The following is a 228,865-nucleotide window of genomic DNA, read 5'->3' as shown; positions in this document are numbered from 1 at the left end:
ACTATAATAGATGCTGCTTGTGTAAACTTCTGTAATAATGAGCAGATCTGTCATTCCGTCGGTGGCAGGCATCAGGAAGTGAAGCTTGGAGATTCAGGATGGCGAGGATAGTGGGAACTGAGGAAACCAGAAGTTGCTGGCCCAGAGCATCTCTTGATCATCCCTCTGCCAGCCACAATGGATGCAAAAGTTAACTCATGAGAAGCTAGGAAGTTGGAGGCAGCACAGAAAATGACCCCGTCTGCTGCAAAACAAATGGGGATTAACAATATCACAGATGTATCAGAGCTCGTATACTGTAGTATTTTGAATGTCTGCCTAGGACAGCCTTTTTCAGCCTTTTGACCACAGCGGAGCCCTTGAAATATTTTTCAGGCTTCAAGGAGCCCTGGAACTGCTCTGGAAATGTGGCTGAGTCCATTACAGGGGAAAGGCCAAGGAGCCCCAGGACTCTAGAGAGTCCTGGTTGAGAATCCCTGGACTATGCTCTAAGAGGCCCAGATTTGAATCCCATCTCTCACAGAAAGTTGCAGTGTGATCTTGGGCCAGTCATACATTGTCATTGTAACATATCTCACGGGGTTGCTATGCAGATGGAATGTGGACCCTGTATAGCCTCATGGAAATTCCATAACAATAAAGGTAAAGGTATCCCCTGTGCAAGCACTGGGTCATGCCTGACCCTTGGGGTGACGCCCTCTAGCGTTTTCATGGCAGACTCAATACGGGGTGGTTTGCCAGTGCCTTCCCCAGTCATTACCGTTTTACCCCCCAGCAAGCTGGGTACTCATTTTACTGACCTCGAAAGGATGGAAGACTGAGTCGACCTTGAGCCAGCTGCTGGGATTGAACTCCCAGCCTCATGGGCAGAGCTTTCAGATTGCATGTCTGCTGCCTTACCACTCTGCGCCACAAGAGGCTCTTAGACTTTACTAAATTAGACTGTGTTTAATCTAGTGACCCAAGGTCTCCATGTTGAATCACCCCGTGCAGAAATGCTGAGCAAATATGCAGAGTTGGCAAACAGCATGGATGCCATGATTACTACAGCCATACCTGTGGAGCTCTGGGAGGGTCTGTTGTTCTGGCTTCCTGGGGGAGTGGCTCCAGTTACCAGGGGATTCCCCTCAGATGCATGTAGTACTCATCCAAATAACAGGGATCTCAAAAGGAAGTTCTTCGCACTGTAGCTACTCCATCTGGTGATGTTGTATAGGGTTACAATCTGCCAAGGGAATGGGTTCCATGGTTGAGACCACTATCAAGTACCTTCAGTTCATTGTTGTGCCCTGTTCCCCGCCTGGAAAGTGGGATGTCCTAGAAAGGGACTGTGCTTACAGTCTTTCCACATCATAGACAAGTATCCTCGGTATAGTCTCTTGGGAGTATGTCCCATTACATTGCATACAACATACTGCAGGGGGGGGGGCTTGGCTTGAGTCACCCCCATGCAAACATACCTTGAACCCTATATGTGGGAGCCAGCATTGTCAAGGTAGCACCCAGGCTCATATGAAGGATAGGCTGGTGCAGTCTGCTGGCCCATGGTAGCTGAAGACCCAACCCTATTCACCTGTTGGTGCATAGTCATCCCTTTTATTTGTGTCCTCAAAGATGGGATGCTTGTAAGTGACCTGGGGGAAAAACATATTAGCCAAATATCATGGACTAAGCTATCCCCCTTGGCTGACAGTGCTAACTGCTTCCTTATTACCACTAAGGGAGGTAGTGCCCTCTCTTTGTCTTTATCAGAGACCTCTGAGACAGAGCCCAGTATTGTGTACCCTACCTACTGAACTATGGTGCATCCTGAATGGAATTTATGTAATGTTGGAGGGAGGCTTGAGTGTAGGAGAGGTGAACTGGCCACCTGCAGTGAGATTGGTGATTGGCTTTACTCTTCCTGTAATTAGCTAGGGATAGGCACAAACCTGAAAATTGCAGTTTGGTTCAGGGTTCAAGGTGTTCCTGAACCAGATCCCCAAACCAACCTGAACCAAACCAAAAGCCCCAAAAATGAACCCACTAGTTTGGGTTTCTCTGTTTAGCTGCTCCCCACTTATAAGTGAAATGGACTGCTGAAATGGCATGCAGCTATTTCAGCCTAAAAGTGTCTTGGTGCACCTGTCCCACTGTTAGGCTGAAATGGCTGCATGCTATTTCAGCTGTTTTTAACTTTCCCACACTTGGAAGCTGGAGGATGTGAAATAGATTGCTTAAATGGCTGCCAACCATTTAAATCTGTTTTGCATCCCCTTGCATGGAAGGGTGGACACATACATCAAGCAGGTAGCCATTTCAGTGGTACATTTTGAGGTGGGGAAGCAAAATTGAGTGTTTAAATGGCTAGCAGCCATTTAAGTGATCTATTTCACTCCCTCCAGCTTCGAAGTATGTGCCTCATTGTTAGGCTGAAAAAGCGGGGGAAGGGGGAGTGAAACAGATGGTTTAAATGGCTCACAGCAGATGTTCCATACTGCTCATCTGCTAGGTTTAAATGGCCTAAACCCCACACCGACAAAAGGTCCAGGAAATATTTGAATGAGGTGTCTCACTTAAACCAGTCAAACTTGTGACAAATTTAGGGTTGTGAGCCAGTTTGAGCCCATCTTTAGTTGACATCCTGTGTTGCAGTGGTGCTTCTGGGTAGAGACTTGCCTGTGGGGGTTGCATTTTGCCTTTTCCACTGAATGAGTGCCTATGGGCTACAGTGTAGTTTTTACTGGCATAAGTTTCTCTTGATTCTTGGGGGCATTCCATGACTGGGCTGGCTTAGGGAGATGTTTAGTTCCTGCCATGTTGGTATAGCAGCTTGTGCTAATGTATGCTTTTGCTTCCCCCTCCCTTGTTGGCTTGTGTTGTTAAAATATGTTGTTTAATTACACACATTAGTATGCAGCAAATATTTACCAATGTAAACATGTGAAATTTAGACTAATGATCCTGCAGTATTTTAGCTGTACAGAAATATCCCCCAAGGGAAAAACTGAATAATGCATTTAAATTTCATGTCATTTATATCACATAATGATAAGGTGGAACCATTTGTGCAATTGCTATTACAAAAGTAGAACTTTTAAGAGTTCTGTAATTAGTTCTGTTGTGCTTCTGAATTAATTTCATCTGAGAGATGGAAATCAGATTTTCCATGAAAGAACATGGCTAGGGAAGGCATCTAATTAGCTTGTTTTTATTTACTTGGTTTCTGCATATAGTAGAAGTTGATTGTATTCCATATAGATTGCCAACCTAAATAAGTTGGATTACATCCATTCATAAACAATGGACCAGCAATGCAAAGATGGAAGCAGGCCATGGAAACTGAATAATATTCTTCTACGTTTGTTGAAGTCAGTGGCCTTTTAGGCGTATAACTGTTTAGGATTGCACTGTAAATTCCATTGTACCTGGTAATTTGTGTAGTGTAGTCTAAGGGGGGGGGGACATGGATAATGCAGTAACTAGCAGAAGTACAGAATAATAATTTTGCTGTCCTTTGATATCAGGGATTTCATTGGTTTAACACCTTCAATATAACACACAGTGTAGAATTAATAGTAGAAAACAGGAAATAATTTGTAACACTAATATATATTACCAAACAGCTGAATATGTGTGTGTGTGTTCTAACTTAACAGTGACTAAGAATTAATAGAACAAAATTTGAGTCCAGTAGCACCTTTAAGATCAATAAAGTTTTTTTTAATACCCAGAATTAAACTTAAAGGTGCCTTTGGACTCAAACTTTTTCCATTGCTTCCAACCAACATGGCTCCCTATCTGAACCTATGATTTAATTACCACCCAAACATCCTGTTGTTAAAATATCCTATTGATACTTGCCTAGGCAGTTTCTGCCACTGTTTTTATTTTTTTGTTTCTACTGTTGGGATTTTTAAATTGGGGTTTAAATTGGGGTTTTACTCCTTTAAAGTATTGTATTTTCTCTATCTCAGAGGTAGTCAAACTGCGGCAAACTACAATTCCCAGAAGCCCCTGCCAGCGAACGCTGGCAGGGGCTTCTGGGAATTGTAGTCCATGGACATCTGGAGAGCCGCAGTTTGACTACCCCTGCTCTATCTTATTGTAAGCCACCATGAGCCAGCCTGGCTGAGAGCAGCGGCTAACAAGTTGCAAATTAAATAAAATTAATTAATTAATTAACAGTCTTACTCAGTTCTTGCCAGATATCCTTGATTGAGTCAATCTACCTTATCTTTATTTGTTGTTAATTTTAAGGATTGGGGTTTTTATGTTTTACTGTGGGGATTTTTATTGTAACCCATAATGAGCCAGCTAGTCTGATAGAGGGAGGTTATAAATCAAATAATAAATAAAATAAATATATACTTAAGAATCTTTTCTGATATATTATTAAGCTAGAACAACAGGGTTCAAAAGACCTCTGCTTGGAGAGTGACTGACTGTGAAAAGTAAGCAATGGTTAGCTGGACCAATGCTCTGAGTAGGTATAAGGCAGGTTCATATACTAATATGCTGAGCACAAATATGTAGAAAGCCTACAGATGTTTTCTGCTCTTCTGGAGATACTCTGTCTTTTTAGTTGCAGAGTAGGTGTCAAGTGAATTCCGTCAAATAGAAGATGACAAATTCTTCAAGAAGACAGCCTAGATGCACTGTGCTATTTATTACCAGCTCCACTGAAGAACAGCTTCACTGGATGATCCATGTCAATCAGCAGGTTTCCATGTTAGCCAAGGGTATTCTACTCATTCCACCCACGTTTTTTCCATAAACCAATGGGCCAGAGTTTTTGCTGCATACTTGGAAAATTCATATAAAAACTGGCAACATGACTCAACCTTAGCGAATAGTTTAAAAAACTATTTTTGACTAGCTGTTGCTTGAAAGAGGGTGCTGTACAACACGGAACAAGCTAACCTGTATTTTACTTAGTAGCATTTACAATAGTAGTTTGAAGTAAATATATGATGAATCACCAAGTGACTGTCACTACAATACACCTCATTAATATCATTGTCTTTGATAGAGCATAACATAGCTTTGCGGAATTATAGAAGCATAGAGCTGGAAGGGTCCATACAGGCCATCTAGTCCATTTCTTTACATAGCGTGCTGCTGAGAGTATGCAATATTCATGCTCCAGTTTGGGCACTCCCTTTTGCTTTTAGGCAAAAATTCATGCCATTGGTTTATAGTTTTAACATGACGAACTCAACATAATTAAGGGAATTCCTCTGCCCATCTCTAATGAGCTCTAAGATCAAAGATAGAGATCCTTTTGAGTGTACTGTTTGCCAAGTTGCAAATACTGCAAAGATATGGGACAAAACATTCTCAAGGGCAAATCCCTGATTGTTAAACTCTTCTGCACTGGAGATTTGCCAGAGCCCGAGTCTGATTTTATGACCTTTTTATTTGCACAGTTTTTGATAGTAGCCTGTGTGCAACTAGCAGTGATAATGGGGAAGATTAGCATTCATTATGTTTTAGCTATAATTCCTTTTTATTGCATAGTGAATATGCTGTGGACTGCTATCTTATGCCCTTATTTGTAGGTAAGAGGCATTTCCCATAAATTAAACACATTGAGTCAACCCATTGTTCTTGCAAGGTCAATATAATTTACTATAACTCTCTGAGCTTAGGTTGGAGTTATTTCAGATCACTTACTGCCTGATCCTTTCTCATTGGAGATGTGGGCGACTGGGATCTCTTGCATACAAAACAAGTGCTCTACACATTTTCAAGTGCATGTAGGGCTGCATATTGTTACCAATTCTGGCTTTTAGAAAAACAAAACGTATAACAGAACAAAGTTTAAATCCAGTGGCACCTTTAAATCCAACAAAGTTTTATTCAAGGCATAAGCTTCTGTGTGTGTGCATGCAGGCACCTTGAATAAAACTTTGATAGCCTTAAAGGTGCCAGTGGACTTAAAACTTTGTTCTGCTGCTTCAGATCAACATGGCTACACACCTAATGCTTGCACAACCTTTCCAGTACTTGACGAAACTGACAAGAAGTCAGGATAAAAGCCATGTGAAGACAAACGTGAACCACACAACATTCAGCACCATGGAGAGTGGCAAATGTCTTAGAGTAAAATTTGCCAAAGGTGAATGATGTAATTCTTCGTTCTTCTTTTTATCCTTTAGCTGGCGATTGGTGGAGCAGGTTGTCCTCTCAGCTAATACGTTGTTGTAGGTGCTGCTGGACTTTTTTGCCTTTATAATATATTTCCATTCTTGGCTATTGGTGGCAGTAGTTGGGGGCATATGGATAGTCAATCGCTGGTTTCTAAGGTCTTCCTTGATCTGTTTACCCCATGTTTTCTTTGGCACCAGACATTGGATCTTCCATTCAATTGGTCGTTCTCACCAGAGGAGTTTATGAGGCAGTCTTCTGGTGTTCATTCTGCAGACATGGCCAAACCACTGCAGTCCACGCTTTTGGATTTGTTCTTTAATTTGCGACTGGTTGTCACATTTAGTCCAAATTGTCTCATTTTGATTATGACCACATAGAGAGACATCCAGAATCTCCCACAGAGACTCCCACATTTGGAAAGTCTTGAATGTATGTCAGGGTTTAGTAAATTCCCTGTTTCTGATCCATATAGGATTAGCAGGTTTAGTGTCTGGAAGAGACAAACTTTGGTATTGAAAGAGATGTTCATCTTCCAGAGGCACCATTTGAGTGTGGCAAATGCTGGTGTTGCTTGGCCGATCCTATTGTGGGCTTCACTGGTAGATTACACTTTCTTTTCTTGCACCAATGGTTTCATTAGGCTTGCAGCAAATGACAGATCAGGGAGAGCACGGCTGAATTTATGCTTCTATATATCGGGCTTTGCAAAATACCTTCCGGGGAGGGTTGTGATTCTGACCTGAAAACGGGTGTAGTCATTTGCTTTGTAAAATCATCGGGGTTTTTTTTTTTACTAGTTCAACTGGAGAGCTCTGATGGAGAGACAGAGAAATATCCCTGCGCTTGCACTTGAACATGGTTTTGAGGTAAAGCAGGAAGACCTGGCCAACTCCCACCCGGCGATATCGTTCTTCTGGCGTTGAATTCCAATACAAAACAGATGAACTGCTCTCGGAAACGGGTGAGAGAAGTCAAGCGGGAAAGCTCGCTATCCTTGCGGCCTTGCCTTGTACTTTCCGACTTCTTTTGGCGTCCTTCGCAGCAAAGCGCGTTGACTCTCCGGCACCCACGCGCCCACTCCCACCCTTCGCGCCCTTTTCCCTGAGGGCAAGACAGCCGTGTTCCTCCCTCACCCTCCCTTCGCGCCCTTTTCCTCCAGGGCAGGATAGCCCTTCCACCTCACCCCACTCCAGGGCTGGGAGAGGGGGGGGGAGTGCACTGAAAGGAAGGCGGCATCGCACAGACGCCTTTCGCCGGTCGGAAAGGCGCCTCGGGGAGAGCCGGGCGAGGAGGCGAGCGAGACTGCGCAGCCGCAGAGGGCCGAGGGCAGAGCAGGGCGAGAGGAGGGGGGCGGCTGTGACGTCGCGGGCCGGAGCCGAGCGCGGCAGGAGCGAGTGGAAGCGCGGCGGCGGCGGCAGTGGGGCAGGGGCAGGGATTTCGCTCCGCTCCGAGCGGTGGCCGCCGGGTGGATGCTGGCGGGCGAGGAGCCGGCGCCGTGTCGCCGCGCAGCCATGTCTAGCAGCGGCGCAGCGAGGAAGAGGCGAGCCCAGCGCGGTCCGCGACGCCCTCTGTGAGGAGGACCGACTGGCGGCGGCGGGCGGAGAGAGCTCCATGTCGGCGGCCAGCAGGGATTAAGCGCGGCGGCGGCGGCGGCGGGAGACACCAATCCCGGCGGGACTGGGGTGGGACCGGGGCGCGCGACCGACGCCTCCCTCCCCCCCTCCCCTCCCTCCCTGTGGCGCTCCGGCGGGGGGGCCCCGAAGCGGCGCGGCGGGCGATGGCTGACCGGAGCCCCCCGCACTGCCACCTGAGGCTGGAGTGGGTCTACGGCTACCGGGGCCACCAGTGCCGCAACAACCTCTACTACACGGCGGCCAAGGAGATCGTGTATTTCGTGGCGGGCGTCGGGGTGGTCTACAGCCCCCGCGAGCACCGGCAGAAATTCTACCTGGGACACCAGGACGACATCATCAGGTAGGCACGCAGCACCCCCCCCCCCTGCCTAGGCTCGCCGCCGCCGGGCGCCTCGCTGCAGGAATCCTCGTCACAGGACAGCGCCCCCGATCGCCTCCGACAGCCGCGTCCTGCCTTTGGCTCCCCTCGGCCGCGATCAGCAGGCAGGCGCCCTCCTTCGGGCGTCGCGTCCTCGCCTGGTCTCAGCCTCCCAGCTGCACTGGGGGAGCTCTTCGGGATTCTGCCGTGGAATATCCCCCCCCCCCCCCAACACACACATACACAGGCGGTCTCTTGCAGCGTCCAGGCACCTCTTTCCCCGTCGCTGCTGGTCTCTCTCCTCTTGACCCGGAGAAGAAGCTGGAAATGATCTTGACTCCAGTGTCAAGGGCACTGCCAGTAACCAGCGGTATATTTCCTTCTGCTGGGGCTTCGGGGTGGGGGAGAAAGGAAAGTTTGGGTCCACGTGCATTTGCCTAGTGTATGTGTGTGTTTAAAAACCCAAGTTCGGAATCCGTTTTTTATTATATAAATGCCTTTTTGCTTTCAACCACTGGGTTTCATAACCCACCTCTACTTCTTTTTCTTTGTCTATGTCGAGTGCACACACATCTGTTATCAGTGATCCGTAATGTTGCAGTGGGTGAGATCAACTGAGGACAGCCTCTTAGTTTCATCCTCATGTCAGGTTCAGGCATCAGAGGCGTAGAGCCTTCTTAGGTTCCTGCCTCCCTATGCCAATTAAATTATTTCCCCTTGAAAATTTGCTGAAGCTCAAGCTTGACTGTATTTCTGAAATATCTATTGTGAGCTCTCTCTCTCCAGTGTCATCCTGTACTGGTCTACTCAGAATCCTACTTGTCTAGTCAGTGGGGTTTCCTCCAGTCTTGGGTTTGCACAGTTTACATTTCTGGAGGCGTTGAAAGAGGTTGTGGTAATGCTAACCCTCTCCCTAAAATTTGGATCCGAGTCTGTGTGATTCTTTTAATTCAGTTCCTTAAGCACACTATGATAATCTGGATCATAAGTGCCCAGTTTGTCCCGTCCCCCCCATCCCAACCTGCAACAAAAATCTGACCTATGCTAGCACTGCAGCATAATATTCTTCCTGTCTTTGCTTCAGGTCTTGAATTTTCCTGAATCTTTCTGGTTTGTTCAAGTCATGAAACTAAGAAAATAAATACAAATTCTTGCATGTTATATAATTGTGACCCAATTCTGCAGCATTAAATATTGTCTTTATTAGTGTCAATATGGTTGTAGTATATGTGAGTATGTAATCACAGCTGTTTAGTATTGGGTTTCAATACTAAGGCAGAATTGCCAAATGATATTAGAAAGAGATATAAAACTATGAAAGTGCCACTAATTATATCTAATATATTTATAGTGATTTAATATACAGTAATAACTGAAGAAGCTGAATCTTGAATATTTGAAGCAGTTTTGCTTTGTTTTCTATATCAACTGTTTTACAGATAATGACAATGGAACATCTTAGTTTTTGGATCTTTGATAGTTCATGTTTGTGTGTATTTTACATAACACAAAATTTAGCAGTTGTGGATCCCTAGCAAGAAATAGGGTATTGCTTCTCGTTGAATCCTAAACTTTAATTGATCTCTCATTTTTTCTAATCAGTGATGGTTTGAGAAGTTTTAGTTAAATATCAGTTACCTGAACCCTCGATTTGAAAAAAAAAAAACTAAACTGGTTTCTGAATAATATTATTTCTCATTAATGCAGTTTTCTCCGTAATAGATGTGTTGTATTTGGTTACTTGTATTCCTGATAGTGAGCAACTGAATCAACTCCCAGATGTTCATCAAGAGGACAACAGAATATATTTGAATATGCCCTTTAAAATACCACTGGACAGTTAGATGGCACTTGCTGGTCTAATTTCTTGGTTCATTTTCCTTGAACTTCGTTTTCCTTTTGTATGATTTTCGTGCATTCAATAAATGATGAGCTGTCTGAATACTGTGAGTCTACACTGAAAAGTGCCAGCATCCATAGAAAGTAAAATTTTATTTAAAAATTTATCCCATATGGCTGCAGAATGTGTGGGTTGTCGTTGTTGTTAGGTACAAAGCTGTTTCTGACCTATCACAACCCCATGGACAATGATCCTCCAGGCCTTCCTGTCCTCTACCATTCCCTGGAGTCCATTTAAGTTTGTACCGACTGCTTCAGTGACACCATCCAGCCACCTCATTCTATGTCATCCCCTTCTTCTTTTGCTCTCAATCGCTCCCAGCATTAGGGTCTTCTCTAGGGAGTCCTTCCTTCTCATGAGATGGCCAAAGTATTTGAGTTTCATCTTCAGGATCTGGCCTTCTAAGGAGCAGTCAGGCCTGATCTCCTCTAGGACTGACCGGTTTGTTCGCCTTGCAGTCCAAGGGACTCGCAAGAGTCTTCTCCAGCACCAGAGTTCAAAAGCTTCAATTCTTTGACGCTCGGCCTTCCTTATGGTCCAACTCTCGCAGCCATACATTGCAACTGGGAAGACCATAGCCTTGACTAAACGCACTTTTGTTGGCAGGGTGATGTCTCTGCTTTTTAGGATGCTCTCGCAGCCATACATTGCAACTGGGAATACCATAGCCTTGACTAGACACACTTTTGTTGTTAGCTTCTGATAAAATATTGGATTTGTGGGTAGCTTCTGATAAAATATTGGATGCTAAGAAATGTTTCCACTGGCCAGAAGTTGGTTTTTGAGTGATATGCATATTTCTTTGACACTTTTGAGCAGAAGCAGTACAAAACAAGAGCAAAAAGGCAGTATAGATCCTGTAAATAATAAAAATAATGAAGTTATCAGATTCAAGTTTGCAGAAGTAGCAGCAAATTGTGTGGGCTTGATTTGGAATAGAACAGTTGTTCACTGCCATGTCAGTCCACTGGTAAAAGCCAAGGACACAATAATATACAATGGATTGTGTACTTGAGTCCAAAACTAGCAGTGGAGCTTTCCACTGGGAATCCTAAGAGCGGGTTGGATTTCAGTTAACTGTGGAGCTGTCCAGCCAGGTAGTTAGTTCTAAATTGACCTTGACAGAGTGGTGGTGTTCATGAGGTTGCAACAGATTTCTGGAATATGGCAGGTTCATCAATAGAGCAGTGGATATCCCAGAACTTCCCCCTGGTCTAGTTAGCTTCTCTTGTTTTAATTAGAAAACATGGCTACTCTACTGTGGCTGGTGTTGTGCAGCTCTTAACCAGATGCCAGAGTTCTGCTGACACCCCTCCCCTCAAGGATGTTCCACCAGATTCAGACTACTGTGATTGGTTGATGATGACAAAATTATATCCAAAATTCCTTGATCTGCATAATTTATGCAATTTCTGAAGCTTTCTTTTTTTGTGAGAACCAAAAAGGTTAGGTATAAAATCAATTTTAGAAAAGTATATAATTTACTACAAAAGCTCAAATGTTTAAAAACCACAAAAGAATATCTATTTGGCACACCTATAAAACATATAAATGCGTGCATCAATAATGCCAAAAAGTTTAGACCTTGACCTAACGCATTTCAATCTAACAGAACTTCATCAGAGCTCAATTGTACATATGCACACAGATATAAATAACAAGGTTTTTTTTTTTTACAATTTTCAAGGGGTATGCGGGGGGGGAAAACTTATTTGGTCTATTCTTGCTGGTTCTGGTCCTGCAAGCTGTTCAGATTAGCAGAATACTCAGCTAGCAAATAATTCTTATTCCTCCCCTGGGTATTGTTGGAGAATCCTACTGTGTGGTTCTAAGACATTCATTTGAGCTCTTATAATAAACTGTTTATATTTTTCTAAAAATGATTTTATCCTTAAACGTTTTGGTTCTTGCCTGTACTTCAGATTGGGTTTTGTTTCCATTTATGTTATTTATGTTATGTTGCTTTCTTTTCTTATGTCAGAATATTTATTATTAATGCTTGACTATTTTGGCATAAGCCACATTGTAACTTTTGTATTTGTAAAGGAACATAGAAAAGGCAAAGTATTAGAGAGTAAGTTTCTATTTTGTGAGAAAATAAAAAAATTCTTATCCAGTATTTCAGTGTTTTAAAGCAATTACTCAAAACCAGAAAGCATCAGGTTTATTTATGATATTTCTATGCCACTTCTTCAAAGTCTTACTTGAGGCAGTTTACAAGTAAAACACTATAAATAAGCCACATTAAAAAAACATATTAGATTAGACAAACAGTATAAAAATTTTCCGTAAAACTGAAGCAAATTATTAAACAGCTAATTAAGAGTTTGGGTAAAAAGATGTGTTCTGGCTTCATGCCTGAAAGAAAGTAAAGTAGGCACTCGGTGAATCTTAGTGTATAGTACTCTATACTATTTGGCATAGTGGAGGGAAGGGTTAAGTGAAAATGCCATGAGATTGGGCCTAGATTTTCTGATGCTGTAATGCATTGTTTATTTGTGATGTAAACAAAACCTTATTTGTATTTGGGTAGGGGAACTAGGAATAAACTAAGGATCTGATGGTATCATGTTCTTGAATTTTTAACTGTCTGGATTTTTTATTTGCTAAGAAATTAATTTTTATTTAAAACACAGATTGTTTGCATAACTTGCTGAAAAATATTGACATATCTATACAACAGTCATGGAAGATCTGAATTTTTCTTACATTTGAAAAATATTTTCCTTACTTGGAATGCAGATGTTATGATGGATTCTGAGGACAACACAGACTCATTTACCAGTTGAACTTGCCATGAACTTCCATGAATTAAGTCCCTTTGCCAGATTGTGTTTCTGTTCAAAGTTTGACTCCAGTGTTATGCTGAACAGTTTTGTGACTGCACAGTGGCCACTTATTCTACTAGGACATGAACAGATTGTGCCTTGGTAGATAAATTAGATTTGTAGCATACATATTGCAAATTGTGGCTGCTTTTGCACCTGTGCCACTGCTATATTGATTACAGGTTCTCCTCAGAAAATAACTACAGTTTTCATAAGGCAGTACAGGAGTGTGCATGCATGAATTGCTCTATAGCTGGACAACTTGGTTATTGGACACTGACTAATGCTAACACACATCCACTCTTATTAAGTATATATAAGATATATTAATCATTCAACTTCTTGGCAATCAGAACGGGCTGCCAGGTACATTTCTCCTATTTTCTGATTCTTCCTCAGTGATTGCCACTCCAAAATCTGTATTCCATTTAATAAGTTATCAGTCAAATAAGGCGTATCTCTTGGCTATAAGCTCTGTTGTCTTGAGGAAGTCAATCATTGAGTGGCAATCATTGAGGAAGAATCAGAAAATGGGAGATATGTACCTGGGAGCCCATTTTGATTGCCAAGAAGTTGCATGATTTATTTTGGCCTTTTGATTTTGTTTCTGGCTAATGCTAGCACACAGCAATACCTAAGAGATGGAGGCAACTGTGGTAGAGCAGTTTGTAGTTGCTCATGTGCAGTCCTTATATGCTCAAGTGGTTCAAACACAGATGTCAAGCATTTTAAATGCTTAGCTCTGATTATCATTACATGTGAGCAGGTTGTGAGTCAACTGGTAAGTGATCAAGTGTCCCTGATTATCACTTTAGAAAGAGCCTGTGTTTTAAATAAGAGAGCTTCTTTCTTGAGAAAGAGCCAGCTTGGTGTAGTGGTTAGGAGTGCAGACTTTTAATCTGGCGAGCTGGGTTTGATTCCACGCTCTCCCACATGCAACCAGCTGGGTGACCTTGGGCTTACCACAGTACTGATAAGCTGTTCTGACTGAGCAGTAATATCTGGGTTCTCTCAGCCTCACCTACCTCACAGGATGTTTGTTGGGGAGAGAGGGAAGGGAAGGCAAATGTAAGCCTCTTTGAGACTCCTTCAGGTAGAGAAGTGGCATATAAGAACCAACTCTTCTTCTTTTGTTTCAGTATATATTGAATTTACTCAAAAAAAAGACAACCACTTAAAATAATACACACACACACAATTGACATAATTGTAACTTGTACGCAAATACACAATGGCCCCCTCTTTTTTGATGTGAAAAAGTTAGTTTTGTGTTTGAATAAACACAGTATGAAAAATGAGATGTTTAACAAACCTGGCTGGGATGCAACCTAACATTGTGCCCCTTGCCAGAAATTTGGGGGTGATTCTTGACGCCTCCCTTTCTAGGGAGGCACTGGTCATGAGCATAGCTCACCAGGCTTTTTACCAGCTACGCTAGGTGAGGCTACTAGTGCCCTACCTGTCCCCAGAGCACCTGGCCATGGTGATCCATGCGACTGTCACCTCCAGAATTTATTTCTGTAGCTCGCTTTACGCTGACCTACTCTTGTCCCTGACCCGGAAATTGCAGCTGTTAATGCAGCTGCTAGAGTCCTCACAGGAACAGCTTGGAGGGCTCATATCCAGCCAGTCTGAGGCAGCTGCACTGGTTGCCAGTTGTGGCCCAGATCAGTTTCATGGTTTTGGTTTTGACCATTAAGACCTTATGCAGTCTGGGACCCACATATTCAATGGACTGCCTGGTGCCTTATGCCCCCCTGCGAGTACTAATTTGCTGGTTCTGGTCCCTGGGAGGTTCCCCTGGCCTCAACCAGGCCAAGGCTTTCTCTGTCTTGGCCCCAGCGTAGTAGAATGAGCGCCCGGAAGAGGCCTGAAAGGTGGAGCTCTTCCACCAGGCCTTTGGTTGAGGCCAGGACATGGGAGATCCGTTGGGCCCCTCTAGAATAGATCACCTGCAGTGGAGTTGGCATCTATAAGTTGAGGTTAGTCCTAGAAAATATCCAGGAGATATACAGTATCTCAAATGAAACTTTTGTGTTTAAGTATATCAGCTACCAATTTTCCATGTCTCATACTTCACTCTTGCTGCATATAAGACAAGGAGAAAAAATTGTTTTTGACTCATCAGTGAGATGATTAAGGGTCTCAGGAATTAAAGTACCCAAGAGTTTGTTTTATATATTCTATAAGTAGAACACTGAATTATGTCCATGAAGCCAGTGTTCTTGGTGCTCTATCTGTGTCAAAAAGCAGGTTGTATATTCTTCATTACTCCAAACAATACTAAAAGCAGGCTTATGCCAAGCACATTGCATTTGTTATGTGTCTTTGGGTTATGAACACATAGAACATTGGTAAATGCCACTAATGCCACCTAAAATTCTAAGAAAAATAAAACTAGTGGGCATTAGGTATCCAACACCCATTAATCAAATGATTAATTAGATGTCCCCACCACTTCAGATCATACAGTCTGTTCACTTTAGTTACATGTCCACATCAATCATTTGTCATGGCTGAATCCAAGGTGCTGGACCAAGGTCACATGTGATAAAGGAGGAGAAAGAAGAAATCAGTTAATGTACTGTAATTTATTTGAAACCAAATGGCCCCATACTTTGATACATCTGACCTAACCACCTGGATCCATTCCACAGTAAATTCAAGACTAGACTGCTATAATGTACTGTAATGTACCAAGAGCCAACTTAATGTAGTGGTTAGGAGTGCTGACTTCTAATCTGCCAAGCAAGGTTTGATTCTGGTGGATGACATCCGGGCCAGGTGAATCATGGCAGGTCAGCACTGCTCACATTGCTTGACCTTCTGACAGCATTTGACAATCATGAACTTTTAGCTCGTCCCTCATCGACAGTGGAATATTGGGGACAGCCTTCCTATGGCTGGTCTCCTTTCTCCGGGGTCACAGACAGAGGGCAGCTATTGGATAGAGACAATTGCACCATTGCAAAATCCCATGTGGAGTACCATGTGGTGGTCCTCTTTCCAATGTTATTCAACACCTTCATGCCAGCTGGTCTGGAGGTTCAGGCTCTGGAGTCATCAATATGCAGATGACACCCAGCTCTTCCTCCTGAGGGATGGCTACCTGGACTTCCCCCTCAATTCCTTTGCCAGATGTCTGGAAGCAGTGATGGGATGACTCAAGCAGAGTCATCTGAAACTCATCCCTTCAAAGACAGAGGTCCTGTGGTGGGTAGGAAGGTTCCAAGCAAGGAAGTGCAATTGCCATACCTGGATGTAATACAGCTGTCTGTTGCACAATCTCCCAGGAATCTAGACACGATCCTTGATGCCTTTCTTGGGATGTGCAAATCACAAGAGTAGTACAGTTGGTGTTCTTCCATCTTCACCAAGCTAGGCTACTAGCACCATGCTTGGCCCTGGAGCACCTAGCCATTGTGATCCACTTGACAGTCACCTCTAGACTGAATTTCTGTAATGCACTCTATGCAGGCCTAACCTTATCCCTGATCCAAAAACTACAACTGGTCCAGAATACAGCAGCCTGGATCGTCATGTGAATACCTTGGTGGGACCATATCTGGCCTGTGCTCTAGCAGCTGCGCTGGCTCCCAGCTGAATTCCAGATCTGGTTTAAGGTTCTGTTAATCACCTTTAAGGCCATACACGGTCTGGGCCCGGCATACCTGAGGGACCACCTTACTGCCTATGCCTCCTGAAGAGCATTGTTGTTATTGTTGTTATGTGCGAAGTCGTGTCCGACCCATCGCGACCCCATGGACAATGATCCTCCAGGCCTTCCTGTCCTCCACCATTCCCCGGAGTCCATTTAAGTTTGCACCTACTGCTTCAGTGACTCCATCCAGCCACCTCATTCTCTGTCGTCCCCTTCTTCTTTTGCCCTCGATCGCTCCCAGCATTAGGCTCTTCTCCAGGGAGTCCTTCCTTCTCATGAGATGGCCAAAGTATTTGAGTTTCATCTTCAGGATCTGGCCTTCTAAAGAGCAGTCAGGGTTGATCTCCTCTAGGACTGACCGGTTTGTTCGCCTTGCAGTCCAAGGGACTCGCAAGAGTCTTCTCCAGCACCAGAGTTCAAAAGCCTCAATTCTTTGACGCTCGGCCTTCCTTATGGTCCAACTCTCGCAGCCATACATTGCAACTGGGAAGACCATAGCCTTGACTAAACGCACTTTTGTTGGCAGGGTGATGTCTCTGCTTTTTAGGATGCTGTCTAGATTTGCCATAGCTTTCCTCCCCAGGAGCAAGCGTCTTTTAATTTCTTTGCTGCAGTCCCCATCTGCAGTGATCTTGGAGCCCAGGAAAATAAAATCTGTCACTATCTCCATTTCTTCCCCATCTATTTGCCAGGAATTGAGAGGGCCGGATGCCATGATCTTTGTTTTCTTGATGTTGAGTTTCAAGCCAACTTTTGCACTCTCCTCCTTCACCCGCATCAACAGGCTCTTTAGTTCCTCTTCACTTTCTGCCATTTCTGCCACTTTCTTCTGCCATGAAGAGCATTATGCTTAGCCAATTCCAACTGGCTAGTGATCCCTGGCCGTAAGGAAGTATGCCTGGCCTCAGTTTGGTGTAGTGGTTAGCATTTCTGTAGGGCCTGTAAAACAGCTCTTCCATCAAGCTTTTGGTTGGGGCTTGTGATCTGATAATGTCTGTTTGGGTGTCCAGAACCCCATCAGAAATGTCCAATGGGAACATCTGGAATGAGCACTGTTAAGGACCAGACAACTGTTAATTACGGTTTAAGCATTTTAATTATTAGGATAATGTTGACATTTTAATGTGATTAATTTTGAGTAAAAATTATATATTTGTATTGACTATTTAATCATGATGTACACAGCCCCTAGCTGTATGGGAGGGTGATATATAAATTTAATAAATAATAATAATTAATTATATAATTTAAAACAACTTAAAAATACCCAATCTTAATCCCAATGATTTTCCATTTCGGTCTGGTGATAACTTACAGCTAAGGACATGGTATAGGTGGGAGAGGAGGAAGGGGAGGGAGGCTCAGTGACAAATGTCAGTGTGAATTGTTTTGTGTATGGTCTGTTGAGGCTGTAATGTTGGATGAGAACATTTTAAGTGTTATGTTTTATGCAACTATATGACTTTTTGTTGACTGTGGAAAGAATTAGTGTCTTAGTTCTTATCAGCTGTTTCCTCCTTGCAGTGATATGGTGATCTGTGAAGAATAAAGGCTGTGATTAACGGCTATGTTTGCTTGCTATCTATTTTGAGACACAACAGAGGAAGACATTAATTGTCACAGATTTCTCTTCCGATGTTCATTTGTCCTTCTTCTGGCCCTTTACTTGCCACGTGTGTTAAATATCACTCAAAAGTTCTGCTTCTTTCAGAACTGTACTGCAAGCAGCTGTTGTTGCCCTATGGGGAAAAATTCTGGCCTCTGATAAGGCATACAAGACAAGAAGCTGTTTTTTTATGATGTTCTGGTTTATATTTGCTCTGAGACTGAAATTTTAGCACAGTTTTTGCTATGCATGAGAGATCGTGTCACCGTGTTCTTTTAGTTACCTGTCAAAGGTCACTTGTAGAACCCTGTACTATTCAGTTGTAGACTGGGGTTGTAGATAAACTTGAGGTAAACAATCTCCTTTTGGTCAGATACTTGGCCAACTGTTATGTTATTCTTGATAGGAACAAGACTAGTACATGTATAACGTAACCGCTACAACTAGAAAATCTTTTACAGTTTCCCAGGCAGGCAGATCAGAGGAAATCATAATTATGGATTCATAGCACTAGACCACAGCACCCTGAGAGAAAATCGTTTTGTCTGGCAGAACTTGATTCTTCTGAGTTTGTACTTCAGAAAAGCAGGAAGCAAGAGTAGAAGGATATTTGGAAAACTGAAGAGTTCTTAAAATGATGCCTACTTCCTCAGCATTAAAAAATAAGACATGATATGGGATATGTCTTGTATTAATGTTTCTGTAAATCTTGGTAGATAAAGGAAGGGGCTCACCTAACACGCAACTATATGTTGAACTTCCCTGAAAAACCCTTATCACATTTTAAAAATAATTTTCCTATTCCTATTGGGAAGGGAATATTTACTGACGGCACTTGCACCAGACTCTTGAAAACCAAAGTGAATATAGTTACTGTGTGTCTTATAAAAATATAAATGAGGAAAATGCCCCCCCACAAAAAAGAGAGAAACTGTTCTAATTAACTTAACTAGATTTGTTCCAAATGCTACAAGCCAGAGTTAGATGAGAGTGGAAATAGGTGTCACATTAGTTATGAAGCTGCTGGTGGTGCTGTAGTTACTACATGCATCTTTCTCTCCTTTTTCATTGCAATGTTTATCATAATGTGAAGTTGACTTGTTCCTGCTGCCAACAGTCGGTGTTGTGAACATGGTTGGCTAGTGCCCAGGATAATTTCTGTTATATTAACTCTGATGTTGCAAAGAAAAGAGAGGCAGAAAAATGGAACTTCTGGCAACTTTATGTATGTCATACCATCTAGTTCTGTCTTGAGTTATTACATATCTCCAGTGGTCCATAATCTGCCTCTCCATAGAGAATGTTAATTTGTAATGGCCGGCTTTGCACTGTGATGATAGGGAATCAAGAATCAAAATATTTTTTTCCTGATTCCTATGACAGTTTTTTTCCTTCCCATTCTGGCTTACTTATTACTCTTGCAGGGTAGTCCTAAGCAAAGCTACTGTCTTCTGAGGCCAATATGTGTGCATGTGTCCAAGTGAGAGTGTGATGATCTTCCTCGTTTTGCATATCAAGAAAGTTAACCAGCAATACGATAGTCAGGCAGGAATAAGATTCAAGTAAATGAATCTAAATGAGTCCGAAAGTACCTCTTACATGAGGGTATACCTAATGAAATGGCAAATGTGTGCCACTCCTATTCCTTCTATCCAGTTCTTCACTCAGTCTTCTTGTTTACTATCTTCCCTTGCCTGTCTAATAATATTAAAGTTCCACTTGCTAAGTAGGTATGGAAGTTACAGTGAACAAGAAAAGCAGAAGAAGAAATATTGGGAAATATGATATACATCTCACCAATCAACCTTAAAGGCTAGATATGATTGTTCAGGTTGTGATCTTGCAAATGTCTCTGTTTCAGCAGTAAACTGGTCTATATTTCCAGATTAAGATAGTGTAGCTCCTGTTTCTTGACACGGTCCTTAGACTCAGGAGTCTAGGTGTGATCCTGAATATCTCCCTATCTGTGGAGGCTCAGGCCATGAATGTCACTTGCGTGGCATTTTATCACTTTCCCAGAAACAATAGCTTGCACCTTACTTTTCCATGCTCAACCTAGCCACTGTTATCTATGCAGTGGTCACCTCCAGACTAGATTTCTATAATACGCTTTATTCAGGGCTGCCCTTGAAGCTGGTCTGAAAACTCCAACTGGTCCAGAATGGAGCAGCTTGGGTTCTTTGGGTAAGGGGTGTATTTTAGCCCATTTGCGGAGACTTATGGATCCGACTGGATTCCAGAATGCTTTGCAGGATCTGATGCCTCCTGGTGACTCGTTGATGGTACTGGTAGAAGATTGGCAGTCCCACCTGTCGGCAAACATAGACAAGATCACCCCTAGACATCCTCGCCTCAAACAGGCTCCTTGGTATACAAGGGAGTTTCTGGATAAGCCACAGTTTTCCCTTAATATGTCTTTGAGGAAGTGGACAATTGAACTTTATGAGATAATTCATTCCCATACCCCTGTCTCTTAACCCAGGAATTCCCAACCAGGGGTCCGTGATAGCTCTGAATTGGCATAGTATGAGGGGATCTAGGCTGTATTCTCAGCTTCTATTCTTCTTGCTGCCCTAAGACCCATTATGCACGGGGGTTTTAGCGCACATTCGGGGTGGAATGGCGGCGACTAAAATCACGGATAACGCACGGAGCCGGCTGCAACCGGCTGCAGCTTCGGTGCATGCCGCCGAAAAAGCCGCGTCAGTGAAACGCGGAAGAAAGCGCAGCTTCCGGGTGAGTGGGGCGCAACCAGAAGCGGCGCCCGGATCGGCGCGTGCATAGCGGTTACTCTGGGTTTTGCCGCCGTCGCGCCCCGCCCCGTGTATAACCGGTATGCGTCGCGTCTTCCCCCTCCGCGTTTTCCATGTGGCCCGAAATCGCCGTTTCGGCGGCCGTGCATAATGGGCCTATGTGAAGCAGAGACGCCATAGTAGTAGTAAGGTGGGGGGAGGGAGTAAAAGGAGGGCTAAGGGTGGGAGTAGTGATGTCACTTCTGGAGGCATGGCAGCAGGTGTGGCCAGTTGATATCACTTACAGGGTTCCTTGAAGTCTTAAAAATTATTTCAGGTTTTTCAAAAGGTTGAAAAGGCTGTCTTAACCTATTGCAATTTTTTTTTGTTCAGTGGTGCCTTTTAGACCAACAAAGTTTTATTCAAGGTATGAAATTTTCTGTGCAGCCACACTTCTTCAGATACTATAAAATAAAATATGAATACTATGTCTGAAGACATGTGCTAGCATACAACAGCTTATATCTTGAATAAAACTTTGTTGATCTTAAAGGTGACATGGACTCAAACTTTGTTCTAGTGCTTGAGATCAACTTGGCTACCCACTGAACCTATTGCATTATGTAATTTAAATGTAGTAAAATGTGATGTGTATTACATATTGCCCTAACTTATGGGAAAGTGGATTTTTTGTGATTATACAGCCACTTGGAAATGTCATAGTAATGTGAATTCCTTTGCCATCACCCTTTGAATCACCCTTGTCCTGAGTAGCATGTGCAGTTCTTTCCCAATAGTGATTCTTTCCCAATGGGCCTAAACAGGCCATCTAACTAACCTTTTGGAACTAAGTCATATTTGCTGGTTATACTCTAATTAGAGAGCCTTTTGTGGTGCAGAGTGGTAAGGCAGCAGACTAAAAGCTCTGTCCATGAGGCTGGGAGTTCAATCCCAGCAGCCAGCTCATGGTTGACTCAGCCTTCCATGGTCGGTAAAATGAGTACCCAGCTTTCTGGGGGGTAAACGGTAATGACTGGGGAAGGCACTGGCAAACCACCCCGTATTGAATCTGCCATTGAGTCTGCCAGTATTGAGTCTGAAAACGCTAGAGGGCGTCACCCCAAGGGTCGGACATGACCCAGTGCTTGTATAGGGGATACCTTTACCTTTACCCTAATTAGAGAAGTTAATTTGTTTCTCTTGGTCTTTTTCACTATCTTGTTTGCTTGATCTAAGGCCTGTTTTTCGCCTAAGTTGAGGTTTTAACTGCTAACAAAATCTGTCTCATTAGTCAGTCATCTTAGCCAGTTCTCCATTCTATATTTAGATTGCTACTGGCACTCCAGGCAGGGAAAGAAAGAGAAACTTAAAAATAAATTTATCAGAGCTCCAATGACCTGGTTCAATCTCCTTTCACTGTTCAAAGCAGCCTCTTGTTTGTTCTTCTTTTTTGTACAGGAATAACCTGCATGGGTATTGAGGCAGACAGATTTATTTAACTCGAGTAGGCTTATTCCTGTCAGTTTAAATCCAGTGACAAATCATGGCTCTTAAAATATTTGATGATACTGGAAAGTTTGTTTGTTTGCTAGCGAAACGAAATTTGAGTTCTGAACAAGCAAAGTAATAATTTTAACATATATGGAAAAAATCTGTAATAACTGGAATCCAGAGCAATTGTTACAAGTTTTAATGTTATTTTTCCCTCTGTTTCTCCCCCCTCCCCGAAGTCTTGCTTTGCATCCTGAAAGAGTATTGGTGGCAACAGGTCAAGTTGGGAAAGAGCCATATATCTGCGTCTGGGACTCGTACACTGTGCAGACTATATCAGTAATGAAAGATGTTCACACACACGGTATAGCTTGTTTGGCATTTGACTTAGACGGTCAGGTATGTGTATGTGTTCTATATTCTACTTTCAAAATTCTACAATGTATATGTGTGTGTATATATATATAAATATATATATCTTCTGGAAATTGAATTGATTAGATGTTTAATTTGCATATATGTACATTTTACAAGGTTAGCAAGAAAACTGCAAGCACATTCACTTAGCTAAAACAGGGTTGGAGAATAAAGTTAGAGCATACAATTGTAGCATGGTTTAGGATGTGTCTGCACCTGTTATTTCTGTTGCTGTCCTATGGCAGAGATTGGGAGGAGGAGCCACTGAGTACCTCATAAGCAGGCCACTAAGGTTGCTATCAGTTTAAAAAATCATTATAGAAACCTCTCATAAAAACAATTAGCACCAAAACTAGATACATATTAAAAGCATATAAAACATTAATTAAAATAAAGGGCAGGAAGGATGCATCAGTGAGGGAACACCAGATAAAAATTTTTAAAAGTCTTCTTCTGCTGGCAAAAGGCAGTGGCAGAAGGGGATAGACAGATAAATTTCAGGAGAGAGTTCTATAGTTTAAGTGCCACAATCTAGAAGGCCTTCTCTTGTATTGCTAGCTCACCTAATTTCAGAAGGTGGGGGCACCCAAATCATAAGAAAAACTGTTTTATACCCCACTTTTCACTTCCTGAACGAGTCCCAAAGTGGCTTACAAACACCTTTCCCTTCCTTTCCTCTGTGAGCTAGGTGGGGCTGAGAGAGCTATAAGAGACCTTAGGGGTAGGTTTGTATGGTACTAGGTGCCACCTGCTTATTGAGCAAATAGACCTTGGTCAAGGAGAACCACCAAACTACGATCCTGTTCCTTCAAGATGAGTTCAGCTATATCTATAACTAGGGACACCTTCTGTCATGAGTTATACCTTCTACTCACAAATAATACTTCCGCCTTGTCAGGAATAAGCCTCAGTTATTTATTTATTCCTTTCTTTCAGATTAGGGTCCCCCAAGCTGTGAACAAAAAACTTCAAACATTCAAGCAATTAAAAACATTTTAAATAATAAAACAATTCAATAAAAACACACAAATATGAATGAATGAATGAATGAATGAATGAATGAATGAATGAATGAATGAATGAATAAATAAATAAATAAATAAATAAGCCAGCTCTAGAATCAGGAAGGTGGATTAATAACTTATTGGGAGTATACCAAATGACAAAAAAGTTTTCACCTGCTAATAGAGGACATTGGTAGCCCAAATCTAACACAAAACTGCCTCCAGGCATTTGGTTAGGGTTTCCACACATCCCTGGGATCTGCCAGAAGCATGAGATACAGATGTGTCATTTGTACAGTGATGACAGCTATCCCAAATCTTTGGATGGTCTCACAGAGCAGTTTCATGTAGATTGGTGGTTCTCAACCTGGGGGTCAGGACCCCTTTGGGGGTTGAAAGACCCTTTCACAGGGGTCACGGCAGGGCGAGCAGCTTGGCCAGTGGGGGGTGTCACCATTGTTGCCACTCCTCCTAAAGGCCCCTGTGCTCAGCCACCAGCCGCTCCATCAGCACCCCCAGGAAAAAAACAATTTATATACAATCATGAATAATGGATCTTCATGCCATTGGTCAGTTTCAGTTTAATTTCTGTGAAAGAATGCTTGCATAATTTTATGGTTGGGGTCACCACAACATGAAGAACTGTATTAAAGGGTTGTGGCATTAGGAAGGTTGAGAACCACTGATGTAGATGGTGAATTGCATGGGGGACAAGGGGGATCCCAGCGTTACTCCAGAAGCCAAGGGGATGGGCAGGAAACCTTCAGCACCATCTTCTGAAACCTTCCGAGGACTGAAACCATCAAAAGGGATACTGTATTACTATATTGAAGCTCAGCTTGATTGACCTTTCCTACCTTGTCATTGAACTAAATTAGAATAATTCTTTTATAACTTTTAGTTTGCAAGGACTTGGGATATAGATTTTCAAAAACTAATCTTACTGTTAAGTACCTAACTTTAATTGAACATCAGTGAAGGGTAGATACTTGTGCATCATTATCTGAGATCCTCTATGCCAGTCCAGATATTTGGAATGAGATTACCTTAACAGCAGAATGGGCAGTACAAGATGTTTTAAGTGATGCATGATGTCATTTACTGTACATGAAGGGCTTGCTTGCACAGTAAGCTCAGTTGCCGCTATCTGTAAAAGATTGAAATAAAATGAAAGTGTAGTGCCTAGAAAGTATAGGAAGCAAAATTGAAGTGGTACAAAGAATTATTGCCAAGACTGTAATAATTCACATCACTGTTGCCAATTTGCATGATGGGCACTTGGCATTCCTTCATGCATTCCTCAAGTACTGCAGAGTGAACGCAGGGTTTTGATGGAATTCGTAAAAAACACACTGTAGAGCAGTGGTCCCCAACCCCTGGTTCGGGGACCGGTCCGTGGATCAGTCAGTACCGGGCCACGGCTCCTCCTCGTCCTCCTCCCTGGCTGCTGCCTTGGGGGCTGTCCTGCCACTCTGCCACCGGCTCACCTTTGGTGCTCTCCAGCAGCCGCCATGGCTGGGGCTCCCCTTCGGCGTGGCACTGTGCAACTGCTGCTGGCAGCGCCTCCCAGCAGGCGGCAAGAAGTCACGGGCGCTGGTGGGAAAGTAAGTGGAGCAGGGGCTCAGGTGGCGGCGACATCCCTCGGCAAAAGACTATCCCCCCCGGGCCTCAGTAAAATTGTCAAGCATTGACCAGTCCCCAGTGACGAAAAGGTTGGGGACCACTGCTGTAGAGTACTGAAATTAACTAATCCACCTTTAATGATATGAACTACTGCGTTGGAAGGTTGCTGGTTTCTGGACTGGCCTAGAGGATCAATAAGGAAATGGGAATTTTCACCCTCTTGTTTCTTTGAGATTCTCTATGCCAGCCTTTATTCAAACTAGTATTAGTTTATTGTTTATGTTTTAACTTTAAATACATTACATTTAAAAGAAATATAGAAACTTTAACAATGAGATGAAATATTTCTCAAGGAAATGTGGGCTGTCTGGGAGCTGACAGAATTGGCAAGCCCTTTGTATACAGGGAATGACATTACCAAAAGGATTTGTGTACTGTTTCATCTGCTTGGCAGGGAGGATCTATATCCAAACATTTGGACTGGCACAGATGCTCATGAAGAAAGGAAATTCTGAGGTAAGAAAATATTTCCACATTTTGACAATGTATGTTTTGTTCAGCTAACTACCATAGGAAATATTGTGTTAAAACCTGCAAAATTTAGATGAAAGCTAGTACAGTTGAAATACTAAAAAGCAAGTGAATGCAAAACTAAATTCCTTCTCCCAGATGCCAGCACAGTGTCATATAATTCTGCATACATAGTAGAAGTTGTTGAATTTCTGAATCTATGTATTTTCTGCCATTTAATTTGGTTTATTGAAATATCGTGTTAGTAGCCTAAGTATATATATATAATGAAATATTTCTAGGTGGTACTGCAACTAAACAAGAAATATTCCACAGTTTAATATGCCAGCGGCGGTTGCGCTGGTATGCCACCAATTCCTAGTGGTGGAACAGCATGCCCCACCACTCCACGTGTATGTATGGGGCATGAAATACCCTGGTGCACACAGTCTGCCCCAGTGTGCATGTGCATGCACAACTCTGGGGTGGGAAGGGTCCACAGTGTCTCACAGCGGCAGTGGCAGCAGGGGTGGTGGGGGCATCGTGGTCCCCCCGAATGATGGTGGAATGGCAGCATGCTGCTATCCCACCATCGTGGGGGCTGTACATACACCCTGTTTGGCTTCATGGCACCGCAAAGCCAAATGGGGTGTTTTATGTCCCTCCAGGGGCACAGGCCTGTCCCAGCTGGGCCTCTGATAGCCACCACAGCAAGACAGGGAATGTGGAAGAATCCACGTTCCTTGCTGTGGGCCATCTGAGGCCCTAATGTGGGCCAGGAGGTGGCCTGGATGGTATTGTCGTCATACATAAAACAGGGATTATCATGCTGGCATGCTGGCACGGGCCCGCCTTTCTCAGCCCATGCATAATCAGCCCGAGAGACAATTCTTTCTCTGTTGTCCATCTTGCTTGATGTCCCACCTATAATTAACTGGACCAGTCACGCATTCTCAGCCTAACCTACCACATATTGATACAATTAATCTCTCCCTTTGAGAGATTAAAATATTTATTATAAACAGGTGGTGACTTACATGGATACTCATGGGACTATTTCACTTGTTGTTTGTAGTATTTCCATCACTGAAATGAGTTTGCTCTTCTGTAGATTATTAGTGGTAAAACGTTTAGATTAAATTTGAAATATCTGATAATTAAGAATAGGTTACTGCAATTTAATTTTTCCTGTGCGTGGGAAGTTACTTATTTATTTTGAGACAAATTCCTTTGGGACCAGTTATTTTATCTTATCTGCAGAACACTAATTGGCTTAACCCTTTGATACTTTACTTCAGAACTGTTGTTGATCCATCCAATAGCCAGAAAAAAATAAACATGTTTTCACAAGTGTTAATTTTTGATAGCTTTGGATTTGTACTCACTATAAACAGTTCATGAATTTTGAATTCAGACATTTTCAGTGGTATTTTAGAAACTTGCTACCAGAAATCACTAGAAATATGTGTTTCAGAAAAGCATCTGTATGTAAATAGCAAGGTCATGTCACCCATACAAAAAAATCAGAGGTCACAGTGTAATAGAAGGATGTCTGAGGCTGCTATTAATATAGTTTGGCATTATGCATAGTTCTTCTTCACGTATGATTCAGCCACTATCTAAATTCCTAAATATTCAAATGTATCCGTATACCTACTGAAAAATATAGTTTATTTGCAGAAGTGGGGAAAGGGAAGATTGAAAAGAGAGCAGTGAGAGGCATTTGATTTTTATGAAAAGCAGGTTTCATAAAAACAACCAGTGAAGCATGTTGTTGAGTAGCTTGTAACAATTTGTACAAGATATTCAGGCATTTAAAAAAATGCTTTATAGGACGTTTTTCTCTCGCTCTTAGGTAGTGCAATCCTGAGTGGCCCAATTGCCACTGCAAACTGGTGCTACTAGCCCACTCCCTATGAACATTCTCAATGAGGAAAGACACATTCCCCTCTACAAGGCCCTGACAGCATAGCAAGCATGCCAGAGTCCAAAGCAACCTTGGTAGTATCCATCAATCAGACACTGGCAGCTGACTATGCCCCTATAAGTGAGACACACAGGCACAGCCAATGACTAGCCACCGATCCTGATACTGCTGGTCAGTGTCACTTCCCCCACAGAAAGGTTGCATGCAAAGAGGGGGGGCATCATATGGGCATGGATTTGGGGTCACTGTGAGTGGCCAGGTAATTGTGAGTCTCCTGCATTGTGCAAGAGGTTGGACTAGATGACCCTAGATGTATCTTCTAACCCTGTGATTGGAACAACAACATAATCCCCATAGTGGTGCATAACCCAAATCCATCTATCCCCCCCTCCCAGCCCATGCAGAAGGGCACCTGAGTTGCAAATAGGACATCTCCCTCTTTTCTGGCAAGAGTCTTACTGGCAGCAACAGTGTTGCCCACATGCAGTCATTCCTGATCTATGCCACATACCCCCTTACTTTGCGAGTGTAAAAATGGAAAAATAAGAAAAGACAGAGACTGGGCATGAGCCCACAAGGCCCCCTGCACCTACACCTATGTCCCTCAAAGAGCTTTAGATTTCTCCAACACCAACGAACTGGTGACCCTTGGCTTCAGGTAACTCATCTGTTAACGACTAGAGACAGGGCTTTCTCAGTATTGGCCCTCGCCTGGGGGAACAAGCTCCCAGAGGACATCAGGGCCCTGCCAGAGCTAAAACAAGCCCACAAGGCCTACAAAAAGGAGTTCTTCCACCAGGCATCCAGTCAAGACAAGTGAACAAGCCACTAATCACCAACCAGAAGCCCCATAATCTGCACTAACAGAAAACCAGACCACAGTGCAGACAGACCAAATTGTTGTTTGTTATTGAATACTGCTATATCACACTGTTTGTTGTTGTTATGTATTGTAGTTATATTACACTGTTTGGTACAAGTTCACTGTTAAATAAGTTTTATAAGTTTGAATGTTTATATTGAATGTTCTGCATATGAGAGTTCATTATAATATTAACCGTCCTGAGTTGAAAGAGAGGGTGGTATATAAATATAATAATAAATTAAAAATGAATAAATAAGAAGCATGGCTTTTCAGATGCCACCCCCACCCCACGCTAAAACAGTTATAAACTCCCTTGGACCACCTACCTTCCTGATCCTCATCCAGGCTGCTCACAACAGCCACCATAGTGTGGAAATGGAGTGGGGGCCAACTATAAAGGTGCTAATGGGCTTCTGCTGTGTTTTTCAGCTGAACAAAAAAAGTTAATCCATAAAGTTCAAGAACAGTGATCTCAACACGGGTATCCTTGAGTCAGAGCTTACTCGGTGAAAGAGCAGCCCTAAGGAGAAGACACAGAAGATGAGGAATAGAAGGGAGAGGCATGGACTTAATTTCATCACAGACAGGGACAGAATTATGAAGAGGCCCAGTGACTTGGGTTAACAGTTTAGATAGGTTTCTAAAATAAGATACATGACATGGACTTTACCCTCATTCTTGATTGTTCATGCTAAATGCTCCCTTATTGGTGCTAAGTGTCCTGTTTACTACTGAATTGCAATGCTGTGCATTTTTTGTGTGCATGACAAAACCTCTGAGAGAGTCCTGTGCCATGCCTACTGAATGATGGGGCATCTTGATTAGATTTATGTAGCCCTGGGGGGTGGGGATTGATTACACACTGGAAGTTTCATGCCAGGCTGTAGGCTGGAGTTTTAGTCGTGGCAGGTTGCCCCACCTCTTCTTGAACCCACACGGGGGAGCATTTGGCCTGGTGCACGTCATCCACCCCTGATTTGTGCTCCTGCACAGGAGCTGGGGCAGTGAAGTTCCCAGTGCGTAAACGGGCCTAGAGAGTGCCATGATTATTTGCAGCTAGCTCAGGCTAGCCTGATCTTGTTAGATCTCTGAAGCTAAGCAGGTCAGCCCTGGCTAGTATCTGGATGTGTGGAAGATGCTTTCAGGAGTGGGCGGAAGTTTTGTTACACAAACACAATCTCTCCACGTAGTCCTTTGGAAACAGGCCTGTACTTCAGAATGATGGTAGTATATGGCTGACTGTTTAAAATGCCCTGTAATTGAAGAGTTGTCTATTTTGTTTTCCATTTTGAATGCCAATAACTTTTATTCTCTTTAATATATATATATATTTTGGATATTTTCAGCGTTTGGTTTCAGTAGGTTTGGATTCAAAAAATACAATCTGTGTGTGGGACTGGAGAAAAGGAAAGATGTTATCTATGGCTCCTGGTCACACAGACAGGGTAGGTATAATTTTTTTTAAATAGTAGCAGAGTTGGAGATTTTACTAGTTAAAAATTGTTTGTGTATTTTATTGACATTGTTTTTACGGTATTTCTTAATATTTTAGAGATACATTTTGTCAACTACTTTAAATGCTGTCCATCCTGACCAGTTCTGAAACTTTTCCTGGAATCTTCTGCGATGGGGAAAGCCTTGGGGGGGGGGGGGGGGGGGGGCTAGCAGCTGGGAGGCATGCATGGTTCATCACTGTTGATGGGAGGGGGGAGGCTTTGCAGGTCTGGCATCTGGGAGCTATTCAGGATGAGATTGGGGTGGGGGAGAGAAGACTCAGTGGGCCTGGAGTCTGGGAGCTTTGCAGGGCTTTCTGCTGCTGCTGTCATCACTGATGGTAGAGGTGAGAGAGTAACCTTGATAGGCCTATAGGCGATGGGGGGAAAGAGGGTGATGCAGGAAGAAGCCTTGACAGGCCAAAGGCATTGCTGATGGGGGTGAGAGCCTCAAGGATAACAGCGGTGATGGGGAGTAATTAAGACAGGGAGAAGGATTACTGCCCCACAAGTATCACAGGTCCCCAGTTGCTCCGTGTGCAGAGGTTCCATTTAATTGTCATGGGTAATATATTATTTTTCAAATTGTTTTTGAAAGCTATCAATATCTGAATGTAAAATAAATGTTAAAAACAAATGCTAGGAGAATAGATCAATTGGTTTTAGTGGCCAATGCAGGTAAGATTGAGCTGTGACATCATTAAATTCCACTCAATTCTCATTTGATGATATCTATTTGTGAATTTTAGACAGTTGTACTTATTTGGGGGTGTCAGGAAATTTGTTTTTATTGGTTTCATCTTAACTATGACAGTAGAAGTAGGGCAACAAAGGGCAACAAACTTTTAAGACAAAGATTTATTCAAGGTGTGAGCTTTTGAGTGCATGCCCTCTTCCTAAGACTAAATGAACAACCATCATAACTACGGAGATATAAGGCAAAAGCAAATTGTGGCAAATTAGTAAATTGTGTCATAATATCCAAATTAAGCCATATGATGCTACATGATAATTCTTTGCTAAAACAGCTAATCTGTCCTTTTGAGTTCAGTTTACATAATATTCACCCTTTCATGGCAGTCTCTGCCCCCCCCCCCCACCTTTTTCTATTCTCTCCCCTTCAACTTCTCCCTTCCCCCTGTTTGGCTCCATCTCTCTCCAGTTTTACTTTCCCCTTCCTGAAATCTCCATGGTATTTTGTTTCTTCTATGATGACTTTGCTTCTATGGTGCTATGTTTTTGCAACCAGCCAGTGCAGCTTTTACCTATATTTTCATATTTTTCTGCCAACCAGTTTTTTTTTAACAATACTACTTGTCTGTGTCTTGCCCCATAGTGTTATTTATTTCCTCTACACTCTGAGGCTGTAGCTAAGAATTAGATAACATAATAACTATGATTTGTGCTGCTACAGCTATAGCAGACTTCTATACCTAGCAATCAGAGGTCAGCCACTGGGCTGATCCAGAATAACCCTTCCAGCAAGGGTAAGTTCCACTCCACAGTTATTACATTACTGAGCTCACGTGGGGCTGTAAACAAGCCATTACTGGCATCAGACTCTACATCTTATTTCTGTAATCTGTGGGGCTCTAATTCTGTGATCCTATGTACACATGTGTGAAAATAACTTTAAGTGACTGGAACAATTTCTGTATGAATATATTTAGAACAGTGGTTCTCAAACTTTTTGAAGTGGGATCTACTTGTAAACTTAAGCCACCTTTCATTATCTACTCTCAAAAATATTCTCCACTACGACCCCACCCCTAGACATATATAAAATACAAGATGTTCACAACAGTTACATTGGGCTGGATCCAACTTGATTTTTTTATCAGCAGACTGGAATTTTTCTGCCTCCCTCCTCCTGCTACAGTCCACTGAGTACCATACAAGTGATGATCCTGGAGAACAGGGGACCCTAAGGAATATGTGCATGTGCAGGGGGGGGTCTGGAACTGGAAAGGGGAATTGGAAATATCCAGTTTAATCTCAATCCAACCTATTATGGAAAAGCAACCTTGAAGTTGCCATTGAGTCTCTCAGTGGCCGCTCTCCCATTTTTCCTGGCTCTGCCTCTTCATTCTTAGCTTCACAACCTACTTTCAAAATACTTGATTCATCTTAGGGCTCACACTTTAGGAAGCGCTTTAGTGACACATGTCAGTGTTGTGTTTTTCCGTAAGAATAAATTAATATGTTAGGTATTTTGGATCTTGAAGTAATACAGTGTGTCATAGGAAGCAAGAAAACTATCAGGTGTCATGAGACATAGGTGGGGCCTGTGATCTATCTGTGGAAGGCGCTGATAGTTGTTAGTCTTCCTATCTCTTCCATCTCCAGCAGCATTCTGCAGTCTTGGGAAAGTTTAAACCCCAGGCTACAAATCCCTTTTAGAGAAATGTGTAGCTGAGGAGACTCCAGGGGAAAGGGAGAAATTGCTGTTTCCTGCCATTTGAATGAGAAGCTTTGCTGGTGGGAAGGGTGGAGATTTCTCTCCCTCTTACTGTGGCTGCTGGACCCATGTGGCTATTACTCCATATGGGTCCTGTAGTCTCAGGAATATACTTTCCCCAAGTTGGAGACTGCTGTTTGGGGAAGGGAGAACTGAAAATATTAGGATTCTGACATGGATTTCACATGGTTCTCGCACTGGATCCAAGTCAGTTTTTTAACCAGTCAAATTGATATACTTACCCTGGAAGTTCACAAGTTTCTGAAATCTTAATACTTATGGTGAAGTTAGAACAGGGAATCTGTCATAATGTTATCTGAATTAAAATCAGCAATGCCAAATGTTATAAAATACATGGACTATAGTATTGTGAGTAGATATACGCAATGGATTATGTGAATATTCCTAATGTTTATAGAATCACTGTAGAAGCACAATAATATAATAAAACATTTACAGGATAGCTTTAGATTTCCTTTTGACATCATCATGTATACTTTTTACCTTTCTCAATTTATGGATTGTTTTGTTTAATAGAATAGCCATTTTTAGAACCAACCTTGATTTTTTTCCCCCATTTCACTTCCCCTCCCCAGATATTTGATATTTCTTGGGACTTGTACCAGCCAAACAAACTTGTCAGCTGTGGTGTAAAACACATTAAGGTAAGAATTATTTGGTATTTTTGTCTTCTTTCAAAACATTTGGACAAACATATGTTGAATTTTCAGCCCATAATTCCATCGTATATTAATTTAGGAGTGATTCTTGATTCCTCTGTAGAAATACATAACAATGTAGAGCTATATCCAGAGATTTCCAGAGAGAAACTATCTTTGGTTTTGCAACTACTATAAAAAGATAATAATTAAAAGTATCAGAAAACTGACGCGTAGGGGCGAAATGGTGAAAGTTGTTAATCATTTCACCTACATTTCAGATACTGGAGTCTACCTTGAAGCACTAAGAAGGCTACATCTGGCAACTCCAATGGAGTTAGGAAGAAAAATGTGGCATTTATACAAAAAGTGTATCAGTTTCAGAACTGTTCCCTGGTAGTTTCAGATTTATTAAAATATGGCTTATTAGTTAAGCAAGATAGCAAGAAACTGGATGCATGTGTGCCACTAGAAACAACAATTGGAGATAACATATCTCTGGCCTAGAGATAACTTTCTTGAAAATTGAGCACTAAACACTGTAATTGAGGTCAGGAAGGATCACTGACCAACTCTGGAATGTAGTCAGCAACAAATGCATCCCCACTTAGCCTAGTTACATCTGATCATTGACTCTCCTGTGGCTCTTCTTAATGGTGGCTGTCAAGATACAAAGTGGTAATGAATGGTTAATGCCTAGGCTTAATACAGGTGCTTTCCTGTCAAATTCTTGTCTAGTCCATCTTATAACAAAGGAAGGCATTGGTCACAAATGCCCTGGCAAATATCATCTATTCCTCCCCCCCACACACAAACACATTGAAATAGCCCCACTGGCTGCAGATGCTGCAGCATTTTTCATCAAAAAATTATATAAAACTCAGGATTCTGTCAAAATGTATCAATTACAAAATAGCTTTTAGCATCACTCTAAAACCCATAACATTACGGAGTGCCCTGTCACACTAAAGCAATAAATGCTAAAATTAAATAATGTTTCAAAAGCTATACCCTTGGTCCAAGCATAAGAATCTAATTGTGATTATGTAAACAGCAGTTCATCCTCTTGGGTATATAATATCCAATTCCATTCTCCCTCACTGCCCCAACCACAATCCCTTGCACTGCTCTGAAAACCTGCTGGAGCTTAATGCAATACAACGCAGATAGCTGAAGTGGCAAGGGAGGCCGGCCACTGATTTTTCTCCCCTGTAATGTGCTTCCACTCACATAAATGGATTTTAGGATCTCTGAACCAATGTATTTGTCTCCTTATAAGGCTATCTGATGCAGCTTGCTCCAACACGGCTTACTGGAATACTTTTGTATTATTATGCAGAGCATGATGCTTAACAATAATACATATTAAATTGATTTTATCCAGTTAGTTATTAATGGTAGACTTATGGAAAAATTTACCTACTAAGAATACTATTGGAGTTTGATGAGTGTCAAAATTTCAATGGTTTTTCTTATGTTCTTATACAGAAATATTAATTTCACGTCTGATCATTGTAGTTTCCTCTATTTCACCTCATTCCATTACCATTTCAATATTTTTGCAGGCTTCAAGGTAACCCTGAAGTGATGTCGGCTGGTTATGCTATACCCCCAGAAATGAAATCACCCAGACATTCCCACTGGATGTGACCAGGTCCCTCCCACTGCCACATATTGTCAGCTCCCCTCCCTCCCACCCATCTAGAGTAAAAGAATAAGAAGAGTTGGATATTATATGCTGCTTTTCTCTACTTGAAGGAGTCTCAAAGCGGCTTACAATTGCCTTCCCTTTCCTCTCCCCACAGCAGACACCCTGTGAGGTGGGTGAGGCTGAGAGAGCCCTGATATTACTGCTCAGCCATAACAGCTTTATCAGTGCTGTGGCCAGCCCAAGGTCACCCAGCTGGCTGCATGTGGGGGAGTGCAGAATCAAACCCGGCATGCCATATTAGAAGTCCACACACCTAACCACTCCTAACCTAAAACAACTCCCCACCCAACCATCCCCAAGAAGACTCACCTGGCTCTGATGTGGCTGGCTCTGATGGCCGCCAGGACCAAAATGTCTACATCTGGTTTCATCCTGAAACATTTCCCATGAAGTCTGTCAAGAAAATTACTTTGTTTTGCAGTTCTGGAGTTTATGTGGTAATTCATTAACACCAAAACGTGGTGTTTTTGGCAAGACTGGTGATCTACAAACTATATTGTGCCTCGCCTGTGCAAGAGATGAAGTAACATATTCTGGTGCACTTAATGGAGATATATATGTATGGAAAGGAATCAACCTCGTACGAACCGTACAAGGAGCACATGCTGTAAGTAGTCTTTCATTTCTATGGTTTAACGCAATTTTAAAAGAATGTATGACTTTGTGAGATATGTACATATTTTAAACTGAATGCATTCCAGTAACCCTATTACAGGAAAGTTTTCCTTGTAGTTTGAGCCAAAAGATGCAATTTTACACGGTAGAGCATTTCACAAATCCATGCTAAGCATGACAGGAACTAGTGAAATGACAACAGTTTGTACTGCAGTTCAGTCCTTCACATTGATTCTGAAACTATTTTCTCAACTGGCTAAAAGCTCTGTGCATTGGTGGTCGTAGAAGAAACTTCCACTGTGCTGGTATCCCACATTTATGGCTCCAGCACATGTTTTGGATGAAGGTCAGGATGTGTGAAGAGAAGTTGGGAAGAACTCAAGTAGATGCCATCGTTTCTGCTTTTAACTTCTCAGCCCTCAGACAAAACACAGATTTCTCTTGATTTGTTCCATGGGGTCTTCAATAAAAGATCTGTGTGTAGGACCCACATGGTGCCATTTTATGTATTATGTTTATATCTGGTTTTCCTTCTGGGATCTTCTACCTGGTCTTCCAAGTGGGAGTGGGGCTGTGACTCAATGGTAGAACATCTGTTCTGCATTACGAAGATACCAGGTTCAAGCCCCACTGTTCCTAGTTAAACGATCTGATAGTAGATGAAGTAAGAGACCCCATGCCTGAGATCATGAAAAGTCACCATCACTCAGAGCAGATAATACTAATCTTGGTAGACCAACGGTTAAATTCAGTTAAATTAATTTATTTGGATATTTATACCCTAATTCTTCCCAATAGGGACCCAAAATGGCTTACAGCATTGTAATCCTTCTTCAACTTTATCTTCACAACAACTCTGCGGATTAGGCTAGGCTGAGTGATAGTGATTGGCCCAGGGTTGTCCCAGCAATCTTCCATGCCGCAGCAGGGATGTGAATCTGAGTCTTCCGAATGCTAGTACAATACTGTCATGTAGTGCAGTTTTCTTGTTTGATTCCTCCCAAGGATTTCACTTCTCCTGTCAATAACCAGCAGCTGATCTTACTAGTCACTATTCCATTTTTATGCATCTTGAAGCATTAGTGGCCAGCCTGGAAGCCGAAGGGGGGCTGGGAATCCATCAGTTGAACCTTCATTTAGTTTCAGTGGTGAAGGCTGTAAATCTAAAAAAAAAAAAACACATATGATTTTGGGCCAACATACTGGGCTGCTGTGATAAAAGACCTGAAATGTTATCATGTATGCATATAATGACAGTTGTTAGATAGTAAAGGTCAATTAATGGAAGCAGACAGTCTACTGGCTGAGCTGTTTAGGGCTTTCTACAGGGTTTCTCATCCTGAGTTGAACCCCTGGTGTTTCGTGACAGCCCCACAGGGGTTTCATAAGATTGGGAGGAAAAAAATTATTTAGAATATATTTTTAATTTTTTTTTTAAAGTACGGGTGAGATGACCATATATGGTCATGCTAACCCACCCTCCCTCCCCAAATGGCCAAAGATTGGCCTGGAGAGGGTGGAAAGAGGTGGGACCTTGACTGTAATCTTTGCTGGCCAAGGCTTGTTGCAAGTGAAGCAACTGGAGGCAAGGTTTTTAAAAACTTACTCTTAATGGGGTGGGGGCAGTCCAGAGGGATGATGGGGGGGGATCAGGACTTCGCTGCTATAGCAGCAGGCCTGTGAGGCTTCCCAGTGGGGTGACAGGCTTGTGAGGCTTTTTTGGGGGGGAGCAAAGGGCAGGAATCAGGCTTTGGTGGCTTTTGGGGCATTTGCTGCTTTGGCAGTAGGCCTGTGAGATGGGGGGGGGGATCGCTTATTTTGCTGCCCAGGAACGTGCAGATCCTTTGTGTGTTGAGGTACAAGAGTACAAGAGAATATGTGTGTGTGGGAGTGTGGAGGAAAGGGTTGCCATATTCAGGTTGAGAAACTCCTGGAAATTTGATGGCTCTTGGGGAATATAATGCCTTAAGGGGTTTAATGCTAGGATGTCTACCCACCAAAGCAATCTTTTTCTCCAGGAAACTGATCTCTGTAGTCTAGAGATGAGCTATAGTTCCAGGGGATCCCCGGGTCCCACTTGGAGGCTGGCATCCCTATCTGAGAGCTACTACACCTGGACTGTGCACAGCCTTTACAAGGTTTTATTTCTTCCCTGATTTCCCCTAGCCCTGGCAGCCAATTCTGACCCTGAGAAAATATATTCTCAGGTCTTGCTAGGATTGCCAACTTCATGGTGGTGCTTGGAAATCTCCAAATTACACAGATAATTTTCCCTGCTTTGCATGGTGGGCTGAGATGAATGCTTCCTTGTTTTGTTGAGGCAAGCTTTGCTGTTCAGCATACTGCACACACAAAAATGAAAGTAACTTTTTATTTCACAAACGTTTTATTTTATTAGCGATGCCATGCACAATTGTACACATGTGTCTTCTAGTGGTGTGGCAGGGAAGCAGGGCCTGATGACCTCATATCTGTGTTTTCTCGAAGGCTGAAGAATATTTTAGGGGTTTTTCAGCAGTAAAAAAGTTTGAGAACCCCTGGCTTTCTAGGTAAATTTGGAAATGCTAAGGAAATTTTATGTAGATCTTGAACCACTGTTCTGAACCATTATTACTCTGTTCTGTTCTTCACAAGAACCCTAGACTAGCGGTCCCCAACCTTTCTCAGGTCAGGGATCGCCTCCGGAGTGAGGGAAGAGCCGACGGCCCGGGTGCTGCGAAATCGCCCACGCGCAGTTGCCGCGCATGCGTGGTTTCGCCACCAGGTGGCGCTAATGCGCATGCGAGACAACTGTGCGCGCATTTTCGCCACTAGGGGCGCTAACACGCATGCACGGCAACAGCGGGCATGCGCGTTTGCGTCACTGCCATGCTGTGTCTGCCTCTTCCCTTCCTTCTTGCTGCCGGCGGGGGGAGGCAGGCATGGCTGCCGGTGGCCCGGTACCGTGGCCTTTGCGGCCCGCCACCGGGCCGAGGACCGGGGGTTGATGACCCCTGCCCTAGACAACCTTCAAAAGCAATCCCATTTAGACTACGTTTTGGTTACTTAATCTTGCATGTATACATGTGCATGAATTGTCCACTGGTAATTGTCCAAGTTATAGATTAGTAGACAGCAGTCTTTTATCTTTCTATATCTGGAAGCCACTGAAGTGGAAACACACTCCTGGGAATCATATGACATCAGTCAAGTGACAAGAAGAGGGAAAGACAGAGTTAGGAACTCACTGATATCAAGACGAGAATCCTGGGTAGCAGACCAAAAGAAACGGGGACAAAAAATCCAAACCAAGGAAGCAACAAGTCAGGAATCAGAGGAAGTTTCACTACTACTGCATGACTTTGCCTCACTGTCCTGCTGCTGCTCTCAGCATGTATGCACTCTATGTATGGCTTATCCCTTCCAAATGACAGCAAAAAAAAGATAGAAAAAGGAAAGGAGAAAACAAGCAGCTCAGGAGGGTTTTCATGACCCACCTAAAAGTGCCAAACTATAGGTTGAAGACTACGGTTAATGTTGCGCTGTAATTTACAGATTCTTCAGCACTTGAAAAATTGACATTTCAGGAACAGCATGCATTCTAACATACATTTAAAACAATTAAGGATGTGTTGTTGCACTGGTAGGACTTTACATGGGAAACGTATATAATACACCTTCTTAGTGGCTGAATAATTTATTTCAGTATTCTTTAACCAAGGTGAATTCTTAAGTTGTGTGGATTGAAGCCAAAGCTGAGGTCAGATAACAAGCACCCTGTATAAAACATCACCCTACCATGTTGCTTCGCCAACTTTTAATTAAATATAAGTGGAAACAATATAGCAAACTTAAACAAGTGTTTTAACCCAGTTGTGAGCCAACATGCAGCACCCATTGGTTTCCTCTGTCTTACAAGTGCCAACCAGGATTATTTAAATTAAATTTAAAGGGACGGACCAGACCCAATGGGATGAAATTAATTCAAAAGAAATTCCGTCTAAACATCTGGAAGAAGTTCCTGACAGAGCTGTTTCTCAGTGGAACAGTCTTCCTCGGGAGGTGGTGGGTTCTCCATCTTTGGAAATTTTTTAACAGAGGCTAGATAGCCATCTGACGGAGAGGCTGATTTTGTGAAAGCTTAAGAGGGTGGCAGGTTACAGTGGATGAGCGGTAGGGTTGTGAGTGTCCTGCATAGTGCAGGGGGGCTGGACTAGATGACCCAGGAGGTCCCTTCGAACTCTATGATTTTAAATTATTATTCACTTTATTCGTGTCTCTGTGTATGTGTTCACAACATGTATAGAGCTGGATGAATATCTCAGAATATAATGGGAAATGTAAGCTGGAACAGATGGAAGTAAGAGAAAACAGAATAATAACATAAATTGTGAATGCTCAGAGCATAGTCTTTTTTTAGCTTTCACAAAAGAAAATGTTGGGGGATGTGATAGCACTATGTAGCTGTATAAGGGCAGGCAACACAATAGACTGCTTTAGTTTAAGGCTCCATTTATCAACTTTTTTACTGTTGACAACCTCCTGACACATTCTTCAGCCTTCAAGAAACCCCAGAAGTGGCACGATCGTGCAGAATATGGTTGGGAAATGTAACTGTGTACATGCTCACCCAAGGACCTTCCCCTTCCCACCCCCTCCAGGCCCATCACTGGCTATGCTGGGAGGGGTGGGTGGGATGATATGACCAGATGTGGTCATAGATGATGATATGTGGTCATATCATACCACATAGATGATATGTGGTCGTATCACCTGATAAATGTTTAACAACTTTAAAAAATATATTAAAATTAATTAACTCTCATCCATTCGGGAAACCCTTTCAGGTCCATCAAGAACCCTCAGATTTTCATGAAACCGTGGTCGAGAAAGCTTGGTCTAAAAACTTTGAGTACAAGAATAAATGCCAACTAATTTGACAGTAACTCTCTAGTAAACAAGAAAAAAACATTTTACCTAATAGAAGTGAAAACTGGAATCCTATCCCCTGCTTTTCTCTATTTCCACACGGGGGATTCATAGGCTGTCACAGTTAAAGACGTGGTGCTGGCTTTCAGGGGAATGAAGCCAATCTAATTTTCTTGTGGCTGGTTTTGAGGACAGCCTAATGCTTGGGATCAGACTGATCAGAGTTTAGGACTGACCTGGCCTTACGGTGCCCCCCCCCCCATTCCATATGGTCTTGTTTCAATCCTTCTGCCATCTTGAGCAATTTACTTTGTAAACACTTTTCTGTGGTATACAATGTCTGCCTTGTCACCCACTGAGGACTCAGTTGCATAAGCTGATCAGTGGAGGGGGGAAGGGGGATTATTGACATTGCTTTGCGGCATAAAGCTTGAACAGGCTTGTATGGGTTGCTGGCAGAGTTGAAAAAAATCCACTCCACGGTTTGGAGTTTGCTTTCAGTGACTTGTACAGCAGCAGGATTTTGCAAAATGACAATAACTGACCTCCGGCCACTAATACAACAGAGAAAGGCCTTCTGAGTACATGTGCTAACATACACTCACACAACAGCAGAGAAAGAAATAACAAAAGGCAGGCTAAACAGCAAGAGAAAACATTGGCTATACCCTGAACATTAGGTAATACACCACAGCTCCCCCTAGAATACAAGTGCCCTAAACTATTTAAGCATTATTTGCATTATAAGGAGACTTTTAGCAGGCTGTCACTTCTTCCACTGTGTTTGTATGTAACACCCTCATGGAGTTTGTGTTAGTGGATTTGTGATTAACCTGTTTATCCAGTGATTACACAGCGTGAAAATGGTTTAAGTTCACTAACCCTAAATTAAGCTAATTAAATGAAGAAAATATTTTAAATCATCCAGGTCACATGCTACAATGTCTGAACAGTTTGAGACCAGCATAGAAAGGACTTGGAGAACATTTGTTCCCATTTAATGGTTCAACTGTGTAATTGCAATGATCAGCTGGAGCTGATTGAAGTTTGGGGCATGGGGAAATTCCCTGGCAGCTTTTCCTAGAAAACTTGCATGAAGTTGATTTTTTTTTTAATGTTAGATTTGCTATTTGTATAAACACACAGTGCTTTTTCCTTTGATAGATACATTTTGTGACTCTTGAACAATTGTTTGCATAATCATATTTGCATATAATTAAATATATTCTCCTTTCCCCTCCAGGCAGGAATTTTCAGCATGAATGCATGTGAAGAAGGCTTTGCCACAGGTGGCAGGGATGGCTGTGTTCGCCTCTGGGATTTAACTTTTAAACCAATTACTGTGATTGATCTCAGGGAAACAGACCAAGGATATAAAGGTAATAATAAAAGTACCTTGTTATTTTATTGACTTTATTTATTCACAAAATGTATTTGCCCTCTTTTCCAGAAACCTGCTTTAAACAGCTTACAACTTAAACAATAAAATAAAACGCGGGTCGTCAACCTCCGGTCCGTGCCCGGTAATGGGCTGCGAAGGCCACGGTACCGGGCCGCCAGCAGCCGCGCCTGCCTCCCCCCCCCCACAGCAAGAAGCTCGCCAGGCCGCGAGTGGATCGGCCGCGAGCGAAGCTGCTGCTTCGCTCATGGCCAGGCTAGCTTCTTGCTGTGAGAGGGAGGGGAAGAGGCAGGCATGGCCGCCGGCATGCCAGCGACACAAACGCGCATGTGCGGAGCTGCTGCGCATGCGCATTTGCGTCGCCTACTGGTGAAAACGTGAATGTGCGGCAACTCTGCACATGCACATTTGTGCCCACTGCTGGCAAAAATGTGCATGTACGGCAACTGCGCATGCGCATTTGCGCGCAGCTGCCGCGCGAGCTTGGCACCTGGGCCGTCGGCTCTCCCCCACCCCCGGAGGTGGTCCCCGACCACAGAAAGATTGGGGACCGCTGAAATAAAACATCAGTAAACCATTAAAACAGTCCAATGAATAATTGTTTTAAAGTAAGAAAATGGACATAGTCAAGATATAGTCCTGTCCTATGTGTGCAGAGAGCAGGATACAGTGTTCTAAGGGGAAATATCCTATTTTTTTCCCTGGGGGCTATAGGAAAATGTACATAGTCTTGGTGGGGATGGCATAGGGGTCTTCCAGTGCCTTCTTCAGCCAGGCCAGTTTGGTTACAGGGGATGCAGAGAGACTGTACTCATATGACTACATTAATTTGAAATCCACAGAACAGTATTTGTAGAATGTATTCTTTGTGTACTTTATATGCTATGTGACATGTGAACAGGAGCATGTGGCAGTGGATGCCTAGATGTGGATTTGACAGTCGTGCCATTCTCTGAGGTAGACATGAACCTGTTATAACTTTGGCAGTTTGTGGTGAAGCTTGATAGATATGATGTTCCTAGAGGCTGGATTTGGGCCAATATGTTTGGCTGTTGTGCCTAATAATATTATGTGATCTTTTGTAACGATCATACACCTGATAAATGAAATATTAACTGTTACTGCAGTACTGCTTCAATATTGAGATGGTAATTGTACTTTGTAGAGGGAATACTATGAGGTAGATTTACAAAATCTTTGGTGGAATCTGGCTAATACTGCAGGGAAAACTCTTACAGTCACTCTCAGCAATCATATGGTCTTTATAAAATCAGCTTTCTGGCATCAGCTTCTGACAAGCACGATTGCATACAACTTTAGAACTGTTGGATTTCATTAAAATATTGTGAGATTGCTTGGCGTTATATGTATAGCTGATAAAAAGCAGTATTTTAGTCTTCTGTAAACTGAAAATAATATATAATCCAGCAAGCAAAAAATACGCTGTTAGATTCACCCACTGTAGCTCAAACAACATGTTTAATATCCCAAAATGGATGCCAGCCTTTAAGATATGCCAGTTCCCCGGTGGGACCTGAGAACACATCATACATATACCAGTCCACTTTATGATTTAGGCTTAGGCTCAAGGATAAAATGGAGGAAAGGAGAACAATGTAAGCCACTTGGGGTCCCCACTGGGGAGAAAGATGAGATATTCATGAAATAGAGAAAGAAGAAATATCACCTGTCAGACTTTTCATTTTATATAAATTATATATATGCTGTAGCTTCACAAAAACTCAGTGGAGAGAGATAGAAACAGTTTGTAAATTCTACCCCTTCCCCCAAAAAATCTTCCCTTCTGAGATTCTGTAACTTCTCAAACTCTGAAGCAAGCTAATTCTCTCCTTTCTGTTTTATCTTAAGTTATCAGGTGCTCCTAACATTCTGTGCTCCAAACAACGATCTGTGCTCAGTTATCAAACTCTTTTGGTGGTGTTTTCCTCTTTTGGTTAATTTATAAAGTCTGTGAAGTCCCCTGATTATATATAGATCCCTACTTATCTGGTTCGAGCCTCTTGTGGCGCAGAGTGGTAAGGCAGCAGACATGCAGTCTGAAAGCTCTGCCCATGAGGCTGGGAGTTCGATCAACGTTGACTCAGACTTCCATCCTTCTGAGGTCGGTAAAATGAGTACCCAGGTTGCTGGGGGGTAAACGGTAATGACTGGGGAAGACACTGGCAAACCAACCCATATTGAGTCTGCCATGAAAACGCTAGAGAGCGTCACCCCAAAGGGTCAGACATGACTCTTTGCTTGCACAGGGGATACCTTTACCTTTACCTTACTTATCTGGTTGGCATGGGAGTAAAACCATTTCTTCAGCTAGTAGGTATCATTCATGCTTCCATCACATTTTGCTTTATCCTGCTTTGATGGGAAAAGAAGACTTTATTTTAGTCGCTGTTGAATTTAATTCAATTTATTTAAATGTATTTGTAAACCTAGCTTTTCCTTACTAAAATCTGTGGGTTCAGAGACCAGGACACTGAATGTTAATTTCAGTTTTTGAATCTAGAACAGTGGTCCCCAGCCCCTGGTCCAGGGACTGGGACTGGTCCGTGGATCAGTCGGTACTGGGCCGCAGCTCCTCCTCGTCCTCCTCCCTGGCTGCTGCCTTGGGGGCTGTCCTGCCACTCTGCCGCCGGCTTGCCTTTGGTGCTCTCCAGTGGCCGCCATAGATGGGGCTCCCCTCGGTGTGGCACTGCGCAGATGCTGCTGGCAGCGCCGGCCAGCGGACGGCGGGAAGTCGGGGGTGCCGGCGGGAAAGCAAATGGAGCAGGGGCTCAGGCGGTGGTGGTGTTGCTCGGCAAAAGACTACTCCCTCGGGCCTCAGTAAAATTGTCAAGCGTTGACCAGTCCCCGGTGATAAAAAGGTTGGGGACCACTGCTCTAGAATACAGAAAACCAAAACTAAACTGAGGAAACCCCCTGAAAGCACCACCATATTGGTCAAGTTCAGTTCTAATTGAATCTAGCAGTCGGGCTAATTGCATTGGCCATTCATGATAGCAGAATTGCAATCCTGCTTTGTAAAATTCAGAAACAAATTCACCAAGCCATTTTGTTAACTAAAAATTATATTTAACTGCTATCTGAAAATAGCATGTGCTGTCTCTGATCTATGAGCCTCTTGTGGCGCAGAGTGGTAAAGCAGCAGACATGCTGTTTGAAGCTCTGGCCATGAGGCTGGGAGTTCAATATCAGCAGCCGGCTCAAGGTTGACTCAGAATTCCGTCATTCCGAGGTTCGTAAAATGAGTACCCATCTTGCTGGGGGGTAAAATGGTAATGACTGGGGAAGGCACTGGCAAACCACCCTGTATTGAGTGCCATGAAAACGCTAGAGGGCGTCACCCCAAGTGTCAGACATGACTCAGTGCTTGCACAGGGGATACCTTCACCTTTATCTCTGATCTATCTCACATTCTTCTGCCAGGGATGCTCTTATAATCTCCCAGTCTTTCATTTCCCCTAGCTCACTAGTAAACCACAGAGCCTGGTTCTGTGGGAGAGGATGTCTGTTTATGGCCCCAAACTAAACACCATCCCATGCAGCAACAAGGGTTCTAATTGGGGCTTACTCCCAAATGTTCATGAGATTGTAGCTTTCTTTCAAAGTCAGTTCTCAAACTGGTCTGCAGCCTAAAAACAATACAAATGATAAAACAAGCAATAAAATCAAACAAAACAAACAATAAAATAAGCAAACCAAACATTTGTAACCTCAAAATCAGTACTACAAGCTCAGTAGAATATTGTTCTAAATGCCTAGTAGAATATTTTTGTCAAATTCCACAAAAGTCAACTGATAAGACGGAATGCATTTCCTTAGGAAAGGATGCCACAGCCGTAGACCTTCATTCTACAGCAAAGACATTCATTCCACTGAAAATACCATAGCTCTAGTGCAGCGGTTCTCCACCTTCTTACTGGCGCACAAAAATCAAGATGGCATGGAGGTGGCCAGTGCCATGGCTCCGCCACCTCTGCTGCCGCCTCCGCCCGCTGCCGCCTCCTACCGCTGCAGGCTGACACCGCCACCACGTGGCAGCCAACCTGGCGACCCCGCGAAGGGGCCAAGCCGACCCTAAGGTTGAGAGCCACTGCTCTAGTGGATACCAGTCTTGCAAAAGGTTGTCCCCAAAGCAGGGCATCAGCAGACACTTAAAATACTCAGCAAGAGAGAGGATATCACGCAGGGGAAAGTGTATGAATGCCTCTGTGCTTTTTATCTTGTGCATTAAAAATAGCAGTATATTTACTTGTTGCAGGCCTGTCTGTGAGAAGTGTTTGCTGGCGAGGAGATCACATTCTAGTCGGAACACAAGACAGTGAAATTTTCGAAATTGTGGTGCATGAACGCAATAAGCCTTTTCTGATCATGCAAGGGCATTGTGAAGGAGAGCTGTGGGCCCTGGCAGTTCATCCTACAAAACCATTGGCCATGACTGGAAGTGATGATCGATCAGTCAGGTTAGCTCATTTGAAACCTCAAAAGAGATATATAACCATGTGTTGAGTTCACATATACAAATTGATTGGTGACGTTTATGTGAGTTTTTTTTTGCTTTCTTATATGTGCAAGTTTTGATATAATTTTATTTATTTATTTTAAGTATTCTACCTTTCCCCTGAAGAACTCAAGGCAGCTCACAAAATTTGTCAACAGCATCACAAATTACACTGAACTGGAATAAGTCAAGGGATTTGGATGGGGTAGGGAGGGTGGCTATGGAATTTTGTATTATGCCTTCAATAAAATAGAGAAAAGGAGAACAGTCCCCCCCCCCAGAACTCCAAGGAAGAAAAGTTGGATAAAATATATAAAATAAGTGATCTAATTTTCAGGTGAGCTGAATTTTTAAATCAAAACTTCCTAGTTTACCTGTTTATATTCAAAGTATATGACCCAGTATATGACCCAGCTTGTACAGATATATTTAAATGAAGGAAGCACTTCTGCATGTGTTATGTTAAGTCCCAGGATATCATTAGTGTTACTGTTGCATAAATAGCTCCCCTTATTTGAGCCAGCATGGTGTAGTGGTTAAGAGCGGTGGCTTCTAATCTAGTGAGCCGGGTTTGATTCCCCACTTCTCCACATGCAGCCAGCTGGGTGACCTTGGGCTCATCACAGCTCTGATAATGCTGTTCTGACTGAGCAGTCCTGTCAGAGCTTTCTCAGCCTCACCTACCTCACAGGTGTCTGTTGTGGAGAGGAAAAGAAGGTGATTGTAAGATGTTTTGAGACTCCTTCAGGAAGTGAAAAGCAGGGTATAAAAATCAACTCTTCTTGGTCTTCTTTTCTGTTACAATAACAGTACTTTGTTACTTCTTGTTGTGTATTCTCATCACACTGTTAGATTTTGTGCATACTTAGACTGAGAAATTTCTAACACTAGAGCATAGGTGTGAAAATCTTCTCCATTTAGAGAAAAAGTGTGGACTGAACATGTCGAGGATGGAGGAATTATGTTTTCCTGCTCAGTTTCTCTTCATTGGTCAAATTCAAATTATCCACCTGCCTTCCTGCAACAGCTGTTCTTAAGTCTGTGGATCTTTTGGGGACAAACCTTCTCCCCCTTGAACATGCACAATCAAGACTATACCTCTGAAGGGCCCATTATGCACAGAGTGGAAGGTCTGCATTCGGGGTGGAATGGCGGCAGCTAAAATCACCAATTATGCACGCTGCAGGCAGCAACCGGGTGCAGAGTCAACGTAAATCGCCGAAAAAGGCACGTTAGCGAAATGCGGAAGAAAGTGGAGCTTCCCGGGACCAGGGCGCAACCAGAAGCGGCTCCAGAATAGCTGCGTGCATAATTGGATACTCTGGGTTTTGCCGTTGTTGCGTTCTGTCCCGTGCATAAGCGGTTTGCTTCGCTTCCTCCTCCGCCGCGTTCTCCATGCCGCCGTTTCAGCGGCTGTGCATAATAGGCCAAGGGAAGGATTTTCATACCTTAAAACAAGCTCTAGAATGTTAATTCATCATTGTGAATGCACAGAGAACCATTTAAAGAAGGCAAGCAAAATATATTCTCATTTGCCTCACATTCTGCATTTGTTATGGTGAATAATGATTTTTTATTTGGAATTTGTTTTCTCACTTACATCTGATCCTAATTCTTAATATATCACAGAGATGTAGTAACGGGGCTGTGATGAATGTTCATGGCATTCACATTTTGACGTGAAAATTGCCATTTCTAGGGGGGGACAAAAGTCATGCTGAAAGACAAAACTTTTGCAAAATTTGCAATAAATTTGCAATAAAAATGCACAGTGCTTTCCTTGTATTGGCAATCAGGATTTCGAGAAATAGGAGATATGTGGATTGTGTAGTCTGTTACTTCACATACACCAGTTTGGTGTAGTGGTTAGGAGTGCGGACTTCTAATCTGGCATGCTGGGTTCGATTCTGCACTCTCCCACATGCAGCCAGCTGGGTGACCTTGGGCTCGCCACGGCACTGAAAAAACTGTTCTGACCGAGCAGTGATATCAGGGCTCTCTCAGCCTCACCCACTCACAGGGTGTCTGTTGTGGGGAGAGGAAAGGGAAGGTGACTGCAAGCCACTTTGAGCCTCCTTCAGATAGAGAAAAGCGGCATATAAGAACCAACTCTTCTTCGTCTTCTTCTAAAGTAGCAAGTGTTGTTGATCCTGACACATCCATGCCTGTTGTAAATATATTGAAGAGGGTTGGTCATAAACTTACATGTATAATGTATATGATTGGAGCACTTGATCATATAACCAAAGGTTTACAACACATATCCCCATCCATTCAAATTCTAAACAAAAATGCAGCCATTCCACCCTAAATCATTACACAACTAGTGAAATGGACATTGGATTTCCATAGACAATGAAATAATGATTAATTTTATTGTGATCTTGAAAAAAAATTAAGGAGCGGCCTAACAAGGCAATTGATTACCCATTTGCTGAACAGCCATGTATATCTTACAATGATTACTCTCCAATTTTCAGGGATGTTTGGGGGACATTGGCCCTGGGGATTAATCCAGTCCTAGATACAGGAAGCTCATGAATATAAGACATAGGCTTCAACATGGAATTTTTAAAGAGAAACCTACTATACAGATAATGATCTTTCTTTACAATGTTTATGCTGAATACTTTTCTTGTAGAATATGGAGCCTTATAGACCATGCACTGATTGCACGGTGCAATATGGAAGAACCAATTCGTTGTGCAGCTGTTAGTACTGATGGAATTCATCTTGCACTTGGAATGAAAGATGGTTCTTTCACAGTACTTCGAGTTAGGTATGTTTATAAATTAGAGACTATTAAACAAAAATAAACACAGAATCAGCTAATTATTTCAGACTAGTTATGTCACACTGATACACTGCAGTTAAAAAAGTATAACAGCATGCTGGTAAAAAAACTTGATTTTCTCATTCAAAGGTCTGCCTTCTATCTGGCATTGCTGCATGGCATCACTGTGAGATCCATCCTTCCATTTAGTCCCCTATAATGTGTTTGTGTGATACACGAGACTAGTACTGCTGCATACAGCTGGTTTTTGTAGACTTGTCTGGTAGTTGGGAGAATTCTGCATAAGTGGGATCCAAGCCCCCCTACAAATTGGCCCACTATAAGTTTGTAAAACATTCTTTCCCCCACATGTACACCATACATGACCCTGACCCCTATGTGTAATCTTGTATGTAATGAAAAAAACACCTGTTTTATTTTTGAAACTAAGTTAAGGCTGCAGGCCTAAGAACATTTTTCTGAGAGTAAGCCCTGTTGAGTAAAATGAGACTTATTTCCATGTAGACCAGTTTAGGATTGCCCCCCAAAAGAGCATATCATGGTAGTGAGCTTTGCAGCCCATACCAGTCATCTCAATCCTACGTGCAGCTCAGTAAAGTGTAACCATCCCCCCCCCCCCCCAATCTTCAGGCTTTGTTCATAAGCAATGGCTGGATCTTTCAAGCAGCCTGCCATTGGAAAATACTGGCGGGATTCCCCCCCTAAATGCACCTTTCTGAAATTTATGGGGCTTTTTTTGTCAGTAAGGATCCCCCGAATCCCCACAATGGCCTCTTGGATCTTAGAGGGCCACTTAAGGGAAGGAAAAGATTAGGAACTACCATTTCTGCTAGTAGGTCAGCCACAGAATCAAATCCAGTACTTAATTTTATTTTTATTTTGGTCCCCCAGACAGGTAAGTGTGTACAGATGAGGATTTCCTGATTAACCTGTAGCTGCCTCACCTTGAAACTGGGGATTGTCTTCTGTCATTTTATAAGTGTCTTCTTGATGGGAGTACAAAACCTGTACGTGTGAATCTGATAGAGAGCTAGGTACAATACAGAATGAAATTTAAGCCTACAATTCTTAGAGCATGTTCACCCCGTTGAATAAAGTGGGACTTACTTCTGAGTAGATCTCAATAGGATTGCTCCCTAAATGTCTTTACATATAGTCTTAACAATCTGATATTTTTTCTGTTTCTGTGTTGCAGAGATATGACAGAGGTTGTTCATATTAAAGATAGGAAAGAAGCTATACATGAATTAAAATATTCACCTGATGGAAATTTCCTTGCAGTTGGCTCCAATGACAGCTCTGTTGATATTTATGGTGTTATTCAGCGGTACAAAAAGGTTGGAGAGTGTGCTGGATCCACAAGTTTCATCACTCATATGGACTGGTCATTGGACAGTAAATATTTGCAGACCAATGATGGCAGTGGGAAAAGGCTATTTTACAGGATGCCTGGTGAGGTTTTATTTATGCGTGAATATAGGCAGAAATCTTGATGTTTAGGTTGCCAAATGCTTTTAGAACAACCCATTCTTGTTACAGTGGTTGTGGCCAGTATTTCCTCTCCAAACCAGTCCCCACTAGGCTTGGCACCCTGTTATCCTCCTTTGTAAAAATAGATTTGCAGTTCAACTCTTTTCCTATCTGAGCATGACAGCTTAGCTTTAGTGCATGAAAAAAGAGATAGAATGCTGAAACTGTCTGTAATGCATAAATATTAAAGATTTCTTGGCTTTCAGTATGCCACTGGGTTTTTGGGTAGAGTAGTGGTATCATCCAAAAGGTTAGCCATGTTGGTGAATGTAAAAAATATTGTGACACCCCTTAGACTAACTATTGATATATTGTGTTCATATGTGCTCCCCCACTCTGGTGTCAGGATATTTATTACATTTCCTTTAGTTCTCACATTATTTACTAAGTTCATCCACCTTTTTTCTTCAGGCCATGAACATAAATTAAAAACTATTTTACATCCCAATAATTTGCTTATTTATTCATTAATTTTAATTTCTATCTGGTGTTACCATACAAACAGGAATTAGAGTCACTTTATGTGCATAAACTGTAGAAACAAATCAGCAGTAATAAAATTTCAAAATCTCAGTAACAATGTTGAATTCAGGCACCTGAAGAAATGGGAGGCTTGTTTTTATTTTATTTATGCATTATTGATCAGACAGCTAAAATAATGAATATTGTCATTGTCTTAATAGATGACATGAACGATTAAAAGTTGTGTCTTTTATGATTAGGTGGAAAAGAAGTGGCAAATAAAGAAGAACTAAAAGGCATCCAGTGGGCTTCATGGACCTCAATTTCAGGCCTTGAAGTTAATGGAATATGGCCTAAATATTCAGATATCAATGATATCAATTCCGTAGATGCAAATTTTATGGGCCAAGTTTTAGTTACTGCTGATGACTATGGAATAGTAAAACTATTTCGGTATCCTTGTTTAAGAAAAGGTAACTTTTTTTTGTTTAAACTGAATTTAATTAATAATGAGTTTTACACATGAAAAGCTGGGAATTCTTTTTTAAGGTAGAAAATTTATTTTAAGGGTTATATTAATTTTATATTAAGGGCTAGTTTAAATGTGCCCAAATGCTGAGCCATGTCCAATAGAATGTTAATTCCATCTAGGGTTGTCAGGTCCCCCCCCCCTGGCCACAAGTGGAGGATGGAAGAGTAGGTTTGCCAGATCCAGGTCAGGAAATTCCTGGAGATTTGAGGGTGGAGCACAGGGACTTCAGTGTGGTACTCACTGAATAAAATGGAACTTAATTCTGAGTAGACCTTCTTCTGCAACTTAAGAATTTTCTTATATAACTCTCTGACCCATTATCTGTCTGGCTGGACCTTCTTTCAGTCAGTCCCCCAATCAGCTTGTTCATCCACTCACTTGCATACTGGAGCCCTTCAGGGCTAAAACTCAAGAACATGCAAAACAGAAACTTGCCCTTACTGTCTGTTTGTATACATTACAACAACAGTATATTGCACAGCCCAGAAAACTCACAATAACCAACTAACTCCAGGCATGAAAGTCTTCAACAATTCATTGTATGATGCATCCTTTTCAAATACTGTTTTCAGGATTATCTCCCTGTATCGTTGGCTTCCACCAGCAAGTAAAGACTTGTTTTGCACCCTCAATAACTCTTATTGGCCCTCTTCCCTGATTTTGGTGTTATGTGTTTATATGTTTTATTTAATTATTTTATTATTTTAGATGTTGTTTTAATGATGAAATGTCTTGATGTTAGCTGTGTTGGGGAATCATTTGAGTGGAAAGGTGGCATAGAAATGTTTTAAGTAAATAAAGAAAATATCATTTGAAATATATAATTTGAAATAAAATATCATTTGAACTTTTTTTGCAGGAGCAAAGTTTAAAAAATATCTTGGTCATTCAGCACATGTGACAAATGTCCGATGGTCACATGATTATCAGTGGGTTATTTCTATTGGTGGAGCAGATCATTCTGTTTTTCAGTGGAAATTTGTTCCTGAGAGAAAGCTGACAGATTCTCTTCACATAGCACCACAAGGTGAGAGAAATGGCAACTGAGTGTGAAGGAGATTTAAGAGTTGCCCAAGGTTTCTATCCTTCATGTTTTTCCAGGCCACATAGTTGTGTTATTCCTATCTTGTTATTTCCCCTTGCAGACTGTTTTATACTATTCTTTACATCTTCACTGTTCTGTTTGACCACCTGAGATCTTACTTTCATTAGTGTCATGAGTACACTGACATCTGAAGTACTTGGAATTCAGCCTTGCCCACAAACAAACCAAAAAAACTCCATGGTCACTAGAAAAATCATTTTTCAGAGATCACAGAGGAATCAACACAGTCTTCTCTGTAGAACTGCTTTGTACTCAATACATGAAATACACATTCTTTTACCATCCACTCGTGGTGCCCTATTTTGTTATATAAATCTGGTGTGATTTTTGCCATAGTGAATATAGTAGATTGGGCGAAACAGTCAAATTTCAAATGCCTTTTTATAAAATATTATGAAAACTTTCAGCTATCCACAACTCCGTTCCGGTTCAGCTACCCATCTGCTCAAGTGAATTTTAAAGTGGACAGATTACAAATGGTAAATAATGGTAAATAAATATAGGCTGATTCCTCATGGGTGGAAAAGGCCAAGAGGGCAGTCACATGATACAGCCGCTGGGCAGGCCCCCTCCTGGGCTTGCCGTGGATCAGGACCTCAGTTTCTCCAGGCTAAGAGAACATCGGAGAATCCGTGTTCCCTTAGCCCACTGTGGGGCCAGCAGAGCCTGTCCTGTGGCAGGTCTGTGTGGAGAGGAAAGAGCTGGCCCTATAGTGGCTGGGGGTGGGGAATGCCCTGGTTGGTTTTGCGGCGCTTGGCTACACCGCAGGGCAGACTGAGGCATTTTTATTTTATTTTGCAGGATGGAGGGTTGCATTCCATGCAATCTCACCATCCTGCAAAAAAAAAAAAAAACACCTCCGTGTGACCCCATCGCATAGTGGAACCATTCTTTCGCTGCTGTGATTCCCAGGGGGACACAGAAAGCTTCAGACCATAAATCTCTGCAGCACCACAGTGGCAGTGGCCAGGTGCGGCTGCTGTCATATGAAATGGGCCACAGAGATCCTAAAGAGGTAGACTTAGAATGAAGTACCATTTTATTCAGTAGGCAGTGTCCTGCCTACACAGCTGAAGTCTTCCTGATTTGGGAAGCCTTAAAGCAAGCACCACTTTTATAATGATGACCTAAGCCAAATGGAGTTTGTTTTTTCCCCAAAAGGAGGGAGGACTGGGGCCTTGGAAGTAGAGAGACTAAACTAGAAAACTCACATAGTTATCACCAAAGATAAAACTGACTTTTGTTTTCAGTGCTGCACAAGTACTTTTAATTTGTGAGAGTTCTCATGATTTAAATATGTAATCACTTGTATGTTTAGTAGAGTACTTTTCAAATTACCTTCATGTTGATTCTGCTTTTTCATTATCTACTTGGTTTATTTTGTGACACAGAAAGCCTGGTTGATTCTAATAGTGAGGAATCAGATTCTGATCAGTCTGATGTTCCAGAGCTGGACTCTGAAATAGAGCAAGAGACTCAGCTCACCTACCGTCGACAGGTATGTTTTAATGAAACGGTGTGATTGTGCCTCCAAATTTGCAAGTCCTGCATAGTCTAGAGTTTGCCTATTGCTCAGTCCATAAGGCTGTGCAAGAAGTAGTGAGACAAAGTGGTCAGAGCAGTTACAACAGACGCATCCTGTCCACTTAGAAGCACTTGCCAGGGAAATATGAAGGATAATATACCAAAAAATATATTGGGTACAGTTCATGATGTTCATTTAACCCTTAAAATTTATTTTGTTTGGCTGTGATGATCAGACATGAGCTGGTCACTGGGTCTGTTCAGTTTGGCACTGAAAGACTCGAATGCCTGCTGAACATGTTTGCGCCAAGTTTTTTCCCAAAACTGTGCATGTGCAAAAATGCTGCCAGTCTAAACAGATCTCCTTCTATTAAGGTTGCTAAGATCAGCACCAAACAAAATATTTTTTTAACTGATTCAGCTGTGTATTTAAATAATTGTCTTCTGAGTGGAGGAACAGTCTGGCATGGTTGTGGGGCTGGAGAACTCAATTTGGGCCTTTGAAAACATGCATGTGTGAGTAACCAGTTGTACTGTTCTGAAGGAATAGGGTGAAGCAGCTTGCCCAACAGCCAGATTGACAGACAAAGAGTCTGTTGAAAAACTGCCTCCCTATTTGCAACTGGTGAACAGGACATGAGCTGAACTAGCAGGTGTTTCAACATCCCTGATAGTAGTAATTGTGAGTTCTGTGGAAACACTGTTTCAAATTTACATTCAATTCAAACGATGTTGGGAGTTAGCTTTGTTGCTTCTTTCAGCATTTTCTTCAAAGTTCTTTTAATGTTGTATATTATATTGTATATTTTTATAGATTCCTGTGGAAGTGGACAAATTTGTCAGGAACTGCATTTGATGACTTGTTAATTTTCTTTCACATGTTTTGGCTGTGCCTGGGTCCTTTTCTTAATTCTAGAAGCTATTGTAACAGCTGATCCTAAAGCAAGTTGTTGCAGTGAAAGTTCCCACAAAGCTCTTGAGTATGCAGTAGCTTGGTTCCCAAGTAAAGTACATGTTGGAATTTGGCTGTCTGTCCAGAGTATCAGAGTATAGACCCATCAGCATGGTGTGACACAGGGAGCAATCGTGATCAGATCTTCTCAGAAGCAGTTCCCTTTTTACTCAGCGGCACTTCCTTCTAAGAAAGTGTCCTTAAGATTGTAACCATAACTATAAATCATGCCTTTGCTGTTATATCTTCTGTGTAGATTTTTTTCAGCCTCTCTAATGGAAAATACTTTGAAGGCAGTGGAAAATTTGCCTCAGTACGCAGAGTACTTATAACAAATAGAAAGAGTAAAGAAGGCATCTTTTTTCCAATACTGTGATTAATTATATTGCAATTTGTATCCAGTGTTATCATAAACAACTACATTGTGCTGCATTTTTTTAAAAAGTAAGAAAACTGTCTGAAACCCTTGTTCAGATGTACACTGTTATGAAGAGCATATATATTCTCTACTAAGGTTTACAAAGAAGATCTACCTCAGCTTAAAGAGCAATGCAAAGAAAAAAGGAAAACTGCAGCATCAAAAAGAAGAGAACGGGCTCCAATCAATAGTATAAGGTTGCACTTTGTTCATGGGTATGCAAACAAGGAATTTTCTCCTAAAAGCATTTCACGAAGGTTGTTTTCTTACACATCGAATTTGTCTTCTAAATTAATATCTAAAGAATTCCTAAAATTATGATGCATGGTTTTTCTGACTTGGCATCTGCATTTAGTGGAGTAACTATGGGTTGGATTCTGTCAGTTTTCTCATTCAGCCTCACTTAATTCTTCTCATTTCTGTACCCCATGTTCCAAATGTTTGTGAAGATCCCTCAATCACCTCCTTAGGCTTTTTGGTGGTCAGGAGTGACCTCTTTATTTTTTACTCCAAAGGACATTTGATTGACACCTATCTATGAACTTAGTGCCAAGAGGAGTATATCCTTCTAAGACCAATGAAGTGAATGTTCTTGGATGAATGTAATTCTTTTTTGAATGATAGTTAGGATGTTAATAGAATAATACATTTTAAAAATTGCTTGATATTTATCAGGTCAGGGTGAGTGTGTATATATGTACATTTTAGGTTCCATGCCAAAAATGCTTACCTAAATCTCTGTGTTTAACAGATTATGTTTCTTGACATATTCTCCTAGTAAGCAGTGAATGTGAAAAAAAGTATTTGTAGTAGTTAAGAGAAAAATGCAAAATAAAACAAAGGCAGCATACTTCAACTGAAACATTTTTAAAGAGCCTTGACAAATTAGTTAGGATTTGTCCCTGAGAAAACCAGATAATTTTGAAATGGTGCTCTATCTCTATGAGCTATTTTCATCTTTCTTTCTGTCATCTCTGTGTCACTTGAAGAGTTTTAAATGCAATTTGTTTTGTTTTTCTTTCATAGAAGATATATTTTTATGAAACTATTGTTTTGAAAATCATTTTACTTAAATTTATGTAATGTAAATTCAGAAATGTTTAGATCAGTTTGCTGTTTAATGGTTCATATGGTCTTAACATCAAACTATTTTAATTAGTTACAGAGGCTATGACTGTCGGAGTAATTTATTTTACACCCAGACTGGAGAAATTGTATACCATGTTGCAGCAATAGGTGTGGTATACAATCGACAGCAAAACACACAGCGCTTTTATTTGGGTCATGATGATGACATTCTCTGTCTTGCTATTCATCCTTTAAAGGACTATGTGGCAACAGGCCAGGTAGGACTGATGTTTGGGTAAACAAAAGATCTAAATATTAATTAAAACATTACTAAGTAACGTTTCATAAATTTGAATTGCCTGTATCTGTGAAAGCATTTGAAAGGAATCATATGCCTTGACTTTTTCTGACATGTCAGAAAAAAGAATAAACATATCATAGAATCCTTTGTGTAGTCCCACACTAGGACTATGAAGATGCATAGAATCCTTTGTGTAGTCCCACACTAGGACTATGAAGATGCAAGCTAAGTGCAGAGGGAAAATGATCAAGCTTTCTAGAGCTTTCTGAAGCTCAATCCTACGCTGCATTGGGAGCTAAATATAATATAGATGTGAGAGCACCCCCACCTTTTGTTACCATCAGAAGAATTTTTTATTTGTATCTTGCTTCTCTGACAGATTTTGCCATTTCATCCATTTCTTACCTGAGGAAAATTGTTTCCACATTTACTGAACAATCCTGTTGAGAATTTAAGATGGCCTAAAATACACTCTTCAAATAATGTAAAGGTTGTAGCACTGCGATGAAGCAGAATGAGAAGCACTGTTTGTGTTTTCTAGGTTTTGATGAGGCTGATAGTGTTGCTGCTTATACAATCTGCCAGCAGTTACCTAAAGTACTATGGGGCTTCTTGGCTAAACACTATACTTTGAAAGAGAGCAATTCAGGCCCTCAAGAGTCTTCTGTGCAGGCAGCCATTCCCTCCCTCCTGGCCCTGTTGTGAACTCTACATGATTCTTTAAAAAAAACACGTTAATTTATATTATATAAATATAATTAATTAATTTAATTATATGAAAAAATGTTTTATTCCTCTCCTCTGAAGCCCCTTCAGTAGCTACAAAGAACTGAGAACAGGGGGTGCTCTTCCCCAGGAGCTGCATGGCAGTTTTAGTGGGAAAGCCTGGTTTAACTTGAGAAAGCCAAAATTGCAATGAGCTACTCAAATTTAATTTTTCCATATATTTAAGTTAAAGAGAAATATGGAAGCTGTGAAGAGATAATAAAATGTTAGTAGTGTTGTTCCTGTGGTACTACTAGTTTTATTGTGTTAGGTACTATCTTTAAACTTAAATATTCAATAAATATGTATGATCAGGTATGAAATAATTGTCTTATCTTTTTTATTCAAGGTTGGTCGGGACAGTTCAATTCATATTTGGGATACAGAGACAATCAAGCCACTGTCTGTGTTAAAGGGCTATCACCAATATGGTGTTTGTGCAGTTGACTTTTCAGGTATTCATTATTATTAATACGCCACGAGCCATTTGGGAGTGGTGGGAAATAAATCGAAATAATAATAATAATAATAATAATTATTATTATTATTATTATTATTATTATTATTATTATTATTATTATACTATTATTTTTTATAAATGAAGCAGCTTCCTTGTTTCTTGACAGCAGACCACTATCGAAGCATGGTACTGTTTGCCAGCGTATAAGACGATTGGGCGTATAAGACGACCCCCCAACATTTCCAATCAAAATATAGAGTTTGTTACATTACATTACAGTACTATGGGCCACCATGGGCAGCTATGTCTATCCCAACTGAAGTGCACCTGGCATATAGGACGACCCCCCCACTTGGCGGCATGTTTTTCAGGGGGGAAAAGTAGTCTTATACGACAGCAAATACTGTAATCTATTTTATGTGCAAATAAAATTGAAAAATCTCTTTTCTTAGACCTAGATCTCACTTCTCAGATTTAGGCTGATATGCTTTCCCAAATAAGAACCACGGTTACAGATTAGTTTTATTCCATTATGCCTATTTTCAGTTTCTCACTTGCATGTTGTAAAAGTAAATTACAAAAGCCTAATCCTTATTGATTTCAAATTGTGCGACTTTGCATTAATGACTTATTATAAAATATATAATTTTAATTGCCATTAATGAAAGAGGATTAGCTTTCTCAACATGAACTCTTTGTTCTTATTAAGACTCTTAGTGAGAGAGAGAGAGAGAACTGCTGAATGCCAAGCACTTCTTCATTCTGAATTGCATACTAGCGAGAAGTCTGCAAGCTTACCAGTCTGCTTGTCCCCCCATCCCATGATGGGTTACTAGAAGCTGCTTGAGAGGTGACTGGGTGACAGACGCTGCTGAGCTCAATTGCCCAAAGTCATCCTTGAGCATCATCACCTCAGCACAAATGATGCCCCAGCTCATGACAGGAGCTGTGCTTCTATGTTTATATGGAGTCAGACACAACACTGGCACTTTTGAAATAACTCCAGACTCTCAAACATTAATGGGGCTGATTATTTCCCATCTGCAGTAAGTTAATTGATCTCTAACTCTGGTTTCACCCTAGGCTATTCCAAATCTTTCATCTTGAGCTCGAAATTTGCAAGTGCCTTCTCATAATTTTTCATCCCTAAAGAGGATGAAAAAAAGATTTGTGGTTCCAATTGTCATAATTCCAGATAGTGATTCTCAGAGTCCATTCTAGATTAAATTTGTGGCCTATCTAGCCCAATATCTTGGATTTATAACAACATAATATTCTTGAGAAAATGTTAGACTCTTTTCTTAGTCTTGATTAAATGTTTTCTTTAAACCTAAAAATCTTAAATAGGTTCCTTTTTGGTTCTTTCTTAAGGATCAAAGACACCATAAATTCTGCCCCTCTACCAGTTCTGTGAAGAATTTTCTGGTACCTCTCATGTTTAAAAAGTAGAGATACAATACCTCCTGCCCCTTTACATGTACACTGTGAATAGCAGCAGAAGATAATTAACTTGTGGGTTGGGAAGATCCTTCCATGGCTTGTTCCTCTCTTCTTGATGCTAGACATCTGCATCTTGCTAAATACAGAATAATAATTCATATATACCCTTCTCATAATTCATTTTCTTTTGCAGCGGATGGCAAACGCCTCGCTTCAGTTGGAATAGATGACAATCACACTATTGTTCTTTGGGACTGGAGAAAAGGGGAGAAGCTTTCAGCTGTAAGGTGGGTACTTGTGGATTGTAAACTAAACATGAGCAGGCAGTGTGATGCAGCGGTAAAAAAGGCAAATGCCATTTTGGGCTGTATCAACAGAGGCATCACATCAAAATCACAAGATGTCATAGTCCCATTGTATACGGCACTGGTCAGACCACACCTGGAGTACTGTGTGCAGTTCTGGAGGCCTCACTTCAAGAAGGACGTAGATAAAATTGAAAGGGTACAGAGGAGATCGACGAGGATGATCTGGGGCCAAGGGACCAAGCCCTATGAAGATAGGTTGAGGGACTTGGGAATGTTCAGCCTGGAGAAAAGGAGGTTGAGAGGGGACATGATAGCCATCTTTAAGTATTTGAAAGGTTGTCATTTGGAGGAGGGCAGGATGCTGTTCCCATTGGCTGCAGAGGAAAGGACATGCAGTAATGGGTTTAAACTACAAGTACAACGATTTGGCTAGATATCAGGAAAAAAATTTTCACAATCAGAGTAGTTCAGCAGTGGAATAGGCTGCCTAAGGAGGTGGTGAGCTCCCCCTCACTGGCAGTCTTCAAGCAAAGGTTGGATACACACTTTTCTTGGATGCTTTAGGATGCTTTGGGCTGATCCTGCATTGAGCAGGGGGTTGGACTAGATGGCCTGTATGGCCCCTTCCAACTCTATGATTCTATGATTCTATGAATGCAGCTATTTCTGAAACTAGCCAAAGCATCATTCAGGTAGCATTAACCAGGATGAAAGTATAATTGCTCTGTGTTGAACTGGACCATTTAAATATGTAAAGTGGGAAAACAAGATCTTGCCTCACCTTCTGTGTCAGTTGGGCATCCACATATGTGCATAAATTGCATAGGCTCAGAATTTGACTATTGGTACCCCACATTCAACCTGTGGGAACCCAGCCCACTGCATTCTGGATCAGTTGAAGTTTCTGGATCAGGTATAAGATGAGTCCTGTGTAGAGTTAGTTGCAGTAGTCTAATCTGGCAATGACCATTGTATGGATCATAGGGGTTAGGTTGGACGCTGACAGATAAGGCATTAGCCACCATATCTGGCAAAGACAATAAAAATCTTGGCATGCCCTAGGCCTCCAGGATCATTCCCAAACTCCTGACAGTGGCCACAATGTTAATTGGACTTTGCCAGGAGTTGGGAGCCATAGCACCGCATCTGAGACTTGCCAACCCAGCCAGAGGACCTCCGTCTTAGCTGGATTTAGCTTCAACCAACTCTGTTTGAGCCAATCTGCCACTGCCTCCAGATAGTTGGACAGCATGTTTGCGGTTTCCTTATGTAAGCATGCACCCCTTTGCCATTTCAGCATGGACAACTTTTGCGGGTTTTGTTTATTTTTATTTTAGGCCAGTTCTTTCCCACATATTAAAGAGAAACTGTTTTGTGTATTGTTCTAGGGGGAGTAAAGACAAGATCTTTGTTGTTAAGATTAACCCCTTCACGCCTGATAAACTTATAACAGCTGGAATTAAGCATATTAAGTTCTGGCGAAGAGCAGGTAAGAAAAATAAGGCATTGAAATATTTTGAAAAGTCACTTAAATGTTGTTGTTATGGTTGCTGTAACAATAAACTTATTTACTTACCAGTTAAATTTCTGTGCACCAAAACATCCAGGGCCTGCACTAGGGGAATATATTGGGCTAATGCATAGATTCCAGTGTGTAATTCCAATAAAAAGGACTTGCAGAGGAGAAAATGGAGTTTCTATTTGATTTACTTCCTGTGAAACCACAATTAAATCATATGCAGATTTACTTGCCTTTTCTCATTTGTGTATTTCAGTTGCTTGCACTAATGCCTCAAAAGAGGGAACTAAAAAAAGCCAAAAAAGATTAAAAGTGATATGACTTTTGATTAAAATTACTTTGTGTTTTTTTTTTAGAAATTGTATGTATAATAATTTGTTTTGATTTTAATTAAGGAGGTGGACTGATTGGGAAAAAGGGCTACGTAGGCCCAATGGGGAAGATTGATACAATGATGTGTGCCGTTTATGGCTGGACGGAGGAGATGTCTTTCTCTGGGACATCAACTGGAGATGTGTGTATATGGAGAGATCTGTTCCTTATTAAAACTGTGAAAGCTCATGACGGCCCAGTATTCAGCATGCATGCACTAGAAAAAGTGAGTGGCTTATACTGGATATGAATCACTTAACTGAAAATAAATGGATGGTCAGGATCCAGAGAGCTAATGTATGCATGTCTAAGGAATTGTGCTTGTAAAGAAGGATATTCCATCATTTTTCTTTAAATAGTAGACCACTGTGTCATATTACAAATTGTTCTTTCAAGTTTCATAAGTGGCTTTTCACATGGCCTAGTGACTACTTGGATATACAAGTTCTTTGAAATCCAGTCTGTGACTGCATGATTTACTATCTATTGCTGTATTTTTCTGTTTTGTTATAGTTATTCTGCCACCTGATTCGTTAGTAGAATTTGGGGTTTTTTTTGGATTTAACTATTTTAAAATCCATTTTGTAAACTTCTTTGAGTTGCTTTGCTAGAAGGTCTAGTTAGGAAGTTGCTAAATAAACAACCAAAAAAACATGAGTATCTTTTAATAATGATAAAAGGCACAGATTTGGTTGAAAACTGAGTAGTTTGTCAATGTAATGTTTGTCTCTCAGTTCTGGAAACATTTCAGATGCAGCTGAAAACACCACTGAAATGTCAGCATGGTCGTCTGAATTTATTATGACACTTATATTCCGCACTATTTTGGGAACTCAGTGTGAATTAATTCATCTTTATCCTGTACATAGCCTGAGCCATATGGGAGGGTGGTATATAAATTAAATATAAATAATAATAATATTACTCACTGGCTGGGATTCAACCTAGATTTCTGTTTGTATGTAATATTTGCTTCCTCTCTCCTACGACAACCCAAAACTTAACCTGAAATGCTATTTTTGGAGGATGGGGAACCACCCAGGAATAGCTTGGGGGACTTGATCTCCCATAGAAGACAGATTAAAATCCCTCCACACCTGAAGAAATCTAGGCATACCAAGCAACTATCTCATTCAATGGAAGATTATTCCATTCATAGAATCATAGAGTTGTAAGGGATCTCCAGAGTTATCTAGTCCAACCCCCTGCACAATGCAGGAACTCACAACTACCTGCCTACCCACAGTGACCCCAATTTCATGGCCAAAGGATCCCCCATCACCACCAAAAATCTCCAGAATCCAGCCTGGCTTGGAGGCAATTCACTTACCATCCGATAGTGGTGATCAGCCATTCCCAGGGTATGCAAGGAAGGGCCACAAGATACAAACACTGGGACATCCCTTCCTGCCCACCCACTCACCAACTTCATAAAATCAGCATTTCTGTCAGATGACTATCTAGCCATTGCTTTAAAACTTCCAAAGGAGAACCCGCCACCTCCCGAGGAAGCCTGTTCCACTGAGGAACTGCTCTAACTATCAGGAATATTTTCCGGATGTTTACCTGAAAATTCTTTTGAATTAATTTTCAGTAACAGCACAAATTCATTCAGGGGAACTGCACAAATTTCCACCATTGACTGTATGTTAAACAAAGTAAAAATAATATGTGTGTTCTTCACAACTGCAGTGAAGGTTTGAAAGCTGAATATATTTAAATGTGATGCCAATAGCTATTAGAGTGCAGAATATTTCTGCTGTCCATTTGTTAATATTTTTCAGGGATTTGTAACTGGAGGCAAAGATGGAGTAGTTGCTCTTTGGGATGACACCTTTGAACGATGCCTCAAAACGTATGCCATCAAAAGAGCTGCCTTGGCCCCTGGCTCCAAAGGTGATTTGTTCTATATACTTCCATTGTTTATAAATTCAAATTTGGTATTCTGGTTCAGTACCTGCTCTCTTGCACAGTGTGAGGAAGTATAAACGTCAAGGTTTTAAATGCTGTTTAAAATTAGGTAGCATGCTACTTATTTGAGCATAGTGGTCTCTACTCTAGGCTCTGGGACCTGTGTGGGTTTTTAAATCATGAATTCCAGAGGAGGTTTGAGGTAAACAGGGAAATGAACATTTATGAACTTCTTGAATAGAATATGATAGTTCAATAAAGAGGTTACAGTTAGCCTGTTAAATAGAGGAGACAGGCAAAGATAGGGTACTTGTCATCTTTTCCATTTGGGCCTGATTGCACCCTAGGGCTAGTGATGGTCGCTATCATAAATCTTGGGGCAAGAGAGAACGTATTCGTTCCCGCTGCCAGAACTTCAGCACTAATGTGAATTCTTACCCCCATCCACTTCTTTTTAGGGTGAAAAACATTATTATAGCCACAGATCTCCAAGGTAATGAATAGAATTACACTAATCATCATACCACATAAAAAGCATTGGGTCCTTCCAATGACCTGCACTTATGATTGGCCCTCACTGGGGCCAATTGGCCCTCACATTACTCAAAAAAGGTGAGAGGTGTCCCCTACTGAGGGCCGATCAGAGCTTCTTCCTCACCCCCATCCTCCTTCTGGCACATCCCATGTGGACAAAGTACTAGCAAGTTGTGAGCTGTGGGAATCTGGACACCTGTTCATCCACCACCTGCCCCATTCCCTGGGCTCCTGCCCTTTGGGAGGCCAGGGAAGACTTCTGCTGCGTTCCATGCAGGCCGCCCTCCTCTCCATAGCTTCCTGGCCCCTGGGAAAGGGGAGCGAAGGCCGTGCAGCCATGTTCCTTCCCAGCCCTGCCACTTCCTTCCTGCTGCCATGGAATGAAATGGAGGACAGAGCAGGTATGCTTTGCCTCAGCCTGCCATTCCCACTGACCTCCTGACCGGCAGCAGAAGTTGGGAAAGGGCAAGCTCAGCTCAAAGCCCACTACTCTTGATGCCCTCATTTCCACTGGGGCAGGGGACAGGAGGTAAGGTGTCCACACTTCATCCCAGCCCTGCTGCTTTTGCCAGCCTCCTGCAGGGTGGGAGAGCTGTGATGGCCCTCAGCCCATTTTTAAAATGGGCTTCACCACTCGTAAAGTAATAAAAGTGTAGCTTTGCTTCTCAGGATAATGTGATCTTCTCTTAAACTCTCTCCTTCTTAGGTCTCCTTTTAGAAGATAACCCTTCTATACGTGCCATATCATTAGGACATGGTCATATTTTAGTGGGTACAAAGAACGGTGAAATACTGGAAGTAGATAAAAGTGGACCAATAACTTTGCTAGTTCAGGTAAGTATCAACAGTTTGTTCAAGTTTTTACTTATTGTGAAACTATAAATTCATCTTTGTGGCTTCTGTGCAGTCCACATAGAACCGTGCTGCGGAGAAGAGCTGGCAAGTTTTTAAATGATCTTTTTAGATCCCAGGAGTGCTCCCTCTTCCCTCAGAGTAGGCTGCCTTTCCCACCCAAAAGTCATGCAATGTGGGACACTCCTCCCTCAGTTCTCTTTTTGCCACTTCTGAGAGAGGACTGTTCAGCAAGCTGAAGCAGAATATTTACCTCAGATACAGAATAGGAGGTGAACAACTTATAATTATACTAGGGGCAAAGCCCATTTATAAAAATGGGCTTTGAAAGGGGAGAATGGGGAAGGGTAAGGGACACACTCCCACCCCCCCTCCTCTCCCAGAGCCTGCCCTCAAAAGCGGGTCCGCGTTCCTCCCCCAAGGCGAGACAGAACGGCAGGGCCACTCACCGGCTTTGCAGTGCTCCTGTCCTTGGATTGAAGATGCCGCTGGCGAGGCGAACGTGAGCCGGGCGTGAGACAAAGAGGCGGCGCTGGGCTGCCTCTTGGTCGCGCATGGGTATTGTTGCAGGCGGAGGCCCCTCTCGGTGCATCGTGGGTGGAGGAGGAGGAGCGTGACCGAGGAGGGCTGGCAGCAGGGAGGAGACGCAGCCCCGTAGAGGCGACTGCTGGCCAGACCGTTCGGCAAGTTTGTTTCAGCGTTTTGTTCGTCTGTAGGGTGGCTTGGGGGACGGCGCTGCTGCTCCTGCTGCTGCTGCGTGTGCTCAGGGGTCCGGCTGCGGGAAGGCAGCTCAGACTTTGTTGTGGGCGGCGTCTCTGCGCGGCGCGGGTGGAGGAGGAGGAGCGCGACCAAGCAGGGCTGGCAGCAGGGAGGAGACGCGGCCCCGTAGAGGCGACTGCTGGCCAGACCGTTCGGCGAGGTTTTTTCTGCCTTTTGTTCGTCTGTAGGGTGGCTTGGGGGACGGCGCTGCTGCTCCTCCTGCTGCTGCGTGTGCTCGGGGGTCCGGCTGCGGGAAGGCAGCTCGGACTTTGTTGCGGGTGGCCTCTCTGCGCGGCGCGGGTGGAGGCGGAGGTTCATGGCCGAGGAGGGCGGGCAGCACGGAGGAGACGCTGGCCAGCCCCTTCCCCGAGGCTTTTTCGCGGAGTTTTGTTGGCCGTAGGCTGCCTTGTTGGACGCGGCGGTGTGTCCTTCAGCAGCAGGGACTCCCTGCCCGGCGGCTTGACGCGGGGAGAGGCGCTTCGCGCCTCTCGCCGCGTCAAGCCGCCGGGCAGGGAGTCCCCGGCAGCCGCGCTCTGCGCGGCTGCCAGGGGCTCCCTTGAGCGGGGGCAGGCGGCTCCAGAGCGGCGTATTTTCGGCGGCGGCCATTTGTTCGTCTGTAGGGTGGCTTGGGGGACGGCGCTGCTGCTCCTGCTGCTGCTGCGTGTGCTCGGGGGTCCGGCTGCGGGAAGGCAGCTCGGACTTTGTTGCAGGCGGCCTCTCTGCGCGGCGCGGGTGGAGGCGGAGGTCCATGGCCGAGGAAGGCAGGCAGCACGGAGGAGACGCTGGCCAGCCCCTTCCCCGAGGCTTTTTCGCGGAGTTTTTTTGGCCGTAGGCTGCCTTGTTGGACGCGGCGGTGTGTCCTTCAGCTGCAGGGACTCCCTGCCCGGCGGCTTGACGCGGCGAGAGGCGCTTCGCGCCTCTCGCCGCGTCAAGCCGCCGGGCAGGGAGTCCCCGGCAGCCGCGCTCTGCGCGGCTGCCAGGGGCTCCCTTGAGCGGGGGCAGGCGGCTCCAGAGCGGCGTATTTTCGGCGGCGGCCATCTTCTTGTTGTGGCGGGGGCTCCCTCAGGCGGCAGCCTGACACAGCGAGAGGCGCTTCGCGCCTCTCGCCGCGTTAGGCCAGGAGCAACTGCGAGCCGCGCTGCGCGCGGCTCGCAGTTCCTGGGGCTGGGAATCGGAGGGACCAATCGGCAGGCGCTTCGCGCCTGCCGATTGGTCCCTCCGATTGTCTGTCATGAAGAACGGTCCAATCTGGACCCTTCCTCATCCCGGACTCATCCCGCCCCAGGACCCCTTACTGCTTTATTTAGACCGTGGCGCCCGCAGCGCCACGGGCGGTTTACAGATAGTCCATTGTTGATGAAGACATGGCCTTGTGGCTCCAAATGGAGAGTACTGAATCTGTCACCTCTATTCTGACAGAATTCCTTGATAATGCCTCAACCTTGCTACTATATCATCCCAGAAATGGAGGGAAGGAAGAGCAGTCTGTCTGGAAACTCTGGGAAATGGCCTCAGTGCCTCAAACCCACAAAAAGAGATAGCCCAACTGGCAGATTTATGGGCAATAGCTAGCTCAGTTAGCTTAGTGCCAGCCCCAGTGGTATCTAATCAGATGAGGAATCTGCCCATCTATGGCCACACCTAGCCACTGGTGAAGGAGAAATAGTTCAAGCCAGCTGATTTATGAGCCAATAGCTACCTCGGTGAGCTCAGTGCTAGCCCAGTGGTGCCTAATTGGATGAGGAATCTGCCCTGTCTAGGGCTGCACCTAGCCCACTGGTAAAGGAGACAGAAGAAGAAGCCAGGCATCGGTCCATTTATCATTCTCATTTAGAGGTGGTTCGTCTCCTCGATGCCAGCAGGCACCATCTCCTCAGTGCTGAGATTCATTTATTTATAATTTAATTTATACCCCTCCCAACACAGTTGGCCCGAGGCGGCTTACAACCTGATAAAACAATAAAATATAACAATACAAGTTCAATAAAACCCCCTTCAGATAATCCCCACTAAAATACAAGATCAGATCTGCTGATGCCGGCGGACTCTCTTGATCAATGCCAGTAACCAAAGAGAGGCCTGGCACCGAGAGTTTACGATCATGTAAGTTGTGACTGCATGCGATGCTAATTGTCATCATTTGGCACCAAGAGACACTATCAGTGTCAAGACTCATTCTCCGACAATGATGCCCCTGAGCACGCTTGCCACTGAAGTGTTGCCACTGAACATCACTGCTGAGTATTGACATAATGGTCACTGCCAAGCTTTGGCGCTGCAGAGCATTGGTGCCAGCAGTCACTGCCAAGTGGCACCGTTGAGCGTGGGGAAATTCGAGGGTTAGGCAATGGTAAACCACCACCCCCAATACCCATAACAGACTGGGAAAGAATCCAACATGTTTTCCAAGGCTGTATAGATGCCATCCCCTGTTGCCGCCAGGAGTCAGTCTTTGGTGCAGTTGCTGGCAGAGGATCCAAGACTGTCTCAGAACTGATTATTATCATGGCAAAGGGTCTGCATCTGGGTTAGGTTTCTACAGAGCTTAATACGAGTTTCCCAGTTATGGATGTTTTTTTATATAACCCAGAGGGGTACTAGCCTTCCATCTATAAAGGCTCTAGCTAAACTTGCATCCACACCTGCATTGACAGAGAATGGGATGTAAAGATTCAGATTATTTTGTTTAAAACTGATTTTTCTTGTTTGCTGTTTTTTCTCTGTAGAATAGCAAATGAAATGAAATTAATTTTTTTACAGGGTCACATGGAAGGAGAAGTTTGGGGCTTAGCTACCCACCCTCATTTACCTATTTGTGCCACTGTGAGTGATGATAAAACCTTAAGAATATGGGACCTTTCTCCAAGCCATTGCATGCTAGCTGTTAGAAAACTGAAGAAGGGTAAATTGTTGTTTTTTCCCCCCTTATATTTATACTCCTTAAACTCTAAACTGTTAGATAATTTTTAAAGTTTGTTTTTAAAAATATAAGAACATTTATGCTTTTGAAAGCGTAAGACTGAAATAGAATACTCAAATGAAGATGTTTGGTTGCAAGAGCAGATTAATTTTCTTTGGCAGAAGAGTCTCGTAAGGTAACTGAAGCTTTTTCTCAGAGCCTTCAAGGACATGGCAAGTAGCAGGCAACAGATAGATCAGTAGGATAAGGATTAAAATATGCTGCAGGAAAAAAATATGCTGTCAGGAGGAAAGGCAAACATGACCTGTTGCCCCCAAGCTAGGAAGCAGTGGTTTTCATTTTGCAAAGAATTTAGGGACAGACTGTGGCTCGTGCTGTTAATAAGAAAGAATAATAGAATCATAGAGTTGGAAGGGACCAACCCCCTGCACTATGCAGGACACTCACATCCCAATCGCTCATCTACTGTAACCTGCCACCCCCTTGAGCCTTCACAGAATCAGCCTCTCCGTCAGATGGCTATCTAGCCTCTGTTTAAAAATTTCCAAAGATGGAGAACCCACCACCTCCCGAGGAAGCCTGTTCCACTGAGAAACCGCTCTGTCAGGAACTTCTTCCGGATGTTTAGATGGAATTTCTTTTGAATTAATTTCATCCCATTGGTTCTGGTCTGACCCTCTGAGGCAAGAGAGAACAATTCTGCTCCATCCTCTATATGGCAGCCTTTTAAATCCTTGAAGATGGTTATCAGATCCCCTCTCAGTCATCTCCTCTCCAGGCTACACAGACCCAGTTCCCCCAACCTTTCTTCATACGAAGAATCCATTCATTCACCCATCATCTTGAACTAGGAACTCAATGAGGCAGCAGTGGGGCGAGGGGAGAGATAACTGCTCTTCACATAGTTACTGGGGAAGTGTAGTGTAGTGACTAACACGATGAGTGGTGAGCCTGGAAGTGTAGATCAAATTTCACCTAAGCTGAAATTTGATCTACACCTAATTTCACCTAAACTAGTTGGCCTCAGGAAAAGCACTACTATCTCACCCTCAGCTGCTCATCTGCAGTCTGGTGGTAAGAATAATAACCTGCTTTACAAGATTGTTGTTAAGGATTATTGGGATGTTGTGTTTTGAACATCTGAAATAGCAATGTATTTGCCAGCTAAAATTTGGGCTGCAAAGCTCTACTTAAAACTAAAATGTATCTATTGTAATTTGTCAGGAGGACGATGTTGCTCTTTTTCTCCTGATGGGAAGGCACTGGCAGTAGGTCTGAACGATGGAAGTTTCTTGATGGTAAATGCAGACACACTGGAGGACCTTGTTTCCTTTCATCACAGGAAGGACGTTGTTTCAGAGATACGATTTTCTCCTGGTAAGTGACGAACTTCTGGTGTGAAGGCAAATATAAATAAATATAATAAATAAATATAAAATAAATTATAAAGATGCCCAGAATGACATTTCATCTTTGTAATACAGTGTTATGACCAAACAATATTCCCATTCAAATGCCTCCAGTTTAAACCATTTAAAAGGCAACTATTTAAGTAAGTCCTTGACCGTTTATGCACTGAAGGTTTCATGCCAGGCTGGAGGCTGGAGCTTTAGTCGTGGCAGGTTGCCCCACCTCTTCCTGCACCCACATGGAGGAGCATTTCACCCGGTGTGCCTCATCCACCCTTGATTTGTGCTCCTGTGTGGGAGCTGGGGCAGTGAATTTCCCAGTGCATAAACGGTCCTTGTCATAAAACTTCTTTTCTCATTTATTTCATTTTGTTCTTTTAAGATGGTTAATTATTGCACATTGTTTGCATCCTTATGTTCCCGACTACAACTTGACAGCGGAGGGGAGATGGGAAGTTAACTCCAATGAATAGCCATCTTTTAATGTATTGGGTTTTATGGGTTGAGTTGTTTTATTCTTTTATTGTAAACTGCCATGAGTCTTTGAGAGTGGCGGTATATAAGAAAATATAATAATAAATAAATTATATGTTTCCTTCTCTTGGGATTATAGGCTGTTTTTTCACCATTCTAAATAACACTGAGTTTGTAAAATTGTGCATTTGTGCCTCCCATATCCTAGCATTAATTTTATGCAAACTTACACAAAGGTAGATTGAACAAGTATCTATGAAAACATGAGATAATTTTGTAATACTGATGCGAAGAACCAGTGCAACATTGAAAGCAACCTGTGACTTCATCCTTCCAATGGGAAATAAATTATTAATGGGTATTTTAATTAGGTTACTTATTCAAAAATGTCAGAAAAGTATTCATATTCTTACCACTGTATTTTAGGTGCTGGAAAATACTTAGCTGTAGCATCATATGACAGCTTTGTAGATATTTACAACGTAATGAGCAGTAAGCGGGTTGGAATTTGCAAAGGAGCCTCCAGCTATATAACACACATGGATTGGGACATAAGAGGTAAAAAAATATATATATCTTTGTATCTGTTTCTGTAACTTAAAAACTCTGAGTGGATATTCAGGAAAGCTGCAATTTTCCTGCAACATTTATAGATGTATTTATTTTATTATTTGAAACATTTATTACCTGGCTTTTTCCCCTGTGGAGGCAACTTACAAACAGATAAAATGCATGAAATAAAATATGCTAAAATGTTAAAGTCAATTTAAAAAGACACCTCTACTCAGGAATATTTCAATAAATTCAAATTACAATACCATCCCCCAAAACATTCATAGGGAAATGCTTGATATTATGTAGAGATAAAAAACCTTGAATAAGGTATTCTAATTGGTGCTAACCGTGAGCCACATGGACATTTTTTTCAGGCAAGCTTTTACAAGTCAACACTGGTGCTAAGGAACAGTTATTTTTTGAAGCTCCTCGTGGCAAAAAACAGACCATTCCAAGTTCTGAGGTAAGACGGTTACTTACAATCGAGTTCAGTTGTAAAGGTCTAAGTACATATTTGTTGAGGAAGCTTTTTGTCTTTATGCCATTTTCAAATATATTTTATTTGAACAAAGACATTGATCTCTACAGCAGTCTTGCATAGAGGGAGATGATAACATTTCTAAAAATTAATTAAAATGTTTTAATATAGAGTTACTGTGAACAGCTTAAATTAAACATGTGAATTATTTAATATTGTATATGAGTAAAAAGAGACTTTAAAGTAATTGAATATTGGAGGATCATTGTCCATGGGGTCGTGATGGGTCGGACACGACTTTGCACCTAACAAGAACAACATACAATAAAAAATCATTGTAAAACCTATGAAGTAATACTTCATCGTTTTGGGTTTCTTCTTTCAAGATAAGGAAGCGTTGCTTCATTTAAACTGTATGAAAGCTTGCTGCTGCTTCAAAACATACCAATCCAAAGATGCTTTCTGGTTATTAGTGTTTATCCATGTCTGGTTTTCATGAGCCCCAATGATTCTTTGGATGTTCATGGCCAAGAATGGTCATCCGTGGTCTCTGGGAGACAACAGAAACTGGCAATAAGAGGACAGGAAGAGACCTAGGTTCTACAAGCTTGTTAGAGAGATTTGGTGGACATATGGGCTACCTAGTGAGGAACACTAGGTGATCTAGCTGATTCGTTCACATATTTCAAAAGTTTTAAAAAGTTTTGTAATATTACATTTACCTAGATAATTATATAAGGATCATACTCTGATTATGGTATAGTGTGAGACCATTTCTGAATGTGGATAGTCCAGGCTGGCCTGATCTCATAAGATCTCAGAAGCTAAGCGTGGTTGCCATAGTATTTGGTTGGGAGACTAACAGGGAAGTCCAGGGTCACTACATAGAGACATCTGATAGCAAATCATCTCACAACATCTCTTGCATTGAAAACCCTATTGGTTGCCATAAGTAACTATCTCTCTCTCTTCTCTCTCTGTATATACATAGATATATACACCATTATCCTGAAACAGTTAGGAGTTGCTTATTACATTTTTCTGCAGAATTCTTGTTGACCAAGTCATAACAAATATTAGACACGAGAGGCAAAGCCTGTTGTACCCAGGAATACAACAGGCGCTAGGATGCAAACCTGCACTGTGGCCTTCCTGGGGGCTGGCTGGCTACCTGGCAAAAGCTCCTGCCCACCCTTGAATTCTTGAGGCCCCGCTTCCAAACCTTAAGGAACTTTCCTGACCCAGGGGCCACCAACCTCCAGATGTGGCCTGGAAAACTCCTGGAAGTGGACTATAGAGATCAGCTCCCCGGGGGGAAATGGCTGTTTTGGAGGGGGGGACACTACAATGACAACTAAAGGAGATGAAAGGGCTGCTTGGGAGGGGGCAGAGAGGCTGCAGGATGGGTGAGGTTGGGGCCTGGAGATTTGTTGGAATTGCAGGTCATTTCCAGGCTACAGAGATCAGTCCCCCTGGAAAAAGCCCTGGCTTTGGATCCCATGGAAACACAAGGATGCCAGGCTCCAGATGGGAAACAAAGAGAAATGCTGGGTGGCAGTCATTGCTAATAACAATAAACATTAAATCATAAACTTGTCACTGTTTCTTCCTTCAATGAAAATACTTGATTGATAGCAACATTTGCTTGAAGAACTGAACAACTTTCAATCCGTACGCTCTTCAGTTCAGTTCAATATCAGAGTAAATCAAAAACAGATATGTTACAATCAAATACATAGGTTGGCAAAGAACTTACAGAGGGTGTCTCAATTACTGCCTCTATGTTAGCTTTTCTCAACGTTTTTAGCATTGAGAAACCCCTGAAATATTCTTCAGGCTCTGGGAGACCCCAGAAGTGGGATCTCCAGGTCCCAGCTGGAGGCTAGCATACCTGCCACTGGTCGGGCACGCCAGCCTCCAGGTAGGACCTGGGGAACCCCAGAATGCAGAGATCAGTTCCCCTGGAGGAAAGAGCTGCTTGGGTTGGGGATGGGGGGGGGGGTTGTGTAGCACTCCCCTCTACACACACGCATACACTGAGAGAGAGAGAGAGAGAGAGAGAGAGAGAGAGAGAGAGAATGAATGAATGAATGAATGAACGAAATAATGGAAAACAAATGCATTCCTTCTCAAATAGCATTCCTTATTAACCACACAATCAGTACTTCATATAGGAGATACCTGAGTGTCTCTCTTCTTGGATTTCTCTGAGAAGCTGTTGGCCAGAAGGTCCAAATTTAAAGGAAAAGAGTCAATAAGCAAGTAAAAAAAGACTTACACCATCCTCCTGCAACAGCTTCTTCTGCCTGTGCTCCAGCTACATCTCTTTAAGGCAATAGCAATTTGTTCAGCTTGGTGTGGTGCTTAAGAGCAGCGGCTTCTAATATGTGAGCTGGATTTTGTTCCCTGCTCCTCCACATGCTGGGTGACCTTGGTCTACTCACAGTCCTGTTAGAAACTGTTTTTACAGAGCAGGTTCTCTCAGAGCTGTCTCAGCTTTATCTACCTCACAGGGTGTCTGTTGTGGGGAGAGGAAGAAAGCCACTTTGAAACTGGGCAGTGAAAAGCAGGGTATAAAAACCAGCACTTCTTCTACTAGGAAGGTGCTACTAGGAAACAATGTCTCCCTCTCTCCACATGTCCCCATGGCTTCATGATGCTTCTTTGCCCTGTCTACACTTTCCCCATCTTCCATGGCATTGGTCTCAAATTTGCTTTGTTGTGATGGCCTTGGAAAGATTATAGCAAGACCAAGGTGGTATCCATATGAAAAGGGAAAGTCTACATCTTGCCAGTCCCACCCACATCAGCATTATTTTCTCTGCTACAATTGCCTGTTATAGCTACTCCCAAAGCATTCCTCTCTTCTCAGACTGCAAATTGCAAACCTCACATGACTTACTTATGAGTAAACTTCTGAAACTGGCAGGAAGTTGGGAGTTGGAGAGCTGACTCTAAACTACCTGGGTGGGCCATTCCTAGCTGAGGGCCAGTCAGGTAGTGGGAGACTTGTCAGTTTGGGTTTTTAAGGTTGACTGATACTGATGATCAGTATGTGAGATAGATTGGAAACATAAATACTTGATGCTGTTACTCCAGACATAACTCAGGAATGTGCAGTGTGATCTGGATATGGAAGTCTCCAGTTGAGCCAATCAAGAGGAGATTATTTGAAAAAGTTCCTGATCTAGATATGCTGAATATGCATCTCTTCTGATGCCCCCTGTACAATATTCTTCATATAAGCTATTGAATCATGCACACTACAAAACTTGCATATTCCAACAGTTTTCAGGTCAGATGTATAACTATGTATAAGTATCCTGTCTCAAACAGGCTATTTTTGTAGGCAGAAAAAATTTCCTGGACATCATGGACAAGTGTTTTAGGCTCCTGCTGTGAAGGAATCTGGCCAATAATTGGAGAAGTCACTGATGTAACTGCCTCATGCCTCACCAGTGATGGTACAGTCTTGGCAACAGGAGATGATTTTGGATTTGTAAAACTCTTCCGATACCCTGCCAAAGTAAGTAAATATGCAATGATTGTATAATTAGGGTTACAGATGTTAAATAACGAAGCCCCACTATATTCATATTTCAAAATAACATTTGCATTCTCACATTTGAATGAAAATAAAATCAATTAATAATTTGTGTATGTGAAAGCTTTGCCAGTGATCAACACCACAGAGGTTTTTTATATATCTGTTGTCATTACATGTTGCACTATATTTATCAGTGGGACTGTGAAGATCTAGTTTCAAAACATGCCTCAAGCAAGTTGGCTATCTGGTGGCTTTAGGTCAGTCATTGTCTCCTTACTTAGCCTACTTTACAGAGTACTTGTGAGAACAAAATTGGAGATAGTCAAGGAAATAGGTCTGAGCTTTTGGGACACACAAATATAACAGAAGAATATGATCACCATATGCCTTCATTATTTCTCATAGTTTACAACAGACTTTCGCAAACGGGGTTTTGTGAAACCCTGGGGTTTCTTTACAGCCCTGGAAGAGTTTCCTGAATGGGTAGAAGTTAATTAATTTGGTATATTTTTAAAAAATGTTAAACATTTATTGGGTAATATGACTATATGTGGTCATGTAGACCTGCCTTTTCCTCCCAAAATGGCCAAAGATGGGCTTGGGGGTGAGTGGGAAGGTGAGAGGCCTCTTTACGTAACCTACCTTACAGAGTGTTTGTAAGAACAAAATTGGAGATAGTCAAGAAAGTAGGCCTGAGCTCTTGGGACACACAAGTTACAGAAGTCTATCCTGGAGGTGACTCACATGGATTGCTGTAGCAAAGTGTTCCGGAGCCACACAGGGCACTAGTAACTTGGCCTGACAAAGGTGGTAGAACACTAGTTGAGATACTTTATTGACTATAGCCTCCTTGATAAAGAGGAGTCGGTCACACCTAGATTCATAGTGACTGGTGCAGCCATCAGCTGTACCTTGTCTTGGCAAGGCAAATGCGCTTCCTCTCCTGGACCTTTCCTACCCAGCCCCAGGACCCCTGTCTTTGGGAGGGGTTGAGTTTCAGAAGGTTCTGCTTAGTCCAAGCCATTACTGCTTCCAAGCTACTGGCAAATGCATCCAGTCCGTTAGAAGATAGCATTGGATGTCATCAGCAAATTGATTGCACCCAAACCCAAAACTCCAGAACAGTTGGGCCAGAGGACACATGAAGATGTTAAATAGTTGATGAAATCATGCCCTGAAAGACTCTGCAAATGTCCCACTACAACCCTCTTTTCGCTACCATAGAAAAAAGATATCAACTATTGTAAGGCTGTCCGCTATATACCTGCATCAGCAAAACAGTGAGCAAGAAGCTCATAATCTACAATGTTGAACACCGCCATGAGATCTAGCATTATGAGCAGTGCCAACTCACCCTGATCCAACTGGCACTGGAGGTCATTCATGAGGGTGACCAGTACCATTCCCTCCCCATGGCAAGGTTGGAAGCCAGACTGGCTTGGATCAAAGGCCAAAGTTTCACCTAGGCCCTTTCAGCCACCTCCCCCAGAAACACAAGATGTGAGACAAGGCAGTAGTTTGTCAGGTACCACAGGTCCAGTGATGACTTCTTCAATGGGGGTGGAGCCACTGCCTCTTTCAGCTCCCCAGATAACTCCCTTGTAGATAGGGAGAGGTTTAGAATTTCCAATAGGGGGCCTCCAATCCTTCCATCACGTGATTTAAGTAACCAGGAAGGGCAGGAGTCAAGTGGACAAGTGACATTGAAGTTAGCAACTTATCCACTTCAGTTAATGAGAGCCATCTGAAACTTTCAAACAGTGCCTCTAAAGGCAACCGAGAGGCCTCCAGTTCACTTATTGTGTCAAGGGCTTATGGAAGGTCACAGTGGAGCGACAAGACTTACCCACAAAGTAGCTTACAAATGCCTCACAGCTAATATTCTATTGACTACCATTTGTGTGCCCCTTCTCAAAGGCAGTAAGGAACCACATCACCCTAAATAATTGTGCTGGTGTGAATTCACAGATGCAGTGGAGTTTGCAAAAAAATCATGTTTAGCGACCTTCACTGCCATATCATAGGATCTCATAAGCGACCTATAGGATGTTCTTAATGCTTCATCACAAGTCTTCCTTCATACTCGTGCTCGCCATCTCAGTTCCCTTTTCCTCTTATGTAACTCCTCAGTATTTCAGGGAGCTTGTTTGAGACAGGGGCAGAGAGGGAGCTGTGGAGCAATCTCATTGATAGCTGCCAGCATCTGATCATGCCAATCACTGACTAGATCATCCAATGAGATGCCAGAAGGCATCAGAACCTGCAGAGATTTCAGGAATCCATCTATGTCCATAAGTACTGGCAGGCCAAAATGCACCCTCCACCTAAACATAGATACATAGTTGTTTAGAATCCCCCACCAAGAAAACAAAAGGTTAACAATACAACAGTGGATAGTAATGATGATTTTTTTCTGGGCACTTTGCATTCATTTTGGTTTGAATGAAGTCTTAGTTGCTCTTTCTGTATTTTCATACTTAGGGAAAATATGGAAAATTTAAGAGGTATGTGGCTCATAGTACACATGTAACAAATGTTCGTTGGACTCATGATGACAGTTTACTGGTCAGTGCTGGTGGTGGAGACACATCTTTAATGCTATGGACACATGAGATGGAGGGCCATCGAGAAAGCAGGCAATGTGACAGTGAAGAATCTGATCTAGATTCTGAGGAAGATGGAGGTAAGTACATATAAGAAATTTTAGAGAGCAGTTTCCTGGAGATTTAGAAATAGTTAATAAAATCCCTGCTTCCATGGTCTGAATCGCAGTTTTCGGAGCACGTTTTTGAAATTTAGCATGTGTTAGCTGGTTTTACTTACATTATCATTTTAAAGAGAATAATACTTTTTAATAATAATTTTTTTATTTACAAAGAAGAGTTACAAAGCAGTAATATTTTTCCTTTATCTCTGGTGTTCTGGATGAAGAGTCCTCATATAAGTAAAATCATTTACTAGCTTCTTCATTTCAAGAGTTCTTGTGATTATGAATATTTTACTAGGATATGACAGTGATGTCACAAGAGAAAATGAATTTGTTTACACCATCAAAGCCTTATCAACCAACATCAGACCAATGTTTGGGATCAAGCCTCATCTCCAGCAAAAAGAGCCTTCAATAGATGAAAGGTAACTTCTAACTTTGTGGAAGAAATGGGTCATTTCATACATAGAAAGAGCTGAAATGCTTCCCCCCCCCCCACCTGCCACCATTAAGAACATTCAGATCTACATTTCTTTTAACTCTGTACGGAATGAAGTCTCAATCTTGAGATCTTGCAGCAGGATCACCAGTGCCAAGGAGATGAACAGTTATGTCAATTTTGACAATAGTAATCACCTGTTGGGGAGAGGAGAATGTCTCTCCTTCCCTTCAAAAATGCTTTCCACCCCACCCACAGTTGATCAGTGCTGTCAACTGACATTTTGTTTCATCAAACAGATACAATATGAAATATAGTCTTTCCTCAGGTGCAACAGTCTGTATGTGTATGTGTATAATCCAAAGGTAGGCATCCAAAAGCACAGTAGGTCTGATCCTGGTAGTAGGGTCAAAAATACATTACTTTGGAAGTACATCAGATAGCTAAAACACAGGAAGGTTAGTCTAAAGGATATATGCATTTTATTTTAAATCCAATACATTCTGGATGGGGTTGGAGTAGATGACCCTGGAGGTACCTTCCGACTCTATGATTCTATGATTAATATTCGGTAATAGGGAAAATAAATAAATGAACCCCAGTTTTCAAATATTTTACTCAAATACATGAGTTGTACACACAAATGTATTGGGTATCCCTTACATGTGTGAAGTGAAAATCAGCTCTACTAGAGGCACTATTGACAATGAAATATAGTGTTTATTCTTGTTAATGGAAATGAAATATTAATACTGTACATCATAATCCCTCCCTGAATCCTAATGCAAGTTAGGACATCAGGGGACTAAAAAGCTTGAATAATAAAGTTGGATGAACAAAGGAATTAATATTTTGTCCAAAATGTTAATTTTAATTTTCTTTACTCTAGATTACAATATATATAATTTATATTTTAATATCCCTGCTTAATTTTTATGCTTCCTGTGAAGACAAGGAGTTGTAAGGTAAGCTTTTTAGTCAATAATTACAAAACTTAACATTTTGATGTATTTGTGGATTGTGTTTTCTTTTCCCAGGAGAACAAATGCTCTGTGTGTGTGTTTGTGTGTGTGTGTGTGTGTGTGTGTGTGTAAAAATGCATACAGTAAGAAACTAAATTGATTTGTTGTCCGAAAATTTTTTACAGCACCAGGGCAGATCTTCCTTTCCTGATGCTGAAAAGTCTCGTGCTATTAATTGAATGATGTTATGTGTCTTTCAAAAGACCTTGGAGAGTTAGATGCTCAGTTGTCACTGAAAGTAAAAGTGAATTTTTCACTCACAGTCATTAACTTTTGGGCAAAATTTCATTGTATAGTTCTTTGAATCATAAATAACAGATTAGACCAAATTTTTATTGTAATATCCAGGTTTGGTTTGCAGTTTGCAGACTAAGATCTCTGTAATACAAAGTACCTTGGGCTACAGTTTGTCTACTGTTGATCTCCCTGAGAAGATAGAAGTCATCTCTGGTCATGTTTATATGGATAATATTAGATTGGTCTCCTTTAATAGTGTTAACAGATTGCTTGAAGTTGGGATGGCTGTATCTTGTAACTTAGATCCTTGTCCTAGCTGACTGGTCAATCTATGTGGAGAGAAGGGTAGGACTCCATTTGTGGGCATTGTTAATGTCTCTTTGGTGGAAAGAGCTTCCAAAGTCACTAAAGGAAACTGTAATTAGATTCACTGAAATAAATAGGAAGGTTTTGACATATACAGTCGTTAATCATGCTATCTCATTGAGATGCTTAGAGCTAAAGGGGGTATGAGGAGTGGTTCTTGAGTTATTTGGGCCTTTCATATTGGCCGTGTGTGTGGTATAATGGGTCTTGCAAGCCCCATTTCTGAGCATGCAGGAGAGAAAAAGCTATTCAGCCTTCTTGAATCCCTGTCCAGCCTACTTCGCCCCCTTTTTTACATTCTCTCTGGATTACTACCATCCTCTAACCTTCAAAGAGCATCTCCTGCCAAAAGACCGGTTCTTTTGCATGGTTTTCCCATTAAAAGCTTTTTCTCTGCGACTATATCTCCAATTTGTTTTAGTATTGTAGCCACTTCAGAGATTAGCAGACACACATGGGTACTTGAGGAAGGGAGATATATGTTGGGCCCCTCGCCCTCATTTCTCCTGGGTAACGGTGTCCAAACTGAGTTGTCCAAACTCGTTTCTCCTGGGTAACGGTGTCCAAACTTGAAATGATCACAGGAATCAGGCTAGCGACAGCCAGATTAATAAAGAGCCATAGGCACATGCAGGTCTATCTACCCAGCAAATCTGAACAAGTTTGAATGAAAAGCAATGGAACCACAGTCATCTCCCTAAAGATACTGTGAAATATGAATATGAATCTATAGATAATTGTCACAAGGGCAGTGAAAATTTGTTTACCATCACTACTCTGTGGTGGGCAACTTTGATAAAACATATAATAATTACCATTAGCAAGTTCACTCTTTCACTCCCTATTCATTTCCCCCTATATTCCAAATAATAACCCTTCTAAACTCCAATTTTTCTTTTGTGTAATACGGTTGTTGCTGTTTAGTAAACCAGAACTCTCCAACTTTCTTTTCTGCACATCCATTTTGTATTTTTAAAATGTGTGGCATAGACAGAACCATCAGATTTTGCAAATTCATTGCAAAATGTGCTCAAGATAATGGCCTGGCAGAACTTTGTATATTCACAATAGATGTGCAATCTAGTTTTGTCTGTCATTGCTCTTGAAAACCAAGAAGGAAAATAAATTATTTCTCTCCACATTAATAAATTGTCTCACACTTGGATAGAGGATAAGCGAATGAACACAGTTTTGTATGTTATCTTTCCTGCTGTGGAAACATTTTCGGAACTTATTAAAATACTTGTTTTCTTATCTTTTTAAACACACATTTCACCCAGTCAACATTAAACCTAATTAGAATATGTAATTGCTGTCTTTTTTTTAATCTGCTGCTGAAAAGAGGTTCCAGGTAACATTTTCACTTTGTAAAGCCTGTTCCATATTTCAGCATCCTCTTTCATTTACCACTCACAAAACACTGTCATTTTGATGCCTCTAACATAAGTAACCCTGATCCTAGCAACTTTTAATGTCATCGTACAACTTTGACTATGCATTCATAACCCATAAATACCTACATTTCATTTGCTTTTGTGCTTTTATCAGATTTTAACATTTAATATCCTGTACTCGTATTAAACAACACATATTTTCTTAGACATCTCTCGTGCAGTGTTCGTTTAACTCTCTTGGTACTCATGCATGAGGCAAATATATGCTTTGGGGAAGTTATAAGGCCAAAAGGAAAGGGGCAGAAATATAAGTTTATTTTCTTTATAGGCTACAAAACAAAAGGAAACAGAGGCAAAGGTTTGATGGAAGTACAAGTTGGTCTACTGAGATTAGATTGAACTTTGACAGGGAGGAGGCCAGGAGCAAACCCAAATTGTATGGAAGCAGAAACAGAATTTAAAGGTGGCTGGTTTCAAATGTTGACAGATTCAGTGCATGCTGCCTGCCCTCTCTGACAGGGTGATAACCAGCTGCAGCAGTCAGCTGAAGTACGAGCTGAGCTGAGCTGGGCAAGGCAAGAGCTTGATCATCAGAGCCAAATTGGAACTCTTTAGGAGTTCCAATCAAGCAGGTAGGACAAATCCAGAGGTAAAGTCCAATCTAGGGTCCAGAATTTCAGGGACACTTACAAAGCAGGAGACAGGCAGGATGGGATGCACAGTTGATTCCATACCAATTTGGGATCCTGGCTGCTCTTAAATAGATATCTTCTTCTGGCTGAGGCCTCATCCTGAGAAGACGTATCTCACTGAAGCAACCTGCATTGGGCCAATAACTATGCACTGCGCCTTTTAGCTGTCAGCTCTCTCTGAAGATACCACCTGTGATAACTTGCAGCTGTCTTTGGGGAGTTGTCAGCCTGATGAACTACAGCTGGACTTGAGCAGAGCTGCCAACAGGTCTGAGGAATTCTGCAGATACTCCCAGCTCGGGGTTATGAGCAGCCTGTTCCTTGTCTGAGTTTGAACTGGGCAGACAGAGCAGGCTGCTTGGCTGTTGGGGCTCTGCCTTTCTCATCGTCCCACAATTTAGTTCATCCTCCAAGGAATCCCCACTGGTCTAAGGCTGGCTGATGACACAGTGTGAGTGTAGGGTTGTGTGCAGCGGTGTCCGAATTGGCCGTTCCAGTCCGACGCAGGCGGCACCACGCTGCGGGGGTGGGAGGGGAGGCGCAGGCACCATGGAGCGGTGCTGGCCGCATCGGCCTGGAACAGCCGATTCGGACTCCGCCACACACAATCCTAGTGTGAGGTAATGGATATGCATAAGTCAATAAGTAAAGTTCGTTGATCAAGGGGGAATAAGATTTTTTTGAAAAGTTGTCACTTAGAGGAAGACAGGGAAAGATTCTTGTTGGTAGCAGAGGATAGGACCTGTAGTAATGGGTTTGAAGTATGTGTAGAATGGTATTGGTTAGATATCAAGAAAAATGTCCACAGAGTAGTTTAGCAGACTGCCTTAGGAGATGGTAAGCTCCCACTCATTGGCAGTCTTCAAGCAGCAGCTGGACAGATAAGTATCCCGCATGCTTTAGGCTGCTCCTGCATTGAGCAGGGGGTTGGACTAGATGGCCTGTATGGCTACTTCCAGCTCTATGATTCTGTGATTCTATATGTTATTGGCAGCTGAGAGAATAGTTATGTGAGAAAAGTCATGCAGATGCCCTGGCCTTGAATTGGTGAAATTCTCTGGAAGTTGAAATAAAACAGAGCTTGAAAGATGGAGCTGTTCCACAAGGTCTGTGGTTGAGACCTTAAATTCCACCCAGAATTCCCCCAAGCTAAAACCTAATGAGTAATCACACACATATGAAAAAGGCAATTTTAGTATTTAATTACTAAATTTATTTTAATTTAATAAATTTAAATTTATTATTAATTTAATGGTTTTTAAAACTTAATTTAAATTAATTCAAACTTCTGTTTTTATATTTTGGAATTTTATATATGTACCAGGCTGTAATGCGCACTTCATTATTTGTTGGGAATTTCCAACGTACTGTATTTCTTTACTACATTTCTGTGTTGCCTGGTTCATGTTGTTATGAGGGCTGCTGGGTGAAGAAGTAAAGGGAAAATATGTGAGTTCTTGTCACCCTAGAGACCCATGTATCCAGCTGAATTATAGTATTTGGTTTTACATGATGTTTGGATGAGTCTGAGTAGTGGAAACTTAAGAACTGAAGTAGTTCTCTAGCTGTCGTATCTTCAACATATGCAGGGTTCAGACGAGTACTCAGTATCTCTATCCCATCTCCATGCACTGCAAACCAAGACTGGTGTTACCATGTAAACCCCCCTCTTTTCACTTGAAGGCCACAATAACCCATCATCAGATGACCATCCCATTTCTTCTGCACCTGTGTACATTATCATCCATCTCAGTCATTTGAGGCTAAAGTTCTCTGCCATATGTCTGTGGTCCATCATCAACTTATCAAAATCTTTTCATTCTGTTTATTTGTAATAAAAAGTACCAGTAAAAGAATGACTGGAGAAATTTTAAACCATGCTTTGTTAGCTGTAAGTTTCAGCAGTGCTTTTCTGGAAGAAAAGTTTCATTTTTAAACTCTGGGTCCGTATCTGGCATTTATCTTTGTTTACTGACCAGTAGTATTCAGGAAGACCAGTAGTAAAAGGTAAATGAAAAAGAGATTAGGAAAGAGTGAACAGGAGAATTGGGAAACAGCCGTTAAGCCTTTCCAGGGAAACCTTTCGTAATCTAGTAATTATTGAGTTAGAAAGGAAAACAAAAGAGACCATTTCCGCACAGAGGGGTAAAATGCGGCTTCCTGCTTGTAAACACAGGATGGTAAATTTGCAACCCTCCTCACGGGGAGATTTTTTTCACCTTTGACAATGTAGGTTTGCGGTTGCACTGCTACATGGACTGCACCATTAAAAAAAATTACTTGGAGCAGGAAATGGAGAGGGGAGGGCAGGAGCAAGGGCTGTTGAGACAATTGTGCATTTCCCCCTACATATGATTTTGTCCCTGGTTGCTCATCAATGGGATGCACGATTTAGGGTGGTAAATCCAGTTTTGGCAATTCCCGAAATCGCAAGTAAAAAATGGCCAAATCTTGACCCGGCTACTGGACAGCCTCGATAAGCAGGTGACGCCATGTAAAGGGGGCTCTAATAGCTGCCAACATTTGAAGGCTGTCGAGGAACACATTCCTCATGCGGAAATGGTCAGAAAAATTGTTATGAAAAGCCGGATGTACTTAATTCCTTTATTTGTGAAATGGAATTAAATTAATATTTTTCATGTTGACAAAATTTAAACTGACGGTCAAAACAAAATACAAATAATTGAACAAACTTTTTGTTTTTAAAGTCGTCCATGTGATGCTGCATCAGACTATAGAAATGTAACAGTTTCTCTATCCAGTTGACAGTTCAGAAGATACTACTTTAGTACTGAATGGGTGACGGACAACCTTTTCTTATTCACAGTTCTTTGTTTCAGACCACCAGTTAGTAGGGCTTTACCTCAGCCTGAAAAACTTCAGACAAATAACGTTGGTAAAAAAAAGAGACCCATAGAGGTAAGGAAAACTGTTGTTCTTAAACACCTGGCATTAAACTTTAGCAAACAACATAGTGATACAATACTGTGTTTGAGAACTTCTTTAAACAGGTCACAGAAACACATTGGGTCACTAGGGAAACTAAGTGACAAGGTATTTTTATTTACATGATATTCTATCGTTCTTTCAAAATAATGCAGACTGAATCTTCCAACAACCCAGACAGGATGTCAGAATGAGTAGACAGTTAGGCATTGATTCTGCTACATGAAGAATTATTGGGAGCGGAGTCCCCGGTTCCCCCCAGGTCAAATGCATACATCTAGGCTTCTGGTCTGTTTGTAAGGCTAGAATTCCAAAGAAGACCTGTTTTGAGATCATTAGCATGTTTGAGGGACATTTGTCCACACAGAGGCTTGATCCAACAGAAAAACATACAGTCTTCAGTTTAAAGATAATTGAAAAAGGCAAGATTGAATTGGGGAGTCACCGCAAACCCATCATCTGTCCACTGTGCCATTTTGTCAACAATGTATAGACTTGAACGTGTTTGTCTGGTTACTGTGTTGTCTGTTTACAGTGCATTAATTTGAATAGTAAATCTTTTTGAAGAATAATAACATTGCACTAAAAGAATGTGGTTTTTTGATATCTGATGTGGGGGGAAGGCGATTGTAGGTCATTTTGAGACTCCTTCAGGCAGTGAAAAACGGTATAAAAATCAACTCTTCTTCTTCTACCACTGTATTACTGTAATTCTCGCAGGGTTTTTCTTGTTTGCAAATATCCCCCCAATATGTAAAAGGTACAGTAAGTTAGAGCAGTGGTCCCCAACCCTTTTCAGACTGGGGACTGGGGGGGCAGAGGGAGGACCAGGGAGGGAGAGGAAGGCATGGGCGCTGGCGCACCAGCACCTCCCCCCCGCTGTGGCCCAGTACCAAGGGCTCCATGGCCCGGTACTGGGCCATAGCCCGGGGGTTAAGGAACACGGAGCTAGAGGACTGTTTTGCTATCTTGTAGGCCTTTGTTTAAAATAAAGCAGTGCAATGCTATGCCAAGTTACACCCTTCTAAAAGTTTGTTGAATGCAGTGGAGCCAGCATGATGTAGTGGTTAATAGCAGCAGACTCTAATTTGTAGAACTGGATTTAATCCCCCTACTCCACATGCACCCAGCTGGGTAACCTTGGGATAATCACAGTTCTTTCAGTGCTCTCTCAGCCCCGCCTACCTCACAGGATGTCTGTTATGGGAGAGAAAGGAAAAGGGGTTTCTAACCCCCTTGGGGGGACACCTTTGAGTAGTGAAAAGCAGGGTATAGAAAACCAACTCTTCTTCTTTATCTAGCTCAGGGGTAGTCAAACTGCGGCCCTCTAGATGTCCATGAACTACTATTCCCAGGAGCCCCCTGCCAGCGAATGCTGGCAGGGGGCTCCTGGGAATGGTAGTCCATGGACATCTGGAGGGCCGCAGTTTGACTACCTCTGATCTAGCTCTTCTTAGGATTGCACTATTAGTAAAACAGTGAAATAACCCTTTCCCTCAAGGAAGCTTTAAAGTTCAGGTGATAGTTGATCTGTTTTTTAGGATCTAATGCTGGAGCTGGTGTTTGGATACCGAGGCAGAGACTGCAGGAACAATGTACACTATTTGAATGATGGTGCTGATATAATTTACCACACTGCATCTGTTGGGATCCTGTACAATGTGGCAACAGGTAGGACTCAGACACACACCTCTTAAAAATATGCCATCTGAATCATAATTGCCGTGCATTTGTATAACCCTTGTATTTTCTTTACTCTGCTTTCCATTCACTCCTGTGCCATTGCACTTCAAACAATGCACCCTTTTTTCCCCTTTAGGCTCTCAGTCCTTTTACCAGGAACATACAGATGATATTTTGTGCCTCACTATAAATCAGCATCCCAAGTTTATCAACCTTGTGGCTACTGGCCAAGTAGGTATGTTTGTATTTTATTTAAAAAGCAAATATATTATATATATATTTATAAAAAGCACAAACAGTCATGTGAATTCATGGATATAAGAACACATTTGCTTATGCTGCTTCTGTTTATATAAATGTTACTCAGTTACCAGTGCCATTTACATTTTTTTTCTTGAAGGATCATTGGAACGGATTTTTAAAATTATAGATGTTTTCAGAAATCCAATGCTATTATTTTCTGCATAGCATTTATCAAAATAATTTTTATACACTGAGCCCCATTTAAACATATTTTTCCTTTTAGAAGGTTCTTTTTGCTGAAAATATTGTAAACAATAGCACAAAATATATCCAGCGTTGTCCTGTGCTGCTCAAATGAGAGAAAAGCCCATTGGTATACAGAAAGGCCTCGTTGCAGGGATCCCTAGGAATTCAAATAATTTTTGTGCAGATTACAGACAAGTGCGTTGCACCTACACATATGCACAGACTCATACACATATTCTGAGAGAGGGACAGAGAGGTTATGCCTTCCGATAGAAGACAAGACACACAACAAAGCCATTCCAGTGTAAGCTGTCTCACCCCAGGGTCATCTTATTTTTCCACCAAGTGATAAGGTGAAATAAAACATAGAATCATAGAATCATAGAGTTAGAAGGGGCCATACAGGCCATCTAGTCCAACCCCCTGCTCAACGCAGGATTATAAAATGGTTGCCCGCAGGGCCGGATTTTCCTATAGGCTAACTAGGCTTCAGCCTAGAGCCTCAAGAAAGATCAAGAGGGGCCTATATTCCACATTTTTTATAAAGGTTAGTACCAATCACAACATGTTTCATTTAACATATTGATATATATCACGGTAATGATGTATTTTATTATTTTATTATCTCTCATGTAAATTACAAAGTTAAAAATGGGAGATGAAAGGGCCACATAAGTGGAATAGCCTAGGGCCTCTTTTCATGTAAATCCGGCCCTGGTTGCCCATATCCACTACGAACCTTGAACATTCTCTTACGTGGGACATAATAAGAAGGAAAAGTTGTGAAACCTTTTTTAGGTAAAGGATACTAATATATATAACAAAATAAAAGTATGATTGTTGAATTAATTTACACTAATGAGAAATAATCCAGCAGAACAAATCTCACAAAGTAAGTAACTGCAACTTCAGAAGAGTCGATAATGAAAGATTCTCTGTGCATTTAACACTATAAATTAGCAATAAAGTTGGTAAGCTACGTTTCATTCTCAAGGGTTTCCACAGTGGCATACAATTATAAGCAACCTTGTATTAAAAGAACTCCTATAAATCCAGATTAATATGGCAGCTGTTACTTTTCTACTGTCCAGCAGCCTTCCCAATTTTGTAGTATCATTTCGTATTGAATTCATCCATTAATAAGAGCGCTAACATTTAATTACTCTCATTGACTAAATTCTGTAGAGCCAAAAGCAACTGCAGTCTTTGGATTAGAAAACAATAGAGTAATTTATTAGTAGGCCAAATCCATTCTAGAATTCTAACCATTTAGGTAAAGTTCCTGTTTTGGAATGCCCTAATGTATACAAATATTAAAAATCTGCCTTTGATTTAAATAGCAAGGTTTAAGGGTGTCCCTTGATCCAGAAATCTATTTCAGGTATAACAATGGCAATTATGCAGAGGGAAATTCCATGTATCTAACACAATAGTTCTCCCATTCAGTGGAAGGCAATAATCAAATGAATGGAAACAGCACGATCTGAGCAGGGAATACTCTGTCAGCTGGCAGTTATTGCCGCTGTTGTTACTGGAACTGAAGTGCCTCTGGATAAATGGTACCCAGTAGCTGGGTTTATTGTACCGCTGTCAATTATTAGAAGCAGTATTTAGCCAACTTGAGACAGGCAACTTTCCTCTGCATGGCATTTGGAATTCCATGTAAAGAATGCCATGTTTGTGCAACCATTAACCAGCATATTTTGTATATCCTGTTCTTGGGAGCAACACTGAAGTAACTGACTACATATAGAGCAGAAATGATCTTAAGTTTAGGGATAGCTGCTGACTAATTGCTAGTGCAAGACAACAGTTCTGCTATCAAAACCTGTACTATATGGCACAAATACTTTAGTCCTTTTCTTCATTCTGGTTGTAATTATTTTTCTGCTGCTTTTCCATTACAGGAGACTCAGCAGATATGTCAGGTAAGGGAAACTAAATTTTAACATCTTCAGGTATAACTAGGTTATTTTAGAAGTTATCTACATTGTTGTAGAGAGGTAACTGGATTTATTTCCCTAATATTAGAACCCAGCAGCATTAATTCACTAGCACTAAACATAATCAAAATACAGGTATACAAGATTTCCCTTTATTGAAGTCAGATCATAAATATATATTAATTTTATTTCAGCATTTCTCCCCTTTGTTTTGACAAGTGATAAACCGTAACATATATATTTCTGTGTATACAGTCTTCAGTTTTGAAAATTACTGGGGCTGACACCAAATGTTTATTTTATAAATTATTTTTGTTTCAATTTTAGTTGTTTACTGAAACGGCCTGGGTGACTGGGTTGGTTTAAAAATCATCTTTCATGTTTACTGTATTGCTGTCATGCAATTTTCACCAGTCATCCAAGATAATTAGTAACGGCATCCAATAAGTGTTGTGGAATATCATTTTATTTCTTTTGAGAGTCATGGTCTTAGCAATAATTTGTCTTCCCAGAGTTATGATCCTGTACATTTAGTGCCATCTTGCATGAATAGATGTCCTCCTGTGTAAGGCAGTCATTGTAGTTATCTATCCATAGAAAGAACAATATGTATGCTTGCATACATAGAGTAGTTGTTGTTTCTTCATGTTACTTATCCATGTGATTCATATGGCTATGACTTTGTATGTTACTGACCCAGTAGGCAGCCCTTGTAAGACAGAAATTGTGACGTTCAAAATGTTTCAGGGAAGTATCTATCGCTCATGATGTGTTTTTCTCCTGGGGCATTCTAGAAATGTCTGAAAAAGGCTAGCCTTGAGGAGTCATTCGGTCATGGTGGTCTTTTTATTTTTTTAAACCATGGCCACAATCCACACAATGTATGGATGTGCCTGTGCTATATATAGCTATAGACAGAGGTATTACTACAATTTACTGCATAGATTACTTGCTGTGTAAGCAAATGAATAATGAATGGAGCTTCTACCAGGATAGAATATTCAAGACCACGACCTTAGATTATGTTAAATAAATCCAGGATACAATCAATGCATTGTATTTCATAAATGGTACTGTTTAGGAAGACCCCATCTGGAAGATGTTGAAGAGTTTGTAAAAAATGAAATTAAAGTCTAATCTCACCAACTCAATTTTTGGAAACTGGCTTGGACTACTAAAAGCATTCCTGTCATGTATTGCCTGTTCACTTGTTATTAAAGCATGTGTGTGAGGAGGAGTATTGTATGCATAAGGATAAATTTAACAACCAAATATTTATCACTGTGTTCCAGATCTATGAGAAATAGGAGTGACAGAAGTGTTCATAGGTGGATTTTTCATAGAAAGTGGTAATACTTATCAGACAAATAAATAGTTTTATTTATGGAATGAAATGGAATAATGGCTTCCATTGGTGATATTGCCTTTAGACGGCAAAAAATTAAATTTTGATGTTTAATTACTTAGGATGCTTACGGCTGATCCTGCGTGGAGCAGGAGGTTGGACTAGATGGCCTGTATGACCCCTTCCAACTCTATGATTCTGCTTTCACTAATAAAATGAATTATTGATGCTCTTATATTTATTCAGCTACTGCACCTTGTATTCATGTGTGGGATGCAATGAATAAGCAGACACTGTCTGTACTGCGATGCTACCATTCAAAAGGAATCTGTTCAGTCAGTTTTAGTGCCACTGGCAAGCTTCTTCTATCTGTGGGGTTGGATCCCGAACATACAATTACCATTTGGAAGTGGCAGGAAGGTAGGAAAATATTTTGTTTGTATTAAGCACAAGTATTCTTTGTGAATCATTGACATATTTCCCAAGAATAGCAAAATAAAGGATTAATTATAAGTACACAGATTAGGCAAGCCATCAGCATCTGCTTTATGGGGATAATAATGCTGAACTACTTTATAGCACTCTTGTAACATTTGCAGCATCACAATGCCTTTGAATTCTCTAAAGCAGTATATAAATGCAAAATATTAATAGCAGAGGTTTTAAGCAGTTAAAAGGAATGCTTAAATGGAAGGAAATTTTAAGCAGTGATATCAAAACAACAACTTTCCAAACTTATGAAATGCCAGAAGATTATATTAAGAACAATTATTTGATGCTACCTATTAGTAGGATTATATAAATGTAACTCTACCTATTGTGCGGCCTGTACATTTCTAGTTGGTACAATAGAATTTTACTTAAACTAAAAAATATTGGGCTCAGTATTGTGTGGTTTATGGGTCTGAGTGAAAAAGACATTTTCAAGGTAATTTCGCATAGACGAGGATATCGAAATGCAAATTTTATCTTCCGTCCCATGTAATACCTGTTCCCCCCAATTCTGGGGCATTTCATCCAACTATAAACTCCTACCTGCTTATCCATATGAGTTGGATTCTCATTTGGCTAGGGGGGCCTTCCTTCTTTCCAGAATCAACTCCTTTCCCTCAGGGATGTTGTGGGGAAGAGTCCATCAGATTCCCGCCTTCAAAAGATTCTGTCTGCATGGTTGTAAAGTCCCAGACACTCTAACACATATTGTTTTGAAGTGTCCAGTCTTCTGTCCCCAACGAGCTTCTATCCAGTCATATTGGATGGATTTAAATTCCAAAATCAATTCCAAATCATCATCAAATTAATGCTTTCAGAAAAGGATCCCATTAAACTTGCCAGGGTAGCCGATACCCTTGGAAGCACGTTCCAAATAAATAATTTAAGTTTGTTAGTGTGGGAACGTAGTCTTGTCTAATCCATTTTGTTTCCTTAGATTGTGATTGTGTATGCCAATAAAGGTTTTCTGAGTCTGAGTCTATAAATCTAACTTTACACACTATTTTTTTCTTTCCACTAGGTGCCAAAATTGCCAGTAGAACTGGTCATAACCAGCGCATTTTCGTAGCAGAATTCAGGCCTGACTCAGATACACAATTTGTTTCAGTAGGAATAAAACATGTGAGGTTCTGGACTCTTGCTGGAAGAGCACTTCTTAGTAAAAAAGGACAGACAAGTTCAATAGAAGATGCACGGATGCAGACCATGCTCTCTGTTGCATTTGGAGCAGTACGTAACTCTTAGCGGATTATTTTAAAAATGCAGAGATTTAATAAAACTCTTCTTTCATGTTTTCATTTTACATCGTTTTTTCTGTTGTAGCAAAGCATCATTTACTCCATGATTGAAGGCTGCCGAAAAGAAATATATAAAGCCAGACACTTTGGATATATAGAAAAATAATTTGTCTATATTTCACTAATTAAACCTTTGAGGGAACACTGAGATGTTCTAGTGGTGCTTCAAACTTGATTGAGGCTAGTTATGTAGAGCTTAGTAAAATGAGATCCTTTGGCCCCTTAGTGGTTATTTTCCAGATTAAGTCTGGAAAATGTACAAATGCAGTATTGTATTTATCAATGCATTAATTATCATTTGTACCCATCAACTATTGAGGACTTTAGAACCACAAAGAATCATTTTTCTGAAGTATCTCCAATCACGTGATATAAGAGTCATAACATCCACAAGTTTGGGCTAGCGTGGGCATGGAGTGACTGCACAGTGGCTTCATGAGTGGTCATCTCGTCCACAGAGAAGTTCTATTCATTCAGGAGGCAGAAGCAGGGGTAGCAGGGGGTTCTTCTTTGGGATGGCTCCCTTTCCTCTTGTGATGTCCTTACCACGTTTGCTTGGCAATGTAAGGGTTATAAAGCCAAAGAGGAAATACGAGGCTACTATCTTTATAAAAAGAAGTAAACCACAGAGTGGTACATAGGGAGAATGTATGGTGCAAATACTCGTATTTGGACAAAATAATTTCCTCATTAATAACTATTGAGTAAAATCAGTGTGAAAACGGTAATACCATTCACTGAAACTTGTAGATAACATTTTAAAATTCAGTTACAGAATGGAATACATGAGGGGGTAACATTATGCAATACATAACTGTATAATAATATTAAAATTGAATGCTTTTCTGAGAACAAAAAACTCAGTCTTCTGATCCAAATATTTGTTAGTCATTTATACTTGCCCAAATATTAGGCTGACTATATGTACCCTTTTTAAGGGGTCAGGACAGCCCCCCCTTTTTTTTTTTACATTTCTCGGCCATCCCCTTTTTTTAAATAAAAATGTTGATTTTTGTTCCCTTTTTAATAAAAGGTATATACTTGCTGTAGCATTAGTTTAGTTTTGCCCTCTAGATTAGGTATTGAGACAATGAGGGCTATGTTAGTTGTAAGACAAAATTGTGTCATGGAGTGTGAGAAGTTTTATGATAAGGTGTTGAAAGATTGAAATTTGCTGCATAAGACTACTTCATCATCGAAATATTAATGGCATAATCAGGGTGAAAAACAATCCCCCTCTACTATGTCTGCCTAAATTTTCCTATGGGTTCTATCACTGAAGAATAATCATAAGCTCAATTATGTTTATAAAATTGTATCCTCTTACTTTTATGAGTACAGCATATAAATGTCTACAATTGAAATTGCCTCCGTATGCAAACCCTAATACACAAAAGTCTGCTAACCTTTCAATGGAGATCCAAATGTGAACTTTTTATACTCTCAGCATTGCAAAGTATGTCTATTTATTCCTTTTCAAAATCATATAGTGAACATGTTCTCTCTCCCTTCCCCTTTCAGAATAACTTGACATTTACAGGTACCATCAGTGGAGATGTGTTGGTCTGGAAAGAACATATATTGAATAGAATTGTGGCCAAAGCTCATAATGGGCCTGTGTTTTCAATGTACACAACACTGCGAGATGGCTTAATTGTCACAGGAGGCAAGGAAAGGCCGTGAGTTCTGACTGTTAAAATATTATTATAGTAAATTATGTTAAAGTATTTCCACTTTCAGATATTTACAGCTACTTTTTATGTATGTATATTGGTAGCCAAACTGTGATTATGGGAGCTACGGGATCGAAGCTCTAGTTATAGTCAGGGAAATTCTGTACCTAGCTCTGTAGTATCAGTAAATTATTTTTCTCCCTTCTACAAGTGCCAACTTCTCTGACTCAAGAGGCAGGAGGGAAATTTCATCTTTTTCCCCTCTCAGGGCAGCCTCTGGACTCATATGGCTATTATTGGAAAGGGTTTCTGCAGGGAAGAGAACGCAGCACCCTCTGCTGATAGTCAGTGGTCCCCAACCAGAGATGGGGGGGGAGAGGGAGGCCCAGGGACTGGGGGGGGGAGAGGGAGGCCTAGGGACTGGGGGGGAGAGGGAGAGTGGCGTTCGCTGCGTGGCACTTGCTACGCAACGCTCACCAGCAGGCACAAATGCGCAGGCGTGGAGCTGCCACGCCTGTGCCCACGCCTCCCCCCCACAGCGTGGAGCTCGCCAGCAGGCACAAACATGTAGGCACAGAGCAGCTGTTTGTGCCCGCTGGCAAGTGTCGTGCGACATGCGGCAAGCGCTGCTCTCCCTCTCCCCCCCCCCCCGTCCCCGGGCCTCCCTTTCCCCTAGGCTTGAGCAATTCGGCCGTTGAAGCAGCTGATCACTCCCGGCGCCATGAGCGCCGCGCCGTGGGGGGGGAGGTGCACCAGCACCCGCGCTTCCTTCCCCCCGCCGTGGCCCGGTACCGAGTGCTCCATGGCAAGGTACCGGCTCAGGGATTGGGGAATACTGGTTTATGAGATTCAGTCCTGTGTTCTTAAAGGAGCTGGATTATACCCAAATTTAGGATAATCCAGATATCTAAAGTCAAGGAGAGGAAAAATGAACAATCCTGTTCTCAGTGGCTTATATACTAGTCTTCTGTGGTATGACAAGAAATAGTTAAAATTATGAAATAGCCACAAATTAGGACAACACCTTTAACAAATGAATAATGTGAAAATTTATTTATTTATTTATTTATTAGATTTATATACCGCCCTTCCCGAAGGCTCAGGGCGGTTTACATTAAACTAATCAACAATACATGAAACAGTCTTCGTTAAAAACATACAGTAATTAATAACAGTATAACAGTATAACAATATAATAAATAGTATAACGATGCAACATTGCATGTAATGTAACACTCCCCATAGTGTTTTTCATTGAGCAAAATTCCATGGACAATATATTGTGTGGCGCAAAACCTGGGCTCTGCAGGGTATTTTCAAACAGCATTTTTGAGTTCATTTGTGGAGCTTAATTGTGGTATCCAATTAATTAATAGTGGATAGGATTTGTAGGCACATCTTTGATTACCTTAAACAATTTTATTTAATAATCCTATCTGTACTGTTTCCTATTATCATCAGATCTAAAGAAGGAGGAGCTTTAAAACTATGGGATCAGGAGCTGAGACGATGTCGTGCCTTCAGATTAGAGACAGGACAGTTAACAGACTGTGTTCGATCTGTATGCAGAGGAAAAGTAAGTCTTGGTCATTCTAATGTTACATTCTTAGGTCTATCGTGCCACAACCAGATATACAGATTCATATGAGGGTTTCTTTTGCTGTTTTCTTGATTGAATAGCTCAGTCATTTATTTTACAAGTATTGAGTACTTGATGTTCATTCTTACTGGTTTAGTATGGGAGGTGGGGTTATATTGTCACTAACCTGCTCTTTCTGTACGTGGTTATTTGCAATTTATATCAATTAAAGGGATTGTGTACAATTTACAGCCTGATGGCCTTCTAAAGCCTGCAGAAATGAGGAGAAGGGAATGGGCTGAAAGGAAAGAAGAATGGAGAGAGTCCCAGTGACCAAAACACCGCCTGATATACACAAAGAGAAAAGGCAAAACAAAACACCTCCTGCTGGGAGGCCACTGAGATTGGTCTGCCCCTCAGCCACCTTCTCCAGCTCACCCCAGGCACCCACTCTACCTTCTCTCTTCAGATTTACCTTTGGCAGCCTGTTCTCCGCTTCTACAAGGACAATAAATGAAACAGCAGTTTAAGCAAGTGGTAGAATTTGGAGAAGATACATCCTACTGTCAAAAGATAGGGTTGTCTAGGTGCTCAGATAAAGAGACTTGGCTTAATTACTGGGAAGAAACAGTTGCTTTAAAAGGACTTCAGGAATGAGTACTCTACTACAGTTTCACCTTTGCAGGGCTTGGGAGGAAGATCTTAACTGGTAGACTATATATGGGAGAAACTTGTGCCTGGAAAAATATAGGTAGCCAGAGGAGATCATGGAGCAAAGGGTGATATGATCCCTGTATCTAGTCCCTGACAGTCATCTGGCTGCCATATTGTTGATATGTTGAAGTTTCCAGAAAGTTTTCAAAGGCATCCCCATGTTGAGTACATTATTGTAATTAACCTAGATATGATGACAGCATGGATCACAATGGCCAGATCATGCTTTTTGAGGATTGGCCATAGCTGCTTTGAGCAATGGAGCCCTGATCCTTCAATCATAGGCCAGGATCTAGCAGCATCCTCATGATATGAATCAGCTCCTCTGGGGGGAGGGCAACTCCCTTTGAGGCAAGTTGACTCCTTGGTCTTCAAGCAACTGTTTCATTGACCAAGAGGACCTCAGTCTTGTCTGACTAAGCTTCAGTTTCCTGGCCCTCATCCAGGCACCTGTTACAAGGCATGTGGTCAGTACCTTCACAGAGTTCAGAGTTATCTGCCTGTTGGTGTCACTCCCGGTGGTCTCTCCTTGGCCCATTATGCACGGAGTGGAAGGTCTGCATTCGGGGTGGAATGGCAGCAGCTAAAATCACCAATTATGCACACTGCAGGCAGCAACTGGGCGCAGAGTCAACGTATGCCTCAGAAAAAGCTGGAAGAAAGTGAAGCTTCCCGGGACCAGGGCGCAACCAGAAGCTCCGGAGTAGCCGCATGCATAATCGGATACTCTGGGTTTTGCCGCTGTTGCGTTCCGTCCCGTGTGTAAGCGGTTTGCTTCACTTCTTCCTCCTCCACGTTCTCCATGCCACCGTTTCAGCGGCCGTGCATAATAGGCCCTAGTGGTTTCATGTGGGAGCAAGATGGATCTTTTAAGGGCCACAGACCATAAATGCCACAGGGCTGAGCAGCAATCCCTAGCACTTCTGTCTGGAACTGGCCAGCCACCTAAATATGAACTACTGAAGCACACACTGCTTCTGCCAGCTTTTCCAGAAGGGTACCATGATCAGTGGTACTGAAAGTTCCAACAGAATCAGAGTGGATTCAGTCACACTGTCACTCTCTTGTAAAAGGTCAGGACAACAAAGACTATGATATACCAAATCTGCACCCGAATCTAGAGTGAAAGGCTACCAAAGTTAACTTTGTTGCCAGAATTTGAATATGCAGAGAGTTTGGATCAACAGGCTGCTTAAAACAATAAAATAGTTTTATATGGAAGAGAAACAACTATGTATGTATAGAGACCTAACCATCTAGCTCTTGTCTGCAGTCATCCTTCTGTTGTTCAACTGCTGTTCAAGAGGCAAGCAGAGGGAAGTGTGTTCAAAGAAGCAGGAAGCCTCTTTGAGCACACTTCAGGATACTTCAGCCAATCAGGGTACTGGAGGAGATCATTTGAAAATCATCAGGAAATTCCTATCCCATCTATGGTGAATAAACATCTCCTCCTGCTGCAAGATTTATTTTATATTCTGCTCAGTTTATGCACACTGCAGATCTTGTGTATTCCAACAAACTTGGAGGTATCAATTCCTTATTTGTTGGGTGATATATTTTTATAGTTCCATTTGCTGCAACTAATGCTTAATTTCATCAAACAGGTTACTATTATACTTCATGTTTGGCCTGCATGTTTGGTCTGCAGCAGAGCAGTTTAATTCAAATCCTGTATCACCTTAGAGACTAACAATATTTGACTTTCAAAGACCCATTATGCACAGTGGCAGCTACACCGCACTGCCACCATGCCCAATCGTCCCCCGTGTATGCACGGGGGTGGAGCTCCACCGGCTGTGCTGGTGCAATGGCCCCACGCGCAGAACGCAGGGCCAGAAGCTCCAGAAGCACTTCTAAGCAGCAGCAGCGGCTGCTGGGAGGGGGATTGGGGGCAGGGGGGCCCCACTGCATGATGGTGGGGAGCAGCATGCTGCTGTCCCACTATGGCGGGGGTGGGGGGTTGCCCCTGTCAGCTCTGTGGAGCTGGCAGGGGCAAGAGGTATTCCTGTAGGGACGCTGTAGGTCCTCCAATTATGCCCAGGGCTAGCCTGACCTAGCCCTCGGAAGTCCGAGGACTCCAGAAGAACCCATGTTTTGTTAATGCAGGTTTTCCAAGGGCCTGGGTCGGGTCGGGCCCTGATGGTGGCAATGTTGAGCATAATCGGGGATTTTCCCTGAAGCCCTGTCGCCACTATTTTGAGCATTCCGGCCCATGCATAATGGGTCAAAAGGACTCAAATCTCATCCAAATATGCTCATACCTTGTAAATTATTATGTGATCCTTCATCAGCAGGTGGTATACTAATGATGTCTATTAACTCACCATTGTTTCAGGGGAAGATTCTTGTTGGGACAAGGAATGCTGAAATAATAGAAGTTGGAGAGAAAAATGCAGCATGCAACATTCTAATTAATGGCCATATGGATGGGCCCATCTGGGGACTGGCAACACATCCTTCTCGTGATGTTTTCCTTTCGGCTGCAGAAGATGGGACAGTCAGGCTCTGGGATATTGCTGATAAAGTAGGTGTAAAATGATATTAAGAAGTAATAATGTTTTATTGAATTTTAAATTAAAGAAATAAGTTGAAAAAATGTTTAACTCTGCGAGCTAAAAATAAGTTAAGATACAACCTTGATTTGCTGTCTTAAATGTACAGAAGTGAAAAATATTTAGTGTTTCTCTCTCTCTTTAAAAAAAAAAACTTCTCACAGAAGATGATGAACAAAGTCAGCCTGGGCCATGCAGCGCGTACTGTCTCATATAGCCCAGAAGGAGACATGGTGGCTATTGGCATGAAAAATGGAGAATTTATTATCTTGTTAGTGAACTCTCTGAAAATATGGGGAAAGAAAAGGGACAGAAGATCAGCCATTCAAGACATCAGGTAAAAATTCATATTTTGGTGCTCTGATCTAGAATTCCCTAAGAAAGGTAACCAAAGTGTGGAGCACTTTGCTAAAAGTTATTTATATATATGTATAATACATAATGGAGCTGTATGTTCACATCCCTCAGCAATAGTCAGTTCTGACACTATCAGTCATCTCTGCTTGAGGACAGGGGACCAATGTTTGGAAGGTGCATATGCAAGCCAGAAAGAGAAAGTGAAGTGATATAGAGCAAATCAAAAGAAATACAACCATCAGAAATATCAGTATATAAGTATTTGTAGCAACAGGAGGGGGAAAGTGCTATTGCAAGACACCCCAAGCAGCCTAAGTAACCCAGACTAGCCCAGGTGTCTCATAGCTTGGAAACTAAGCAGCGTTGGTCCCAGTTAGTATCTGGAAGGGAAACCACCAAGAGAGACCAGGGCTGCTATGCAGAAGTAGGAGATGGCAAAGTATCTCTGTTTGCCTCTTGTCTTGGGGTCCCCATAAGTTGGCTGTGACTTGGTGGCAAATTACTATTAAGACACACCAAGTCAAACCTTGTCTTTCAAGACAATAAATAGCTTTCTGAATTAGTGCAAAAGTTGCTCATGCAGTACAAAATTAGGAAGACAGGTGAAATAGAAAAAAAGACAGGAAGAGAAACAGAAACAGAAAACATTTTTAACAGTGTTGTCACGTACTGCGAACAGTTTTATATCACGTCATGTAAAATAATAAAGGGGCATAAAAAGTTGAAAAGAATAACCTGATATTTCCTGTATACGTTCTGTGAGCAGCAAACATTGACTGGAAACTGTTTATCTACTTAGGTTCAGTCCAGATTCCCATTACTTAGCAGTGGGTTCCAGTGAAAATGCTGTGGATTTTTATGACCTGACATTGGGACCGAATCTTAACCGAGCCAGCTACTGCAAAGATATTCCTAGCTTTGTAATCCAGATGGACTTCTCTGCAGACAGCTGTTACCTTCAGGTAAATGTTGTTGCCTTATAGGTTTACTTCAGTACCATTTCCAAGATTGCATCGTTTCCCACCATACCTTAAATTTAAACAAAAGTAACTATCTTAAATGCGAACCTCTTGTGGCGCAGAGTGGTAAGGCAGCAGACATGCAGTCTGAAAGCTCTGCCCATGAGGCTGGGAGTTCAATCCCAGCAGCCGGCTCAAGGTTGACTCAGCCTTCCATCCTTCTGAGGTCGGTAAAATGAGCACCCAGCTTGCTGGGGGGTAAACGGTAATGACTGGGGAAAGCACTGGCAAACCACCCCGTATTGAGTCTGCCATGAAAACGCTAGAGGGCATCACCCCAAGGGTCAGACATGACTCGGTGCTTGCACAGGGGATACCTTTACCTTTAACTATCTTAAAACAGATTTTGTTCCCAAGAATTAAAAACGTGTCTATAATGTAGGTAAAACTCTAGCAGTCCCTCCTCCATCATTGTCCTCAGCCAACCACTGACACCTTATTTGTTTGGTTTGGTGCACTTACAATTATTGACCCTCCTCCCTGGCTGGGTGTAGATATGTTATATTGAATTTCTTTAAATGTTTTATGTATATTTTAGTTTAAATGGTGGTCTAATGTCTCAGATATTTTATTGTTTTTATGTTTACCACTTTTGGGACCCTATTTGGGTGGAACGGTGGCAAAAGAAATGTTTTAAAGAAAGAAATACGTAATGGTGGTCTCCACGAAAGTACTTAGGAGACAGAGGGCATGTCAGCTGGTACATTCGTGGTTGGCTATCTGCACAGCCGCCACGATTTGTGGATTTTTCAGATAGCAAACCAGCGCATAGGCTAGTTTGCATGAATTGCATCATTATTGTCATGTGCAGGGGTAGTCAACCTGTGGTCCTCCAGATGCCCATGGACTAGAATTCCCATGAGCCCTCATGGGAATTGTAGTCCATGGACATCTGGAGGACCACAGGTTGACTACATCTGGTCATGTGGAAACCATCTTTACACATGAACCAAATCACTACATTTGTACTTTGTGTTTATGTTTCTGCACTGTTTATAATGGGGTTTGAATTATGTATGAAAGTGCTCATTTTATTTTTTCTGAATGCTTTGAGGAATACTAAGCTACCATGACAAGAGTAAAATGAAAACTAAAGCTAACTTAGAATTAGGTGATGGATGGAATAGAACTGATCATAGGGACTGGGCAAATACAAAGATTTATTGTTTATATTGACAATAAGCCTGGCATGTATGTTTTGATAGTTTACTGGGTTCTGCTTCTTAGCATAAGACATTGTTAAATTTAGCGCATTACAGATATCAGATTGGATCCAATCAGCTTTTCTGCTGGTGATAAAGGAATGTCTTGCGATTATTAGTCCTGCATAAACACAAACAGATGTGAGATGGAGGCTGTAGTAAGGATGGGAATTGGAAGAAACTTAAAGAAAATCAACCTGTTTTAATCAACATTATCAGTGATAAAGCATCAGCTTTGCATGCATCAGATCCTAAATTCAGTTCTGGCATGTCTAGTGCAAGGATCAGGTTGGAATGGAATATGAAAGTTATCTGCCTGAGGCCCTGGAGAAGCACCACCAGTCAAAACAGACATGATTGACCTTGCTAGACCAATAGCCTCACAGTAAAGCAGCTTCATGTATTCAAGCTATGTATTTACTCTCAAAGGTCTCTACTGGGTCTTACAAAAGGCAGATTTATGAAGTGCCTTCAGGAAAACAGCTCCTGGATCAAGCAGTGATCGATAGAATAACATGGGCCACTTGGACCAGGTAAAACCATTCTTGCTTACAATTGTAAAAACATGACGTCCTATCTCCCACCTGAAAGAGAACTGCTAAAGCTGCATAATTTGATTGCTCCCGCCTTCAGTTGCCTCATACTTTGCAACATACAGAATTTTCCCAAGGAAAGAAAAAGAAGCTTAGTTCCCATAAGCACAGAGTCTACTTACAGCACAGTTCTCTGTATCTGGAATACAAGGGATCGAGAGAGTATCGTGCTTGGTTCCACAGCAGGGAAAGGGCATTTAAAAGAACAGGTCGATTTTGTTCGTGTGTGTGTGATGGAAAGAAATAAGACTATCTATTTTGTTATACACTTTAGGATACAAAAGCTGTTGTGTTGCATTGTTTGTATTTAATGAAGACCTAGCGATATTTTTAAGCTAAGGCAACTAAATGCACTCATGTCAAATACTTACATTTATCGTCTGGATCAAACGGCTTCTTGTTCTACCTTTGATTTTAGTGTTCTAGGAGATGAAGTCATTGGGATTTGGTCCAGGCATGCTGAGAAAGCCGATGTAAATTGTGCCTGTGTTTCTCACTCGGGAATCAGCCTTGTAACAGGCGATGACTTTGGCATGGTCAAGTTGTTTGACTTCCCTTGTCCAGAAAAATTTGTAAGAAACTTTTGCTTGAAACTTATCTGCTCTCTTTTGCCACAGTGATACTTGAATGCTTTCTTTTACCACTTCAAAGTAGAAAGTCACCTGCTTGAGCTCACATTTCCTGGTACTAGATTGGCTATTTCCTGATGAACAGTAGAGTTAAAAACAGAATTGCTTGAATGTTCAACTTAACAGAACAAACTTGACTGAAGCCAGGCAATTTGCCACTCCCCTAGAGCTAATTGCAGTGGTCCCTAGCTTAGGGAACATTTAACAGTTGATTGAACAAGCCTAACCTTTCATTCCCCCTGATCCACCATGGTAGCCCAGAGGGTCACAGGATTAATAGAGCAGTAAAAAGGATGTATGTGCAGGGGCAATTAGTCCCACTGCTGGCCTAAGACTCAAAGAATGAAGAGAGGAACTGAAATAATGTTTCAGTAGAGTGAGGTGGAAGGCAGTAGAAAAGAACAGTTTAATATCAATGCAGGGAGAGGATGCATTTGAAACAAGTAATGCTAACATGCAGCCTTTTTTGTTTTGAAGGCAAAGCATAAAAGATTTATGGGTCATTCAGCCCATGTGACTAATATTCGCTTTACAAGTGGAGACAGATATGTTGTCAGTGCTGGTGGAGATGACTGCAGGTATGGAAATTTTTCATTTGGAAAGAACTCCTGAGATCGTAACAGAAATATGTTTTCCGCTGTTTCTGAAAGAGGAATCAGATAGCTAAGAGTAATTAAAGTAAATCAGCAAAAACAAGTGAAACTTCTTTATTGACCAACGGTGTGGTTTGAAGTGACCTTTAAATGTGTTTTGGATTGGAAGTCATATTGTCCATCCCATTTTAGTTTCTTCTAAAATCCATGAACATGCAGTAACTTTTAACATGTCCTTTCGCTTCTGTTTAACACTGCAGCTTATTTGTCTGGAAATGTGTACATATGCCTCATTAAGAGATACAGAGACCTTCCAAAGAGGACATTGCATGACATAAAGAGGCATGAATGCCCCATGGTTGCAATGAGACATTCTCCAGTGCCCTGCATGCTTCAAAGAAATGGTGCTGATCACGACAGACAGTCGTCTGCCTGAATGACTAGAGTCTATCGGAAGGATGGACAGCTGCAAACATGTTGAGTCTAATCATGTTACAACAGTATCAGGTAGCTTACGTATGTTTCCCACTCACTGCCAGATGCTGAAACACATGAAGGAGAGGAAGAAGTGAGTTTTAGCTGGATGTACAATAAGATCCTGGATTTGTAATCAAGACATGTTCTTTCTGACCTAGTGCTGTACAATGTGTTTACTTTCAGCATGAATGTTTTCATTAGGTACTGACTGGGGACTGATTCTCACAAAAATAGAAAACTCCTTATTTTATTACTGAAAAGAAAACCACCTTGGAGCTCTTAAACTATAGTGTTGTTGGTTTTGGTTTTTTAAAAACAAAAAAATATATATAAAGTAGATAAAATAGAAGCTATTTGACTGGTCCAGCAAAGGTTTTGTCTATTTCACCAAAAACAAGCAAACAAAATCCCAAGAATGGAATCTGTTCCTAGGACCTGTAGAATTCTATTTTTTAAGGGCCTGGGTTGTTGTAGTCATGTCTGGTGAATGCACATAGGCATACACGAACCGGTTCTTTTAACACTAACTTAGTGTTATTCCATGTAAGCATTAAATTAGTTCTGTGAGCAGATTCTGATTTTGCTCACATTGTGAGTGCCTTGCCCACAAACTAAAATAACTCCAGTTTTTGCCTTGTGAATAAAAATGTTCTCAATGGAAGAGAAATGGCTGTTTTGCTTGCAGAGCTGTGCTGGGAAAAAAACACAGACTTCAAGTTGATCATTTTTAGAATTTAGAAGTGAATGAAGTTTGGAGTTGGCACCAGATGCAAAAACGTGATTTCATAGCAATAGAAATTGTTGATTTTATCATCACAGCATTGCTTGGCAGATTCACATGTATTTTGCACATTCGTTTTTCTACAAATGGGTAAGGCTAGTTGAAAAGTTTTAAATCTTATTCACTTAGTCATGAGCCAGTTTAAACATGCTGATGTCCACATAATACGCCATGAGCACCATCTGGCTTTGTACTCAAAATCATGTCAGTCCGGATGCCAAATCTGCCCAACAGAATGCTTTGAAAAGAGTAGGAGAAAGCCACTTTTTTATCATTGTAGCCATAATCGATTGAGAGTTTAGCCAAGCAATTAAATATCCATTTGGGGATTATTAAATCTACATTAAATTATATTGTTCCATACTTCTTTAGCGCACAACTATCTGTTCTCTGAAACGGTTTTGTTATGTCAAACTATTTTTTTTCAGCTAGTGTGATTCAAATTTCCCCTCATTACATGTGCAATGAAGTATTTGATTATAATGGTGCATGGCAGATGCAATTTGTTTTCATTTTTTCCATCCCATTGGAACCAATGCCAAATGCTTCCACTAATGCCCCATTTCTCCTTTCTTTGTAAACTACTGCTTTGGTTTAGATCAGCAATGTAATGATAGTTTGCATTATTTTCCATCAAACATTGCTTCATACTGTTAAGTTTTTCTGTTTGTTACATGCACACATGAATGGCAGTCTGACAAGTTTAGTAGAAAAATTGTTCAAAAGCACATCAGTCACTAGAAGAATATCAAGAACTGCAAAGAGACCAAAAGCTATCAGCTTCTACATTGGTAATAAGACCAGCAGACTACCAAAGGGCAAATCGAGATTGATTCTTTCCTGATGAACAATAAAATTTTCAGTCATCATGTGGCGAAAATTGAATGAAACAATTTTGTCAGAAGGGCCTAACTCCCCACTAAAGACCATGGACTCTACTTTGGTACAAGAGATATCCAACTGGTTATTTCAAATGAATATGTCAACCTGTTTTCCTCATCTCTGCAGCTTTCTCTATCCTCCCATTGTCCTTTGAGTTTTCACTGGTTTTCCTGTGACTTCATTCCACTGGACTATTCCTCCTTCCTACCGTCATTTCCTTGTGTATTTCTTTCCCTTCCCAAAAACCGGGGAGGGGGGAGATAACATGCCTAAGGCCTTCCTAATGTTACTTTATATGCAAAGCAGAGGGATAAGTGCAAAGATAAATGTGCAATTGCTGCTGTATGTGGGGAATGCTGTATAGAAAACCATCTGTAGAGACCTTTAGAGATGTGGCACATCCCAAACTTCTGTATATATTCCAGAGTACCATTGTTAGATGAAGACATCTTTCAATCTGAAGCTAAGTAATTTTTACTTTGAATACTAAATCCCTATTGCAAACTGGCTTTTAAAGTTGTCAGAAGTTTTGAAAGTGTCTTAGAAGATACCCAGTGAGCTGGCCAGAGTTCAGACGGTCCCATACACATATGGAATAGGTGTCTATTGAAGTTTGTAACATTTGGAGGATGAAGGGACAATGGCAGCTGCTAGGGCCTGCTATTTTAGGATATTAGACATAGTAACATAAGTATAAAAAAGCAGTGAAAATAGGATAATGCAAACAGATAATATATACTGTATACACTGGTATAGTTCACAGTCCCATTCCTTTTATACACGTGCCTTCCTTAACCATTTTGTGATAATACGGCCCTATTAACCTAATCAAAATGCCCTGATGAACAATTCTGTTTTACAGATTTTGTGGAATGACATATGTGAGAACCTTTCTGCACATCAGGCAGACCATTCCACAAGGCAGAGGCCACAACAGAAAATGCACACCATTTATTTATTTATGTTTAAATTTCCAGATCACCACTCCCAGGGAACTGGCTCTTATGGGTAATTGTTGACCTTATGCATTTTTAGGGTGGCACCTACTGAAGGCTCTGTTCAGATAAGCAGAACTGTAATGGCAAGTCCTGTAAATAGGAGAATTCAAGGCCATGAAGTGTTTTCTGTGTGATAACCAATAAGTTGGATTAAACCTCAGTCTTATCTGCACTGGGATGTTCATCTAATCAGCTTGAATGTTAAAAAAGCAGTCTGCACCTGATCCAGTTTCCAGTCTGATGTCAAATGAGTTTATTTTTCCATCTGCAATGTCCCAACTCCATTCTAGAATTATGCCATCTTTTCCCTGGGATATCTGAGAGTAGAATAGGCTGCTTAAGGAGGTGGTGAACTCCCCCTCACTGGCAGTCTTCAAGCAAAGGTTGGATACACACTTTTTTGGGATGCTTTAGGATGCTTAGGGCTAATCCTGCGTTGAGCAGGGGGTTGGACTAGATGGCCTGTATGGCCCCTTCCAACTCTCTGATTCTAGATATTTTTGGCTTAATTGGAGAAATGCACTCCAAAATCCCACTCTTCCAGGTGCAGACACTTCCCTTTTCAGATTTTCTTTCTCATCTCTTCCTTCTAGCCTGGCAGTGTTTCCATTGTTCTCCCTGGGGCTGCCACCTCCATTTCCCCTCCCCCCTCACTCTGGTGGAAGAGCTGGTCAGGAAAACAAAAATCAGCAAGCCACCTTGTGCTCCTCTGGCACTTCCCCCTCCCGGGCTTGTTCTGGCTATAGAGTCTGGGGAAATAAAGCCCTCTCTAGCCTCATGCTCCTTCAGTGCCAGCTGGAGCTTCACACAGCCCCTGCTCCCCCCCCCCCAGCTCTAGCTTCAGAGCTGAAAGTAAACAATGCCTACAGGTGCTGTCATGTGCCCCCCCCCTCAATCAAGCAGGAAGGAGGCAACTTGAACAATTCAAGCGCAGAAGACAGCATGTGAGTGAAAGCTGTATTGAGTCAGGAAAAAGGAATGTTGCAAGATATGGGTTCAGATTGATCAGAATTCAGCAGAATTGAGAGCAGAAAAAAATGTGAGTGCAGATAGTACCCTGGTCACTGATTGACAGCTAATTGAGTGATTGCAGAATGGATGTAATATCCATGCAATGGCTAATAATAATAATAACCCAGCTACAACATTCTTTGCCAGCTGTAGTCTACAAGTTGACTTCAAGGGCAGACCCATATAGAATACATTACAACAGTCCAGTCCTGATGTTACATTGGCATGAAACCAGTTAGGCAGATCAACTAAGTGGTCTTCTGGGCTATATGAAGTTGGAAGCAAGGGTTTTTGAGTTATTGTTGGGGGTTTTTGCAGCAACATCAACTTGTTTCTTTATTAGTAATGCCAGATCTAGTATAACTCCTTGACTCTTAACCGTCCTTCCTGAAGGTGGGAAACACTGTCTTTTAAGATCCCAGCCATCCCTATAAGCACTGATGCTGATTTGTCATGGTTCAGTCTCTGGGGATTTGCTTTTAGTCATGTAACCCCAGTAGTGAGGTGGTGGCTCAGGCCCTCTACAGCATGACCCAGAGATCTGGGCATTGAGAGCTTATTGATGACACCCAATTTCAAAATTATGAAAGATTTCTCCTAGGAGTAGAGATTGAGTAACACTAGGGGGGGGGGGGATACTATTACACTTCAAAGACAGGAAAAGAACCATACTAATAAAAACTGGTCTCAGAGCAACGCTCAAAGTCCAGCCAATAGGAAATATTTAAACTAGCCTGCAGCACATGTCCTGATACTTCCTTCTCCCTCTAGATTTAAAAATGGCATGGAACACTGTGATAAATGTAGTAGGAGCCACAAAGAGGCATGGCCTTTGTCTACATTCAGACAGAGATTATCAACTAAGGCTACCAGCACCAACTTTCCCCCATAACCGAGCCAGAAACCAGACTTAACAGTCAGATGAGAGCCAAGAAAATTGGAAGTTGGTCTGCCACCATTCTCAAATCACCTTGCCCAGAAAGGGCATATTAGAAGACTGGTCAAGTAGTGAACAGGTAACTGTTTTGAGTGGCCAAGACCAGGCAACTTGAATGAGCAACTGATTTATGATGGATGCAAACTGGCATGTCTCTTTCTGCTGAAAGCCTTGGAGTGAAAAATAGAATTAATCTTGATGGCATTCACCCAGTTAGAGTTCCCGAACCACTGGTTCCCTACAACCAATCAATGTGTTGTCTAGGCAGTGCTCTGAATCCTAAAAGTTAGATGCTGCAGGTGGTAGCAGCTCTGTACTAAAGAGGAGACCAATTTTACGCCCTTCTTGACGCCATTCCTAGAAAACTGACTGGCACCAATTTCACATTTTCCTGATGGACCTGAGAAGCTGACCTCTGTCCCAATGGCTCACAGGCCCCTGCGTCCATTTGAAAGAGGGTGGTGTAAGCTACAATTTCTGTTCTTTGCAACTCTGGATAGTTTGGTTCCATGCGGACTTCCTTCAGTTGGGATACAGAATCCCTTTTTATCTATCCAAGTGTTCCCTGTATCCAGTTATCAGGAAGCGAGAATTCTGATTTTAATACTTTTACTATGTGCCATAGTTCTCCTTAGGCAGGGGAGGTAGATATCCCTACTGATCATTCCACATGTGGATTCGAAGAAACCTTTTTCCATATAATGAACGTTTTTTGCAGATAGAGGGATCCTCAGGACTCCCTCCAAAGAAGCCCTAATGCCCAGTAGAGTTGCCATCAGCACAGATTTCCAAAACTCAAGCATACGGAAGGCAGGCATAGCTGTCGTCTAGCTCAGGGATAGTCAACCTGTGGTCCTCCAGATGTCCATGGACTACGATTCCCATGAGTCCCTGCCACAACAGACACCCTGTGAGGTGGGTGAGGCTGAGAGAGCGCTGATATCACTGACTGGTCAGAACAGCTTTATCAGTGCTGTGGTGAGCCCAAGGCCACCCAGCTGGCTGCATGTGGGGGAATGCAGAATCGAACCCGGCATGCCAGATTAGAAGTCCGCACTCCTAACCACTACGCCAAACTGGCTCTCCTGGTGTAGTGGAAAAGGAACGTTTGTTCTCAAGAGTTCTCATACCCTTACAAACAGTACAGGCTGTGGGATACAGAGTTTTTATGCTGCACGGACTAGGAGGAACGGGCTGAGATTCAGCCGATACATTATTTGGAAATATGGTTCACTTAGTAAGGATACATTTTAGCTAGTGGCAAAAAGGAACAGCAGCTAGCTTCGCAATACCTATGTTCAGTTTTTTTAATCTGGACCATGCACGTTATTTTTTCCTGATGAAAACAAAAGATATGGAAAACGTTAAATATATATTCCATTATTAAGGTTGCCGCCAGGAACGAATCAGTCATGGCGCTCTAATTCACTGGTGCCCAGCATAAAGACTCATGGGTCAGAAAGCTGGTATTTAAAGCATGTGGCGCACAGAATTTACCTCTCCCTCCATGTGTGATTGCGAGTTGCAGAATTAGCAGCATGCAGCATTTCTTGCAAGGGGTGACTCTTCTGGGAATTCTGGGAATTGATTCTTTTTAAAAAAATCACTGCCTGAACTCTTGCACAGACTGAATGACAGTGTTTCACTTCCTTTCTAATAAGCTCTGGTGCTGTCAAATAATAATTTCCACACTTCTAAGACTGTTTTCCTTTTCCTGCAATGTTATTCAGTCATTCAGGACCTTGGGGGCAGCAGCAGCTGTAATTTAAATAATCGTGTTAAATGCAAAGCTTCATCTAGCTCCTGGAAAGGTTGGTTCTCAGATGGTTCCCTGACACGGGTTAATTGAATTTTTCATTTGCAAGCAAGATGACATTTTAGGTGCCCTTTTATATAAAGAAAATGAGTCTCCATTAGGACAGAAGTGCCATCCAGATGTTTACTGGAAACATCATCATACACTCAACTGTCTTGACATGGCCACATGAACTGGATACCCACTGTGTGGTTTTTCTAACCAGGGGAGGAAACGGCTTTGAAACCTGTGACTGAATAATATTTTGGCTGTGATCTTCCACTTACTAGATCATTTTGGCACAGTAACTCTAAATTATATAGATTCAAAGGAAGGAAAGTAGTAGATTTAGGCAGACCAATTTAACAAAGAACGGTTGTGTTACACCTACCTGTAACTTGTTCAAGAAGTACAGGCACGTGTTAGGAACTGCACAAGGACCATTTATGTCAAGCAAGCACACAGAGCATCTGGCCTGCCACCAAGTCCAACTATCGTACAGAGCAATCCTATGCAGTTACTCCAATCTATAGCCATTTGTTTCTAAAGGCTGAGGCTGGCATTATTCTGCATCATCTGTTACTATTTATTTCATTGCCATTTCACTTTTCTCCCCAACAGAGATCCAAAGCAGCTTATAGCAGGGGTAGTCAACCTGTGGTCTGCGGCCCACTAGTGGGCTGCCACGCCTGCCTCCCCCCCCCATAAGAGAGAAGCTCACCAGGATGCGAGAGATGCCGCTTCACTCGTGGCCCGGCTAGTTTTCTGCTGTGAGAGCTGGGGGAGGGGGGGAAGATGTGGGCGCGGCCGCCGGCACACTGGTGGACACAAACGCGCATGTGCGGCGCCTGGGCTGCCGGCTCTTCACCACCCCCTGGAGGCGGTCCTCAACCTTAAAAAGGTTGGGGACCGCTAGCTTACAGCACTCTCCCCTCCTTCATGTTATCCTCCCAACAAGGTTGCGAGGTAGGTTAGGTTAAGAGTGTGTAACTGGTCACCCAGCCAGCTTCCATGGCAGAGAAAGAATTAAAACCCCTCTCTCCCTGATCCAACACTGTAACCACTCTACCACATTGCAGATTCTGATTTTTCTGGCTGCCTGGGACCATGAAATCCGAGGGCGAGGGGAGTTGTCCTGCCTGACAAGCTACATTATGCCGAATTTGATTTTGTGGCCCTAATACAAAATACTCTCTACATCTGGGGGAAAAAATCCTTGTAATAGAATCTGGATAACATTTGCATTAATAGTAGACTGCAGGTCATGTGGATAAAGTGGGTTGTGTTGATAGAGACAGTATTCTTTCCATTCTGTCTGTAACCCCTCAAAGCCTGCATGCTCTGAACGGAAGTGGGTCCACTTAGCATTCTCAAAACTATGGACTTTGAAACAAGTCAATAGAACTTCCCTCATATGGATACACTTTTTGAAGCTATTAAGCGTGTTTTTTTTTTTGGGGGGGGGGGGTGTCAGATTAGATTGGTGTGGGAGATAACTGTGCTTGATTTGCCAGGCCAGATTTTGCCAGCTCATGGTGAAGTTGGAATGCATATTGGCCTAGTGTGGGCTGGCAACAGCAGAAAAATGGGCAGAGATTTTAAAGACAAGCTGCTTAAGCCAGCTCCTGGGCTAAGCCAGCAAGACTGGTCTGGAATGCCCAGCAAGATGGCCAGTCGTTAAAACTCCATGGAATAAAAAAATAGCTTCCTTCTCTTTGAAAGCATTTCTATGAAATAGCAAAAGGAGACAAACTCTGAAAAATGAAAAATGTACGTATCTCTCTTCAGAAGCCCCATTATACTTAATTAATCAATAAGCTTTCATTAGCTGAAAACAGCATTTTGTTATGGTTCTGAACAAAGGAAAATTCATCATGACCCTCAGTCTGTCTGTTTGAATATATAATTTCAGTAAGTTTACAATTGCTTTCTGTGTCTGTCTCAGTCTGCTGTGTTTATCAGACAATCCTCCTTGCTTTAACCAAAAAATAAATCTTACATCAGACTAGTCCAAAGGTGTACTTTAATTTGATGCTGTAATAAAGACCTTGGGTGTCCAATGTGTCCCCTTGGAGTTTTCATCATAAAGAGCTAATCCTTGTGACCATATAGTCATATTGCTTGTTATTTTAAAAGGTATATCAATTAAGCCTTTTTTTCATAATTAAATTTGTTTTTTTAATAAATATGAACTGAACTTTTAAGTACAATATCTGCAAAAATTAAAGATTCTGAAATAATTTCCTGGTGTATTTAAATTTCAGAAATCCAGAATATATTTGTCACACCTGAGTTTGAAATACGGAGATAGTTGTTTTCTGATATTTAATGTAAATATTTGTACAAAATACTATCTTTTGTATATTTTTGTGAAAATGTAGTTCCCCAAAAGATACAAAAGATTTAATAAAAAAGTGCATTCATGTTACTGGTCAATCTTACATTATTCAAAGCCCAAATACTGCAGATTGTGACCTAGGTCCTAAGGCCTTAAAGGAACACTAATTCCTGTTATTCGGATTTCAAGATCAATGTGTCACCCAGTACAGCATCACCCAGTACTCGCTCCAGCTAAACGTTTCAAGGATAATAGATATTTTGATAGAGAACTGTATAATGGATGCTTCCATACTCTTTTGTTCTTCAAGCCAGTTGTCCAGTTTAATCACACCAAAGGTTTGTGCCCTAATGGTTGCCCTGAAAGATCTCATGCTCCCTCTGTGCAGCTCCTTTTCTTCCTGGAACAAACTCCTCCCACCAGCCCCATAGACACATTGGGCAGATCTCTCAGCTACCATGACTTGCGATTAACCCCAGGGACAACTGACATTTCCCTTTATATATCAGATTTATTTAGGGTGGAAGAAGGGAATCAACTCCATGATAGGGAAAGTCTAGGGGAAAAATTGTGCAAACCTATCTAAATTCTTTTATCTGCAGTGGAGAAAGAGGTATATTTCATTTGCTGCCATCCCCATTTCAGTCAGAAACAGCAACATCATAATTGCAATTAGGGTTGTGCGATTCGGCTGCCGAAGCGGCCGTTCCGTCCGGGCGCAGCCAGCGCCGCGGGGGGGGGGAAGGGCGGTGCCGGCAGCGGCGTGACAGCGGGCGCAACCACGCAGGCGCGGAATTCCGCACCTGCGTGGTTGCGCCCGCTGTCACGCCGCTGCCGGCACCGCCCTCCCCCCCCCGCAGCGCTGGCTGCGCCCGGACGGAACGGCCGCTTCGGCAGCCGAATCGCACAACCCTAATTGCATACTTCCGATCTCCCTAAACAAGTAAAACTGCAAACCTTTAGCAGCTTGCTTATTGTTTTCTGAAAAGAAATATGGGGGGGGGGGGAGACTCGAAGAAGAGGCCCATCGTAATGTTTCCCTACAAGCATATTATCGTCCTGTCTGTATTTCTCAGGCGCCATTTCTCAAAATAATTTCATTGAAATATATAATGAAGCATCTTCCAGCCTTGAGCTAAATGTTTCCTAATAGATTTTATGTAATTGGCAAAAAAGAAGAAAGAAGCTAGCTCAACATTAGAAGGATAAAAATCCATGCCTTGATGCTTTAATTAAGGTTAAAGTAAAAGTCTCTTTCCTACACGTACATCTTTACATTAGAAATATGTAAAATCAGCAATTAAATATACAAGTTTTGCAAAGGACACATTTCAAGTATGCAATCAACTTCATTTTATGAAACAAAATATATTCAAGGCTTGGCATATTGGATGTAACTGTTACAACCTCTTGGTTCCATCCACCAGTTGTCTTTCCATCATAACACAACAGTGAAAATTCAATGGGCTGTGTGATGATTATTCACTGGGGGGGAAACAGAAATAGACAATCAGTAAATTTTGTCACACAAAAATAATGAGACAATTACTGTTCTACACTAACCATCACTAAATCCAAACTGCTTCAAATTTAGGCACAGTTAACGGTTTGTAAATTGTTTTTTCAAGTTTGTCTTTCTCACTTAAGACTGCAGGCAGATGATATGGTTTAAAACAATGCAGTCAAGAAAACCTCTAATGAGCAATGCAATGCAACTAAGGTGACAAGTTAGAAAGAATACAGAAAGTCTCAAGCACGATGTATCAAAAATGCAGAAAATGTATTGATTTTGATCCTGCAGCTGCATGGTTTGGTCAGCAAGCATGACTTGACAAGAGTACAAATAATACTGATAGTGACTACTACTACCTGGTCTGAGTTCGAGTCCATTTCAAGGCATGACGTGGTGGTACAGAAACAGTAGGATGGTAGAATGTGCAGTCTGCTCGGGTGCACTGAGTGTTAAACCGACAATGCTAAAAGGGGAGAAGGAGAGAGTCAGAAAACCCTACTGAAATAATTCAATATTACTCCTCCTCCTCCTCCTCCTCCTACTACTACTACTACGGTCCAAGCCCATTGCATTCAGGAATACAACAAGCACTAGATTAAGGGGGGTGGAGTGGAAGAACTCTGCTGATGGCCTCCCCCTCCAGCCAGGACCTGGAAAGGCTGCAAGGCAGCTGTTATGGAAATCACTGGTAGGGGCAGCTCTCACACAGCAGGGATCTGCAGCCTCCAAGCCTCAGAGGGAAGTGGAAGGAGGAGGGGGTGGTCAGGGGTGGGGGACGCAAGGCCGGCTGCTGGACAGACTGCCAAGCTGGCTGGAGAAAGAGGAGGCACTTGGGGCGGGACAGCTGCCCTGAGTGGATGTCAAGTGCTGAGACACACTCCTCTTCCAAGGCCTTACCAGAAATATTAAGTGTAACAGATTATTATTATTAAATTTGTATGCTGCCCTCCTGTGCAGGCTCAGGGCAGTGTACATCAATGGAAAAGCAATCACATAATATCAAAACATAAACACTAAAACATTAAAAACCTTTAAAATCACATTTTCCATTCAAGTTTCATTGTGTGTATGTGTGTGCATGCGTATTTGTGTCCCTCATTCCACCACCACCCCTTCTGTACTGGCCCCATGGGGTATCCAAGAGGGTACATGATCAAACAAGGCACCAATGTCACGAGCACAATATAAGATACTCCTGAATATGTAATTATGAAGATGCACTAATTCCTGAGCACCAGAATGCAAATGCCTAGGATTCAGCATCCATGAACTTCAGTCCTATGAAGGATGGGCTGCTGATCCATGGTAAAGAGGCTTGCACTTTAGAATCTTCCTGCAGAAGGTAGCTAAAATGCGGTACTTACTTTTGGATGGTAGAACGGACATTCCATTTTCTTACATGCAGGGAAAAATCGGCAGAGCTGGCTGGTAGAAGACGTTGCTGGTACTGGAGGTGGGGCTATAACACCAATTCAGAGGAGTAAGTTAATGAAATGCCAGGCACAAAAAGAAACGCAGTTCTTCCAAACAAACGTTCCAAGTATTTCTAGAAATCGATGGCTCTAGTGGTACCCTTTCCACTCAGCCATCTTCCACGGGAGGAAGGAATCCCACCATTTCCTCCTTCAGGGAGGTGCAACAACCTGCCAGCTCCCATCAAAATTCAGCTGCCTGACAAATTTCAGGGAATGTGAATCCAAAAGAGGGGTTGAAATCACGCTCAGAATGTGCTCATCACATTTGCAGACTGTATTAAACTGGGTCAGGCACCTCAGGAAAGAAACAGGATGCTGCTGGACTTGTACAGGATGGAGGACTGGGCCCTGGCAAAGACAATGAAGTTTGATAGGGACAAGTGTAGAGCATTGCACCTGGGTAGTTAAGCCTAGATATCAGATGACTGACACCAGGATGGGAGATGCCACCTGTGAAAAGGATCTGAGGTTCTGGTGAACCATAAGCTTAATATAAGCCAGCAGTGTGATGCAGCAGTAAAAAAGGCTAATGTGATTCTAGGCTGTATTAGCAGAAGTATAGCAGTGAGGTATTGTGTCGCTGTATTCTGCTTTGTTTAGATCTGTGTTGGCAGAGGGTTGGACTAGATGACCCTGGTGGTTCCTTTGAACTCTGAAATTAAATCTTTAGCTCCATGGGGGCACATTCCGACTGGTTAGCACTCTCAAATCACGCACGTCTACCCCAGCAATGGTGAGAGATGTTTACCTGGCTTCGAAGGCGGCAGTGGAGTCCGCCGGCTGGCATGCGTATAAGGACAATCTGGCTTACTACACTTGGCATCGTATTTGCAGTTGGGGTGGATGAACAAGCACTTGTCGGCAAATTTGCAATTGGGAAAAGCTCTGAAATGAAGAGAACAAGCACATGATTTGCTGAGTAAAGTTTTTCACACCATGGCTTTGTCTATGTCTACTCCCTCCATCATTCCTGCTATCAAATACAGCTCTCTTAACATGTGTACTCTAAGATTATCATCCTACACATCTAAGGCAGGGTCCCAATTCAAAGTTGAGCCACAAATGCTCTATTTAGCTATGCATTAAAGTTTAGGAAGCAAACTTACCCATAGTTGTAGAGTCCAGTGTTCAAAGCACCGACCCATTTTAGGGTGGACTACCAGGGCCCTGCTGGGATCATCAGGGGTGGAAAGGAGCACATCCAATTTATAATGGATTGGGGAAAAACAGATTTGAGGCCTCCAGATAATGAATTTAGTGTCTCCTACCTTCTCCTTGGCTAGAAAAACACCCTGGCCAAAAGGAGAACGGAACTAATTCTGATGGCCTCCAATCCTATCTAGGGGTATGCAAAAATACCCAAAATAGTATTTTTCAGGTTCAGGTATACAGAACCTGTAAAATATCAACATTTCCCAATATTCCTGAATCATAATACTGGTATGGTATTCAGATTCGGAATTAATCATGAAAGCCAAAATTTTCAGCTCCATGAGTCCGAGGCTCTTAAAGGGACCAGGATCCCTTCAATGCTCGCGGAGTCAGAGGTCACTCCAATCCAGGCAGTTGTCTGCCTTGCAGTGTGTCCGCCTGCTGTAAGGCTGGAATGGCTGCAAGCCATTTTTCCCCCCAGCAATCCATTTCATTTCCCTCCATTTGGAAGGGGAGGAACTGGCTGCTAGGTGGAAATGGCATACAGCCATTTTAGGATCCATTCCCCTTCCTCCCAAATAAAGCAAAGTGAAATGGATTGCTGAAATGGCTGCTAAGAATTTCAGTGGCCCTTTTCACTTCCCACTGTTTGGAAGGAAGGGAAACAAAACTGAGGGTTTAAATAGCTGGAAGCTGCTAGGTTTAAATGGTTGGTAGCCATTTCAACAATCCTTTTCACTCCCCCCTTCCAAATGGAGGGAAGCAAAAGGGACTGCTGAAATGACTTGCAGTCATTCCACCCTTAAAGGAGTGATCCCTTTTGCTTCCCTCCATTTCAAAGGGGGGGGGGATGAAACAGGGTTCAAATGGCTGGCAGGCATTTAAACCTAACAAGCTGATGAGTGGACCCAGCCATTTCAGCAGTCCATTTCACTTCCCTTCACTTGGAAGGGAGCGAAATGGATGGCAAAATGGTATGTGTCTGAATAAAAGTCAAGGAAATTCAGCTTTTTTTTCAGATCAGCTATATCGGTAGCCAAAGTAGATCAGGTTGGCTTAGAAAATAATGAAAAAATCCAGGAAGGTTTTCAGTATTTTTTACAGTTCGGGTAAACTGAATGCATAAACCTAATCCTAACTATTTCAGATGCTTTTGCTGGCGGTCGAGGGGTTAGTCAACTAGTACCAAGAAGCTTATAGGTACTAACTTGCATGGCAGAGTAGGATGATGGAAGGCACACTCGTCTCCATTTTTGCAGGCAGGCCAATACTTGCAGCGCTCGGGGACTTTCTCCGCTTTCTGAAGAATGGTCATGTCCTCCATCTCCACTGTGGGAAGAAAACAGAGGCATTCTCTTCTGCATCCCAACTGAATCCCAAGTCCCTCTGTTCACAAGTGAGGAAGATGTTCAGGTTCTAAGTCTCTACAGGAACTGAAACCATGCACTGGCATCAATGGGATTGTATTATATGGGAAGAGATCCAATAACTCATATTGCTGATAAATTCAAAATAATTAGCCCACCACAGGGAGCTCAAAGCTTTCTGGGGGATACTATAACACCCCCCCCTCCTGACAACACTTTCCAGTCCTAGACATTGGGAGATGCCCGGATATCAAAAGTTATCAGATAGGCCAAGGCATCTTGGCAACCAAAGCAAAAAATGCCTAGGAGTCAAAATATTACATAACTTGCCTTTGTCTTCCTGCTTTATGATGCCCAAAATCTGCCACATTCAGGAGCCACCTCAGTCTGTTTAATGACATGCTTGAAACTGCCCTAATCCACCTCTATGGAAATGCTGGTTTATACTATCAAAGATGATCATAGTTATTTACACTACCCTGATCTCTAAATAATTCCACCTAAAGGTCGCTTTTATTGGGAGAGAAAAAAAAAACCCAACAAGCCCATAAAACAACAACACAAAATTAACCTAGGCAGGGATTAGGGAAGTACTGCCACACTAGGGATTATTTTATTTATTTTTTATTTTGTTATATTTATATACCGCCCCCCCTGAGGCTCAGGGAGGTTTACATGGAACGCAAAGAATTATACATTGAACTCAGTTTTGCCAATAAGCTAGACTATAACAATGGTGACAATTGGTGTGAGGAATGTGGAGCAACTGTGGAACACTGAAGAGGTATGAATTCCTTTAGAAAACCCTCCACAAACCAATATCTTCTTTATTTTCCTGTATTTGAATTATAAACCAACACAATTCCAAACGCTCCCTCTCCCTGAAAGGAGATTTAATGTATTTTCTTGTCTCATTTATGTTTTGTTTCCTCCTGGGTATCTCTCAAGTTTATCGCTGTCCACTAGGGATATAAAATTCCCAGAAATGTGAGGTTACTGGGGAGGGCAGATATTTTGGTGGAAATACTTAATGGTCTCGCAAATCTACACTGATTTTACTACTTTAACAACATCATAAAATACATAATGTATAACTTAGCATACTGAATAGCTAAACTTGGTATTTATGGCATTAAAAAGTTATAAATGTCCTCGTTTTCTACAGGCAGCATTGCAAATAGACCAATACTTGATCAAAAACTACAAGAAGAGACACTCTATGCTCTTTCCTTTTGTGTGGTTCTGACAACACTCAGAATCCCCACAGCCACCAAGAAGAATCTCCTAAGCAGATGATGGGGGAGTATTTCCCCAACCTGACCATGGGCAACAGCAAAAGCCACAACACTGAGAGAGCTACAGGGACGGACCGAATGTCTCACATACACAGTCTATGGTGTCCCCTGCTGCCACCACCACAGCTGGTTTAGATTTTCATTTTGTCTGATCGTAAACAGTCTTGGGAACTACAACAGCTAAAAGGCAGACAAATGTGTGTAAACCACTTAGTTGTCCATAACAAGCCAAGATTTAAGGAGAATGATGTTATCTAGCTTTTCCCAGGACAGAAAGAACAACACATTGCAAATAACATGCAACAGTAACATGGGAGGCAATGCAAGCTAGTTTCATTTCCTTACATAAGCAGCACAGAAAACGAAAAGGACACAAACAAATTAAACCAATTTCAAACTTTCTACATTGGAAGAATCCTCGTGGTGAACTGTCTGTCTTGCCCCCCCCTCCCCAAATGCACATGATGTCTGCTGTTTTATCTGCAGTACTTTGCAAAAGATTCTGGGGCACAGCCTAGGAGAGAATGCATCCAGCTTGGCCTTAAACACAGCCAACACACACACACACAAACATATGCAGGGAAGGCTGTTCACTATTAGTGAATTATGTTAACTGATGATGAGCTCCCCACAAACGCCAGGCATTCCTGGAACGTAGTCTAAAAATCATCAACAGACCCCAATAAAATGTATCCATTGCCCTGAAGATGCACGAGGTGCAGAGATGTCTGACAGAAAGGGGACCTGCTCGCAGCTCAGTCACTGTGTGCTCCTGCCCCAACTAGCCAAAGAAAGGATCGAGGGCGTTTCTCAATCCAGCAACCCCAGAGAGGCTTATCCGCTGCAGAGGAGGGGGTTACCGTCAGTGCTCTCCAGCTGTCGGGAGATAATGTGCATCTGCTGCGCTCGAAGGCTCCTTAATCCCTTATTGGCTGATGCTTTGGGGGGAACCGGTCTGACTCCTTCCATGAGACTCATTTCCTCCTCTTCTTGATCCGATAAATACCCGGGAGGGCTGGGTACGCCGTCCAAGGTGACTATGAACTTGGGGCTAGCTGGCTTCTCTGGCTGCACAAGCTGCTCTCTGCAAAAGGTGTAAGAAAGGACACAGCTATTGAAAGAGGCAGCAGTCACTGACATTAACAATCCATGACAGAGGGACATTTCATTTACAAGGGACTGGGGTATTGCCTTTTCAGGGCTCTATTGCTTTCTGATAGTTGAGGGCCACCCCCGCCCCCAGCGTTAAAATGGAAGGCACTCTTTACTCTTTATGTCCAAATTTTTAAAACTGCATTAAAATTTACATTGCATTAAAAATTTCCCTCCTCCTCTGTTTCTGCACGAGTCCTTGTTCTGGGTGGGCCTCCTAGACGAGCAAACACCCCCCCAGAACTGTAACTTATGAAGAGGTTCAACGACCAGCCTCTCAGGGCAAGGAATCCTGTTGCCTCTCTACATTCAAAGGGACTATATGACAACTAAAGCAGAGATGGGTCACAATTACTGGATCCCAATTGCTTTGAGACAGGGCTTTGGGTTCCAGCTGGGTGTAGGGCTTATCCAGCCTGCTGTTCTTGTTAGGAGTGCTGATCTGGTGAGCCGGGTTTGATTCCCCTCCCTCTACATACAGCCAGCTGGGTGACCTTGGGCTCACCACAGCTCTGATAAAGCTGTTCTGACCAAGCATATAAGACCCAACTCCTCCTCCTCCTCCTCTTCTTCTTCTTTCTGGAAGCCTTTAAGTACATAAGATTATTTTCACAACACTCAAGAAATTTCCTGATGGCATGCAGTTTGGGAATGAGTTCCCTAACCAGCTTTAATTAACAATTTGAGGGCAAGTGAAAGAAAGGAGTGAAGCATAAAAAGTGACATTCACTGTGACCATCACCTCCACCGCAAAGCAAGAGTCCTCTTCTCAAAAACCTGTAACACCACAGGAGGAGATGTTTCTGTGGGTTGCCCCCGAGACCAAACTCACTATTTGGACTCTGCTTGGCTGAGTAATCTCCAAGAGCAGCAACACGGTCAAATCCCCCAGAGCCCCTCCTTACCGTGCCTGGATAAGTCGCCCTGAAAGGGTCTGCAAGGCCTCGGCAGTTCTCTTCCCCACCTCCTGGCTCTGGGGCACCACGACGTCCTCAACCAGCTTAGGCTTCTTCAGGATAAATGACCTTGTGTCTGTGTGGACCACTGATTCCAAGTCGTAATAATCTAAGGCCACGGAAAGGGTAGAAACGTTAAAGATTATTCTGCTGCGATTGGAAAATGGGGATGAGCGTGAAGACGACAACAAGACAAGCAGATGTCACAGCAGCAGATAAAAGAGGCAGGCGCATGAGGCTTAGGACGGATGGTCTTGCTCTAGCATGGCTGTCCATGCCCCTCTGGTGCACTCTTTCTCCTGGCTTTGGAGCCAGGAATGCACGACCCACAAGAAAATATTGCAATTACTGAATCCTTTTTTGTCATTTCCTAGCTGGCCAAATTAAACGGCACAGACATAAGTGTTGCTGGGAGAAAAATGGGATGGGGGGTATAAACAAGGGCCATTACTTGCAGCATAGCAGTAACAATTACTCAAGAGCAGACAGCAGCCCCCCCCCCCAATCCTTTGTTTGGAACAATATTTTAGAAAAACAAAATGTTTGAACCAAGATGGTTTTCATCCACACTAGCACTGCTGGTACAGCACCAGAAATATTTGCCCAGTCTAGCCCGTCAGTGAAGGGAGGACATGTACAGAGGCCTTCCCAGGGGGCCTTTAGGATGCACCTTGAAATAAAGTAACTTAAAGTGGCACCTTTGCAATCAATGGTTTTATTCTGGGTATAAGCTTCTGTGTGCGTGCATACTTCCTTGATACTTCTTTCTTTGGCACAAAAAACAGCAGCAGCATCAGAAGCAGACATAAGGATGGGTGCAGAAAGCAGCAGATGAACTATATAGTGCAGCAGAAGTCAAATCCCATTTCTGCAGAAGAAACTGGGGGAAAGGGGGGTGTAAAAGGACTGACTAACCTGAGGTCTTCTGCCATGCTGCTTCCATGTTTGGTTCGACCTGGAGGCGGGAGAAGAGCTGCCTTTGCTGGGTTCCTAAAATAAGCATAGCCATAGAATGAAAAGGTTTAGGATTTCCCATTCAATCCAATTGGAGATTGGGAAAAGCTCCCCTGAACTCTATCCTTCAGATACCTTTCTTTCCAAGACAAATCCTCTCCCCTTACAATCCAGTTTAGCTGATTCCTACAAAGAGTGCCATGATGGTGGGTTTCCCTCTTTCTGTCTCTCTCTCTCACTCTGGGCCTGTTCGGACACTGCGTTTCTGGATTCAACCTCAGGGGAGACTCCTCTTCCTCACCATAATATCTGGTTTTATCTCACAAAGAGATTCCTGTTTTCAGATCAACAGGGAACTCTCCCTCAATCCTTCATGGACAGTGTCACCCCTTGATGCCATGACAGACACGTACTTCCCCGCCACAGATTCCTTTGTATGGATCAGGGAAGAAAGGAGAGGGCAATTGCCACAATTGTTCTCAGTAGAATGATATGTAGCAATTTTAGCAAAATTTTGCATGTTGTATTTAACAATAATGGGGTTTGGGGGGGGCAGGCAGATAATGCGTTTAAACCAACGAGGATTAGATGTTAGTTACTCCTTACCGCAAGGGGAACGTGAGAACCTAAGACTTATGAGCTGAGATTTCAACCAGTAAGTAAAACAGAATAGGCTGCACTACAAACGTCCACATGCCAGCTGGAATTCATCAGCCTGGCCCCAGCCCTCGGGGAGAAGGGCTTCCTTATGTCTGGTAACACAGTGGCATTCTCAGTATTACCTGGAACTCTCCCCTGCGCTTGTTCCTTTGGCTCGTCTTCCTGTATTTGGGTGTCTACTCTGGCTGGCCGGTTCGGGGTGTTCATCATTTCCAGGAGGGCTTCATCATGGGTCGTTCGTGTTCTAGGAGCCACAGGGACTGTCTGCTTGGGCGGAACTTCCCCCAAATCAAACAAACAAATGGTCAAGAGAGTCAGGCAAAGTTCACGTGTTTCATCTCTAAGAAATTATGTTTTCTGAAACCTTTGAGCAAAATGGGCAAAAAGACTAACAATTAATCAGAAAGAGTTTAGCATTCAGGTTAACTTTTGAGTTTTCAGGGAAAGGAAATGCACAGCTAGGATCCTATGCAGAGCAAGCAGAGCTGTGCTATAGAAACAGGAACTTTCCTACCTTCCCGTTTCTGCTGCAACCTTGTGTGGCCCCTAAAAAGGTGGCCCTATTGATCCGTGGAGCCCAAGAACACCATAAGGGCCAAAGTGGCTGTGTGGGGTGGGGGGGAAGAATTCTGCCACAAGCAGCTACATCAAGCTTGGCATTTGGAGTTTTGAGGTTCTCCTTTTGGGCGCCTTGTGAATTAATTTTTACTGTTTTGATACTGTCCTTTAAAATGTGAAACTGTTTTAAAAGCTTCTGGTTATAAGAGATGAATTATAAATATTTCAACTTGCTAAGGTCAGATGTGCACTACGTATTTATATTGGATGTATACGACAATTATAAATAATTACCTGTAGCATAATTTGTTGTCTTTGTAACAGACTCCTGAGCTTCAGATATTGCTTTCAATATTAAATTCTTATTGGCTTGTTTGGATGGTGGCAGTGAAGGCCTAGAAGGAGTGAACCCAGAGTTACAGGCAGAGCAGTTAATAGTATTACAATTATAATCTGATTTTTTCTTTGGAATATAAAGCATCTGGTCTACTGCCAAGTCTCATGAGTTTCTGGAGATTCATCTCTGGTCAGGTATGTCCTCCCCCCCCCCCCAACATTCTGTACTACTCTGTGGATCAAATGCCTATAACAGCCTTTTTCAGCCTTTTGACTGTAGAAGTACCCCGAAATATTTTTCAAATTTTGTGGAAGCATGGAAGCAATGTCAGCTGGCTACACCCCACCACACACTCATGTGTAAATAAACAATAATTAAATTAAAATAAAGTTAAAATATGCAAATAAAAATAAAAACCAGCCCCACCATCTCCATATCCTACTACACCATGGCTGCAAATAATTTTTTTTAAATAACATTAAAAAAAACCCACAAATAAGTCCATCTCTACTGCCTGCTCACCGATACCTGGATGGGGAAAGGAAGACTGGGCTGCTCCAAAGATGCCCTCCAACTAGCTCCTTTGCAATTGGCTACTGCTGCTGCACCTCTATCCCTGCCAGCCACACCCACCTTGGAGAAAGAATCACCCATGAAGCTTGCTAGGTGGGGACGGAGAGCAGAAGCTGGTGTTGGTAGGCATTAGCACAGCTGTGGTGGTAACTGCCAGTGCTATGTGGCCGCCATCTTGGACTCCTCCATGCTACAGTACATCTGAGGCCCTCTAAAGGTACACCTTGGTACTGTGGTACAATGGTTGATAAATCCTGGCTTATAGACTGCTCTCCTTATAAAAAGTATTGCATTCAACTCAGGGGGAGATTTAGACAATGGTCAGTTCTACAGAAATAAGGCTAACATATGCTGAACTGCCCAGCAAGTTCAAAACTGGATCTCTGTTCTGATGACAATAAAGATCAAGGTGGGCATGCCACTATGAATCTCTCCAACCACATGAACCTGCCTTATACTGAATCAGATCTGTGGACGATCCGGGTCACCACTGAATGATAGCCCCTCCCCAATCCTTCTGTGTGATTAAACAACCTCTAACCTAAAAGCATTTAGCTCATAGCAAAGCTGGCTTAGATGCTTTCCTCCCTCCATTACAAGCAAAGCAAGGAATACTCTATTGTAAAAACCATGCATTAAATAATCAAATGGTATCACATAAATCAAAGAATACTTCTAATCCACCCTACATCTGTGGGGATAGGGTAGAACAGGGGTAGTCAAACTGCGGCCCTCCAGATGTTCATGGACTACAATTCCCAGGAGCCCCTGCCAGTGCTGGCAGGGGCTCCTGGGAATTGTAGTCCATGGACATCTGGAGGGCCGGGAATTGTAGTCCATGGACATCTGGGGTAGAATATAAATTCAACTATAAATAAAAATATATAGGTGAGAATAAAAATTCTGTAGGTGAGTTTTATGACATAACTTGACCCTGCACTACATCATCTTGCATTCAGGAACAGTATGGGGATCTCCATGGAAAGGCCCCATGTTCCCAGTTTAACATTTCATGCTTTTTCAGGAAATCAATGTTCCTATTTTAATGTTTCCATTCACTGGCTTTTGTAAAACAAACAAGCAAACATGCAGATCTTCCAGTACCTTCTCTCAGGCTTTGCTGGGACAGATACGCTGCTGGAAATGCCTCCCAATCGCAGGCCATAATCTTCCTCTTCCTCCTCCTCCTCCTCCTCCTCTCCCTCACCTTCATTACTGAACCGTTTCACTCGGACCACTGAGCTCACAACTGGCAGCTTCCTTTTCCTGGAGTTTTCTTCCTGCAAGCAAAACGACAGCTCAATAATCACTGATTTTATCTGCATGGAAAAAAAGAAAGGGAAATTCTCATGTTCATGTCAGAGTCGAAAGGCATTAGTTTGTCCTCCCATAATTGGACAATCTGAAAGCCGTGAAGAAACCTGTAATCTCTAGAACAACATGGGGAAAATGCAATTTTCACCCTAAATTAAAAAAAAAATCCACTATTGTTCTTGAACAAGGTCCAGAAATATTGCTCTATACTAGATGTTTTAGAAGGACAGCAGTCCATTGTAATTCTGCATTCCGCCATATTTACTGTACCAATCACACCCACATTCTATCTTGATGTCCCGTCCCCCCCCATTTTGCTCACAGTCTCAAGAGGGCAGTCCTAGAATGACAGAGCTGGAGGTGAACCAGTGGATTAAGCAGGCCCACTCCCTGCTCCATATTTAAAGCAAACCCTCATAACTGATGGTCATTTTTCTGGGAGCCTGTTTCTGACCTATCCTTCATCCTCTCTTTTTCCCCCTGACAGCTACTCCACCTTGCCTTTTCAGCCTAACCTCTAATGACTAAAGCAACAACAGGTAATTTGAAGTATATCATGCCGTATTATATGCTTCCTCCTACAAATTCACAGTCCAGGATTCTTCTTGTTGATCTCTGTACTAAACAGATATTGACTGGCTTGGCAAATAACAACAGGCTCAAGACTGCCCAGGATTTGAACCTGACTCTCCCTGGTTTTAGTTTATTACATTGACCCTCAGTGGCTCATCTGAACTAAAAGGGGAAGAGGGGAGGAAACAGCTCTGGAGAAGCTGCAGCTGAAAAAAAGGAAACAGAAAAAGCAATGAAAAGAGGATAGATGCCTCAGGACAGCTCGCAATTTGCACCGAAATTCCAGAATTCTGAAAGCCATGAATGGTAGAAATCAAAAGAAGTAACAAAAACCCTCACTTGTTTTGCTTCTAGTTGCATGATTCACATGCACAGTTGTAAGCCCAGGACTAGAATTTTTGTAGAACTTATGTTGTTGTTGTTTTTAGAATATAAAGCACATGATGGCTGGAGGGACATAGATGGGGGAGGAACAGAGAGACAGAAAGAGAAAACATTTGTTTGGGGGCAGGCATGTGCCTGGGCAAACACTAGGTGAGAAGGGCAAAAAGACATGTACAGAAATCCCCATTCCCCGAACAACGGACTCTGCGGCAAACATTACGCATATATTTCCATGTGTGCGTGAGTGTGGAAATTGTATTCCTTCCTTATCCAGGGAGGTCAGAAAATTTCCTCCCAAAGGAAACAGATGGAGATTTTGAGATTCCAAGCATGACAGCTATTATTAGATTCTGTATGAAATACAGAACATGCAGAAATGTGTTAAGCAAGCGTCTCTATTTATACCCCCAACCCCTTACTCATGCTTCCCTGATGCAACCCAATGAACCCCAGAATGTGATGACATGGCTGGTCCTACCACCCTGTCACACAAGGGATGCTAGGAGCCATTGATCATATGGCAGAAAGAGGGTGGAATTGGCAGCCACATCCCTAATGGAGGAAAGCAAATAACATTGCGACAGGATGCAAGAAGCTTAGACACAGTTGTCAAGAGCAGGCATCTCAACTCTGTAAGACCAACTGTTAAGAGGAAGAATTTGCTGGGAAGGGTTAGTGTTCCTGATGATATCTAACTTTCTCTGATTGCAAGGGAAGAAAACAGCGCTGGCTAGACGATGGGAGAAGAACGCTCTCGGAACACCAGGCAGTACTGACGTGCTCTTGAGCACCTAAGAGTACCTCCAGAGGCGTCTCTGGCCTAAAGGGGTTCTACAGTAGACACAGCAACGTTCTATTGGCTTTGCTGAAAGTATAAAGATGGAAGCCAAGGATTTAACACTAGGCACTAAACATGCCTTGCCAAGCTGCAGCCCTGCAGGACAATCATACAAGGCCCCAACTATGCCACTTCCTACTTCTCCTATTTAAGGCTGACACACACACTTTTCACCTCCAAGGCACTGAAATACTGGAGTCTGGATGCCACAAAGCTGAGATGCCATCTCTGGGAGTATTTTTAACCACCCTCGCTAAGTTTAGAACAGGGGACTCCAGGTGTCCATGGTGACCTCCGTTTGTTGAGTGCCAGCATAGTTTGGGCTTACATACTTGCCTCGCTGCTAATTTTATCAGCGTTCAATCTGGGAGGGGGCCTGTAGCTCTCGGCCAAGCCGCCAAAGGCATCTGGATCGCAGAGCGGGAGGGCTTCCAGTGACCTGCTGCCCTGCGTCTCGAGCGGCTTGCCAGCCTGGATGTTGCTCTGTTGTGACAGCCTCTGCAAAAGGACACCACTTTCTGCGCCGCGACTCGCCGGTGGCCGGTAGATTTCGACGGACGGACGGGAAGAGCCGTAAGTCACGGTGACAAGGGGCTTCTTCCGAGGCAACCGGTTCTCCTGCACAAAATTGAGGTCTTCATCGATGAGATCGTCCGGCTCGGGTTTAATGTCAATTACGGCTTCCAAGGGGGACAGTTCCCGTAGGGGTTTCACAGTGGACATCAAGAGGGAGGTGGAGCCATCTGGGCAAGGCTGCCTGTGAGAGAGGAGACAGAATACCAAGTCAGTTTCCTTGACAGAAAGCATTAGCTCAGAAGAAAGACTTAAGGAGAAACTGAAGAAACAAGATGCCTCTCTTAAGCCCTAGGAATTTCATGTCTTCTTTCAGTAAGTCAAATCCAATGCCCCTCATTTTCTTGAAAGGAAAACTAGTTTTTTCTCGACATGTGCTTTCACGAAGAAGAGGGAAGCGTCTTAAATTCACCTAACAGCTACAGTTCGGTAATAAAACACTTTGGGGGAGTATAATCTTTTTGAGGGGGGAATCATCTTACATCTTCTTTTTCAGTAAATATGGTAAATTACAGAGACAAAGTAACTTTTGTAGAGCACAATCTTTCCCCATAGAGCCAGAAGGTTCGACTCTCATCAGCTAGCTATGTCTTACTGCTCTCAAAACAGAGCTTTTTGCCAAGAATAGTTACAGGTATCCTGGGCTGCATCTTTCTGCATATCAGGCCTTGGGAGCAAAGAACATTTTCTTTTATTTATTTGATTTCTAGACCTGTGTTCCCAGCAAACTGGCTCGCGATGGTTTACAGCATTTATTTTATTTATTTATTATATTTATATACTGCCCTCTCCTGCTGCTCAGGGCAGTTTACACATGCAAAGCTTCGTGTCCTCCTTATCATTCCCAGGGTGTTAGGCTGGCCAGAAGAGGAACAGAATGCTGGACTAGTTGTTCTGTTCAAGCCAAACTTCTTTCTGGAGAAAAGGAGGTTGAGAGGGGACATGATAGCCCTCTTTAAGTATTTGAAAAGTTGGCATTTGGAGGAGGGCAGGATGCTGTTCTCGTTGGCTGCAGAGGAAAGGACATGCAGTAATGGGTTTAATCTACAAGTACAACGATATAGGCTAGATATCAAGAAAAAAAATTTCACAGTCAGAGTAGTTCAGCAGTGGAATAGGCTGCCTAAGGAGGTAGTGAGGTCCCCCTCACTGGCAGTCTTCAAGCAAAGGTAGGATACACACTTTTCTTGGATGCTTTAGGATGCTTAGGGCTGATCCTGCGTTGAGCAGGGGGTTGGACTAGATAGCCTGTATGGCCCCTTCCAACTCTATGATTCTATGATTCTTTCAGATTCATAGGGAGATGGTGTTTATTTATATAGACAACAGACTTGTTTAGTATAGAAAACAGAGCATTAGACTAGGAACAATAAAACCAAGATTCATTTCCATACTTAACTACGAAGGTGACTTGGGGACCTTGTGCAAGTGACCCTCACTCTCTCAGACAGGAGTGAGAAGCAGCTGAGGAGAGAGGTGTAGGTAATCTATAGCAGGGGTAGTCAACCTGTGGTCCTCCACATGTCCATGGACTACAATTCCCATCAGCCCCTGCCAGCAAATGCTGGCAGGGGCTCATGGGAATTGTGGTCCATGGACATCTGAAGGACCACAGGATGACTACCCCTGATCTATAGCATGTGCTGCATAGACCAAAGTGGTCTCTTCTCTAGTGTTGAAAAGGACAGCTTTGGCATATGAAAAGTTCCTAGGTGCATTTCAGTCTGTGTTTGGAATGTATTATAAAGCATTATGTACCTGAAATCTATTTTGTGATTTGTGTAACATTTATAAACAGAACAGAACTCTGGGAAGAATTAAATAGGGCTTATTGCACTTGAATTCAAAAAATGCAAAAACCTTGGGGGGGGGGGGAATGTACCTGTATACTTGAGCCTTATCTTTGTAAAATTATTTCAGATTAAATTGCTGGGGAGAACTTTGAACCCCCACAGGGAGGTGGGACAAACACGGTCCTCTCAATAATCCTCACAGCTATTTTTTATGGTAGGTCAATATTATTAATCCCTTGTTGCAGACAGAGGCTAGGAAACAGCAACACACCTAAGGCTGCACAATGAATTCGTGGAAGAGCTAAGATCTGAACCGGGGACGTCCCACCTCTCAGTCCCACTAATGCATTAAACCGCATTTTAGGAGAAAACCTTACCGGGAAGCAACAGCTCTCTGTTCCGGGGAGCTAGTTGAAACTCTGGCATCAGTCCTTTCTGGCCACGAACTTGAGACTGTCAGAGGCTGCAGGATTTCTTTTCCCCTCCTCTCCTCACTCACAGCTGAAGTACTTTTGCCCAAAGACAGGTTGTTCTCAAAAACGTTAGGCTCTGAGGTTTTTAAGCTGGGGGGCTCTGGGAAAAGAAGCACATTTGGTCTTCGCTTACAATTTATAAAATTACCACGCTACGTAGACTTTAATGTTTGTTCGTGTGCTGTGTCTTCAACCGGCTTCCTGACTTATGGAGACACTATGAAGTAATGACCTCGAAAACATCCTACTGCCTTCCTCAGGTCTTGCAAACTGGGGGCCAAGGCTTTGATTGAGTAAAGGTGCTGCCTGCCCCTTTCCCCTAGCATGACAGTCTTTCCCGTTGACTCTGGTCTTCTCACAATGTGACCACAACATGGCTGGTTTGGTCATTTTAGCTTCTAGAGCTAAAATGCTTCTAGCTTCTAGAGCCAGTTTGGTGTAGTGGTTAGGAGTGTGGACTTCTAATCTGGCATGCCGGGTTCGATTCCGCACTCCCCCACATGCAACCAGCTGGGTCACCTTGGGCTCGCCATGGCACTGATAAAGCTGTTCTGACCGAGCAGCGATATCAGGGTTCTCTCAGCCTCACCCACCTCACAGGGTGTCTGTTGTGGGGAGAGGAAAGGGAAGGCGACTGTAAGCCACTTTGAGACTCCTTTGGGTAGAGAAAAGCGGCATATAAGAACCAACTCTTCTTCTTCTAGAGAGTTCAGGTTTTATTAGATTAAAGATTCACTTATTTGCCTTACTTGCAGCCCAAGCAGCCCAAAGGAAACTCTCCTTTCAACAGAATCAACTTTCTTTCTGTCAGGTTTGGAGCTTAATAGAAGGCAACTATGTCTGATTAGCAGGGGAACAAGAGAGGCTTTCAAAATCCTAGTCGTTGCTGCCGGGCCTGGTCCCAGCGTGTCCTTCCTTAAAGGCCAAAACTGCCCTGGAAAGGTCTCTGCACCCTTTTGTTGTCAGAAACCAAGAAGCATCAACAATAGAAGCTGTCTAACAACAGCCACCGGAGGCATTCTTTTCCTTAAAGCTACAGGCGCTACTTGTATAATTTGAGGGGACTTTTTTTTTTTTAATTCAGATTTTTTGGGGAAACTTGAGGCTTTACTTAGGTTTGTAGAAGATTTGTCTTGTCTGTTCATAGCCTCAATCTCTGGATTTATGTATACATGTATGGGACTATGCTGAGACGATGGGACCATGCTAAATGACTAGTCTCAAAGCTTTTAAAAAAGATCTTGCTAAAATTGTATGTGAATACATCTGAACACCCTCTCTAACTGAAGATTTTCATTTCCAGTTACAAGACCTTGACTTTTCTTACCTGTAGTTACAGACCGGAGTTTGTCTAATACGCCATGAAGCCTGGAAAGGGGAGAATCGAGAAAGAAAATTATTTAACCTGCATTCTGAATGTTTTAAATGAAGATCTGAAGGCATCTTCCACTTTTATGGTGACCTCTGCTATCAAAGAGTAACATGCAAGGGGACCAGTGTGACTGCCGGGCTGAAAGACCTGACTTCAAGTCTTTCTATCAGTTATGATGTTCCACTCAGGCTTATAAATATTATCAGATCATTTTTCATGCAACCATTTTATCAACACAAAAAGCTAGAGAATTTGGATCACCGGCACTTCCACTATAATGCCCTGCAGAATTTCCACTTGTACTCCATGAAGCACCTGTGAAAGGTCATCCAGAGATTTTGAATGAGGTGTCGTTGATATGCTGACGCTATTGAAGTCTACTTTTCTACTTTCACTGAATCAGGCGAGTCATTAGATATTCTGAACCTGTAGTTCAAAGAGGTAATAGGCTAGCTGAAGTTCAGTCCATATCAGACCCTGTGGCTGCTGATCAATGATATCATTCATCAGGGAATAAAGGGATCAGACAGGCCTGCACCCCTCTGCAGGGGTGAATTTGCTGCTCTGGTGAGCTATTAGATCTGTGCTAACAAATGGAAGTACAAGTCTCCTTTGTGACTCGTAGGCCCTTTACCAAACTTTAGTTGGTGCAACAAGCATGATCTGGGCCAGTTACCCATCCTCTGATCACATCTAAATGGAACTACTGCGGTGCACTCTATCTGGAGCTGCCTTAGAACAGTGGTCCCCAACCTTTTTATCACCGGGGACCGGTCAACGTTTGACAATTTTACTGAGGCCTGGGAGGGGGGTAGTCTTTTGCCAAGGGACGTTACCACTGCCTGAGCCCCTGCTCCACTTGTTTTCCTACCGGCGCCTCTGACTTCCCGCCGTCCGCTGCAAGCAGCAGCTGCGCAGTGCCACGCTGAGGGGGAGCCCCAGCCATGGCGGCAGCTGGAGAGTACCAAAGGTGAGCTGGCGGCAGTGGCAGGGCAGCCCCCGAGGCAGCAGCCGGGGAGGAGGAGGAGGAGCCGCGGTCCGGTACCGACTGATCTATGGACCGGTACCGGTCCCCGGACCGGGGGTTGGGGACCACTGCCTTAGAAGACTATTCAGAAGCATCAGTTAGTGCAAAATATAGCAGCTAGATTACTAACTGGTGCTAGTTATTCAGAACATATTTCGCCAATAATAAAAGAGCTACTTTGTTTGCTCCTGAGCATAACACAGAGTGCTAGTTATCACTTTTAAAGCCCTTGACAATTTATGACTATGGCAAATCAAAGAATCTTTACTTCCTTATATACCTGCCCAACCAAGTGAAACTGGGTGCTTTCACACACACACAAAAATGCACTTTCAATCCATTTTCTATGCACTTTGCAAACTGTCACTGAAGTGGACTGAAACAGCATGGCATGTGTGAAAGTGCCCATTATCTTTCAGAGCAGATCAAACAGGAAATCGGTCTTCTCCACGGAGGAATATCATTTATGGGATTTCACACTATAGCTCCTCAGCTGTCTCCTAACCTTTAGTCTCCTTACGGAAACTCCTCTTTTAGTTCAGGCTTTTGTGAGTATTGGGGAGTGCTGATTGATTTTGTCATTATAAATGGCTTGCTTCATGGTGATTGTAACTAGATTTATTGCGTTGCATCCTACCACTCTACTCAACAAAGTCAGAAGCCTTCCTCTAGGCTTAGCAGTCTCCCTACAACCAAAGTAGCCCCTCCTCCAGAAAAAGTCACTTCCATAGGAGGAATCCTCCTTAAGCTGGAGGCTGACCAGAGTGGTGGGATGCAAGCAACGGCCTTGAAGAGTCAAGAGTCATAAACAGCCTCAACCTTCAAGAAAAGGGATTGCAGGATGTATATTTTACAATAAGTAAACAAGCAAACACATAACATCATCAGCATACAAAAGAAGAAGAATGCATGGGGGAGAATCGCAAAAATGCTGCAGTTAATATCAGGAGCAAGGCATAGCATGCATATTACTTCCATTCTTCATTGGGTGCCCACTTGTTACCAGGCTCACTTTAAGGTGTTGGCTATCACGTGCAAAGCCCTACATGGCCTTGGACCCTCATATCTGCAGGACTGCCACTCCCTCTACGATCTGCCACAACAGCTTTGCTCATCAAAGCAGGGCCTTCTGCAGGCGCCATCCTGCAAAAGGTCAAGATCAACAAATTCAGTTGTGCCCCTCGCACACCTTCTGAAGCCCTAGGACAAAACGCCCATGCGCAGCAGCTGTGGACATAATCTGAATACCCTCTCTCCTGGCCATCTGCATTTGTGTGAAATGATCACGTTTGCCTAGCTTTGCCTAATGACACATACCAGTGTAGAAAAGTTTACAATGACAAATTTAGCAATAATCCTAACTACAGTTACAGCCTCCTAAGGCCATAGATTTAGAAGAGCACTTTGGACAACACTGGTAGCCATATAATTAAATAGATAATTAACGTACCATACAGTGAATCTCACAGTATTGTTTCCTAGAAAGAGCGAAAGGTCCTCGGTCATCTGCTCCTGGCTTTTCTTGTTAGCCACCATAACCATGATATAATCAGGAAGTTCTTCGTCTAATTTAAAGAAATACCACAAGAATTATTTTTAAGGATTAGCGTACATACACATCACCATTCTTCCGTGGAATTTAAGGCAGGGGAGAAAAGGTTCTCCACTGGTCTCTCATCCAGGCACTGATCCAATAAAAATCTGCTCAGCTGCAGAAAGTTTACTGCATTGTGTGGTCCATGGTCTGAGACTAGTCAAAGACTCTAACAACTGCAGGAACAAACCTTGAAAGTTCTCAGTTTAATCCTGGTTTGCAGATAAGGGGAGAAAGCAGAGTTTGCCATTTTGTCCAAATTAGAAAGAAAGCACAATAAATTACGGTTTTGCTGGGAATACGGAAGTCTTCAATATCTAAGCCACATGTGGGAGGAGGAGCTGACAAGCTGGAGGAATTGAAAAGCTTGTTATGAACACAGCTGTAGAGTTTAGGGAACACACACATTTCCAGTAATCAGTCTATTTCCTCAGGGGGGTCAGAAAAGTATTTTGTCCAGTTGTACTACAATCATAGTGTTGGAAGGGACCTTCATGGGTCATGTAGTCCAACCTCCTGCACTATGCAGGACACTCACAAGCCTATCACTCATCCACTGCAACCTGCCAACCTCTTGAGCCTTCACAAAATCAGCCTCTCTGTCAGATGGCTATCCAGCCTCTGTTTAGAAATGTCCAAAGATGGAGAACCCACCAGAAATGACAGAAGAAATATTTCAGAAAGCTTTATGGAAGACAGAAGTTTCCCAAGTGCAACTTACAAGGCTGTAGTGACAAGACAGACCTACCAAAGGTGATCCGGCACAGAGCTCTTACAGACCAGAAAGTACTTTTGGAATAGGTTTGATTATCCTATATGCTGCACATTAAAAGGAACAACATGTATGTAGAAGAATAATCTATTTGATGAAGATGTCATCAACCAGAAACCTGTTAAGCCAAGTATCATAACAATTTTCTACTACTGGAATTCCATGGAAGGAGGTTTACATTTAAAGCATAAATATTAGAGTACAGATTCTGTATACTAAGTTAACTTTTTGATTTTGCTCTTAAAGATCTCCAGAAAGGTGGACCACATCTATTAGATTATGTATAGTGTACCTTGGCACTGGTACTGAAGGCCAGCTTTGTGTAGTAATTAGGAGTGCGGACTTCTAAGCTGGCGAGCTGGGTTTGAGTTCCCACTCCTTCACATGCAGCCAGCTGGGTGGCCTTGGGCTCACCACAGCACTGATATAGCTGTTCTGACCGAGCAGTGATATCAGGGCTCTCTCAGCCTCACCTACCTCACAGGGTGCCTGTTGTGGGGAGAGGAAAGGGAAGGCGATTGGAAGCCGCTATGAGACTCCTGATAAAGCGTCATATAAGAACCAACTCTTCTTCTACCGTATCTGCTCTTCTGCTTATAAAATTATTTATACAATACCAACCTGGTGTTTATACTTTGTATTTGTTTTTAAGGATTTACACTTTAAAATAGCGATCCCCAACCTGTGGGCCACGGACCACATGTGGTCCTTTGACTAATTGGAGGTGGGCATCTTCTCCCCCCCCGGCCCTTTACTTCATCCCCCCCCCAACCCTTTACAACACACTTCATTGTTGTGGCGGGTCTGTATCTTATTTTGAAGGGATGTTTAAACATTACCATAGCGATCAGAGAGCATTAGGGCAGTGGTTGAGAGTAGAGGAGTAAACTACCCCCCCCCCACACTGGGCCTCAGAAAAAGACATTGAGCGGTCCCTGGTGAGTGGTCCCCGGCATTGAGTGGTCCCCGGTGATAAAAGGTTGGGGACCACTGCTTTAAAAGATATGACACATGAAAAGACAGGAAGATGCTAGTTGTAGTAGGTCTGCTTCCTTTGTTTTTTAACAACTTCTCAGGATATTTAACAACTGCGCATATGCAGGAATTCAATATTGAGTTTATTCTACCGTGGCAATAAAGGGGTAAATGCTGTACAAAACCCTGCAGTTATACTTTAGGACTTGTGACCATAACAAAGAATAGTTGATTTACACATACATACACATAGGACATAAATTAACACAATGCTCTATTTTTATTAAGAACCATAGTGATTGTGAAACTTACCAACATATGCTCCCAATTCCTGTAGTTTTCCCTTTATAGCACTCTAAAAGAAGATTTAAAAACTAATTTCAGGTTGAATATTTTCAAGCAAAAGACTTCAGACATGACTCTAAACACAAACTTAATTCTTGTCGTTTAAATAAGACTGCTGTCAGGTTTATAATGGAATAGCTTTCATGAACATGTACTGCTTTGAGACTGCAATGCTTGCACGCTTATTACAAAATAAATCCCGTAAACTTATCTGGAATTGTTTAAACTATATGCATATAGGAACTTTGTTTTTTTTCTGGTTACATTGGTGAATGCTGTGGTTCTTCAGGGAACATCTGAAAGCCTTGGCCTATGTGTCCTATTTGTTGCCCCCCCCCCCCCCAGGATAACATATTAGATATGGTGTGAACCTGGATGCTGGGTTAGATGGACTACTGGTCTGATACAGCAAGGTTCTGCAGATGTTGTTATGCCCTAAACAGAATCAGAATTTAAATGGGTCCAGTAGGTACAAGCCCGACTTCCCCTTCCACAATATTCTGCTCCATAGTACAGAATACTGACTACTTTTAGTTAATTGGATAGGTTATGTAACTTCTGCATAACCCATTCCACCTATTTATTTATAATCATATTTATACACCGCCACTCCCAGGATTACTGACTCGTGGCGGTTCACACCACATAACCTCTAGAGAAATGCACTGATATGTACCTACATTGGAATTGGGGATGTTTTATCTTGCAAAGTTTGCAGGCTTAAATCCTATTGCCAACCATTTGTGATTGTTATGGATTCTTCACTCTGCATGGATTCTTCACTACACAATGTAAAGGTAAAGGTAAAGGTAAAGGTATCCCCTGTGCAAGCACCAAGTCATGTCTGACCCTTGGGGTGACGCCCTCTAGCGTTTTCATGGCAGACTCAATACGGGGTGGTGTGCCAGTGCCTTCCCCAGTCATTACCGTTTACCCCCCCAGGAAGCTGGGTACTCATTTTACCGACCTCGGAAGGTTGGAAGGCTGAGTCAACCTTGAGCCGGCTGCTGGGATTGAACTCCCAGCCTCACGGGCAGAGCTTTCAGACTGCATGACTGCTGCCTTACCACTCTGTGCCACAAGAGGCTCTCTGTACAATGTAGAAAATATATTAAGGACAATTTTTTGTAAACAAAGTTACAATTTAATCAGTCTTGCCTTCATTTTAAAAATACAAGCTGAAAGGAAAAGGGTTTTTTGAAGGTAATGAAGAACATGCATATTTTTGAATAAAAATGTTGTTTGCAGAAATCAAATGTATAGTAGTATTATGTTATGTGTTATTAATAACTACTCAGAAACTTGAAACTGATGTTTAGGATAATATTGGGCTATAGCAGGCTTTCATGAAACCCTGAGGTTTCTTGTCAGTCCTGGAAAGGCTTCCCAAATGGCTGGAAGTTAATTTATTTTCTGTATATTTTTAAATTTTTAAACATGTATTGGGTGATATGACTATACGCGTCATGTTGATTTACCCCATTTCAAAAGGGCCAGCGATGGGAAATGGTGGGGCCCCAGTTGGGTTTGTCCACAGCTATGTTTCCCAACCATATTCTGCACCATCGTGCCACTTCCAGGGTGTCTCGAAGCCTGAAGAATGTTTCAGGGGTTTCTCAATGGTAAAAAAGCTAAGAAAGGCTGGGCTAGACTGACCTTTATTACCATCAATGTTATCTGTTGTGTGGGTTTCTACACTTGGTGGCATCTGTTTCTGAGCTTCTACAGTTTAAGGTGGAGTCAGTGTGCCTGAATATCAGGGTTAAGTTAGCTGTTCAACTCTATATTTAACCATTGAAATTAATGTATTTTTCAGTTTAATTTGTCTCGCATTTTCGTGTACCTTGCCTCCAAGAAGCTCAGGATAGCACACAAACAGTTCTCCATTCCTCATTTTCATCCTCACAACAACAATTATGCCTTGAACAAGGTTAGGCTGAGAGGGAACAATTTGCCCTAAGTTGCATAGCCAAGTTTCATAACACAATGAAAACAGGTGCTCACCTGCACTGTAACCACAACAGTAACATGTCCAGCAATCCATGATTCTATTCTATTGCCAGATTCTCGGTCATGCCCCCCCCTCAATACCTGCACGATTACCCATCCCATATAAAGCACATTTTTTCTACTTCTAAGTAAGATTTCTGCATTTAAACGGGTTAAAAAGCACCCATTCATATGAAACATATCTTAAAATGAGGGATGCCATCCCTATGACAACATAATGAATGGAAGCTGCAAAACAAGAGTGGTTAAGTTTGGTTTAACGCCTTATTGCAGCATTATCCATATACCGAAATTTTCTTTTTTTGCTAACGACGGCTCCTACTTCGTTGCCCCCAAATGTATTGTTGTCAGTGCTTGCTGTAATTAAAACTAAACCTAAGACCACGCGCGCCGTCTCCCCGTCCCATGTTTCGGGCTGAAAGGAATCCCGTGGCACGGGGGCGCCTAGGAACAGCTACTCCGGAGTCGGACCCGTACGAACACGCGTGCACGTGTAAACAGGCACAGATACACACCCACCCACCCTCCTGCCTTGCTCGGCTTCCCTGCGGGCGTGGGCATGACCTGACCTGCGGGAACCTCGAGAGGCAGGGCTGGGGAGCTCGGCCCATGCCCGGAAGAGCTCGGGGGGCCGACCGATGACAGCTTGCGGGCCCTGGGGTCGTGCCTTGGCCCAGCCCGGCGAGAAAGGCCCCCGCCCTCCCGCCCGCCCCGCAGAGTCCCTCAGCCCCGCCGCCCCGTCTCCCGTCGGGCTCCCGCTCACCCGGATCTTGCGGCTGATCTCGGTGCCGATCTCCATGGCCACCGACTGCGCCGAGGGCCGCCGGTCCCGGGCAAAGGAGAAACAATAACACAAGCCCAGAACTAGGCCCGGCTCGAAGCCTCGGGAGAGCGCGACGCTCCTCGGTCGCCAAGGGCCTCCGCCGACAGCGCCCCCTGCTGGGCAAGGGCGGGAACGGAGCCTCGGCGGAAAGCGCTGGGCAGGCCGAGGAGCCAGCCGGGGAGAGGCGGGAATTCCGCTCGTTTTTTCCAGACGCCCCCCCCCCCGCCGCCGCCTGTTGCTCTTTCCCACACGCCAAATAACGCGGCCTGAATCCACTTCGGTGGACTTTTGCCATTTCGCGGAGCACAGCTGCAGAGGGCGTTAAAGTGTGTGGGGAAGTGTCCCTCTCGACCGCAGTTCAGATGATGTAGACGCTTCACAGAATATTGTGTGCACACAAAACAAAATAGCAGCCTGTAAAAGCATATTTTAAAAGCACACTGCCATGAGCAAAACAAGATCTCTACAGACTAGGCTGTACTTAGAAGTGCCAGAGCAAGCATGAGGAGTAATGCATATAACCTCATTTTATTCTTATTCATGTGCACTTTGTATAGGGTTACCATCCTCAAGAATTACCATCCTCAATAATTGTTAACAGCTACAAAGGAAATAAGGTAAAGGTATCCCCTGTGGAAGCACCGAGTCATGTCTGACCCTTGGGGTGACGCCCTCCAGCGTTTTCATGGCAGACTCAATACGGGGTAGTTTGCCAGTGCCTTCCCCAGTCATTACCGTTTACCCCCCAGCAAGCTGGGTACTCATTTTACCGACCTCGGAAGGATGGAAGGCTGAGTAAACCTTGAGCTGGCTACTGGGATCGAACTCCCATCCTCATGGTCAGAGCTTCAGACAGCACGTCGGCTGCCTTACCACCTTGCGCCACACAAAAGAAATACCATCCTTTTAATAGTCAGGACTCGGAGTATATTCTCTGTAAATGATATTTTGTGTGAAGTCTACTTTCACAATGTGTATTGTTTCTTTCCTCTGCCCCCTGCCCACCCCATCCAAACAGGCATCCATTAGTCCTTGGAAGCTGTTCACGTCAAGACTAAACTACATGTTACATGTCTTTCAACACTTTTTAAGTTAATAGGGCATATTAAACTAGGGGCACGTGTCACCTTATACTGTTCCCTACCCCCCATCCTGCTCCCCATGCAGTTTCTGTTGGTGAAGGCAATATTGGTGCAAAATATGGTGCACCCCAAATTCTTGTGAGACTTCAAGAGTAATTGTTGCCTTTCTAATCATATCATCATATCTGTCTATAATGAGTGCACAGACATCAAGGACACCTCGTTGGATTTTAGTCCCTATTTTGTTTTAATATTTTCAATGATATTTACAATAGTTATATCCTGCTTTTCTGTCCAATGAGGGTCACTGTGGCAGCTACCCATTAAAATAAACACAATAAAAACAAATTAAAACCAGAGCTTTTAAAAATCATATATGTAATATAGAGAGGTCCCACCCCAGCGATACCCACAGAAAGAATTAAATTACAGTTGTCCAGTTAACAGCCACACAGTTATAAAGTTATAATGTTCTACTGTTAGAAGTGTCCATAATCATGATGCTTTCTCTGTATTGTACTACAAATTGTCATTGTAAACTGTCCTGAGCCACAAGAGAGGGTGGTACATAAATGCAATTAATAAAATAAATCAAAAATAATTACAGACTGGATGCCAATCTGTGGATATTTATAGATATTTATAGACCAATGTTGGTCTGAAGCAGCAGAACAAATTAAGAATCCAACAAATTTTTAAATTTCTGCTGGGTCAAATTTGTTGGTCTTACAGGTGCCACTTGATTAAATTTGTTCTGTGGATATTTAAATGTGCAAAATAGGACCACACTGGCAGAATGGAGGCTTTGGTTCTCCAATCATGGGGGAAGTATCAGGCATGCCAAAAAATCCTACAACTAAAACGGGGAGAAGTTACAAAAACAGTTGACTGCACAACTGAAGAGAACTGTTCTCTGAATGCAGGAAGGAGGCGAGGAGGAGGAGGGCAGGAGGGACAATAGCACATTGCCACATCACAAACAGGGGAGATGATGAGTAAGACAACAACAAGGCTGTCAACGGCTACTGTTCCCTCCTTGCCTCCCCTCATGCACACCAAATTTCAGGCAGCCAGGGAAGAGGAATCTCAGCTGGGAGGAAGGGGAGAGGAGCAGAAATTGTGCCTCATTCCTCCCTTGGATGACAATGATGATGAGGCAGCTGCCCCAGAAACCACCCCAGCTGCCACCTCCCCACTGTAAAGCTCAGGCAAGTGGAGAAAGACAAAGGGGTACCGAGTGCTGCTGCCCCATCATCATTCTTCCACCAAGGAAATAAAGAATCCCCCCATTATTTCCCCACCAGTTCCTCCACTACAAAAAATATATATAAACATCTCCTTTTAAAATCCGGATCATATTAGCAAACTTGAATGAACTCAGCTTCAAAGTCATGCTGCTGATATTGATAAAGCTGGCAAGAAAACATTGTTGTTCACTGCAGCATTTAAAATGACCAGTACGTTATCAGCAACTGTGCAACATTTTCCCCTCATTCTTTAACCTTTTTAAAGACTGCAATTGTTTGCAACTACAGTAATATATATCTATCAGGAAAAGGATCATTGTGGTTTTTGTCTCCTGTTTTTGAAAGATTGTTCTAGCAGATACCACGCTTTTTGAACCTTTGCAAAGTTTCCGTACAATTATCAATATAAAAAAATATTCATTTTCCCTCCTGGATATATTTGATCCAGCTTGCAGTATGATTTGTTTTCTTAATTTCAGAGTCTGCTGCTGGGGGGGGAGGGGGTCAGTAGGATTTCTACATATTTTTATCAGCTGCTGCATCACAAATATTTCCGCTGCAGGTCACAGACATTTAAAAACATGCCCAATGGCCCATTTATAGCATCTGTAAGCCTAATTTAAAGGAAAGATTAGAATATTCCTGGGAGCTATAAACATCAGGCAAATACATTTGGAAAGCGACCTACTTTAATTAGAAAGGCTTAATATAAATGATCATATAATGAAACAGAACTGATCAGCTGCTATTTGCTGTAACCCCCATATGTATTTCTGAAATGCCCTTTAGCCAAAGAAGCAGCTGCTCCATTGCTGACATTCACTCCACGAAGCGTTCCAACTTTCAAACAGTTGCAAGTCTACATAGTCGGCTCTGAGTTAAATAGCTCATGCGTCTTCCTATCTCCTACTGGAAAGACCGTTTATAGCCTTTGGATTATTTCTGAAGTTCTGTTCCAACACTTTTCCATAGTCAATTTCCAGTTATTTTGCTCCAATGGCTATGTTAATTTCCCATTGCCTTCTCGCTGTTTCTCTTTCTCTTCTTTCTCTTTTAAAGAACACACTTGTAAACATTTTGCAAAGCGCATTACAATCCGTATTAGATCTACACATCATCCCTGTAATTTCTGGCCTTACTCTTCACATTTTAAAAAAGAGTTGAGGTTGAAGTCTAGGCTATATACAAGGAAAACTGCTGGTCCTTGTAGCTTCAGTAGATACACTGGGTTTTTTTTTCTTACTCACAGAAACCAGGATTCAACCTAACACCAAAGGTGCCAACTTATGTCTACCTGCCCACTGGCACTGTGTACAGGGATACTGATGAGAAAAGGCATTAAAATGAAGGCTTGAAGCCTCTATTCCCCCTTCCCTTTTTTTTTGTCTTGTAATATCCAGCCCGAAGAAGAGTTCTGAAGAACTCAAAGGTTTGCACACTGTTTTGTGTCATTTTGGTTGGCCCTAATAAAAGATATTATGTAGATTGGGGTCTGGTTTTGGCTTTGGCTTTTGGACCAGTACAGCTATAAACACCCGTTGTCTATTTTAGATGTTATACAAACATGCATGCAATATTACCTCTAAGACACTTTTAAAAACGGAAAAGTTGCTTCAAGAGAATCAGGGACCAGAGAAGCAGCAGATAAATGTGCTTAACCCTGTTAACTATCTCCAGATTTTTACTTCAGGTTGAATTAACTTACCTCGGACAGGAAGGAGAAAGTAGAGGGTTTCCCTGGTGGAAACAAGTACAGGGATGTGAAATGTGATATCCTGAAACTGGGAGTTTGATCTCTGTCCCAACCAGCTATAAGATTCCAAACAACTTATACAACCCGTTTCCTCATGTTGACTTCCAAGCCATCCCACTTTTTGATGCCAACTATGGATTAGGCAGACTGCATTCCAGCAAGGAACCTAGGGCAAGAGCAGGGTGAGAAAGCCATCAGGTCATTGTCAAAGAAGTAAAAAAACTATAAAGTCACATAGATGCTGGGAGATGTATTTCACTCTATTTCTCAACAGCAAACACATGGCTGCTACTCTGAGACTTTCCGAAGTTCTGATTTGCCGCTGCATTCTCACCGCATTAGATTTTAAACACAGACTCTGAATTTGTGCCTGGCATTCTGTATCTGTGGTTTTCTTCAATTGTGGCATTTGTTTTGCATTTTCTTCTCGAGAGTGGGCGGTCCTGGCTCCCATCATGCCTCTCCTATTGTTTTTTGTCTAAGCATGTGCAATAATGCACTCATGTTGCACCGCAATCAGTTTTTAAAAAATCACACACCATCCCTTGATTTCTATGGCATTCAAACCATGTAAACGGGGGAGGGGGGGTCTTTTGTTGATGGGTGCTCAATCACCATGCATGCATGAAAACAAGACACACAACTGTTTTTCTGCATAGAAGTTACAAAGCGGACCATTGCGCCTTAAATCACACAGTGCATTTAGATGCTATAGAGGGAGATGGGAGAGGCGGGGGGGGCATATGGAGTCCTTGTTTGTTACTTTTACCTTTCTGCAGTAGCCACAGAAAGAAGGCGCTATTGTTACTGAAAATCCACGTTGTAATGCAATCACGATCAATTTTTTAAAAAATGGAGAGGAGAGGGGAGAGTGGGAGGAGAGGCAGATTACTGAGCCACAAGGGGAGGGCAGTATATAAATTTAATGAAATAAATAAATAAATAAATAAATAAGATTTCTTATTTCCACCAGTTATGAGTGAAGACAGGAACTTGAATACCGGTTAGTTTAAAAGGAAATCAATAATGCTTACAAAAATGTGATTTGTATCTGAAATATCAACTTTTAATTTCCTGTGAACTGTAATTTTAATAATATGAATGCTGGAATCGTAAACATATTTACTAGGAAGCAGGCCCTGTTAAAGAGTTGGTTCTTATATGCCACTTTTCTCTACCCAAAGGAGTCTCAAAGCAGCTTACATTCCTTTCCTCTCCCCACAACAGACACCCTTGCATCTGCTGTTTGCCTTAACCAGGGGTAGTCAAACTGTGGCCCTCCAGACATCCATGGACTACAATTCCATGGCAGGGGCTCATGGGAATTGTAGTTCATGGACATCTGTCAGGCCACAGTTTGACTACCCCTGGCCTTAACCTAGCAGATGAAGGCATTGTTAATTAGTAGGGGAGGAAAGACCTTTGAAAATTTATTTCTTAGTAAAGATGGTGGATGGTCCATTTTGTATAGTTGCCAACTCCAAGTTGGAAAATTCTTGAAGATTTGGGGTAGATCTTTGGAAGGGTGTGGGTTGGGAAGGAAGGGGCTTCAGCTGGGCATAATGGCACAGCGTTTACCCTCCAAAGCAGCCATTTTCTTGAGGGAAACTTATCAGTGTTGTCTGGAAATCAGTTCTAATTCTGGGAGATCCCCAGACGTTGGTAAAACTATTCCTGGACGTTGGTAAAACTATTCAATTATTATTACAATTATCCTGATACTACCTTGTTCTGTAGAAATTTAGGGATCTACTTAAGGCAAAAGGATTTTTAGTGGGAGACCTGATACTATTCCAACGGTGAAGCCAAGCAGGTTAGGGTTTGGCTAGTGCCTAGAGCCTGAAGACTGCCTGGTGCCACATTTACACTAAAAGTGTAATCTTAGAATCATATCATCATAGAGTTGGAAGGGACCTCATGGTCTAGTCCAACCCCTGCATTATGCAGGGCACTCACATCCCCATCACTCATCCACTGTAATCTTTATCTCATTATATCTGACAAAGGATGTATGCACATGAAAGCATACACCTTAAACAAGACATTGTTGGTCTCAAAGGTGCCACAGGACTCTAGTGTAATTTTAAGAACATTTTCCTAAGTATAGGCCCCCCTGGATACTTCTTAGTAATATTCTGAGTAGACCTATTTAGCATTGCTCTGTAGAGTGTGGTTATGATCTTGGTATTTCCTGGTTCATAGAGATTTTTAACAAACTAGATGGCAAAAGTAATCATTGAGGAACCCCAGTGAGAATTTCTATGGGAAGGAGCTATAACCTCCCCCGCCCCACCCCTCTGCAAGTTTGGTGCACCAAGGCAATGGGATTTGGGATAAGGTATTTCGAACTCTTCTATATGATCAGTGACAGGTGTTTTGTACCTATATCTAAAGCAGGCTCATTCACTAGCCACACTTAGTTCAAGACAACAAACTGGCAACAGAATATGCTTCTATGGCTTTTATTCAGGTATGCCATCCAGAAAATATGCTGAGTGACTAGATAAGTTATTTTTTTATGGGGGCTTCTGGTTATTATTCTCCTCAGAAGATGCATTCGGCAGATGCTAGGATCTTATTCTTCTACTCTAAACTTTTTTAAAAAGCAAGATTTTTAACATCTGCTTCCAGTCGGCCACTTTTTACTGCCTTTTTGAAATCTGTCTAAGTAAGCTCTAGTTCTAGTGTTTTGTTTTTTTTAATTAGAATTTAAGATCCCATGAGATTCTTTGTTTTCCTTTCCGAAAAGCACGGACGTCGTTTGCCGTTCCAGCTTTATTTATATAGCTTTGTCCGGATGCTGTATTTTCCTGAACTTCTTTGGAGGCTCTTCTTTAACGCTGGAGGAGGAGGGTCAGTTTAAGACAAAACCGTTTCCAAACCCGGGCGCAAAACGCTTGTCCGCTGCTGAACCCCTCAGCCATTGGAACGGCTTATCCCAAGAACAACAACAGCAGCAGCAGCGGCAGCGGTAATAACAACAAATGAAAGGTCCGAAGAACGTTTCTTTCTCGCCGCAATCTTGGACGCCGCTTATGCACCCCGGCTTCTTTGCAAGCGGGCTTCCAACTGGCCCGCAAGGCCGCCGCCTGCCTCGGCCCCCCGTCCCCGCCAGGGAAGCCTCCGCTCGCCCAGCAGCTGTCCCGACCGAGCGCGGCTGACATTCCAACTCTCTGAGGTAATGGGGCCGCAAACACCGAGGGCTGTGCTTTTCACGACTGCACGGTATCCTTCCGCATGGCTGGAGCCAAGGGGAACGCCCCTAGGAGGGGGCAGGACGGGGCGAGCGAGCACGGAGCACGGAGCGCGGGCGCGCAGGGGACAGGGGGAATCCTAGGCGCTTGCAAACACCACGGCGGTGGAGGGAGCCTCGTCTCGGGCGGCCGCGGTGCCGGGGCTTCCTCTGTCACGGGAAGGCGGCTGGCTGGCTGGCTGGCGAAGCTTCCCCGGGCTTGCGAGGCGACCTGTGGAGCCTCCCCGTTGTTGTGGCGGAGGCAGGAAGTGAGGCGTGTTTTGACGGACGGAGCGGAGGAGGGCAGGCGGAGAGCGCGGCTGCTTGGCCCCGGGAAGGAGGGAGGGAGGGAGAGGGGGACACCCGAGAAGTCGCGTTGCAAGCTGGACACGTGAAGCGGCTTCCCCCCCTGCCTCGCTCCGCGGGCTGCGCCTGGCTTTGTGACAGCGCGAGGAGCCCTCTTCTCCTGGGACGCGCGCGAGCAGGTAAGCAAGGAGGCGGGGATGGTGCTGCTTCTCTCGGGGATACGCTTGCTGTCGCGCAGCCGCGGGTTTAAAGCAGGGGTAGTCAACCTGTGGTCCTCCAGATGTCCATGGACTACAATCCCCATGAGCCCGGCAGGGGCTCATGGGGATTGTAGTCCATGGACATCTGGAGGACCACAGGTTGACTACCCCTGCTTTAAAGGACCGAAGGCTGCACCTCGAACTCGCAGCCATGGGGGTAGATTCTGGGAAGGGCTGCAGGGGGGTTGTGGGCTGCTTGCAGTCTGCTGACGGCCCTGGTGTCTGCCTCGACGGAGCCTCGGGTCTTGGGCACCCTTGTTTGGGCTCTGGGATGGAACTCCATACAAATGGCAATTAAGTTTGCCTTTCTTTGTGTCCTGCGCTCCGGACCCCATGCCAGGGCTTGAAGGATTTTTGGCTACCTAGGTGTACCCTGTTCAATACGCAGGGAAGTGTCAAGACGGAGGACTCCCTGAGGATGTGGGTGCCGATCTCTTGTTGTTATTTCTCGGGTTTGAAGCAAGAACATCGCACATGTTACAAGTGGATTTCATTTGCGATTGGCAAGACCATTTGAGCATGTAATCTTCCCTTCTTGCCTTCGGCCCACTAATCGAAGGATATTCATATTTCCTCTTTATGATGTCCATTTACACCGCGAGCAGGGGCTTGTGTGCGGAATTGTGGACCAGTAAGAATCAGCAGTTTACAGTGAATCGAGGGGAAATGCTTTTTCAGTACTATGTGCTGTTTCTTTCTTTAAACGGAGAGTGGGGGATACAGGCGAACCAAGAATGTAGAAGCCCTGTGTACCAGTGGAAAAGCTGAGTCTTTGGAAAGTGTAGGCTAAAAGAGAATATAGTATTTGAAGTGTTCTCGGCCTGCTAAATACAGAATGGATTTGCTCCTGTGGGTGCTGCGGTGGTATCCTCTTACCACTTGTAAACTCCCCTAATCGTGCAGATAGACATCATTTTGAAACAGGCGTGTGTGTGTGTGTGTGTGTGTTGAAGAGGGGGGTTAACATGACAGCAGCTGGCAGCAGAAAATAAGAGCTACTCAACAAAACTGGCTGTGCTGTGTTGGCACAAATTGTGCTTGGCCAGCATGAAAAGTTGTTGAATAGGTTCAAAGCATTATTCCCCTTCCATGATATTTTCTAATTGGCTCGCTGCTAAATTAATTAACTCAGGGCATGGTATATGCTGTAACTGTCATTTAAGGGGTAAGTAAAAGGGAATAGAAATTATGAGTGGAAAATACCTTGATGTCTCATTTGAGAGGGTAGCCGTATTGATCTGTAGTCTACAGATAGTTATGAATGCAGTAGCAGTCTAGAGACCAACAAGGGTTTTGTTTTAGCATGGGGGCGTTATCAGCTTCCGAGAATCAAAGCTCCTTTCGTTCGGTACAAATGGAGACTTCACTCTTGGAAGCCTATGCCAGAAAAAATCTTTTTGGTCTCTAGGTTACTACTAGATTTCAATCTAGCTGTCGATGTTTCATCATCAGCTGCCTATGAAGATTCCCCCCTTGTAAAATAAACATACTCCATAAGTTAGAAAAAATGCCTCCTTTATTGGAGCTGAAAAGTACTGCAAATATGGTGAGGAAATGCATGGTGAATGTTGTACATCTGTCTGAGATTTTGAACAGCATATCCAGTCTTGCAAAAGTTAAGTACCTTTAAATCCTAGTCACTTCTATGGAAGGGAAGTATACTCTGCTATCCAGGCTTACTGGAAAGTGAGTCCTGCTAATTCCAGTGGGTTTTCTTCCAAGTTAGCTTGCATTACATTGTAGCATTCAACATGTGCTTTCATTGATTTCTACAGGACTTTAAAGTGCTTAGTTTGCTGAATTGTGTTGTATAACAGATAATCAAGGCCAATTAAGAATTCCACTGTAGAAAAAGAAACACTAAAATGTTGCTAATATTTCAGGTATGTTTCTAAGTGGGTCAATATTCAGATTATGAATTGACAGGGGGAGGGGCAGAATGCCCGCAGTGTATGCTGACCACTAAAAAATGACTCAGGCTTAAAAACAACCTTTCTAATACTGCAAGTTATTTACATTGTGCTTCTTTATGACTTTGTAGCACTTTTTCTTCAGATATGGTACACAACAAATTTATGGAGACCCCATAGGGTTTTCATGGCAAGAAGACACACAGAGGTGGTTGGTGGTCTCTGATCCAAGTTTGAAAAAGGGTTTGACCCTACTTGGCTTCAGAGATTTTATGAGATTTTATTTTATTTCTATACCGCCCTTCCATATGGCTCAGGGCGGTTTACATATAAGATCATAGGGGATACATGGAATGAGTCAACATACAACATAGTCAATATACAACAATAACAACCCAACAGAGGTTCTAAACAACAACTTCAGTGATCCCAACAATAACAACATAACAAGCTAAACTCCCTAGAGAGGTCAGGCTGCTTCAGGCCATGGAGGGGATAGAGGTGTGGGGGGGGGGGACCTGTGGTCGGTCTCAGGCAAATGCTTGGTGGAGGAGCTCCCTTTTGCAGGCCCTGCGGAACTGTGGTAGTTCAGGCAGGGCCTGATCTCTTCAGGGAGCTCGTTCCACCAGGTGGGGACCAGGATGGAAAAAGCTCTGGCCCTCGTTGAGGACCAATGAGATGAGGCTAACCTGAACCATCTCGGTCAGGGCATCTCGTACATCTAGTACCAAGGCCAAAAGGACCATTGTTAAGGACTGATTTGTTCTTGGCTAAATATGTAGGAGAGTCTGGCAGAATGTTACATCTAGCAATTTTGCTTGGGTGTGAGTAAAGTGCTGTCAGGTTGCAGGCAACTTACAACTACCCCAGCAAGTGGCTTTCAAGGCTAGTGAGAAGCAGAGATGTTTTGGCATTCCCTTCCTCTGTGCTCTCCCTTCTGAGTACTAACCAGCAATGACTCTGCTTAGCTTTCAAGATCTGACAAGGTCGGGCTGTGCCATGCCGCCTTTCCCTCCTGCAGTTTATGCTTGGGTGTGTGATATTTTCTGTAGCGAAGAGCTAAATGTGGGAACCTCATCAATGTAATCTAGAGAAGGAAATGGATTACATTGTTTGCTGGTATTCCAAAAGGACCCTGATGATGGTGGTCCACATTCCTCTGGATGAACTCTCAATAAGGGCTGCTGCAGACTGGATGAGCTGTGGGTGGTGGTGCTGGTGTTCTAGATATTGCCTCTGTTTGTCTGAAATAAAAGAATTGTTCTAGCTGGTGTTCCATGTAGATTCACGGCAATAGTAGCAGCATCTTGGACTGTGAAACCTAGGTTTAAATCCACACTCTGCTAAGTCAGACCACTGGTCCACTAAGCTCACTACTGTCTCCTCAGACTCGCAGTGGTTCTCTAGGGTCCCAAGGAGAAGTCTTTCACATCTCCTACAGCAGGGGTAGTCAACCTGTGATCCTCCAGATGTCCATGGACTACAATTCCCATGACCCCTGCCAGAAAACATTGGCAGGGGCTCATGGGAATTGTAGTCCATGAACATCTGGAGGATCACAAGTTGACTACCCCTGTCCTACAGGATGATCTTTTAAACTAGAGATGCCAGGGATTGAATCTGGGACCTTCTGCATGCCAAGCAGACACTATTCCTGAACCATATCAGTTCCTACTCCACTGGCCTGCATCTTTTCTGGTATCTAAAGCAACCCCTATTCCCACACCCTCTACTGCTACAGAGTTGTGCCAGGTTCTTTCCCCTGCTTTCAAAGGCCTGAAGATGCATTTTAGGCACACATGCACAATCAGGGCTGGACTCGATCGCTGCATGCAGAACTGCCAGTTGGTTTTTTAGCTGACATGGCTCAGGGCTGGGCCAAGCACCTGGCATATTCATTGCAGAAGTGGTATGCACGGCTAGTGAGGAAATGGAGGGGAAGTACATGTAATTCCTCATGGGACTGGTCGTTAGGAGACAAGCACAATCTGAGGCAGAGGAAGGGAATCTTAAGAGTGAAGATCCTTGAAACTTCATGTATCTGGTGAAGTGAACTCTGACATATGAACTTTTATACTGTAATAAACGTTTTTAGTACCCAAAGTGCCACTGGGCTTCTGTTTCATTTTGCTGCAAGAGAGAAACATGACTGGGCCCAATCACACACAGTAACTTGCCTCACAGTGTTACGAGTTTAAAATGGAAGAAAGGTGAACAATATATCACAGTCTGGGTACCTATTGGGAAGAAAGGCAGGGTGTAAATGAAGTAAATAAATTGCTACTTAAGACAGATGTGTCAAACTCATTTGTTATAAGGGCTAGAGCTGACATAAATGTCACTTTGTTGGGCCGGGCCTTGGGTGCCATAAAATATATTGCCAATTACCAGTAATATAAACTTTATAATGGACACAGGCAAACCCAATAAACAATGTTTTTCCCTTACAGTATCACCCTGATGGCCACCCTCCCACTTTCTCTGCCAGTGACACCTTAGCACTGGGACAGTCTACAGGGGCCAGAGCCTGCAAAACGGAGCTCTTCGGCCTGGTCTTTGTCTGAGGCCAGAGCAATTAGATCTGGGCTCTTCCCGGAAGCAGCCATTGGCCAATCCCTGTAATGTCCCCTGAGGCACTGGATTGATGCCTGTGGAGCAGGGGGTAGGTTTATCACCGCTATGCGTGGGTTTTAACTGATTTTATTAATTTAAGGGATTTTCTTCTTCTTATTGTTCTTATTGTATTTATTACCCACCACTCCCAGCAAGCTGGCTCGCAGCGGGTTACAACATTAAAAATTCCACAATAAGATATAAGTATCCCCAACTAAAAACCATTCTGGGTCAAATGACTGACTGACCCCCTACCCCTCTGTTCGACAACACCCCCATCCGACGTCTCAGGGGAAAGGATGTAATAGGAGGAGGGCCTGATGTCCTGGCGGAAATGAGGAGGGGCCCTCGATCTTATTGCCCCCGGGCCTCAACCAAATGCCCCGTAGAAGAGCTCCAACTTGCAGGCCCTGTGGAACTGCACAAGCTCCATCAGGGCCCTAGTTCTTCCAGGAACTTGTTCCACCAGGTTGGGGCCAGGATCGAAAAGGCCCTGGCCCTGGTTGAGGCCAGGCATATTTTTCGTGGGGTGGGGACCACCAGCAGATTCATACCCACTGAGCACAAGGCTCTGCAGGGGGCATAAGGTGATAGGCAGTCCCTCACATATGTGGAGCCCAGACCATGGATGGCCTTGAAGGTTAACACCAAAACCTTGAATCTGATCCAGGACGCAATTGTGGGGATTATATGTTGTTACCCGCCATGAGCCAGTGTGTGGGAGTGGTGAGTTATAAATATAAAATTTTAAAAACCCTCTGTCACCTGGCAATAAATGTAATCAGTTGCTTGTGGTGTGGATAAGGGCCCTGTATGGGCTGGTTCCAGCCTGCAGGTTGTATGTTTGACACTCCTACCCTAAGGAGTAAGTGTCGTATCTTAAGAAGGTGGGTAATACCTCACAGGATCCTCAGACGATTATCACCCATGGAATATCCTTCTCCTGAGCCAGAGAGTTTTCCTTTTGAGATGAGTATTGTCTTCTTTGAACCTGGCAGCACCCCTCTAGGTTCTCTGGTTAGAGGTCTTTCCTATCGCCTGGTTGTTTTAATCTGGGAATATTGGGGGTTGGACCTTGGGCCTCTGAATACCAAGCAGGTGGCTCCTTCCCTCATATGTTCACAGCAATAATGGGAATGTTTGTATGACTCTTGGGTTCTCTAACAAATGTTGATGTGTGCTGCCCACCCTACTATTCCTGCCCTTCCAAAAATAATGCCAGTAGAGTATACAGAGAATGCTCTAACCATGCTATGCCAAGATGTATCACTCTGATTATTTAGCAAGTATGAAGCTTTAATTGCATATTTAAATGCAAAACAAAACACGAAGGTTCATTTCTCACATGTTACTTAAATTCTGTATTCAACTCTTGAGGTGCTTTTCCATAAATGCTTGTGATTCCTTTATAGTTTTTTGAATTCTGCTATTTAGCAAAATCAATTTAGCTAAAGAAATAAACAAGTACAAATTAAAAAATCCCCTTTTATCTTTACAGCACACAAGTAATGTTGATATAATGATACTAAAGGCCTACGAGGTCTCAGGAGAGCTGATATGATTAAGAACCAGACCTGGAAAGTTTCCTGTTCAAACGTCACTCGAGAACATAACATCCTGCTGGATTAGACCAATGGTCCTTCATCCTGTTTCACACTATGGCCAGCCAGATGCTCTAGAAGGCACACAAGGAAGGGGGCAGAGGGTAAAACCTCCTCATATTTAGATGGGTAGATGTTTTCTTTATACCCTGCATAAATTTATTAACCTCTATCCCAGGGGTCAGCAACCTTTTATAATTAAAGAGCTAAACTCTGTCAAATTTCAGAGCAAGAGACCAACAAAATACCATTATAATGAAGCCCATGTACATGACTGAAAATAGACATTTTAAGATTATTAATAATTGACTTGTGGAATACAAATCCCTACAGGTTCTGCAGCTCAAATTCTGGTTGTTGCAGGCCCTTTATTAGGGAGTGGCACATATGAGGTCTCAGAATAATAAATATACATAGGTTCATACTAGTATAAATCTGTGCATAGATTGCATTTAGAGTACTGACAGCTATTCACATTTAGCATTTCCCTTTCCATGACGCATCTCTAAGAAGCCCTTTGGTCCCATAAAAAAATCTTTGCCAACTATTCCCTTCATCTCCTGGTTATTTTAGCATAATTCCTGTTATAAATCTTAACTTAAAGGTTTTGCTTTCTTTTTTCGAGTCATCTATACTGAGCCAGATCTGGCTGCAGAGCAATAGGTTGAAGACCTCTGTTTCTGTCCGTGCCCTTCCATAGTTGCCTTTTAAAGTTTTTTTCCCAATAAACTGAAGTGCCCTGAATTCTTTCACTTTCCCTGGAAAGAGAGGCGTTCGTTTCAGTTGCCTTTTCCTGCAGCAATAAACCACAAACTTGTTAAATGATTTTAGGCCACTTTTTTCTCTGCCTTACCCTTTCCTCCTGCCATTTGTAATTTTTTATTTTGTGATATCAAGTCCCATCTGACTTTTGGTAACCCTGGAGTCTTTGCCAGTCAGGAGATGTTCAGAGGTGGTGTGCCGTTGATCGTGCTTTGGGCTAAGACCATGGTATTCCTGCTTCACTTCTGAAAGATTACGACATTAGGCTATTTTGAGTTATCGAACTCGGGGCTGCATTTGTAATAGGTAAAGGTATCCCCTGTGCAAGCACCGGGTCATGTCTGACCCTTGGGGTGACACCCTCTAGCGTTTTCATGGCAGACTCAATACGGGGTGGTTTGCCAGTGCCCCAGTCATTACCATTTGTAATACAGGGATATTAATCCTAGCCTATGTGAAAGGCTCTCAGCAAGTACTATGCAAAGCAGCTATAAATTTTCAGACTGGATTTTGCAAATTGTTGGCACTGTAAGCTACCAAAGTCTGACCACCTCACCTGTTCCACAGCCAGTGTGGTATAGTAGTTGGACTAGTATCTGGGAAACCCAGGTTCGAATACCCACTTGTGCTGTGGAAGTTTCCTGGGGGATCTTCAGCCAGTCACACTCCCTCAGTTTAACCTGTGTTACAGGATTGTTATGAGGATAAAATTAAGGAGAGGACAATGTTGTAAGCTGCTTTGGGTCCCTGTTGGGGAAAATAGGTGGACAAATAAATGAACTAACTAAAATTAATCACCCGCTCTCTTTTCCTCTTCTGCAGAATTGTCATGCCTGTTTCCTGTGCTCCGGAGGTGGAAGAGAACTCCCAGGTCTTTAGTGGCCGCTGCCACTGGTTGATCGTCTGGGGACTCCACAGCTCCTGACTGTCCTTGATGATTTTCTGTGACCTACTGTGAATGTGCGAGGAAAGAAGATGCCACTGCCTTTTGGGCTGAAGCTGAAACGAACTCGACGCTACACTGTGTCTAGCAAGAGTTGTCTGGTGGCCCGTATCCAGCTGCTTAACAATGAATTTGTGGAGTTCACGTTGTCGGTGGAGAGTACCGGCCAGGAAAGTTTGGAGGCTGTGGCACAGAGGCTTGAACTCCGAGAGGTAGGCAGCATGGCAGGCAGGCAGCTGTGAGAGTCTCCGCACTGGGCTGAAGTCACCTGTACTGTGCCCTGCTCTGGGGTTCTACCAGCATGCTTTTTCATCTGTCAGTATTCATGCGCCCAGAAGCAGGCCAGTGAAAATGGCAGACAGATCTGGCGGGAGGGCCTGTTAGAGTGATGGGCTAGAATCAGGGAGCTGCAGATTCAAATCTCTACCCTGCCATGGATGCTAGACCTGTGACCTTAGGCCAGACACACATTCTCAGCCTCACTTTATCTCATAGTTTGTTGTGAGGATAAAAATGCGAAAGGGAGAGTGACATTAGAATCTGTTTTGGGTCTTCTTTCAGGAGAAAAGGGGAATAGAAATACCTAAATAAAAACTTCTAAATGGTAATGTCTTAATTGTGGTGTGACCTTTCATGGTAACTTGAGGCTATCTCAATCAGGTGCATGTTACAGTGGGTGGAAGCATTAGAAAGAAAGTGAGATGCATACACACATGCTATTGATATGTACTTTATAATGCCCCAATCAGGGTCCCTCAGGTCAACTCTGATAAATGAAGATTGGGGCAGGGATTTATCTGTGTATGGTCCTCTGAATAGTTGTAGAAATATACAGTGTTATAAAAACGCCCTGTGGTGCTGCTGCCCCTCAGATCATGTTGGTAACTCCTGCTTCTGGAAGATTACCTAACATTATAAATGTTCTGGTGTGTGGAATCCTAATCACTCCATGCATCCTGTTTTGTGATAAGGGAACAGCCTGTGCTGAGCTAAATTCAGGAAGGAAACTAATGTGAGATAACCACATTGGAAAGCTCCTAGTTTGTACTGTCATAAGAGGGCCTTGTTTTGGCACTGGTGGTGCTCTAGTGAGAGTGTGAATCAGAAGAGCCAGTAAGGTGTATAAAAATGTGAAGCTTCATTATACTGAGTCAGGTTCATTGTCTAGTCTGGTGTTGTCTCTTAGACTGGCAGCAGCTTACCCAGAATCTTTTCTGGTCTCAGGAGCTGAGACCCCTATAGCCAGATCTTTGGATTTGAACCCAGGACCTTCTGTTCATAAGAACTAAGTTCTACCATTGAGGGTGTTAACAGAACTGAGTGTATCCTGTGCAAGCACATAATTTAGAATTGGCTGCAGAATTCTGCATCCCAACATCAGTTTTGATAAAGAAATTGAGGCCTGCATTTATGTAAATAGTTATATATGCTCATTTATGAAAGTATTATTACATATATATTTCAGTAAAGGTGGTTATGCTGATTGCCTTCCAGTCTGTGAAAAGAACATGGAAAGAAAGGGGGGAGGTTCTGTTCCAGATGTGTGTCCAGTTTACACCAAGGATGGGGTAGGTGGGTAAATATAACCTCCCCACCTTCTTGGTGTCTTTAGCTTCAGCAGAAACAATTTGCAACCTTTGTGTTCTTCTCACTCTAGTGCAAAAAGGACATTGCAGAGCTGGGAAAAGTACTGAAGAGAGCAGCCAAGTTGATTAAGGAGCTGGGGCACCTTCTTTATGAGGAAAGGCTGAAGAGTATGGAACTTTACAATTTAGAAAAAAGATTACTAAGGGGCAATGTGTAAGTTTATAAAATTATGTACACAATAGAGTGAGTAGACAAAGAGCACTTTTTCTCCTTCTACCAAAATTCTTGGTCATCCTGTGAAGAAGAGCTGAAGAGTGAAGATCTGTTTTTTATACCCCACTTTTTACTACCTGAAAGAGTCCCAAAGTGGCTTACAAATTAATTTCCATTCCTCTCCCCACGATAGACACCCTGTGAGGTAGGTGGGACTGAGAGAATTCTGTGACTAGCCCAAGGTCACCCAGCTGGCTGCATGTGGAGGAGTGGGGAATCAAACCTGGTTCTCCTTATTAGAACCCACCTCTCTTAGCCACTAAAGCATACTGAAGTCGATAGGCAGTAGATTCAGGATGAACAGATGGAAATGCTTCTTTACACAGTGAGAGATTAAAATGTGGAATTTGCTGCCAGAAGATGTAGTGATGGCCACCAGAATAAGCAGCTTTAAAAGAAGATTAGATAGACTTATGGAGGACAGATCTAGTGGGGGTTACTAGCCATTGTAACTAAAGGAAACCTTCAATTTCAGAAGTACTAAACCTCTGAATCCCAGTGCCAAGAGGCAATGTCAGGGTAAGGCCTCAGCCTCTGTGACCTGTTGAATCTCCTGAGAAATTGTTGGCCACTGTGTGAGGCAGGATATTGAACTAAATGGACCAATGGTCTTATCAGCAGGGCACTTGTTGTGTTCTTATGTTACAGTTCTGGAGATGAGCTTGAAAACCTGTGAGCCACACTCAGTGAAAATTTAGCATCCAAATTGGGTGTGAGGAAGATGATGACTTCCACTGAATGCAGTATATATTTGTGTAAATACCTGGTAACCTGCAGTGTTCCTTCACTCTTTTATATGATAAACAGAAGCATGTGATCCCAAATTATCAAAACATGGTTCATTTGAATGATTAAACTTTTCAGGGTGTGGAACTTGATAGTTAACATGAGGCAGAGCAATGTTTTTCTTTTTGCACCCACAACACAGGTCAGGTGGTCTTTGTATGGCAAAAGAAACTCAACATACATCAAATGTCATGTCAAATGTCCATTTTCTCTCCTGTGGTTTCCTCCATGTAGGCGAAAAGCTTTTTCTGGAGTGACTGTTGGGTGCTCAATGAAATGTGGAGTGTTGGCTGCCGATATTGTTGATGCTCCTTGTGGGTGTCCAGTCTTCACATTGTTGTTTCTTGGACTTGCTACCCTCTGAATTTTCTCTTAATCTGCTTTTTTGTTTGGCTTTTTGAAGTGATATTGCTACATCTTGGAGGGCCCATATCCAGCGTGTGCTGAGGCAGCTGCATTGGTTGCCAGTTATTTTCCGGATCCGATTCAAGGTTTTGGTTTTGACTTTAAGGCCTTATGCGGTCTAGGCCCAGATTATCTGAGGAACTGTCTGTCGCCCTATGCCCCCCACAGAACCTGACACTCTGCGGGTACAAATCTATTGGTCGACCCCGGCCCCAGAGAGGTGCGCCTGGCCTCGACCAGGGCCAGGACCTTTTCGGTCCTGGCCCTGACCTGGTGGAATGAGCTCCCAGAGGAGCTATGGGCCCTGTGGGATATTTCAACGTTCCGCAGGGCCTGTAAAATGGAGCTCTTCCGCCAGGTTGTTGGTTGAGGCTGGGCCGCAAGGAAGATCAAGCCCCCTCCTTCCCGGAATAAACTAAGTAGCAGTAGCGAATGCCAACAGCGCCCTCTGTCTCCCTCCCCTCTAGAATGGGTCATCTAGGGGTAGTCTAGATAAGGGTTGTGTTTTTTTTCTCCAAAGGTCTGGGATGTGTCCTTTCTGGCCGCTGAAGGATCTGGCTAGATAGGTAAGTGTCTTTGGTGAGGGTGGGAGAGGGCTTTTCCACTTTTCAAAAAACTTTGTTTCCAATTGAAAAATGGAATATGCAGGAAGTGCTAAAAAACCACTCAAACCTCTCCAGTGAATCATGTCAAAATGAGTGAAATGTGTTTGAAGACAGATTTCACCACAGAAATGCCCAACTCAGATCTCTAATCTTCTTTCAGAGATGTTTGTTGAAGAACATAAAAGTAGAGAGGAAGATATTATTTAAGCTTGTGGTGAAATAATCTAATCATTTCCAGGACTGGGAGAATCCCATTTACTGAATTCTCATCTCTTTTTTTCTTTTCCTTTAAAAATCATTTTGGTTCCTCAACATATTGGGAAATGATAGGTGGTTCCTTAAAAGTGAAGTTACGAAATCAGATTTAGGAGTAAAAACCAGACCGCTGAACTTGGACAGGCCTTCCTTCCCTCAAAACACATTCTTGCATGGCTTATTTTGGCAGGAAAATAGTTTTGTAGCAGAAGGCAGACGTAGATGGTGTGGAAAATAGATGTCACTGTTTAAAACAATGTTCAGGACTATTAGAAAACAACACTTCTTGCTGTTCACAGTTGTGAATTTTCCCTGGATATTTCCAGGCCATGTTATCCTTTTAAAATCTACCCACTAGTTGTTTCAGTTGCTTCCTATTGTCTGACCTGAGATGGGCAGCAGTGAGAGACAAGTCTATCTCAGTTTGAGCATCTTCCCTATCTAGTTGTCTGGTACCTGTTTTGAATTTTCAGCTATGAAGCTGAACCACCGTCGATTCCTCCAATAATAACCAGACTGAATCCAAAGGGAATCTGGAGGCTCAGTCTGGAGACAGCTCTTGTGTAATGGGGTAGTTTTCTGACATGCCCAAAAAGTAATAATGTCAGAGAACTACCTCGTTACACAAGAGCGTAAGCCTAGATGATACTCTCTAATTTGCTTCTGAAAAAACTTCTGAGTCTCCAGACTCAGCCTCCAGATTTCCTTTTGATTCGGTCTGGTGTGAATTTTCAGCAGTCAGAGGCACTTTTTTCCTCCCTCAACCCCTTTTCCTTCATGGGCTGATAACAAGTGGGGGGGACACTCACTGCCCCAACACTCACTCTGCCTCCTGGCTCTGCAGCTGTTCAGACATGCAGTGACAACATCGGTGACCCTTTTTCCGTTTGTTCCTCCACTCGCATCCACACCTGCGGGAGGTGTTTCCCTTTAGAGCAGCATGTACAAGACAGCATAGTGGCCTTCCAAACCATGTGCCGGACCTCCTCTTCTCTTTCCTACTGGCCCCATCGGCAAACTGCCACTCCGTGCACCTGCTCTTAGCAACCCCCATCACGGTTGGCCCATCTCCAAATTCATCCAAATTCATCCAAAATCTCCAACCCCCATCTCCAAATTCAAATTTTCATTCTGCCTTGGGCCTGTCACTCTCTCTAGCACTGGGTTGTTGTGAGGGTAAAATGAATGTCATCCTGAACATCTTGAAAGAAGGGTGGGATAAAAATATTTCAGTTAGATTAATTTGCTTGTAATCCAGCTCATGGATTGTGATTGGTTTAGCATGTGGTGTATGCATTTTTAACTTTAATCATCTGTCTTATTCCATACTTAGCCCCAAGTTGTGGATCAAAACATCTGCATTGTAGGGTTATGTAGGACAGAACTTGGTTCTGGTCGCTGCTTAGTTATGATCTGAGCACTAGCAACATCTTGTTACAGGGCAGATCAGAGCCAAATGAACCCCACAGTGTAGAGTGTTGTTAGATTTGCTCAGTTTAGTTTGCTTATTGAACATCCCAATCTGCCTCTGCTCCATTGGGCTGTGAGCTCCTGTGTTATAAAAGTAACATTTAAACAGTGGGATGTGGTCATGGCTCAGTGAGGTGAAGGCATGGCTCAGTGCTGGAACATCTGCTTTGTGTGCAGAAGGTCTCGGGTTTAGTTCTTGGAATGTCCACCACTAATTAATGAGATAGTGGTGGTGGAAAATGCTGTTAAATCCTAGGTGATTTATATCAATCCTGTAGGGTTTCCAAAGCAAGAGACAAATAGGTAGTTGTCATTGCCTTTCTCTATGCAGGAACCTTGGACTTCCTTGGTGGACTCCAATCCAGTAGGACCCATTCTGCTAAGCTTCCAAGATATTGTGAGATTGGATTAGCCAGGACCATGCAGTTCAGGGTTGTTGAGGTAGTAGATGATGTGAAATGCCTCAGCTTTAGAGACATCCTTTCATACAGTCAGAGCAGACAGCCAATGGCTTTGATAGAGCAGTGGTCCAACTGAGTTTATATATACATTTCCTGTGTCTAAGTTCTGGACCATGTAGAATGGTCATCCTGCAGCTCATCCTCATGTCTGCGTTATTTTAACTGTCCTTGGGAAAAGCAACCATGAGGCCACTCCCCACATGGCTTAGCAAAGGTTATGCAAGAAAGATACCTTGGCTGTTGTAGGTGGAAGAAGTCAGAGCTTGTCCCTCAAGGACAGGGAGAAAAAAAATAGGATTAGGCAACGATGCAACCAGGGTTCCAAAAGGGATGCAACTCAGGAGCTAGAGAAGAAACAGGGAAAGTGTGTGAAAGGAGACTGGGATGCTTGGAGCTGGAGGGAGCGGCAGAGGTCTTGGAGCATTAAATGGGGGCAGGAAGTCGTAGGGATTGGGAACAATGAGGCAGCTGGGGTTATTGGGGTTTCTTACTCAAATGTGGGGTCCAGTAGCTGGAGCAGAATTTGGGATATGTTCATCTTCCAATAGCTGCAAAAAAAAAAAAAAGGAGAGAAATTACCTTTGAGGGTACATTCAGTACTTTACCCACGTATGTGCATTGTTGGGTGCAGGTTTGGAGGCCAGAATGAGATTGGGATTGCAGGCAAGGGAAGAGTCTCTTCTGTGGTGAATGTTCTGCCTCTCCACCAGCAAAATCTGCTGTCTAATAAGAGCCACCACACCTGCTCATTTTGCCTTCCCTTCAAAATACTTTGAATCCTGAATAAATTATACAAAGTATGCTCCTCAAGATAAACTGGTATATATTAATTTAGCCTGAGCATGGAATGTTGTGCAGAATTGGGCTGGTATTTTGCCACATACCACCATGTCTTCAGTGAAGGATGGAGACTTGAGCAATCTGTTTTCTGTCTCCAGGCCTATCTACTTTTTGGTGTGTGTCGGATGTTATAAACATGATGACGGGAAGAGCTAGTTACCAAAACCCAAGTTGTATTGCAAAGCACGTTTTGTGGTATTTGCAGAATGTGATTCGGAGGAAATGTAAATATAATCTGGATTTTTTGTGACACACCCAGGCTAAGTCATAAACATACTTTCATTAAATTCCACAAATCAGTGTGGGCAGAGTGCAGAGAAGAAGAAAGGCAGGACAGTCATATTTTGATGTTGGAATATGATATGCTCAAGAAACTAAACACTCCCAGAAGAAATGCATGCCAAAAACAAGCTGTACTTGGGACAAAACTTGGTATGACGTAGGGTGCCATCTCTTGCTCTCTCCCACTGAACTTTTTGTTTTAATTTTAAATATAAAAAAGCCTTGAAAGGCTGGGATCAGGAACAGAGGAGCAGCTTGGGGGATGGTTGTTATTCTTTCTGTTTTGACTTTTGCTCACTGAAAAGTCTTTCCTAAGCTGAAAACCAACATAATGTATTGGTTAGAGCAACCTTTCTCAACTTCATTACCATTGAGAAACCCCTGAAGCATTCTTCAAGCTTTGAGAAACCCAGAAGTGGCACAATCATGCAGAAAATGGTTGTGAAGCATAGCTGTGTACACACCCATCCAGGGCCCCTCCCCTTCCCACCCCTCCAGGCCCATAATTGGCCATTTTTTTGGGGGGAGGGCAGGTTAACATGACCATATGTGGGTTTTAAAAAATAGGTTTAAAAAAATTAACCACTCATTCAGGAAACCCTTCCATGGCCTTCAAGAAACCCCAGGGTTTTATGAAACTCTGGTTGAGAAAGTCTGGATTAGAGTATCAATCTAGGGATTAGGTTCCACCAGGAAATTTCTGCATGTGCTAGAGTAGCAATCCCCAACCTGTGGGCCGCAGACCACATGTGGTCCTTCAACTAATTGGAGGTGGGCCCTGAAGGACGCCTTCTCCCCCCCCCCTCCGGCCCTTTACTTCATCCTCCCCAGCCCTTTACAACACACTTTGAGTGTCATTGTCTCCCATCACTCCCAGATGGGACTATCTCGTTGCAGAGAAACAAGCTCAGGGTTCCCATTGATTTGTCATTGTCATGAGTTAAAATTTCCATGAAAATAAAATGTTCCTTATGTTCATTGTTGTGGCGTGTCTGTATCTTATTTTGAAGGGATGTTTAAACATTACCATAGCGATCAGAGAGCGTTAGGGCAGTGGTTGAGAGTAGAGGAGTAAACTACCTCCCCACCGGGCCTCAGTAAAAGGCATTGAGTGGTCCCCGGTGTTGAGTGGTCCCCGGTGATAAAAAGGTTGGGGACCACTGTGCTAGAGTCTTTACACAAGCAGTACTGTGAAAATTAGATGGTGTTGGTCACTAAGCCTTCAGGAAAGGTGGGTTGGAAATAAATTTATTATTATTGGTAGTTATTTCACTAAGTTATACTTATTGTAGCCCCACCTTCTCCCCCTGCTTCTGCAAGGCATTGTGCTAGTGACCTCTGGACACAATAAGAGACTGCTTATGTTTCTCCTTACACGTGGATCTGGGAGATCACAGTTTAAATCACTAATCTGTCATGCGGCTTGCTGGGTGACTCTTTCATCCTCATCTACTTCCCAGAGCAGTCAAGAGGATACAGTGGGGAAGAACCATGTATGTAGGTTTCCCAGACAGTGCCTGGAAACTGGCAGGGTGGTTGTTGGGGGGGGGGGGGGAGAGAATCCTGGGATTAAAATTAAATAGAAAACAAGGCCTCGACTACTTGCCAAAAATCGACCATAGAGTTCCTACAATTCCTGGAGTAGCCCAGAATTGACAGTTGCTCTAGCAGTTGCCAGAAACTCTATGGTAAGATTGTCATAAAGGAAGTGAACCTCTCTGAAGTCTAGGCCTTGTGCCAGGAATTGAAACACATGTTACTCTTTGGGTTGATGGTAATTGCAAATGTGGCTCTCTCTTTCTCCATGAGCTTTGGAGTATTGCAGCTATTGCATGTATAGGGTGATGATAGCAGTGGGTGCTACCAAGGTTTGCTGGTGGAACTTCCATTTGCTGCCAGACCATCTCTAGGTGTGAAGTCCTTTGCCTCTGGGAAATGAATGATTTGGGTCTTTGCTGTCAGTTGCCTTACAAGGTCACTTTCCCTCATGCTTCAGGAGTTACCACCATATCTGCAGGACTTGGTGGTGCTTGACTATCACTGGCTGAAGAATAACCACCCCAGGCCATTCTCTTTCTTTCTTTCTTTCTTTCTTTCTTTCTTTCTTTCTTTCTTTCTTTCTTTCTTTCTTTCTTTCTTTCTTTCTTTCTTTCTTTCTTTCTTTCTTTCTTTCCATTCAAACTGGCTCAGGGCAGTATACAATACAAGTATAATAATACAATAAATAAATTAGGTAAAAATAGATTTAAATTAGTTTTAAAATAATTATGTATTGGGAACCTCTGAACTACAGCTACATCTTTTGCCTTTACCATTTTTTTCTTGTTCGTAGAATCATAGAATTATAGAATCATAGAGTTGGAAGGGGCCATACAGGCCATCTAGTCCAACCCCCTGCTCAACGCAGGATCAGCCCAAAGCATCCTAAAGCATCCAAGAAAAGTGTGTATCCAACCTTTGCTTGAAGACTGCCAGTGAGGGGGAGCTCACCACCTCCTTAGGCAGCCTATTCCACTGCTGAACTACTCTGACTGTGAAATGTTTTTTCCTGATATCTAGCCTATATCATTGTATTTGTAGTTTAAATCCATTACTGCGTGTCCTTTCCTCTGCAGCCAACAGAAACAGTATCCTGCCCTCCTCCAAGTGACAACCTTTCAAATACTTAAAGAGGGCTATCATGTCCCCTCTCAACCTCCTTTTCTCCAGGCTGAACATTCCCAAGTCCCTCAACCTATCTTCATAGGGCTTGGTCCCTTGGCCCCAGATCATCTTAGTCGTTCTCTGTACGCTTGTTCCTAGCTCTATGGCTGCCTGAAGATTGGTCCTTTATTTTGTGGAGGAGATGAAGGGAGGGGGAGATGAAGGGAGCTATTTATCTGGAGGCAGAGATGGGAGATGCTTTCTAAAATGCCCCTGCTTCAATGAAAGAGTCTAGAGACTGACTGTAACTCTGGTGTCTGAGAGTCTTGTTCACCCAGTTAGCTGGTGCTAATTAAGAGAGCATTCTACAAATATATCTCTGCCGCATAAATAAATAGGTAGAGCTATAAGAGCTGCTTTGTGGTTTTATGATCTAGGCTGTGACCCACAATCTAATTAAGATACTTGGATTGCAGCCTGTTGCACTGGGGATTTCAATGAGCATAAAATTGGCTTAAACTCAATTACTCTGGCCAAACCTGTTTGTGGATTGTTGCCTTAGGAGGTAGCATAATTTATTGTAGTGACTTGAAGACCTGAAGAACAAAGAATAATGGAGAAATCAAGAACAAGTTTTAGCTGATATCCAGACCTTTCAGAAGAGGGTCATGTCATGTGGTTATGACCAGATACTGAGAACCAAAAGTACTTGGTGCAGCTAAGTCTTTGAATGAGCCAACAAAATCTGCTTTTCATTCTATGAAGCAAAAGAAAACTCAAGCTGGCGATGGCGAAATGATGCCCTATGCCCCCCGCAGGGCTTTGCGCTCTGTGGGTGAAAATCTGTTGGTCGTTCCTGGCCCTAGGGAAGCACGCCTGGCCTCGACCAGGGCCAGGGCCTATTCTGTCCTGGCCCTGACCTGGTGGAATGAGCTCCCGAGAGAGCTGCGCCCCCTGCGTGATCTTTCAACGTTCCGCAGGGCCTGCAAAACGGAGCTCTTCCGCCAGGTTTATGGTTGAGGTCGGGGCTGATAACATAGATCTATGCCCCCCCCCCTGGGATTTGGGACCTGAAGTGAACATCATCAGGACCTCCTCTCCACCCGCCAGTAGTGGGAGGGGGGGAAGTTGAGTTGCCGATCTCTGCCATCTTGGTAATGTTGGTAATGTTTAATGTTTTGTCTTTTAATGGGGTTTCAAAATGGATTTCTAGATATAGTCCATTTTCAATATCTTCACAGTGATATTCTCAATATTGTTAATAACTCAATCTTCTCTAATTGTATTCTTTGGGGGAGATGAAATTATAGAAAATAACTTAGTCACTGGTAATATTTTGCTTTGTGTAGTTCAAATCCCAAAATGGTCATATAATATCCAAATTTGTAGGGGTTTACTAATATTAATATCACAGTAACTCTTCAGGTCACTGCTGAAGAGTAATTATACATTGTGATATTAATATTTTACTTAATGTTCTGGACTTGTTACTGAGGAAAAAATGTAACTGAAAATGGACATTACCTGGATGTGTTTTGACAGAAGTCCCACAGAATAAAAAGATAAGGAAAACTACAAAAAGGACACTTTTCTTTCTTTCTTTATAATATTTTATTGCATTGCCATTGGATAGGTCTTTTTTGCTCTGTTCAAATTCTTGCCATGTAGAAGTTCCTGCAGCAACCTTGGTCCAGTCACACACTTGCCATGTAACCCATCCTACAGGGCTGTTCTGAAGATAAAAAGCCGGAGAATGATGTAAGCCAGTGGTCCCCAACCCCCAGTCTGGAGACCGGTACCAGTCTGTGGATCAGTCAGTACCGGGTTGCGGCTCCTCCTTGTCCTCCTCCCCGGCTGCTGCCTCGGGGGCTGCCCTGCCACTCTGCCGCCGGCTCACCTTTGATGCTTTCCGGCGGCCGCCATGGCTGGGGCTCTCCCTCAGTGTGGCACTGTGCAGCCGCTGCTGGCAGTGCCCCCCAGCAGACGGCGGGAAGTCAGGGGCGCTGGCAGGAAAGCAAGCGGAGCAGGGGCTCAGGCGGCAGCAGCGACATCCCTCGGCAAAAGACTACCCCCCCACCGGGCTTCAGTAAAATTGTCAATCATTGACCAGTCCCCAGTGATAAAAAGGTTGGGGACCATTGATGTAAGCTTTCTTGGGTCCCTATTATGGAGGAAGGTAGGGTATAGAGGAAGTAGCAATAAATATAGCATAATATGTTGGGCATATAAGAGGTAGTTTGGTGGATGGGTGAGAAGAAGCAAAGCAGTTAGAGAAATTTGAGAACATATTACAGTTGCTATGAGGGGAAATAGGAAATTATGTAGGGAGGGGGATACAGCAGAAAGTGGAGGGCCCCTCACAGATTCTTGTGGGTACCCTACAGTACAACTAAACCTGTGCCAGCGGGCTGGCATCATATAAATGGTCTTGGCAGCCAACACCACTCAACTGGGCCAGTTTTTCTGGCTGCCAATGGGAGGGAAAGAAGGAAAGATGGAAGATGGAGGAAGATAAAAGTGAATTGGTTGGTAAGTAGAAAGGGAAGAAAGAAACGGGGAAAAGGGAAGGCTTTGGGGGTTTAAGGAAATAGGGAGAGGAAAACGAGATACTGTAAATCCTTAGTCATGGGGCTGATTCATGTAGGGAAAGTGGTCTAGCAGGGAAAAGTTAAATTCCTCTGTTGTTTCGATCCAAATTGTAGGCCGCTCCATGGTTTCTGTTTACAAAGAACAAAACTGTTGGGACTCTCAAAAGTGTTTCTAGTTTGATTAAGTCTTAGAAAGCAGGGGGATTTTTACATAAAGAATTCTCTTATCCACCTCTCTTCATTAATGCCATATTAACCTGTTATTTAGAAAATGTTTACAGTATGTTACGCCAGGTAGCAAAAGCTAATAAAAACCAGTCAATTATGCCAGGGCGTAAAAGAAACATAGAACCATCTGAAATGTTAATAAAATAGATTCAAAGCAGACTGTAAAAACAATTTAAAAAAACAATTAAATTAATTTCTGAGATAAAGGAGAAATTTGTGGGCACCTTAAGGGGGTGGTCATCAGGTATTCCACTGACAGTACCACCATCATGCTTTTGGACCAAACTGGACAAGAGTGGAACCTTGCATCAGGCCAGTAATGCCCCTGGGGCTGTTTCCACTCAGGAAAGTGGTGTGTGGTGGGGGAAGGATGCCACAATCCTAAATCCAACAGCAGAGCAACTGCTTTGCACAATATCCCAGGTTCAATCCTTCCACCTTCAGTTAAAAGGGCCAAGTTGGAGGTGATGTGAAAGACATTAGCTAGAGATCCTGGAGAGCACCTGCCAGAGCATCTAGTACTGACAATAGAAGGTGGTTTCATGTGTACCCAATTTCTGATACCCATTGTCTTGTGGATTAGAGTCTGTTGACATATATCAAAGTGGGTTCTTATTTGCACGAAAGATTCAGAGCACAGATTAAGCACAGCCCTTCAGGTAGAAACCAACCTTAATGGTATGAAAATCTGTAGAAGGTATTATTACTCGTGATGCTTTGGAGCTTGCTGATGCCTCGACAGTGTGGATTAGGTTGGCTTGGGGCCCTTCATGAAGGGTTTTCTCGCACACTCTTTGATCTGCAAGTTTAACTGCAATGGCATTTCCCAAAACTGTTTTAAGATGTGATCTGGTTCAGCTACAAGGGAACAGTTAAATCTTTTTTATCTCACACAATTTGGTCTTTTAGCACATTGTCCAGCATAAGTGTATGCAAGTACTTACATGTTGTGAGAACAACAGCTACGATTTCACACTGGGCTCTAATAGGCAATTACATAAACCACTGCACAGTTACCACACTGTTTGGTTCATAAAGATGCATGAGTGTATCTCAAATTTTAGTATAAGTTTACTTATCCAGGCTCTTGCTTGAACCCATATCTTTTAAAGCTTTGATGGCTTTCATAGATAACTAGCTAATCCATGGATCTGTCAGTGGCTAAATGGAATCATATTTAGAGGTAGTGTACTTGGATAGAGTGGCCATTTACTGAGTCAGACGATTGGTCTGATAAGGCCAGTATTGTCCACTCTGACCGGCAGCAGTTCTGCAGGGTCTCAGGCTGACATCTTTTCATATCATATCCAACTTTATCTTTTTAATCGGAGATGCCAGGAATTAAACCTAGGACCTTCTGAATGCAAAGTAGGCGCTCTACCTCAAGCCACAGCCTACTCCCTGCATTTTTAAATATTGTAGGAAAATGGCAACAGTGGTAAAGAGCTTCAGGCCATGCTTGTGCACTTTTTAGAGGCACTGACTTTGCTGCCATGAGAAATGGAATGTCCAACTAGATCAGTGGTTCTCAACCTGGGGGTCGAACGACCCTTTCGCAGGGGGTGCGGCAGGGCAATGGCCAGGGGGCGCCATCCACACAATAGCCTTGTAGGGTAGATCAAGATAGAGCATTCCTCCGTCTGGAGCGGCGGAAAAGAGCGAGATCGGTATGGTGGGACAAGAGACAGAACTGAACTGAGAAATGCCGGGAAAAAAACAATTTATATTCAATCATGAACAATGGATCCTCAAGCCATTCGTCAGTTTCGGTTTAATTCTGTGAAAGAACACTTGCATAATTTTATGGTTGGGGGTCACCACAACACGAGGAACTGTATTAAAGGGTTGCGGCATTAGGGAGGTTGAGAACTACTGAACTAGATGGATCATTAGTATGATCCTGCATGTAGGAGAGCCACATATGCACTGTAAGATAGTGAACTTGAGTTTCTTAATCAGAGCTTTCTTTGAAGAAGGCATTAAGCCATATCTGCTCTAATATTCTTGGCTTGCATTAAATTCTGCTATAAACATATCATGGCTTGCAGCTTATTCTTTAAGTCTCCCCTCTCTTTAAAGAGGCAGTAGTTTCCCTTCTTAACTCTGTGGAGGGAGCACGCCTTTTTGCATACTGTGCAAGTATTTGCACTGTGCTGAAGCCTGCAAGGAGAAAGCAAAATTTGGCACTTGAAAAAATGTCTCTCTTTTCATGGCCATATTTACGTTTTAGAAACTAAAGGAAATGGTATCAGTTTTGAGGGCACTAAAACCTGCTGAATTGCTACAGAGCAGTTTGGCTGGTAAGACATAATTATTTGGCATAATTATACAGCATTGGATCTTTCAGCCTGGCTAGGTGCCATACTCAACACACCAGCTACCAGCTGTGCTGAAGTGGGGAAAGAGGGAAATAATGGGTGTCAGGTATTTATAAAATGGCACTAAGCAAAGCCTAATTTTATTTATTTATTATCATGATATGCAATTTATATCTCGCCACTCCCTCATAGGGTAACAATTGTCTTACAAAATCCCATAAAAACATTTGTTCCGCATAATATATTTCTGGTAAGGCCTTGGAGGAGGAGCATGTCTCATGGCTTAAGTGCCACTTAACACCCACTCAGGGCGGCTGTCCCGCCCCTGAGTGCCTGCTCCTCCAACCAGCTTGCTTGTCTGTCCAGCGGCCTGCCAGTCGCCTTCCACCCCCCACCCCTGACCAACCTCTCCTTCTTCCGGCTGAAGCTTGGAGGGTGCAAGCCCCTGCTGTGTGAAAGCTGTCCCTGCTAGTGAGTTCCCTAACAGCTGCCTGCAGGCTTTCCAGATCCTGGGGTGGGGGGGAGGAGGAGGCCATCTGCAGAGTTCTCTCCCCCCCAAATCTAGTGCTCATTGCATTCCTGAATGCAACAGGCTTGGTCCCTAGTAAAACTATAAACCCATTAAAACCCATTAATGGTGGGTACAATCTTCAGTTATATGGAAACCGTTTTGCAAACAGCCAGCTGTTGTCTCGCACAGCCCTTAGTTCACTACAGTATAAAAAAAAAACTCCTCAAGCTCTAGCTGGTGGGACATTTGAACAGTTACCTTGTCTAAATCTACCATCTCTGTCCCTGATCTGTACCTGTTCATTCTCTAGATATCAGTAGATTCTGGTGAAAACCAAGACAGTGTGCACCTCTGTATTCATGCTCCTTCATCCACCCAGCCCTGTACAGTGTTGCATTTCATGGTCATACTGGAGTGTGACAAAGGGATGGAATACAGTGATTGGTTTTATTGCCCCTTCGTCTTTTACTTAGCTGTCAGTAAGACAGCAAATCATAAAGTCTGGGGTTTCTATAAATTAATTTGTAAATTAAAGAAGATTCCAATAGCCTGTTAAGGACTGACCTTGCACATTGTCAGGAAGGAAGGAAGGAAGGAACGAACAGAATTTTAGGGACAGCTGGGTATCAGAAAGGAAAAAGGAAAAACTGAGCAGATTGATATGGAATTGGCCAGATCAAGCCCTAATGGTTTCATAGCATCCTGGGGGGGGGGGTATTATGGCTGATGATGATGATTTTTTATTTATTTCCCACCACTCCCAATTGGCTCGTGGTGGGTTACAATGTCTTAAAACCCCGTTAAAACTCCCATTAAAAGACTTAAAACCACTTTCAAATGAAGAGTCCTTGGGTTGGATTAATGAGCAAAGAAAAAATATTTCCTTTGGTCCTAACTAACCCCGAAAGGTAAAAAGTTCCTAACAACATATCCTTCAAATTGAGGCATGGGACTGTACTTGGTCAAGGCATGTCTGTCTCCAGTTCCCTGTCCCCACACACATTCAAATGTTTCATGTAGCATGAGACGAGCAAGATAAAGGACACCCTCCCCACATCACATTACTTAGGTTTGGGGTTGTTAACATCTTCATGTTTAGCAGTTGGCTCTATAGGGCAGTTGCTCATAATGGTAGACTTCTGAGATTCAGACATAAGTGGAAAGATTGGATTGAGAGTTCAACACAGTTGTGTTGGGGAGTGGGGATGGGTATCTCAATCCATTCTCCAGTCAGTCAATCCCCACAGCTCAAATTTGGGGTTACTGTTAAAATAATCTATGGCAAAGTTTCATCTGCACAATGTGAAAATATAGTGTATTGGAGAAAACACTTCATGTTCCCAGTTCCAAGAGGACAATGTGGAGGTTTCTCATAGCTGGATTGTCTTGTTCTTTGTGTATACTCAAATTTCAGGTTTTGGGCCATGTGGGAGTGTCATAATAGCTTTGACATCTTTGTCAATGAGTCTGTCCCACACTTTATTTAATATAATAGGTTAAAGACTGACTGTTGGCTGTTACATGATGCTAATCTTCTATAGCCTGTCTACAAATAGCTCTTCCTGCCAGTTGGCTCTGGTTGAAAATGGTGGCATGAAATGATGCACCATCATTGCTGTGCTGCTGTACCCTCTGCATCACGTGGAAATATTTCACACTATTGCCAATTGCTGCTGGGAAATGTTTAGCCTGTCAGTCTGTGAGCCCCTTCCATAGCTATTGGCTGAGCTGCTGTGCTGTCATAGAAGCTCAGACGAAGAGGAATAGAGGTGGAGGACACGGACTCACAGAAGAACTAAACCTTGATGATCTTCCTGCTCCCTTTGGTGTAGTGGTTAGGAGCTGCGGACTTCTAATCTGGCACGCCAGGTTCGATTCTGCACTCCCCCACATGCAGCCAGCTGGGTGACCTTGGGCTCGCCACGGCACTGATCAAACTGTTCTGACCGAGCAGTGATATCAGGGCTCTCTCAGCTTCACCTGCCTTACAGGGTGTCTGTTGTGGGGAGAGGAATGGAAAGGCGTCTGTAAGCCGCTTTGAGACGCTTTCTGGTAGAGAAAAGTGGCATATAAGAACCAACTCTTCTTCTTCTTCTTCTTCTTCTTCTTCTTCTTCTTCTTCTTCCTTACATATGGAATATTCTTAGTTTAGTACACCTTTGAATTGGACCTATATTTCAGTTGACCACGAGTGGCCCCAAATCCTCTACCTTTTGCTTGTTGTTAGGCAGTGTCAGTTAGAAATATTAGTGGGAAATTCCTGTGTCCTGTGAATTGATTTTGTAATTTTCAGTGTTGTCTTGCATACTCCACAATATTGTGTGTGATCCCAGCAAGGCTTGATTACTTAATCCACATGGAGTCTCCATGAGAAATGTGGAGCATAAATGAAATACATGACAAACACATGAAACTGCCTTATCCTGAGTTAGTGCATTGGTCCATCAAAGTCCGTATTGTCGACTCAGACTAGCAGCTGCTCTCCAGGATCCCAGGAATGGTCTCTCACATAGTCTACTGCTTGTTTGTTTTAGATGGAAATGCCAGAGATTGAATTTACTGTTCAGTTTATGCATATCGGCCTTTTCATTATGTGTATTAGTTTAAGAGCAAGTGGGGTCTTTTATTCCCTACTCTCCATCTTTTGCATATTCTGTAAAAAGCTGTTTCTTTATACCCCACTTTTCAATATCCAAAGGAGTTCCAAAGGGGGCTTACAAATACCTTTTCTTTCCTCTCCTTACAACAGACACTCTGTGAAATAGGTGGGGTTAAGAGAACTCTAAGAGAACTGCTTTACAAGAACAGTTCAAAGAAAACTCACTGGCCCAAGGTCACCCAGCTGGCTACATGTGGAGGAGTAAGGAATCGAACCTGGTTCTCCAGATTATAATCTTTTTTTTTTTAAACAACTGCCCCTGGTAGGGTTACCAGGTCAATTTCTAAGTGGGGCCTGGAGAGCCCCCAGAATTACAGGTGATCTCCAAACTACAGAGATTTCCCTGCAGAAAACAGATTCTTTCAGAGTGGACTCCATGGCACTATACTCCTTTGAGTCCTCTCTACTCTGCAAACTCCACATTTACCATCTCCAGATCTCCAGGAATTTCCTAACCTCAAACTGGCAACTCTGTATGTAATTGTACAAAACCCTTGGTTTTTAGTTTTGTGCTCGTAACAAAGAGAGCAATTAGCCAGAACAAAATTGTGTAGAAAATCTACAGCCCTTTCTTTCTGAAGTTGATTTACTGCCTGCTGGTTGAATGATGAGTAAGTTGCTAAAATAAATAAACCTTACAACGGTGTTAATCTCGGAAGCTTAACATAGTTCAAGAATTATGTCATGTCATTTCTGTAGGGTTGAGTAACCTTGTGTGCTGCTGATTGAAGATTGTTCTAGCCATGATGAAAAAGTGATTCTTTTTTAGTCCACTCACCATCAATATTCCAGGCTGCTCAGATGTCATTAGGAGATTTGGGAGTTAAAATATACATGCCTGTGGCTAAAAGGAGCTGCCTGTGGAATGGGAGACGATGTATTTTAGCCACTTCCATCAGGAGCTTCGTCCATGTCTGTAATAGTGGGATTTATTCGCTTTTTGAGTCTGGCGTTTGCATCAATGCCATAGGGATAAATGAGATTGTCCTGTGCTTTCAAATGTGCAGAGACAGTATCAGTGTTCACATTTGTGTACCCAGACAGGGGAGGGACAGTTTGCATCAAGCTGCATTGTATTGGTGTACTTGTCTTATAGGATTACTGGCTGCAAAGTAGTTCACAAAAAGTAAGTCTGGTCCCGATTTTAGACACTTTGGAATCTGAATTCAGTGACTTGGGGCCACGGGATTGGAGAAATGACAAAAAATGGAACATGTAGGCAGAAAATGTTATAATTAGATGGAGATGTTTGTTACGCGCCCCTCTTCGGAAAAATGCTACGCAGATTTTGATATCCGGCACCTTTTGAATCCATTAATACTTGTTTCCCCTGTGTTGGTGGGGACTGCAAATACTTCCCTGCTGTCACTCATCCGGCTAGCAGTGTCCCAACTCATTGATATAACTCCCTGTGTGCCCAGAAGTGACATCAGAGTGATGCCAAGGCTGCTGTGGCTTTTTGGCAACACTCTTATTGTTTATATGTTGAGTTTTTCCCAAATGCCAGAGTGTCCCTGGCAATGCCTAGCAATGTACTGATATCACTTTCGGACATATGGGAGTGATATCAGCACGTTGCCAATGATATCATTACATTGCTGGCAAGCCCCCACCCCTCCCACCACTGTAGGTCTTCTTACCAGCTGCTTGGCAACCTTAGGACTGAATTCTGGCATCGTGAACCATAGATGCCCCTGTAGATAGGTGACCCATAGGGTCTTGCTGTAAAAGGTTTTATCTTTGTTGCAAATAGCTTTCCTTTTGAAACAGATGTGTGGATTAACAAAGCGTTTATTTTGTAAGATGACTGATTGTTGCTATTGGGCCAGTGGCAGTACAGCAACAGTTGCTAAAACAACAAGATATCTTATTGACCAGTTTGAAACTCTGTACAGATCCTCAAGCTTAGTGTAGGTCCACATTTGCTACTATAGCAGTCAAGCCAGCTGAGTGCATTGGCTCCTGAGAAGATGAAGATCGTAATTGGTGACACTAGGGTAGCCTGAGAAGCATTGTCATATCCGGAAGCATAGCTTGGTACATCTGTACACAGCCCGTGGCGCCACGGGCGCCACGGACTGTATAAAGGAGTAAGGGGTAGTGGGGAGGAGTTAGGGCGGGACCAGTCCGGGATAAAAACTCGGAGGGGCCAATCAGGAGCCGCGAAGCGGCTTCTGATTGGCCCCTCCAAGTGTCCATCCCGCCCGAAGCAGGCGCGCGGCTCCCCATTCCCGGCTTCACTCGCACAGCGACAGCTGAGCACTTCGGGGGCCGTTCGCCGTTTGGGGAGGGTGGGGGTGGTGGGAGCCGGCCTTCTCTCGGCCTCCGGAGCGCCCTCGCGGCAGCGAGGGCGCTCCGGAGGCCGAGAGAACGCCGTTCGCCGCTGGGGGAGGGTGGTGGTGGTGGGAGCCGGCCTTCTCTCGGCCTCCGGAGCGCCCTCGCGGCAGCGAGGGCGCTCCGGAGGCCGAGAGAACGCCGTTCGCCGCTGGGGGAGGGTGAGGGTGGTGGGAGCCGGCCTTCTGTTGGCCTCCGGAGGCCGAGAGAATGCCGTTCGCCGCTGGGGGAGGGTGGGGGTGGTGGGAGCCGGCCTTCTGTTGGCCCCGGCAGCGGCCTCGTCCGGCGAGCCTGCTCCCGGGGCCGACAGGACGCCGTGGGAGCCTTTGGGGAGGGTGGGGGGGCGGGAGCCTCCTTTCCCAGCCCCCCTTTTCCCTCCGGCTTCTGCCGGGGCTGAGCTCTCCCTCGCAACCGCGAGGGAGATCTCCGCCCCGACAGAAGCCTCCTTTCCCAGCCTCCCTTTTCCCTCCGGCTTCTGCCGGGGACGGACTCTCCCCCCCAGCCCATCTAGCGCCCATTTTATTGCAAATTAAAATGGGCTTGAAATCTAGTTGATTCATAAAACTGTATGCTAGTGCATGTTCTTGTGCCTTCAGACAATGTCTTGAGTGTCTCAAGAAGGAAATAACTGCGCAAAGGTCTGAAATACCTACCAAGAAAGGACACTACCAAGTGCATCTCAGTGTGACTGATCTCTCTGGCCATGCTTCCTTCCAACCAGCTGCTGCTGCTGGAATTAGGAAACAGTGCTACCACATATCACCAAGAACTAGAATATTATTAAATTGAGTGGATGCTTCCTTCATAAATTTTGTGCAGGGAGGAGCTGTGGCTCATTGGTAGAGCATGTTCTTGACATGCTGAAGGCCCCCTGGCAGGTTCAATCCCCAGCATCTCCATTTGAAAGGACAAGGCACTGGATTGTCTGAGCAGACAATATTGTCTTTGATGAACCAAGGATCTGATTCAGTATAAGGCGGAGTTATGTGTTCAACTGGATGCTCACCCGTTTCTAACACTTTTTGTCTTCGCCTTATAGATCACCTACTTTAGCCTGTGGTATTACAACAAGCAAAACCAGCGACGGTGGATAGACCTGGAGAAGCCCCTGAAAAAGCAACTGGATAAATATGCATTGGAGCCAACTGTATTTTTTGGTGTGGTGTTTTATGTGCCTTCTGTCTCTCAGCTGCAGCAGGAGATTACCAGGTGAGTGGCAGAGCAACGAGGGTAATGTTCTGAAATGCTAGCAAAGCATTTCCTAACAGGCTTTACATGCTACTTTGTGCTGAGAGAAGAACAACACAGCCAAGTCACTATGCACGTGCATGACTTTTTTTCTTCTTTCTCTAACCCAGGGGTAGTCAACCTGTGGTCCTCCAGATGTTCATGGACTACAATTCCCATGAGCCCCTGCCAGCATTTGCTGGCAGGGGCACATGGGAATTGTAGTCCATGAACATCTGGAGGACCACAGGTTGACTACCCCTGCTCTAACCCACTGAATTCGCAATAATGATTTTTTTTCCTCCTTGGAACTGCGGTTGGTGTACAGTGTTGTGTTGGAAACAGTGGCTTTGGATATGATGAAGAAGCAGGGAGTCTAAACATATCTGCTTCTCCATCTCCTCCAAAATGAACCTTTGTGCAGCTTCAACTGGGGAATGGGTATGCACAAGGTCCCGGTACATGACTAGGAGGATATACATAGTTTGGCCTATGAAGAGCAGAAATACTAGATGTTTGTTTCCTACTTACTCCATTTCTTCATTGTGCAAACTGTTGTGATTCTAAAAAGCAAACCAAGGAAGGTAAAGCGCTGTAGTCAAATGAATAAAGGATTTGATGGTTCAAATCTCATGTTGAATTGTTGCTTCCAGCAAGTCTCTTTATAAACTGGAAGTTGATACAAAAGGCTGATGTTTTTAGCATTGTTTCTTAGCGATCCTCCATACACTCATTTCAGTCACTTTGGATAACTTCATTGGTCCAACTTGAGTGATTATCTAAATGCTGTGTGTTTGTGTGCGTGTGTGTGAGAGAAATTTAAATAAGGGAAAACAAACTTCAAAACAAATGATGGAATTAATACATTTAATTAAATAGCACTTTTGTCACCAGCAAGACGTTTCATAAATTTCTGAAATTGCAGCAGCAAGATAGAATAAAGTTACATTACAGTGTATCCCTGAACTAGTGGAAAAGACTAGGCAATTGGCCATGGCAGACACTGAAAGACCCAGCTAGCCATGGAGATAGCAAAAAAGTAAACAGGTTGGACAAACAGGCAGGGATTAACAGGATCTTGAGGACAAAGGAACAGAGGGGCTCCAGAGCCAGAGATAATACAATTAGGCTGATTGGAAGTTGGAATTTATTAGTAATACCTTGTGGTAGTCCGGAGGAGTGTCGGGTAGCTGAGGGATTATGAAAAGGGGAAAAAATCAGTTTGCTACATGTTTTGAGAACTTGATGTGTGGACCAGGATTTGGGATTGGGGCTACTGCTCTATAGCTTCAGGTGCTTCAGCTTCTGTTATTAAGGTACATAGTACCACAAATAAACAAAGAAAAAAATGGATTCCTGAGAAGTTAACTGTCTTGGCTGTTGAGGGCGGGAGCGTAGGTGTGATGTATTCATAGGCTACAGAAGATGTCTATTTTATCCTGAAAGAATTGTAATGTGAAAAGCAACACAATTCTTTTCTTTCTTTCCTCTTATAGATACCAGTATTACCTGCAACTGAAGAAAGATATCTTGGAAGGAAATATTCCTTGCACATTTGAGCAAGCAATTCATCTGGCTGGCCTAGCTGTTCAGGGTAAAATCCTGAGTTGTAATCATGTTTAGCTATTTTAGTATTGGGAAAGCGGTATAATTTGCATTCACACATTGAGTGTCAGGGCAAGGCAGCACCATATCTGGTTTTGTCATCTGTCCTTTTCTGTGGAAGAAGTGGGGGCTAAATAACCTTGGAGATTTGCAAAAGTTTTTCCTCCAGCCTACTGCTCCTATTCTGTGACTACTAACCTCTCGGCTGCAGAAGAAATCTTGACAGTCTAGAAATTATAAGTCTTGGGTTCCCTACCCTGCTGTAAATATTTCCCATTTTTTGATGTGGAACACATCTACTGCTGCATTCCCTAAGATGGAAATAATGGATGTGGCAGTAAATGGCGGCGGCAGAGCTGCGAGGCTCAGAGCTGTGCCTTGGAGCCCTGCCATGGCGTTGCCCATCTTCCGAAGCCCGTCCCACCCTTTGGAGAGCGGGACAGCCCTGGGAAGAGGGGAGATGCAGCCAGAAGAGCGGAGCCACGGTCCGTGAGGTAAGAAGGGGGGAGGGAGTCTGTGGGGGAGGAGGGAAGGGAGGAGAGGCCAGGAAGGAGAGGTAGGTGGGAGAGGCAAGGGGGGAGTGGGGGAGGAGGAATCTCTGTCTCCCCCCTCCCCCTTATATGAATATGTTCCACATAAGGGGTGAGGATCCTTGTTGGTAGATTTTTTTTTATGCGCCTGTATTCATACTGTATCCTTTCTTCAGTCTCATAGCATTTTAAATCCCAACAACTCTGTCAGTAGGCTGTATTGGCAGAGGTCTTGCCAGTGACGGACCTAGAAGCTTCATAGATGATCAGCGGTTTGAATCTGGGTTTCTAGTGCCAAAATTATCCCTTTGGCTAGACTACTAGACTGGATTTCTTGTGGTTCATTTGCCCAAGTTTGGAAATATGAGATAGTGCCTGCTTATGTGTCTGTATGGTTCTTGTGACAGAGAACCGCTGAGAATGGCTGCTACTGGCTTACGGGTTTCCTGACAGGATGAGAAGGGTTCATGCAGTTATGCTGTTTAAAATAATAATAATAAATTGATCTTGAAGCTGTCTCCTACGGATTCTGATGCCCTTTGTGCCATAACTTCCCAGTCATAGAATAGAATCATAGAATCATAGAGTTGGAAGGGGCCATACAGGCCATCTAGTCCAACCCCCTGCTCAACGCAGGATCAGCCCAAAGCATCCTAAAGCATCCAAGAAAAGTGTGTATCCAACCTTTGCTTGAAGACTACCAGTGAATTTTGAATTTGGTGACTATATAATCCCAGAGCTAGGTCCTGTATCCAAGCCTTCAGATTGTGCAGGTTCTGAGCTGCTCATAGAAATGATTAGGTTAAGTAGAGGGACTATGACTATTTAAGAATTTATTTACCTTCCTGTACCGATTTTTAAAAAATACACACTGTTTTTCTCTCCAAAGCAGCTTACAACTGTTTTCCCCTCCTTCACTTATCTTCCCAATAACAATCCGAGAGAGAGAGAGAGAGAGAGAGAGAGAGAGAGAGAGAGAGAGAGAGAGAGATTGACTGACTGACTGACTGCTGGAGCTTGTGTTCCTCCCAGCTGCCCATGACTGAAGAGGATTAATATGCCCACTGCTTCTGGGGTCCTCTTTCTCCCATTCAGGGTTACTGTTGAAAGAGGCAACAGGTCTGCCTTTGTCTTCCTAAGTCTTGCCATTCCCACCTAGGTCTGGGCCTCACTGCACACAGTGTTTGCTGTTTGCTCTCTTGGGGCTCATCTTCTTCATTTTGACTGGTGGTGGAGAGGCTGTGGCTTAGTGGAAGAGTCTCTGTTTTGCATGCAGAAGGTGCCAGGTTCAATGCCTGGCATCTCCGGTTAAAAATACCAGGCAATAGGTAATGTCCCATCCTGGAGAGCCACTGCCAGTCTGAGTGGACAATACTTGACCAAGGGCCAGATTCAGAATAAGGCAGTATCATAAAGAAGAAGGGTTGTTTTTTATACCCTGCTTTTCACTACCTAAAGGAGGCTCAAAGCGGCTTACAATTGTCTTCCCTTTCTCTTCCCACAACAGACAGCCTGTGAGGTGGTTGGGGCTGAGAGAGCTGTGACAGAATTGCTCTGTGTGAGAACAACTGTAACAGGACTGTCAGTAGCCCAAGATCACCCAGCTTGGCTGCATGTGGAGGAGTGGGGAATCAAGCTCAGCTCACCAGATTAGAAGCTGCTGCTCTTAACCACTACACCAAGCTGTCTCTTGTGACTTAACCCGGTGGCTGCGAAGGCCCCGGCACCAGGCCGCGGCTCCCTCTCCCCGCCCCCCCCTGCATTGAGAAACTTCCCAGGCCATAAGCAAATTGGCTGCCAAAGCGGCCGATTAGCTTGCAGCCCATCAAACTTCTTTTTGTGGGGGGGGGAGAGGGAAGCAGGGCCACCGGCGCAAATGCGCATGCGCGGCAGGTCCATGCATGCGGGTTTGTGCCATTCACAGCCGTTTTGCGCATGCACTGCCATTTCGTGCATGCGTAGAAGTGCCGTGCATGTGCATTTGCATCCGCGCATGGCGCATGCACGGCATGTGCGGCTGCCGGATCGCCCTCCCCACCACCACCGGTCCGCAGCCTTTGAAAGGTTGCGGACCACTGACTTAACCCACCTGCTTCGGCCCGGCCTCAACAGAACTGCCAGTTCATGGCTTTTAACTTAGTAGTATTTGGTGCAGACATTCTGTGTCTGATTGCTCAGCAACAACGTTGAGTGGGAGATGCAGGGTTTGAAGAATGCTCCAAGCCTGTGGTCCATTTTATTTTGCTGCCTGGCTTTACTTGCTAAGAATGATAATCTCGTGTGCTGAGAAAGATCTGCCAAGAATGTTGTTTGCCAATGAGATCTAAACCAATGAATAGAAATAGCTTGTTTATGTAACAACATTCTTTCATATTTTTATTTAGTTCTGGCTGGCCCTTCCATAGCACTCATGGAATAAATACTTGTTTTAATTACTCTTGTACATTTTAGGAAGTGTAAAACATCTTGGCATTTGCTGACTTCCTGGCATTTTTCTATAATCCTATTTCTAGATGGATTTTTCTTCTTCTTTTAGCTTCTGCAATTTCTTACTCAGACTGAGAGAACAGTCTGTTAAATGAGGAATTTGCAGGCACATATTAGCAGTACAATGGATAGTCTGTGCAGGGGAAAAATAAGACTTGCATTACTGTCTATCTCTAGGCTCACACAGCAGGTAACAATGCAAAGATCAGCAGAATGCTGTACAATTACACTTCAAAGTAGAATCCTAAACAGAATTACACCTTTCTGAAATCCATTAAAGTCCATGATCCTGGAAATATGTAACCTTGTTTAGGATAGCACTGTTAACCCATTATATTTCCTCATATTTTCCCCATGGATTAAACCTGAGAAATATCCAGCAGAACCATTAGGCCTTATGAATAGTGCTCATGCTTGGATTTTGGCAAATTGCTGTGGGGAACTAGTTCTGTAACTAGGGGACATTAGAATTAAAGCCATTTTAATGTTTGATAATGACACTGACTTGACACGGGCGGGGGTGTTCTTGCATGTGTTAATGGACTAGTGCTACGTTATATTACATTACATTGGCCATCTGTTGGGTCCAGCCTATTCTTTTCAAGTGCATAAGAGCATGTGATGATAAAAATACTCTTGGCTTGACACTGAGTATCCACAAGCGTTCCCCATATGTCTGGATAGGAAACAAGAGATCTCAGGATAAAGGGCATAACACCAGAGTTGGAGCCTGGGGTTGGCTGGGTTTGGGAAGTGGGGGGACTTCCAGGTATTAGACCGTAGCATTCACCCTCCAAAGCAGCCATTTTCTCCAGGACAACTGATCTTGGTCATCTGGAGATCAATTGTAATAGCAGAAGATTTCTTGGTGCCACCTGGAGGTGGGCAACCCTATATAATACCGAGTCTTTTTGATCCCAGCACCTTGAGTACGAAAAATAAGCCTGTCTTCCTTTGTACCTTGTGAAACAGGCAACTGAGTGTGATGAGTGCTGACTTCAGTGAAAAGGAAGCAAATTATTTTGAGACTAGATTCAAAGCTCGTTTGTGAGAAAGGGCTTTGAAAGGCTCCCCCCCCCCCGTGTGCTTCTAGGCCCGAGGGGAAGGCCTCCGTCTTTACTCACATTGTCCTGCCGCTTCCCCGCTTTCTGGCTTGTCCTGGTGAGGGCCTAGAAGCCTTTCTGGCCTGTGGTGGTGAAGGCCTAGATTGTGCCCTCACCCGATTGGCTAGAACTGCTGTCTGTCCTGGCTTTGCGCCTTCCGATTGGCCCCTTACCCGGACTGGCTCCGCCCACTCTCCACCCACTTAGCCTTTAGCCAGATATGAATACACCAAAAGCTGTATAAAGATACTACAAAAATACTTAACATGATAGCCCCAATAGGTGGGAAGAAAGGCAGAATTCCTTGACACACATGATTGGTGCCATGTAAGAAAATCATATGAGATATATCCTCTTGTGCTCCTCTTTTGTTTTGTAGGATAAGTGCTTTCTCTTTAGAGACAAGCCATCTGGAAACTTTTGATCAAGAAAGCTTTTCATAGATTATGAATAGGGATGGGCATAAACTGGAAAATTCCAGTTCAGAGTTTAGGTTGTTGTTGAACAGAACACCTGAACTGAACCCAAAGCCCTAAAACAAACTAGCTCCCTGCTACGTAGAAGTGGGGAGAAGCGAAACAGATAACTAAAATGGCTGCCTGTTATTTCAGGCTGCCTGCAGATAGACGCAATTGTGAGAGTTATTCCACCGGGTTTCTGTAATGACTATTAGACCATAGTCCACTTTCTTTATTAGGACTTCTAGTTCTTCCTGTTTGTTTCCCATACTTTGTGCATTAGTGTAGAGACATCACAATCCTTCATACGAGTACCCCCCAGGCTTTTAGTTTTTGAAATGTCCTGTAAGTTAATAGTTCCCTACATATATGGAATTTCCTTTAAATCTGCAGTGTTCCCATCTACAGTTATCGCCATCAAACTAGGCTTTGAATGTATGTCTCGCTCCCCCATTGAACATAGTTCAAAGCCCTCCTCACCAGGCCCGCAAGACTCTTTGCAGAGATATTGTTCCCACCTTTGTGAGGTGTAAACCATCTCCTGGTAGAAGAGGCTCATCACAGTAGCGTGATCCATGGTCCGAAACCCCAAAACTTTCCCGATTACACAATGATGTAGCCGGTCATTTATCTGCATTTTTTTCTTTCCCTTCCTAAGCCTCGGCCGTTAAGAGGAAGAACTTATGAAAACACAACCTGTGCCCCCAAGTCCTTCACTTTTACCCCCAAGGCCATGTAGTCTTGCTTCATATTCTCCACACTGCACTGGGCAGTATCATTTGTTCCCATATGAATGAGCAGGAAGGGATATCTGTCCTTGGGCTTTACAAGTCTTTCCAACCTTTCTGTGACATCCTTGATTCTTGCGCCAGGTAGACATCATACCTCTCGAGACAACGTCCAGTCGACATACTTTGGCTTCTACTCTCAATAGGGAATTCCCAATTACCAGCACATGTCTCCTAGTCCTAACACATTGGGGAGCAGAAGATGTAGTCCTTTCATCCACAGGGGGCTGTGAAACATTTCCTGAGCTTTGGGAGAGTTGGGGGAATAGCCCTGTTCCTGCCCATCCAAAATTATGAATGCTTTTTTACTCATGATTCCAATTATTAACCCTCATTGTTACCAAGAGAATGTTTAAAAAGTCGGCTTGTTATAAATACTTAATTCCTGCCTTTGTTCTTAATTTTTTAGCTGATTTTGGAGATTATGACCAGTATGAATCACAAGATTTCCTACAGAGATTTGCCTTGTTTCCTGTGGTAAGAATTGTTCCATTTATTTCCCTGACTGTTTTGGGGCTATTGCTGAAAGGAAGGGTCATTGCTGTGACACAAAAAGCTTTGCATGTCTGTTATGCTGTTTGTATATATTAATATACAAGGTTTTATTTACTAGACGTAACTAAAGAGATGTTCTCTAGACGTAACTAGAGATGTGGAAATCCAGGGGAACAGAAAAAATTTGGCTGGAAGCTGGTGAATTGGAGGACTTATTTCAGTTTTAAAAATGACGAATTGGGGGAAATTTCCAGATAGGAGCCCTAAAAAAAACCACATAAAAAACTGTAAGGGTTCTCCCTTATATGCTCAACATGGTTCGGTTCTGATGCAAAAAGATCAGATCATAAAAGGGTAGTGATGGGCTGATGTATTGTATAGTACAACATTCTAAGGCTATTGATTTCAATTAATTTAGAAGGCTGCAACCCTGCTCAGGATGACACAGATAGCGAATAGGAGATGCTGATGGTCTTAGAATCATAGAATCATAGAATCATAGAATCATAGAATCATAGAGTTGGAAGGGGCCATACAGGCCATCTAGTCCAACCCCCTGCTCAACGCAGGATTAGCCCTAAGCATCCTAAAGCATCCAAGAAAAGTGTGTATCCAACCTTTGCTTGAAGACTTCCAGTGAGGGGGCACTCACCACCTCCTTAGGCAGCCTATTCCACTGCTGAACGACTCTGACTGAGAAAAACTTTTTCCTGATATCTAGCCTATATCGTTGTACTTGAAGTTTAAACCCATTACTGCGTGTCCTTTCCTCTGCAGCCAGCAGAAACAGCATCCTGCCCTCCTCCAAGTGACAACCTTTCAAATACTTAAAGAGGGCTATCATGTCCCCTCTCAACCTCCTTTTCTCCAGGCTGAACATTCCCAAGTCCCTCAACCTATCTTCATAGGGCTTGGTCCCTTGGCCCCAGATCATCTTCGTCGCTCTCCTCTGTACCCTTTCAATTTTATCGATGTCCTTCTTGAAGTGAGGCCTCCAGAACTGCACACAGTACTCCAGGTGTGGTCTGACCAGTGCCGTATACAATGGGACTATGACATCTTGTGATTTTGATGTGATGCCTCTGTTGATACAGCCCAAAATGGCATTTGCCTTTTTTACCGCTGCATCACACTGCCTGCTCATGTTTAGTTTACAATCCACAAGTACCCCAAGGTCTCGTTCACACACAGTGCTACCTAGAAGCGTATCCCCCATCCAGTAGGCATGCTTTTCATTTTTCTGACCCAGATGCAGAACTTTACACTTATCTTTATTAAATTGCATCTTGTTCTCATTTGCCCATTTTTCCATTGTGTTCAGATCTCGTTGAACTCTGTCTCTATCTTCCGGAGTATTTGCCAGTCCTCCCAATTTGGTGTCATCTGCAAACTTGATGAGTAGTCCCTCCACCCCCTCATCTAGATCATTAATAAATATGTTAAAAAGTACCGGGCCGAGCACCGAACCCTGAGGTACCCCGCTACTCACCTCTCTCCAGTCTGATGAAACACCATTGACAACAACTCTTTGAGTGCGGTTCTCTAACCAATTCCCTATCCACCTAACAATCTGAAAATCCAGATTGCAGTCCTTCAACTTATCCATCAGAACATCATGGGGAACCTTGTCAAAAGCTTTACTAAAATCCAAGTAAATGACATCAACCGAATTTCCCCGATCCAGCAAACCTGTTACTTGGTCAAAAAAGGAAACTAGGTTGGTCTGGCAGGACCTGTTGGAGACAAATCCATGCTGACTTCCTTGGATCACCAAATTGTCCTCCAGATGTTTGCAGATCGCTCCCTTTAATATCTGCTCCATTATCTTCCCCACAACAGAGGTCAGACTCACTGGTCTGTAGTTTCCCGGGTCATCCTTCCTCCCTTTTTTGAAGATCGGAATAACGTTTGCTCTTTTCCAGTCCTCCGGGACATCTCCAGTCCTTAAAGAGGTTCCGAAGATGATGGACAAGGGCTGTGCAAGTTCTCTGGAAAGTTCTTTGAGTACTCTCGGGTGCATTTCATCTGGACCAGGGGATTTGAACTCATCCAGTGCAGCTAAATGCCTCTCGACCACCTCTCTATCCATGTTAACCTGCCACCCAGACACTATCCTTTGGCTACAGCCATCTCTAGATGTGCCTAAACACTTAGACCTGTGGGAAAAAACAGATGTAAAATAGGCACTAAGCCTTTCTGCTTTCTCTGCATCTTTCGTTAGAGTTTGTCCATCCGCACCCAACAGCGGGCCTATTGCCTCCTTTACTTTACGTTTGCTCCTCACGTAACTGAAAAATCTTTTCTTGTTACAATGGGCTTCCCTGGCCAATCTTAGCTCACTCTCAGCTTTGGCCTTTCTGATGATTGATCTACAGTGCCTAGTAACCTGTAGGTACTCTTCTTTAGAGCTCTGTCCTTCCCTCCATTTCCTGAACATTTTCCTTTTCTTTCTTAGTTCCTCTTGAAGTTCTCTGTTCATCCAAATAGGCTTCTTAGAGCTCCTGCAGTGTTTTCGTCTTTCTGGAATAGTCATTGATTGAGCATGCAATAGCTCTTGTTTGAGTAGCGCCCACCCTTCACATGCTCCCTTCCCTTCCAGCATTCTCGTCCATGGTATGACACTCATCATGTCTCTGAGTTTATTAAAGTTTGCCCTACGAAAATCCAACATCCGCGTCTGGCTACAAGCTTCCTTGGCTCCCCATCTCAAAAGGAATTCTATGAGGACATGGTCACTTCCCCCTAGGGTCCCCACCTCCTTCACCTCATCCACCAACTCTTGCCTGTTGGTCAGTATTAAGTCCAGTATGGCTGAACCTCTTGTGGGTTCATCTACCATTTGATAAATGAAATTGTCAGCCAGGCAGGTCAGAAACTTGCATGACTGAGGACGCTTCGCAGAGTTTGTTTCCCAGCACACATCTGGGAAATTGAAGTCACCCATGATGACAAGGTCCTGCCGTTTGGATATTTTCTCAAGCTGCTCACAAAGTGCAGCATCCACATCCTCACAGTCTTGGCTGTGTGTTGTGTGTGCTTCCACATTAATTTATCTCAGCCCTGCCCACACTGACTTACCTCCTGCCCTGGTTTGTGCAGCTTCAGTCAGTTTACTTCAGGATGCATAGTTTATTACTATTTATTTAACCAGGGACAAAGCCTGTTCTACCCAGGAATACAACGGGTGGGTTTCATGGTTGCTGACCCTCCCCCTCCCCAGTTCCTTGTTGGATCTTGAGATCCAGCATGTTGGAGGTGATTAAATTGTAGGAGACTCTAATCTCAAGAGTCCAGTTTGAGCCCCAACTCCTCCACCATGTGCAGCCAGCTGGGCTGCCAACCTCTAGGAGGGGGCTTGGAGATCTTCAGGAATAACTACTGATCTCCAGGCACCATTTCTTCTGGAGAAAACAGCTTGGAGGGAGGGAGGGGGAGAGGGAGGGAGGGAGAACAAAGGCTTCACTGGGTCCCATGGGGCTGGTGAGTAGCCTTTACTTTTTCTCCCACCCACTTCACTGGACTCTTGAGGCCCCACCATCAAACTTCAAGGAACATTCCTAACTCAGGGGTCACCAACCTCCAGGTGCAGCCTGGAGACCTCCTGGAATTGGAGTTCCTCTGCAGAATATAGAGATCAATATCTCCGGAAGAAGAAGAAGAAGGGTTGGTTCTTATATGCCCCTTTTCTCTACCTGAAGGAGGCTCAAAGCGGTTTACAGTCACCTTCCCTTTCCTCTCCCCACAACAGACACCCTGTGAGGTGGGTGAGGCTGAGAGAGCCCTGATATTACTGCTCATCAGATCAGCTTTCTTGGTGCTCTGGGGAGCCCAAGGTCACCCAGCTGGTTTCATGTGGGGGCGCGTGGGATCAAACCTGGCTAGCAAGATTAGAAGTCCGCAATCCTAGCCACTACACCTAGCTGGACTCCTTGGGACGGGGGACTGCGGCCTTGTGCCCCACAGAGGTCCAGAGATGCCAGCCTCCAGGGGGGACCTGGGCATCCCCCAGAATGACAGCTCTTCATTAGACTGCAGAGGTCAGTTCCCTGGAGAGAAGGGCTGGTTGAGAGCAACTCAATGATAGAAGAAGAAGAAGAGCTGGTTCTTATATGCCACTTTTCCCTACCCGAAGGAGGCTCAAAGTGGCTTACAATCGCCTTCCGTTTCCTCTCCCCACAACAGACACCCTGTGAGGTGGGTGAGGCTGAGAGAGCCCTGATATCACTGCTCGGTCAGAACAGTTTTATCAGTGCCGTGGGGAGCCCAAGGTCACCCAGCTGGCTGCATGTGGGGGAGTGCAGAATCGAGCCTGGCATGCCAGATTAAAAGTCTTCTAATTAGAACACTTCTAAACACTACACCAAACTGGCTCTGCTTCCCTCTTCCCCAATGTCTATACCACAGCAACTCACTGGGGCAATGCCTGCTTCCCCCCCCCCCCCCAAGCTTGTACACCATGGCAATTCACTGGGGTGGGCTTTGCTTCTCCCTTCCCCCAACTTCTATACTAGGGCAAGTCAGTGGGGCAGGCTTTGTTTCTCCCCCACCCCAACCTCTACACCAGGGAAACTCATTGAGGCAGGCTGTGCTTCTCCCCTCCCCCAACTTCTACACCAGGGAAACTCATTAGGGCAGGCTTTGCTTCTCTCCCCCATTCCAGGGCCGAGCTACTCACTGGGGCTGGCTTTGCTTCTGCTGCTGCCGCTGTTGCTGCTGCTGCTTCTCCTTCCACGCCTGAGCTACTCACTGGGGCTGGCTCCATCTCCGCTCAGCATGTTCCAAGGGCAGCAGGAAGTTGGGGGGAGAGAGTTGGTCGTTATCAGCCCTTCTTGGCTGAGGGCTCCATCCCAATAGGAACTAAGTTACTGGCTTAGGGCCCAGCTATTACTGGCTGAGGGCCTATCTCGTAGGGAGTGGCCCATCATTTTGGAAAACCTATGGCTTACTGATACATAGTTTACTGATGACAGCTTTGATTTAATGTTACTTCATTCATATCCTACTTTTCTCCCTAGTGAGGTCCCAAAGTGGCTTATATCATTCACTTCTCTGTTATGCAAATTACAATTGCATAAATTTGAGAGTAATCTTGAATGATCCCTGCTTTTTCTTTAGGGTTGGTTGCAAGATGAGAAAATTCTGGAAGAAGCAACCCAGAAAGTAGCCTTACTCCATCAGAAGTACAGGTAATGGTTTTTCCATTCTGACACTGCTTCTGGATTGAATGTTACTAAGTGAACACTGATGTTTTGTTGCTTCTTCTTCATTCAATAAAGAATTGGCTTGAGACAAATGCAAACCTCGTTCTGTGTTTAGTAGATCTGGACATCATCTCTGAAAGCCAACTTGGTATAGTGGTTAGGAGTGCAGACATCTAATCCGGCAAGCTGGGTTCAATTCTGCACTCCCCCACATGCAGCCTGCTGGGTGACCTTGGGTTAGTCACAGCACTGATAAAGCTGTTCTGAACAAGCAGTAATATCAGGGCTCTCTCAGCCTCACCCACCCCACAGGGTGTCTGTTGTGGGAAGAGGAAAGGGAAGGTGACTGAGACGCCTTCGGGTAGAGAAAAGTGGCATATAAGAAACCACTCTTCTTCTTCTTCTTCTTCTTCTTCTGAACATTCCCTCCCTCCCCTGTTTAACCATGCTACCCCATTCTTTAGCACTAAAATTAGTCATGGTTGAGACTGAACCACATTTCCCATGCCTAAAACCCGCTTCAACTGCCCCCCTGACTGTGGTTGAAGGGAAGCCATGGTTTGCTTTAACCTCTGTTGCCAGTCAACTTTACTACCAAGTAAGGTAGGGAGCACTTGTTCAGGAAGCTGGAACTTGATTGGTTAGTCATGGTTCCAAGGATCTGTTCATTTTTGGTGTCGTCCCTCATGTCAGAAGACAACAAACATTTGGGAGGGAGGTACCGAAAATTTCTTAATTGGAAAAATTAGCCAGAAAACAACTTTGCAGATAAATGAAATCTTGACTCTTTATATCTTTGGGCACTATCCTGGAGCTGTTTATGACCATGGCACAGCCATAAGGCAGACAGTGGTCACCTCTGTACTTTATTTGGAGAAGAATTGCATTTCTACAGCTATACCTTTGCAGTTGAAGTGTGTCTTTGGGCATGGTGAGAAACATACCAAAAAAAAAAAAAAAAAAGTGGAACTTCATGGCTAAATATGCTGCCTAATCTGCCCTCAAAGCTAGCAATTTAATCTTCTGTTGTTGTTTTTGAAGAGGTCTCATGCCTCCTGATGCAGAGATGTTATACATGCAAGAGGTTGAGAGAATGGAAGGTTACGGTGAAGAGAGCTATCCTGCAAAGGTGAGGTTAATTTAAGGGAAATCATAGACATTACTTTGCAAAACCACAAGTGTACTTACTGTTAAAAAAATTATTGATTGATTGATTTTATTATAAATAAATATATTATACCCTCCCTGAAGACTCAGGGCAGTTCACATAAAACAAAAATGATATAGATAACTCAGTTTAACAATAATACTGCAAAAAACATTGTAGAACAATAGAATACTGTAGAAAACATTAAATTAACGCATACTGATAGCCCAGTGGGTTGGGCGGAACTGCAGTGGGTGCCATAGGAGGGAGGCTCAGGGGGAGGGCCCTTGGGAAGTGGTGGGTCAGGTCGACCTCAACCAAATACCTGGTGGAGGAGCTCCCTTTTGCAGGCCCCGTGGAACTGTTTAAGTTGCCAGCATGAATTTAAGACCTTTTGGCTTTCTGTGTACAGTTCTGAGATGTTTGAATATTTTTATAGAAAGTGCTGAACTGACAAGACACACGTGTAGATCAAAGACTGTGGGCGGGGATTTTGTTGTTGTTATGTGCGAAGTCGTGTCCGACCCATCGCGACCCCATGGACAATGATCCTCCAGGCCTTCCTGTCCTCTACCATTCTCCAGAGTCCATTTAAGTTTGCACCTACTGCTTCAGTGACTCCATCCAGCCACCTCATTCTCTGTCGTCCCCTTCTTCTTTTGCCCTCGATCACTCCCAGCATTAGGCTCTTCTCCAGGGAGTCCTTCCTTCTCATGAGGTGGCCAAAGTATTTGAGTTTCATCTTCAGGATCTGGCCTTCTAAAGAGCAGTCAGGGCTGATCTCCTATAGGACTGACTGGTTTGTTCGCCTTGCAGTCCAAGGGACTCGCAAGAGTCTTCTCCAGCACCAGAGTTCAAAAGCCTCAATTCTTTGACGCTCGGCCTTCCTTATGGTCCAACTTTCGCAGCCATACATTGCAACTGGGAATACCATAGCCTTGACTAAACGCACTTTTGTTGGCAGGGTGATGTCTCTGCTTTTTAGGATGCTGTCTAGATTTGCCATAGCTTTCCTCCCCAGGAGCAAGTGTCTTTTAATTTCTTTGCTGCAGTCCCCATCTGCAGTGATCTTGGAGCCCAGGAAAATAAAATCTGTCACTGCCTCCATTTCTTCCCCATCTATTTGCCATGAATTGAGAGGGCCGGATACCATGATCTTTGTTTTCTTGATGTTGAGTTAAATCTATATTAAATAAAGATCTGTTGACTCTCAGAATTAATACTCTTTTAAATTCCCTTTTTTTGTCTGATGTTGGAAGTACTCAGAGCAGGGCCTCAAAAGATAAATGCAATAGTCAGGTAGGTTTGTATGGGAACAGGCGGTCCTTCGGTTCTTATATGCGTGCAGCAGGGTGAAGGGAGTTTACTGGGGTTGGAAACAAAGGTATGACCATTTAAGTGTACAGAAACTGCTGCGACTTTGCAGTCCTGAAGTTGCTGCCCTCTTGAAAGGGAACACATTCAAGTGTTTTCATTATTTCTGGTCCTTATCCAGGACAGCCAAGGAAGTGATATATTCATTGGAGCCTGTCTCGATGGAATCTTCGTGAAGCACAAAAACGGCCGCCCTCCTGTTATATTTAGGTGTGTTTAATTCCCATATACGGAAGTGTTTTTCAAGTGATGTTTTCTTGCTTATGCTCTCAAGAACCTGACGTTGATTTGACTGAGGTAAGAATGTGCTGCTCCATCAGGACGGAGTATAAACTAAGAGTCACCGTAAGGTAAACAAAGGGATTGGGTGAAAGTCCCAGAGGTCAGTCCCAATCATGGCACGGTGCAGTCTGCCAAGGTGTCTCCATGTAAGGAATATTTGTAGAAGATAGGGCTTAATATTTAAGCTATCAATGCTTTGGAGGGAGTAAGTGGCCTATAAAAACACATGGTAACGCTGTATGGGATTGACTTGTAAGATGATGCATGATTTATAATAAAAGGAAGATCAATTATTATATTTGTAACATAATAATGCCTTACTTAAAGATGCTACCTGTAAGTAAATGCATAGCATTGTTGAATTGTGGAATAAAGGTAACGGTAAAGGTATCCCCTGTGCAAGCACCGAGTCATGCCTGACCCTTGGGGTGACACCCTCTAGCGTTTTCATGGCAGACTCAATACGGGGTGGTTTGCCAGTGCCTTCCCCAGTCATTACCGTTGAATTGTGGAATATATGGCTTCATATAAATATGAGGCTGTTTTTGCCCCGTTGGCTTGCAATGTGCCTTACCAGTTGTTAGCTTTGCATAGCAGATTATTACTTACTGGCCTTTGTCCATTCTCTGCAGGTGTCTAATCATCTGGTTGGTTGGTTGAACTCTTATGACTCTCTGTATGTGCAAGAGAATCCAGACAGATTATTATGTGCCTGGAGAGAAAATAATGCAGAGCTACTTATACCCTCCCTGAAGACTTAGTCCCCCCCCCCCCCCAGATCTACAGTAAACTGTATGGCAAATTCATATTCCTTTTTAGGTCCATGTAGCTACAATGCCACACTTTGCGAAGTTTTGAGTTTGCATTGCTGTCTCACCTTTCCCCCCCTGTAGGTGGCATGACATCGCTAATATGTCCCACAACAAGTCCTTTTTTGCACTAGAGCTGGCAAACAAAGAAGAGACGATCCAGTTCCAAACTGTGAGTGAGTCTTGATTTTTCTGTATTTTCAAGTAATGATGTTAAAAGGGAAAAAAATCAGAATTCATACAGTATTCAGATTTTATGTCTAGAAAGTGACATTTTAGCCATTCCCTTTAAATTAGGTAAGATGCAGCAATACCGTTTATTTGTGATTTCCTTAAAACCAGGAATAGATATTTCTATCCAATTGATCTGAAAGTTTATTTTCCATATCTTCTGGTGCATCAGCCTTAATGTTGCGTGGCCCAGATATGTGCTTCATTTACATTTCCCTTGGAATAATATATCTTGTAGGGATTTGTGTTTGTTTTTTCTCAGTTACCTGTTCCCATTAATTGGTCCATATTGCATATGTGCAATTTTGGCACGACGAACACCAGTAGGATATATTTAGAGTACAGTGGCACGTCTAAGACCACGGGACTCTAAATTTGTTCTCCTGCTCCAGACTAACATGACTTCCCACTTGAATCTACCAATAGGATATGGTAGCCTATGTGGGCCAGGTGTATGAGCTGGCACAAGCAAGAGCATATGGCACATCCTTAATGGATCTATAGATTTCACTCTGGCTTGAATCGAGCCAAATTTCCCGTCTGCCTCTAAAGGTAGTAGTTCTGTCTGTTCCCTTGCTCTGTAGATCAAGGCAGAAGTGACCACTGAGACTTAAGGATGTACATAACTCTAGCCATGTGAAGTAAAATTTCAGGGTTTGAACTTAACTTGTGCTCCATTTGTCAGAGGAGTTGGTCACAACTGGGCATAAACAGCCATCCTTTGTTAGCTTCCAAAGATAGGGTGGTTTTGTCTTTTGCAGTTTTCATATTGCATGTCATAACCAGGATGCGTTATAATCACTGCTTGTGTGCTCAGTTCAGGCAACCTTTACTCTGAGGAGAGGCTGTGCACAATGGTCCCAAGCTGTGACCTTGCTGGACATTCTCATGTGCAGGAGGCCTCAACATATGTGCCTAAAATCGTATGTGCAGAGACACATACAAAGAACGTGACGGATTCTCCTAGGTGTAGCTTGTGTATCATGCAGGCGCTGTCCAAAAGGTCCATTGGTAGATGGGTAGGTAACTAGCCGGAGGCAGGGCAGGTACTTCTGATGGGGTGATAGTCATTTCCCCACTTGCATACCCTCTGCTTGACATAGGAGTCCTGATGGATCAGATCCGTTGGCCCATCTAGTTCAGCACCCTGTTTCCCAAAGTGGCTGACCAAGTTCTATGGAAGGCCTGTGGGAAAGCCACAGCATTGCCTCCTGCTGTCCTGAGTCCCATGCCCACATGCAGAAGGATACTGGCCCATATAATAGTACTTAGTGCCTAATAGCCATTGGTTGACCTCTCCTCCAGGTTGAATCCTCTTTTAAAGGTATCAGAACTGGTGGTGATTGACACATCCTGTGGCAACAAGTTAATTATGCATTATGTGATTTTTAAAAAATTGTGCCTGTCCTGAGTCTAAAGTGAATCATTTTTATTGGATCCCCCACAAGTTGCCTTATTGTAGGAGAGGCAGAAAAAGTTCTCTGTCCAAACTTTCTCCGGGCCGGACATAATCTCTGCCCTGTGTCTCTTCTCTTTCCCCCAGCATCTTTTCCCCCCTAAATGGAAAAACTCCAAAAACTCTTCTGTTTTTATTTCTAGGGAAGGTCTTCCAAACCCTTTGTTTGTTCTTTTTCAAAATCTGCAATTTATTTATTTTTTTAAGGAGTGAGCGCTATATTCCAAGTCCAGCCTCTGCTGGTAAACCTCTGCTGTGCTCTGCTAATGAGCCTCAGCCCTCCTCTGCAGGGAGGTTGTTCAGATTGAGCCCACATCATGGCCTATCCTATCAGCTCAGGAATGGACAGAAAACATGGCTCCCTGGGAGAGCATCTGCTTTATTTGCAGAAGGTTCCAGGTTTGGTCTCTGATGCCTTCAGTTAAAAAAGGATCAGGTAATAAGTCATGTGAAGGTCCTCTCCTTGAGATGCCTGGAGAGCGGCTGCCAGTCACTCGGCTGAGGTCTGACTCAGCTCCATGTGTTCAGCCAGTAGGGAAGTAATTTAAACCTCGTTGGATAAGGATCCATGTACACATATAGTCTTATATGCATCTCTTTTGTTTGATAGGAAGACATGGAAACTGCAAAATATGTGTGGCGGATGTGTGTGGCCAGGCACAAATTTTATAGACTAAATAAGTGTAGCCTGTAAGTATCACAGTCTTCTTTCACTGTATTCATTCTAAACATTGTTGTATCCTTTAATTTAGTGCTGGAGGAGATCGCTTAAATAATTAGATTTCCTTTTTCTTCTCTAGAAGGTGTTTCTGAGACTGCGGGTCACTTAAATGTTCAAAACTGGAGCCTCAGAACTTCTGCTGCTGAGTCTAAGAATCAGGGAAAGCCGCTGTGTGATGACAATACTTCTTGACAAGGATGCACACAATGTAGAGAAAGTGCTTTAAGAGCACAAACACAACGTTGCAATTCTACAAAAGTGTTGTATAACTGTAGGGATGCTGCTGGGAATCCAAAATCCAAAAGAGGAACAGGGAAAGCCTGCTTCCTCAGTGGACCCCAACGGAAAACTTACCACTGCACAAGTGCCTAGAGACCTCTAGGAAATACTCATGTCCTAATAGTGACCTTCATGATTTTATTGCAGAGTAATATCCCCTGGAACCTGTGAAGGACTATGAGGTAGGTGCAGTGGCATTACTACAGTTATACAACACTTTTGTAGAATTGTCATGTTAAGTTTGCGCTTTGAAACCATTGGATAAACTTTATATTTTGTAAATTCTTGTCAAGAAGTGTTGCCCTTTTTTTTGTACAGCACTGTGTATCTTTTTGTATCTTTGAGTCTAAAAATAAGTCTCTTGCAACTCTGTGTTTCCAAAATGTTTAGATTTCCGATTATCTCTTTGGATTGAATTGGTGAAGGGAGGGGGGAATGTTTGCTTGGTTTTCTTTCCAAATTGGCTGCTCATAAGCCGTCGTTCCACAGCATCACAGTTTGAATAGCTTTCTCTCCAATCATGAAGAGACCCATGAATTTTCACACTGACTCCTCACATCTTGAGCTCTGTACTTTCAACAGTAGTGCCAGCTTCAGCAGCAGCATCCAATCGTAAAAACAGAACAAAACCAGGGCCTTGTAAGAAATTACAGGAGTTCTAGAACCATTTGGAAATCTCTCACCATTCCTCCCCTTTAAGCATTCTATCAACACTCATGGGCTTGAAAAGGCTAATTTCTCCTTCCTTCCCTTCGGTTAACACTCAATTTTCTCAACATTCTGCCTTTCTGGTGCATATTTAGTACTCATCAGGATATTTTTTAAAGTTTTGGTTTTTCTTTTGATTAATTTTCAAAGTCATGGTTCTCTGTGTGTCCAGAGAGTCCCATGGGTAGATCCCTACTTTGTCTGCAGGTGGCCCCGTTGTCTGCTTTTTATCATCCACACAGTGTTCCACTCTGATGACTAATCTAGGGATACTTCAAACATTGTTGTCAAGTGTCTTATTGGGAATTGTCATGTCAACAGTCTGATGTTGCCACAGAAACTATTGCTGCAGGTTCAGGTCCCTTTTGATACTCCTACAAGCAACTGTGGCTCCCAGGGCCTTTTATTTCATTAAAACAAATATTGGTGAAACATCAGTGCTTGCTTACATATCATTCACCTTCAGCAACTTATAACATTGCACTGAGTCTACACATCCTTATCCATTGTTCCTCTTAATATTTGTGTTCTTCTTAATATTTGTAAAACAGCCCTGGGGGTGGAGAGTGTCCTGGCTTGGAATAGGGCCAATCACCAATGTTGGCCGCACCCTGATTGGCACTGCACGTACAGCTCCCACCCTCCCTCCCTGGACGCTAGCCACTTTGCTCTCAGATGCTGTAGGAGCCAGCATGTGTTAGAGAGACATAGAGACACGGAGAGCCCTGCCAAACCATAAACCTTCCATGGCTCCTACTGCAAGGAGAGAGAGAGAGAGAGATCTGTGCCTGCTGGTGTCCTCTGGGTCCTAGCGCCCATTGCATTCCTAGTTGCAATGGGCTTTCTTGCTAGTGTGTTCATAATTCTGCATTGCTTGCTTTGAAACATAAGCATTAGGTAGGTATGATTAACGGATGTGACACAAAGCAAAGAAGTAGTTAATTTTGCCCAAGACACAGTGCTTAGCCCTTGTTTGTCAACCAGTTCTTGCGAAAGCTTGGATTTCCATGTCTGTCATAGCAATGAATGCATGAAAACATGGAGGAACAATATAACATACAATTTATTTATGAGGAATGGGGAAGACACCAAGGATCCTAAACGCTATCATTTGATGGAATACACATGGGAAGGGCACATGGCTTGTTGATAAGGCATTTACTTTACAAGTTAAAGGTCTTGGGTTCAAGTTGCAGTATCTCCAGGTTGGGTTTTTAAAAACAGTATTAGGGAGTAGGTGATGTGAAAGATATCTACCTGAGACCCCAGAGAGCTGCTGCTGGTCAGGGTAGGCAGTGCTAACTTTGATAGACCAGTGGTCAGCGTAAGACCAGTTCATGCCGTCTCTATGTCATGCAGTGCTTCATTTGTAGTAAGCAGGAGTTGTTACTATATAGCATTCCTTTTGTGAATCTGGTCATTAGTATCCACTGGTACCCATATTGGTCGGTCTCTGTCCCTTGTCTGTTCCAATTTTTAAAGATACTTTCAGTTCAGTTTGTAAAAGAACAAAGCAGAGGTTTGATGGCCCCTGAAGGACAAGCAATCTTTATTCCAGCATGAGCTTTTGTGAGCCAAAGCTCACTTCTTCAGATACAATGGAAAAAAAATAATTTCCATCATATTTACACAGAAAAATTATAGGAAAAAAGTGTGCAAAAGAATAGCTCCTGGTAACATGTCATTAATCTCCCTGTCTCCCCCTCTCTGATTTTGCATGCTCACTGTCATACTAAGTGACATCACGTGAATATGTTGCATGTTTTGCTTTGTGATATTCTGCTACATTATGCAAAAATACCGAGTCAGCCTGTTAACACACAAATAACACTCTTTCTTATACAGAAACTGGGCTTAGAATTTGTGAGATCGGGAAGAAATATGGATCTGGGATCTGGAGGAAGAAGCTGGGGTTTTTTATACCCCACTTTTCACTACCTGAAGGAGTCCCAAAGTGGCTTACAAACACCTTTCCCTTCTTCTCCCACAACAGACACCCTGTGAGGTAGGTGGGACGGCAAGAGCTGTCTAAGAGAACTGTTCTGCAAGTACAGCCCTAAGAGACTAGCTAGCCCAAGGTCACCAAGCTGGCTGTATGTGGAGGGATAGAAAATCAAACCCACTTGTCCAGATTAGAGGCTGTCTAATCACAGCCACCATGCTGTGATTTTATCTGCTGGTTTCTTTAAGGCAGCAGCCCAAATAGCCTAGTTTGGTTGGAGCTCATCCGGGCTTAGGAGCCCATGGTCCATGGGAGACTGCCAAGGAAGCCTGGGGTTGCTACTCAGAAAGGTCAACTTCACTTATCTATTGCTTTGAACACTCTGTGGTTGGGGTCACCATGAGCTGATTGCAACTTGATGGCACAAGTTCGTCTTTAAGGCAAGTTCGTCTTTAAGGCATGTGGTTCCTTTTCTGTCACACTATGAGGATTAGTCACTTGATAGCAAGAAGTTTGTGAGTGCCTCCTGGCTCATGCAAGTTGACTCCAAAGTCCTCAAGACTTCTCATCCCATCATACACTAACAGAACCCTTACCCTGTAGAGATTGGGGAATGAGGAGGTCACGGGCTCTTACAGCAGGGAGAAAGCCGCTCTAAAGCCCACCGGGTGACCTCTCAAGAGATTCCTCTGTGGAGTTCAAGCATCCTTTCTTTGGAATGGACTATTTCATTGTCGTCTTCTTGTCTGTATGTACCTTGTCTTCAGAGACTCCCCAGACTCTCCGCCTGAGGAAGGCTCTCAGAAATCTTTCCTCATTCTTTCCTTTCCACGCTTTCCAATCCTTTCTCGTCCTTCTCTGCCCAAAGGGTGAGCTTGAAAAAAAATTTCTTTTTTCCATCCTGAGTTCTTTGCATGTTATGTATTTGTGTGGCTCTTGCGTTTGCTTGCAATGGGGACAGCCCTACCACGAGGCAACATGACGATCCCCTTGGGCAGGGGATCCCTGCCTTCTTCACTTTGTGACCTTTAAAAACATGAGCGGTTCAGAGGGACAGTTTAAAACCTTTTTGGTTTTAAGAGGGAAAATACCTCCAGCTGCAATTGGCTAGTGATATTACAGTAGGGATGTGCACACGCACCCCCCCCCCCCCAAATCTGTGTGTGTGAGATTCAGGTTGATTCAGCAAAAATCAGCTTATCTTTGATTCAGGTTGATATACCGAATCACCTAAATCCCATTATTGATACAGGGATTTGGGTTTGGCAAGATTTGGGTTTCCCAAATCAGTTTGGCTCTATTATAACCTGTGCAGCCTGCCTCTCTGTTCAGTGGTCTGGGGGGAATGGGGGCTGAGGTTGAAGCCCCACATTTTTAGTGTCGTTGCTAGAGCCTCCCCTCAAAAGAACCCCCAAATTTCAAAAGGATTGGACCAGGGTGTCCAATTTTATGGGCACCCAAAGAAGACGCCCCCATCCTCCATCATTTCTTATGCAGGAAAAACAGCAAGGCCTTACAAGCCCTGCAGAATGTCCCAGATAATGTTTGCAGTGAAGGCCAAGGGGGCATTTTTGCAAGGCCAGCCCAACAGGAGGACCAGTGCAGTGTGCCCAGCAGAAGCAGTGCCACTGCGGCAGGGCCACCCTAACAGGACCACACTCACATCTGAGAACCTCTGGAGTAGAAACTGATGGGGAGGGGGCGTTCCTTCATGGACAGTAGATTGACTGCCATCAATGAGTGTACTAGTGCCCAGTGGTCAGCAGCAGAATCCAGTGCCCCATTGTGGCAAAGGCCAGCTCAACAGGGCTGCAGCACAGAAGTATAATCCTGGGTGGTGTGGCATGATTCTGTGCCTGACAAGTTGGCCTTTGCCACAGTGGGGCACCGGGTTGTGTTGCTGGGCACTAGTTGTTTGTTAGCACAGGGTTCTGCTAGTAGGCACTAGTTGGGCGGCAGTGGGTTCTGTTGCTGGGCACGAGCACATTGAATGCAGTGGTTCTGCTGTCCCCTTCCCCTCAGTTTGTAGTTCAGAGGTTCTCTTTCCGTGCACTCAAACTGGAGTCTCCTAGTCCAGCACTCTAACCACTGTAACGTGCTGATTGTCATAGAGCTGGCACACAAGCATCGTTTTAATGAGACGCCTGGATAAGGGAAACCCTGCAAAGGCAGATGCTTTTTGTGTGCCGTCATTCCTTAATCTGTTAAGTTTCAGGCAGCTCTGAGGCAGGAGGGATATTGGGAGCGGCCCTGGCAGAGGAAGTTATTGGAATTCCTCAGCTGTATTGACCGGACTGACTCTTGCATTAGTATCCTGCCCTTTCTCCAGGGAGTTGAGAGTGGAATACATGCCTCTCCTTCCTCCACCCACAGTGCAATATGTCCTTAGTGTGTCATGGGTCATCTTTGGGACTGTTTGCTGGAAGCAGGTGGATGGGTGAATGTGTGCAAACATGCTTTGTCCCCTCCTCCCCGCACACACTTCCGTCAGCTTGCCCTGCACACTGTGAAATACGGTGATGTAGGAGAGTGTTTGTTGAGCTAAAAGGAAATCCCAGACTCATAATTGTTCTTTGCCACTAGCGAGAAGCAGAAAACATCTGGGGCGAGGGATGGACACCGACAACAGTGTGTGGGGTTGTGTGGCGAGACACTTAGCCACAGTATACATTCTAACCCTTGAGGAAGGTTCAACTGATGATGAAATGCAATGTTGGGCTTTCACTTCTGCAAATTAGACCATTTCCCCTCCGGATTCCTGATAGGAATGCAATCCATGCCAGATAAGCCGCTGTGCTGCGTCTTGCAGAACTGCTGATGAAGGGGGAAATGAGAAAGTCCTGAGCTTGTTCTTGCACCTGCTTTTATGTTTTCTGTCATTTGTGAGAGATTGTATCTGCCTTACTCATACACATCTCACGTGCATGAAATAGCAGGGCGGGAAATGAGCGCTGGGGATATCAAGTGCTGTAAGGTTTCTGAATGCTCTCTCAGTGGTTGCCAAGATCTGCATTTATCAAGATTTTTTTTTTCCCCTTTTGCTTTGTAGACAAACTCAGGCAGTGACAGTGAATCCAGTTAGGAGGCGATCCTCTTCCAGGATATCTCTGGTAAGATTTTCAGTCTGGAGCAACTCCTTTAATAATAAAAAACAGATTATTAATGAGATATTTCCTAAAAGATGGCTATTTTGGTGTAATTTGCCCAGTAAGACACTTCAGGCACTTCAGTGGTGAAATCTCTTTTGAGGCTGTTTCAGACATTTCCATGAACCCGAACAGAAAGTGTGGTCTTTCAGATCTTTCCAGTCTTTGTTGTTATTGTTTAGTTGTTGTTGCTTGGTGTAGTGGTTAGGACTTCTAATCTGGCTGGGTTTGATTTCGCGCTCCCCCACATGCAGCCAGCTGGGTGACCTTGTGCTTGCCACAGCTCTGATAAAGCTGTTCTGACCGAGCAGTGATATCAGCGCTCTCTCAGCCTCACCCACCCCACAGGGTGTCTGTTGTGGGGAGAGGAAAGGGAAGGCTGCTTTGAGACTCCTTCTGGTAGAGAAAAGTGGCATATGAGAACCAACTCTTCTTCTTCTAAATTGATACCCTGCTCTTCCCTGGAGGCTCAGGGCAGCTTACAAAAAATTAAAAATGCATAAGAAATTTAAAATTAAAATACAAGTGTTCTAAATTAAATATTAGGTTTAAAAAAATTAAAATAACAATTAAATATTAATACTAGACTAATCCGTTTCAGCCATCTCCTTCCCCGTGTAAAAAGGAAGAGGAGGAACCAGATTTGATCAAGGGGTGTGATAGCACTGGGACAGAGGCTTTGGGGCTCAAATGGGAACAAGAGGATGGCTGCCAGTCATGGGAACTTTACATTTTTCGTAAATGAGGGAGAGAATTAACAGGAATTGTTATTTTTGACTAAGCCCCAGTTAGACCATTAGGCCCAGGCTAGATAGATTTCCAGTACATTTCCTGAGATTATTTCTTATAGAACATCCTCTCAGGCCTGGCAGTTTTGATTAGGAAGGCAGCAATGGAGAGGTGGTATTTAACCCTTTCCTTCCATGTTGTTTCCCTTTTTAAATCCCTCCCACAAAAGAAGAGAGATTCTCTTTCTTTGGGAGCCAGAATGGTATATTGGTTAAGAGCGGTTGCCTCTTATCTGGAGAACCAGGCTTGATTCCCTGCCCCTCCACATGCAGCCAGCTGGGTGACCATGGGCCAGTCACAGAGTTCTCTTAACCTCCTCTACTGCACAGGATGTCTCTTGTGGGAACTATTGTAAACCTCTTTGAGACTCCTTTGGGTAGTAAGTAATGGGGTGCAAAAAAACAGCTCCTCATCTTCTTCCTTCATGGGTTCCATGTGTAACCAGTGGCTTCTTCTCTCACTCCAGTTGTCTGCTTGTAAAAAGAGAATATTAAATACTTAGAAGGGTTCTGGGACCCTGAATCAGCAGTTTCCTTGTTGGCCAAAGGTTGTCTTCCCAGATGGGAGATTTCATGGGCATATATTGATCCAAACTTCTCAAAGGAATGCTGAGGATCATCTCATTGATTTGCCTTCAGAAAGCCCATTGGTGTACCTGTTCCTTTCTTAATTTTAAATGCTCAGATCTGCCATATTGTAATGACTGGGATAAAGTTGAGCATTTTCAATAGCTCTGCATGTACATCTCATTACTCCTACACTATCCTTTCAGCAGCCCAAACCACAGCCTTATATGATGCCGCCACCACCTCAGTTACATTACAATGGACACTACACGGAACCATATACATCTTCCCAAGGTAAGAGGTTTGATGTGCTTGGGACATTGAAATCCTTTACTGGCCAACATATTTTATAAAAGGACTTTGGTGGTGGTGCTGGTGGGAATTATATTCTCAAGTACAAAGAGCTCCCTGATCCAGAAAGCCTAGACTAGCCAATCTTGTCAGATCTTGGAAGCTAAGCAGAATTGGCCCTGGTTGGTATTTGGATGGGAGACCATCCAATGCAAAGCCAATGCAAATTTGGATGGGAGTCCAGGGCTGGTATGTAGAGGCAGGCGATGGCCAACCACTACTATTTGTCTTCTACCTTGAAAACTGTATGAGATTGCCATGAGCTGGCTTCAACTTGATGGTACTTTCACCACCACCACCAGAAGGATGAGCAGAGAGTAATCCAAGGACAATTTATGTTGTCAGGTTAATAATGCTAAGGGAGTCTCAGCATGAATAGTGTTTGAATAGGGGACTAAATTCAGGAGATCCATGTATGATGCCATGAGCTTCCTTAAGTGAATGTATCATCATCCATCAGATGTGACCACAAACCATAATTCATTGTTCAGTGAACAAGACTGGAGAAATTAGCCATTCTCTTTCCCTCTTTCCTCTATTTGTGCATGGTAATATAATAAAGGAGTTTTGCTTTTAGAGGTAAACCACAAACTATTTTTCACACTCTTCCTTAAAAGCGAGGATCCCAAAGTCTGTTTTTAGTTTGATCTGGAATTCTGGATTGTTGGGGACAGCAAACCACATATGTTGAGTGTAGATACCACTTCAAACAATCATTTTCCACAATTACAAAAGAGCAGATATTTCCCCTCCACAAGCTCATTCATGTAATCACAAGCAATGGTTTATCATTAGATCTGAAGCATGCTGGTATGTAACTGCAATAAATACATGAATAAACTAGAAGCTAGTAAAGATTAAAAGCTTGTTTAACCACTCATTAAAAAAAACATTCTCAGTTATTGTACTGCAAGCCTACAGCCTAAGCATAAAGAGGCAGTTCACTGTATGCAAAGAAGGAACTAGGGTATATCTAACTACCCTCCAAGGAGTTTTCCTCCAACATAAGAGTTAGTTCTTCTAAGGGAAGAACTACTTAAGTTGGAAGAAGCCTCCTTAGGTTGGAGAAGGACTTCAAAGTTGGAAAGATGGGGTAGAAATATTTAAATAAATAAACTTTTCTCAATTCAAAAGTGGGATCCTCTCCACTACTAGGTAACCACAGTCTACCTCTAGTCTAATGTGAAACAAACAGCAAATACCCAAAGGCAAATGCTGACCTAAGGAAGGTAGGCCCATTGAGTAGATCTGAATAGAATTCTGAGTAGACCTGCTCAGGATTGCTGTCTGTAGGTGTTTTCAAATCCTTGGAGAATAAGATATTAGACCTTATTGACATGGAAACACATCTACTGGCAGGTCCCCTGTATCGGAAATGAATACGGACGTGATGTCCATTTGTCACTCCCCTGCCCATGACAGACAGGCAGAGGACAGGGAAACAGGGAGCCCCCCAGTCAAAGGAAGAGGGTTGGTGGAGACCGCAGAGGCTGTGGTAGCCCTGGTGGTGGTGTGACTGGCCCTCATAATGAACTGCCCTCAGTGTGGCCCGGGGCCAGGTGCCGAAGGCGGCCACTGGCAAAAAAAGAACTCACTGCGCCCAGGACGAAGGAGCCAGGGCCAGGCCCAGCCCCAGCCTCAGAAGATAGGTCAACGGAGGTGTGGGGAGCACCCTTCATCATGGCCTGGGGCTCGGCACCGAAGATGGCCACTGGTGGAGTGAGCAGCCCTCAACACAGCCAAGCCTCAGGGCCGAGTGCCGACAACAGGAAGCAGCAGTGCTGCAGCGGATGAGGCTGAGTATAGCGGTGGGCTGGAGGTGCGGCCACGCTCCGAAGATGGACAGCAGTGGAAGACTGAGCAGGGCTCAGCGTGGGCCTTACCCAGCCCACCACCATGCCCATTACGTAGAACTAGGGGGCAAAGCCCACTCCCCCCCCCTAGACAGCGGTTGCAGTGGGAGAGTGGGGCGAATTACATTTTAAAAGCGCCCCAGGAGCTTTCAGTGCTTGCACAGTGGCTTTTACTCTGGTATCTCAGCAGCGAGCGGTGGCTGGGGAAGGGGGGCAGGTGGTGGTTTGTTGTGCACCTTTAAAACAGGGCTCGCCACATTGCCCTCTGCCCCGCTTAGCTTGAATCTGCTTTGGAGGGGGGTGTTGCCACTATCTGCTGAGGATAAACGGGGATGGAAGAAGTGGCATGGATGCTGGCTGGCGGGGGCGAAGACACTGTCTCCAAGGCCTCTTTACAAGTGGCTGGCAGGGCTGTGCAGTTCCCCTGCGGTGCTCGCTATGGGAATGAGGGGAGAGCTGGGTGGAGGAACAGGGTTGAAGTTCTGACCCAGGTGGCCTTCGTGGAGCATCCTCTACCCTGGGCACCCTGGGGAGGGGCGATGCCAGCTGCAGTGAAAGCTGGCCATTAGTTGGTGGGAGGCCCCAGCGGCCCACGGCACATTTTATTATATAGGATAGGATGTGTTTCCACATAATGGGCAAGAATCCACTTGTTGCTAGAATTTACTTGTCACGTTTTACAGGATAGGCTGTAACTTTGTGGCAGAACTTGTGCTTTGCATGTCCACCCCCAGAGCCGCTGCTCAGCATCTCTACTTGAGTACGTCTTTGTGTAGGAAGCCTGTGAGGAGTTTTGGCCTGGGACTTTGGCAAACCGATTCTCATCAAAGTATTTGACATTCAGCTAGATGGGTGATCTTGGTATAATCAGTGAGATACATTCAAACATTCCAGAAGGGGAGACCTAATATTGGTCCTTGAAATTAGCTAATTTGTTTAGATAGAACTTTCCTTTTCCTAGAGACTAAAAAGTAATATTTTGCTACATCGTTTGAGACTGTCTTAATCCTGTCTCCCAGTAGAAATATTACAAGACTAGTAATCAAGCCCATTGCAGTTCTAAATGCAATGGGCGCTAGCAGTGAGTGTGGGTTGGGGGGTGCTGGCAGGGGCCCGTGGAAGCGGACGTGCAGCCATAAATGACTAAACTAATTATCTAGTAGCAGGCATAACTGAATCATTCAAAGGGGTAATTAGCAGTTGGCAAGCAAATGTTATTAAGTGCTTGCAGTTTGTCAGAAGTCTTCTGATTGTTTGGTAGTGGAGCAGCACTCAGGGTCTACTACCTGGCAAATAACTTCCTTGTTTGAACTTGTGCTCTGTCAGGCTCCTCTCAAGGCTTGATGTGGGTAAGACAGCGTTATTTATTCAATCCAAGTAATCCTTGTCCTGTCTTCCAACTTTAAAAAAACGAACAGCATCTAGTTTTTATCTTGAAGGCTTCTGAATCAATAATGCAGCTTGTTGTGCGGCGTGCTGCCCAATTAGGCAGAAAGAGGCGAGGGAGCTTACCGTCCAGAGGGGCCATTTTTGAGGATGGGGTGCAGCTATGCGGCGCCATTCTGCTTGCATTGGCAAGCAGGGTGTGGGCTCCCGTGGTGGCTGGTCATTGGGGCTCAGTGTTTTGGCGACGAAGTTGGGCCGACTGGTCAACGGGGCGAACTGAGATCGGGCGGCGGCTCTTCGGCGCGTTCGCCGCTCCGGCAGCCAGAAGGCCGGCGGCCCCCGCCCCCCAGGCTCTCTGAAGCCCTGCCCGGCCGCCCCCCCACCCCACCCGACGCTCTCCGAAGCCCTCTCCTGGCTGCTGGAGCGGCTGCGCAGCGTCTCCGACGCTGCGAAGCCGCTCCAGCAGCCAGGAGAGGGCCGGCCGCCCCCCCACCCCACCCGACGCTCTCCGAAGCCCTCTCCTGGCTGCTGGAGCGGCTGCGCAGCGTCTCCGACGCTGCGAAGCCGCTCCAGCAGCCAGGAGAGGGCCGGCCGCCCCCCCATCCCACCCGACGCTCTCCGAAGCCGTCTCCTGGCTGCTGGAGCGGCTGCGCAGCGTCTCCGACGCTGCGAAGCCGCTCCAGCAGCCAGGAGAGGGCCGGCCGCCCCCCCACCTCACCCGACGCTGTCCGAAGCCGTCTCCTGGCTGCTGGAGCGGCTGCGCAGCGTCTCCGACGCTGCGAAGCCGCTCCAGCAGCCAGGAGAGGGCCGGCCGCCCCCCCACCCCACCCGACGCTCTCCGAAGCCGTCTCCTGGCTGCTGGAGCGGCTGCGCAGCGTCTCCGACGCTGCGAAGCCGCTCCAGCAGCCAGGAGAGGGCCGGCCGCCCCCCCACCCCACCCGACGCTGTCCGAAGCCGTCTCCTGGCTGCTGGAGCGGCTGCGCAGCGTCTCCGACACTGCGAAGCCGCTCCAGCAGCCAGGAGAGGGCCGGCCGCCCCCCCACCCCACCCGACGCTCTCCGAAGCCGTCTCCTGGCTGCTGGAGCGGCTGCGCAGCGTCTCCGACGCTGCGAAGCCTCTCCAGCAGCCAGGAGAGGGCCGGCCGCCCCCCCACCCCACCCGACGCTCTCCGAAGCCGTCTCCTGGCTGCTGGAGCGGCTGCGCAGCGTCTCCGACGCTGCGAAGCCGCTCCAGCAGCCAGGAGAGGGCCGGCCGCCCCCCCACCCCACCCGACGCTCTCCGAAGCCGTCTCCTGGCTGCTGGAGCGGCTGCGCAGCGTCTCCGACGCTGCGAAGCCGCTCCAGCAGCCAGGAGAGGGCCGGCCGCCCCCCCACCCCACCCGACGCTCTCCGAAGCCGTCTCCTGGCTGCTGGAGCGGCTGCGCAGCGTCTCCGACGCTGCGAAGCCGCTCCAGCAGCCAGGAGAGGGCCGGCCGCCCCCCCACCCCACCCGACGCTCTCCGAAGCCGTCTCCTGGCTGCTGGAGCGGCTGCGCAGCGTCTCCGACGCTGCGAAGCCGCTCCAGCAGCCAGGAGAGGGCCGGCCGCCCCCCCACCCCACCCGACGCTCTCCGAAGCCGTCTCCTGGCTGCTGGAGCGGCTGCGCAGCGTCTCCGACGCTGCGAAGCCGCTCCAGCAGCCAGGAGAGGGCCGGCCGCCCCCCCACCCCACCCGACGCTGTCCGAAGCCGTCTCCTGGCTGCTGGAGCGGCTGCGCAGCGTCTCCGACGCTGCGAAGCCGCTCCAGCAGCCAGGAGAGGGCCGGCCGCCCCCCCACCCCACCCGAGGCTCTCTGGAGCCTTCCCCTGGCCTGACGCAGCTTCAGGCCAGCGGCAAAGGAGCAACTGCGAGCCGCGCTGCGCGCGGCTCGCAGTTGCTGGCGGCGGGAATCAGAGGGACCAATCGGCAGGCGCTTCGCGCCTGCCGATTTGTCCCTCTGATTGTCTGTCATGAGGAAGGGTCCAATCTGGACCCTTCCTCATCCCGGACACATCCCGCCCCAGAACCCCTTACTGTCTTATTTAGTCCGTGGCGCCCGCGGCGCCACGGGCGGTTTACAGATGTTCCTCCGCATATATTTTAAATAACTCTCTAAGGGTTTAAAGTGTGAGAAATGAGGGATTATTCATTTGTTCCTTTCCTCCCCATAGAGCGTTCAATGTATTGTTTGGGCGGTATCAGTGGCAAGCTATGCATGAGACTATGTTTATATGATAATGGAGGCAACATTCCATATATGGCTAGAACCCAGGGTCATCCACTGAATCTGTAGGGTGGGAGCTTCAGGAAAAATGAAAATTCTACCCACAGTTAACTATGGAACTCACTGTCAGATGATGAAAAATGGCTTCCAACATGGAAGGTTTTGAAAGGAGAGTGGACAAATTCATGGAGGATGAGGCTATCAGTGATTACTAGTCACAATCGCTATTACCCCTGATGGATATCCACCCCCTCCAGTACCAGAGGGAATAAGCCTCTCTAATCAGTGGCTGGGAATCATCGGTGGGGAGAGTCCTGTTGTAGTCATCCATCTCCTGGGCTTCTTCTGCACTTGATGGGCTGTTGGTATTATCTGGCACATCTAGTCTTATGTTCTAAGAAGGTGGATGCTTTTTAGCGTAAGGGGCTGCAATGAGTGATTTTAGCCTTTTAAATTCTTAGTCATTGTCAGTGAAGTTGTCAGGTATTTAGTTGTTGGCCTAGAAAGAGATGGGGCTCTCTTACTAACTCAGGAACACACTGGGTGAGTCAGGCGACGTATGTTTGTAGTACTTTTCTTTACCTTTGTCTTTAACATTTCTGTGGTTTGCTATAAATGGATGCTGACTAATTTTCTCCAGATAATCTCTATGGGAATACTCAGAATGGCTATTACTGCCACTCTCAGACCAGCCTGGATCGAGCCCCGCACGACTACAATGGCAGGATCCGCAACGGCAGCGTCTACAGCGCCCACAGCACCAGCTCTTTGAATAACCCCCAGCACTACATGCAGCCGTCTCCAATGTCCTCCAACCCAAGCATTACCGGCAGTGATGTCCTGAGACCGGATTATGTCCCCTCGCACCGGCACAGTGCCCTCATACCACCTTCTTATCGGCCTACTCCAGATTACGAGACTGTGATGAAGCAGCTTAACCGAGGGATGATGCACTCAGACAAGCAGAGTCATTCGATGAGGAACCTCAACATTGGCAATTCGTACGCTTACAGTAGGCCTGATGCCTTGGTGTACAGCCAGCCTGAAATCCGAGAACATGCAAATTTCACCTCGCCTCAGTCCGGCCACTACCCGTTTAATCTGAATTACAGCTTCCACAGTCAGTCCCCCTACCCCTACCCTGCTGAAAGGCGGCTGGTGGTTGGAGCTGTGAGTGTTCCCGAGCTGACGAATGTTCAGCTGCAAGCCCAAGATTATCCTGCACCGAATATAATGAAGACCCAAGTGTACCGTCCTCCTCCTCCTTACCCTTATCCAAGACCTGCCAACAGCACCCCGGACCTTTCCCGACACCTCTACATCAGCAGCAGCAATCCAGATCTCATCACCCGCCGGGTCCACCATTCGGTCCAGACGTTTCAGGAGGACAGCCTGCCGGTCGCGCATTCCCTCCAGGAGGTGAGCGAGCCCTTGACGTCTGCTCGGCATGCTCAGTTGCAGAAGAGGAACAGTATTGAGATAGCTGGGCTGGCCCACAGCTTTGAAGCCATGAGGGTTAAAGAGAGGACCATGTCGGCGTCTGCAGCAGATGTAGCCCCTCCAAAGGTTGTTCCCGCTCAGCCCGTCGTTTTCCTGGAGAGAACAAAACAAGAGGAAAATGAGCAGCGAGAAGAAAATGTCAGCTATGGGCACAAGAAGTCTCTTTCAGATGCCACAATGCTGATTCACAGCAGTGAAGAAGAAGAGGAGTTTGAAGAAGAAAACAAGCCTCCCGCAACTTTCTCCCCTCTCATCAACGGCAAACCCCAGCTTCCCTCTGTCCTGGGATGCTACCCTCCTGAATCCTTGATGAATTATCCCTACAGTTCGGTTGTTCCACCCCCGGGCCCTTTGCACATCCTTGAACCGAAGCTGCACATTACTGAGACGGAGAGGAAGGTCAAAGAGGGGAACCCGGCTCCTGTCATGGCTGACACCCAAGTGCACAGGAGAGGTGACGGACTGTTGACTCCCTCTGCGTCTGAGTCGGATTTAACAACGTGTACGAGATACAGAGTGCGAAAGGATTCGGTGAAGAAGAGACCGGTGTCTGAACTTCTTTCAGGGAAGAAGAATATAGTGGAAGGACTGCCTCCGTTAGGGGTAAGTTTTCCTGCTGAAACACCTGTTTGAATCCCATCAGCCCCTTAGATCATTTAGCTTTGTATTGTCTAGCCCAGGGGTAGTCAAACTGCAGCCCTCCAGATGTCCATGGACCACAATTCCCAGAAGCCCCTGCCAGCAAATGCTGGCAGGGGCTCCTGGGAATTGTAGTCCATGGACATCTGGAGGGCCGCAGTTTGACTACCCCTGGTCTAGCCTGATCTCAAGCAAAGATATTTCCTAGTCCTGCTACTCCAGATCTTTTATTTTTTAACTGAACATGTTGTGTGACTGGACAAAAGGCCTCATGCAGGTAAAAAATGGGTTAGATAAGTCAAAGAAATATGGCGGTTTGACGTGCCAGCTGTGGCTCTTGCAGTCCCTGTTCCTTGTTGTGATATCTATCCCATGTTCCAGGAAAGTGAGCAAGGCCATTAGCCTGTAAAGCTTGTGGTTACCAGGTGGTGACCACTTTGAAACAGCCACAGTTGAACAACAAACCCCCTTCTCTGCAGGCTCAGCACTTTCGTCCTCACACTGGGGCAGCTCTCAGGAGACAGCAAGCCACTCACAGAGAAGAGAGAGTGAAAACCCCCACCACCCCATCCATGCAGGGAAAGAGCAAACTGGCCACAGCGGCAAAGTGCTGGATTCCCTCCCTTTCTCCACAATCATTTTGCTCTCGTCCTGTAGCCTTGGCAGCCTCACTCTTTCAGGTGGCTGACTTGGGTGTGTTTGGTGGGGCGGGACACAGGACATGCTGTGGCTTTTCTGGTTGATGGAGTAAGTATCTTTGGGTTAGATCCAAACTTGCTTTTTTACAGGTGGGAAGAAAAAAGAGGGTATCCCCTTACCTGTGCTGGGGATCATGAGCCTAGTATGAGCAAAAGCCACATGGGATGAGTCCAGTAAGGAGGGTGAGATTGTAGGAGGAAACTAGCAAGATTCAGCTTCTCAGTTCTGGAGCTTTCCCATGGGACAGTGCTGTCATGTGGTCGTTTTGGTGTCAATTTAGGACTGGGGAGGTGCAGGTTCAAATCCATATTCAGCCACAAAGTTGGCAGTCCTTACTCAGAAGTAAGTTTCATTGTAGTCAACAGGATTTACTGTCAGGTTTGTCTGTTTAGGATTGCAGCCTGGATGACCTTGGGGTCAGACATCCCACGTGAGCTTAGCGTACTTCAGACAGGGGTTTTATAAAGAAGGCAGTGGAGAGAATTGTGTCCCTTTGTTTTGAGATGGAAGGTGGGATTCCAGTGTATCTCTAGGCCTCCTGACAAAGCTGCTTCCCAATTTAACCAGATTTCTCCATGGTTCTGCTTCTGAGTGGATGCTAATTTGTAAGTCATATTTAGGTGGAAAGTGCATTGACTGCCTCTCTGGAGACCTGCTGTAGGTGAAGCCCTGGTAGAAATCAGCATGGGACAATCTTATGAACCCCCCCTGTGTGTGCAGTTGTCACTCCTGATGGCTTTTATGGAGCTTGGATGCTAGTTCCTGCACAGGGGTGCCTCTTGTGTAGGAATTTCATAGTGAGTGAAACTGCCCTGGCCTAATAAAAAAAAATAATCAAGATAGTTCTACTGCCTTGGGAACTCTCCCAACTCATTTTCATACTTTTTTTGTATTTTAATTTTTAAAAAACAATTTAATAACATCCGTGAGAAGATGAGCATCCTTGTGTAATGCGGCTTATGCTTTATAAAGCAGCCAAACACAGCAGCCATCGAATTTGCAGCAAATTCCCCCCCCCGTTCCCCCCACACGTGAGAATGCTTTTGCCCCAGTGGCTTCCTCTCACAATTTTCATCTAAGGAACTTGGACAAACTCCCCATCTAGTCTTGTAGCACCTCATAAGGGAAGGTGAAGCTGAAAGACAGTGACTGGTTGGGTCAATGTTGCCCATGGGACTGCATGGGAATTTGATTCCAGATCTCCCCGCTTCAAGTCTGCCTAGGTTGTGCACATCGGCTTTTAGTTTCTTGGAATTATTTGTTCTTCAAGGAAAGAGTCTTTTGCTGGTTTTGTTTCTGGTGCTTTAATATCCTAACAGTGAAAGAAAAAGCATTCTCAAGAGCTGCTTGGTGTATCTGGGTGTGTGTTTTTGTGTGGGGGGGGGCATCTTTTTTCAGTCAGTCATATTTGTATCTTGCTCTTCTCCCAAGAGCTTAGGACAACATTCACAGTTCTCCCTTTATACAACAACCCTGTGAGGTAAGCCCATCATCACCCATCAAGTGGGGACTTGACCTTGGGTTTCCAAGATCCTAGTCTGGCACTGGCCACCAGGCCATACTGTAGACCAGGGGTAGTCTACCTGTGGTCCTCCAGATGTTCATGGACTACAATTCCCATGAACCCCTGCCAGCATTTGCTGGCAGGGGCTCATGGGAATTGTAGTCCATGAACATCTGGAGGACCACAGGTTGACTACCCCTGCTGTAGACAGAGGAGACTTGCAGCATGAGGAGCCACTGCTGCTGCTGACTTTGCTTTAAGCGACTGATCCAGATGCCTGGCTCCTGCTTTCTTTCCTTATTCACGACAAACCACAGGGGCGACAGTCTTTGCAATTCCACCGCAAGAAGAGTTATACCCTTCAAAGGCTGTTGAAGTCCTTGGCCTTAGAAGGGTATAGCTCCATTTAGGAGCTTAAAGTCAGTCTTAAAGTCTATGCACAATGTGTTGTTTTCCTGGATTGGGTTTTGCTTTGCTGATCTAACAGATTGTCATAGGCAGTATTTCGCTTCAGCAGTAGGCTAAGGACTGTATAGAAGCAGCTCTGTGCCAGCTCAGGAGGTGTAAAGGCAATAGCTTCCTTTTCCTTCCTTTTCCTTCCCAGCCCAGCCTTATCTCTAGGGGAGCAAGGCACGGTTCCCTTGCTCAAAATCTCTGGATTAGCCATGCCTAATCCAGCTCTGAGAACTCTTGGTCTGCCTGCTTTGATATTACCTTTCAGAGGTGCGGAAGCAAATTGGGGAAAAGGAAAAGTAGTGTAGAAATTGTTATCTGCAGTAAGCAGATCTCGTTCTCATGTTTTCGTTCTCTCACCACTCCCCACTGCCTTCAGTCCAGTCGTACCGGTCCTCCTACCCTAGGAAGGAAGCTTTCTGGGTGACCCTGGGGGCTTGGCTGCCCGACCCACACAAGTGTCGTGGTTATGAAGATAAAATGTGGAAAGGAATACCTTGGAGGAAGCAGGGAAAGGAAATGTGTTTTCTCATGAGCAGTACAGATGGCTGGCATGCCTAGCATTAGGCATCCCCAGCCAAATTGTGGGTTGCACTGGCGTAGTCCCAGAGTGCTAGCTCTCACAGTTTTGCAAGTATTTTGAATGGTCAGGTGTCCTACTGGGTTGAGAGAGATGAGCTGACAAAATTGTCTTGATTTCCAGCAACTGAGATTCTATGCAAGTGGAAATGTGACGCAAATTTTGAGAGCCAGCATAGTGCAGTGATTAGAAAGTCGGAGTAGGATCTGGTAGACCCACATTCAAGTCCCCACTTTGCCATGGAAGGTTGTTAGGGGGTGCCTTTGGACCAGCTGCAAACTCTCAGGTTTGTTGTTGTGGGATAGAATAGAGGAGAACTTTATAAGCCACTTTGGGTCACCAAGGGAGGGGGGAAAGCAGGGTATAAATTAAGTAAATAGATTATGGATTTACTTTGCTTGCCTAACAATTTAAACTGTCATTAAATAAAATTCTAGCTCTCATGATGACGAAGGTATATGGGCAGGGCTTGATAGATATGAGAGACCTGCTGAATGGGATTTCCATAGGTCACAGATTAAATTCAAAAAAGGGTTCCAGAAATATGCATGTAGCTATTATGAACTTATTAGTAAATTTAGCAGTATAAGATTACCTTTTAAGGGGGGGGATAACAAAGACTACAGATATTTATCTTATTGAAAGCTTGCTTTTCTCACTGAGACACGGAGCACAGAAAAAGAAAAAAAATATGTGGTCACACAGTATTGGACATCAAACGACCCGTGCACCGAACTAGACGTACAAAACTGAATGGCAATGTGAGCAACTATGTGAACGTACAGGATTAGATAGACAAGGAACAATTCAAATGATCCATTCCATAGATTTTGGAATGCAACATTGAATGCCAGTGGCCGTGCAACAGAACTAGGAATATAAATGAAAAAAGATGGCGGGAATAGGAAGCTGCCCAGGCTGGCGTAGTGTGAGCCTTGCAGAAGATGGGTGTGCAAAGGTACCAAAGCCTTGTCCTTCACCTGTATGAACAGTCCTCTGGACTGTTCTGTCCCTCCACAGATTTAATTTCACCCTAAACATTCCCCTCTGAACATTTCTGTGTTGCCCATTGGGTGGAGTGTTGGTCCTGTGGAAGCCCTCCTGACCTCCTCAGGCAGGCTGTTCCACCAGGCAGAGGCCACAACAGAGAATATACACGAGCGGGAGCTATCATGGAATAGAATAACTCCTTCTGTATTTCCAAAGATTCTACAATTTTATAAAAGAAAGATGTTCAGTGGTCGGAGAGCAGGGTTTGAGTGCCTCCCCGTCTCCTGGGCATAGTTCAGTGTCGTGGTTAAGAGTGGCGGCTTCTAATCTGGCTTTTATAAATAACAAAATAACAAAATTCATTCCAGAAGAAACTTCTGGGTGAGTCATGCATCTGAAGAAGTGAGCACTCTCTCTCAAAAACGTATGCAGGAATAATTGTTGTTTGATTCCCATTCCCTCCATCCCTGATGGAATGTTGGAATGTTTTATTGTTAGCCGCCGCGAGCCAGCTTGCTGGGAGCGGCAGGATAAAAATCTAATGAACGAAGGAATGAACGACCTTGGGCTAGTCACAGCCCTGATAATGCTGTTCTCGCAGAACAGTAATATCAGGACTCTCTCAGCCTCACCTACCTCAGAGGGTGGAAGGCGATTGTAAGCTCCTTTTAGACTGTGGTTAAACAATTGAGATTGTGGTGAGTCCTAGACAGTTGTAACAGAAGGGATGCCAGTCCACAGGTGGGACCTGGGGAGCTCCTGGAATTGCAGCTCATCTCTGGACTAATGAGATCAGTTTCCCTGAGTTCTTTGGAGGACAGAAGAATAGATAAATACTAAGTAATGAGAACAAAATTGAACTCCAAGCAGTTCCAGTGCAGGTTTCAACCTACCATGCCTATATTTGGACTATAAATTGTAGGTGTTCAGCAAAAAAGTCCTTGGTCTCAAATTTCCCCTCACAAAGGTCTATTTGTCATTCCTGTGAAGTTTCAACAGCTTGAAAGTGGAATGAAGACAGACCAGGTGGAAAGAATGTTGCTTTGCTGCTGCTGTCTGTGTAAAGTTATTAGCAGGAGATTAAGAGCAGGCCGGGGTCTTTGTTTTCTCTTTGCAAAAGAATGGCTGGAGGGGCTCTCCTCATCAGCCGGAGGGGCTGTCCTCCTAAGCTGTAGCTCTTCTCCGGCCTGTGACTGTCATGTTTGACCCAGGTCCTGTCGACTGCACAGTCCTAAGTGTGTCTTGTCTCAGCAGGTCATGAAAAAGAACAGAGCTGAAACCAAAAAAATAGGACCTTTGAAGTTAGCGGCTCTAAATGGACTGACACTGTCTCGGCTCCCGCTGCTGGATCAAGGAAAGGAGGAACCTGCCAGGACGACAAATGACGAACGGGTGGGTTTGAGATTTCCTTCTTACGGTATACATTGCTAAAGTTTTCTGTTCTGTTTTCATGATCGCATAATCCAGGTTGCCAGTATATGACAATTGGAGTAGCAGCATCAGGATTTGGGCCTGAAGCCTGTAAGAGAAATACCAACTCTCTGATTTTTTTTCTTGGCTGTTTTCGTGCAGTCCTTTAAAAATTGCTTTGAGTGCCACATTGGGCTTGATAATGGGTTGAGGCTGAAGGCCCTCCTGTGTAGACCATCTTGGGGGCTTGTTCAGAGGCAATTCCAGAGGGGCAGCCATGTCAGTCAGTCGAAACAGGAGTCTAGTGGCACCTTACATACTGATAAGATTGATTCCTGCAAATGTTTTTGAGAAACACTGCTGACTTCTTCAGATGCAGGACTCCCACAGAGGTTTCTGCTGGAATGAGTTTTGTTAGCCTTTCTGGTGCCACTGGATTCCTGGATTGCTGAGAGGTGTGATACAGATTCATTAAGTGAAATATACATGTGGTTTCCCCCTCCATCCTTCCTTCAAGGAAATCAGGATGATGTACACAGTTTATGCTCCCCCATATTAGGCATACAACAACCCTGTGAGGCAGATGATGCTGGAGCAGTGATTGTCCTAAGGTTACCCAGCGAGGTTTATAAGGGAAAGGATTGCGGTCTCCATAGATTTTTTTTTTAGCTCAAGCTATGACCCCTTGTGCTTTGACTATTTGAACTACCTTTTCTTTGGATCCATATTGTTTATCTGAACAGTCTAAAGAAGTAGACCAGTAGTAGGCGTTTAAAAATAAGAAAGCTTCTATAAACATTTCATTTGTTAAAAAGCCAAGTTCATTCAACAATCTGTTTATGGAGAAGGTTACAATTTTGTTGCACAATAAAATCAAAGTCCAGTAGCACCTTTAAGACCAACAAAGATTTATTTAAGGCGTGAGCTTTCGAGGGCAAGCACTCTTCCTGCACTTGAAAGCCCACGCCCTGAATAAATCTTTGTTGGTCTTAAGGGTGCTACTGGACTCTGATTTTATTGTGCTACTTCAGACCAACACGGCTGCTCATTTGAATCTACAGTTTTGTTGAAGAGACTTGGGATGGTCATTCTGTTTCCTTTCTAGAGTAAGGGCTTGGAACAGCGGCTAGAACAGGGCATGGTGTTCACTGAATATGAACGTATCCAAAAGAAGAGGCCAGCAGATGGCGAGTGTTCGATCGCCCGGCTCCCGGAGAATGCTGAACGAAACCGGTTCCAGGATGTGCTGCCTTACGACGACACTAGAGTTGAGCTGGTCCCGACTAAAGAAAACAACACAGGTTATATTAACGCCTCCCATATTAAGGTGAGACTAAAAATTGAGTTACCAGATGTGGCGAGGTATAGTCTGTTAGTCCAGTTTGGCAAAAACAAGAAAGGAGCGTTGTGAGGCCTTAGAAATTAGCAGATGTGTTGAAGTGTCATGCTGGTCTAAGCTAAAGCTCACTTCATCCAGTGTAGCTGATGACTGATCACGGTCTTTGCTATCCCAGTTATGCCCTAGAGCTGTAATCCCCAAGGATGCTTCCCTGGTTCTTAGACCAAGGTTGCAAAGAATCTATTTTACATGTTCTGTTACAGTGTCCACTAGAGCCAGTTTGGTGTAGTGGTTAGGAGTGCGGACTTCTAATCTGGCATGCCGGGTTTGATTCTGCACTCCCCCACATGCAGCCAGCTGGGTGACCTTGGGTTCACCATGGCACTGATAAAACTGTTCTGACCGAGCAGTGATATCAGGGCTCCCTCAGCCTCACCCACCCCACAGGGTGTCTGTTGTGGGGAGAGGAATGGGTAGGCGACTGTAAGCCGCTTTGAGCCTCCTTTGGGTAGGCATATAAGAACCAACTCTTCTTCTTCTTCTTCACTATACGGAAATATTAGAGCCAAATTCTTTCATTCGCTCCTAATTAGGAAATGGGAGGCCTCTGACAATTGTAAAATCCTTCTGTTGCTAAACAGTCAGAACTCTGATTTAATAGACAGAGTCACAGTCTTCTTACAACAAGCAATTAGAATGCGAGCATCTTATGTTTAATTTGATCTATATTTCTGGTTGTTGTATTATCTGTTTATATTGTTTGGCATGCCAATAAAGGTGCTGTTGTTGTTGATTTACACAATCCATGGCAAGGGAGGAGCTTTTGCTAGTCACTGTTCACTTCTTCAATCTGAAAAGAGCAACAGTCCAGGAGCACCTTAAACAACTAGCAAGAGTTAGAGGCAGGGTAGGACCCTTGATGTTTTCACATACGTGTTACGTGAGAATCAGATTCTCACAACTTTTATTTAACACAGTACAAATAATATATAAAGCGGCTTTTAGCTCCTGAAACCTTCAAGCCCCGCTTACTTTTAGTCTTCCAGGTGCCACCAAGAATCTTTTGTCTGGAGCAAGGTAAATTGGGCTGCCCCACTGGAATTTAATCTGTAAATGATTTCCATATGCATGAACTTACCTGTCAGCATTCCTTTCTCTCTGAAAGCAATGGCTGCATGCAAGAGGCAAATTATGGTTTTACCTGAAGGGGTATGTCCTAGCCCCAGGCTTAAAAGGCATCTTCTGAGCTTCCTAGTTGGTGCTGGGTGGACCCGCACTCAGTCTGTGTTCTTATCTCATCCCTCGCATATACTTAGCATTGCAAATTCCGCAAGTCTAAGACTAAATGTCTGGTGATGAAAGCAGGCAGTATGGACAGAGTACATAGGTTGACTTGTATTGGTTGTGTGCCCTGTCCATCAATGATTAATAGCCATCATGACAAAACAGAACCTAATGTTCAACAGGAGGATCTATTTCAAAACCATGCTAAGGGGTAACAGCAAGCTCTGGTCTCTGTTTTTAGGCCTTGTGTGGACAGTGTGTGAAACAGGATGCAGGACTAAATGGACCATTGGCCTGACCCAGTCGGCTGCATTTATGTGCTCACAGTTTCTGCCTGGTTCATTTTTGATCACCAAATGCCATTGTTTTCCTTTCAGCTCTCATATGGCAAGTGACATGACCGACTTAGTAACCATTTTTTTCTTTGTGCTTTTTCAGGTTGCTGTTGGAGGCATGGAATGGGACTACATCGCTACCCAAGGTCCTCTGCAGAATACATGCCAAGATTTTTGGCAGATGGTATGGGAGCAAGGGGTTGCCATTGTAGCCATGGTGACAGCGGAAGAGGTGGGTGCTTTCTTAATTCACTAGCAGAGAAGGTTTTTTTTCTCTTCACCTTGATAGCGGTAGAGTTTTCCAGAACATTCCCTTCCTGAAATATTTCCATCGTATGTATTTGGTGTTCCAGGAGGGAAGCCGAGAGAAAAGTTTCCGATACTGGCCACGGCTTGGCTCGAGACACAATACAGTGACCTATGGGAGATTCAAAATCACCACCCGCTTCCGGACAGACTCTGGTTGCTATGCGACCACGGGTCTGAAGATCAAGCACCTTCTCACAGGGCAAGAAAGAACAGTGTGGCACTTGCAGTACACTGACTGGCCAGAGCATGGCTGTCCGGAGGACATAAAAGGATTTCTGTGTAAGTTTTATTCATTGTCATGAATGCAACCTTTGCACATTGCTTTATATGGGAACTAGGTGTTGAGGAAACATCATTTTATAGGGGGCTAGAAATAACTTGCTCTAAACGTATGGATGCCTAAACCACTAAAGTCAGCAAATAACCTGTGTAATTAAATGTTCGCTTAGATTTTATTAAAGTGTATCACTTAATCTCTTCGTAATTAGTAGGGAGGGTGAGGAGACAGATTGACTTAATCAAGGAAGCTGTAACGAGAGGTTGTTTATTCAGTGTATTGCCATAAATTGGAAGCAATATGATTGGTACGCACTGGAAAGGTGCGGAACAGTAGAGTTAATCCCTGCAAAAAACTTTCTCTTTCCCTCTCTCTGTCTGTCTGTCTCTCTGTTTATCCATCTCTCCCTCCCTCCTTCATCATTCTGTCTTCTATCCTCTATCCACCCTCTATCCAACCCAGATGATGGTGTAGGGTTTGTATGTGCCTCCTGCTTAACACACCAAGCTACTATATTTTCATTTGTTAAGTTCTTTTGGTAGACAGGCTAATTTGTATGTATCTGTGTGCTCTCCTTTAATGGACTTGTGATTCAATCAGGAGTGATTTAACACCACGTTTTAACAGGAATTTTTTTTAAAAAACCCTTTTAAATAAGCAATAATGCTTCCCAACAGAAATATATTTTGAAAAAGTTCTGGAATCAGGCTGTTTAATTGGATTGATATGTTGCAGTTCTTCTTCTGGCTTGATGGTGTAGAAATGAGATGGTCAACCATTTGAAAAATGTCTATGGCCTGGAAGTACATAGTTTCTTAAGGATGAATCCTTCCTGCATTGTGTAATGAGAAAAGATAACCTATGCTGATGTATTGTTAGATTTATATTATTTTAATTGCAGTGATCTTGACCGGAAACAAGAATAGTCTACCAGCCAAGTAGAATCACAGAATCATAGAGTTGGAAGGGGCCATACAGGCCATATAGTCCAACCCCCTGCTTTACGCAGGATCAGCCCTAAACATCCAAGAAAAGTGTGTATCCAACCTTTGCTTAAGACTGCCAGTGAGGGGGAGCTCACCACCTCCTTAGGCAGCCTATTCCACTACTGAACTACTCTGACTGTGAAAATTTTTTTCCTAGCCTATATCATTGTACTTGTAGTTTAAACCCATTACTGCGTGTCCTTTCCTCTGCAGCCAATGGGAACAGCATCCTGCCCTCCTCCAAGTGACAACCTTTCAAATACTTAAAGAGGGCTATCATGTCCCCTCTCAACCTCCTTTTCTCCAGGCTGAACAAGTCTCTGGTAATGGCTTGGCCATGCTCTTTCCTTGGCTCGGTATTTGAAATAATTTCCCATTTCTTTGTCTTTTCGTTGGTTTGGACAGCCTACTTGGAAGAAATACAATCTGTACGGCGGCATACGAACAGCACCGCTGATCCAGCCACTCCCAATCCTCCCCTGCTGGTGCATTGCAGTGCTGGTGTGGGAAGAACTGGTGTGGTCATCTTGTCGGAGGTCATGATTGCCTGTTTGGAACACAATGAGGTAATTTCTTGCTTTTTAAATTAAGGCAGATGTTTTTGGTTTATTATGTCAGGAGACTGATCTGACCATTCATGGAGTAATTCTTGGGGCATGTCCAACCTTCCTCCACAAAGTTTAGACAGTTCTTGTACTGTTTGGTGCACCATCATGGTGGTAGCCTTCCTTCCATTTGTCCTGTGTCATGAAGAGAAGTGCTGCCCTTGACAGGTCTGGGATCCAGCAATTTGCAGGTGGAAACATGAATGGACTCAGCATAGTTCTGCTTGTGCCACAACTAGCACTTTCTCCCTATCTATTGTAGTGCCTAGAAATCACGCAAGATCTTTTGCAAGCAGTGACACAAATGGGAGATACAATGCATTTCACTTGGTAAAAATGACTACTTGTGTCTTTTTCATGAACTTTTGCTGGCACAAGAGCTTTAGCCCAAGCAGAAATTGTGAGCTAGATCAACCCATTGGCTACTTGTGGACCTATCCATCGTGGACCTTCGAGCCATCTAATTTAGTATTTTGATTTGCAATTCAGGGTCTTGGCCAAGAAATGTCCTTCCCAACATTGTTCTCCTTGGTAGGCCCCCATCCAACTATTAACCAAGACTGACTTTGCTAGTTAGGGCTATTCAGGCCACGCATGAAAATCCCTAATCGAACATTAAACCTTGGGCCTTCTGCCTGCAGAGAAGATGCTCTTCCACTGAGCTACAGCCCTTCTCTCCTTGCATCTAGGAGGCCTAGTCTTCTTTATTGCTCAGAGGGATGAGCTGCTGGACCAGCAGTAGCTGCTGCTGTTGCTTGCCAACATCCTTGCTCATTCACCTGTCCAAGCAGGTGAGCGAATGGCAATGGGGAGCAACAGCAGGGGGGCTTTGACCAGTTGTGGACTTTTCCAGGATCTCATCAGTTGCACAACAATGCCAACTCAGATGCTGGCCTTAGATGGTATCTGATTGCAAGAGATTTTATGGGCATGAGAGTGCACCTCCCCCCCCCGCCCCACAATCACAATACAATAAAGCCTAGCGACATCTCTGTAAATGTTGAGCTTTGATCATTTTCAGAGATGGGATCTAGACTTTGGCTAACATCAAAGATGAGAGCGGTCAACAATTTCAAGAGCTGGGTGGACCATCTGGGAATTACAGAGACAAATGATTGAAGGTTTGGGCAGCTCCTGTTGTTGTGTTACTTAGTCTTTTGAGCATGAATGATATTGTGTGATTCAGTGAAATTGACTGTTGTTGGGCCTCTGGGGCAGAAAATCTTTGGCCATTTACCAATCTGATCATCTTTTTTTCTAGCCATTGGACGTCCCGAGAATGTTGGAGATGTTGAGACACCAGAGGATGATGATGGTGCAAACGTTGTGCCAATACACGTTTGTTTATGGCGTTCTTCTTCAGTTCCTTAAGAGTTCAAGGCTTATCTAAACCTCCCCACTCCACAACGAGTCCTGTTATTTGCAAGAGTTTACAAAAAAGCAGAATTTTGCCTTCTGTGGGGGAGGTCTCAAAGGCACAACTTGTGTGGAGTTACCTTTCTGATGGTTTGAAGATGCTGAGTGCAAGTCCAGGGTCATCCTTTCGGCCTTTGTAGGACAGGGCCTGGAGCCAATGGGCTCTCCTTTCTTTATTCATGCACGGCTGTAACAGCAACAAGAAAGGAACGAGTGTGTGCTTTCTGTACATGTACTGGTATGCTGTGTTTCCCATGTACTTTTGCGACTGTGTTACTGTAGACAAACCAAATGCTGCCACCACTAAGGCAGTACTTTCCCCCATCAAAAATCATGGATGGTTATTTTTGTAATTCAGTTTTTTTAAAAAAAAACCTTTTTACTTGCAGATTGGAGAGGAAAAAACCCATGTACTTTTGTATTGGGGCTGGGTGGGGAGATAAGATGCATGCCCTGAAAATGCAACCGCCACAAATGATGTCACTGTGCTTTGAATTCCCTATTTTAATTAACGTTTATATATAGTAAATATCCATGGATCGCACCCATTAACATAGGAACCAGCAGCTGCAATAAATCTTTAAAGGTGGCACTTGAAGCAATTTGTTTCGTATTTAGATTTTTGGTATTTGGGTACTCTTCTTGAAGGCTATAAAAAGCACAGTGTTTCAGCACAGATATATATATAGGCAAGGAATTAAGGGTCTTGAGTTCTTTCAGGTTAAGAGTTGTACAGAGCAAGTGGAGGAAACGGGAAGCGATTGTACCGGTTGTACAGCATTGAATGTAGCAAAACAAGCCAGAGCAGTGTCCTTGCAGGGGAAAGGGTGAGGACTAAAATGCAAAATGATTACACCTGGTGCTTTTGTCCACCCAGCTAAGATTTAAGGGAGTGATAATGTTGTCAAAAAGAAAAAAAAGAATATATATAAGTTGTGGAATGAAACCTAGTTTCAGAAGGTGATGGAAGTACAATATATGCACTCAGTGTTATTTGGTTATTTAGAACAGGGGTAGTCAACCTGTGGTCCTCCAGATGTTCATGGACTACAATTCCCATGAGCCCCTGCCAGCGTCATGAACATCTGGAGGACCACAGGTTGACTACCCCTGATTTAGAAGACTTTTGGCAGCCACTGGTTGAAAGCAAAGCAGACCGAGGTGATCTTTACACACTTTCTAAGCCTGCTACATCTAGCAAGTGAGCGTACCGCTCCTATTGTTTTCTTTTTATTTTAGGAAATGCTTTTTTAAGGTGAAGCGAATGTGAGAGGACTTGATTTTAAGGCAGGACATTGCTCATGGGTGACTAGGCGAGTTGTGTTTGAGACAGGTAAGGGCCCTTGTTGGTTTACGTCTTTGCATGGAAAGGCTACAGTATTACCCATTTTTGTTTATATTCCGTATCAAGCATTAAAAAAAACAACTATATTTCAGTACAATCCTTGAATCAATTTCTGTCCACTCACAGATCCTGGGCAACACCTTGAAAAGTGCTCTTTCCAGCGGGAGATAATGAGAGTAGAAGGGACTGTAAGGTCTGTCCACTTTTTAAAAGATTACTTGGAGGCCAAGATAAAGAAAACACCCTAATTGGGGCATAAAAACATATGAAGGCATACCTGTTGAAAGCCAAAATGTAGCTTTGTCCTCATGAAGTTAAAAGGTTGCGGTTAAGTATGGTTCTCTTCAAGGGCTTCTGCAATAAATAAACTTAGCAATGGTTGTAGATACCACGAGGCTCAAAGCACCTTTAGCTGTATATCTGGGGCTGCTGAATCAGTAGGCAATTTAATGTCTTGTATGTAGCAGAAGGCTTTGCTTCAGACTGTTGCCATGATGACTGGAGGGCTGTTCAGTCTACAGTCAAAGAGATGTGTTGAGTGCCTTAGTTCAGGGGTAGTCAACCTGTGGTCCTCCAGATGTCCATGGACTACAATTCCCATGAGCCCCTGCCAGCAAATGCTGGCAGGGGCTCTTGGGAATTGTAGTCCATGGACATCTGGAGGACCACAGGTTGACTACCCCTTAGTTAATCTGATTCTTAGTCTTTGTGGGATTTCCTTGAGCTGTCAAAAGAGCAATGGACGGAAGATTCCAAATACTTTCAGTGACAGTAATAATTGACTTGCACAGTGCCAAGTGATTGATCTTCTGTCTTTCTCCCCTTGGTGATCAGTCCAGCTTTCCAACTAGTTTGAGCTAATATGGGGGTGTATCCAGCCATCTTCCAAGTAGCCTTTCTCCAACTTAAGCTGCTCTTGGTCCAATGGAAGGGCCATTTAAATGAGAGGGGGGTTCCTCTAATCAAAGAATGCTTCAAACTTCAGGAAAAAGCCAAGGGAGGGTTATAGATATTTTAATGAATTAACTTTGCTCAGTGGAGGTGGATAGGAGTTGGATCCATCCCGGCATCCACAGCAGCCTCTTCACTTGACCCAACTGTGGGTGTGGCATTTTGGCTAATTTCTTGGAACTTCTAACACTGAAAATGCTACATCTGGCTTCTCGTAATTGGTGTCATGTCAGAATCATGGATGGGGATATAGGGAGACAGGTTTTAACAGAGGGAGTTAGCACTGTTCTGCATGCACAATTTGGCAACTGAAAGGGTTAATTTCATACAGGTTTTTAAAAAACATGACAGCATAGGTGAACTCTTTAATTCTCAAAAAATTATTTGAATGGGGCTCTGGAACCCCCCTGAGTGATTTGTTCCCAAATGTTATTAAATTTGGCTTGGGTTTTGTCATGTTCAAGGTTCTGCTGCCTTTCTCGAAGGCAAGATGTTTACAAAATTCAGGTTTCTTAGAATGAAAGCTTGAACGTTTCTTCACCCAACCTGAAGTCACACACTGAGCATTTATTTCCCCGGCAATATGTTGCTTGATCCTTAACACTAGTTAGCAGGCACTTGGTGTACAAAGGATGTGTGTAGTTTTGTGCATCTGCTCCACTGCTGAGATGCCGTGCTCAGGAACATCTCTGGTGCAATTCTGGCACTGTCAGATTTGGAGCTGGCTTCTCATCCAGTGAGGCTTTTGGACCTTCACGGTGCAAACCGTCAGCTGCCTGCATTGCTTAGCAAGTTGCCTTTGAAACTCAGGAGAATTTTCCAAGAGGTTTGTGAGGTAAATCTGAGTGAGGGGACATGGGAGGGAGAGGGAGTGTTACTTGGTATGTGCAGGACTTCTAAGGAAGCCCAACAGTGCACTCTGGGTTGTCATTGTTGATAGGACACCCTGGTGTGGTTCAGTTTCCTTGGCCTCTCTCTGCACATCTGTGCAGTTTCACACTCAAAACTGGGCAAGTGCAGGCTCTCATACAGAATTTTCTAGGCCTAAGGCAGGAATGACGAATGACGAATTCCCTTCCCTTCCTGATAGACAACTGTTCTGTTGTTTATGGATGAGAGGTGGCATCAGGGCCTCCCCACACTGTTCTTCCCCAATAACCTTCCAGGTCCTTTTGAAGTTAGCATTTTAGATTTTTTTTTTTAGCCAGAGAATAAAGCAAGGCTAATAGTCAGGAGGCTGTTGGATATAGGATGCAGGTTTGTGTTTGTGTGTGTGTTTGTGAGAGAGAGAGAGAGAGAGAGAGGGAGGGAGACAGAGAGGGAGAGAGAGAGAGAGAGAGAGAGAGAGAGAGAGAGAGAGAGAGAGAGAGAGATCTTGTCTATTTAGATCTGCAGCTGTTTTAACACCATCAAAAAAGCACAGTTAAAGAAGAAAGCATATAAAGGGAAAATGGCATGCTATTTTATTTCATTGGAATATCTCAAAATGTTCAGAGGTTGAAGCTGTATGGAAACTTCCAAACACTGCTCTGGAAGGGAATTGTTGCTTAGCACATTGAAATTATTTTTCCCCATTCAAAAGGCAAGACACCTCTGTCAGAGATGGTCTACTAATATTCCTTTCAGGGACCTATCCTGAACTGCCCTGGGGCCAAACACCTCTTGACTTCATTGTTGGTCTAGGATAGGAAGTTAGTCCTGGTTCATATGTTACTGTAGTGGAGTAGGAATTTCTTCCTTATTGTCTCTTTCTCTGCTTTTCCTGTCCTGTTTTTAAGGCATGGGCAAATGTTGTGGTTCTTCCCCATGTTAGCATTGCCCTCTTGAGGGGCAAATGATGTTTGCATTAGAATGATCCATAGGATTTGCACATCCAGTGTGGTTCCTCCTTACTGACTCTGCTCTCCTCCCCTCCCCTATGGCCACATAGGGGTTATCCCCACCCTTTAGCCCAAAAGCTAATCTGTCCTGAGCAGGAAGGGGGGGGGGGTTTAATGGATCCTGCAAAGGTATCATTCGATTCCAAGACCTCAGAATCCTCTTGGCCCAAATGGGTGCTTGGCTACTTTTAGGATTTATTCTATGGAAACAAGAGGTGCTGGATCTTGCCGTGAATTTTCTCTCTCCTTTTTGTGCCAGTGTACAAATTAGTACTCTGCTTCAACAGTAGCACATGTCATTATTGAAGTATTATTTTTTTCCTAGTATCAAGCTACAAGTTTTACTGTGTGTGCTTTGTCTCTTCTTCAGTCCATACTGTAAAAAAATGTATAATCACCACAGCTTTAATTCCTGTACAATTGAAATGGGTTTGTAAAACAATGTACAAATTGTATTTGATAGACAGGCTTGTTTTACTTTGATATGTAATATATGTGAAATGGATTATATCACAGTCTATTTTTGCCATGGAAATAAATATTTGAAGTGCTTATAAACTAGTTGTAACATTATTGTAATAAAAGCCGATCACACGCACTCAGACTATCCTGCCTCACAGAGTTCTTGTGAGGAGGAAATGGACAAGAGAAAAATGGTGTACGGCAGGATGTTAACTAATGAAGGGCAGATAAAAAGGATATTAGTGGGTGGGTGAGAAGGAAGTGGGGAGAGATGCTGAATGGCAATGGCCAGAAGGGAAAGTGGAGGGTTTCTCCCCGTGGAATAATATAAATTTGATGGGTTTTATGCCCATCAGTACAATAGTAAGCTGAGCTACCCACAAATAGTGGTTCTCTAGACCTGGGAGAATCAAACATTCTTAAAAATGTTGGTTTATAATTTTGTTTTTTAAAAAAGTAACCCCTCCCTATCAGCATGCCATCTGGCAGAGCCAGGCTTACAGGAAGTATGGACCCCTGGGCTAGTGATAGGAGAAGGCTTGGCTGGATTAAACACGGTAGACTGAAGAGGGGAGAATAAGGTGGCTTTACATCCATGCTGGGCAGGTCAAGCTTCTCAGGAAGCCTTCCTCAACTTCATCCCTCTTCCACACCTGTAATCATGCTCAACTGGTTCTGCTATTTCCCAGCGAGATCACACATGGGGGCGCTCCTAGTTCTGAGCACTTCCTAGTAGCCCTGCTTAAGGAGACGATCCCCATGGAAAGATGAATCTGAATTCAATGGGATATTAGAGGATCCTTGAAAAAACTTGGTAAGGAAAGCCCGGTTACGACATTTTGAAGAGTGGTCATGTTTGAATGTAACTTTTTGGCTGGGTTTGCTGTAAGTCAAATGAACAGCAAGTTGAGCCTAAAAGTAATCAAGAAGACTAAAATGTAGTATTAATTTCCAACATGCGATCTGACAGAGATAGCTTTGACTCCTGAAAGCTCATCCTCTGAAAATCTTGCTAGTCCTTAAGGTGATACTGATCCCAATCTAACTCTTTCCCTGGGTAATAACAGTTGAGCCATGCCAAAAAAAGCCTATGGTATCTGACCAGAATGCTGAAGATAAAGGTATTCATGGTGGCTTGGATCCAGACTAGACTATGTTTATGATGGCTTGGATCCAGATTAGACAATTCTGCAGGAGCAAGGATTTCCATTTGCAGACCCAATTTCCCCCTCCCCCAATCCTGCTCTTGGATGAGAGGGGAGCTCCTAAAAACACGATTGCTGGGAGGGAGAGTTTG

At 43.6% G+C, this 228,865-nt stretch overlaps 3 protein-coding genes across 17 annotated transcripts; 2 read left to right on the top strand and 1 right to left on the bottom strand.

Annotated features, from left to right (window-relative positions):
- Nucleotides 1–7,399: 7,399 nt before the first annotated feature.
- On the top strand, nt 7,400–112,703 carry EML5 (EMAP like 5). 9 transcript variants are annotated; one of them, XM_077323432.1, is made up of 43 exons: nt 7,453–8,106; nt 22,582–22,741; nt 30,035–30,133; nt 33,236–33,304; nt 35,431–35,616; nt 41,776–41,911; nt 46,208–46,409; nt 49,089–49,226; nt 50,437–50,693; nt 51,494–51,706; nt 52,625–52,792; nt 54,262–54,368; nt 55,861–55,979; nt 56,924–57,110; nt 58,248–58,353; nt 59,992–60,085; nt 61,495–61,595; nt 62,021–62,223; nt 63,782–63,893; nt 65,149–65,276; nt 68,814–68,955; nt 70,198–70,350; nt 71,283–71,414; nt 71,786–71,874; nt 75,239–75,415; nt 77,918–78,119; nt 78,442–78,568; nt 79,533–79,547; nt 85,134–85,212; nt 86,781–86,910; nt 87,059–87,157; nt 89,319–89,339; nt 90,946–91,119; nt 92,213–92,421; nt 94,011–94,168; nt 95,624–95,738; nt 98,791–98,979; nt 99,172–99,344; nt 100,164–100,326; nt 102,015–102,118; nt 102,597–102,750; nt 103,285–103,385; nt 103,661–112,702. In XM_077323432.1, the coding sequence occupies exons 1-43, from the start codon at nt 7,910–7,912 to the stop codon at nt 103,695–103,697; spliced, it is 5,925 nt and encodes a 1,974-aa protein (XP_077179547.1). In that variant the 5' UTR covers nt 7,453–7,909; the 3' UTR covers nt 103,698–112,702. The 9 variants fall into 9 exon arrangements, 7 of the variants coding, with proteins under 7 accessions (XP_077179554.1, XP_077179550.1, XP_077179547.1 ...); XM_077323435.1 differs by lacking the exon at nt 79,533–79,547 and having other exon boundaries at nt 7,422–8,106; nt 99,175–99,344; nt 103,661–112,703; XM_077323434.1 differs by lacking the exon at nt 79,533–79,547.
- A 1,109-nt stretch (nt 112,704–113,812) lies between these two features.
- Nucleotides 113,813–139,597, bottom strand: ZC3H14 (zinc finger CCCH-type containing 14). Of its 2 annotated transcripts, none has more exons than XM_077323430.1 (17): nt 139,418–139,597; nt 136,612–136,654; nt 134,409–134,523; nt 131,887–131,927; nt 130,464–130,659; nt 128,053–128,477; nt 125,716–125,887; nt 123,996–124,096; nt 123,266–123,421; nt 122,445–122,519; nt 121,479–121,638; nt 120,282–120,505; nt 117,968–118,088; nt 116,356–116,492; nt 115,497–115,591; nt 114,489–114,595; nt 113,813–114,104 (listed from the first exon to the last, which is right to left on the bottom strand). In XM_077323430.1, exons 1-17 carry the CDS (start codon nt 139,451–139,453, stop codon nt 114,098–114,100), a joined length of 2,211 nt encoding a protein of 736 aa, XP_077179545.1. In that variant the 5' UTR covers nt 139,454–139,597; the 3' UTR covers nt 113,813–114,097. The 2 variants fall into 2 exon arrangements, with proteins under 2 accessions (XP_077179545.1, XP_077179546.1); XM_077323431.1 differs by lacking the exon at nt 139,418–139,597 and adding an exon at nt 137,612–138,696.
- Nucleotides 139,598–146,842: 7,245 nt separating this feature from the next.
- Nucleotides 146,843–227,664, top strand: PTPN21 (protein tyrosine phosphatase non-receptor type 21). Of its 6 annotated transcripts, none has more exons than XR_013228556.1 (21): nt 146,843–147,276; nt 155,066–155,398; nt 176,471–176,640; nt 178,155–178,252; nt 184,039–184,106; nt 189,240–189,310; nt 190,367–190,454; nt 191,968–192,056; nt 193,022–193,109; nt 195,235–195,314; nt 199,042–199,143; nt 201,324–201,384; nt 202,982–203,069; nt 209,245–210,707; nt 216,224–216,361; nt 217,485–217,706; nt 219,441–219,569; nt 219,691–219,925; nt 221,315–221,475; nt 222,776–224,808; nt 224,947–227,664. XR_013228556.1 is itself a non-coding variant. In XM_077323426.1 (21 exons), the coding sequence occupies exons 3-21, from the start codon at nt 155,219–155,221 to the stop codon at nt 222,902–222,904; spliced, it is 3,660 nt and encodes a 1,219-aa protein (XP_077179541.1). In that variant the 5' UTR covers nt 146,843–147,276; nt 153,379–153,585; nt 155,066–155,218; the 3' UTR covers nt 222,905–224,863. The 6 variants fall into 6 exon arrangements, 5 of the variants coding, with proteins under 5 accessions (XP_077179541.1, XP_077179542.1, XP_077179540.1 ...); XM_077323426.1 differs by lacking the exon at nt 224,947–227,664 and adding an exon at nt 153,379–153,585 and having other exon boundaries at nt 222,776–224,863; XM_077323427.1 differs by lacking the exon at nt 224,947–227,664 and having other exon boundaries at nt 202,985–203,069; nt 222,776–224,863.
- The last annotated feature ends 1,201 nt before the right edge of the window (nt 227,665–228,865 follow it).

Source organism: Paroedura picta, chromosome 2, assembly GCF_049243985.1.
Source record: "Paroedura picta isolate Pp20150507F chromosome 2, Ppicta_v3.0, whole genome shotgun sequence".
NCBI lineage: Eukaryota > Metazoa > Chordata > Lepidosauria > Squamata > Gekkonidae > Paroedura > Paroedura picta.
Note: the sequence above shows the minus strand (reverse complement) of the source record. Positions and strands in the feature narration are given on the sequence as shown.

Bases quoted from the DNA above. Each gene is read 5' to 3' on its own strand.
- EML5 (XM_077323432.1), top strand. From the start codon at position 7,910: ATGGCTGACCGGAGCCCCCCGCACTGCCACCTGAGGCTGGAGTGGGTC. The intron at 49,227-50,436 runs GTATGTTTATAA...TCTGTGTTGCAG, and splicing joins TTCACAGTACTTCGAGTTAG to AGATATGACAGAGGTTGTTC. The intron at 71,875-75,238 runs GTAAGACGGTTA...CTATTTTTGTAG, and splicing joins AGACCATTCCAAGTTCTGAG to GCAGAAAAAATTTCCTGGAC.
- ZC3H14 (XM_077323430.1), bottom strand. From the start codon at position 139,453: ATGGAGATCGGCACCGAGATCAGCCGCAAGATCCGG. The intron at 136,655-139,417 runs GTGAGCGGGAGC...ATCTTCTTTTAG, and splicing joins AGATCAGCCGCAAGATCCGG to AGTGCTATAAAGGGAAAACT. The intron at 123,422-123,995 runs GTAATTATTTAT...ATTTGGGGGAAG, and splicing joins GACAACAAATTATGCTACAG to TTCCGCCCAAGCAGACAGTC.
- PTPN21 (XM_077323425.1), top strand. From the start codon at position 155,219: ATGCCACTGCCTTTTGGGCTGAAGCTGAAACGAACTCGACGCTACACT. The intron at 192,057-193,021 runs GTGTGTTTAATT...CCCCCCCTGTAG, and splicing joins CGCCCTCCTGTTATATTTAG to GTGGCATGACATCGCTAATA. The intron at 219,926-221,314 runs GTAAGTTTTATT...TGGTTTGGACAG, and splicing joins GGACATAAAAGGATTTCTGT to CCTACTTGGAAGAAATACAA.